This window comes from Vanessa cardui, chromosome 13, assembly GCF_905220365.1.
Source record: "Vanessa cardui chromosome 13, ilVanCard2.1, whole genome shotgun sequence".
Classification (NCBI taxonomy): Eukaryota; Metazoa; Arthropoda; class Insecta; order Lepidoptera; family Nymphalidae; genus Vanessa; species Vanessa cardui.
Window position 1 is genome coordinate 7,176,572 of NC_061135.1, and position 288,358 is coordinate 7,464,929.

The 288,358-nt window shown below is 31.6% G+C and overlaps 2 protein-coding genes across 10 annotated transcripts; one reads left to right on the forward strand and one right to left on the reverse strand.

Annotated features, from left to right (window-relative positions):
* Positions 1–3,179: 3,179 nt before the first annotated feature.
* Positions 3,180–25,978, reverse strand: LOC124534573. 2 transcript variants are annotated; one of them, XM_047110488.1, is made up of 8 exons: positions 25,657–25,978; positions 23,507–23,688; positions 17,386–17,615; positions 15,364–15,810; positions 13,202–13,469; positions 10,854–10,953; positions 7,791–7,977; positions 3,180–4,269 (listed from the first exon to the last, which is right to left on the reverse strand). In XM_047110488.1, the coding sequence occupies exons 1-8, from the start codon at positions 25,777–25,779 to the stop codon at positions 3,776–3,778; spliced, it is 2,031 nt and encodes a 676-aa protein (XP_046966444.1). In that variant the 5' UTR covers positions 25,780–25,978; the 3' UTR covers positions 3,180–3,775. The 2 variants fall into 2 exon arrangements, with proteins under 2 accessions (XP_046966444.1, XP_046966445.1); XM_047110489.1 differs by lacking the exon at positions 25,657–25,978 and adding an exon at positions 24,979–25,522.
* A 13,111-nt stretch (positions 25,979–39,089) lies between these two features.
* Positions 39,090–207,143, forward strand: LOC124534746 (furin-like protease 1). Of its 8 annotated transcripts, none has more exons than XM_047110748.1 (16): positions 39,090–39,247; positions 41,838–42,081; positions 168,032–168,209; positions 169,333–169,478; positions 173,897–174,025; positions 182,071–182,236; positions 190,055–190,227; positions 192,335–192,544; positions 193,308–193,446; positions 195,258–195,481; positions 196,492–196,631; positions 197,638–197,756; positions 198,470–198,925; positions 199,706–199,905; positions 200,952–201,042; positions 205,313–207,143. In XM_047110748.1, exons 2-16 carry the CDS (start codon positions 41,917–41,919, stop codon positions 205,966–205,968), a joined length of 3,192 nt encoding a protein of 1,063 aa, XP_046966704.1. In that variant the 5' UTR covers positions 39,090–39,247; positions 41,838–41,916; the 3' UTR covers positions 205,969–207,143. The 8 variants fall into 8 exon arrangements, with proteins under 8 accessions (XP_046966704.1, XP_046966703.1, XP_046966709.1 ...); XM_047110747.1 differs by having other exon boundaries at positions 39,091–39,247; positions 41,799–42,081; XM_047110749.1 differs by having other exon boundaries at positions 39,096–39,247; positions 41,787–42,081.
* Positions 207,144–288,358: the final 81,215 nt, after the last annotated feature.

Consider the following 288,358-nt stretch of genomic DNA (forward strand, 5'->3'; position numbering starts at 1 on the left):
TTTAATATTAATATAGCGAGGAGTACATTTAAAGTTTCACGGGCTGCGGTCGCCGGAACGGGGGCATTCCAAGATGTCAGAGTTATCGAAATTCAGTCATTCCTCGATACGGCCGCAGCCGCACTCACGCTGTCCTGAACGAGAGATACATTAGGGTTTAGTATCGAACTGTGAATAGACTGAGTAAATAATATCACCGGTCGCGCCTCCTGCACGAGTGGCAGACTCACCGCGCTCGCTACGTTGTACGTTGATATTGTATAAATTGTACAGCTTAGGGGAAACACGTTTGTATATTTTTGCTTTGATACGACGTGGCATACATTCGTATCGTGAATTGCGTAGGGTAAGGTTTGCGGTACCGAGCGGGACGCCCACGCAGCGCCGCACTCGCGCAGGCTCGCCGCCCCCCCCCCCCCACTCGCGAGGGGAAGGAACCAAACTGCAATTTGGCGTTGATAACTTTATAACATGTTGATAAATATATTTTTAAACGTTAGTGATGTTATTAGAATCCATACTGTAACTGTTTGTCGCGACGGGGCCGAGTCGGCAGCGAGTGGGGCCGCCTGGCCTACTAGATGTGATGCGGGGCGTCCGTGCGTATCGTTTGTACGGCGAGATAAGTATTGCCGATCGCATTGGCGTTTTTGTAAAGTATTTTTTATTAGTCACGGATATGTAGTCATCACAAAATTGTATCCCCCCTAATAGTCTTATTCGTTTGGCTAAGTAAAAGTTGACATGTTTTTTTGAATAAGTAATGAAAATAAAAATATCTTGTTGTGTCGTTTTCATATTTTTAGAGAAAGTATAGAATGCAATTATCGTCGATGTATAAACTGAAAAAAATTTTAAAAATCTGAGTTTTTATATAATATTGTAAACAAAATTATTCCCCTCGTTGAATAGATCGTAAATACTTATTGTACACGTTGCAGTATAACCGAATGTAATAAACGTAAGTCTTAAAATTATTAATAGTTGTACCTAATTGTTACTTTCTATTTGCTAGATAGAATAATCAAATTAGAGTGGATATCGAAAGTCAAAGTCAAATTGTGTGATCTCTGAACGCAAGATCGCTCTGCGGCGCGGACGCGGCGGCCACTGCCTCTACGACTCGCTTCATCCTATCACAAACATTTTGAGCACCATTTCATTAATTTCATACTTCAAATAAGATTTTGATGTGAATGGAATATACATGGGTATTTATTGTAAAGATGGCACCTGATGTAGAGGTGCGTGGTTTGCCGGCAGAGGGCGTTCGCCACGTATTGTACTGTGTAGTTAATTTAAATTATAATTTTTAAAAATTTCGCTTACTAAGTAAGTCATGTTCTGTCGGCCGGCTTGAGGACGCACGAGGAATGTTTTGAGCTAGTTATTAACTTTATGTATTATAATACATGATGCTTTTGAAACTGAATTGAATTCTTATTGTTAAGTATATAAATAAATATTCATTATCATAGAAAACAGTTCTCAGTGTTTAATTTTTTTTTTCTGTAACATGTACATTTGCATACGCAATTTGACTTATATTCAGTTAAGGTCACAACCTGTTTTCAAAAATACGAAAATATTTGTTAACTCATAATTAAATAAAGCTTATTATAAGATATTCGTTTTATTCATTGTGGAAAAGCTACTGATATACAAACAAAACCATAAAGCACAATTACTCTTGTTACTGGCCATTTTGACTTCATTTACTAAAATCTTGATATTTGCGTATTTTGGGGCCCCCAAAAGAAAAGCAAACAACCCATTCTAGAAACTACTACGAAATACTGCTGAAAACAGCCGTTTCTTACTAGCAATCTTGACAATATGACTACATGTGTCAGAAATTTGTGCCACAGAGCTCAATGTTTGGATTTTTCTCATTATATTGTGCTGAAAACACGGACTTTAAAAAATATTAGTTGCCAATATGATATATTTATTAACAAGATGACAGCCAAGTGAAACAAATTAAGGTTAAAACGCAAAAAGTCTTGTTTTATCTTCGTTTTATAGAACATTTTAAATTTCATTTGAAAAGCTCTCAGAGACTACAAAATTGTGATTTTCATCATAAGATTTTTTTCAGTAGAGTTACTAAGAAGAAATACGGAACTTCAGAAGAAATGAACGCAGGCGTGAAATATCAAAATGTTATATGCGACAATCGACTGTAATAGTTATATGTAATACGTATCCTATGAGGATGATGTGACACTAGTGCATAAATGAGCTACTGGCTTTTTAAAATATTAATAAAAAATCTCAACACTCTTTCAATATAACTGAAGACCCTTAATAGTTTCTAATTTTATGCATTCATATAATAATTAACTTGAAATTAGTTGATTACAGTCAGCGTCAAATAAATAGAGACGCTCAGGGTATTCAAATAAATAGACGCAACCAAAAAGTCAATAATATCGGTACAAATAAAGTTTCCTTATTGTTGTCAACAATATATTCGCTCAAAAGGCCTAGACGTTTAAAATGTCATATAGATCGTCTCAGTCAAACCGCCATAAATATGGTTACAGTCATCTCGCCAGTGGTATCCAAGCATTCTAAGTGTTCAAAAATACGGAACACATTAGAAAAATAACCTAGCATATTATAGACGGCTTCCCAAAGATGAAAACCTCTTTAGGCAATCTAGTATTGTTTACAAGTCATTCTATTATCTGTCATTGCATGTCAATTATCTATCAGTTATATCAATATCAAGTGCAATATTAAAGTTAGTAGCAGTATTAATAGCGTTTCATGCTTTAATATGTCTACATATCGTATTAGTGACCACAAAACAACGAATTATATCTTTAAAGAAGGAAGGTGTCTCCGTAAGAGATATTTCAATTTTTAAATATATAGGGAATAGAGAAAAAGGAAACTTTATTTGTGCCGATATTATTGACTTTTTGGTTGCGTCTATTTATTTGAAGCTGACTGTACTGTGAATAGTTTTTTACTGTATAGTTTATAACGTTTCTTTTTTTCCCATATCTTTTTTTTTTTTTTTTTTAATATATGGCTTTTATTTGTGCCAAGAGATTTTTTTTTTCCCATATCAATACAAACTCTTAGGATGTTACTGCTTGGAATACAAGAACCAAAGTTTACAGCTATTCTTTTGCGCTGGAAGATTTCTTAGGATGTAATACAAAGACCAATTTTCCGTCACATTTTATTTAATATAACAATTGTATTCCAAATTCAACGATCTCATGATCCGACGCTTCAGAAAATAATTTTAAGGGAATAAGAACTTATTCTGTATTTATTATAATTGTATTAAACTAAATAAAGACTAACACTGTAGATCAGTACTTACACATAATTGCACCAAGTCGTAACGAAAATGCTTAAAAACACCTTAATCTAGGCAAAAACGAATGACATTCCAAAGTTTATATAAAATCTTTAAAATATAATTCATCAATATATTAATTTTGATTTAAAAAATAAATACATACTCAACGAATTATTATGTTTCGATATACTTAGTCACGAAGTAATACTTAACCTAGAGACGATCACGATCACACACGACATAATCGTTAAATATTTACGCGAAAATCATTACAATCTCAACAATTGCGTTAAAATGGGTCATATTATATTTCAGCTTAAACTAAATCAAGGAATAATTTCATTGATATATAGAAATAAAAAAAATATTTATCTGTATAAAATAATAATAAAATATCCGAATATGAATAACGCGCCATGTGAGAATAGCGAAATAATAGGAAATAGTGAATTAGAATTAATTTAACGAGCCATTGACTACGAAGCTCTTCACGCCTGTTATGTTGTTTCTCGTATCGAAATCCGAAACCTCCTCAATGACGAGGTCTTCGTTCTTGACGGGCACCGGCGGGAAAGCCTCCAACAACTCGCCGAGCTTGCGACCCGTCGACAGGAGAGTGTTAGTTAGAAAATCGTTATGTAACTTGATGTCGTTGTCTTCGATTTTAGACGTTGTTTTATACGAATTCTCATAATTCTCCTCCTTGACTATGGGCGGCAAGTAATCCGAGCCATCGTCGTAGTCGAACTCTATCTTTTTCATCCGTTTCTTGAGGTTGGGAGGCCAGTCCTCGTCTATGGGCAGGTCTACGTAGCCGCCGGACAACGCCTTGCCGGAGTCCAGGCTCTTTACCACCTGGTAGTCGTGGTCGGAGTGTGCGCGGTTGAATGTTATCAGTTCATCCATATTGAATTCGCCGTCGTCTATTACGGTTTCATCCAGAACCATTTCTGTAATGAGAAAAACATAATATTAACTAACATTCAGCTCATTCAACTTGTTATAACAGTTATTTTTTTCAAATATTTTTCTTAATTATTCTCCATATCCTAAGTCAAAAGATTTTTTTTATAAATCATTTTGGTTTATAAAAAAGAGTGTTGTTTTCAGGTTTGTACATTTACATGAATACATAATGTCATGGCCGTAGGCAGGCGGGGGTTTTGGGGGTTCAAACCCCCCCCCGAAATTTTTTCGCTAACCGGTATCGTATTATCAAAAAAATATTTTACGATTAATTAAACAAACAAAACGTAAGTATTTATTGACTTCTTCAGAAAATTAAGCCGTTTTGTCTAGATACGACAACAAATCTAAACAAAATGAAACTAGCTTTCCAAACATTCATAAAAAGAAGGAAATTATTTTAAATCAATCGAAATAAAATGATCAGAAATGACGCTGGTGGAAACTCGTAGTCGAACATAAACGAATTCGTACTTTCCTCAAAATTAACTAAAAATAACAACCAATGAAAAAAAAACTTACTTACTTAATACAAATTTAAAATAAAATTTAGGAACAGAAAATATATGATTGCTATTTTGCTATTAAAATATTTGATGACGGGGAAGTACTTTCCCTTAGTAGTACCTTAGGCTCACTTAGTAGTTTAAGAGGCAAGTTTGCGCGTTAGCTGCTAAAAAATTACCATTTCTCATATCTCCACGATTTCAGAACATTTCAGTAGCCGCCACAGCTAGTATTGGAATACTTGACGTGGATATTTTGAGCCTCGTTCAGTACCGCGGTCAATTGGAACGCAAAGCCAAATTGGCAGCAAAAAAGCTCGGTGTGCTCAGCAAGCCATGACAGTATTTTAACGCCGGCCCATCACCTAAAACTATACAAGGCGCAAATTGAACCCCACATGGAATATTGCTCACAACTCTGGGCGGTGCTCCCCAATACCAGCTTCTTCCATTTGTCCGTATCCAACGCAGAGCGGCTCGAATTATCAACGATCAAGCCCTTTTCGCAGTGGACGTCTCACGGCTGAAATGATGATGATGAAGCCCTTTTCGACCTGCTTGATCCTTTAGCTTTGTATAGAGATGTTAGATCACTCTGCATCTTCTACTTTCGAATATTTCACGGAAAATATTCGGACGCATTGTTTGGATTAATCCCGGCTGCGGAATTTTACCTTCGGACAACTCGTCAAAATTCTAAGTTTCACCCGCACCACCTTAATGTTCAAAAAACCACAACATCACAATTTTTAAGACATTTTCTACGTTGCACAACCACTCTGTTGCACCAGCATTCGCCGACGTTTTTTCCGAACCGATGATGTTCGAACCATAAAAAAAAGAGCGTATTCCTCCCTTAAAGGCCGGTAACGCACCTGCAAGCCCCACAGATGTCCATGGGCGGTGGTAATCACTTTCCATCAGATGAGCCTCATGCTCGTTTGTCCCCTATAACATAAAATAAGCCATCGGTTGTCTTTTAAATAAATATGTATAAATTATGTCTAATTTTAATATACCTACTTAAGCTTATTTAAAAAAAAAACCTTTTGCTTTTTTTCCTGGAACACGAACCCCCCCCGAAATGAAATCCTGGCTACGGCCCTGCATAATGTATATGTAATGTATATGTGATTATGTATATTATTAATTTTTTTACGTATTATTTATTTACGTATTACGTATATAAAAGTGAGTCTCTTCACTCCGGCATAATTTTTAAATAAATTTTGACAGATTAGGATGTATGGAGTATCGTCGTAATCATTACATTATCTGTAGTACTAAATTGGCCGTCGTATTTTTTAAATTCTATTGTGTAACATTTATTGTCTCATTTGTATTGCATTAGTTGATATTTACAATACGGATTCTCACTTTTAATTATTTGTTTTTATAAAACTTGTTATTTAAGAGTGGAAGGTAAATTGTTGATTCAGACGTTACGGTCGGCTTGTCTGTTAAACTTTCATTTACGTAATTGTAACTGCGCCATTTCCAGTATCGCATTACATAAAGTCATTGTTACTGATCGAAATATCCGCCTTTTGAAAAAAACCCTTATATTTTTGACTATACAGGATTTCCTCAAAATCGAAACAAATTTAATTAAAAAAACCAACTCAATATTACACACTTATGAAAAAATCATATTCTCTATATCATTAAAAGGCCATAATTATACTCTAATATATTCATTCATACATAATGTAACTGCCGGTTCAGAATGAAAATTCTAACGAGAAGAACAGACTAAAATATCATTATTTAAACAAATTTTAGAATATTACATCATTTATAATTGTTTCATTTATCAAGCGTAAATCAATGAACTTTACTTGCACGTTTTAAACATTAATATTTTTTATTGCATAGCAATGATTTCACGTGAGTAATTAAATATTTTATTCGAATTAAAATATTATCAATTAATGACTACTGACTTTTACATGAAATGCAAATTGTTTTAAAATTCAGTGAACAACGAAAGGCACTGTTACGTATCGCAAGCGTCGGTAGCAGAACAATAAAAAGTTAACAATGGCACTACACCCAGACGAAACGACCGGCCAATGGTCACAGTAAACAAATTTGGAAATTCGTATAAAGTTTTTTTATAGTCATAAGCATAATATAATAGTAAGCCGCGTAGGTCGAGTATCTAATAAAAGATAATCTTGAAGTTCTGGGATCGTATTCCGGGTTGGGCCAATAAAGGCTTATTGGATTATTCTTTAACGGAATCAGTTTCAGAGGAATATAAACCGCATGTCCATACAAAGTATTGAACTCAAAGCTGATTCTTAACGTATCTATCATTGAAAACTATTACAAACGCTTTTACGATCTCGAATTTCGTATCCACAAATAGATAGTCTCTCAATTGGTGGGGTTATTATAATAATGTGGTTAGCAATACAACAATGTCGTCCTAACCGATATCATCCACAGCGGCAGTAATCCGATAGACCGACAAAACTGACACAAACGTTAAACAATTCCTGTAGAGGACCAACGCCGTTACGTCCTTTTCGAATCACGGAAGCGTATACACTGTCAAACTCCAGGCTATTACTGAGAATTTTTCAATAGAAAATTCATTTAACTTTTATTGGCCGACTTGGGGGGTTTGATCCTAGGACCTCGGAATCTTTTTTTTTTTATGGTATAGGTTGGCGGACGAGCATATGGGTCGCCTGATGGTAAGTGGTCACCATCGCCCATAGACATTAACGCTGTAAGAATTATTAACTATTCCTTACATCGTCACAGTGCCACCAACCTTGGGAACTAAGATGTTACGGTCCTTGTGCCTGTAGTTACACTGGCTTACTCACCCTTCAGACCGGAACACAACAATACTGATTACTTTTGTTTGGCGGTAGAATAAATGATGAGTGGGTGGTACCTACCCAGACTTGCACAAAGGCCTACCAGCAAGTAAGGAGGAGCCTTATATCTAGCCCGTAGGTTAGTGAGGTGGTAATGTAAGTACTCACTGTTGGCGGCTGAGAGTAGGGCGCGCGTGACGGCGGGCGCGGCGGCGTCGGGCGCCGACGGCGCGCGGCGCACCTCCTCGCGCACGGACGGCAGCGCCACCAGCGCCACGGACAGCAGCAGCACCAGCAGGCACGTGGCCGGCTGCGCCTTACCACCCGGGCCTGACGTCACGCCCGTCAGAACGTTCTGGAACACACACCTGCGTTACTATGCTAACTCTAAGGGGACCGAGCCTCCAGTCATATCAAATCAAATCAAAATAAACTTTACTCAAGTAGGCTTTTACATTTTACATGCTTATACATCCTTATATTCATAATATGACTACCAGAAATATAACCAATAAAAACTTAACCTTACCAAGAACCAAAAATCTATACGGGAAAAAATCTCTTAACTATGTACTACCCATGTTTATAAATGAGTTACCAAAAAATATTAGAGAAAAAATTAAAGAAAAAAATATCAAAAATGTCCTAAAAAAATATTTTTATCAAAAATTATAATATACTATGTATGTATATATATGTATATGTGTGTATGTGTATATGGTATGTATATAAATAAAAAAATATATATATAATTAAATGAGACATTTGGGAACAGCCTGTATTGTTTAGTTTTAATAAATAGTATATGCGAATACTTTTCTTAGCCAATACAAACCAGAAAATGGTTTAATGGCTTGTAAAATATATTAATGTGTATGTTTTATTATAAAAATAAATAAATAAATAAATAAAATGTACTGTTGAATCGTCATTTTACAATCAAGTGAAGCTACCACCGGTTCGGAAAGTAGATTCTACTGAGTAGAACCGGCAAGAAACTCATTAATTACTCTTATTCAACATAAAAAAATACAGTAATGTTAGTGTATATATGTATGTGTGAATATAACTGCGCCGAGCGTGTCTGAAGTAGGACCCTATTACTGTTTATACCGCAAACCTCTTACTGTTTATGCTCACTCATATATCATGTAACGATACTACATATAATTCTATAGTTATTTAATTAACACCCGTGTCTACTTTCCTAGCTTACTTTACATTATCTACGATCATAGCCTATATTCAAATTATGTAAATCTTCGATTTGGAATTGATTAAACACTGAACGTACATAATTGTTTTACTTTAAGAAAAGACTTACAAAATATACATTATATGGCAAATAAATGTATACTAACGAAGTGTGAATTGTGGAATTTCTGCTTTATCGAAGGTTATCTACAAGTTCCATACATATTTCTATATAATCGTCATTTCTCTTACGGTTGCAATGAAAAAAACCTCATATTTTTATACATTTTTGGGATATATACCAATTTCTTCATGATTTTACGTACCTCACAAGAAGGCATCATAATAAATATGGAAATAATAAAGTAAATATTTATAAAGTACATTATAATGTTCCAAGTATTTCAATTTATTTATTATCTGTATCGAATAGATTTGTCGCGCTTCACACGTCTGTGAAGAACATCAGCGGGTAACTTAGAATCGATACTTTATGCTTCAACGATCGTAAACAATCATTGCGAAACATTTGAAACTTATACACTAAAAAATATACTCGAAAATAAAAACTTTCTGAAATGAAAGTTGAATACATTGACGATAAAATTATATTACACAAAATCGTTTGCACAAATTTATTTAGAAAATATGAATGTATAAAAAAATACAATTGAGTCTTCATAAAATAGCGACTGAGTAACTGTCTATCGGTTCGGTGCTTATTACACCAAGCTGCTCCAATGCGTGTTGGTTTATACATATGTGGCAGAATATGTTTATAATATCAGATAGATATAATACTTCAATTTAAAAAAAAAAAGGTATTTGAAATTTTTATTAAATTATATTTTAAAGAATATGTTTATCGATATAGAGGTCCACCAAAACTAAGCAATAAGTATTAAGTTTCTTTCCGGTTCTACTCGGTAGAATCTACTTTCCGAACCGGTGGTAGCTTCACTTAATTGTAAAATGACGATTCAAAAGTGCTTGTGCCCACTTGAATAAAGTTTATTTTGATTTGATTTAATATATTTATATACATATATTTATTTGAATTGTACAGTGTATTGCAGAGGAAGCGTTTATTTTTTTTGAAATAAATATAGATATTGTAAATGAGGAAACATATTAAGGACTACGGAACCGTTTGAAGCGATGTCGACCGCGACTCCGATGTAATCGTCATTGTTCTTTGTAGTTTTCGTATGTACAGTGAGAACAACTCAATCGATATCAATAAAACTGGTTATTGTAAAAGATCACAATATACTTTATTCACATAGGCTCTTACGTGCACTTTTGAAACGATTAAATACAAGTAGAACCGGTTCAGAATGTAGATCCTATCGAAAGGAAAGGCAAGAAATCGAGACATACTTTTTTAAGTATTATTATTAATACTAGATTCGATAGACTGTAATTCAAAGGTACTATACATTGTAGTAAAGCTTGCGCAAAATTTATGATTTACCTAAATGGGCATAGTTTTACACCGCTATATGTTACGTTAATCTACACAAATAATAAAATTGGAGTGTCTGTTTGTAATTTTAAAATAATACTTTTTTACTCAATGGCATATCCATTATGTACACAGTGCATACACCTAAATACCATTTTTTACAATTTTTGTCGGTCTGTCTGTCTGTCTGTTTGTTCCGGTTAATCTCTGGAACGGCTGGACCGATTTTGACAGGGATTTCACTGGCAAATAAATGATGTAATAAGGAGTAACTTCGGCTACAATATTTTTTTTGTTAAATTCAAACGCGTACAATGTCGCGGGCACAGCTAGTATTTATATATATTTTGAAATAAATAATACAAATACTTTAACTTAACGTGTACAACTTAAAACTATAGACTTCTTCTATATTTCGATGGAAACCTTTACATTTCATAAACAATACTGAAAATAATTTAACTTAAGTATTGAGTTATATAAAATGAATCCAATTTTGTTTATTTTAAAACAACAAAGGCTGTTTACCTATCTTATCATTGTAAAAGGGTAAAAAATAAATTTCAATTTACCTGTAATTTCTTCAACTGTTGCGTTAGGGACTGGTTCTGGGTCTGAAGTATTTTTATCCTCCTGATAAGTGTCTGGTTTTCTGCGGTGCACTGTTTGACCCTGCCGTAAACATTATTGGTTATTTATCATTTCACTACTTAAAAAAAATATAATTAGAATAACATTGATTTTGTATTATTATTATGGTTCTATTGTATTTTATAAATTAATTTAAGCCATGAAATATATTCTAGTGTTAACAATTGAAAGTCTATAATATGTACTGTTGTTAATACTATAGTATACGTACGAAGGTATAAATAGAACGATTTCATAATAAAATATATAGTATACGTACGAATGTATAGATAGCATTTTATAATTTTAGTAATATTTAAAAGCATATGTAATTAGCTACTGCTGAGCTGAAGTCTCAAAAGCAGAAGGTACTTTAAGAATACTATAAACATATTAATAACGAGTAGTATCTTCGCTCTGGTTTCAAAGTGTTGGTTGTCATGTGTAAGGAAAAAAGTAGCCTATGTCCTTTGAGTTCAAGTTTGATTCATACCAAATTTCATCAAATTCGTTTCAGCAGTTTGGTCGTGAAAGAGCGACTGACAGACAGAGTCTTACTACGTACTTTCACATTTAAAGTATTAATTTAGATTTAAAAAATGTAACAAATAAATTACACTTATATATTTATATAAGAGTTAGACAAATGCTTGTGTCAATTAATGTTAAACCGTTTGTAATTATTTTAAAATACATTAAAATGAATCATCCAATGCCAGCGTGTCTGCTGTCGACGTGTTCGCTGATTGCCGGTCTGTGACTCAGACGAAGCATACCTGATGCAAGATACTTTCTAATTTAACAATAAAATATCATGTCATAAACGTATTAGGTATTTTGTATCGATCTTTACGTATAACACGTAGATATATTTCGAAATATAAGGATAATTATTTCGCGAAATGAATCATTATTTTTTATATAGCCGATAAATAAACTATATCAATATTTATTTATTTAAAAAGCGAACTCCCTATAATAAATAAAGTTATAAATGACAATTTATACGACGTACTCTTAATTACTGGAGTAAACAACATATGATTTGGGATGTACATGAGAGTCGAGATGGCCCAGTGGTTAGAACGCGTGCATCTTAACCGATGATTGCGGGTTCAAACCCAGGCAAGCACCGCTGATTCATGTGCTTAATTTGTCTTTATAATTCATCTTGTGCTCAGCGGTGAAGGAAAACATCGTGAGGAAACCTGCATGTGACAAATTTCATAGAAATTCTGCCACATGTGTATTCCACCAACCCGCATTGGAACAGCGTGGTGGAATATGTTCCAAACCTTCTCCTCAAAGGGAGAGGAGGCCTTTAGCCCAGCAGTGGGAATTTACAGACTGCTGTTGTATGTGAGGCGCAGGGAGCGAATATACGTTATTAAGAGTGTTGAGCTTGAGTGAAGAGGGAGAAAGAGGAAGACATGAGAAAACTTTGAGGGATATGAGTGAGATGGAAATAATAATCAGATGATGAAAAATGGAGAAGAATGGAAGGAATGATTCAAATCGTTTTTTTAAGTGAAGTGGGGACGAGTACATAGTGTTTAATTAACACGAATGCGCTAATGTATGAATACTTAAAAGGGGTCATTATACCTTCGTTTCATACAGTCGTAGTAAGTAAATAAGCAATGACGACGACGATAGGATAACATATCTATCATATATACTCATCAACATCTGTGTATTTGCTATTACGTAAAAAAAATGCATCTAAGTTTTTAACCTTATCCCTGATATATTTTATTTCTACACTATTTATACAATAATATAAATTATATAATGTATATAATATCCATATTATATACATTATATAAATCGATAGCGCACTGTGTTACTTACTTAATGTACACACTTATCTCACAGAAACAGATAAGAAAATAGTGTCTTTGGTACAATTCAATCGGCGCTATCTTATTACTGGGCGATATTATCTTAAGCTAATATGGCCCAGTGGTTAGAACGCGTGCATCTTAACCGATGATTGCGGGTTCAAACCCAGGAAAGCACCACTTTATATATGTGCTTAATTTGTGTTTATATCATCTCGTGCTCGGCGGTGAAGGAAAACATCGTGAGGAAACCTGCATGTGTCTAATTTCATCGAATTTACCACATGTGCATTCCACCAGCTCGCATTAGAACAGAATGGTGGAATATATTCCAAACCCTCTGATTAATGGAAGAGGAGGCCTTATATCAGCGGTGGGAAATGTACAGGCTGTTACTTTACTTTTATTATCTTAATAAAAAAAAAAAAAAACAATTATAATATATTCACCTATCCTCCAATCCGTCGACGTATTCCTTCTTCCGTTTACGAGAGTCCTGGGCGGAGATTTTGTTTCGGATCTTGCGTCTGATCCTCTTCAGTTCTCTCTCCTCGTGTTTGGTGAGAGGGTAGCTTGTGGGTAGGGTGATTCCCTCCTTTGCTAGCAGCCGTCTCTCCTCAGCTGTGAGAACGAGACGGGGATATCCGTTTCTCCCGTCGTTCAATTGGGTTTCCTTGTGATCGTCTTCGTCATCGCTGTGGTCGGTGCCTGAGTCATCTGAAATTAATTCTAGATTATTATTATGCAACGAAAACATGTCGTCGCTTTATATAAACGGTTGTTTAGTTAAACACTAATTTCTCTATCTGTCGCCATGGATTCGACTTGAAAGACAAAGACGGAGCTATAGATATATTATAATTTTCGTTTTTTTTAATATGAGACAACATCACATACATTACTCTGATCGATCTGTAAGTAGCTATAGCACTTGTGTTATAGAAAATCAGAAGTGACGACGGTACCACAAACACCCAGACCCAAGACAACATAGAAAAGTAATGGTAATCTGCATTGACTCGGCTAGGAATCGAACTCGGAACCTCGTAGTGGCGTACTCATGAAAACCGGTGTACACACCACTCGACCACGGAGGTCGTCAAATTAAAGGTCATTTTTTTATAACTCAATTTTATGTTTTTTTTTTTAATTGTAAACTTTGCAGAAAAGTCAATCTATAAATACTTAATGATATTGTTTTTTTCACAATGTATTATCTGTTTATATTTAAGTGAATCAAAACAGATATAAAAAACAATCATATCGCACGTAATTTCAGAGCAGATGACAGTTATACTGCAGAAAGGTCAAGGATTAACGTAGCCGTGACCCGTAGGCAGTCGAAAACGAGCAAAATATCAAAGAACCAACTTGTGAAGGGCAAGTGCAAGTGACACTTCACTTTTCTATCGTATAATATTCTCAACATAACAATTAACACAGTGATGTCTACGATTTCGTTTTATTAATTTTTCCCATAGGCTATTCAATCTTTTCTATATTTATTGAATTCATTTGGTATCATATATTTCAATAGCCTCAAAAGTTACAAGTAATTTTAATTGAAAGATTATATTAAGTTGTATTTCATTTCCTGAATTATTTGAAAAATATGGAAGAAACAAAATCTTATCTTATCATAATATTAAAACGAGATTAAATGTCTACGAAATAAAACAAGTACTAATATTATTTATACTAACCACAAACAATTCCGAATAAGACTCATTTAGCGGATATAGATTAACGATAATGATAAAATTAAAGGCTACACGAACTTGATTCGAAAAGACAAATAATTTTCAACGTTATAATAAAGGTGGTGCTTAGAAAAATAACGCTATCCTCTTTTTTCTAGTGTTAAATGAATTATGTTAGAAAGAGAAAATCATTGTTGTCAAACAGCTAATAAACATTGTTTACAAGAATAACTAAATAGTTATACGTTATCTTTACATAACATGCGTAATTTTAATTTTGCGTCGTAAATTTTTATACGAATAAATATTGTTCGGTAAAATTAAAAATATAATTTAATCTTATTAACCTTCGTTAAATGTCATCTTTAATTTATTAAAGTAAAATTTATTTATAGTTATTATTTATCTACAAAAACAATTTAGAGATTACGTAAATGTTCACACAATGCAAGCATTGTATGTTAACTAACTATATATATAATAACTTTTTTATATTTGAATTAACCTGCCTTTGAGTATAGGTATAGATTTATTAGAAAGAAAAGACTTCGCAAATAATTCAAACTGCGACGCATAAATTCCTTCTCTAAATTTCGGCCTCTAAATCTTACCGAGTTCAAAGATACCATAAAAATGTTCACTCGAGTCAATGACCAACAATATTTCCATACAGATTATATACATTAGCCGTACGCCTAAATAGGGACAATTGACATCAATCAATATTACGTTGCGATTGTTGCAGTACAATTATTACGGCGCTGTTGATAAAATACTCATAAATAAACAAATATTTCTAGTCTAAACTAGTCAATGAACTCTTCATAATATCACTTAAATTTGTAAATTAATTTGAGTCCTAACGCAATGGAAATAAGATTCTTTTTTCAATGACTCAAAAACGTACATACCACAATGATTGCCGTTCTGATCGTAATCGCAGTCACTGCGAGACTCGACTTTGAAATCTTGCAGTTTGCTCTGCGAGAGAAGATTCGCCGCCGCTATTTTGATATTCGTCGCGTTCTTGAGATCCGATGCGTTGATGATCTTGATCGACTTAAGATCTTTCATATCCTTTATCGTGACCGGCAGCAGTATTGATCTCGGGTTGCCAGCCATTGGCGCGACGCGAATCATTCTCCGCTGCGGTGCGACACTCTCGACGGGCTTCGAATATACTTTAGTTTGGGGGTTGATGACTTGTATATTCGTTACTTTGACGGGTTTTTGTGGTTGCGCCTTAACGACTAGCTGGGGTTTTTGGACCGATGTGGGTAACCTAATAGTTGGTTTTTGGACCTTCGGTTGGACGACTTGTGGTGTGTGGGAGAGACGGCGTTTTCTACCAACCTTACCTGCGAAAAAATCTTCTTTTAAAGGATGTACACAACAACAGCCTGTAAATTCCCACTGCTGGGCTAAAGGCCTCCTCCTTTAAGGAGAAGGTTTTGAACATATTCCACCACGCTGTTCCAATGTGGGTTGATGGAATACACATGTGGCAGAATATCTATGAAATTTGTCACATGCAGGTTTCTTCAGGATGTTTTCCTTCACCGCTGAGCACAAGATGAACCATAAAGACAAATTAAGCACATGAATCAGCGGTGCTTGCCTGGGTTTGAACCCGCAATCATCGGTTAAGATGCACGCGTTCTAACCACTGGGCCATCTCGACTCTTGGACTCTTAGAAGGATGTACATATTTCACAATTATTGGCATTCTTTATACATTATGCAATTAAAGTTTGAAATGTATCATATTGTTCTAATTTAATTCATATACAAGGTTGTGTATTCAGCTGTTTACTATTGTTTTAATGATTCATTTTCAATAACGTATTTAAGTACAATATACTTTATTGAGAACTAATATTTCGTAATATATTGTGTGTCTGTTACTTAATTATAGTAAAAGTGACTTAATATAAAAATGTAATTTGGAATCTTATGGAACATGTTCCAATCTTCCTCCTCAAAGGGAGAAGAGGCATTAGCCCAGCAGTGGGAAAAATTACAGGCTGTTGTTGTTGTAGACTTGTAATCTATAAGAATATTAAGAATAATTCTAAGACAAGTGAATCCAACGCATTTAAAAATAAGCATCCGATAAGAATTGTTTTTTGGAAATTTAGATCAAAGAGAAATGGAAGGGCAAACTTTACCCCTCCGACGTCGGATCGGACAATTAATCGTCTATACTAATAAAGTTTAATTTTAGTTTTGTCATACAATATTAAATTATTACGCAATACTGAAACAACAAGTACTGTTAAACAATACATAGATTACCTTCAATTCCCAAGGGCATTCATGTGTTACTAACATCTGTATTTGTAAGGGCGTAAAGGCACTATTATTCACGTGTACCTATATAATACTTACAACATACAACATAATATACCTACATAATTTATTTAAAATTTTATGATAATCGTACCAACGTAATTAATACACATTCCGTCCAGTTGTCATTCTTATTGTTATTATATATAATAATACAACAACAGCCTGTAAATTCTCACTGCTGGGCTCAAAGCCTCCTCCTTTAAGGAGAAGGTTTGGAACATATTCCACCACGCTGTTCCAATGCGGGTTGGTGGAATACACATGTGGCAGAATTTCTATGAAATTTGTCACATGCAGGTTTCCTCACGATGTTTTCCTTCACCGCCGAGCACGAGATGAATTATAAAGACAAATTAAGCACATGAATCAGCGGTGCTTGCCTGGGTTTGAACCCGCAATCATCGGTTAAGATGCACGCGTTCTAACCAATGGACCATCTCGACTCTATAATAATAATATGATCCTAATATAAAATAAATATGCCTTGGTCTAAATGAGAGATTTTGAGGAGCTTAGCTTTACATATAAACTAATTTAATCAACTTAAACAAGCAATTATATAATATTAAAATGAACCTTACCAGGGCTTTGGAATGTATTGTTATTCAAGAAACCGGGGACAACATTCTGTTCGAAGTCTAGCATGTCAAACGTTTCCTGGACTTCCGTGGAACTGTTCGATGTATCGTTCGTGTCCTGTATGATAACATCCTGGGCGTTGCAAGGGCTCATCGGTTCCAGAACGGGCGCTGATAAATCCTCATCGCACGAGTTCTGGATGAGGAAAGGTGACAACTGTTGCTCGAAGTCACTACAACAATAATAAAAAATATTATAACTGTTTTAAACTTACTACGTACATATACGTACAAATGCATTTGCAATTACAAACAAATGCATATTTTTTTAAATTATCGATTTAAAGGCAATGATATTCTAATAAACAGATATGTTATACCCATACTAAACAACAGAAAAAGGTGTGCCGCGCCGGGGACCGTTTATTTAACATTTCGTTAAAAGTAAAAAGGATAGCTTGATAAAAACAATAAGTAAAAGGAATAACTAGATGTTTTAATTACGCAAAACGTATTACTACATAATTATGATGTATTATAACGTATTACTGGCGTAATTATGATGAAAACGACTAAAGCCAAACGTCCCCATTAGGACGTTTTTGCGCGTTAATGACATATCTGTTTACTAGAACATCATTGTTTAAAGGAAATAAATATACCTACACCCACTTTTATTAATGCATTAATTATTAATACAATAGTAAAAAACAATACCGAAACCTGAGACTAGAAAGTTTAACTTACTTTTTTAGACTTTTATTTTCGGCTAACATAAATGTATCGTTTGTTAAAAGTTACAATGATAACGAGAACTATCTACCACAAAGATAGAGTTTAATTATAGTAAGTATTCGCTTCTCTTTCGAAAGTAAGAGATTAGACAAAGAAACAATACTTTTCTAAAATCTATTGCATTACTCCTTTTGAACGTGAATGTTCAAAAAAGATAACCGGATGCATTTGCTCCCTGAACCCAGTAACACATTTTAACCCGAATGCGATAAAACGGCACAGCAACATACGTAGAACGAGACAGATATAACGAGATGGTTCTGTTAAACAACTTATCAGTGGATAGTTAGCGCGTCTCTCTCGTAATGAAAATAAAACATGCTATTTCATCAAGGCTAGTTAATCAAAGCCAAAGAATCTTAGGGATGAGAAATGTCAAACATGAAACATTATCGATTATTTATAGTCGATATTCGAGTTTTTTTATGTAAAATTAAAGGGTTAATAATAATTTATTAAACATCTTGACAGACAAACGTACGTAAGTAGTTCAATGACTAATATTACAAAACTATAACAGGATGATGTATTAGAAACTGCTATAGCAAAATTTGAACGAGATAAAAAAAATACTCAAAAATATTATTTAGCACTAAAAATGGTGTTTTAATGTCATCGATATACGTAAAGTCGACCCCAGCCTATCTCACCGACCATGGGAACAGGTACAGCCATATTTGTGAAATAATTTCCTTGCCGTTTATCCTTTGTTTAAATTACAGAAACGAGACAAAATGAATTCGAAAAAGGAATTGAGTAATTTAAAAAAAACAAAACAAGTATTGATATATGGCAACGCATAATCAATCGATTATAATTTAGAATAAGATAAGAAATAGGTACATTATATTGATAAATATTAAGGTTATGAGCTAAAACCACGCTTCGATATAAATTCCTTTTAAAAACGATAAAAGAAGTCACTCAACGTGTATAAAACACGTTTTTTAAATAAACTTATCAAATATTATAACCTTTACGCTATATTATATAACGACTATAAATATAAAGCGCTGTAGTGTCAAACCTGTTGCTATCCGATGTAGATATAAAAGTCGCTAGAAAGTCATATCTACTTTTACTTTTTGCTCTTGAACATAAAATTTTAAGTAATTAATACGTTTCAACAAAGAGATCTAATTAATTAACTGTTTTTATACCGTATTTTAAATTAATTTCACAATTATTATTTTTAAAACAATCTTTTATATTCGCATATAATGAAAAAAAAAATCTTGTAAAAATTGACATTTTCGTTTAGTTTTTAAAATAATGTGTCATTTTACTTAAGTCATTGTAAAGGTTTAAATCAGCTCGGGTCGGTTTGTGACCCGTAATGAAATATCTGTAATTCGGACGGTGGGCCCGCGGACGCAGCGTCATTATTAAGCAACTATAAACGAAACAAATAAAACGGTCACTGTAAAGGAAACTTATTCAATTGAAAGTGCACCGCATGTACGTTTCATAATTAAGATTATAGAATAAGATACATATTACATATCAGAGTAGTGTGACGTAAAGGAGCCAGTTTTGAAAATGTCACAGTCATTTATCCGAACGATACTTACCTACGATTAAGAGAACGCGATTTAAATTATAGTACAGCGAAACTAAATATGCATACCTATTACTTATAACACAGTTATATCGCCCCTTTAATTGTAGTATCTATAAATAGTTGACAAAATTGTAGAGATATCTATAAATACCATTATGTTAGCATAACGTCAATACGATTTTAATAATTAAAATGAACTACAAACCAAGAGTAGTATACATTAATGAATTAATTAATGCTTGATTTACTTAGAATAAACTTTACATACGAGTATATAGTCCGACCATGTTCTATAAGTGACATGACGTCATAATCGCGGCAACAAATAATTGTGATATGTGGTTTAAGGATATTGACTAACACAGAACAGGAATTATTTGAAACATTTTAAAGAGTAGGTATGTAATTTTTTTTATGCTATTAAAAAGTAACTGTAAGAAACTTACTCCGTATTGCACTTGTGAATGTCAAAAACCGACTTACGGCATTACGCTATTTTGAGTTAGTGTGGCATATGTCTTTTCACGACACGACACGACTTTTCACGATTTAAATCTGTTTTTTTTTTTTAAAGAATATGTCCTTTTGTTGGATTGGAATTAAAATATACATACATATGAATAGAATTCCAATGTGAATTAAGCCGGTGTTTTGAGTACGTGTGAAATACCAGATCTCTCGTTCTTTAAACAATAGAGTTAAAGTTAATACTTAAAACAGACAGGCCTGCATAAAACAACACTGAAAAATCCTCATGACAATTATTTAATTAACATACGGTCAAAATATCTCCAAATATGTCGAAGCTCGGACAAGTGAAAGGTTTACGGAAGCACTCGATTATTAATTGAACGGTATTAAAGATGATGAAAAAGCTTTATAGAAAAATAATCGTTATTTTCAATTGTATAAGGGCTAATATTAAATATGGCATTTACTTTATTGTTTACAGGTTTAAAATGAATCGTGTAAGCAGAGATAAGGCAAGGGCAACAAATTGTATCGACATGCAACATTGCAATCCTTACTAGGTACACTGGCGGTAAGGTCTCGTTTACACGTGGTGACCTCTATCTGATTAGATTAATTTAACTAAACAAATAATACTAAGTAATTTCATTTTCGCACGAACGTGTATTTATATCCCTTATCCAGAATATATGTACATTTCTAAATTATTGAATACACAGATATTTTCCCATTTGATGAATAATACAGTTGTCTGTCTTACAGATTTTTTTTTTCATTACATAAGCACCGAGTAACAATATGTGTAACAATATGTATAAATTTTGTTAATATTATTATTGTATTTAGTTTTGTTTAATTTTTTTATGATATTATATTTGTTTTAAAATATCAGGGATCCGATGGGAAATTACATGATAATAGGTTTGCCCGATTATTACAGCCAGCTTGTCTAACGGTATGTGATTTGAGATTTACGTGCTCAATTGATAGGTGTGTTTAGCAGAAATTAGTTTTTTTATAACACAAACTTCATTCAACGATATTTAATACAAGTCAAACACGCGGCATTGTCCGCGAGGATTTAATTTTATGAAGAAAATCCTTCAAGAATGTATACAACGCCAAATCGTCAACTACATACCAGGAATATAATTTAGGAAGCTAGAATACGTAAATCACAACCGAAAATTGTGGTTTCTAATTAGAGCAAGCTCCACTGGATTGTCAGTCAGTCAGATTGTTGTAATTTTTATTTTTAAGATCGGCAGTGAGAGCAAATTTTTTATGGAATTTATTTTGAGTTTCAATTAATGGTTAGCCTATTTTATCACAGAAGGTATTTCCAACGAGTCATTAAAGCAGGACTGTCCCAGTCAACATACAATTTTGGTCAACAAAAGAGTTTAAACTGTGTGTGTAATTTATTGCTAGATCAAAAATTATGTAAAGTCAGTTCGTATATGTATATGAAACATCAATTTTTCTATACAATTTAAAGGAAACAAAGTTTAAATTTTGTATGTCGTTTGTAACGAAACAAAACTGCAGTAATCCTTTAACGTACGAATGCTTCCTAATTTATATTCCTTGAACGTCGTGTTTAAACTTAACTGAAGGAAATCGTGTGCAAGCTGTAGTTTAAAATAAAAACCCAGCATAATTTGTGTATTGTTTTATTTTATAGATAGTAGGAATGCAGACGGATAAATGGTCGCTTGAAGGCAAGCGTTTACCTTATTTGATAATAACTGTAAATTCTATAGCTATATGATTTCAAGCATAGGTTGCTTTATTTCTATGGTTTTAATTTAACAGCAGCCATCGTAAATATGAATCATAGTAACACGTAGTATACCTAGTTGTAGGTTTTTTATGTTGGTGACGAAAAAAGTATGAATAATTGAGGCATATTATTATGCTGTACATTTATGATCACGTAGAGTTCTTGAATTATAACTATTCAATGAGATTCATACATAAATTAAATTCTATATGAATATTTACGTTTATGATTTATGCAAAAGATCATCCACCAACTTAGTTTCTCACTGGTCCCTTTCGGTAGAATCCACATAGTATCCTTTTAAAATCACGACACAAAAGTGCTTGTAAAAGCCCCTAAATATAATTGAAATATTTTTAAATTTTTTTTTGCTTGCATTCTCTAAAACTAATTTATTTAAAAGAATAATTTTAATTTAAATGAAGACACTACAGAACAATACCATTTTATGTAAATATTGGAATTGCGTACTATTTTTTTATCGAGTCAAGTGCGGTTTTGTGTGAATCGGAAGTAATATCAAACCCATAATCTATTTTTAAATGAAGACTTTATCAGTTTTTTTACGCCTTTGTTTAATATTTCCTGCATACATATTCAAGATACTTTCACCATAACCGTAAATTAAATTTGTAATAAAAAGATACCTCTATTTTATATACTATGTACGTATTTTTTTTTAATAATAACCCATATTAAACTAAGCTTTAAATTAACACTTTATGACTGTGGCACATGGGCGAAAAAAAAAATTAAAATTCTAACAGCGCTTTCATCGCGCGCATTCTTAATAGAAGGAACTGAGTCACGAAACCCGGCTTACGGTACTATACACAACTTGTTTTACGTCCTAATAACAAAGTCTGATGTAATTGTTATCTGTGCGATGAATTAAAACTGTAAAATATATGTCCGACAATTGATGCCAAAAAAAGTATACACGAATTATTACACTGTGATTACAATGTATGCTCAATTTAAAATAGATATTCTTAATTGAAAACAAGAATATTATATTTTTTAAGATTAATCTTATTTAAAAACCTAGTTACTAATACCCGTGCAATTAAATAAGTAATGCGCAATATTCGTTCTTTGTTTATGTAATTTACACTCCAGCTATGCACTCTAGTTATTAGAAGTAATTAAACTAATGATTTACACCGACACCTATTTTAAAATCTGTTGAACACAGCATTTAACTTGAAAGGATAATTGAGTAATTCCCCATAAATTGTCCTCTTTATTCCTTGTGTTTATGAAATATATGAAAAAAGCAAAAGTTATCTCATAAACGCTTATGCAATTCGAATTACAGGATGCTGCTTTATCATAATTTATCTGGTGTACTTAGTGTACATAAAGTACATAGTTGTTTATAAAATTTGTGACATTTAGTTGGGTCATTGTACATTACTTTGTTTTATAGTTTGTAAGTATATATAAGTAAGTGTTAATGATATTATTAACTAAACTATTTTTATAAATTAATATATATACTGAAAGTTACTTACAATTCTGCTGGGTCACTCGATAATCCACTGTCGGAACAAGAACTACTAAGACCTTCCGGTTGTGTTGCATTGTGTGGTGTTAGATTTAAATCAGGCAATGAATCGTCTAAGAAGTTCAATGACCCCTGCTCTAAAGAAAATATATTTTCCAGGAAGTCATCAGAAGCCTGCCACGAGTCCGACTGAAACAACACATTTTGTTAATACAAAGAAAATTTTTAATTATTTATTCTTATTTAAACATATTTTCATAAACAAGAAAAAATGGGAAATATAAAACCATCTTGCATCATACACACTCATATAAATTAAATATATTGCGTAATGAGAACAAACTTGTTCAGCATTTATATATTTAATCTTATACTTTTGCAAGCTTACATATTTATAATGCAGAATTACAACTAATTAATAATTGCAAGTTTTTACTAGTTTGCCAATGTATACAATGAACCTATTTATAATAATAATAAGATATAATAACAATTTTTTTTATAAGTAATGGTTAGTTTAATAAGATAATTTCACTGAAATGAAAATATACTCTATGCATCTTTTAAACGAGTACTAACTAGTTCTCTATAGTTTTATACAGAGTATGTTTATTAACTTAAGCCTTACCAGTTCTATCTTGAACTCTGTTCAATGTTAAACAACAATGATGAAATTTTACTTGTAACAGTAAAAATATTATGCATAAAATCCATGCTTAGATTATAAAAGGCAAGAAATAACAACTTTCTACACTATAAATATATAGATAATAATAGAGATGATAACAAAAAGCATCATTACTTAATGTAATTTCAGTTTAAGTAGTTAAAAGTACTATTTAATCCAAGGAAGTAATAATCGTCCATAATTTGTTTTGGTTTAAGAATAATTAACATAATTATGTAATTATGTACTTAGCATATTAATTAATTATTCTGTGATAAAAAGTAACTTTTTATTTACAAAAGACTGAGTAAAATTTCTCTTTGGCCTTAAAAATATAATAAAACGTAATTATAGTTTAAATTTAGAATGTTCTAAATATTTTACTGAATTTTGTGAGTTTACAATAAGGAAAAATTTCAGCAGATTTGCCTTTTACTTTTGTGATATATAAATTACTTTCATTTTTAACTTTTACTCAAGAGATGAAGAGAAAGGAGATGCATTTTAAGTGTGCAGTTTATAATTCAAGTAGATATAATATATGTAGGTATGTAGACCTTGATACATAATAAAATATTAAAATATGTAAATTGATAAACTACTTTCTTATTCATCTAAATATGTTTTACCAAAATATGTCATATATTATTTGTTCCCTACATGTAGTTCATAAAAGCCACTGATTTACTAATTTGATTTTTTTATTTCTTTTCTTACTGGAATCACATACAAATTACTGTTTTCATATTATCAACTTTACTGAGATTTTGAGTATTTTTTTCATAAAAAAATCAATGTAAAAATAACATTACCTCAAACAAGGATAACAGGTCTAGCTTTTTATCCATTTTTATTATTAAAATTACACATTAGAACATATATTTCACTGTTGTCAATTTTGCATCCACTATTATGTTACACATATAAATACAGTTCACATTCACTAGTCTCTATAATTACGCGATTGTTAAGTTTAAGTTATTAACTATGTGTGCACAGGTAAGCGTTCATCTGGCATATGGAAAAGACTTCGACCGCATGGTGCCTAGCTGGCAAGCTTGTTTACGTCGTTGAATACGCCGGCCTCACGATTTGCGCGCTGTTATTGAATGGGGGAACACATCAAATGTAGTGTAAATATGTATGTTAGGGTAAACCCGCGATGCGATGCCGCACTAATTAGATAAGGAAATGCCGGGATTTAAATGTTAAAGACACTAGAGACCAAGCCACGTCCGATCCAAAAACGAAATGAACGGCTAGTCAGATAACGGTAAAAGTGGGAGCGTAAACCCACGAAAGCTACGGAACGAGGTGCAGTGGTCACGATTTCATTGCTTCACCGCACGTCTACAGAGACGCTTATTCATACCCTTCACAATAGCGATCAATTTCTCCGCCTAATGGCCTTTGAGCTATCTTTAAAGTCGGTTTGATACGTTATCATCAATCAACGATTGTGAAATCCTTGTAAATTTAATGATACAAACCAGTAATCGGTCCGGTTGAAAGCTATCCATTTTTTCACTTTTAGAATTCACTCCGTCATACTCCTGATCATTTCTTGACAGATATTCTAAGATCTTATTCATATCTTCGTTAACAAGAGTCATGTTGATTTGTACAATTCCACATTAAAATCATTGTGTGATATATATATTTTCATTTATTAATTTGTTTAAATGTTTATTATTTTGTATCACAATATAAAATCACAATTAAACTTTGTTTTCATAGAAAACATTAGTGTACAAAATAAATAATTTTCAACTAAAACATGACATTTCTATACAGCTTCCAACGTGGAAATAATGACGTCATGAAAGTAGGACACTTTTCACTTGTTCATTGGTGGAAATAGCATGACATATATGATAAAACAGTACAAACGAATACTGCCATCTTTTGACTTATTGAGATACATTTGTAAATGTACCCAGCATATGACCTCTGCGCTGAGCCTACTAGCGACATCTAGTTTATAACTGAGTTCACGTAATTGCAATTTTATTATAGAAGGTGCCTATGTACCTACTTGATAATAGTAAATGTATGTATTATGTTTATAGTACGTTATGCATGCGAAGTATTATGTTTGTCAAATATTTTCTATGTACTATACAATGCTATCTAAACCATGAGTGGTAATAAATATAAACATGTAACATTATTTTTAGCTCTCATTTAAAAATGGTTATATACATTTTACATAAGAAATAATTACATTGAAATACTAGGAGTAATACTTCCAAAAACCTTTCCAAAAAACGTCTCAGTCCGACATATTGCTGCCACTGGTAACAGAATGGCTGGTTCATTTTTCTATCTTAAAATCGGAATTCCAATTTAACGGGAAAATGCTGTTATCATTCTTGCCGCCATTTAACGCGGTCATGTGTGTTAAAGTATGTATGGTAAGTATGTATATATTTTTAATTGTAAATCGTTACATGTTTTTGGTCTTATATTTTGGATTAAATCTATCATAATCATAATCATATCATAATTTTGATATTAAATTATGTAATACTGAAACCAGAATAAACAAAAGTCAAAATATAAAATATACCTACATCAAATTCGTATTTTAACAAATAAGGTTATTAATTGTTTTATTTTATTGGATATTTGTTGTCCATAGAGGAAAAAAATTATACAAACTGGAAATATATTTATAATTCTATCGAATTCGCTTTGATTGTTTTTTGCTATATATTTTGTACAGGAGTATGAATGATAGCTATATAATTATGTCTATCAAACGCATTTCTTCCCGAGTTACCAAATCAGTGCACGTGCGCAAGAAGAAATCGACCGTAAAATATTGTAAATTTACAACTAGGTCAATACATTCAGAGTTAATAATTTGAATTTTAACTATTTGAATTCCATTGATATAAAAATCGTTGGGAACTAACTGAAAATATGCGTGCCATTCTGAATTTAAATGTCTACTTATAACTGTACTTAGTATGTTGGATTGGAGTAATTAAATTTATTTTATACAATTGAAAATTGTTTTTTAATACAGCTATATATTTTTGGGTACAGTTTTAGATGCCCATACTTGCAGAGTCGGATTTAAAGGTCTGGAGGCCCCTAGGCCACAAAGCAGTAAGGGCCCTAGACAAACAGAAGCGTGAACACCCTAATAATTATATTATTATGAAATAATTAGTTTTTTTTTTTTAATTTCAATCAGTGAGCTATGATTTATTTATTTTTATCGGTAACTTTTAAATAATAAGTAGTAACATTATTATAATTTGACTAAGTATATCACGGTATTTGTTAACTCGCTGAAAACTGACGTGGCCCTTTCATGTGGAGGCCCCAGGGCAGTTGCCCCGGTTGCCCTCCCCTAAATACGGCCCTGCATACTTACACCGAAGTTTATTTTCAGTCGTTTCGATCCCGACGAACCAACCTTTTGCTTAACATAGATGAAAAGAATAAGAAACCCAACGAGAGAAAGGTTACAGGCATCAACGTGGAAAGATCCAATATCTTAACAATATATGAGACAGGGGGGTAACAATATATGACACAGGATTAACACAGGATGGATGAAATGGCGGCAGGTTACGGGAACAATTTGTGACCCCCGTATTCCCCTTAAACTTAAGGGGAAGATCTATAAGACCATGATCAGACCTGCTGTCCTGTATGGATCGGAGTATTGGGCTACAAAAGGGATGACTGAAAGACAATTGCATGTTGCGGAGATGAGAATGCTGAGAGGAATGTGCGGTGTTACGCGAATGGATAGAGTAAGGAATGAGTATATAAGAGGAAGTTTGAAAGTGATACCGATAGCCGAGAAGTTATGTGGAAGGCGGCTATCATGGTATGGGCATGTAATGCGGAGGAATGAGGAACACATTGTGAGGAAGGCCTTGAGCATGGATGTGGATGGATATAGAGGTAGAGGACGACCAAGGAAACGATGGATGGATTGTGTGAAAGACGATATGGCTAGAAAGAATGTTACTTGTGAGATGACGTCTGACAGAGAAGTATGGAAGGAGAAGACATGCTGTGCCGACCCCAAATAAAATTGGGATAAGGGCAGGAGAATGATGAATGATATGAGACAGGGGGGAAACTACGAGGTGCTCATCCTCATTAAATGTTTGACTAAAAAATTCTATAGCACGAAAGAACATCCCATATAATGGTCACAATATCGCATCACAAAACTCCTATTGCAAGTTAGAGTACCCCATACAGTGATCACAAGATGAACTTGTTATATTACATTAAGGAGAATACAATGGAGAAACTGGTGTAGTCCTAATTAAAAATGGTCACTATCAAGGAGGTTTTAGATCTAGACAATACCTTTGCAACGGTGATCGACAATAGATATAATATAAATAGCTAAGAAAATTGATTCATATTAATAAGAAAAACAAACTAAACCTGCAAAATGTTATTGTGATACTCCATCGATTTTTCAATGAACTCTAAACAGACTCCAACAAACGATAGGAAGGTGCACGAAATACAAGTCTCATCTAGTCTATACAGACTAGATGAGACTAAATGTTAGTTACATACATAAGCTATTATTACCTGACATAAAATTTTAGAACAATGTATGAAATCTAATCAATGAAAATCTAACCTTTGTGTATATAATATATCTAAACGTTTATATGAGTAGATGTAACTTATATACGAGGTTTGTTTAAAAGGAAAGGTGAATTTTGTTTTTTTTTTTAAAGTATTCATTTATTCGTCAATATATTAATTTTGTCCCCTTCAAAGTAATCCCCCTCAGATATACAGCACTTATACCAGCGCTTCTTCCAATCTTCGAAGCACTTCTGAAATGCGATTTACGGTTTTCATTGTTTTCTTTAGATTAGGGAATAGAAAGAAGTCGTAGGGAGCCAAATCTGGTGAATTAGGTAGCTAAGGCATGATTAAGGTGTTGTTTTTAGCCAAAAATTCACGAACAAGCATTGATGTATGAGCTGGTGCATTATCGTGATGCAGAATCCATTATTTGTTTTTCCACAATTCCGATCGTTTGAGCCGTATTGCTTCACGTAAACGTTGCATTACTTCCTTTTCCTTGTTTATTGACCGTACAACCTGTTGGCAAGAACTCATGATGTACGACGCCATTGTAATCGAAGAAAACAGTGAGCAAAACCTTCACATTTGATCGAGCTTGATGTGCTTTTTTCGGTCTCGGTTCATCTGGTCGCGTCCATTCGGATGATTGAGCCTTGGTTACGACGTCATAGCCATACACCCAGGTTTCGTCACCAGTTATGACCCTTTTGAGCAAATCTGGATCGTTGTTAACATCATTCAACAACTCCTGAGCGTACTATTGCGTCGTTGCTTTTGCTCAAAATTTAGCAATTTCGGAACAAACCTCTCTGCTACACGTTTCATGCCCAAAACATCGGAAAACATTGTATGGCATGAGCCAATTGGTATGCCAACATCCTCTGCAACTTCCCTTATAGTCGACGATTTTCTCAAACTATTTTCTTTGCTGCTTTGATGTTTTCTTCGCTTGTTGACGTGATTGCAACTCCAGGACGCTCATCGTCTTCAAAATCTTCTCGGCCGTTTGTAAAGCGGTTATACCACTTATAAAAACTTTTTTGAGATAAAGTAGACTCGCCGAATGCCACAGTCAACATTTTAAAATCGTTGGAACACTTTATTCCATTTTTAACGCAAAATTTAATACAGATTCTTTGATCCATTACGCCTTTTCTTTTTCAGTTGTCAAAAAAAAAACTACAAATTCAAAATGGCTGATAATATCGACATTTGAGAACCATATATGTACCAACATATCAAAAAGGAAAAATCGACGATCGAATACATACAGCCCGCGAAATTTCAAAATTCACCTTTTCTTTTGAACAAACCTCGTACGTTTGGCAGATTCTATTGATGATGATTGACATATATATATTTATATAGAAATACGAATATACTATCGCAGATTTAGGAATCAAACGTTTGTAAGTTAATCCTACTCATTCTATATCACCTATATAATACTAAGTAAAACTCAAACATACCCAAAGCCTCTTTTAGGTTATTCATATTTGATGTTTATTCTCACAGGAAGAAGACAAACAATTTTCAAAATGCAAATAATAAACGCTGAGTTGTTGTAAAGCATTTACAGCGATTCACGTTGTAGGTCTGAAATTTTAATTAGTTCTGTATTTAGGAGGTTGGCGGAGGTTAGACAATATCTACTACGACATCATTACATAGTATAAAAGAAAGTCGCTTACTGCTGTTTGTCGCTGCGTTTTTTTTATGGAATCGGTTGGCGGACGAGCATATAGGCCATCTGATAGTGGTCACCATCACCCTATAATATTAACTATTCCTTACATCGTCAATGCGCCACCAACCTTGGGAACTAAGATGCTATATCCCATGTCCCTGTAGTTACACTGGCTCACCCTTCAAACCGGAATACTGCGTACTGTTGTTTAGCGGTAGAATATCTGATGAGTGGGTGGTACCCACCCAGGCGGGCTTGTACAAAGTCCTACCACCAAGTAGGCCTACCACCAAGTAACATCAAGTGACACGTATACAATCTTTAAAATTACGCAACGGAATTTGAATTGGTTTTTTTTAATGGATAGAGTGATTCAAGAGGAAGGTTTTGTATTATATTATATAATACATGGGCAGTATAATAAAAACACTCATTATTTTAGAAATTTATAATTCGATGTCGCAAATAAACAAATTCTGTAGTATATTTATTATCGGCATAGCAACCGTGCGAAGCCGAGGCAGGTCGCTAGTTATTACTAATAACTTTAATTTAGGACAAAAGTCTTAGACTGTTTAGTCTATAAATAAATGTGCATTGTTCCATTTAAAAGTCTTCATCTGGTTTGACAATACAACGGCTGACATCCACGGCAAGGTATATCTCTGATGACGTCAGTCTGTTACACTTTGCTTCTCTAAATTATTAAAGGATTGTTAGTAACATAAAGTAACACATTTCATTATTTAAATTAAATATTTTTAGATAAATACATTTTAGGTGAGGATAAGTTAGCATTATAGGTTATAAGATTTTTAATTTTCATTCATATTTCTCACTTCTCAGGCTCTTTATCCAGAAATTATGTCAATTTAGTTTTGATAATTTATAAATTAAAATATCTTCTAAACCTTAAGTAAATAATATAACAATTATGTATACATTAAATTAGCAATTTTTGTTCAATCAAAATATAAATTTTATAAAATACTGGCACTTAACACGCCTGCTTACATATTATGCAATATCTTTATAAAGATACTCGTTTATTTCAAAAAAGGAATGCAAAATGAGGAAAACAAAAACATTTACACACACAGAAAAAAATATCGGGGTCTAATACTCAACTGCGTCAAAATAAAAGATGTCAAATTAAGTTATGTAATATAATAACAGTGAATATTATTCATCAATAATGAGATGAGTATATAGGCTTCTAAATTTATATATTACGTTTAGGTTATACGAGTGAATAGGGCTCTGTGCAAGTCCGTCTGGCTAAGAACCAATCACGAATTACATTCTACCACTGAACATCCATACTTAATGTTGTAATGTTTCGGTTCGAAGGGTGAGTAAGCATGTGTAACTACACTATAATACTACCTGTAGTAGCCACAGACACAAGGGATATCTTAGCTCCTTCGAATTAATATGAAGCAAGGGATGGTTAATATTTCTTACAGTGCCAATGTCTACGGGCGGTGGTGAGCACTTTATATCAAGAGGCCAATTTATCCGTTCGCCTGCCTATTGCGAAGGGGAACAGCCTGATATGCATGTAAATATAAAAATAACAGTTTCTCTATTAGTCAGAAATGTGAAAACCATTTCATTTCTGAAGCACATGTACTTACGAGTATCTTATAAAGTAATATAAAGTAGTAATGTCCAGTTCAATCGAAATCATTCAACAAATACTCTACAACATATTTATACTAGAAGAAGATGCGGTTTCAACAAAAACAAACTTTCAAACCCCATTTTTCCTTTTTAGGGTAGAGTTTCGTAAAATTCTTAGTTCTTAGATGTCTATATCTGTAGTTGTAATCGTCTATAAGATTTCGTGATTAATCAGTGAGTGTTTCGGTTTTATATATTATGTAGATGTAGATTTTCATCGAAAAGTCATAAGTTGTCAGTAAAATTCATACTAGAGATAAAGAGAGAGAAAGAGAGAGTATTTATTTATTTGGCGGTTTTTCCGAACTGATATGATTTGGAAACCTTCAAAAAAAGAGCTTTCCTTAAAAGCCGGCAACGCACCTGCAAGCCCCCCGGCGTTGCAGATGTCCATGGGCGATCGTGATCGCTTTCCATCAGGTGAGCCTCCTGCTCGTTTGCCCCCTATAACATAAAAAAAGAGAGAGAATGAGATAGAAATAATTTTCAACTTCATCTTTTCTAGAAATTTCTACGTAAATAGTTTGTAGTTTTGTTAGACTTACATATAGGCAGAGTGATTTTATTCCATATTTATTTAGTGTAAGTGATGTTATACGAATAAGTCTTATTTCTAAATCCCTTCACAAATCAAAGTCACGCTAAGCCTCGTCGATAGCGTATTCAGTTCTCGTTTCATCGCGTTATACATAATACGAAATCTTACTTGTAGAAAATACAACCCGTGTTTTATATTATGATTATACATCCGTAGGAAATCTGGGTTTACCCCAGAGGTTATAAAATATTTTCGCTTTAATATTCCATAAAGCTATCTGCAGGTGTTATGTAAAATTTTATAAGTACTCATATCAATATACTTTATGTAAAAATAAAAGAGAGATTTTACTTTTATTATAATGTTTTAGTTCACGGTCAATTTTTAGAAATGTTTCAGATAGACTGAACAATAACTTCTTATTAGGCTATTGGCGCTTAGGGGGGGGCCTTTTCATTCAATAAATTAGCAATGAAAGTTAGGAAGAATAATTAACATTTTTCTATCAAGTTTTTATCAAGATCTTAACTAAGTTATAGTTTTAATTGTCAATAATGGTTTTTGACCACAGATAACAAAGAATTCTGGTTTAATAATACTTTATGTTTAATAATCATTTCCCTATTTTATGAATATCGATAACATATGCATTCAACACGAACTATAATTTAGTTTGTCGTTTTTTACGTGTTACAAGTATCTATTTGTTTTATTTGGTAGTTTTATCCACAGAGTACAATTAATTAAACAAATAGTCTTTATAATTAAGCACTGTTTGACATGCGCAAAAGTTTTGGAGTGCCTTTCGGTTCGGCCAACTTGGATTTCTCATATTGCAATTGAGTTTAATTGACTGGTATTGCAATAGGCTATTTGACAATTCGAATAATAAATTGTGAATTATTGTAATCAGTGTATATTATGACTTCAAAAATGGTTATTAACTAACGAAACTTGAAAAATAATACTTAATTTATTCAAAAATCAATAAACAAAATATTGTCCAAGTAGCGTTTTCGCGCGTTATTTAAATATGGAATTTTTAATATGATATTTTTCGGCAAATATGTATTAGAAATAAAAAAAACAACTTTTACTGGGTTACTTAACGTCTACTAAATAATATAAAATGGATTTTAAAAACCAGTCAAATAGCCTATTATGATTAAGTAGTAGAAGTAGCGTAATAGTGATGTACGATATTGATAAAATATTAATCCAGCCCATGCGAGCTTGATCGTTCCTCTTAAATTAAGCACTGCCAATTTATTCTAGAGCTGAGATGGCCCAGTGGTTAGAACGCGTGCATCTTAGCCGATGATTGCGGGTTCAAACCCAGGCAAGCACCACTATATATATGTGCTTAATTTGTGTTTATAATTCATCTCGTGCTCGGCGGCGAAGGAAAACCTCGTGAGGAAACCTGCATGTGTTTAATTACATCGAAATTTTAGCCACATGTGCATTCCACCAACCCGCATTGGAACAGCGTGGTGGAATATGTTCCAAACCCTCTCCTTAATGGAAGAGGAGGCCTTATCTCAGCAGTGGGAAATGTACAGGCTGTTACTTTTTTACTTTACTAAATTTATTCAGCATTGCTTTTAAAAAAATGATTTATTATATTTTCTCAGTTTCTTAGGAATATAATATTGTTCTAGAATAGAGTAGACATAGTTTTTCTAAATAATCCATGCATTATTTTTCAATTAAATAGTTTCATGCATTTTATTCCTTTTTTTTTAAACGTACTTATTTTTTATAAAGTTTAAATTGAATTCCGTAATAGAAATTAAATACAAAAGTCAGAGTTACACAAAAGTCAGATTTGACTTTCGAACTTCCGCTGAGATACGCATCTCATATCAGCAATGCCATCTTAATTTGTTGAGTAGTATCAATATGCACAATAAATTATGAAAAAACTACCAAAAATATTTAAATTGTGTTGTCATAAAGCTTTGACGTGCAATTTTTTGACATTTATTTGTATATATGTAAATGACTTATAGTTTTGTATGGAAATTTCATTGCACCAGTTTTTCATATTCGAATGATTTAGTATTTTAGTTGTTTTACGTTCGTGGTTTGTTTATCGTTGATATATTGATAGGCATAAAATAAATACTACGTTTTTTTTTTCAAATACCTACATACAAAAAGTGTACCTATTTTTATATGGTGGTTAAAAAGAAAGTAAGTGGGTAGGATACCGACTGACTTTTTTTATATTATTATATCATTTTCATACTGTATTACCATTGGAAAACAAATAACAATAGATAGGTTAGGTTACGGTTACATGCGGTGTATAAGTGTGAGGATTCATATAGGCACCGCCTAGTTGAGGATTCATGAATCCTACTAGGCGGTGCCGGTGGAGTGATTCAAACCTCTGATCCGGTAAGCTCTGTTTCGAAGGGAGGTTGAGACTTAATGTTGAGAATTAATGTTTAGAGGATGAATTTGGTCGTAGTCCACTTTGCTCCAAAGATCACTTACTGCGATTATAATGAATTCTTGTATAAATAACCGTAAGAATATGATGACATACGATGAGGCAAAAGATAGAGATAAATTGGTTATGCAAATTTCTTATACAAAATCGGTATTTGGAAGAAATAATTTTGTAGCGTTCGTTTGTGTAGGGCCCGTATTGACTCTTATACTGAAAAATAAAAAGCTTTATAATAAAAAGCAACGTAATAGTCGTAAGTTTCAAGCCTACATGCTTTCTTAATATTATCTACATATCAATTATTAAAATTATAGTTATATTTATATTATCTAACATATTAATGACATGTTTATCGTGAATCCGGAAAATAAAAACAATGTAATTGATATGTAATAAGAAATATATATATTTTTTAAAACAAATGAATAACACATCACATCTGTCTTCTATACATTTTACGTCGACTTAGCCAATAAATCTGTAGCCAGTATTGTTTATTATTTTTAATCATTAAAGTGCTTAAAACATTCGGTTGACATACTTTCCTATTTCCGCACTACGCTTTTGCCAACATATGCGAGCGAATGAGCCTCCTGCGTTAATATTAACGTTAAAGCGCACTCGCGCCACTAAACAACGCTATTTGATTATTTCAAAACTTCACGCTCTAAAAGTATTTATTAAATAAATACGAATATTTTTTTAACATCTCATTTTAGAAAAAAATCTTTGCACATTTCAATACTTAATCCAAAAATTGTCCACGTAAAGAATACTCGGTATTTGATGACACGTAGATAATCCTGTAAAGCTATACTGTAATAAAGATTCGGAACTTACTGCGGAAAACGAATGTGAGTCGGCTTTCGATCTGATGGTAAGTGGTCACTACTACCCTCAAACAATTATACTGTAAGAAGTATTAACCATTCCTTAAATCACCAATGCGCCACCAACCTCAGAAATTAAAATGTAATTTCCCTTGTGCCTGTGGTTACACTGGCTCACTCACCTTTTATATCGGAGCCAGTACCCACACGGACGCGCTTGCAAAAAGCCTTACCATCTATTAAATTTTTAGGGATATTTTATATTAATCGTTGTGATTAATTGCAAGTGGTTATTACTTGCGTATTTTGTGGTTCAGAAAACTCTACAATTGTGTTTTAAAATTATTTGTTAGCTGTTTAATACATCTAGCAAAAAGATGAATCAATATTATCAATATAAACTAAAATAATATGTCAAAATTGCTTAACTGTTGCAAGACGAAAAGCTGGCTGAGTGTCTTTCGCCGGTTCTTCTCAGATCAGGGTTTTTATTTTGTTTCCCGAAACAGTGGTAGTGTTTAATTTGACTATGAATAAAGGAACTACAGCTTCAAAAGAATAATAAGAAAGCGACTACAATTACCAATTAGTTTTAACTTACGCTACATAGTTCAGTCAAAGCAATTTTTTTGATATTCCTGTAAAGAAAATTGAATGTAATTTTAAGGTATTATTTAAATGCTTTATAGTACAACCTTATAAAATAAAAAGATAAGTTTAGAAATCTGGAATAAAATTCCGTTTGTGCATCAAAGCGTTGTAAATATCAAGATTATAATAAAGTACCGTAGCAGTGAATACAGGTAGAAATTCTAACTAAAGGCTTTAAAATCGCTTTGAACAAATATATATGTAATAATATAATGTACATGTCCAGTCTGACTGTTTAATTTCAACACAAATTACACAATTGAACCTAAAAATCTCAAATGACATCGCATTTAGGTAATCAGCTTTTTATGGTTCATGTATAAATGGCCTAAAAAGTGGACACCTTTTAGTCAGCATAGAAAAACTGTTATTGTTGTAGCTACATGTTATTAGTAAGAGTCATGACAATTATTTAATATCAATCAGTCCTTAGATTACAAGAAAAAAATATAACCCCTAAAAAGGCTTATTAAAAAGTTAACCGCATAATTAATTTAAAAGTACATTTAAAGTTTTATTGATCTAATTACGGATAGCTACGTAAGAGTAATGGAAATTGATCTTTTGTCTCTGTTATACATAAAGAAGCGGTTTACCTTTTTTAATATTCATACCTAAAGAGTTTAAAATGTTTCTTTATTCGATACTTATGTATATTTACTTAAAAATAGGTACGTACACCTATTTCTTTGTGCAAATAATAAAATGTTGAATATACAACAATCATAACCTAGAGAGGTGCAATATGGTGGTGAAGTTTGTGGAGATAACGTACTCCTCGGTGGATTAATATGGAGCTAGGTACAAACATTGCACAAAAATATAACTATAGTTTATTCCAACAAATAGTAGACTAAAGCAAAATTATAAATTTGACATTAAATTGACGAGATCCTTAGTGGACTTATATTCATAATGGATTACCGAAAAAAGAAGTCCTTTCGAAAATCGCCTGTTTAGTGGAACTCTGGAAGTAATATTACAGTGTATATAAGTAATTAAATGGAATCATGTTGTGTTATGAAAGCAAGTCATTTTAATAAAGAACTGTTAATAGTATACAATAAACTTGAGCAAATCGCATGGGATGGGTCAATTTAAAGTTTATTTATTTTTATTCCTTCTTTGATTGAATCAGACAATAGATACCTGTCTCACAAAATTCTCAGTTCCCCCCCCCCCCTGTTTAGGCGTGCCGCGGGAAATAAAAGTGACAAAATTTATAGCTTCCATCAACGATCAATAGATGGTGCTGTAGGTGATTTTCTTAGTCGCGTTGTTTTGGGTTTCTCTACGCGGTTCTAGTATGGATTAAGTAGAAATATTATTCTTCGTCGTTTTCCGGTGGTATTTAGTCATTTTATAAAAACCTTCATTGTTTAATCTGTATGATAGTAAGATATTGAGCGTCGTAATAGTATGAGTTAGTAATTATATAAACATTATTCCTTATTGTAAAAGAATTATGAATTATAATTTATAGTGGGTAACAGTTGTTTCTAATAAAACATTTTCTTAAATATTATATTATAATACATATAAAGGTTCGGATAAAAAACCCATTGAAAATGTTTTGTACAGCGAGTGCGTCATTATTGATACTGACGATGATATGAATCGCAAATACGCCGGGACATTACCTGTTATAAGAGTACCGTAACATCATAGTTATATTAAAAAAAATTTTTGTATCTGAATATATTATGCGATGTTCGAAATAAATTAAAGAAAAATAAAAGAGTTAAACGTAAACAAACCTAATGTAAGCTATTTCAAAGTTCGATTTATACAATACTTATGAAATCGTTAGTTTTGACTGTTTTTGTCAAAGCACAGAGTCTAAATATGAAAATTGGAGCATAGTTTTATTTTATAATGTAAGAATCTGAAAAGAAAGATTTTTTTATGCTCTGACTTTGTATGTTTACCAGTATAATTTTGTCTAGTAAATATCGTTATAATTACAATGAATGTATAATAAATTTACACTTATTCGTGCTTAATAGGAGAGATAGCAAATGTAGCTTGAAACAATATACTTGATTAAATATGTAGGTATATGCCAACGCAGCCAGCGTCCCCCCATTGTGAAAATGAACGAAATCAGGCAGCACAGTAATAATATAATGTCTGAATGGTATTTAATTATATAAAAAAATATGTTAAGATGAACTAGTCACGCTTGATTTGTTATTATGTTATGAAATAATGTATATATAAACTTTATGCGATATTATATAAACATAATTCAAATTACAATAACAATGAAAACATTTTCCTTTTCAATCACTTGCTATAAATGTATTACTTACTGACAAGTGAAACGTAATTGTTTTAGAATATATTCTTTTAAAGTCAAGGTAACTTAAAAGACCTATATAATAACAAAAATCCCTAAACGCAGGCAAACTTTCTAAAGGCTGGCAAACTCAGCGTCGGTCGCCTCGCGCTCCAATCGTGGCATCGGCCAGGCGAGGCGACTAGGCGAGAGCAAGTGAAACGAAACAGTCAGCATCACGTGTACTAGCGTGGTGGACGTGTACCGCTCCGCTCCGCTGCGATATTCACGCGCTACTTGACAGTTGTGCCGTGTTCTATTATGACTGTAGTGTATTATTGTGAAACATAGTGGATGTTGCTTTGAGTTTGTGTACGTGCTTATGTCAATATCAATCTGAAATTCATTAAACGTATTGCTATAAAGTGAGGCGGGATGAGAGAGGTGAACGCTCGTCACAGCGGCGCCGACTCTCACCGGCTACTATTGTCTAAGTGCCACGGAATCTTGGTCCTTCCCATCGAATTCCATTGATGAAACATCCGCCTATCGATGTGGACTGCACGCGAAATACTTACATTGACGATTAGTCACAAAAACAAATTGTTTACCCAAGCCGCCAATGAAACACAGATAAGATATAATATGTCTTGTCTCTATCAATAAATATTATGTCTATTGTTGTATTGTACAGAACATAATACGGCCAAGTGCCTATGCAAATATCCTTATATTTATGCGAGCTATTGCAGATAAAACTAACTGTTCATATACTTCGTTGTGTTGTGTACGTATAATAAAAAGTAATATTTTGATGTAATATCGTTTTGTATGATAAATCATTTATATTATTCATACTGAAGAATACAGTAGTAAATTATCAAGAGATATACATATTACTATATAAATAGCAGTAAATAATACAATATATCAATTCCTATGTTAAAAGCCTCTATGAAATATAAATTTCTGATTATAATCATTATGTAAAAACATTAAATAATTTATTTACGATGACAGCAAAATTTAAATAATATTTTCATTAACACTCCATTGCTCCCAGCAAGGGTAAATTATAATCTATTATAATTAACAAAGCTGATTCTGCAGGGAAGATATTAATTGAAATAATAAACGCCTGCTAAGTACACACATTTGAATATTAATAATGGGTATAATTATTAATTTTTCAATAAACAATATGCAGTCACAAATTATAATTTATTTACCTGACCCAATTCGAGGAACGTAAAACATTTTACGCATTTTTGTTTAACAATCACATGAGATATACAACAAACAAAAGCCAAGGAATTCTCATTACTTTTTTCGATTGGTGTTATTTTCCTTAAGGATTTTACATTTAATATTGTAGACATTCCGTAGGAACATTTTTGTTCGCAAATATTACAATTAAATTTTATTCCATTCGCTTAAATAATTTTATGCCACATCCAGTAGGGCATAGGTATTTGTAAACTAAAAATATTATTTTTTAATTTTCATATAGCATCGTGTATAAAACTTTTAACCAAAATATTTTAATTTAATATTAAAGTTAAATATAGCCGAATAAAGTTATATATCGTTGTCGAAATCGTAATATTATGAAGAAAAAAATATCAAATTGTATTCTTTATTGAGTCCCTGACTTTTCCAATTCGTTAACGTTTAATATCTTTTATTGCTTTTCAATAGATACTAGAGCAACGATACTCCTTCTTATATTATAGCGATTTCAACAAATAACAAATCTTTGGTGTATTCATTGATTGATAGATTGAGCCAGATACGATCACGAACAATTGAGTGCGCGTTAACATCAGGACAATGAACTCGTCCCTGTCGAAGGCTAGATTCATTACAATGAACACAACTAAACCTAATTCTGTTAGCGCTTAATCCTTTTGTTTCGGAATCGGATGTAGGTCAATGTATTGTAATTGGACCGAAATTGGTCAAATATATCATTTTTTATCATAAAAGTCACCACAACGCCCATTTATGTGTTATGACTTGTTTGATAAAATTTTGTTTATTTGTATAAATGGTAACAATGTGATGGTATCATCGACATTGGAACTTATTTGAAAATAACTTAATAAAACATGGCGCAATAATGCAAATTGCAGATTTTCATACAACATTCAAGACAAAATTTTGCCGCTCTAAAAAGTATTTCACAAATAAAGGAAGTATATTTGATTAACGGAAGCACGTTGATAAGTTAATAAAGGCGAACCATAGAATGAGACTGATTTCCGTCCAAGGTTCCGTAGTCCTTGCTGTCTACTTGACCTGATTTTGATACAATTCTTCTGTGATTTCAACAGAAGTCATTTGTATAACAAAATATGCTGTAATACAAAGCTATGTAGAATATATCCAATTTTTTATTATTAATCTATATGTTAAAAAAGAACAATTTATATATGCTAAGATTACTATAGCCTTTAAGTCGAATAGTTGAAAATACATCATTTCGTAGATTACATGAGACGACTAAAATATATCGCATTAATATTATTTATTTAAAAATAATTGCCACTAAGATGTAATATTGTAGGTAATAAAACCACTATGATAAGAAGTCTAGTACTAATTATGATTATTACGAGCAGAGTTAAGTGTACGTTATATTATATTGTCCTTACTGTTTGTTTCTTTTATGATAATTCTTTAATCATATCGTGAGTTCGTAACTAACAATTCGTAAGACCAACTAAAATCGCTTAGAACAACTTTAATTATAATAAAACAACAAAAACTACGTCGGACAAATTATAAACAGAATTATAACAAACGACTCATATCTAAACCCAATTATACCCACCAAAATTACCTGCTCTCTCAGGGAGAAAAAACAAAATCGTTGAACAAAAACCACAACTTTTTCTGTACCACTCAATAGATATAATTTCAGAACGCAAACTAAGGCAACGTCCTCTACGTTTGATTTTAGAATTCAAACCTTAGAAAAGAAACACTTTTAGTTGTGTGTGTGCCATGCTGACAAGTACTAGCTCGTGAGTGTGAGTGAGATGGCGCGGGGAGTAATAATATCCTTTGCCATCTTGGTGCCTTTGATGTCGCTGATAAAAGTCGCGTATGCGCATTTCACGCCAACATGGGCAGTTCATATACCTGCAGGGAGGGAGACAGCGGAGGCAGTGGCATTGGACCATGGTTTCGTCTATCTTGGAGAGGTAAACATTTCATTTATTACAATCTAATAATTAAGCTTAGCTAAATCGATAATTCAATGGCAAAAGAACGAGTCATCTGCTGGATGATCAGCTGCCAAACTGGCAAATAATACGTTTAGTAGGAGGAGGAGTTAAATTTAGAATTTCTTTACAATCGTAATATATAAATAAGTGATCGACAGCTCTTGCCACTGTTAAATTAAGTCAACTTTATTAAAGCGTGCAAATAACCATTAAAGAAAACGGGAGATATGTTTGCCGTCTCGCTTAAAATCACTTATTTCATTAAATAGATTATATTTCCAACTGATCCGTGGACTCTTATTCTACCCGTCCAAAGATGATTCGGCTAAATAAGAAGTATATTACAAAAGTAATAGAAATAAAATTTTGCAATACTTTTTATTTGCACGAAGTTTGTTTCCTTAGATGAAATTCAATTTAAATATCATTGACCGATGCGAAAGTCTTTTAATTGGATTTGTCGACAGTCCCTTGTTAAATACTCGCTTTACACATGCACATGTTTATATTGACTTAATACCTACGTGTTCGACGTAATCCAAGTTTTTCTATTTCCCAAGTAATTTTCCGGAAGATAAAATATGAATCTACTACTCGGAACAATATTAATTACTATTAATTGCTTAATGGAGCATCGGGATCACTTGGGCACATGTTTGAACAAGTTTATTACATCTTTTTATATTTATTTTGTTTATAAATTGATTACTTCTTTTATGGATTTTCGCATACTATGCGTCCGTTCGTTTGTTAAATTTAATTAATTAGTATTATTCCTGTTCTTAATTTCTTATAACTATTTATTGTGACTAAAAAAATGTACAGTGCAAGTAATAACTTAAGTAGACCATGTGTAGGCAGATCAACATTATTGTTATCAAAGGATTCGAAAAACAATTTTTTTCACTCAATTTTTGAATTCGTACAAAAATAGGAACACTATATAAATATGAAAACGTTGAACTGAACGTATCGAGTGATTAAACTTGAAAGCGACTGCGCAGTGTATCAAATGACCGCGTCGTCAAGACTGCAGTAAGATAAAATTAGTGAGTTATTTTGAGTAGACCGCATATGCTGCAAAGTCATGTAACAACAACGGATTTGAGGAAATGTTCCATTTAACGTCGCCGCCCACTTCGCTACAATTCATGTGTTGCCGACATCTTCATAAACACTACCTAAATATGCAAATTACACGGAAAAGACATATTTTGACTTAAAATATACAGTTATGTTGTTACGAGTTTGTTTGGTGAGTTTCTTTATTATTATTAACTTCGCTTTTTGTTCAATTGAACATTATTACAGCAACAGTTGCTCGAATTTAGTATCTCGAAAACGCGATAGGAAATGTTATACAACATAAGTTCCTTAAATCTTCAAAACGAATTCGACTTCCATTTTAAGTGAGTCTCACCGCAAGAATCGGAGGGACAGAAATAAACAGGAAATTTAAGTGGGTAGACTTATTTATTTAATGTGACAACTTGAATTCATCTGTTTATAACGTACTATTTTCGTGGTACAGCTCAGTACAGCTCAATATTTGATGCATAATAATAATAATAATTTGTATGAATAACAAAAAGGGCATATGTTGAAAAATAAATATGCTGTCAAATTGAGTAAATACTACTACTATGCGTATAAAAGCAAAGGTAAACTCATAATAATACGTCACTCACACGCTATAAAACAAATCGTGATGTCACCTATCGCGGCCCCAAATACATATCTATATACATTTCTATATGTACTAATACTATAATTGCGAGAGTAACTTTGTGCATCTGTTTGTTGCTATTTCCCGCACAAAAAAAAAGAAAAAAAAATAATTTTTAAATTGGGTATGAAACAAACTTACATAGCTAGCTTGAAAAAGAGTAACTACTGAGTTTCTTGATAGTCTTTCTTTCCTTCTTCTTCTTCTTTCTTTCTTGTGGTAGCTTCATTTAATATAGTTTATAAAATGGTAATTCTAAAGTGCTCGTAAAAGCCCACTTGAATAAAGTTTTTTAGTTGCTTGAACACCAAGGACTTATGTTTATATATTTTATGCCTAACAACCTGACTACCAAACCCTAGAAAACAAGCGAAGCTGCATGCGATAACTAGTAATCGTATATATATGGTATAAATTGTATAGTAGTTAAAATATTAAACGTATTTTAAGAATTATATCCTACAGGATATAATTCTTAAAATACGTTTAAATTCTTTCTAGATTAAAAACATAGATCACGAGGTTCGCCTCATCTAAACATCGTATATCACTATTGTATACCCCATCTTTTATTCCAACAAAAGCGTTCAATGGAATACCTACATTAAAATTTTACTACTATTTAGGTTAACAAACATACACGGTAGTTTCATCTATAGGTATACATATATCGTTCGTGATAGAGGTTCATTGTTACACGGATTTTATTTATCGGGCACAATATATATTATTTTCATTATCAAAATAATTAAGATAAACGCGTTAAATGTACGGCATTAGAATTTTAAAAGTTATGCCTTTAATTTCAATTTGTTCCCAACTATAGATATACTGGTATATTAACAGTTCCATTCTGTAATTTCTCACTCGAAAATTTTGAATGTCGACTTACAGTGATACGCTATTTAGATACGTTTTCTTATTGTAAATATAATCGTCAATGTTGCATATCACACTAAGATTTCATGCTCGTTTTCTTCGGTGAATTTCGAATTTCTTCTCGTAAAATATCTCTAAACTGGTGTGCAATATTTTTAAGACCTTTGTATCACTTGCGAAATGTTTGAAATCGACTTAGAATACGCTGTTTTGAGGCTTTTATTTATATATTTTTATGTTTAATGTTCCAAACAAATAAACAAAGTTCAATCGTTCTAGGTCAATCTATAATGGCTCTTTTAAATGTATTTAATTGTGGTGATTGGTAACATAACGTCAAATCAACCGACCTTAGTATCATGCGTTATTATATTTGATCTCAATATCAAGCCTTTTAACATTTGTCTAAACCGACGATATTTATAAAAAACAGTGTATTTTTAAGAGCATGCAACTGTCAGCATCATTTAGTCTGAAAGCCGTAGTATGATAGTGAATAGTGAAGAGAATAGATGCTTTGATGCTGAGGCACAAAAGGATGTTGTCATTTTGCCATGGACATACTTTTTATAGCATAGTAGATAGAATGTCATTTCACATCACCTTACGATCATTTATTTTTCACGTTTTCTCTGTATATTCTCGTTAATGTATCATAGTATTTAATTTTATTGTACGTATCTATTTACGTGTAAATCTGAAGTGTGATTTTGTAACTAGGGAATTGTGTACAGGACAATGGTCTTGGTTAATGTGTGTATTTGTTCAGCATGGGTGGCCAAGCGGAGTGAGTTTAAACTATTATCTTATTCACCATGTCTCACATGAGTTGTTTATGTTTTTGGTCTTCTCGATCCAAATCCCTATCGGGAGTTGGGTACTCTTGATGTAGGTAAGGGAAAATTCGGTAGGTAGAGTAAAACAAGCGCTTTAATTTTGACATATTCGGCTTCACTAATAAACGTATAGCTGTTGAATAGTCATCAATTTGTCTCCGTCTGTCATTGATAATATATTACATTTACCATCGGTAAGAGACAACAAAAAAAGTCAAAAGTAAAGTTTTATATAATTTTCTGATGAATCTTACAAGTCAGGTTTCAGTGTATCCTAAAAACAAAAGCGGTTATACCAACAAATTTGTTTTATCGCTCACGCAGTTTCTTTATCAACCGTTATCTTCGAAGTGTGTCAACTGTTTCACACTGATTAAAAAACGTGACAATTACTTTGTTTTTTCTTTTTTTTTTAATTTTACTTACTACAGTTAGGTACTTGTAAAATTGTTTATTTTCATTTTTGGTTTCTGAAATTTGAGCGTATATGTATCTACATGTATTTACAAATTTGAAATTACTTAATACGATACCATAAAAAATTGTTTATTTTCTTCCGCAGTCATATCAGTTTACATTTTTGATTTGCCTGAATAATATATAACCTAGTCACTTCCACGTTTACAGTAGTTTGTTCCCTTATATTCCCTTTCTAAATAAAGTGATTGTTTGAGGTTATTGTATTTTAAATAAAAAATAATAAATGTAAATGATAATAAAATAAGACTGACTGACTAATAAAATAACTGAAATGTAATCAATGTTGTTTAGTCTTTTTCTGTTGACTGTACAATTGTAGGTCGATCGAAGTTGGATCGAAATAGACGTAGAAACGTAACGTAACAGTTCTAAAATTGGTAGAATTGTCCTCCCAGTACGGTCGATAAATCGCATGACTACTACTGCTACTACTGAATTTGTAAGTACATATAACAAAACTTGAGTGTCTGTTTGTAATATTAAAATAACCACTTTATACTAGATACATATGTATGTATACATGGTACATATACCAAAAGATTTTTTTTCCGATTTTTTGTCTGTCTTCTAATGTCTGGAAAAGTTGGCCTGATTTTGACGGGACTTTCAATGCTGCCATTGAAGCTGAAGCTGATGTTATAAGAAGTAACGTAAACTAAAATAACAACATTTTTTTGTTAAATTCAAACGCGCACGAAATCTCGGACACTATACATATATACTACACAAGCTATATGATAATATTTATTTATTGTTAGAATATAAAAGGTCGACACGTATTTTTCCAAAGCTATTTCTCATACTGTAATAGATAACTATTGTTTACAACAGTTATAATGAGAATAATAAAAATTGTAATGAGTAGGTATTATGATAAATGTTACCGATCGTTATTACAAGCGGTTCGTAATGAGACCGTGATAAACTTGGCACCTAATTTGTTTTAAGCGCTGATATGAAATAAAAACGATTTCACAATTATCTCCACAATAACATATAATAACGTTCAGTATAAATTGTTTGTATACTCACATCTAATCCATACTAATAGTATGAATGTGGAAGTAACTCTGTGTGTCTGTCTGTCGTTCTTTCACGACCAAACCAATGAAGCGATCTGATGAAATTTGGTGTGAAGCAAACTTGAAGCCCAAGGTAGAACATAGGCTACTTTTTTACCTGACATATGAAAACCTACCGCCCTAAAACGCAAGCGAAGCCCCGGGCGACTACTAGTAATCCATAATTTAGATATCTTATTTTTGTATGTTTATAATAATTAACAAACTTAGATGATGATTTTAAACATAAGACGTATTCCTATGTTGTATTTAGAAAAAAAACTGGTAGTTAGTAAGTAATTTCTGTTTCCAACTCTCGTGTTCGGTGGTGAAGGAAAAGTTTTGTAGAAATTTGCATGCACCGAATGAAATTCTGTACATGTGTATGCAACAACATGCACTATAGCAGCGTCGTTAAATGCGCTCTAAACCTTCTCCAATTAGCGCAAGCCTTAACCTTGTACTGAGATGACATGATGTTATTTTACTTTTACAACAATTACAATATTTAGTCTTTAATACATCTCGACAAAAATATTTGATATTATCATTTCTCATATGTCTCGTATATCTAACAAGTCAATTGAAGATCAAAATTCTATAAGATACCTAGAAATAAGCTTCAGACCTTTTAGTAAGTACAAGAAAATAGTCGTTACGGAGAAAAAAATTATCAAACATTTTATCAAAGAATTTCATTAATAGTTTTTTTTAAGAAATATTTATTTTTAATAACTTCTGATTTCAAATGGAATTGCTTGCAACTTATACTTATTGTTAAACAAATACCTGTTTCACATAGTATACCACTAGCATAAACCACAACACCAGTGCAGAAACTAAGATGTTATGCCCCTTGTGTGTTAAACTTTTATTGTTTTATATTAGACAACATCACATATATTACTCTGATACTTATGTAAGTAGCTGAAGCATACGCTATAATACAAGTATTATTGAAAATCAGAAGTAACGACGGTAGCACAAACAGCCAAACCCAAGACAACATAGAAAACTAATGAACTTTTTCAACATCGACTCGGCCGGGAATCGAACCCGGAGTGTGTTACTTATAAAAACCGGTGTACACACTACTCGACCACGGAGGCTGTCACACTGGCTCACAAATCCTTCAAAACGGAACGGCGTAAGAGTTATTAAATCTTAGGTACCTAACCAAACGGGCCTGCACAAAACCCCTAAAACCAAGTTAAGTAGTAGATGCTGGATGTAATCTGAAAATGGATGTTAGAAGAATGTTGACGTTACGTAATGCATATCATCCTCAAAGTAATAAAGAGCTTTACGACGAGTTTATTAAAATTGAAAAAAATTAACTCTGATGGATCCACAGTCTGCATTCCTGGAAAATAAACTAATGGCCTTTTTCATTTCTTAACTGTACATTACGGAAGACCGCTGCTCTTTTAATTTTTGCTGTATCTCTAGTTCGTCTTTTTTTGTTTTTAGTATAATTAATATACCAGCAATAATCTCACTTAAAAATTAATGGATGAATATAATCAGATTAGATTACTATTCCATTAATAACAATTATGATAATTATCTTACACCTGTGATATTCATTCAATAAATACTGATATCTATAAAGGCAGTCGTAAAATGTAAGACACTCAAAAATAATTAGCTTAAACATGAGACATGTGATCCTTTGCTTGATGATGAGATATTTTACAATAAAGCTAAACCACTAAACAGTTAATTAAAATACTATAAATTTAATTTGGATTTAAAGTAACATGGTTTTCCTCAAAATAAGATGCCAATGGTAATGATTTAATTTTTCAAGCAGAATGAACTAGACGTTATTCAGGTTCTTGCTTAGGTAATATTAGGATGTAAAAATGAAAATAATAAGTGAATTTATTAAAAAGATATTATTTTTAGAATAATTATTTTAAGAACGTTGATATGCGTGATTGTGTGAGGTCACCACTTCCCATGCACATTGGCGCGTTAAGAAAATTTAACCATTCCATACGTCGCCAATGTGCTACCAACCTTGGAACTAAGTAGTTATATCCCTTGTGTCTATAGTAACATTGGCTTACTCACACTTCAAACACAACAGTACTTAGTATTGCTGCTTGGTAAGATATATAATCGATGGATATCTACCTTACGGACTAGCACCAAGTTTTACCAAGTATAATGAAATAATAGTTAGCAATTTATTTATTTTGTAAAACGAAAAAATATGCTCCAATGAAAACGGACAAATAAATTTCAGAAGTGTAAAATTGTCTGAAAATAAGTCAGTTCTTACAGGTAATGGTATAAGCGGCTGAAACTTTTTGAAATGTTTACACGAATATCATGAGATGTGCGTTTTATGCGCAAAATGTTTGGTCAATATCATATTTTTACCTAATTTAATTCAACATTTTTTTTGTACTGTAATATCACAATTTCCTTTTTTATATATATATTCTCATAGATACATTGTAAATGTATCTATGAGAAAATATTCGACTGTGAATGTCAGAAAGTGATATCTAATATAATTACGAGTATAATCCTTCTATCTTTCAGCTATACGTGTCAAATTAACGTGTCACCGTAATTCGATTTCCAATTTTTTTACCGAGCATCGAGTGTCACATTTGTTTTAATATAATTGAATTGTCTTTGCTAGATTTGCATAGAGTGTGGTCTAGTGATTGTTACGTATTTGTTATACGAATACATTAATCAAAATACTCTCTCTAGGTTCAACCTATTGTTTGCCTATCGTATTCTCGTAATTGGTAGGAAGTTTGCCGTAAATTGTCATGTTTTTAGTGATGTCTTTCATTATAAATTTATAGTCGCATAAAATAACGTAGAAACGTAATGTAAATTGTTTTAGAAAACTTTTCGGAGCAATCTAAAATGTAAGGTGAGCACAAAGAGACATCGTTGGCATCGTCGCTCGGAATAAGAGACGTTCATCGTAGTTCAAATAACAAGCATAGAATGGGGCCGTGCCCCTTTCTTTGTAGATTATCCGCATATGCCAATAAATATTATTTCAACTGTACCAAATGACTCGCAAAATTTTACAAAAGGTAAATCAAAGAGTAATTATATCGATGTAATGTTGATGACATTCAGAAGAATGTAACATAGATATAAATATTATTTAAATTCATCGTCAAAGTGATTACTAATATGTATAAATGTTTATATTAGGCGACCAATAACACGGTTTAATCGACCAGATTTGACTGCCCAGCTCATCTCAACCGAATTTCCCACAGTAATCCATTTTAAGGAATACTTAAAATCGTAGGAGATATTACAATGTGTAGTCATAATCATAGTCACATGGGACGGCAAAAAATACGACCACCTCATAATTATCATTATTTGTTATCTGATTAACCTAAGTGTAGTAACAAAGTATATCTTACCTCCGGGCTGATTCTAAGTGTACTAATTCCTACAGATAATTTATTATTTTCTTCAATTTTAATGTGCCATGTAACTGACTTTCTTGTATTTAGTTTTGTTGTCCATTATGTTTTCACTGATATGACCGGACGCAAAGTCGTCAAAATTGTCGGCAGAATGCCAAAATGCGTTGGCGCCGCGATACGGAGAATGACCTGAGCTTGCAGTAAGTGTGTCGTTGTCTTGAAATTATATTTACGTAGGTACGCAATATATTATAACCAGGTACCCATTAGTTTTGTTTTATTGTGTCTTCGAAATAGCTTAAACTCATGATTCTTTCATATTGAATGCGGTTACCATTGAACTATCCGTGAGTAATTGTTAATTAAAGCAGTCGTTAGAACTGTCATTATGGGATCATTTGTTGTCCAACAAACAAAAGCGGCGACAAATCGAAAGCCTAACTAAGGAATAGTTTGAGAGGATTGTAAAATTGAAAAAGCAATTGTGAGAGATTCTCAAACAATGAGCGTCAGTTCGGAATGAGATTCCGTTTTCTTTCGAATCCATTCTGCAGTCGAAAGGGGAGGGCGGGGTTCGCGACTGTCTTTTGTGAGGGGCAATCGTCGTCAGCTTAAACGGTCTCCCTTGCCTCAGAACGAGGGTGTATAGGGGTTCAAGAAGGGGGTACCAGCTTTGTGTGTCGGCGGCTTTATCTTCCACCAGCCACAAACATTCTGCCGCCTGGCCTTTGCTAAACCGATTTCATTAATTCGGTTTATGTTCCATCCATAGTTTGTGATAGTAATGAAGTTATTATAATTCGCTTATATTGTTCATATTACACTTAAAGGTTTGTTATTTGATTTTGTATTTTAAATGCCGAAATGAGATTGTTTTTCAAATTTGTACAAACAAAACAAGCTTAGTAAATATCATCATATTATATCTGTGGATGTCGATGAAACAAGCACTTCTTTCATCTTGCAAAGAGGATTACAGTTCCACTCGACTCGAATTGATACGTTGTCAGAGGGTGACATGGAAAAGAAATAAGTTAAATGAGATGCGAGAAAATTAAAACCTGTTTCACATTCAGTTGAATTTAAAAATAAATTGTTTTATTGTTTATCGTATTTTTTACGATAAACAGTAAAATAAAAGTGAATAATGTTAATCTTATGAAATACTTAGAAACATTGTCATAAAGATATTCTATCTTGTACCATTGTTTTGGAACAATCATCGAAATTACTAAAAATTAAGAGAAGGCTCTTTAGATAACTGTAATTTTGTATATTTTCTTAGAAGTTTATGAAAGCGTCCTCTTGATATGGATATAATGTAATCAGATACATTAATAAATTATGTGGATGATGAAAGATGTTAAAAAATGTATTGTTTAAAATGTCAGTAGCATTCAACCTTCATATCGTATCTGTATCTATATTAATATTATAAATGTATATATTCCTCTTTGTCTAAATGTTTGTCTCTTACTCTTTTACCGCTAAACCAAATTTCAACTGCACCAAATTTTGGGTTGAACCTTAAGGAAGGTTTTAAAATTGAATCCTTGACAACCAACACATAAAGTGCGAGTGATACCGCTGTCGATCGTCGGCCTGTTAGTTTTTATACATGACCATCTAAACTGTATATCGACAAACCTTTAAACAAAATATTTTAAATCGTATATTAAGGATATAACGTAAGGGACATATACTATGGAATACCATTTGTATAATAGAAAATGGTCTTCTTTCCTCTTGCTCTCTATCTTAAATTCGTTGACCCAACAAATTGCCGTATTACAAGTAGTTATACTGATCCATTTATTTGCGTTTAGAAGACCTTCTTATGTTATGCAAACGATATTTGGGTTTGGGGACCGATACCGAATTGTCAATTCAGAAAGGGTCAAAATGTTTCCGCTATGTCATTCTGCAGAAGCTGGCTATCTGTATAAGAAACGTTCAAGATTGTTATATATATTTTATAAGTATATATTTTATTTATAAAACAATAGAGTTAGAAAATAATACTAGTCATACATTTTTATCAAGGTTATTAACTTGAGATGAATTAAAAAACTTGTACATTTAAGCGATAAAGTTTTTAAACATTTTTTTTTTATTCCAGTCGACTCCTGCGTTAGTTCGTAGTTCGTTTCGCGATTTTATCTCGAGAACAAAATTGGAATTAAAACTCTGATAAAGAAAACCATTAATTCTGCAAACTTTTTGAATTTCCATTGACTCTTACGTTCTGCTTACTTGCTATGCGGTTTCGCAAAGTTCACTCCAATGTCTTCGTGATACGTATCATAAAGTTTCTTGTCGAACTATTTTATTATTAAAAAAAAAGGACTTCGAATGTATATTATAACTGAAAAAGAAAGTTATATTTAAATTAACACTTAATATGGGTTATTATAATACTTTAATTTTGTCATATATTTTTTATCACAATGAAATTATACGGTGTAATGATTTCAATATGTTTGAGGCACTTATGTGATAGGTATTTTATACACAACAGAAGCAGTGTGCTAATATGCTTAGGTATATAGCGATTAAGTTTTAGTAGCACGTATAGAGTTTATTCAATACACGACATGGATGCAAATCATCAAAGAACTTGTCATCAGCCTGAGCACTTAGCAACCGTTTAAGCTATTATTAATACCGAACAAAGCAAAACATAATGACATGGAGCCGACTTAGTAATAAGAAGCTAGTCATGTTATTAGCATGTTAGGGACCGATTATGCGTAGATAATAAAGGTTGTCCGATATTCGAGATGAAAAAAAAAACTTGTACCTGAAGTTGTCCTAATGAAGGTCGCCGTTGGGAACGGACATTATTATTACTGCAGTAAGGCTTATCACGTTATATTACCTCGTCGAAGGTACAAAATTTTGTTTAAGACTGTCATTAGTGATAAAGATTAAATAGTTTCTACTCGAGTTTTTATTTGAGTCATTAATTTCTGCTCGAAGGCTTGTGCTTATTTATTTATTTTTGTTTCGCAAAAGCAATTTTTAAATATAGGACAAGTTCTTTTGTTGTTCTTTAAGGTACATGTGAATATTTAATAGGGTATGTTCGGCTAATTTGTTTGCGTAAAGTATTATAAATCTTCGTTCGAGTTTGTAATTTGTTGTATGCTTCCCGCGGCTAAAGTTTCTGAGTAAATTAATTTAATAATAAAGCTCCCACCCCGACTTGTTCATTGGTAAATAATAATTAGATTATTAGTGTATTATGTAATATAACTACAGGAAATAAACTATATGGAATCTCAACAATTGATATATAAAGCCACTTAATATTTTGTACGTATTTTTACATTGGTTACATGTGTACATTGGTAATACATTATTTATAATAATTAAAAGAACCAAGTGATCGGTACTATTGCACTATTAATAGGACAATATGATTGCTTTAATTAAAGCTATTGAGATAAGAAAATAGTGGAGAGATGTTTTATACGCCGCTTGGATGTTGTTTATTTTTAACTGAACAGCAATACAAAACAAACAAGACATTCCTGAGGAATTATGGTGCAATTAGAGTTGCTAATCGTTTGAAATGTGCCTTCGCAATCTGTATTTAAAGACTGGACGACAGACATTACTGAAAGCGAATAAGCTTCGCTATTAAGGGTTCTGTATGATTTATTACAAATGATTCATTATTTAGTTACGATTATAACTCATTAGCTTCAAATCGTCTTATGTAACTATTACTTATAGTTGATTAAGGTACATTATATAAATGTAATATGTATAGTAAGGAAATATGTATGTATTATATATGTATGTATATAGTATATACCCGTAATGAACATTAATAGTCCAGTATTTTTTTGGGGTGCTTTTGCATCTATGATGTGTCCGTGACTTTAGATAAATAAATGTAATGAAATGTACATTATACAAAAGGTAACGGTCAAAAGTGTTGATTTTATTTTTGATGAAATCAAAAGCCAAAATCTATGCTAATGTTATAAATGTGAATTTAACTCTGTCTGTCTGTCGCTCTTTAACTGCCAAACCAATGAACCGATTTTGATGAAATTTAGTATGACGCAAATTTAAACTCCAAGAAAGGACAGGCTACTTGTTTTGCCTGACACACTACAAATAACCTTCTATAACGCTGCTCGCGTTTTGTCAGTGTGACAACTAACAGAAAAAAAAAATCAAAATAGCATGAGAATAATCTGTGCCAACAAACGAAATTTGTTACTATTGCATCATTTTCTGTTGATAGCATTTAATACAAGGTGCCTAGAAAGCGACCCTATCGATGAGACAGGAAGGCGAAAAAAAATTATAGTGTATATTCTCAGCTCGTGCGACCGCGGTAGGTCGCACGCCGACTTCATAATAAGTCCATTTGAATCCGGCCGTCTTTTATTTGCTCCGCTCGGCCCGCTCAGTCGGTTTAATTCTTTCTTTTTTAGTAACTTGTACCGAGGATTTTGTTTTTATCTCTATCGGTATATTCTTCATTTATACCTCATTTATATTTAATCTAGAAACTACAATTGTTAAGAGTAATTTTAACAAGATTACGCTAAAGTTTTAATGAGAGCAGTTGTCAAGTTGTGTATATTAACATGATAAATTAATGTATTTTTTTATACGGCGATTATTCTGATATATTTATAGTCTTTAAATTTTCCTACAGCTCTCATCTCGAGGTTGTAGAACTAATTGTTACTTTATGGTTGGTTAGTACACTTACACTTAAAGATTTTCATCCTCTACAAAGTTTTTCACCACTGAGAACGAGATGAATTATACACAAATGAAGCATGTGGAAATTGAGGGATGCTGTATAAACCTTGGGCTAAGATTTAAATGTTACAACCAAGTCGTCTCGGCTCTTTATTTAATTTATCATATTCCATATTAAGTCCTGGAATTAATGAATTAAAATTAAACTAGCGACCCGCCCCGGCTTCGCACGGGTGCTATTCTGATACAAAATATACTACAAAATTTCTTTACTTGACATGAGATTTGAAACTTCTAAAATTATCAGTGTTTATTTACTATATTATTCATGTATTGTATACATAAATCTTCCTCTGTAATCACTCTATCTATTAAAATAAACCGCATCAAAATCCGTTGCGTAATTTTAAAGATCTAAGCTTACATAGAGACAGACATCGGTAAGCAACTTTGTTTTGTACTGTGTAATTTGGACCAGATGTTTTTTTTAACGGTTAAAAATATTTTCAACTCTCTTTAATGCATATCGACTTCTGTTGTTTATTTGTAAACAAACTCAACGTTCGATCATGCGGACCGAACGTCGAGTTTATATGAGAGTGTACTTATTTTCAAGATTTTTAACAATTTCAACCTGAGTTATAAAATATAAGAATCGAGATGGCCCAGTGGTTAGAACGCCTGCATCTTAACCGATGATTGCGGGTTCAAACCCAGGCAAGCACCGCTGTTTCATGTGCTTAATTTGTCTTTATAATTCATCTCGTGCTCAGCGGTGAAGGACAACTTCGTGAGGAAACCTGCATGTGAAAAATTTCATAGAAATTCTGCCACATGTGCATTCCACCAACCCGCATTGGAACAGCGTGGTGGAATATGTTCGCCCAGCAGTGGGAATTACATAATTACAGGCTGTTGTTGTTGTTGTTGTATAAAGTATAATTTTACTTATAGTATGATAACCTTAATTTATATAAATTTGTGAGTAACTCTGTCTGTCTGTCTCTCGCTCTTTCACGACCAAACCAATGAACCGAATTTGATGAAATTTTGTAGCAAATTTGAATTCAAGGAAGGACATAGGGTATTTTGCCTGACACATGACAAACAATCCCCTACAACGCGAGCGAAGCCACGGGCTTCAACTAGCTGATAATAATATGAACCGGACCCTACTTCGGATAGGAAAAATTAAGGTGTTACTCCATTATTATTTAACGTAACCAGTGAATGCATGATGCACATATATGGTGTCAACATCCGATAAAACAAAAACAATAATTTGAATAATAATGATTCAATCGTATCCTCATACAAACCGTAAGTAAAGAGTCCGGTAATCTAAGTGTGCTTACCACGTTTTTTTTCCATTTTATCATGAAAGAGCTTACAATTTCGGCTTCTTGGTTCTTTTGGGTACCTTTTATAATTATTTTTTGGTATCGCTTTGCTCCGATTATTGTAACATTTTAATTTGAAAAATTCTGAAAGAAATAAACGTTTGATCCTTAAAATAAGAGTAGAAATTAGGTTGATATGTCAACCGCTCTCTTTATATATCTGAATCTATAGCACACAAGTCCTTGCAAATGAGAGTTCTTTATATATGGTGTTATTAATTCATATCGAAAAATCAGATGTAAAAATGAGCAATACATAAATTTACTTTATAGTTGTTTTGTCATTATTATGATACAATTTATGTTGTGTATATTTTCAAAATGATTTCAAACACCCCATTAATACGCACTTTATTTTGGTAATATTTAAGTCATCCGATTTAGTTTCATTCATCTCGTGTTCCTCAGTAACTGCCTTCTATCATTTTATCTCTCTCTTTTCTCTTAGTCTTACCTTAAAGTCATTAATAGTCATACCAAAAACTTTTCATACGTGTCTTTTTACTATGTTTAATAAAAATAATAAAGTGTTATTTAAAAAAAAACTTACTGGCTTTAAATCGATTATCTTCATGGCTATCACGTGTATATATTAATTTAGTTAACCACATTATGCATACAAACTATTAAATATTTTAATTCTACGATATAAGAGCACGCTGTTCAGTATAAGATAGCCGAGCTACTAACAAATCATATTCCGTCATAAAGTACATGCGAAATATATAAAGAATCAGCCCTTAACAACAATTAAACGATTTCATTTAAGAAAAATAATTATTTTGTGGATTACACTGTAACGATTTTGTTAAATTAGATGAATTCTACCTAATTAATTTTATAGTTAATTAGGTAAAATTTATCTAATTTAAGGTAATAATGCTTTCTGTGTTGTGGTTGTTATAATTGCATCACTAATAACTTTGTATTGATTTGTGGCCTGAGAGCCTGGTGAGTGGTACAGCATTTTATTTATTCTGTTCCTAACTGACAATACTTCCCCTTTTGTTTTTCATGGCCATTAATTTATTCATAAATATTATGATATCGATATCATTATCTCTTCTTCTTCTATCTATCTTTTATCTATCTTTACTCAGTTATATCAACTCAGTCTAAGTATATACCGATTAAAATATGTTACGTAATCGTATTCTGCATTCGACGTATTCAAAAGCAGATATTCACCATTACCATTGTATCTTACCATAGCATTATGACATTACTAGCTGCTTAGTCTGACTACGCTCACCTACAAATATGACATATTCTGTCATACACGATATTCCTATTGGAAGTAACGTGATAGTAGCCTTTCTTGATAAATGAACTATTTAACTCTGTAAGTTCTTATCAAATCGGATTAGCAGTTGATGAGACAAGCGACAACTAAATAAACAAACAAAGTGTTCACCTTTATAATATTGTTACAAATTAAGATTATAAATATCATAATTTATTTGTAATTACAATGAGATGCCGCTACTTGAATTACAATTCATAACAATAACAATTTTTGTTTGTTTTTCGTTCGGTACATGCAGACGTCGTTGGACTTATTCACGACCTAGATGTTTTATAGCACGTGATAAAATGTTTTAGGTATTCTGTTCAACTTTAAATTCTTCTGGTTTGCATTAATTTATGCTGAAACATATTTAAATATTAATAGCAAAACCTTAAAAGATGTAAGAATCGCTTATGTGATTGCTTGTAATCATACAAAATAGTAATTCATTATTTTATAAGTATTTGCTTAATTTAAATGCAATTGCTTTAAAGTTGCTAAGATATGCAATGATTATGGAAATTATCGACCGCGTTTAAAAATAATAAAAGTATTCGACTCAGCAAGAAAAATCTATTTGAAAGCCTACATATGCGATAAAATTGAGCGCGTGACCGCTGAGATAAGACAGCATGAAGTACGGCATTTAAAACTTGGTTGCGATTTACGCTAACGTTTTTAATGTCTTTCCTGAGACGACAGTTGCAATTTGTCGTGCACTCGTTCGCTGGGAATTATCAAGCACGTTTGTCAAGTTTTTAGTTGTCTTAACGTTCTAAGATTAACAACACAGAATTAACGGCTCTAACCTTAACAACTTGCTTAAAAACAAGCTGAATCCGTCAACAAAAACTTATTGTAGTTAAAATTTTCTATTAAATTATTAAATGAATTATTGTGTTTGTCTGTTTGGTAAAGTGGTTAGTGATTCAATTGGATTCGCCTTTTGAAGTACAAATTCAATTCTTTATGCATGAGAGCACTCTTCGTTTCTAATCCCTTAGGGATTGAATTTGGTAAAATCCTTCTTTTGTGGTTGCTTAGGATTTAATGGGGCGGCGACCGCGCCCTCATAAATTTCAGCTTTGCTCAGAGTAAAACTTTATTTGAGACTCTTTGTATTTTAATAGCTAAAGAAAATATATCACGAAAGAGATTGAAACAAATTGTACACTTAACAAAGTTATAAACTTGACGTTTTTAAGTTTTGAAGATGAATCGGTCTATACTTATTTTATTCCAGATGTCTGTCTTTTATCGGCATATTAAAATCAATATTGAGATCCACAGGAATGTATGCGTGGAATTTTAAATAGCTATTTTTTTTGGTCGATATAAATTGAAAGCTGGTTTTGGATCGAACAAAAAATGGTTCCAAGGCTGCCATGAAACAAATATAATTAGACTACGATTTGATACAATGATTAAGTTATTATTTGGTTTATACTCGTATACTCTTGGATGTTATAATGATGAGAATGTGTGTGTGAATGTATGTAATGATTAAACTAAACACAGAGGCAGTTTGAAATAATAAAACGGATAAGTTTTAGTCTTGTACATTTTTATCCTAATCGAATAAATTCCGAAAGATAACAAGCAAAATTTTATATACGTATATGGTTCATATATGGTTGGTGATGCAACTTTCTGAATGTCGAACAAAAGTTCATATGAAAGCCAATATTACTTTAGTCAGCACAAAAAATGGCACGAAAACGCTGAACCACACGAAAACTGCATTCATTGCAAATTTATATCCACTTTATCTGGATATCTGCCACAGTATGACCTCGTGAACTTAAGTTCCCTGCGAATGGGCCCACAGCGACCATTATCGAGGAGCCGGGGAGCCAGTTCAAATCCTACTCCAAGCACGTTCCTTATAACTTTGGACCGGTCTAGATAAGGATAACTTTGCAAATTGCAACCATTCCGAACTTACGTTCCGAGTTCTTATATGTGAAATACAAAACTTAATTTATATTTCCACAATATCGTGCAAGTTTTGGAGATTTCATTTCTATTTTACTTTGTAAATACAATTCCAAAACGTATATCGTTACGGTTATTGTTCCGACATCATCCGCCTTCAAAATACACTAAGCTGTCATCTTTATAGCTGTACTATAATATTTACAAGATCTTTATTTATAAACGGATTCTTAATCGATTTGAACAAAAATATTACACTACCTAACGCTACCATGTATTTTCTTTATCTGAGAAAGTAAGAAATAAAATAATAAATTCTGAAATTCGTTTAAAAGAGTTTCATCCGTCTTTCGAATTCAAATAAACAGACTTTTCTATATATATACAAAAGGTTCGATAAAATCAATCTAGCATCAATACGTTGAAAAGCGATTCATTTGTGATCAGATTCTTTTGAAAGTTGAAACGAGAAGAGATATCGTCTGTGTAATCAGTACAGCTTTATAAAAAATGAGGTATAAATGTTAAAATGCAAACTTCTCATTCAAGATGATTGTGTGAGACTGCAGCGAGGAGTCACCGACAAACGGCACTGCTCTCCTCAGATACGGGTGCATTTTACAGTTTGCAACACTGAGAACGTTTGTTCAGACTTTAACTCAGTAAAGCCGAAATTATTCACGACGACACGAATAGTAAAACGACAGAATTTATCACTCCTTCAACGACCGGATAAAGCGAATTTTGCTTTCGTCTCTCACTTAACTGACAGTAATAAAATGATTATTTACGAGCTACGGCAAAGTCGATAGTTCTGTCAATTGAGTGTCATTTATATAATCACGTCACGTACTCGTACATAATACGTAACGTACGTCTGTCTACTTTGGGGAATTACAAAGCTATTTCTGATGTGCTAAAATAAATACGTATATTCATTTGAATTTTATAATTTTGGAATCTTAAACGGATATTGATCGTGTAAATTCTGAGTTTAATCGAGATTCTTGTGTGGGGCTAAAACTAATTTTGTATGGTAAATAAATATCGATTTAGCTACACGTAAATGATTTAACCGCAGTCAGCTTCACCCATCAAAAAGCGTTCATTCCTTTGAAACCTCGACAACCTCCTATAAGGTTGTCGGGTTCGTCTAGGCGCAGAAAGCGATGCTGCTATATCTTCCAGCCGGTTTCTTATCCCCCGACCCTGCCCTGACCTGTCTGGTAATACCTGCCAGAATATAATTTTCCGCCCGCTAAAGATATTTACGTAACAAAATAATTATATACATGTATATTTACTATGTGTTTGGCTAAGGTTAGTATAGGTTATATTTACTTTTATTTGCATATAACTTTTACAGGTGCTAGAGTTGTATACAATACTAGTGACCCGCCCCATCCTCTGACGGATGCAGTACTAACTTAATATACTAATACATAATTAGTTTATTTAGGACATTACATTAGAAACTTCTAAAATTATCAGTGTGTGTTAACTATATTGTTCATGTTTTTTATACAAAAACCTTTCTGTTTCACACTTAAAACACTGTATCTATAAAAAAAAACCGCATCAAAATCCGTTGCGTAATTTTAAAGATATAAGCGTACACAGGTTTCGTGATTGTTGTAAATATTTTACAATAATTAAAAAATTAAAATGAATTATCTCGTTGATATTAATCTAAGGAACAAATTTATTTCAACTTGTTTCTCATGACCCCCAAGTCGTCGAACACGTGCTCGCGATAACTTAGTTCCTCGAGGTTATTAGGATAGGAACTTGCTCCAATTAGAAGTTATAATTCAGAGCAGTTGTTAGGGTTGCCATTTAAAATATAATAATAGTATGAAACAATTTCAGTTCAAACTATAGTAATAATAATTTGAATTATTTTATCTTTCAAATGCGAAACCTTGCTTGTATTCGGAATTCTCAGGAACTGTGGAAGTTTCATAATTGCTATTATTTTCTCGAATTATTTTTATTACTTTACACTACGGACTATATTAGTTCTGTTAGTTAATAGTTGCAATCAATACCAATGATGTAAAAAAGATTTTTAAAGAGAATAGTTAGTTATTTAAAAGTAGCTTAATGTTGATATAGAATTAAATGGTGTTTTTTTATGTTGTCTTATATCGTGAAAGTGTTAATTTATTCTAAATTTATATTTATTTTTACTAGAACGAAGGCCCTTACTGACTGACTGATTGGCCTCGTCATATGGTGGTAGGAAAACAATCCTCCAACAAAAGCTTACACAGGGTAAACCGATGTCAGTGTGACGCTTACAGCGTGGAAAAATAATCGACTTTTCCCCCGTCTTGGAGTGGTCAGCGGAAGTATTTTCCTTGTGCTCCCTCTCTTCGGCCCCCTTTTTTGACATATCATTTTCGTAGATGAAAACCATCTCTTTCCAGCATCTACTGGAAAAGGCGCTAATCTAGGCGTGGCATGCCGTGTCCGCAGGTGTACACTCATAGCATTAGGGTGACACATCCCGCCAGAGTATTCCGTGCAGGTACTTACTGAAACAGCCGTTTCCAGTGACCATCTGCGTCAGCCGAAACAGTTTACTCACTACTTGAAGTTGAGTGAACTTTATATTATAACTACTAGTAGTCGCCCGCGGCTTCGCCCGAATTGTAGGCTCTTGGTTGTCATTTGTTAGGCAAAAATGAGCCTTAGAGTTCATGTAGTTTCATACAAAATTTCATCAAATTCGATTTAGCGGTTTTGTCGTGAAAGAGCAACAGACAGAGAGAGAGAGAGAGAGAGAGAGAGAGAGAGAGACTTTCACATTTGTAATATTAATATAGATATTATACTTACCTATTGATATTCATAGTAAAAATTACCATTGATTCGAAAAAGAAAATACCCTGGCCTGAAAACGAAGCGAACCGAAAAACATAAAAAGTCAGCGGTTATTTACTCTTTCTTATGTATTTAAATACAAATTGTTATTCTCTTATACGTAAGACAGAAAACGTTCACGAATTTTATATAATATCTTATTCATAAGAGATTAGAACCAGCTTAGTTCAGCGCGATTAATAAGTCACCACAATTTTGTAATCTTCGGACATCGGATACTTAGAACCCGATCTCCACTTAATCATGAATGTTTGTTGAGCTTCGATCGACGGACATTTGCTACTGGTGTTACTTATACATACTTACCGTCCTATATATTAACTACTTCGTGTATTAAATTGATTTTATTGTAAATATATTAAAGTAGCTGATTTAAAGATATTTTACAACGAAATTTAAAACGCTTAATTTGGGAAAATGCTACTTTACTACGTACGTATTTAAAATACCTATATCCAATTATAATATCATACCTCATATTTAGTTTAGATTGTAATAAAATATATTCACTAATATATATTTAACCGCACGGTTAGATATTAAACTATGCAGATACGATAATAATACTTTTCCCGTTCAATTTTGTGATTATTGGTTAATTTTAGTATAGAGGGTAAATTTTAGGGATTCAGAACAATACATATAATTTCGAAATCTGTTCAAATAATGTGAATTTATAAATGGCTTCGTCGTATAATTTTGAATAGGTACTTATCTCCCAAATTCATTCGACCTCAATCTCCACACGCTCGTCTAATGTGCGTATTTACCTGTCTTTTAAATATTCCCTTTCGTAAATTAAATGGTACGCGAGACCTTCTAATTTACATTTATATTAGAAATGATATCTTTCATCTGTAAATAGGAAAATATTTAAATCCAAAATTATGATCATGATCGTATGTTTTTCATGACCATTGAATATTGATTTTAAAATAAACGAATGTCATCTAGATACTCTTAGAAGTGTTTGCTTAAACAAATATTACGAAAGTACCGGATGATTTGATAGACATTCTAATAACTGGTTTGGTAAAATAATACATAAAGTCGTAACTAGGTAACATTAGCCCTACAGTTAAGTATTTCATTCAAACAAAGACTGTTCTACTTTTTAACCAGGTATTATAAAAATAGATAGCACCAACCATGTATGGACTAAATTAAATCGCTATATGGTATTAATAGAAGGTTGTTTTCAGTGAATTATAAATATAATATTTGTTTTGAAATCAAGTGAATGTTAAAAAAACGATTATGAAAGTAATTAAGCCACTAAAAGAGCACGTGATGACGTAGATTGCTGGCTCATTATTGCCCCCGACACTTTGCGCTAAACAAGTTAAAGCTAGCTGACGGTTGAGGATCGAGGCGCTCCGGGAATTTGCTGAATTAAAAGTGGAAATGTAGGGAAATTGGATTCCACGAGGCGAACTTGTTTTAGAGTTCTCATTCCATTGAAGAAGGATGAGGTTGCTTGGGCGGTTAATTAATCAGATTTTCGGTTAGGAAATCATATTTTGATCTCGGTGTAATATTATGACGCTCTATATCGACGAACAGATTTAAATATTGGTTTTATATAATGCCGATATTATAGTTTAAATATTATTATACAATTGATTTGTTTTTTTTTTAACTTATTTATTCAGTTTTAATTTTTAAGAATTATGGGGTTCATTTCTCCATTAATATGGTTGACTGGTGCAATTAAACTACAATATATTGTTTGACGACCTCCGTGGTCGAGTGGTGTGTACACCGGTTTTCATGGGTACGCCACTCTGAGGTCCCGGGTTCGATTCCCGGCCGAGTCGATGTAGATTACCATTAGTTTTCTATGTTGTCTTGGGTCTGGGTGTTTGTGGTACCGTCGTTACTTCTGATTTCCATAACACAAGTGCTTCAGCTACTTACATTGGGATCAGAGTAATGTATGTGATGTTGTCTCATATTTATTTATATTTATTTATTTATAATATATTTTGTCAACATTTTTCAAATAAAACAAATAAATATTATAACTTATAATAAAAAAATGATGGGAATATAATTATTGATTGACATTGAAACATAGTTCAAGCGTCACTCAAATCGTCCAGAGCACGGAGGTGGAAGATCGTAACGGTACATTGCGGTACTAACGAAGTGCTGTCAAGAACGTCAAAGGAGACTAAGCTAAGCTTGGAAAGGTAACCAAAGCCTTTGAAACATTACCGGTTGAGAGGACTCTGCGTACGTTTGCCAATGTTCTCACAGAATTTCAAGATTTTTTTCGTTCGTGCTACTTAAATTTGTTAAGAGAAAAGAAAGTAGGTAATATATAAATACAGATGTAACAGAAACATCTATTCGTTTAGCTTTGAATAAAAACAGTGCTATGCTTTAAAAAAAAAACAAAGTGTGAAACACCAAAACCGCAGGCCACAATTTATAAATTTTATTCAAGGTATACCAAGTTAACGATCCGGATAAGATTTAATGCCACAAAAGTTTGCATTCACAAACCACATCGTTAAAGTTTAGGTAAAATGCATGTAGCCTTCATATTTCAAAACTAGCCAGCGGTGCAATTATGTAAAAACATCAAAAACAAACTCAATCGAATTACCTACCAGCCAATCAAATATATTTGATCAAAAAATAATTTATTTATATTTGGAATATATTTCAAAATTACTTGAACTAATATTATACAGGCGTGGGAAAAGAAAATAGATGAGGAATTATTTTTGTAAAAAAATTATATTCGTCCTATTAACGAAACGAGAAAATGTGATTATTATAAGGTAGGTCATCACTGACCCGAGTGTCTCTTATCGCCGACAGAGATAAAAGTGCTTGATGGATCCATCAAATTAGGCTTACTCTCCTATTTATTATGATAGATTAACTTTGAATGTATGTCTGTACTAGGAATATAGGGGAATATTTAAACATTTACGTTTTATTATTTTATTGACATAAAATAAAGCGATCGTTCGTAAAATTTTCGAAATATTTTTTAATAAATACGTGATAGCTAATATGAAAAATGGCTTTAAGAAATTAAAATTAAACTCAGATGTGACATTGCAGTAAAAATACAATAAAAGAACACGTGGCAGTGATATTAAAAGACTGGGTCGATGATGCTGCGTTGCAGAGATCTCGGTATCAGTCAGCTTAACGGTGTATAGTCCACTTCCGTACACGGTCGACATTGTAAGTGCCTATATGGAATCTTGCCAACGAAGCAAGGCCACGGCTGTCCGGACTGCAACTTGAGTCAGGTATGATTAGAGGTCGCTCGTAAATTTTATTTGGTAGTCGTTTTTTGTTGGTTCAGCAGTTTTACGAGTTGAGATTCTTCTTTTTTTTTTTAAATTGCCGTCACGGAACCGAGCAGATGTGGAACATCGAAGTTTATGATCGAATGAGTTGTACAATAAATATGTAGTAAAAAACGAATACAAAATTTGTTTTCTTTTTTTACAGTAAATATACATTGCTCATTATTATAATTATATAGTAGTGATCTATATGCAGACACGAGTAGAGATCGTCGGATGAATGACGGCATAATAGAGCCGCTGCTTGCCGCAACGCCATACATGCCAGTCTTACCCCCGAGGCGGGCCAATAGACGTAGCACAAAATAATTACATCGTCAGCCGTAAAAAAATTATTATATTTAGTAAGAACTAGCTGTAACTGAAATGTTATGTATATTTCTTAAATAAAAGAATCGAATATTACTTCTTATTACTTCAGCTCTCTGCCAGTGAAAGTCCCGTCTAAATCAGTCTAGCCTTTCCAGAGATTAGCTTGAACAGACATACAGACATAGAGACAAACAAAATTCTAAATAATGTTATTAAGGTACATGTACCGTGTGTACATACCGTGTATATATACATTTAGTAAAAAGCGGTTATTTTAATATTACAAACGGACACGCTAATTTTATTTTATGTACAAATAGATTTAACATTTCTAAATGTAGTCGAAGCTGAAAAGATTTATTGATGCTTGGTGACACTTCTTTTATGGAATATTTGTTTAATTTTACATTCATATTATGTCGCTATGTATAAGGGTGTATATAGGCTAGGTATATTAGAGACTTAATGGTCTGAAACAAGTGATTCGATTAGCGCACTGTTGAACCAGCTATGAACGGTGTCTATTCAGTTATAGATTGGTAATACGGTTGATATTGATTGTGTGAAGTATTTCCTGAAAACAAGTATAGGACAAGTAAGTCGGTATTATAAAAATAAAAAAAAAACTTTGACAGCTATTCATACCAGTAAATTTTATATGCATTGATTTGCATTATGTGTTGGTATTATAATTTATACAATTTTCTCTATTGTAGATACTTGCTACATACTACTCGGATCAATTTCAAAAATATATGTATTTATTAAATTACACAATCAAATTATGCCTGCCAGAAATTATTTATAATAATTTAAGGTTGGAAATTTAGCAATACTGCAGTGCCATTCCTTAAGAAATCACTTTGGTTTTCAACATTTTACTTCGTCATCACTCGTAAAATGTTGACCACCGATTTACATTGATACGCCATTTTGACACGTGTATCTTACAAAATTCATAATTATTAAAGTCAATGTCGCATTCTGACATTCTGACTTGTTACAGAATAACCAAACTGCAGATAAGTCACTAATATGACTTTCGGCTTCTGCATTATATGGTAGTACGGATTTGCTGAAGTGTCAATAGAGTGCTTTCAATATGTAAACAATATTGAGGTTTATATAAGAGCCCTATTAATACATAGAATATAAATGTATTTTAATTCTTTACCCACGCAATCAACCTGGCGTTTCGCAAAGGAACATCTGCCTTTATATTTTTCCATTGGAACATATATATATCTATTATTTTTTGCATTATACGCTAATCTGTTTCTCGAAAAACTATTAAATGTTTATATCCGTAGGTTATCCGTTCGTCGGAACTATCATTAGTCACGAATTCTTAACTCGGCTTTGAATATTAATACTCGATCCTTCTTATATAATTTTTAATATTACTTTTCATAATTGATTATGATTCGTGACTCTAATACAAAGATGCCCCGTCAATGATTTTTGTAATTAATGAATTCATTGTTGTATGAATCACATATTATTCATATATGATCAATTTGTCATAGTCTTTTGAATATCAATAATAAATACGTGTCATATAATCATTGCATACAGAATCTATGTGGTTTCGATATACTAAAATATAGTCAAAATTTATAGATCAAGATTGTTAGTATCAACTTCAACAATTCTTTAAACGCGAGAGGCGAAGAATCAGTATACCAGCAAGAGCATTCCCAAGGGTAAGCGTCGGACAGACCGCAGTACATTGTAAAGAATAGTGATGACAATTATGAATTCCAAATATAATTCATTTTGTAATAGATTTCCTCGTAAAATAAAAGAAGGTCGTTACTTTCGAATTGTAAGGGTATTGCTGAACAAGCGCTACATTTGCGTCGATTTACTCCAAGGAACAGGTGTGCTTAAGACCCGTATTTCTACAACGTTTACTTTCTTTTTTGTACTAAAATTGGATAATATCAAACGTAGAGAATATCGTGTGAAATTAAATCAGTATTAATCGATTAAACACATTCATATAAGAATAAAAATAAAGTGGATATTTTGAACAGTATACCCATTATTACAGATATTAAATACGGAATATTTACCATGTTTTTAATTTTACCAAGTTTTTTATTTTTAGTTGGTGGAGCTCGGCTACGACTGTCTTGTTCACAAGACTGAACTATCTCGTATTTAATAACTATAATAATAAAAATAACCATGTTAATTTAAAATCAATACGTATCGTATACTATACCATCACTATCAGTGATAATTCATGTATAGGTAAAATAGATAAACAAAGGCAAACATTAAATTAGAATTAAAGCATTTTAAAGACACAAAAAACAATCAAGCCTAAGGCATCGTTGATGCTAGACGTATCGACACACTTAAACTTGGGAAAACGAGATAAGTTTTAAATTTTGTCTCAAACGAAATGACAGATCATTATCGCTTTAATCAATTTTTTATGGTCGTTTCTTGATAGTTCATTGTGTACTCTCACTTCGTATTCCAGCTATTACAGACACGAATTAGATAATCTTTTTAAGTGTATTAAACCGTTAAAATTGCAAAAGTTCTGTGACAATTTTTCTGATAGATGGTTTCAATTTTATTTTCAATTTCTTTTGATGAATGGGAAAATACTTTTTCATTCAAAGTAGCTTTTCCCTTTCAATGGAGACGGTATGATTTCACTTTAATATACGAATGAAATCATTCTTTTAATTTGACGGTACAGCAAATATGTAATTTTTTGCAACTATATAGATTTTTTTTTTATATAAAAACTATTATCATGATTTCTTGGTAATTATCATTACTCATATTTAAAATATATTCAAGGCGTGTCTTGATTTCTGAAACATATCCATCAGATTCTTTGTAGGGTAAAATATGGAAATTATTTTGGGATACTACTTTATTTCTGGGTCAACGTTTTTTCGATAGCGATAGGCTCTCGTTGATAGGACCCTGATCAGACGTTTGTTTCCGGTCGTAAGATCGATGGTCCAAATGTAGCATCGTTATCATTTCTTAGCGAAATGTCAAGCTTGTTCCAATGTCAATTTTACGACTAAATTATTTAATATTTTTGATGTCATGGAACGTATTCCGTTCGATTATTGAAAATGAAATTTTAAAGAGTCATATTTTCATCCATGACATTTATTTTTTGTTGTTAATGATACATATGTCGTTTTTTCCTTCCATTGTATTGTGAAGGGTTGAGTTTTAAGCCGCCTGATCTCTCATCGGTCATATTAAATTGCCTTTTTAATGGCTTATGAGGACATAATGGCAAGGAAATAGAGTGTACCTACATGTTATCGTACCTCTGTATACGATTGTTTGATAATGGCAGTCGTGGCAAAAGTTTGGTCATGACGGTTGTAACTTTCATTGAAATGTTATTACATTTAAAAAAGTTCAATTAAAACCTGAATCTGATTTTCCTTTTTGGGGAAGTTTTAATGAAACAACGCTGAAAATAAATTATTCGTGACAGGTAAAGCGTCGGAGCGATAACATCGATGCCACAGAGTTCTTAAATAAATACTAAAAGCTAATATTTTTTTTATTAGTGTTTTATATGAAATCAATACATTTTTCATTTCAAATATATTAAGTTACTCTAATTTAATTAAATATTACACACTATAGGTAGACATAGATTAAATTCAATAGTCATTATCGTGAAATGAGGTGAGACAGACCAACCGTGCAAAAAGTTTTTGTTAACAAAAAGATCGTTACCAAGTCGCTACGCCTAAGACGACAAAAACCTTATTTATAAGTACTAAGGCTGGCACATTTTTTGCTGAATTTGAGACCGCTTTAAAAAAGTATCACATTTTTAAATAATTGATGAATGATCTTTTGAGATACTGTTCTCGAATAGGAAAAATGTATTTGTTTCAATGTTCGTAAATTCAATTTTTTGTAAAAGAGATAGGATAAAAGGTTGTTTTATAAAAAATACTAGCTGTGCCGACTGTGTCGCGTTTGAATTTAACAAAAAAAATGTAGTAGTTACTCCTTATTATATCAGTTATCTGCCGATGAAAGTCCCGTCAAAATCGGTCCAGCCTTTCCAGAGCTGGAACAAACAGACAGACAGACAAAAATTGTAAAAAATGACATTTTGGTATGTGTACCGTGTATACATACATACCTATGCATTGAATAAAAAAGGGCTATTTTAATATTAAAAACAGACACTCCAATTTTATTGTATGTATAGATAATTCAAACGTGTTTTTGAAAATAACTCGCTTTTAACTGTTTGTGTTTGAAATGACTACTAAATTGTCAAAATTCCAATACGTATCCAATATTACTGACGCAGCATACCGATCCAATTGGTACGCTCTGTCAGAAGCATGTGGCGCACTTTATTACGTATTCACTTGTTTGTAGTATTTTTACAAAAATTTTAAAAATAATCGTTTGAAGTCATGCTTGCCTTGACCTTACACATGACCGTCCTCGACAACACCGTGAAAATTCAATAAAATTTGCATATCATTCTCTTTTTATTTATATTACTGAATTTTTCGTGATGTCTTAAATTTATAACTTCCTTTTACCATTATTACCCTTTATAGTTAAAATTCGAATAAAGTTGGATTGGGTACGAGTAATTGATAAATCACAAATTAAGCTCCAGTTTCATGTGTTTAATCTGATTTTATATTTGGAACTCGCATTTAAAAGAAAATATCTCTAGTCAAATTGCATGTGTCAGTTGACAGAATACAATCCTGTACTGGATGAAAAAGCTGTTACCCAGCATTTTTTTTCAGTTCAATTAAGATACTATTATTTACTTTCAATTTTAACATATAATTAAAAAATCCGCGTATAATTTACGACATTTTAAAATGACAACATTCAATCGACTTATAGAAATATAAATGAACAATCTTACACCTGCTTTAGTAACAAGACTTACTAAACATCACGCAGTAGTAAAATAGTAAAAAGTCGTCGTAAAGGATTGAAAAGGACGCTGGAAAATGAGTCATGAATTCTAAATTTTTCTAACGTTTGTTTTCAACGCATAAAAGGTAGCGCGAGGGGAATATTATCTTTCTTAAATAAAATGAGAAATGATACCCATTTGTTTTTCCATGATAATAAAGGAACTGCCCATTATACAAAGTATTATCGTGATTTTTTAAAAATTATACTTTCTCCAGATACACACATTCACATATGTTTATGTGTGTGTGTGGGAGAATAGATATTTCACTTCTATAAGCAGGCACACTAGTGTACTATGGCCTGTAATATATCCAGCACTGATGGCTAGTGCCTCTTGAGTATAACCGCCGTAGGCAAAATTGCTCAGACGGACATCATTATCATAATTTCATATTTTTAAAAATCTTTAAACGACATCCTTCTATTATCTTTTCATCGAGGTTTTTTTAGTTTATAAAAATATATGTTGTGTTTTTTGTATTTTACAAGAATGTTATATGTGATTATCATATTGGATGCTAGTAGCCCAAGAACGATCTCAGTGGCGTGCAATTGGAGAGGCCTATGTCCAGCAGTGGACGGAAATGGGCTGATGGATTGGATTGGGAATATGTCATTAAGAAATCAATTTCGAAATAGAATTGTCGGTACGGTATTTAAATTATTTTAAATTTGGAATTAGTTCTGAGGAGCAATCATAAACATCGATCAAAAGACCCGACGATGCGTATGTAAATTTGCTAATAATGTCAGCGACGACGTTCGATTCATATAAAAGCCGTCGCATCTCGTACAAGTTTTGAGTTATAGCCTTAAAAAGTGGAACAAAACCTTCCATTATTCAGAGGGAATGAGATATAACTCGGCAGCACCTGTTCACACTGTAAACATTGGATTGAAACTAGCTGGAGCGGAAGATATTGACGAATTGATAAAAAAGTTGAATTGCGGTATTAGTCATCTGTTAATTTATTAAACTTATTACTAATGTTACTAAAAAATCGTTTTGCAAGTAAAATATGATATTTAAACAAATATTCTTCAAAATTCAAACTTAATTCTTGTGTTGCGAACTTGCGACACCATTAATTCTTCAATACGATTGTTATACAGACACAATGCTTACAATAAGGGTGGTCATGACCTCATTGCAAGATTTGGTTCGGTTTCATTTAGGTTTCTGTGGATAATAGTGGTGACGTAACGTGCTAAAGCTGAGGCTATAGAAATTAGTATGTATTGTTAAAAATGTATTCAATACAAATGCCTAATCAAGAAAAGAGTTTGTTTGATAAAAATCCGCGATTTTAAACTCTTTGAATACTTTTATCAAAATTTTGTTGAGGTTTGTATATGGCGTAGCTTAAGCCATTAAGTATTGTCAGAAATAGATACGAATGGAGTATTTTATGACCGGCGTAAACTGTTAAAGAATAGTTAAATAATGATTTGCTGAACCACAAATAATCGTTAACAGTTTACGTATTTACAAAGAAAATAAAAACGAAGATTATTTTTCCTATTTTAATCGTAAACGATAAAATTTGTGTTGTCTATGATTTCAGTGACATAAAAAAAAAACACAAATATTTTACTACAGCAGTAATTTAAATCTTATATTATTATTTATTAATCAAATAGGTATATAGGTCTTTGACCTCGTAAAATTAACATTATTTCCTGAACTAAGGTATTGTATTTAAAAATAAATTCGATAGTTTTATTCAGATTTGTCAAATAATAGTTATGATTTTACAAAAAATAAATCATACTTTTTGTTATCTACTAATTTGAAAACAGAACATATTTCAGTGAAAATATGTATTCGATTATGATAAAATTTAAAAACAAATAATTTTACAGGCGGTGCTTTTAAACAGAATCTATATCGAGAGATGTTTGTGTGTCGATGTAGTCGCTATCTTCCAATAAAAAAGCAACTTTTATAAGATTCAGTTAAAAAATGTAACAAGAACCATAAAGACAATGTATTTGAAATTTATAAATATCGTTTGCTCAAAATAATGTAAACTTTTAAGGTATTTCTAGGTCAAGAAAGAAATTTGGACACGATTCCCTGCCAAAAGTGGATGCACTAAAAATGAGGTTTTATTTGTTTTCTTTATTGGTAATAGTAAGAATATTGGATATTATTTTTTGTTTAATCTGTACCCACTTCGTTTACAAATTTAATATTGTTTGCATTTATGCCAAAATTTCGTATGAAATTAACTATAATTGCATGGATAAAGGGATTGTGACATATTTGAATCACACAAATAAAGATTGTGTACGCATTATTCTTACGCCAAATAGGTAGAATGTTGCATCACAGCTTAATGTCAAAGTTGACAGATTAAAATACTCATAACATGTAAACATGACCTATATGCCGTTTGGCGCAGTTGAGTTGCTGCCAACGCGCAGGAGACCTAGTTTAATTTAATACTGGATTATGCGCATTTTGCCTTTTTTTTCTTATGGCAACACATATATATTTCATAGGTTTATTTGTATTAATCAAGTTATATTAAAATTGTAATAATATTTACTACTTTATATATAAACAAGTTAGATATGTTTGTTTTCAAGTACTAATTGCATAGATAATTTATTAACTTATCTGTCTATATAAATATTTACAATCTGTGAATTTGTCTGGCTTGTGACCTGTAAGACTGTGTACAGTAAGTGGGTACACTGAGAATCTTATACATTTTTAAATTGTTTATTATTAAATGTAAAAAAAATAATATTTATTGTAGGACAGCATTAAGGAAAACTGGTCAAACAAATAATGCGCCAGTAAAATACGCTTTGACAGGGTACCAGTACTATCAAAAGTGTCATATGTTGATGATTGGCCATTATCGAGGAAAGTCTCTGATAATTGCCCGTTAACTGGCTAGCCCACTACGCAAAACAGTGCTAAATTGTGTGTGTGTGTGGCACAGGACCAAAAGCAGTACGCGGTTTTTGAAATACAGGCGTTTACACAATTCCAACTTCTAGTCTCTCGGTTGTTACTTTGAACAGCATAAAAACTCATTTATTTTTTACTTTACCTTTCGTTGGAATCCGGGACCACGATTTGCTACTTCATTTAGCCACCAGAGCAACGAGGCAGACTGTCATATAAAAGTCGCCGATCAATCTCTTCTGTCACCCGTGTCTTATTCGTCCAATGTGACTTTGGCAAAAAATGTGTGATCTGTTGGTATAACTAAAAGCTTACTCCATAATTGAGTATATGTATATGTTAAATTATAAGTTATCTGTAGCCAACTATGTATAGTCTGTGGTAAATTTTGCGCCTTTTTCTTTCTTCTTAACTACGCTCTGCTCTGTGACACAGTAAAGACTGTTTGTTGTAATTAAAACTTTTATTACAAAAAAGACAAATTCACTAAGTACTGTAACAGTATAAAATCGAGTAACTCATATATTGTATCATATATAAATCGTATAAACATTTATGACAATAATTTAGAAAAAAAAACAATGTACAAGATTGCCAGTGTTATTTTTATTTGGAAAAAAGTAATTGGGCTTTGGCTTTTCTTGACGAACCATCTCCTCAGAGCTTGTATCTATCCTCTGATTCTGTATTTCAACCTTGGAATAGAAGTTACGTCCTTTATACTTGTAACTATAATACAATAGTAACAAGTACTGCAATGCTCGTACAATAGAAAGCCTTGAACAGGTTTAAATTAAACGATACCGATGTGCCAACAATGTCTTAATTTAGCTTCATCAGTATTGTCGTGTCCCCGGTTTGAGGGGTGACTGAGCTAATATAACTACAAGCACAAGAGGCATCTTCCTAAAATATTTGACGCATAATATCTTAGTTACCAAGGAATGTTTACTAGTTCCTACAGTGCCTACTAATGGTTATGAACACTATTGACCACTTACCATCAGATAGCCTATTTGTCCGTCTGTCTACCTAATTTATATGTATAAACAAACAGTGTTGCTAAACTATAAAAACCAAAATATGGAGAAGGTTCTCGGTATGTTTATTTTCATTTAGAAAATTGATTAAATAATCAAAGATTTGTATACCATATAATTTGTTGCTATAAAAAAGTGGCAACGTATATCAGTTTCAAAGTGATGTGAAGATTACTTATATATTACGTCTTTAAACTTAACGAGGCTCTAAGTTAAATCGCATATGTAATCTACACCTACCGTATGGCTTTGATCGTATCAGGATTGGAATCGTCTCCATTGTATGCGTCCGGATACAGACCGCACAGACCAGCCTCATCTCGCTTGTCTGCACCGGTTTAATGTCATTTAGATTTCCGGAGAACGCTTCTCATTAGTGCTAAACTGTTTAAATCATATCGATTTAATTGCGTGTAGTATAGTAACTCCTTGTTATTAACGTTGTTAAATTTATGTTATACTGTATGGGATATGAAAAATCTTAAACCTCAAAACTTTATAAGAATCTAAACAACGATTTTTGTCCTCACACTGTGGTGTTTTGAGTATCTAAAATAATCATTATATTAAATGCAGAAAGATATTATAAAAATAATGATTCATGTTTTAGTTTAAATATTAACTATATAATTTATATAATCTTACAAACACCATATATATTTTAAAATAAATGCATTATTTGAAAATTAAAAGTATATATTAATAACTGATGTAGTCACTTCAATTTGTTTATTTTGCATAGATACTAGCGATACATAAGTTTTAATGGGTTCGAATCATGATAATTTTGCCACCTATATATTTCATTATTATTACAGGACAACCTAAACGTTACGTGATTTAAAAACCTACTATTATTCAATCGACTCTTGTATAAACGCACTATTATTATTAATTTTTATAAGGAACATCACAAACTTAAAGTAGTAAATTATAAAATTATTGAGGAAAGCGGTGATGGATACTTACAAATTACAGTCAAATACAGTAGACGGCAATGATTCAGTAGCATTGCAATGTAGGTACCAGGCTTGCATAAATACCCAGGGAGCACCTTCTAATGGTTCAGTAAGACATTCTAAGGACAAACTGAACGGCACATGATTTAAAAAAACCTTAGTATTCAACGTACTCATGTATAAATGTACTATTACTATTGTTATTTTTTTGTGTAAGATACATCACAAACTCAAAGTAGTAAATTATAAAATTAACGAGGAAAACGGTGATACTTACAAATTACAATCAAATACAGGAGACGCCAATTATTCGGCAGCATTGCAATGTAGGTACCAGGCTCGCATAAATACCCAGCGAGCACCTACTAATGGGTCAACGTGACATTCTAATCGCACCGTGATCCTAATCGCAGCCATTGTGCGCGTCCGGACGGGCGGATGCTAACCACACGCTCCAATATCGCGCCCGTACAAAGGCTGCAATCCTTTAGGGATGTGCAACGCTCTAGTTAACTTTGGATAAATTAACCTCATTCGAATTTTAAGTCTGAAATCTATATATATACGTTCGCACAAAGTCGTGCATATATCAAAACGGGTATTAGGCTCGCCTGAATAGGGAGGCGATGAGATATTGTCAATGAGACATTCTGATAGCGTCATGATCATAATCGCAGCTATTGTGTGCGTTCACATGTCGGATGCCAACCACTCGCTCCGATATCACCTCTGAACAAAGGGAACAATCACTCAGGGCTGCGCAAAGCATTAATAAATATATTTTTTTATAATATCCAATAAAATTGGAGTTTCCGCGAAAGGTTTTATTCGTTTGATATTCAACTGCTAACTCGTATAACCTAAATTTTTATTGCATCGTAAAAAAACAGACTATTTTACTCGATGTCCGGCACCGAATATTTTGTTTTAATTTATATGTTAAAATGCAATGTCCCGACTGACTGAATATCAATATCAATACATAACTTTGAATCTATCTGATATAGATTTGAAATTTAGAGTTTCCTTCGTTTTACAAGTGTATTTTGGAGCTTACTTGTAATTCTGTCTGGGGAAGTACCACTAATGCACCACCTATTTCTTTTTTTTTGTTTCTTTGTGTATAATTGTGGCGAATTGAGGAATAGTAAAAATTTCTTAACGCGCCAATTTGGGCGCTGATATAAAGGATTTGAGGTAATTTTTTTTTATTTTAAGAAGCCTTTTTGATGTTTGACATTTAAAATAATTTGTTTCAAAGTTCCCGTATTTTGACACAAAGACAAAATAAATATACATTTTTGGGATTAGTTCAACGTTTCGAGCTTAAAACGCACCCGGCCATTCTTTGAACTTGCCGCGAGCGAAACCGCAACGGGTCAACAACCTTTGCTATAAAAACTTTGTGATTTATTCTTTTCTATTTTTAATAGAATCGTTTAGAATATCAGAAGAGGAAAAAGTTATTTAGAGAGGTTCACTTCTAAGCGGTTTGTTTAAATTATAAATATAATAAAATAACATTACAAATTTAAGTGGACTTTCGTAGGTGTTAACTTCTATCCCTTTTTTAAACTTCGAATACCGTTCGATATTTAAAATATTTAGCTTGACAAATAAAGCAGGATTCATACATTATCACAAAGATCACATATTTATATAGCAATCAATGAGAACATATTTCGAAAACAGAATAGTTTAGGTGTATTTTTCGGTGTATTCTTGTATGTTTAATTTTAATTTCAAAATTCGAATATATTTTATTCAATCGGGCATTTACAAGCTTATTTCACAATATTAATTTATTGTAACGCTAACACTATTCCGTGAGAAGAGACTCGAAACTCACCGTAGAAAACCAGCTTGAAATCGCGTATCATCAAGTCGCCTGTCAACATTTCACGAGTTAGAATAACTCTTTTTTATCATCCACATTTACATTAGTATGAAAATCAATGTGTAACATAATTATAATACAAAGCGGTAATATTTCTTTTAGTTTTTGTAAAACGTATAAAAAGTATAATAACGAATGGTTTGTTCTTGTATCGCCTATAATTGTTGAATGTGTTTTCAGAATATTCATTTTATGTTCCATGATTATTATCTACACATTGAACGCTTTGTTAACCATTTTGGCAAATCTAATTTTCGTCCAATGGTCGAACGCGCGTTTTGCACAAGTACAGTACTAATTTATGCGAAACTTTGAATGTATGATGATGTTTTAGAGTATCTAAATAGTAGTCGTATTGGGGAGAGTAAATATGAATTTGGTTGAACATTTACGAATTTCAATAATTATAAGTTTTGAAATTTAATGTCACTGCTACAGGTATTTTAACTCTTTGTATGTGTGAAATGTAAATATATGTGAACAGCTTAGATGCTATTTTAAGCAGATTCACATTGTATGATAAAGGTGAGTGTATCGGAGATGATGCAATGGTTTATATGTGAATAAACCTCGAGAAAGACTGCGCCATGTTTCATATACATTTAAATTTCAACATTTTCACTCAACACAACAACATCAACAACAACAGCCTGTAAATTCCCACTGCTGGGCTAAAGGCCTCCTCTCCCTTTGAGGAGAAGGTTTGGAACATATTCCACCACGCTGTTCCAATGCGGGTTGGTGGAATACACATGTGGCAGAATTTCTATGAAATTTGTCACATGCAGGTTTCCTCACGATGTTTTCCTTCACCGTTGAGCACGAGATGAAATATAAAGACTCGACTTTTTCACTCGTAAACTATATATTGATAGTTAATAGTTATGAGTATTAACTTATATTGTACAAAATCAATTGCAAAAACGCTGATGCTTCTAGATGCTTGTTATATATCGCTGAATCTCAGTACGTACTAAATTAATAAATAAATCATAATGTTCATTAAAAGAGTACTTTTTAGAGAGAAACAACATTGTAAATGTGTTTATTTGAAAAGAGCAACTATGCGAGTTTCTTGCCGTTTCTTCTCGCTAGAAGCTGCTTTCCGAAACGGTGGTAGTATTTGATTATTGACGATTCAAAAACGCTTCATTGTGAAGTTTACTTGAATAAAATTGATTTGATTTGATTAGAAGCTGCTTTCCGAAACGGTGGTAGTATTTGATTATTGACGATTCAAAAACGCTTCATTGTGAAGTTTACTTGAATAAAATTGATTTGATTTGATTTGATATAGCCAAGATAGTCCAGTGTCCTTGTAGGTATTTACAAAATACTACAAGTTTAATATTGACAAGTCTTTCATTTCGAATTTGACGAACCGTGTTTTAGTACATTTACTGCATTAATCTTTAAACCATTGCGGTGATAGGAAATATTTTGTTAAAAAATCTAAAAAAGTTATACCGACAATCCGTAGTGAACCGAATTTGATTCTGAATACATTAGAAGACTTCGCTTCTGGCGCTACAATGGGTTGGTTAGTACAAAATACATTAAAATGTCTAATATCTTCGTCAATTAAATTTCACTGCACATTGTATTGTAGAAAACTAGTAGTTGTCCGCGGCTTCGCGTTTGCTGGTGATGATTGTCATGTGTTAGGCAAAAAAGTAGCCTACGTCATTTCTTGGAGTTCAAGTTTGCCTCATACCAAACTTCACCTAAATCGGTTTAGCGGTTTGGTCGTGAAACAGCGACAAACAGACAGTTACGCTCACATTTAAAATAATAATATAGACTGGGTTGTAAGTAAACGTGCATATCACGCGTTGATTTTTAGGGTTTGTGTTAGTAAGAAATAGATATATGCCGAAAATATTCTATTGTACGATATTCTTTGTGAGCACTGAAGTTCATTAATTATGATCGCAAATGATATCGGACCTAATAGACGGATATTGAAATGCGTGATATGCGAAAAACGCTTAAAAGCGATAAATGCTTTTTTGCTCCGCTGACATTCATTTTCAATGCCTATAACGAATGTCATCAGCATTAAATAATCCGAACAGGAATGCCCCAATTCACTTAAGGTGATTCTGATTTATCATAATATATTAAGTGTCCCTTCCTTCGCACGGGTCGATTTTATTATTACATTAAAAAAAATATATTGATGGATCAGTTTTGGACGAGGAAACACGTTAAACAAGTCTTGGCCTGTTTCATCATAATTTGACAAATTGCAAAAGGAGAGAAAAACAAGGAATTATAACATACAATTAAAAAACATGTAAGTATAAGTCTAAGAAACTTTTATATATTTTAAAAGGTTATTTCTTTTAAATGCTTCCTTGAAGGTAAATGGCGAAAATAATAATAATCGTAATATACGTCATAATACGATGACGTTACGTTTTCAGAATTAGTATGTCCGTGTCATTCGTTAAGCAGAATTGCGCATGAAATATACTTTATAATTTTATTCAAATGCGCAGTTATGAGAGTTAAATAATTACGTGCATTGTAATAGTGAACTCAAACTACATTAGCTCGCTCATCTCTTAAATAGAAACATCAAAACGAAACATTATATGATATTAGAATAATGTATATAAGATATAAATTTCCTAGAATAGATGATAGGACTTTGGTCAAGCCCCTCTAGGTAAGTACTATTCTATTCACTCATCAAATATACTACCGGTAAGCAGAAATTCTTAGTAGGTATTGTTGGTCCGGTTTGAAGGATGAATAGAGCAAAGTAAAGTAACAGCCTGTAAATTACCCACTACTGGGCTAAGGCCTCATCTTCGATTAAGGAGAGGGTTTGGAATATATTCCACCACGCTGTTCCAATGCGGGCTGGTGGAATGCACATGTGGGAAAATATCAAAATCAAAAATCAAAATCGATGAAATTAGATGCATGCAGGTTTCCTCACGATGTTTGACTCCACCGCCGAGCGCGAAATGAATTATAAACACAAATTAAGCACATATATATATAGTGGTGCTTGCCTGAGTTTGAACCCGAAATCATCGAATAAGATGGTTGCTTTCTAACCACTGGGCCATCTCAGCTCTTGAAGGATGAGTGAGCCAGTGTAACTACAGGCATAAGGGATATAACAGCATAGTTGGTGAGTGTGTGTTGGTCCAAGGTTGGTGGCGCATAGATTATGTAAAATTTTAAACGGCGCCAATGTCTATACCGCTTACCACCAGGCTGCCGTTCGCCTCGCCTAACGATGCTATAAAATTAATAGGTAGATAATGAAAATATTTGTTATGCATTCAAAGTTACTCTTAATCTAGTAAAAGGACATTTTACTATATAATTTAATTCATATTATTTTGTTATATTAGTGTATAATTGTAATTATTACATATTTTTAAGATACATATCTTATTGATAATAAAAAAAAATGGAATGAAACTAAAAAAAATCTATGATAAAAATTCAATAGCTTTGAATTACGATAGGCTGATAATGATACATAATACACTTCCATAAGTAAACACACATATAGACACGATTTTCAATATTTCAAAACATAATGGGCATCCATAATGTTATTATTTAATGTGCGTTTTTACATACGGATCGGTTACCGAGTAATGCTAGATGTCTCGGAAAAACCACGGCTCTTATCGGAATCCGAAATCATGAATAGTATCATTATTTACACATATGATTATATTAATCCACAAAAGTAATTCGCAGGAAATGGGTTCATAACTGAGCACAAATAAGAGGAAAATCGACAGCTCAACGTAACGTATTATAATTTTATATTTGGTCGAATTTTAAGCCTATTTTCATTTCCGTCCAATTTCCGACATAAACCTGCTAACAAAATTATGATCGGATATTCATTGGATCCAGCTTAATTAGCTTTGCCGTGTAAACTAATCTACAACCGGACAAACGATACCCAGCATTGAGCGGTATTAAGCTTCATGAAATGAAAACTCGTCAGATTTTTCAATTAATATGTAAATCATCTTAATTTCCACACCTACGATGCGAGTTTTCAACTTTATTATGAAGCGTTGGTTTCTATGCTGTGTTGGAAATAATATTATGTTCCCATGTCAGGCATTGAGGCGGTCTACTTGATTGAAGACTTGGATATTAACAGAAGATTACGTATTGTAATCCGAGTAACCAATGAGATTTATTGTACGAGAATATTTTTGTTTTATGTCCCGTGTTTGGTAGTGAACAAAAACGAGATAAAACTTGTTTGTTTTGGATGTAATTATGTCTGCAAATCTGCAATGAAGTTTCGTGGGCGAATCGGCTCCAAAGCTGCTTAAGCAGTAAAGGATTTTCCTCAACAGATATATATACATATATTTAGTCTGTTTAAATGTTGGATATTATATAAAACTTAGGGTTATATTGAAGTGGTTAATAGTTAAAGTTGCATAATTGTATTTATAAAGTAGTATTGAAGATTGAAAATAGTGTTTAAAAAAAAACTATTCTTGAATATGTCAAATATTAATTTTTTTTAATAAAAATGGTTAATATAAACCTAGAAAGGCAAAAGTGAACGATAATGTAATAACTTTTCGCATTTGCGAAATATTTTAGGAGTTTCCGGATTTTTATTTTCGTACCAAAAATGTCTGCAAAATTTCCTTTGCCAAAAATGATAAATACATTTATCTGGTTAATTTGAAAATTCAACATTAAAATAAAAATAGTTGAAGATTAATTCCTTGGTATAAAATGCCAGTATTAAACAGTAAGTTACTTAACATAAACGTCAATATTAACTTTTTTAAGAGACCAGCAAACCAATAATGATTAATGTGTCGATAATATTGGAACTAAACAATATAATACAAGGAAAAGTATTCAAGTTATTTCTACGACATATTTCAATAGCCGTCACGACAAAAACAAATGAAAACAATTTTGTCTCAATAACGTATTGAGGTCATTGTTTTATTGCTTTGAGGGTTTGCCAGAATCAAACATTTATCTGCAACGGTACCGACAGGGGATATGTTTTAAAATATCAGTTTTGTCTTCGATACATCGAAACTTGAGATATTTTTACAACAATGTCTTTCCGACTTTTGATCAGCTAAAGCAGAAACTTTCTCTTATTAATTACTGTTTAATATGTTATATGATACGAGAGTTTGAAGTCTTGTCACGACAAAAATCTTCATTAAATTATAAATATATTTTAAAATTATAACCATTTTTTGTTCGTATTTTTTTCAATCAAACGTCAAACGTCTCAGCATTTTTTAAAATGATCATCATCATCATCCCCCTTATCCCAATTTTATTTGTAGTCGGCGCAGCATGTCATCTCCTTCCATACTTCTCTGTCTCATCTTCTTTCTAACCATATCGTCTTTCACACAATCCATCCATCGTTTCCTTGGTAGTCCTGCGTAATTACTAATTTCGGGTCCCTTGAACCGTAATTCGTTGTTCTGTCATCTATTGGTGAGACTTTCACTACAAAAAGTTAATCCTGATAATCTGTCTTTTTGAATAAATTGTGAGTATCAACATCGGTGTAAGTCTGGCTATTAAATAAAGAGACTATATTGTGAGTGCCTTGCCGCATATTCTTGAGTTTGACGATTCAAAAATGTTTTATTGTAAAGTTTACTTGAATTAAATGCTTTTGATTTCGATTTTATCAATCTCAAACAAACGCCAACGTTAATCTTTACATACAGATAAAATTTTGTTAAAATACATTAAAGTAAAACATTTTTGTTTCCGATGAGTTTTGTTTTATGCTGAATTTAATGTCTTGTATACAATCGGATTAGATAATGTTTGTAGGTTGCTAACGATGGCTCATCGCGTATTTTCTAAAATATCACAAAGGAAACGTGAACATACGAATGTATAAAACAGTTATAATATCACGGAGTTCTGTATTGTTCGCTTCATGTCAAAAGAGTTTGTCTATAAATCTTTGGGTGGGATTGAGGATACTTCTTAGCGAGAGCTTGCAGTTTTCTCGATCAAATCCAACTTGATCTTTCATAAAACACCCGAAAGGCTTACCGCGTTCAAATTGTGGTTTGTTTGCGATAATTTTATCAATATGTTAACTTTATAAGAAGAAATATTTCTTTAATCTAAATCCTCTTTGGTCAATACTATATGACATTTAATAAATTGGCTTAGTGGTTAAAACAGGTGAATCTTAACCAAAGATGACAGGTCCTCGGCAAGGACCAATTATCTTTCGTATGCCTTATTTGTGTCCATATATGTATATATGAATACCGTGTCGAGTTATCCAGATGTGTCAGATTAAAATCTTTTCACACATGTATCAAATGTTTCCACGAGTGTAATAAAATCTAAACCTTTTCCTCAAAATGTGAGGAAACCTCATTCTGGCAAAGGGATTTTTACAAGCTATTATATTTTAATGGACTATACTGCACTGATGACTAACATACATGCAACAACCCCTACAGACATGATCGCTGTTTAATAGATGGCGCATAAACACGACAGGTGTCGTTATATAAGATTTTGTATCTAATGGTAACATTTAAACCATATTGTGTTACATAAATTCATGTGAAAGACTGCAAGTTACAACGCAAACATTAATTTATAAACAGAATAATGTTTGCGCAGGCAAAAGATCAAGCAGTTTTAAGAAAATATTGTATCATCATTCAATATTACAAAGATATATTGGACAACAGCGATTCATTTGCATTAAGAACTTTTATTAATATTGATATCGTAAGAAGTGTGTATGTAAATGATATAAATTTCGAAAGGATTAATATCGCGACAAAATATTATCCTATATATTTATCTTAGATATGTTGAAAGTTATGGTAAGCTTAGGCGATAATAATCATTTAATTTATAGTTAAAATAATATCCGTTAAATAATTTAATAAAGACAATCATATTTCACTACATTCTGTATTTGTAAGATAACCGCTGTGCTTGCATAATAATTGCTGTAATTTATTACTTACTTCTACAGGATATAATATTTTCGAGATAGATAAAATGAGACGTTTATTGTATTTTACAGAGGACGTCGTATTAAATAATATCCTTTGTTTACTTTCTTTTGATTAATTAAAGAGAATAAAATAACGAGATATTTGGTTGTTTATTTTTAAATACGGATTAATTTTATTAGCAATAGCTATTTCTTGTACTTACATTATTTTAGATACCTTTTGCTTATTAGAAAACTGGAAAATGAACCATTATTTTATTGCCATAATATATGTTGTAACAAAAGCTGTCTGAAACTACATTGGCTTAATCGACCTTCAAACCGGGAAACAAAAGTATTAAGCTATCTTGTATGTAGTAGAATAAGCAAGCACTACCAGTAAGTGATATCGTGGCAACGCGTTTTGCATGATATTGGATTTCAGTTTTTTTTTTCATAAACTACCCAAACGAGATACTACGCCTTAATATCTATAACACAGAATAATAATAATAATGTAAGGATAAATTGACACATCAGTCATCTCACGCACACTACGACATCTTGTAAGCACGAGCGTCACTCATACTAATGCATGCCGATTATTTAGCGTGGAGGGGCGCATCTTCATGAGTAAATATATCTAAATCACTTTCTGACATTTCACGACCATGTTCTGCATTGCGTTTCGAGGTTGTTTCTGCTATGTTACTGGTTCGCGATACAAAAAAATCTGGTTTGGATTCAAGCGTAAAGGTTGTCGCTGTGTTTTAAACCTTTTTGTTTGTTCTGAGTATTTGCAATGATATTTTATTCCCATATAAAATTTTAGTTCGTTTTTCTAGCATCTTGAAGTTAAAAAGTTGCAAGCACTTGTCTTCGTAAATGCACATATAGCATTATTGCAATTGCGAAAACTTTAGATTTGTTTGTATTTTAAGATGAAAGTTGTTGCATTGTAGGTTCGAGTTCCTTCCGAGTTAAACGTTAATAACTGCAACATACTTTATGATGTCGCAGTATGGGCATTATTGTTTCCAACTTGTTTATCCAATTTGTATTTTGCTCGCGAAAAAATTAGTAAAAGTTCATGTGGCGGTTTCGCGCTATCCCATGTGGGTAGGCACCACCCACTCACCGTGGTGGTGAGTGAGTGGTACACTATCACTATCACCACTTAGTTCATCTGAGTTCATAAAGTTGTTGGTGCATTACCGATAAAAGTCTTGATTAATATATCTTACAATGATATACTCGTAACTACAGATTTTGGTGACCATTAACATCAGAAGGCCCATTTAAGGATGCTTACATAGTTGTATATACGTATTGCAGGCTCTATCGTATGTTGGTGTTATTTAATATCAATACAGTTCGCCGTATTGAAATACATGGTCCAATCCAGTATGGATTTAATACCTTTTGTATCTGATATTACTCAGATGGGATTCACTTGAACCTTAACCGAAGTTAACCGTCTCAAACTCAGACAAATACCACGGAATGTCTATTTGCTTAACTACTAATAAATACACCAGTATATATTTGTTGATTATTTGTTTTCAACCGACTTCAAAAAGGAGGAGGTTATCAATTCGTCTGTATTTTTTTTTTTTTTTTTTTTTTATGTTTGTTACCTCATAACTTTTTACTGGGTGGACCGATTTTGATAATTTTTTTTTTGTTTGAAAGGTAGTGCTTCCCGTGGGGTCCCATTTTTTTTTATTTTTTTCCGATGATGGTATCGGTATGAAAACGACATAAGTCTTAAATTTGCATTATGTATATGCGCGACAAATAGATGAATAACTCAAAATCACGTTAACCAATTTTGATGATTCTTTTTTTATTATAAAGGATATACTTCAAGGGTAGTTTGGTGAAAGTTTGGTAAGGTTCTGAGCACAGGATCCATGACAAATTAAGGGAACGGGAGGGAACGGAACAATTGTGAGGAGCACGTTAGCAATACTCGGTCGAATCTTTTATTTATGGGTTACTTGGATATTTGAATCACCTTCCGGAACGTGGTTATGTTCATGTTATTGTCATAATCGAATATTATAATCAACTAGCGACCCGCCCCGACTTCTCACGGGTGCAATACTGATACTAAATATACTAAAGAATTTTTTTATTTACGACATCACATTGCAACTTCTAAAATTGTCAATGTTTCTTTACTATATTGTTCATTTATTATATACACAAACCTTTCCCTTGAATCACACTATCTATTAAAAAAAACAGCATCAAAATCCGTTGCGTAGTTTTAAAGATATAGGGACAGAGAAAGCGACTTTGTTTTATACTATGTATTGACGGAACTCCTAAACGGCTTACAGTTAGGGTGCGATTTGGGGCAGAATTTCTTTCTGTCTTTAATCAAATTTTGTGTATATTATGTGATGTCATATGATGTACGACATAGCATACGAACAGCTCTTTTGCAAAGATTTTTTACTGAGGTCGATTACAGCTCATTCGAGGGTGGTACCTTGTAGTTTATGCCGCATGACGTATTAAAGCCGCATTTTCAAAAGTCTATTTTTGCTTTATTCGAAAGTTTCTTTTGAAATTGTCCCTGAAGTAGTTTCTGATTCATATAAACGGCACGCTTAATCTATCCATATTAAGAAAAAAATGTTAGTCTATATCAGTTTCACTTAAAATCAAAAAATAATTAAAATTTTAACAAAAAGAAAAACCGACTTCAAACAAAACAGTATTTTAAAACAAATTAAAATGCACTAAAAAGTAATAATAATAATTGCATATTTAGCATATTTTTGAGAGTCCTCCTAGGTAAAATGAAATAAAAAATATTAGACTACTTAAAAGTCGATTTACGATTATATAATGTAGTTATAATTATTGCTATATTTGGAGTCGGTGTCAGCTAACCCTATACTATACCTATCAAAAAACAATACGAGAATACTTTAAGAAATGTTTCTTACAAATTACCTTTTATACGATATTATACTGGGTCAATCAAGAGGCTCGTATCGCTTCTTTCTTTTGATTGTTGAATCGTGTGCCTGTGGCTGACACCGGCTCCAAATATAACAATAACTATAACTACGTTATATAATCGTAAATCGACTTTTAAGTAGTCTAATATTTTTCATTTCATTTTACCTAGGAGGACTCTCAAAAATATGCTAAATATGCAATTATTATTATTACTTTTTAGTGCATTTTAATTTGTTTTAAAATACTGTTTTGTTTGAAGTCAGTTTTTCTTTTTGTTAAAATTTTAATTATATTTTATAAATATAGTCTTGAAGTTAAATTTTGCGCGGGAAAACCTCTCGTATTATTTTAAAGCAATACGAATAAGGTTTTGAAATCCATTACACTTATTTTTATGAACTCGGATACAACAATTAGTTAATTTAGTAACTTAATTCAGTAATCGGAAGAAAAATCTACAAAAAAGTCATGACATTCAACGGCGATATAAAAATAATTTAATAAAATTCTTGACAAAAAAAAAACAACGTTCGTAACAACTGGAATGACTTAATTAAAAATTTAAAGTTGTCACGTTGAAAACCCTACTTCCTCCCAAAAAAAAGTTTTTATTTGGTACAATGAATTAAAATTGTTCGAAAACGAAAACAAGTAGTTTAAATTCTTTTTTTTCTTACTTATATTGTCCTAATAGTTTGTTTTTGATTTGTTTTAGAATCCGACTCGATTTTCAATTATTATTAAGGCGTTCTATTTCCAATAAAAGCCTATGACATTTTTTAAGCAAATTCGTCATTTCTTTCATAGAAATACCTTTACTTTAGCCAGCGAGCGTTGGTGATGTAATTTATTTGGATCATTCCTTGGTAATTCGTTTGCCCTTATCAAAGGATAGATTCGTGTGCCGAATTATAATGTTTTATTTTGAATGTCAATACGTCTATACCTCTCGCTTATGATTGGAAAGATGAAATTAGGTTACCGAATTCAATAGGTTAATATTACCCGACATTGACATTTAGATATAATCAGGACAGTAATTGTATAAATATGATAAGTAAATCAACTTGTAGCACTTATTTTTCGATTATGCTGGGGCATGATATTCGTTTATTTAATATAATATAATTTCTTAGCTTACGAACAACCTTGGTCTCAACTCAGAAATAAATTGTTGTTTTTTTTTAGACTTTCTTATATCATAAAATAATAATATTTTGCTACATAATGTTTTACTCGATAAGCAAAGAAATATAATAAAAATATTAAGGAGACATTTTTCCCGCCATGGCTAGTATCTGTCAAAATTGATGTTGCCAGACTAAAAAAATATATATTATAATGATTACTATACAAACTGACAGATACTCGTCTGTAGTACACAGAATAAGAATTCATATAATATGTAATATCAAGTTATACATTCTAATTTAATTACACTTAATACCAGACTTCGACCTCTCACATGCGGAAAAAGCCACAGCCAGAAACTAATGGATGATAAAAAAGAGTCAAGTTGCTATCCGTTTTCCATAAAGAATCTATGAATATTATGGAATAGGGTTGTCTGTGTTTTTCATATAAGAAAAAGAGTATCTACTAAATTTCCTAACAGTTGAAATCAGAATTTACATCCCCAACCGGCTGTAGTTCTACATTTAATTGAAATCTGTAACATGACAGTTAAAGCTGTTTGGTTGAATAACTGATTAGAGGTCGGTATCAACCAAGACGGGCTTACACACCCTACCACTAAACAAAGGTATTTATATATGTGTATTCCCTGGAATTAATGTACGCTATTTCATATTTGGGATACTTGAGAATTGAGGGAATATTATTGCTGCATTCGTATTTCGAGTTATCTTAAAATTCAAATCTTTAAATAAAGCAAAAAATAACATTAATGCTTATATTATAAATTGGTTACTATTAAATCTCCGTAGTTTCTGCTTCAAGTGTTTTTCTTGTTTACTGGTATGTGGTAATTAATATTATATCAATTGATTTTTATATCGTATTATTTACATTTAAATTTAATAAATTGTACCCGTGCGAAGACGCGGTTTACTACTATATAATTAGCATCTTAAAATGAAGAATATTCGTAAATTTTAAGCGGAGTTAAAATAAAGATTTCAAATAAGTAATTTGACATTTAAATTCTACCTGGATATTATAAATGTCAGCTCGATAAAAATTATCTTGATAGGTATATCCTGACTCGATAAACGACAATACCTAAAAGTGTACCTAAAATTTTTACAATTTTAATACAATGCGAATTAAATTAATTATCATAAATAGATAACTCGTTATCAGCTTCAAATATATTGATATTATTTAATTTAATTTTATATAATTATATAAAAATGTATATTGCTCTATCTGTTGTGTATTTCAACATAGCATATGCATTTTTCATGGAAATGGTTTTTATATAACACATACATACATAAACTCGTTTGTTATCACGCGAACAGCAGCGCTGCAAAGCGCTTCAGTCCACAAAAACTGATACACCACACAGATCACTATGGCTTATAGTATATATGCATACATAGTCAGGACGTCTGTTGGTATAGTATTTAATTAAATTAAATGAAATCGATTCCGTATCAGATCATTTAGATATACAGTTCTAGATATTCATATTTTTAGTTCACCTTGTTAATATAGTGTTGGTTTGTGATAAAAAGGTTTTACGCTATTAACGGGAGGTTCGAAGTGGAAAAAATATCTAACTGGATTCAATATTTAGGCTCTAATGACAATGTTATTATTTTTATTTTCCTTTTTAGATATAATTTAAGATTTGTGTGACAATAATATAAAGTTAAACTTGTGCAAATTTACGCAGCACACCGCTGACCGCAAATCTGTGTAAATCCCGGAAGGCTTCTTAAAACTTATTCAACATGCTTTGAAACCGTAACGTGTCCTGGGAAAAAGCTCCTCCTTTGGTCACCTCAAAATACGGGCGTAATAGACTTAATGTCTTATGTCTCTTGACTGGAAGAGCATTAGCAATGTCCGAAGCCAGTTGTATCCAATATAATGATAACATTTATACGAAGAATGTGACTTGTTCTGCAGTTATACTCCAAAATATGCTGATTTTCTATACATACTAAAAGAGCACTAAGTACAAGCTGGTTCCATAATATTTGTTTCTACAAATAGTGGGGTAATAAAGAACGTCCATATCTAGCAGTTTCTTTTAAACAGACTACTTAGAAACTACCTTACATACTTTGTTTTATTTTTATAATCCAAAAATGAATCCGTATAAGAAATACTGCGTGAAATAATCACGGAAAATTTACATTAACACTCGATTTTTTTATCAAAAGTTCTCCATAACCGTAAAAAAATCGCGTGTTTCGCGAATATTCCGATGACTTTATTGAAAAGACAATAGGACAATGACACGAGTGACGCTATGGTTTGCGCTCAAGGCTTGGCTTTAATAAATAACTACGCTCTAATTATCATAGCGAATTCAAGCCAACTGTTTTAATACAAATTACAGTTCCTCGTGTACAATTACACTATGTGACTGAAGTTGGGAGTTAGCGAGTTTTAAATGCAAAATTTACGGAATATGTTAAATGTAATTGCAATAATTGCAAAGATAAATAAGGAATTGTATTCATAAAAAAAAAACAAATATTAAGTACTTATCATTTTTAACTAACCATAAAATACGATTTAAAATTGAAGAGATCTAAATCTAAATGCCTTTATATACATATTTTGTATCTGGCTTATTTTATGTGTACCCTTTTATGTGTGTGCAATAATTAATTTATTATTATTTATTAATAAATACCGAAATGCGGTTTATCCAACGATAAACACTTTTGCACATTGCTTGCAAGTAACTGTATCATTTATTTATCTAACTGTTTCCGTTTAATTATTGCATTATTGAGAGATAAATAATAACACAATACAACTATAAGGATTATTCGATTTATTCTGCAACCTTATGAACAATCCGATTAGCATTCTAATATAAGATTAAATTTAGAGATTGATCGTCGTTGAAACAGAGTCCTAGAGTCAAGACTACATATCGTATAAGGTAGCTAGACCTTCAGAGATAGGAGAGTCACCTTATGAAACGCCGATAGTCAGAAGCTAAACCATTTTGATAAAAGAAATATAATTAAGATTAAATATATGTAATAAAATTTTAATATCTTGTTGTACTTGTATTTTATTAAAAAAAGTAACAGTGATTGTATATTGACGGAAATCGTTTTTGTTCCAGGTAAACACCCTTCACTTTTAAACGGCAACGGGGCAAGTGACATTTTTTGATGCACTATTTTTTTAATGGTGTACAAACAATATTATCTTTTAAAGTGAAGGTAATCGACAATTGAAATGTCACTTGTACTCGTTACAAGTTCCGTGTGTCCTTGTCTGAGAGCCGGTATGTACTCTACATTAAATAAGTTCTTATATTTATCATTTACATATTCGATTATACAAGTAATAAACGAAATTATTGTTTCACGATATTAATCATAATTTCGGCGTACCCATTCAAACGTTCAATATACAGAAAAAGAAATGTATTATCTGTATTCAGTCATTATCAATATTAGATTATTTTCTTTGTCATAAACCATCTATCAAATAAATATTATTTCGAATGTTCCAGAACATGTCATAACGATTACCCATTACTGTGATGGATGCCAAAATAAAGTCAAGGCATATTAAAATAAAAAAAAATAAGGCTAATGTCTATGGTGGCTACGTACAATGATTTGGTCTAACTGCTCATTAATCTTCCTGCAAACAAAAAACAAGTTACAGTCGGATGAATCTCGGTTCAACCTCTCCACTATTATACTCATAATTATTAAAAAATTGTAGCACAACTAAATATTTGACTTTAAAAGAGCAGCTGCTTCGTTTGCACAGATTTTACTTTGCTCAAGTTTTACCGTTGAATTAAATTGTTCCGTTCTGTATTATTCTACGAACCGACTTCTACCTGATACCGCCTTGTTTCTGCACTTAGACAGGTAGTTGGCGTAAGTTAAGGCGAATCACAACGGCTTTAATTGAAGTTCATAATCAAAGTATAATAGTTTCGTGCCTAAAATATTATGAGGAAACTCCGTTCAGTGTTAATATAAACTAATTAAAGTCAAAATATACCTTAATCAGTCTTGATTAACAATTTTCAGTGTTATTAGCAAGTATTGGTTGAGAATGTGTAAGAAAATTCTGTAGGGTATTTATTACTATTAAATGTATATATTTTTTAATGTCATCGACGAGCAAATTGGCCACCTAATGGTGGTAATAATCACTTCTTACATTGTCAATTCGCACCCCACTTGGGAACTATCATGTTATGTCTCTTGTACCTGTAGTTACACTGGCTTACTGACCCTTAAAACCGGAACACAAGAATATTGTGCACTACCGTTTGGCACTGCTGGGATAAGGCCTCCTGTTCCATTAAGGAGAGGGTTTGGAACATATTAGACCACGCTGTTCCTATGCGGGTTGGTGGAATGCACGTGTGGCAGAATTTCGATGAAATTAGACACATGCAGGTTTCCTCACGATGTTTTCTTTCACCGCCGAGCTCGAGATGAATTATAAACACAAATGAAGCACATATATGTAGTGGTGCTTGCCTGGGTTTGAACCCGCAATCATCGGTTAATATGCACGCGTTCTAACCACTGGGCCATCTCAGCTCATACCCACCTAGACGGTCCACAAAGGCATCAGTAAACTGTTACAATTATAAATTCGATATGCATGTTGATAATTTAAAAAAAAGATATTGTTTTACACTTACTTGTGTACTAATAAAACTTACGCATTTTATTCAACACTTTGACACACTGTTGTTAAACGGTTTATAATATTTTTTTCCGTCTAATAAATTAAAGGTGTTTGACAGTTCAATTCCAATATAAAAAAATCTAATCTCAAAATAGCGACATATAATATTGAATAGCAGTAAAGATATTTTACGAATCCTAAAAGTTCAAAGGGTATTATTATAATTATGTATATTATCAGAATTTGAAAACTAATTAAAATTACTTTATAAATCACGAACGCTTGGAATGGTCGCAAGAATGTTAGCGCATTTCTACGTCGAATCGGAATTCCGACTGTCTGTCACCAGAAGTAAATGGCAATAAAATGAAGTCGCAAATCTTATCTACTATTATATTGTAAAATGATATGTTTTATTAACAATGTTATATTATTAACTATTGAACTCTAATATTAATAGTTTGAATGTCAAATGCATAGTACTAAAGTAATGATGTCAATGACCCCAAATTATACATAAGTACAAAGTGTGATAATCTTTATGTCTACAATTCTTCTCGTGTATTAATATAACTGAAGATTGATTTTGATGATATCTGTGTGTGTGTGTGTGTGTGTGTGCAGTGGCGGATTTACAAATCTGCCGCTAGTAGGCTAGTAGGCTATTCAATTTTTGCCGCCCCTACTTTTTTTGCAACATTTATGATTTGTGTTCTATCGTCCTCATTACATCGTTTTTTTTCCGTTATTAGTGTGATTATAAACTAGGTGATATTTATGTCAGTTACTAGATTATTTTTTCACTCCGCTATGTAGTGACGTAATGTGTATACATATAAGTATAAGTTTTTTTTATTTCTGTAAGATAATAATAAATTTGGGCTAAATTTGCCGCCGCTCCAAATGTGGCGCCCTAGGCTCCAGCCTACTTAGCCTAAGTAAATGCACCACTGTGTGTGTGTCGTGATCCCCGGGTTGTTGGGTACTCGATATGTGGCGCTGCCATTGAAATGGATTATTTGCGAACATTAAATATTTATCATATTTCACCATTGCAGACGTGATGTGCATCTAGTTATAAATAAATTAATACTAAATATAAAATAAAAAGCGTCTTAAAAAATCTGTAGACGTTTATTTAAACTTTTCTCCTTGCTGTCATTTTTTGGTTACACTCGTATATAATCGGTACGATAAACTGGTCAAACGACGATTACAGATTATTTCTAATAAACTACGTGATTAAAATATGTTTTGATTGATTAATAATGAACATGTCCGGACACGTAAACTGACCTCTACTCGGTTCTTTCGATAATATCGTATTATCACGTATGGTTAACTTGTAAGACGTAGTATCCATAAGTCAAGAATACAGTGTAAAGGTACAATTTAATGTATGGTAGTAAAATATAAGCTATTAATTATCATATTACTAACTTATCGCCCCCCTGATTCAAATGAGACGATACTGAGTTCAAATTCGGGCAAGTATGCTTTGTATTTATATTTAATCTGCTTATATCAATAAAAATATCGTGAGTAATCTTTATCCACCAACCCGCATTGGAACAGCGTGGTGGAATATGTTCCAAAACCATCTCCTCAAAGGGAGAGGAGGCCTTTAGCCCAGCAGTGGGAATTTACAGGCTGTTGTTGTTGTTGTTGTTGAGTAATCTTTATGTAGCAAATGGTATAAATTCACTTGCATCACCTTTTAAAAGCACAGCGAGTCACCTACCAACGTCATCTTACCAAAAAAAATTATAAAAATAATAAATATACAGGTACGAACACGTTCCAATTTTAAACATAGATTGAAGTTTCAATATTTCGGCATTATTCAGAGAATTTGACTTTTTAATAGGCGTAATATTAATTAGCAGGACGTTATTAAAATGGAATTAAAATGTACTTTCTTACCCTTTTAAGATATCTAATTAAGAGTCCCTCCTATTCCAAAATCAAATATTAATATTAAGAAATAAAAAAATGTATAAAACGATGTAAATTCAATCTTGAAGTAAAGTTATTGTGTGATACGGAAATAGGAACTGCTGGTCTTCAAGAATCTAGACACGTGTAGCGCTTGTTATGTAAAATAAATTCGACTCAAGTGCTGGAGAATAACATTTTTATTATTTCTTTTTCGCTAGAGTTCCGTAGTCTCTCAATCATATAGAAGATTACGGATTTTTAAATATAGAAGATTACGGATTTTATTTTAATCTATACTGATATTATAAATGTAACTCTTTCAGTCTTTCACGACCAAATCACTGAACCGAAATTGAAAAAAAAACTTTATTTCAGGTCTTTCTTCGTGTAGTCTATAAAACAAATGAAGATTAATATAACAGAAGACTAGCCGCTGATTACAACGAATAGTTTTAAATAAATGGATGTATGTTGTTACTATGTGTTTGAACATGTGTGAAGATATTTTTTTACATGAATGAGGTTTTTATAGACCCGAATTTGTTTTAGCTGGCCACTAGTCTATGACACAGGCCAAATTTGTTTGTTTTTTAAAAATAATTTGTTTAACAAATTATAATGATTCTATTTGAAAAAAAAACCTTTTTATTAAATCCTGCTTTAAACCTAAAAAAAAACATACTATTTAGGTTTTATATGTAGAAGTATAATAAAAACGATATTTAGGTATTTATTCATCCTTATACAAGATCTTTTTAAAATGGATGAAAATATCGAAGTTTAATCTGATAACTACAGTAAATAAGCATTGGTGAATAGACAGAGCCGATTAGTTCAATGAGGCCTTGAAAGTTGGAACACTTGCCTTTTAGGACGATCGAGGGATAACAAAGTTGGATGTGTTATTGACGCACTAAGTAATAACATTAGGTATGTGTAAAACTAGTTCAAATAAAAAGCGCGTTTAGCTAAATCTAATAAAAATAAAATCGAAATAAATGCGCTAGAAAGCTATGTATATAACGGTCATAACAATTCTCGTAAAAACTTGGATTTAGGTGGAGTTTTAACAATTTTACAGCCGAAGTGCTTGAAACTCGTGAATCTAACTCACGTTCGAACCCGGCTAGCATCACTCTAATTTCATGTGTTTGTTATGCATTGGTAATAATAAAAAAACCTTTTAATTATAGTAAAAGTTTGTATATATTAATAGTTCCTATTTCAACAATATTAAATTAAAAAAAATTAAATTTTCAGAAAAGTACAGAAAATTAAGCACGACACACAAACACGCATACACAAACACACAACGTCATACACATTGTTAATATGTACACATTTATCATTGTGGAAAGTGTTAACACGGCCAAGATTTTGCGCAGGATAGGTTGGTGAATAAATCTTGTGAAGTATCTATCAAATCTCTCTCTCAGACCGGTGGAAAGATAATTCGATATGTCCGAAAATATGGGTACGGAAATGTAACTTAACAATTTTGTAACTCCGCTTTATAAAAAGATCAATAATGTTTTATTGGTCTGAGCAGGAATTTGAATCCAAAACTTTGGGATCTGTAACTTTATAAGAGAGTCAGTGAGTTATTAACGTTTTACTTTATGATAAATATTACAATACAAACAAATTTTTGACGACCTCCGTGGTCGAGTGGTGTGTAGGTACACCGGTTTTGCATGGGTACGCCACTCCGAGGTCCCGGGTTCAATTCCCGGCCGAGACAATGTAGATTAGCACTTGTTTTCTATGTAGTCTTGGGTCTGGGTGTTTGTGGTACCGTCGTTACTTCTGATTTTCCATAACACAAGTGCTTTAGCTACTTACATCAGAGTAATGCATGTGATGTTGTCTCATATTTATTATTTATTTATTTTAATTACTATGGTCGCAATGTATTCGTATGTAATAAATGTTTTTAAAACAATTTAATAACCGATCGCTATTATCTTAGTCACATCTGATAAAACTCATAATTCTACATCACACCTATCGAAAGCAAACACTAACATAAACCATTTCCTAATCTCTATTCAGCCAGCATAAGATACCTTCGAAAACAATTCGCATATTGCTACATTGTTTCCGTAAAAGCATTTTCATTTTACATTTATACTCGCGTTCGATTTAAATATTCACGATATGTGTATCGTGAATATTTAAATCGAACGCGAGTAATACTAATAGTTAAAAATTCCTTGAGTGGTATTTAGAGATGCTATCGATTGGTACAGTAGGCATATTATTCGACACTTTAAATTACAATTAGGAATTGTTGCTATGCAAATACGACAGAATATCTATGTTGATAGTAATAAAAATAATTCGAAGCGACACTTGATTAAATATTCGCGATTTTTGTCGATAACTGTATACCGCCGCGTTTCGACAAAAAATTCTGCCAGGTAAAGCAATTCGTTAGAACATTGTAATTTTATTTAGTTGACAGCCGAACGTGATAAATAGATAAGCTCTTGTAAACAACAGAAATTAATAATTTTCCTTATGAAGAGATGCGGTTTAAGCTTTAAGGATGGTAATTAATAATTTAGACACTTCAACAGGCTTATCAAATAGCCCATCATCTAACGTCGCTTTCAACGTTGATCAAAGTTTAATTTGAATTGAGTAGTTATATTAACATAAAATTATCTGATCTTTGAACATTGATAATTGAATGATAATATTTTTTTTATTTATTATAATGATTATTTCTCGTTAAGTCAATCGTCGTTATAACAACTATGTATAATTAAAAATTATCTTTGGGTATAAAAGTATATAACTTTATCTAGACAACATAGGGATACATTAATTTCTTCATATTAATTTCCTAATTTAATTATTTAGTTATTAACTTCCCTTCAAATTATTTATTTTAATGTACATTTTTACTTCACTTTTAATTTGCAACGAAACCCGTCGACGTCACAGCGGCATATTTTTTACTGGCGTGTTTATAAAAGAGGTGAAATTTTCGGGCGTCGCAATTTTTCTAACTTTTTCATCTGAAGTTAGGTAAATGTAATATGTCACTGTCGGCATGCCTTCAGAGTGTTATTTACGTCGTTTATCCCAATTAGTATAATGGCAAAGAATTCCGACACCCTTTATTTGTAATCTTATTGTGACAATTGTATTTTCCTCAGTAATGTTAGTTTGAGCGAGGGAACAAATATTTCTTGAATTAATGACAGTACATCGAAGATAATTTTAGGAAAAAGAAGGTCACAGTACAAAAAAAGGACTTTTTTGAATTTAGAATAATGTTATTTAATGAGAGATATAAATAAATACAATACAAATGCTGTATAATAAATCTATATCAATTTTGATTAGCTCAAGTTATCTTATTGTCTTATTGAAAACTTTCCTCTGTACGTGTTTGAAGATCAATATCTTGACAATGATTAATTTGATCTCTAAGTTGTCCTTCCGATCTCTAACACCTGAGACTTCAGAGCAACTGTGCTGGCTTAAATGTTCATTATATGTCATATATGTAACAATTATGATAATACGTATTAAGGTAACTACAGTTTTTTTACACATGTGTTTAAATTCAATATTTAAAGTCGTGTTATTTGCGTTGAATAATTTCGAAGAACATATTTTTATTATTAAAATTATTGCCTTAAAATGTTTTAGTCTGGGAAAAATTAAGATTCCGATTATACATACATTAGATTTAAATCATATGAATTAACAAATATGAAATTTTTATTGTTGTTACAATATTTAGTAAAAGTAACTATGTGATACTAGTAGTTATAGTTTCCTTATTTGAATATTTCTTCGGGAAAAACAAAAATTGTCTATTAAAATAGTGCTTTATTTTTCTTTATTCATCTCGTGCTCGATGATGTATTATACATTGTGAGGAAACCTGCATGTGTCTAATTTCAATGAACAACATGGGCAAAGACAAAAATAGTATAAGTATGTGTGATTTTAATATACAATTTAATTCAGCTTCATTAACCAATACGTCATACAATATTTTGTACGGTCATACAGTAATTGTCGCAAATGCTTTGCGGAGGTACAAACAAATGTGTTTAATTAACGGCAATTATAGATACGCTGGTCAGGTAGAGCGACCAGGACGTACCTAATAGCTGGATATTGGATAACGCGTGTGCCATTGACTCTCATTAATTATTCGACTACTGGACTAATTAGTGGTCACATGTTTTATATGATGTGGTCGCTAAAATATCCGCTACCTAAATTTATTTTAACGCTTACACTTTAAATATTGAATATTGGTAGATTATAAATAAATTATTTGTCATGTAATATTGAATGTGTTTCACGCATTTATAATAAAGTAACAGTCTGGTAATGTGCGACTTCAGAAGTAAGGCGGGTTTGAACACACAGTCATCGGCTAAGATACGCTTTCTCACAACTAAGCCATATCGGCTTTTAAATATAAATATTATTTGTTACATAAAATAAAATACTCATACGTATATTATTATTATGAAATGAGTATTATTATGCATCAATAAATAATTTCATTATTATTAAATATAGGCGAGTGTTTTTACGATGATTATTTTAACGGTTGTTATTCCCATTTAAGGCGTGTTGTAAATTTATGGTTTGGATAGTTTGTCGTACAATTCTGCTAGTAAATGTACAACTTAATGTTAAAAAGTACTGTAAAAAATGTATTGTTGAAAGACGTTGACACGGCTGGCTTTAACTAGATAGTCGTAACCATTCCAACGGCGTTCTAATCTTTGGTAATGCAATTGATATGAATAAAATTTTATAATTGCAGAATATACAATTTGATTATTTCATTATTGTACGCAAAAAAGATTATTATTTTTGATTATTCAAGAATTTGAAATTTAAAATTATGCAACGGATTTTGATGCGGTTTTATTTAATAATAGCGTTTCGAGGGGAAGTTTTTGTGTATATAATATATAGAAAATATAGTAAAGCAAGTAATCTTATAAATTCAACTATCCGATATTATAACCTGAAAAAATAGTTGTAAAACTAGCTGCATAAGGCTGGCTGATTCAATTAATGTTAAAGAAGGAGCGAGTCTGAACAGCGATCCAAAAAGTTAGAAACCTTTTGTTTAGAACGTCTAAATGTCAAACCTATAAACTTCGTAGGACTTAATAACAATTCTATGTCACTAGATTTTACTGAACTCGGAACTTAACACGCAGTGAATGAGGACTAAGTTTCTAAGTTACTCAACAAGTTTCTCCCATTCCCGAGGGATCGCTCGTTTGTAATTCGACTGTAGGTCCCTTGTATTACGGCGTGACCTCTGCTACTTCTTTTAGGTTCCTAAAACAAAGGGAAACCCTTATATTCTTCTAACATTCCCTGTCTTGTAAATGCCTTTATTATTTTTCTCTGTGTCTTTCCTTTATTAAATAAAACGGAAAATACTTTTGTGTTTATATATAAACATGATTATAACAAAGATATTTAATATTCGGTAATTACGGTTTATCTATTAGATGTTCTATAATTAATAAGTATGTTATGAAATAAACACGACGAATATTGTTTACGAATAGGTACAACAAACGATCCGAGGTGGCCCAGTGGTTAGAACGTGTGCATCTTAACCGATGATTGCGGGTTCAATCCCAGGCAGGCATCACTGAATATTTATGCGCTTCATTTGTCTTTATTCATATCGTGCTCGACGGTGAAGGAAAACATTGTGAGGAAACCTGCATTTGTCTACATTTAATGAAGTTCGGTCACATATGTATCCAACAGCCCACTTTGGATTGGAGGTGGAATATGCTCTAAAACCTTTTCCTAGACTCCTAAGCCCAGCAGTGGGAAATTTACAAGTTGCTTATGTTAAAATGTGTTACCAGTATAATACAAAAACAGAAGTGATAATTGAAGTGAACCGCCTTTGTAGCAATTTATTTTATTCGTATTGTCCAGTCGACTAAGCGAGCAAGTTAGTTCTTAAGGATGGTTTCCAATTTCACTCTTCGTTTGATATTACAAATGAGACGCTCATTAGTCGTTTGTGCCATTTTTCTTATCGCCAGGAAAATGTTTCTCGAAGAAATCTAATAAATTGTCACTTGTGTTATATATGACCCTATTAGCAATTGAATTAGTCGACGGAAAATATTCTTTATCTACTAAGTATATATAAATAAAATTCAATATATTTGGTTTTATAAAATTGACAGTTTGTTTGGGAATGGCGAAATTACACAATCGATTTTTATAAAATTTTGGGGTTCAAAAGATGATTGATGATTAGGTGAAATACTGGTACGTAGCATTCATAAGTGCCATTGTAATGATGCAATATACTACGTATAAAAGATTCCACAGGAAATATCTATAATAATAAATTCGTACAAATAAACCCGATCGAAATCTATCAACAATTATAGATAGCTAAAATATAATGATTTTTAGCCGGCAACGTGTATTAAATTCGTATAATCGAGATATTTCGGTATTAAATAAATGATTATTATTAATGTTATTAATTACGGGATATTTACCATGTTTTTTATTTTTGTTCGGTGGAGCTCGATATTTCGACATTATCTAACCGACCGAACAAAAATAAAAAACATGGTAAATATCCCGAAATTAATAACTTATTAATAAAAATAACTATGTTTATTTAAAATCTTATATAAATAAAAAATCTTATATAAATAAATGATATTCAATGACGTGACATTCAACGGGCGGCCATGTTTGACGTTTACGGGTGCGTTCAGAAAGCTGTCTAAAGGTTGACTATTGTTTGATTTCACCAACTTGAATGAAAAAAAAAAAAATGTTTTATAATTATGTTTAAGAAAATAGTTTTAATTATTTCACTCGGGCGACGCCGGGTTTTCATCCAGTATATAATATAAGTAAACATAAGCTAAGTTTAAACAATTATATCTGAGTTATTTTAATTGAGTGCTACTAATTTGTAGTTAGCATTTCTAAGATTAACAATTGCATTAATAAATAATGCGATAACTAATAGTACAAACACAAATATACATTAGAGTTACATAAATACATTGTGAGGTATATAGATGTTTAAACATTTTATATATGTGTGTGTGTGTGTAAGTGTAGTACTTATAAATGAAAAAGCATAGACAAAATTAATTTCGTTTGCTATTAAAAATGTAACATAATTTTTTTCCTAAAGTAATGAGCTTAAATTAAATTCGTTATACGATGGCAAAAGTTAGAAAATATTCTGAAACATTTTTATTCCCAAAAAAAGGATATACTTAAAGAATATGTCATATCTATATGCTTCATATTTGTGACATAAATTAAGGACTAATATTGTATAAGAATGATGTATCACAACCACCAATACCGTTTCAATAAACATGATTTATATCTCAGCTACGTTTACTAATATCTTAGTCGTATGGGAAAACACGATACTAGTAGGCATTTATATGGAATATAAATAGTTCCTTTGTCAGATGGTTTTGTTTAGTAAAGACGCCTCGCCTATTTTCCCAAGAGCTCTCAAACCGAAGAGTCGTTAGCGAGCGCGTCACTACACCAGCTTAAAAAAATTTAAACGTCATTTTTATACGTATATTTTAAACGTAGTTTTTTTGATATATTGTCATTAAGTCAAAATTAAAAGCGGCTACTTGTATACAAAATAATATTACTTATACTAAACTCCATTCCACTGGTGACTGGAGGGTTGGTTCGTTTTTTTGCCCAGAGGATCGAAATTGCGATTCAACGGGGAAATGCTGCGAGCCTTCTTGCCATTCCACGCGGTCAAGATTTATACTGTAACTATTTTGAGTTCATATTTGTATATATTTAAGTATTTAATGTTATTAATTCTTATTTTAACACACTGCACTGCATCTTTTGAAGTGTTTTATGTTTATTGGTTTAGTTCTTTTTTTATGCATGTGTCTAATTTCTGTGAAATTCTACAACATGTGTATTCCATCAACCAGCATTGTAAGAGTGTGGTGGAATATGTTTCAAACCACCTTCTCCTCAACAGGAGAGGAGGCCTTAGCTCAGCAGTGGGAAATACAGGCTATTGATGATTTTTTTTTTTTTTTTTTTTTTAAATAGGCATTACAAACAATCTTTTCTTTATTTATATATATAAATTCGTCTTTTAATACAATCCTTCTACTCCACGATGATTTTCTTATTAATTTTAATCTCACGGTGTAAGTACTAAAAATATTAAACATTTTGTAATTCATGTACATTCTCCGTTCTAGCCATTAAAAAATAATGACTACATAAAATGTAGCTCAATTTACATAGTATTAAGTCCGTAACGATTGGTGATTAAAGATTAATTTGTTAATTTTTTCCCGCTTTCGTTAATTTTCTGTGCTTTACGAGACTATAATTCAAATAAACTGTGGAACATTGAAGAAGAACGAAATTTCAACAAAGATTTAATACAAAATTATTACGATAATTATTTTAGATAAAAATATTTTGTATTGTTTTTTGTTATTATAGACTAATTTGAAAAAAAAAAAACGATTCTATTTTCCATATATATATTTAGACGGGAAAATCTTTACTTCTGGTTGTCTTTATGAAATATTAACCATTCCTTATTACCAGAAGATGTTATACCATATTATACCATAATCGTTGTGCCTCTAGTTACACTTACCCTTCAAACCGGAACATAACATTGTAAGTAAGTGTAGGTGTTTGATGGTTGAATATATGATCAGTAGATCACACAAACACAATCATCGAATTAAGCGAATATCTAATTGTTCTATATTCAAAATGAATGTGTTATCCACATAATAATATAGAGAATATGTTAAGATTTCCGTAACATCGTCTCGAAACAAGTATCATTACAGAGAGTATTTCGGGAGCGCGCTGCATATCCTATAGTTTACTCGACTTCGTACATACTTAGTTAATGACTTTCAAGGACGTTACTCAGACCCTTATAACCGCTGGATAATATTACTCGGTATGTAGATTGCTGTATTTGAAGATCGTTCGTGTAATATTAGGTACCTTTTAATAGTTCATTCATAGCAATGTAATAGAATTAAATGGAAGATTAGATTATTTATCGTCATTGTTTTAATATCAGCAATTCTTGTTAAGAAAATAATTTCAAGTATTTAATTCTTTTTTTTTTTCTCTCTGGAAATATCGTGTACGCGTTTCATGAAGCGTTGGGACTCACGGGTAACCGAGAGCCGGAACCGACTAAATCACCAAAGGTACCCTTTCCATCCTTTCGAATAGCGCCACGGGATCACTTGTGCATTTAACTGTGGCATACATCAATCCTGAATAAAACCTATTATTTGACACAAAAAAAAAGTTGGCGCTTAATTTCTTACCCTTTCCCTCCCACGTATCACGCGTGATTCATGCTTATTGTCACCAATTCTGTCAGCTTTTATTTATCGAACAAATGAATTGATTTTAAAACATATCAATAATAATAATTTATATATACATTATAATTATAATTTATATAACAGGCGGATGGATATCAGATTTTTTAAAAAATGCGCCTTTGATTTTTTAAGGTCGCTTTCTTTTGAAAATGAAGCTTAGAGTTAATTTAGGTTTCGTCAAGACAGTATTCGTGAGAATTTTAAGGATTCGTTTTACTATAAAAACGCTATATCGAATTTGACGAAAATTCGATCAAGGTTTTCGTTATGGTACGCATTGATAAAATTACGCAAGTACGCATTTGGATTCGATGGCATAATTAACTCTCAAAAAAGAAAGCCCAAAGAAATATTATATTCAATCAAACTACTGGGATCTCATTAAGTCAAATCTTCACTTTTTAAACTGTCATTTAATAAATTGTTTTTAATTTTAAAAATTCATTTAAGTGATAGTTTAACAAAAATCTAATTATGTATCTTTTCTTAAATAATAAACGAATTGTATAACTATTGTAATCGCAAACGCAGTTCAAAGTATCGTTATAATCATTTTCTTGCCTTATCTCGTCTATTTGGGGTCGGCGCGTGTTTTTCTTTTATTCATCAGTAACTTATTACATAATTCAACAATAATAACAACAAATAACTCACCACGTGTAGTAGTCATTGAATATGGAACGTATGGAATACGTGTAATAGTTCGGAAGGAACCGGTGTTAACCTTTAAAAGAATGTTTGAAAAAAAAGGAAATATCTACTATATTTACTAAAAGTGATTCTCTATTTTATTGTGTGTGTGTGTTTTTTTATATGTACTGTACATTACGTATATATGTTACATTGTTTTTCTATAAAATCCAATAAAATTCTGGTCAATCGAAGCCACTAAATATATAAATAACACAGACAATCGGCACTGCAGTTACAAAAAAATAAAGTGGTAAATGTTTTTATGTCATATAATCGTGATCTGCTCAATGGGCCAAAAAAAAGTACTACTACTACACTACCTCTATATCAACTCGGTCGGCAATCGAACCCGGGACCTCGGAGTAGCGAACCTATGAGAAACGGTGTATGTACTACACACTACACTACTCGACCACGGAGGTCGTCAAATATTAATTATTTCATGTATCCCGATTGCCATCACCTTGGGATCTAAGATTCTTTGTGCTCTGTACAATGGCTTAGACATCCATGAAACCGGAACACAACAACACTTAAAATAAGTATTGTTGCTTGTCTGTATAATTATATGACATTTGAGTGATATCAAACGTGGTACCTAACGGACTTAACGTCTTTTTCTAGCTTGCACACATGCAAAGAAAATGTTAACATATCTGTATGTACGAATACATAGTATCGTAGCGTGTCGAGAAAAAAAACATTATTATTAAATTAGTTTCATTAAGAAAAAGATTAGATATTTAAAAAAAAAGTAGCAAAGGAAATGTAATAATGCTCATGATTATCAGTCTCAAATATAGTTTCAATGTTTTTGTTACGTTTTATTAAAGTGTAACTTCTAATATTCATTATACGAATTTGGTTTTAAGAGTTTATGATTTAACCCTTTTAAATAACGAAACATAAATGTATATAAGGATACGTATCGTATACTTGTATATTGTGGGATAGCAATATTTAAGTTGCCGGTTCGGATTTAAGTTCCGTGTTCCTTGGCTCCCGTATGCAACGTAAAAGTTCAATTACAACTCCTCTAGTGCTAGTATATCGAAGATGTTTCATCGGAAATCTGTAGCCGAGTTATTTCCTTTAAGAAAATAGCGGAAATAAAGGTGGCAGGAGGAGGAATGATCGAGGATATTTCTATTCGGGAATTGATGTGGAAATCGAAGTAATTCCACGTCGCTATGAAACTAGTCAGCCATATGCGAATAAATATTTTATTCTAACTTTCAGTTTTACGAAGTCTTTCATCACGGCTTCAAAGTTTTTACTTTCGTATTTCTTTTTCAAAAACTGCAGATGTTCAAATAAGATATTTCAGATTGGTATCTGTTTAAATTTTAAGATAATCTGCGATACGATAGTTTGTAGTATAGAGATGATGTAATGCATATATGTGCCGTCGTAGTTTCATTATATTTATATTCTACTGATCTATTTACCCACAATAATAGGTATAAGTTGTTTTTTATTTTGTAAATAAATAAAGTATTATCGCCTAAATGTTTATATTGTATGATTATGGCAGCATCCCATCTAACGAGATTTTGTTTTTAAAAATCTCTCTCAGAATGAGTTATCTGGAAGAAACGGCTAATTAGCCATAATTTCCCGACGTATACTTATGAAATATATATTTTTAGTCTAAGCTTTCTGTGTAATATGTAGTATACAATAAAGTAAATTAACATTAAACCTATGCTGTTTCTGCGTAATAAACCTACGCTGTCGGTATTTCATGGAAAGAAGATCAAAGTAACATAAACAGCAATTATGAAAACAATGAATAATTATTGTAGCCCCAAAGGCTGATAACGATTATGTGTATTCTCGTATGACGTTAATGAAAAACTATGTTTGTATTTCTTTACACAACAAGCAATATTCTTGTACGCACAAGTCAAATCTAAATATAAGTACTCGTATACTTTATATAAGTTCCTAATATGCCTAATATAGTTAATTATATTAGAATTATAAATGCAAAAACGCTCTTGCTCGTGGCTAAACCACACAACCAAATTTGATGAAATGGGGTACGGAGTAAGTTTAAACTACAACGGAGAACATTTTCAGTCCTAATACCTCACAACCAGCACCTAAACGCGAACAAAGTCATGGACGTCATCCTAGTACCAAAGTGTAAAATATTTATATTGTTTGAACTTGGCTTTACACGCTGCTGCGTTTCTAGATTAATATTTGCTGTTAGCATTCTTGCCACCATTCCACGCGGACCGGATTGATACAGTAACTATTTTTAATTTATATTTGTAAATATTTAAATACTTAATGGTAATACTAAACTTGATTTAAGTTAAAAAATGACTTTCATAAACACAAATACATTGTCAACGCATACATTAAATTGACGAAATATTTTAATCGATAACATGTAATTGACTTCGTTTATTAAATTGTTAGAAATTCAGTACATTCTCATTATAAATATGTTTTAGTTACAGCTTTTTATATAACACTAATTTGATGTGTATGCTATAAGCCGCGGTGCCGCTCGCATGATTGTCATGAATATGCAAAACTCTCCTTTGACCTAATTTTCACTGTACTCTAGAGCACTTTAATTTGCTTTCAGTAATTTTATAAAAATCTTCAAAGTAGGCTGTATCACAAGTTAAAAGTGGCTTATATAACATAGAGATGTATCTTTCTTTGGTAGGGCTAGCCGGATCAAAAAAATGGGCCACTTAAGTATGTACAGCCGATAATGGTTCTGTAAGAAATATTAACCATTTACTGTTTCACCAATGCGCCTAGCTACTTAAACTAACCTTGCAAACTAAGAGGAGCACAGCAATACTGAGTACTGCCGTTTGACGGTAGCATATCTGATTAGTTGATGGTTCCCTACCACCAAGTAACATATATTTTGTTTTAATTATTAATGATAATGAAATAACAAATGCCTTGTTCTTTGTTTACATTTTCAATTTCAGATAGAAAAGTAATTGATAAAGGTTCTTAAGTTTCATACTATGATTATATTTGAATTGTGAAATATAACGTCACGTTTATGATTATATACGTGGTATGCCTTAGATAATCAGTTTATCACTCGAGAATTATTTGCCAATAAATTCGTGGAAAGTTCGTGTCATGTCGTGCATACATTATATTAAGGGTCCATTGTCATACTACGAAATAACATTAAATAAAGTTTATGCGGCCAGTAGATACCGTTTAATTGAGTAAATCCGTCCCCATGTGTTATTATTGTTCCATTAACAAAAAGGTTTAAAGCCTCTGTTATACTCATAAGTATTGTTTTCTCTCTCAAATAGTTGATAATAGCAAATTAATCCTTTCGTTTGGTACAATTAACATACACAAAACCTTGTAGGTAGGTTATATATTGATGTTGTAATAAATCTGAATCATTTGTGAACTGTTTCGATCGAGCGTTTGAAATTCTAGATGTATCTTCTTACTGTGGCTTCCTATTTTTTTTCTTACGAACTGAAAAATATGGTCATAACTAATTAGTACCTAGGCTGTTTAGTCGTTTGATTTCTGAATATTCTTAAATATACGGCTCCAAACATAACAATAACTACGTTATATAATCGTGAATCGACATTTAAGTAGTCTAATATTTTTCATTTCATTTTATCTAGGAGGACTCTAAAAAATATGTTAAATATGCAATTATTTTTATTACTTTTTAGCGCACTTTTTATTTGTTTTAAAATAGTCTTTTGTTTGAAGTCGGTTTTTATTTTTGTCAAATTTTATTTAGAATAAGTAAAGTGTTAGAAAATGTACTACTTTTCGTTTTAATTTTACCTATCGGAATATAGGGACAGAACTCAGAAGCGACACAATTTTTATTTTTTGGCGATTTTAAAAATGTGGTAGAAATGTAGCAGCGGGGCTCCACCGAAACCAATAAAATTTTGAAAGTGGTCCACGAGAAAAAATATTTTGGGAACTACAGGTCTAGAGTAAGAGTCTCGATATGGCATGGTGGTTGGAACATATTAATTTTATCACATAGTATATATGTAATATGTCAAATGCAACTACAATATCGGTTATATATTTATAAAATGAAAACATAAGCAATATAGTTAGTTGGTTTTATTAAATAAAAACATCGCGGTAATATTTATAGAGTGTTATTTTACACGCACTAATTTCAGATTTCCGTATGAATTATGTAAATTTTTAGGTGAATCATATCAGGCTTTTATGTTTGTACAATCACCATTCATGATCATCATGTTTACTATTGTTAAATATAGTGTTTATAGTGTAAGAGATCAACAACATTGCATGGAGCCAAATATGCATATGCGATCGCAATAGGGAACCAAACGTCCAGTGCTTCACGACTTCTAAAGTATCTGTATGTTTATTATTCTGGTTTGATGGATTAATTGTAAATTAAATTAATGGTAAATGGTGACAAACATTAACTAGTTAGTTACTTTTAAATATTGACGGTTCTACCATGTAGAATCTTCTTTCTGAACCGATGATGGCTTATATTTAATTTTTTTATTCAATACCTTAAGATCTAGATTCAAAAGTTTCCATACATATACATATATATCATACTTGAATACTTGGATAAAGAATTTTCCTCAATTTCATATTTAATACAGTTAATTTGCGAAATTGTAATTTATTTTAGGTTTAGATATTTACATAGGCATACATTTAGTACAATTGTAGCAAAGCCCACGGTACTGCAAACATCTTTAGGATTACAAAAGGAAATTACTACGTTTCGAATAAACTTATTAGACGATAGAGCAATATTTTATTAGTCTTAATATGAATGTAGCCCATATCGTATTTCGTTAAAATGGTTCATAATACCGTGGATATGTAAGAGTTCCCGTGGGATAGTAAAAAAAAGAGAACCATATTTTTACTATATAATAAACGATGGATTTAAATGAGCCTTCATGGTTAATTTCATCCCGGTTTTTTTGACACAGGGGAAATCTTCGAAATAAACCCGACCCGGGGGCCGGGGATCGAATTATTAAAACCCACTAAATCCTTTGGTTATCCTCGATATAGGAGGGGTTGAGGAATCGTTTTAAAATTATATTTATGAAAATAAGTACGATATGTCAACAACTAAAGATATATTGAGAGCGTATTCAAAAAGCATCATCTCCATATCAACCAACGCAAGCCAATTTGCGGGATCAGCAGTCCCTTGCGTTTATATATGTATGTGTGTATGTATACATGTATGTATGTATGATCGAATCGCATCGTGCGTCAATTGTCACAGGTCGATTTTCGCTCTTGATTTATACGTATAGAATATACAAGTATTTGTTGTGGTCTGCATATTTTTGCATTTGTTTTCTTTTACATTTTTACATGTCATGTTCATCGTCGGTTGTCATGTTTTGTTAATAAAAATAAATGTGTTTTTAGACTACAAAACGAAAGACAAAATTCAAAGGCTTTTTAAATAAGAAATGCCTATTGTAACATTTCGAAGTTCGAATGAAAGGAAATAATCTCTTCCATTTGAATAAGCATACAATAAAATTACCTGACATGTTAAAGAGAGTTCGATTACGTTCGAGATATGCTGGAATAATCCCACGATTTTCCCTTTCAGCGAAGCTATCGAGAGAAATATGTTTTAAATGTTGGAAGAAATGCAATTTTTATGTTAGAGGGGGATTTTTCATTACTCGTCGAAACACCCTCGTTCACTCCGCACCATTCCATTCTTTATGGCCGTAATATTGTTTCGTCTCACCGTAGCTAAATAAATGTTTGTATGGAACCCGCGTACCGGTCGACATTCGGGATCTTTGGAAACGATTTCAACAATATTGGATGTCGGGATATTTTAGCCGATGTAAAGGGCGCATTTTATTGCTCGATTTGTTATTAATGGGGAAAATTCTAGGAAAATTGGATAGATTAATACCCATCTAAATGTAAATTATTCGAATCATCCGTGTTCCTTGTACAAAGGACTGCTAAGTTAATTTATAAACTTAGAATGTAGCCACCGTTTCAAAATGCAATTATAACTTCTGATCCACCGTTTTTTCTTCTACGAGAAAACTTGTTCTTTGACCTTCGAAAGACATCACTTCGAATTAATCGTATTGACAAGAAATAAATCTTACGGCACAAGATTTATTCATAATATATTATAATTAGAAAGTAACTTGAGATCTTGAAGATATTTTACTATGTGATCAGTATGCAAGGATGAATAATATTTAATTTTAATGAAGACATTAATTTCATATGAATTATTTATAAGGAAATAAGGTATCATTGTAAATCATTTTTATGATTAAAATATTTCAAACCAAGTTTATAAAAATTATTGATATCTTAAATGTATATCTTCAATTGAATAAGTAAATAATTTAAGTTTTTATTGCTTAACATATCAGCTTCACAAACGGAAGCTATTTACTAAATATATGATAAACGGGTCAAATAATATTTGAAATTGGATATCCTGTTGACCGATTTCTCCCACGGCGGTTGTCTAATCGATATTAGCTAATTATGCTTCTGCATAATTAGCTAATATCGATTCGATCGATATTACAGTACTACTCATATTCTCATAATCCAATGGGACAGCAAATTTGACACGATCCTCTGATGGGTCTCTAGGATTTCAGTAGTGTGACCAATAGTTTCATGCTCTCTACGGTATTAGAGTAGCACTTCCAGACTCCCAGTGACTACTGATTTATTCGCGGAAAAAGGAAATCCTGACCCAAGGTTTCGTATCTGATGCCGTATAGGCTTGTGATTTAATGAGACAACACAGTTTAAATAGATATGTAATCGAATATTGGTCTGTATTTTCAAAGCGATAAAAAATATCTTAAGATTATATGAAAATGCTTTTAGTTCAAAACGGAGCCCGAGGGTAACGGAACGGATTAAACCTTCCCAATTACAGATTCTAGTGACGAGGCGAAAAGCCTAAAGCGCTGACGCAACTCATTTCTCACAAAGAACAACTGGTTTTTTTAAGGATGTTTGTTTATTTAGGGTTCCTTGCGATTTGAAATGAATAAAATGTCTATTGAATTAAATATATAAAAAGCATTATTTTTATTATTAAATGCCTTATATTTCATTGTACGAATAGATATCCCATTAGTTGTTCCTTTAATCAATGATAATGGTATTTCTTTTGATGTGGCATCATTGGGTTCACTATCAAAGGATAGCGACCAAGAGGGTTAACTTTTCCAATAAATGTCCGAAGAAATTTTCAATTATTTACTTTGTACGAAAATCAAAAGAACAAACTTTATGAGCTCCTCGATTAAAGGATTACAAAAAAACGGGATACTGTATATCCATTATCATTTGTGAGTGAGGTTTTTTAATCAAATATACCAATTAAATAAAGAATGAAATCATCCATCATCTTTAATCGACAAAGGTCTTTGTAAAATGTTAACTTTGTAGGTACTAGGACTAATGCCTTTTACTCTATGAACCACTTTCTAGCGATGTCTTTGAAATAGTTCATTCTATTTATATATTTACTCTCATTTTATCACATCTTAAAACTCTCGGAGAGTTATCGAGCTCGGTCTACTAATAAAAGGACGAGAGAATAGGTATTCAACATCATGTATTCTACTGGTTATACTACTTAATATAATGTTGCTTCGCGTTGCATATTCTTTAATATTAGACAACATCATATATTACCCTAATCCCAATGTAGCTAAAGTACTTGTGTTATGGACAATCAGAAGTAACGACGATACCACAAACACCCAGACTCAAGGCAACATAGAAAGCTAATGAATTTTCTACATCGACTCGGCAAGGAATCGAACCCGGAATTTTGGGGTGGCGACATCTTTAAATGTATGTCATTCGATTTGACTCACGCTAAAATATTTACGAGCTCAAATGTATAGCAAATGATATTTGTCATGGCGCTTGAATGGTAAAGCTGTGAGTTACATTACAACAAAGTAACCAAACTGTAAAAACGTTCTCCTTGAAAAAAATATATACACACTAACTTTTATGATAATCGTTCAAACAGTGTTGACCTCTTTTTAACCGACTTCAAAAAAAGGAGGAGGTTCTCAATTCGTCGGGGCCTTTTTTTTTTTTTTTTTTTATTTTTTATGTATGTTACCGAATTACTCGAAGATGGCTGGACCGATTTTGACAATTCTTTTTTTGTTTGAAAGGGCATGTTTTACAGGTGGTCCCATTGTCAGGAGATCAGGATCTGATGATGGAATCCTGGAGAAATCGAGGGAACTCTTCAAATTTTATAGGCACACCTATAGTGATTTCGGTTTTATTCAAAGTGCCTTGGTCATATGCTCACGAAAAGTGACATTTGATGGAGTAGAACTGATGATGAAGACCACAACTGGTAATCAGAACCTATTAGTAAGTAACTATTTTACGGGTTTAGTTCTATTTCTTTAAGATAGTCGTCAAGCAATTGATGTTAGTAAACATGCCTATGATGAAGTCTAGCTGATGGTGGACTACCAGGAGAACTCCTTAATGATTAACGGTATTGCATCGGGAAAAATGGTATTGTCTAATTGGCGATGAGCAGTTAGCATTAGGCTATTGTAACTTAGGTAACGCTTAATTTGAGTTACAGTCCTCATCGTATTGAAACGGCGTTGAGTTATGTTTAGAGTCGAAAGCCGAAATGTACTGAGTATAATAAAGTGAATGACAAATACTACCAATTGTAATTATAAATAACAAAACAACACTGAAAAGCAGTAAATAAATTTTTATAAATAAAAAAAAACCGCCTTCAAAAATGAACTAAAAAGAAAAAAATAATCAGTTACATCCATATCCAATTTACGATTTTTTAATCACCTTTTGAAGTCGGTGCCAACAAAGTAAATAAATTCCTATATTGAAATCATTTAATTTGTATCGATAGTAAGGTTTGTCTAATGGTGTCATCTATACAATAAATAGATTTAGGTTTGTATGTATGTATTATGTATTATGTACCTATATTAGCAATTTTGGCACCGACTTTGAGAGGTGATTAAAAAATCGTAAATTGGATATGGATGTAACTGATTATTTTTTTCTTTTTAGTTCATTTTTGAAGGCGGTTTTTTTTTATTTATAAAAATTTATAATCTTAAACGTATAATAGATGTTCATTGTTGTACGAGTATACGTTGACAGTACGAAAAATTCATTATCTTAAAAATCTCATAGTACAGTCGGGGTAAGAAAAGGTTCGTCACCTTAGGATCTTTTTTCATTATTTCATTAGAATGACATATAGCGTCGCATGATTTGATGTTTAGATTCAAAAGGTACTAAGATTTTACGAGTAGATAAAGGAATGGATTTGAAAAGTGACGAAGGTTTTTTTACTCAGACTGTACATACTTAAGTGACATTAAAGAAGATTCAATACTCTTCTATTGAAGTTTCGGCCTGGTTTCTATAGTTTTGTCGCCTTGAACTTTGGATAAGTAACAGGACTTTTATCTTAGCTTATCAATAATATATTTTACCTTTTTGGAATTAAACATAATGTATGCAATTTAAATATTTGAATCTTTGTCGTTAGACATAATACCGCTTCTAAGCTTTTTCAGTTATATGAAGAAATTGAAATGTGCCTTTTCTGTGTACAAAATAAGAAGTTACAAAGTTTGTTTCAGTTCATTCTTGAAGTAACAACAAAGTGCTCGTAAATTTCAATTAGATTAATTGAATGAAAATCTGTTTATCATGAACTTCTCTTACTATTGTTCGATCGCTTTTATTTCTTAGGTACTTTAGAAAATAAACTTTATCATAATGATTTATAAGTTAGTATCGTATTTATATCAAAGTATTCGCTTGGTCTTAAAGAATTTTTTTAAAAACAAATGAAGATTCGTACTTTGTTAAACAGTTATTTAATGGAATACAAAATAATTGCGATGTTTATATTGAATATACACCTATTCTTCAATGTAAAATATTACGTATATGAGACACCTTTTTTATATTCATACTCTGTAATAACAGTAATTAATTAATAGTAAACTATGTTATCGCTACATACGAGTACATTTTTCAATAGACATATTTTTAAGTCATTTTAAATGTGGTATTAAACCTGTTAATATTAATTATTATAAAAATTAACATGACAGAATAAGGTAGCTTGCTCATTTCATATTCCATATGGACTATTTTTTATGTAGTATATGTGGCGGACTGGCGAATTTTCTACTTTTTAGGAAGTGGTCACCATACACATATATTATGAAGTATTAGTCAACCAATTCAACTAGTAGTTACAGTGGCTTACACATCCTTCAAAACAGACAAATTATTTTTATTTGGTTGTAGAATATATGAATAGTTGATGCATACCAAGACGAGTTTTCAAAGCCCCACCAACGTGTAGAATTAGTAGTATAAATATTCTCATTACAGAAGTTGTTTGTATAATTTTAACCTTCTGAAGAGCAGTACCTCAATATTTGGAAGTTTGAACCAGTTACAGTAGTTTTTATATGTAAAAATAGTAACTTTATTTCTATCATACAATAGTAAAATAAAAACAGTCAAGTATTTTCTATAACAGGTATTGTAGCGTCGTCATATCAAGTGTAACGGTGAACAATCACTATTGATTTCAAACAATTGTTTCTATTTCATAGTATCGGTAACAATGTATTGTTCTCCTATATTTTTGTCAGTCAAATATTTCTGAATTTTATATTCGAATAAATTTTTTATTTATACGTAAAGAGATTATCTGATATCGAGGGGTCACTTATGCTACCGTGTATTGACAATACTCGATATACCGTGCGTTGCAATTGATCTGTCAAGCGCTATCTAAATTATCATGTCCCTTGAGTCAATACTCTGGCTTACTCACCCTTGTCACAGAGACACATCCTTCACTCGTCCGTTCTATAATATCTGAATAATCGAATCAACTTATCATGCACTGGACAAATGATTATACTTTATTATTATTTGTCGAAATGGCTGAGGGGTTAGAGCGCGTGCATCTTAACCGATAATTGCGGGTTCAAACTCAGGCAAGTGCTACCGAATATTTATGTGCTTAATTTGTGTTTATAATTCATCTCGTACTCGGTGCTCGAAAACATCTAGACGAAACCTGCATGTGTCTAATTTCATAGAAAATCTGCCACATGTGTATTCCACCAACCCGCATTGGAACAGCGTGGTGTAATATGTTCCAAGCCTTCTCCTCAAAGGGAAAGGCCTTAGCTCTGCCGTTGAAAATTTACAGGCTGTTGTTGTTGTTATAATAACGACGTATGTAAATATAATCTTTTATAATTAAAGAAAAGCTGGTCACATTTCAAAATTTCTCTCCGCTATTTTCAGTAGCCGTGCTTTTAATTTTTGTTCTATAAGAACAGATGTGAGTCGTTTTAAAATAAACACGTGACTCTTCACACGATTATCTCAACGTGATAGATAAATAAACATGCATTCCGACTTCGAGATGTTATTTAAATTTTTGTTTTGTTTGGTAATGAGAAGCGAGCAGCCATTTGTTCACGCATTGACATCGTAAATAAGGTTTAATTAATTAACATTGTTATGTCAAAGTGATTTTAGTGAAATATTTAAAAAGATTACGAATTTATAATTGTATAGATTTAAGTAGCTCTGCCCGCGACTTCGTGCGCATTTGAATTTATAAACATCAGTTATTATTGTAATCTAAATTACTTCTTATTATAAGCCATTGAAAGTCTCATCAAAATCGGAACAGCCATTCCAGATATTTGCCGAAACAAACAGACAGACTGATGAACAATGATTTACAAATAAAAATTCGTATATGACCGTGTATGTATGTACATATGTATTCAGTAAAATTTATTCAGTAGTCAGTTATTTTAATATTAAAAAAAGACACTACAATTTTATTATTTGTATAGATTATACAATTTGTATTTACGGAGACAGTAAATTATAGTGAACAAGATATAAGTATTTTGATTAGAAATGAGTTCTTGTTTGTTTTATATAAATGAATGAATGTCTGTAATAAACGTACATCATTAAAAGGAAATTGTCGTCGTCACGGGACACCGGCCTCGTAATGGATGGTTAGTGAAAACCATCAATTGACAATCAAAGAAAACCAATAAACGTACCAAAGAACTACGTTGATAAATTGAATATATTATCTTATCTTTATATTATAATCTATACTACTACTGTAAATGGGATTATAAATGACTGTCTGTTGGTTGCTTTTTCATGGCGAAACTGGTGATCACAATTTGATTACATAAAGTATACGTCTTGGATGGAGAGGATTTCTATGACTTTGCCGTCACGGCATACGAGTCTGCCAAAGGATGCAAAAGTAAAGTAAAGTATCAGCCTGTACATTTCCCACTGCTGAGATAAGGCCTCCTCTTCCATTAAGGAGAGGGTTTGAAACATATTCCACCACGCTGTTCCAATGCGAGTTAGTGGAATGCACATGTGGCAGAATTTCGATGAAATTAGACACATGCAGGTTTCCTAACGATGTTTTCCTTCACCGCCGATGAATTATAAACACAAATTAAGCACATATATATAGTGGTGCTTGACTGGGTTTGAACCCGCAATCATCGGTTAAGATGCACGCGTTCTAACCACTGGGCCATCTCAGCTCCTTTTTTTGTTTTAAATTTGTATCAAATATTATTAGGTATATTTTTAATAATAATCAAGTACTCAGATAAAAGTGATGTTACAATAACGATGTATGCAAATCTTTGAGTATCCTGGACATAAATCCATTTTATTGCCAACAAAGGCTCAAATCTCTTGATGCGGATTTATGATGCTTTGAAATCCTCTTTATTGCATGTGGGTTATGAGTGAAATTTTTAAAGCCGAATTTGTATTATAATATACGTTTTAAATAAATAAATTAGGCTCAATTAAATAACATTGAAAGCTACATATTTAATAACTAAATTAATATTTAACATCTAATTATGATTTTAATTATAATTCAATTTGTATAGTTATAATTAAAAGTTATTATAATTAATTCTCATCATTTATATCATAGCTCATTTTTATATTAAAAGGTAAATCAAAAATAATTATGGGTAATATATTTTTGTACGGTAGTCTCTTTGTATCGTGTTACATTAATGAAATTAAATATAAAACGACCTACATTAGAATATAGATTATGTTTAATAATCGGCATGAAAATTATTAGTTATTTTATTCTATCTATGAAATTAAATAAGCATTTTATTAAATTATTTTTAATACAATACTCCTTTGTAGAGTAATAATTCTTATTATATAATGTTTCTTTTTAAATTAAATTTAATTGAATTGGTCACTTTAAAACATATATGTGGAATCTTATTATTGATACTAATATCAACTCTTTATGAAGTCTGAATCTCATTGGGAGTAAATGTACTTTTTTATTTTGATAGTTTTGAATTTCGAACGTTTCAAAAGTATTTCTAGGAGATAGTTGAGAATATGATATCAAATTCAGATAAATGTAAATCACAATATATTGATGAATCAAACTGAACATCGGACGGTACTTTAGCGTTAAATGCAGTTAAATTTTAGGATATCAAGAATGCATTTTAAGCGATTCGAGAGGTCGGTGAATGACAATTAATTATTCAGCGCTCAGTTCGGCTCGAGTGTGACCCAATTTGGGTGTCCTGCGAACATATGTGATCCTCTTGTGTGACGCGACCCTCTTAGCTTAGCACATTAATGTCGTACCTGTGCCGAATGTTATGACTGGTCATAAACGCGTCTGGGGAATTAATGGCTTCGTAATCATGAAACAAGCGTAGTTAAAGGAAACAGCTGCATGACCTGATACTGGCGTGTTTCAAAGTCCACAGACGTTTTCGTTTGTATAACTCGATACCTAACTTGTAACGGGACTCCCTGCATATTTAAATACAGAGTATCTTTATGAAGTAATTGATATAATTGAAACATTTTATTTATTCTACTATACTTTCCTACTACCAACTTTTCTAAAGGCTCTTGTTAAATATTTCATTTAAAATATTTAAAAGTAATGTATTTTATAAATAAAATATTCTTTAAAATAATATACTTCATACCATATTAACAATGGCGGACGATTTTGCCTTGCTATGTTATTTCAACATTATAAATGTTCGAAAGCGAAGTAACTAAGTAGATAATAAGCAGTGCCTTTGTGTTCAGTGAAAATAAACATTTATGAGGAACTACGGAATAGAAACTCTCTAGTGTATTTGATCGTTTGGCTGTAATGAGGAACTATTGTGGTCTTAATTTAACTTTCTTTATTCCTATAATTAAAATATATCAAGTAACTTTTGAGATTATTTTGACCAATAAGTATGACCATGGCTCACCGGTAATAGGATTTTAAAATATAAGATATTTTAGCTTACCACTCGCCCACTCAACATACATACACAATTTACATTAACAGCTTGTAAATTTCCCACTGCTGGGCTAAAGCCTCCTCTCTCTTTCAAGGAGGTTTGAAGCAGATTCCATCACGCTGCTCCAATGCGGGTTGGTGGATACACGCTTTATCTATTAATATATAAACGCTTGTGCTATTTAAAATTAATTTCAAATTAAACATAAATTATAATTCTGACCCTTTGAAATATTTAGTAAAAACTTCCAAATTGTATAATTTATTTTCGTTTTGAAAATGTTAATGTGGTCAAATATAGAATTCTTATTTATGTGAATGTCCGCCTGCTAGAAACGCCTCTTCTTCCATCCAAGAAAAGGGCAAACAGCAGAGCGTGGTCGACCACACTGCTCGGTTTCAAGTTGGACAGATATATAATTCTCTGAATTTTATATTACAAATGCAGATTACCTTGTAAAGTTCTACCTTACCAACCAAATCTATAAGATAAATATAGGAATCTAAAAACTGTACTGAGTTTAATAATTATTGATTCATATCTCAAAACTGTCTTAAATAGAAAAGACTAACAAATCTTTAAAAAGTATTTTAAAGATTTGTTATTTTCCCACAGCTACTATTCAAATGTTAAACTTCCGTCAAAGGTAATTGCTATAAACATACTACTTGTTTGTATCTAGGACAGAATATTATCCAAAAACATAAGTATGTTCCACCTTTTGAAGGTCTGGTAACAATCGGTAGCTTCAGCTTACTTTGTAGTCATAGTATTAATCAAAATAAAAATAACATTCCTGTCCTCGTTACTATGGCTGTATGCTCTGTTGTGTGATTACACACATGTATATTTCTTTTTTCATTTGCTTTTTCAATATAACTCCTATTTTCATCAGAATTTTTACGCTCGCAATCATGAAAACCTAGCAATTTTCACTTTTTATTCGTTTCAACATCTTTCCACCAATTTTCGCTATGTAGGCTTAAACATTACCTGCTTGAGCGTTTCTGTTAAAATTGAAATCGTAAATTGAACATTTTTCTTGTAATACGTTATTATTTTTATATATAAAATGTATATGCGTATTTATTCGTTTAACATGAATTTATTCATCGTTTTAGAAAGTTTGAGGTGTAAATTACAAAATAAACGTTCACAAATCACCAGTGTTTTGCAGTAGTTTCGAATTAAACTACAAATTGCATCCTCTGAAAACAAATTACAGTACTTGCAAAACCGAGCTCGGATATACATCTATCTAAGTTTGCCTATCCAACTCTCGCGTCCATTCTAAGTTATTCAGTTCCTAAGTTGATCCCTCATTTGGCTAAGTTCACATCGTCGCCGGTTTTGGTTAAAATTGAGTGCCTAACTTTCTTGAACTCGTGATACAGCTTGATTAAGTTGCCAACTCACATATTTTTTAACGATTGTTCCTTAAAGTCTCGCGTGGTTTTAGTACGACGTGTGAATTCATATTCATAGTGATTCGCACACGAAATATCACTGTCAAAAAGCAGAACTCATAAAGCCCTAAATTTTAACAAGTTAGTGCTTTTGAGGTTCAGTCACAGTTTCCATTAACTCAGCGTCGCATTCCTTGCATGTAAATTATTATTTTACAGCAAGCGAGAAGTCTCGAGCAAGTACATCAACGTCAACTTTTTTTATTTTCAACTGCTTCTATAATCTAATATAGCTTTTAATTATCACTTAATATGTACATTTTTAATTAACTATTTTAAATTAAATTGTTGAGACTTTAAAATGGTATTTCCATTATTATAAAGAACTAATTTTCGTGTTATCACTGATCAATATTTGGTATCTTTTTTTTAAATATAACTGTTAGGTGGATGAGTGTTTACCATTCCTATTCTAAAATCACAGGGGATAAATTCTACTAACACATAACAGCAATGATACGTTCGCGTTTCTATTCCGAACCAACTTGTACTAACAAAAAATAACATCCGCTTAATCGTAACAGAGGATAAATTTTAATAATTTATATCGATTACGATACGAACTGAATCGTAACTGAATACTTGCGTTTGTGGCATAGGAAAACGGTTAAACGGTAACGATTATAAAATACTAGCTGAACTTGCGAGTTTACCTGTGAAATTTATAAAACACAAACTTCCGATCTCCGTTTATTCCTTTGAGGATAGACTTTCGTAAAATCCATTTTTAGAGGATATCACCCACTAAGGAACCTACCAAATTTCTAGTTTATAGGTGTCATAGTTTTTAAGATTTCATGATTAATCAAGTAGGGGTATTTATGTGATTAGGATAAACTGACAATTTGTTAGTAGAATAAAACCCTAGTTATGATTTCAATAGATGTAAGAATGTTTAAAACACGTACTAATAATATTTTTGTACCACATAGGAGTTAGACAGAATCGGTTTGATTTAATTTTAATGAAGCGTGTCGTCATATATTCCATATTTTTACACAATCATGTTGTATCCTTATGTATTACAATATATTTTCGGTTTTTTTTTATATGCGTCACAATTAAAAATGGTAATATTGTTTTTTTTTTTATGTTGCAGGTAAAATGGCTTTTGAAATATTGGAAATCATCACTAGCGAGGTAATTGCCTGCAATCAAGGTACAGAATGCATAACAGTACTAAAGATAAAATACATTTTATAAATATAAATTTATTTTTTATTACATCGGTCGATTGGCGAATAGAATACTCGACTCATTATGTGGTCACTACTGCTTAGATAGTATTGTAAAATATTTCAATAAAATAAATAAATATGAGACAACATCACATACATTACTCTGATCCGAATTTAAGTAGCTAAAGCGCTTGTGTTATGGAAAATCAGAAGTAACGACGGTACTACAAACACCCAGATCCAAGACAACAAAGAAAACTAATGATAATCTACATTAACTCGGCTGGGAACGAATCGGGGACCTCGGAGTGGCGTATCCATTAAAACCGGTGTACACACCACTCGACCACGGAGGTCGTCACAAGCTTATAAATTAAGACCTTTCTCGCTCACCTTTATTGCCGGTACTTCTCGTTAAAATCTGCATTCCAAACGGTGGTAGCTTCACTAATATAGTTAGTTAAATGTCGATTCAAAAGCGCCTGTAAAAGCCTACTTGAATAAAGTATATATTCATTTTAATCTTGGTACACGAAAAAAATTCCTTTTGGCAGCATAAAATGTGACGAGAGAGTAGCATATGGCGATGGGCTTGCACAAAGCCCAACCAGCAAGGTCTACTTTTTAATGTTATATATTTATCAAAAATTGTAAAACAGTATTCATGAATGTATCGAGGTTATTCTCATGAAATATTCAGCGAGCGTAATTTAAAAGCTTCCGGGTCACTTACACATGGCTTACCCTGTCATCTAGCACCATGAATGCCATACGCAGTTACATAATACCACGGATTTATGGCTTTTAATTACGTAATTATGCATGGGGATGAGCGTAAAATAAATGCAATCATTTTTATCGAAACCGTGTTGGATGTTACGGATATTAATTATTTATAACATCGGGATTTCATACATGTGGTTGAAGCAAGGTTGCTCTGAAACATTAATTATAGATATATAAGGCTACCGAGATATTAATTTTGTTATTCTACATAATATTAACAACAAACGAATAAGTGCTAATTACTGGAATAACAGTGCATTATATTAATTTAAATAAACATAAACACCTGCTTAAATTTAAATGAGCATTAATAGTTTCGTTGAAAATATAATAAATGTGTGTTGTATTCAGCGCTCGAAGTGCGCGGAGTTATTACAATTACGGTGATGACCCGTCGTTTAACTAGAGATAATGTTATCAGTTATTAATTACTTGGAAACGCTGCCAGCACTCAGTGATATCGCTAGGGTTGTTTAAAATTTTATCGCGTATTCGTATTATGCTCTATCAGCCCGCTGAGGATAAATATGGAATAAGATTAGCAGATGGGGCCTTAGCCAAGCAGGACATGTGCAGGCTGTAATATGCGTTTACTTATATCGTGGATTCTGATCTCCCTTTAAATTTCTAGATATTTTTTGTATTGACAGTCACATCTTCAATAAGCTCATAAAGATACATGTTTTGTGTTAAATATTAATTTTGGTTCAATAATATTTATAAAATTTGGTTAACGTTTGACATTTCAACGTTCTTTGACTTTTGTTTTTTTTTTAATTAATATTTTATAGTAATAAGTTTTTATTATTTTTTTTATAAAAATGCACATCCCTAGATTTAAACAGCGGTTCGCTATTATTGTTCTCGTATCGAGATGAACTGGAATACTACGCTATTGGAATCAATATTTTTGGTTCAATGCTTTTAGTGATATATTAATATGTAATGTTATTATAACTGACAAATAATTCATGAATATTGGTAAAGCGCATTAAAGCGGAAATCTTGTTACGAAATACTTAAAGTATTTTTTTAAACATTTGACAAAACTTGTTGTAATTTTTTTTTAAATAACAAATCTGTTTTCGGTATTTAGCTATATATAGGTAGTATATGTATAATATTGTAATTAGCTAACATTGTGGTAGGGCATTCTGTAAGGCTGCTAGCGAAGGTAACACGCCATCATTAATTACTCTATCTACAAACAGCAAATGTATTGCTCGGGTTCGGTTTTAAAGGTGAGTAAGGAAATCTATTTTAGATTCCATTGTCAGAGGTGTATTAACAGTTTAGTTTGGTTCACTTCAAATGTCTATAGGCGGTTTACCAATTGTCCATTCGCCTGTTAAGTCTTAGTCTATTATTAAGTTTCTATTTTCAATATATATAATTATATATTGTAAGCCTATAAAGTATTTTAAATATAATATTTATAAATAATCATTAAATGTTATGTAACTTCTAGCTGTTGAGCTATATTCAGTCACAGAATTATATGAATGTAATGAATACTTTTTGGTTTGACATTTTTATAAATAAAAGTAGAAATAAAATGCTATTAAATTTGGCATGGGAATTGTTAAGCTGCCTTTAAACACGGAAGATAATGGATGATTGTAAAGAAAACTGTAAAAATATATGTATTGTAAACCATATTCAATATTGTTAATTATTTGATGTTCCTGTTAATCTGAAGCTGGGTCTACAATATATAGTCTGCTCACTCTGGCTGGTTAAACCACGAAATGTTATTAGGTGACCTATTATTCGAATGATTTTTTTTAACTCCACAGATTATTTAGATTATACAATGCAGTATATAATTATACAAGTTCCTCGTTTATTCCTGTGTCTAATTACGTCGAGATAATATCTGTTGTATACGGCACAGGCGGTCGATATAGAGTTGGAAATCAGCCAGCCCGAAGACCAGTGGAGCCAACTGAAAGCCAGCTCGACATTCGTGTCAAGGTCCCGGCGGTTGCTTAAATCGTCAATCAATTAACTATTTCTCTTCGTAAAGCGTAACACCTCATTATCACGAGACACATAATCTAATTCCTAAGAGTCTGTTTTTTGAAATAATCTTTACATAATATACAACAAAATCGCGTACCACTGTCTGTCCCTATGAATACTTAGCTCTTTAAAATTACCGAACAGATTTTGATGCGGTTTTTTTATTTGATAGAGTAATTCGAGAGGAAGGTTTTTATATATATAATTTTGTGAATTTCTGAAGTTTCTCATTAGTAACAGCATTGCGCCCGCGCGAAGTCGGGGCGGATCGCTAGTTATATTATAAAATAAATAATTTGTTATTTTATATAATAACTCGTTATACTTGTGTAGTATGAATAATTAAACGGCCATTAACCTCACAAACTAGTTATAAAAGTTAGCTTAAGGTTAGAGGAACCTTATTATAATTAATTATTTTATGTAATTTTGTTCCGGCGAGATTTTATACGATTTATAAGTTTAACATCGCTTTCAGGGATATTAATAAATATAGGTAGTAGGATAGGATAGGAATCATCCCTAGCTTTATTTTATCTTTTGCTTTATGTTTGGGAATATCAATAATTTTGGCAAGAATAAAATGATCAGATAATGGTGTCATCAAGAGTCTCTAGTGAATGAAATCGTTTGAGTGTGACTCAATTGGTATCTTTTATCGTATATCTTTTGAAAACACAGATATTATTATATCCATTTGAAAAACAAACTTCTCCAGATTGATACAATTTGTTTAATAATTACAGAGCAAATCCGGAATAACAAGAGCATTAGGTAACCTTGTTTTAATTACTAGCTCCACACACAAAGGCTCTTTCAATTTTTTTTTTGTAAACAATTCTCCACATCCACTTGAGCGCCATCTATTGTACGTTGATGGTACTATGCGAGCAACCTTCACTCGAGTGCCAACAACTAGCGATTAAAATTTTAACTCAATCGGTTAAAAGAAAAATCAGACATAATTCTCTCGTCGTTTCTAATAAAAAATCAAAATATTTTTCATTCAAATAGGGTCATATAAGGATTTTTAATTGTTTTATAGACATAAATTAAATGTAAAGCTATTCCTGCTTGCATTTTGATTCTACTGGGGAATACAAACACGAAATTCATTAGTTACTCTTTTCTAATAATTTGCATTTAGTTTTTTCGAACCACGTGAGCACAAAAGCCTAATAAACAACATTTAATATTGTTTTTGTTGAGTTGACGCGATATAATTGGGTGAGAGCTTGAGTAATCTATGATTATCCCTATATTTTCGAAAAAATTGCGTTTTAATCGTCGAAAGAACAGCTATCCAAAATAGTTGATATACGTAGTTAAGTGAAACAGTGTTGAATTAAAAAAAAGAACATATTCATTAAGAACTGTTCTGTATGTACAATATATAGCAAATCGCATGGAATAGGTTTTAATTTATTTTATTCTTTCTTATATTAAAAAGGCTGTCGGTATTAATTTCAACAAATACTATCTGCAACCTCTCTTTCCCTTTTTACTTTGTTAAAAGAAAAAAAAGAAAAAAGGAGAAAGACCACACTGGCGTGCACTTGGAGAGGCCTATGTACAGAGGCACAGTGGACGGGTACGGGCTGATGATGATGATTTTTAAAATGTTTAGGTATTATTAATAATACGCCAAGTTAAAATATAATTAGAAGTATAAGTTACGAGTATTTTACACTCACATTCATACGCTGTGTCATTGTATGGAAGTTCAATTTCATTTGTTTGTTGGTTTTCTGTACACCTACCGCGTATTCGTTCCAAACTTTTTGTAGTTAAATAAATTCGTGACAGCGTCTATTGGCAACTTGTCGTATGCAGCGGAACGATCGCTGCAGTAACGACCGTTTGGAGACAAATTCGAATAAATGTCTCATGTACTTACTGTAGCGGGACATTTACTATTGTCACTGAGAATGAAACTTGTCTGTATATTCTGAAGTAACCGGGAAAAGGTTATTTCGAGTACCTAATTTTTTGTCACGTATATTTTATTCTTAAAAAATATATAACATCGTTGTAGAAAATCGTATCATTAAATTAGATATAGAATATTAACTGCCTATCCAAACTTCGTACAGCCGCGTCAAAGATTAATTTGAGTAATACCTTATTTTTTTACATATATTTTAATCTTAACGATCATAACTCTATAAGAAATAAGTTTTAAATGATTGTATAATTAAATTAGATCTAGAATACTAACTGTCCAACCAAACTTCGTATTTTTTTTAAACATCGGTCCCCTTTGTACCGCCATTCACTTTCCTCAAAAAATATCATCAAAATCGGCCAGCCGTTTTGAATTTCAGTGTTCTATGTAAATATTATTTTGAACATCAGTAAAGTAGCAGCAGGATATTTTATAGTATATTTTAAAGCACATAAAATATAAACTAGCTACACAGTCTCAAAGGTTTCTCGGCCGACGAGCTGGAAGCCGGCCAGTACCAAAGGCGCTGAATCTATTATAAGGTAAACCGAATAAATTGCATCTAATGGCGTAATTTTAACTTTAATGACAAAATTTGCATTTAAAACAAACATATAAAGGAAGAGATTTAGTAAATCTTTAATATATAAATCAAATAACTGGACGAAAGCCTCGTTTTCCTCTTGACGGTTCTACGATTTTCACGTACATATATAGTATATAATACATAACAATATGCCACAATATATTCTTCTAACGCTGACAATACAACGCGGAACCTTAATGATTCTTGTCTGGAATTGAACCAGCGATCTTCAAATACTAAGCCAATTAATGTACAGGATAAGACTATCAATGGACCATCACAGCTCATATCAATTTTAATGTTAACATTTCGTGATGATATATAAAAGAATAAAGGAAATTTAATGAAAGGCGTTGTTCATTATTACCATTTGTATTTCAATTCCGTTCGCACTAATGACGGTATTCCAATTACTGTATCCTGTCAGACATCACGAACACAGCTATTACTATCATTAAGTTCAAATTTGTATAGATACTATAGTTATATAAAAATAGATCGTCCATTCATTACACTGCATCTGAATAAAACGATACGCTGCAACGTGGAAGTTCGCATTTGGTTTTATCGCAGACGCTCGTGTGCACAGAATGATCAAATGTAGGGTTGCCACATTCGAAAAAATATATCGGAATAAAATAATCAATGTTTTTTTCTTGGACATTTATCTTTATTCCATATAAAGTACTAGCTGTATTATTACATCAAATGCGACAATTTTTCTTTTTTAATATATAAATACAGTTAAAAAAGAGACTCACAAATTAAATAAAACAAATATGTATTTCTCGATAAGTGTTTTCTATAATATTATGTGTTGTTTTACTTTTGGGTCTTATACACGTATATAAAAAATATAGGAATACTCTTGAATAGTCCTGATTGTTTGGTAACCCTATAATAAAAGCTTGCCGAGTCATTAGCTAAACGCGGCGGTCACTTGTTATATGACCACTATTATCTGTGACGTAACAACGAATTAATGCTTGTCCACTATAGGGAAGATTTTACCTTTAACCAGACAATTACTCAAATACATATGGTCATTACTTTAATTCCAAAATGTATTTCATAATAATACAATAAATAAAATTCATTTATCATTAATATGTGCAATCATTTATGGAATAAAAACGCCGGATTTAGGGTCAGGTTCCATCATAGTACTGATTAAATAGTAATTGTTAATAAAATTACTTTAAATCCGTTTAATTGAAAAAAGTAACTGTGCGAATTTCTAGTCGTTTTCTTGCTTTTCAAAACCATATTTGTATTTAAATTAAATATTGACGATTTCAAAACGCTTTATTGTAAAGTTTACATCAATAAAATACGTTTGATTTTTTTTTTATTTGATTTAGAAAGGTTAAGTCATGAATAATATGTTATTCATTGCTTTATAAAGCATCAATAGATATGAAGACGCAATAAATAAATATCCATTTTTGTATAGAGAAAACATTTAAAGAAAAACGTGTTTCAGAAGATCTCACTCATCCCTTAACAGCAAGCAACTTAAATACCCCTGAGCATTTTTGTATTTTTATAATTTTAATAAAACATATCTATTTCGTAGATTGTACGATACATATAAAATTTTAACTGTAAGATATATGTATATAAGATTTAGTAGTTATAATATATATAAAAATACAATTGATTAATTTTAATTTTAATTACCTAATAGTGGGCCGCTCGCGAATCTTCGCTTTCATTCAAGAGGTATTTTACAAAAGATTGTGTTTTGATTTAATTTCATTGTAAATTGATGAAAACTTTTTAAATTAAATTCAATGTCAAATCCATTAGTTTTCTATAACCGGCCAGTAACATGTATCCTTCTATAATGAATTCTTTATTAAAATGTAACAATTTAATAAATTACAACGAAGAATCCTCTTTATTTCAATATGTGACCCTGACCGAATTTTTGTGCCGCTATCGTCCCATAATCACTGGGACCAAAATCGGCTTTTGCTATTAATATGTACTTAAGTTTTTTTTTTAAATTATATTTATCTGAATGCTAATTCAGAGCGCATGTGGTGTTTTCTGAGCTCTGGTGTGTCTGTTTGCTTGCGTGGCGCATTTACACCTACTTTGTTATCAGAAGAAGTGCTTCAGCCTGTTGTGATTGGTATGGCTACCTTAAGTTTTAGTTCATTTAAATCAATTTACTAAAATATAATTTAAAAAAAAGCTTTTTATCAACCAGCATAAAGAAAATGTAGATTTAATTTGTTTCTTTTATTGAGGGAGAGAATATTAAAAATGATATAAAAATATCTTAATCTCTTTTAAAAATATATAATTGAAAATTAAATCAACTACAAAGAAACACAATACCGCATATTTTATATTCAGTTAAAAGTCTGAAAGTCTTGTAGTCTTTTAAGAATTTAATTATTGACAATGAACTGGTAAATACAATTTTTTAAAAGATATCGTAATTTAAAATACTAAATATAGTTACATAATTTTAAATTTACAAGAATGAATAAAGATTTTTTAAATAAAAATTCGCCTTAAAAGCATTTTAAAGCCGTTTGACTTCGGTCTCGTGGCTAAGTTATAAAGCCGCAGACTCTAGATTCTAGGTTAGGTTAGAGGTCTGGTCAATGAAAAAAGTTATTAGACTTTTCTGAAGTCTGCAACTTGACCATATCTGGAGACAACGATTGTCCCTTAAGTGAACTCTTTCATACACACTTGTGTGCTATGTCCCAGATGGCTAGTATCCCTTGACAATAGCTGATATCATCAATTTAGTATATTTTTTCACGCTTGACGCTATATAGACTTTATACAGATTAAAAATTTCTGTAGACTGAAGCTGTCATTTGAAATGATATGTTAAGAAATTTTTGAGTTGTTTTAGTAACATGTAAATAGTCCTTTGAAGTTGTCTGTAATTTCACACAGAATGACTACATAAAATAGATATTCTTAGTTACGATTTTTTGATATATTTTTATTGTTTTATGATTTAAAATAAAAGTTCTAACTTATAGTGGTTCATTATTGCTTTTATATTTTATGTTTTAATCGTCATATTGCTTTTTTTTAAATTAAACGCCCATTTTTAATTGAGAATATATTTAAATTATAAAAGTAAATATAAAAATGTTCTAAGGCACTAAAATATAATACGGTATATTCAAAATCATCACGCTGTGAGAAATAAACGAGCTTATTATATAGCATAATAGATTTCAATTTTCTATAAAAGTAGGTCACTTGCAATCGATCTAGACTCGGAGTTAATAGAGGGATCAGAGGGCATTAGTAAATAAACACGGATCTACAATGAATGAATATTTATGGCAAGTGTCGATGTAATCGATAACCATTAGCAGGCAAGACGTTGTCGAAAGGCTTTGCAAGTTTAGTTGCTGTTAAAACACCGCTGATGAGATAATTAATCTCGGAAAACTTTTTACATTGTGTTACGTGATCTGGCAAGTTGAAATTTTGATTTGAACTTTGTATCTTATTTACGTGAACTCGAAATCAAGACCATCTAATAAAACCAATAGTCAAAATATTTGTTTTGTTTATACACTATTTATATTTTTTATGGTATATGTTGGCGGACAAGCATATGGGCCACCTGATGGTAAATGGTCACCATCACCCATAGAGAATGACACTGTAAGAAATATTAAGTATTCCTTACATCGTCAATGTGCCACCAACCTTGGGAACTAAGTTGTTATGTCCTATGTGCCTGTAGTTACTGGCTCACTCACCCTTCAAACCACAAGGAACACAACAATATTGAGTACTGTTATTTGCCGTTAGAATAACTGATAAGTGGGTGGTACCTTCCCAGACGGGCTTGCACAAAGAACTACCACCAAATGATCATAATATCCCAGCTGTCGCCCACGACTTTCTTTCTTGGAGTTCAAGTTTGCTTTACACCAAGTTTCATCAGATCCGGTTCATTGGTTTGGTCGTGAAAGATCGACAGACAGACAGAATTATTGATTTATGTACTACCTAGAAAAACATACGTATAGCCATTTTTTAACATTTGAGGTTAGGTTAGTATGTTAATAATTTATCTGATAATATTGTAAATGTAATGCTCTACTTATAAAGTAACGGTGATCACAATTATCCAGTTACATTACACAAAAGGTCATTGAGATAAAAACAATAGATAAATAAACAAAAACATAGATAAATAATTCAGATATCGGTCGTATTTTGTTTTGACATTTAAATTTCATTCGGTCAAGACAAAAATCGTCGGCTTTTAGAAGCAGTTTTAAATCGTCACACTACAAATATATCACGACAGTTTTACCGAGAAGAGCTGGCAAGAAATTCAGTCGCTTCTCCTTTGAACCTACTTCAGTATCATTACCTATATTTTAATAGGTGCACAAAAACTTTCAAACGTACTATTTTTGCATATTTCTCATTTAGGAATATTGAGAAAGAAAAATAATGTTGCTCGAAATGGTGTACAAAATTGCGCCCAAGTTCAGTTCCTCAGAAATGATTTGCAATTGAATGTATATTGACGTTTACATACTTATTCCTAAAACATAACATCAAATTAAAATACGTTTTATTTTGAAATTATAAAACCACTTAAGGGGACCTCAGTTTTTAAATTAATTAAATATTTAAACAATACATTTATTAGTCTTGTCACAATATTAATGTACAAAATGTTCCAAATTTTCGTCTCACATAGATTTTTTTTTTATAATATCCTGAGAGATCAAGATTATCCACTTGTTTCAAAATTCATTCCTGTAATCTTCAAAGAATCGGCCGTTACTCGCCCGTAGCAAAATATAATTTTGGGACGATTTGCTTGTCAAAAAGTTTTACCATTTGTGGTCGCTTGGGCAAAGCCAAGTTAAAAAATAAATCTTTACGTAAAATTGGGATATTTCAAATTCAAATTTTTAAGTAAAAAGTTTGGCAAAAGAAAACGTTTTCCGTCTCCTAAAATAGAATTTACATTTAAGTGGATGGAGTAAACAGGTTTCGAGAAAGTAATTTTATGTGTTTAATCGTGTCGGAATGTGATGATGAGTTTCTGTTAAATTACATTTTGCGAATAAACTCAACCAGAAATAGATCAATTATGATGCATAAATGAAAAATAAACAATGATTTATTCACAAGAAATAATCATACTAAATATATTTTTTTTAAATAATTTCATAATTTTTACGTGCATAGATGTCGCTACTATTTTTTCACCCTTGAATGTAGAAAGTACAATTGTAAAAAAAAAATATTGCTACTGTTTATAATTATGTACTTTAAATAAAGGTTATAATTAAATATTACCAATAAAAAACTGTTTCGAAGAGCAGAAACTTTTGGGAATAAAAATTTATGACTTTGACAACATAAAAAATAAGAACCAAAAATAAAAGGTTTCAGGTTTCATATTAAAATGATTATTATAATTCATTCTTTTGAGTCTGATCGAGCTCTGTAACCCACTTCTGGACGTTGATTGATTAGAGTACCCAAAACATCCTTTGCGGACTGGCACGGCTCTAGCTGCTATTTCAGTGGTCATGAAGGGTGATGAGTCGGCGTAATTTATATTCAAAATAAACAGTATGGGAAATTAAACAACACTCGCATAATGTTTATTTTGAGCCGAGATTGTCCAGTGGCTAGAACTCTTAACCAATGACTGGGGATTCAAATTCAGTTTAACGCCTTAATGAAGTTATGCGCTGCATTTGTGTTTATAATTTATTTCTTACTCGGCTTCCTGTCTGGGTAGGTTCTACATTCTACCGTCAAATAGCTGAACTCGGTTGTTATGTTATGTAACTACAGTCATAAGGGACATAACACCTCATTTTCGAAGGTTATATTAAAAAATGAATAATATCTCTTACACCGCCATTGTCTAAGGGCAATGGTGACCATTTTTCAATATAATATAAAAAGAGAGAACCTGCATGTGCTGCCTGCAATACTGTAATATGTACTAGTACGTAGTAGTGTGATGAAATTAGTTCCAAATTTTGGTTTTTAAGAGGTGATTTTCCCAACGTTTATAGGATATTGATATTTTCCTTGACAATTTCTTCGTAACTATAATATAAAAGTAAGCTTCGATTCAATGTGGTATATAGTAGTGTTTATTTAGTTGTACGCTATCAATAAACTCGCGAAATATTCGAAATGTTTTGATGGAGTTTTTATTCAATCCTTTGATATGTGAAGCATTAAAACAAATATTTAACGTTGAAAGTTGATTTTACGTGGAGCCGTTACGGGAAAATATTACATTTCACGAATAAAAAACTATTGATGGTTCTCGTTCATAGTTTTAATTTTATTCGATTAATATTTCAGGTAAATTAGAAAAAAAGAATGAATGCGATTGGATTTCATTATGAATGTAATTTAGGTTTTCATTATCCCTTACGTTTATTTCCAAGAGAGGAAAATCAGGCGCCAGTAACAATTTGTTTTAACTGTCGAAACTGTCCCATAAGCCGGCTCTATTCGGTTATCCGGTGGTTTATTTCTAGAAACGCTCGACAGTTTTGTGTATCATTGGAAGTGAATAAACGGGGAACTTTTGTATTTTATTTCAGGCATAATTATTTAATTTATCTATGTAAATCTGTGTTTTATTTCTATTCAACAAAGGTTGTATGTTACTAGATATATATTTTTTAATTTTATTCTTTATTTTAATACTTCTTAAAAAAAACTTTCAAACAAATAGTTATGTCCCGTAGAGGTTGTTTTGTACTTTAAAATTAGGGATCATTCTCAAAGTATAATTTATTAAATTAAATCTCTTTTAACCTTATTATCATGTAAGCCTGGAATTTTATTATTTGAAAAAAAGGTGTATAAATATAAGTCAAGTGGATAATTGCTGCAATACAACGATTAGTATTTTTTAACAAAAAGTTTTGATACTACTTTGTTGCTAACGGACATGCATTCACATACTTGTAATACAAAATTATAGGTGTTAGGCATAGAGAATAAGTCTCTCCTTGGATTTCAACCACTTTTCATATTGAATTAAATGAAATTGGGTATAGTGCCGGCCGAAGAGCTGAATAGATAAACACAATTCAAATTTAAGTAATATTCACTATCATTATAAATTAAAATTAGTTATCAGGTTGCCATTATTATTTTGAATTAATCCGGTTTAACTCAGACTAATTTCCTCGCGTTCGCTTCATGAAAATAAGCTAACGCTATTAGTTATTTATTTGTAAAGCCAATTTCTGATGTACATATTTTATACTTACAAAACTATATATGTATATAGACTCCCGCGTATATCAAAAACAATCACACAACATTGACACAGTTCATGATACTATACAACAACAGTCTGTCATTTCCCGCTGCTGGGCTAAGGCCTCCTCTCCCTTTGAAGAGAAGGTTGGAAAATATTCCACCACGCTGCTCCAATGCAGGTAGGTGGAATGCGCATGTGGCAGAACTTCTATGAAATTAGACACATACAGGTTTCCTCACGATGTTTTCCTTCACCGCCGAGCACGAGATGAATTATTATAAACACAAATTAAGCACATGAAAATTCATCGGTGCTCGCCTGGGTTTGAACCCGCAATCATCGGTAAAGATGCACGGATTATTTCTAACCACTGGGCCATCTCGACTCTATGATACTATGTCAACTTGAATTTAGTGTTCAATAAAAATAATTCAACCTTGAAAAAAAAAACACAGTATATATTGAACTTTAAAAAGTAACTTATTCGGAATAGGAATCAGCTTAATACCTATCAAAGCCGTTTAAAGTTAATTTAAGTAAGTTCTCGTGAAACTAAAAAAGTATCTCTCGATATATAACGTATCTGAAGCTGGAATAATAAATAAAAATACGATGAAAACGGAATAAGTTATTTATTCCACAATTTATCAAGCATTACATAATTTATATCTTACTAGATAAAATAATCATACAGAGAATGTTATCTGACAAGAAAGTAGTTTTGTAATTTGTATGGACAACAAAAACATTGATATTTTCGATTATAATTGTTAAAGAATATTTTTTGATAGAATTGAAAATTTAAAATCTTTTATTTCACCAACATACGATTACATAATAAAAATGACATCACGTGATACTATTACCTTATTAACGGTGCTGACCGTTACTTTATAAAGTGGTGAAAACATGCTTAAACTATCACGAGTAATGGGTCCATAGGGAAAATTGGGGTTTGTAGATTGGGATGTTTACTCACTGTTTTCCACGTCATACTTTTCCTCAGTACGCATTAAAGATACCGCTAGTTTCAAAATTACATTTGTTCCCCTTTTCTGTGTTCCGCTGACGATTTTTCGAAACTTACGTATATCGTCATCAAATTATGTCACAGATTGAAGGAGGGGGGCTCCTTCAATCTGTGACATAATTTGATGACAATTGCCTTGACTTTTCTAATGCTTTTTGACGACAAAGCCATCGCTATCCTGTCCTTAGGGCCATCTAAAACGGAATACATTAAGATCCCACGTCACGCACTCACGCCACCAGTCGAATACAGGATCTGCCGTTAAAATATGTTAAAAATATCCAAATGATGTATGCTTGATTTTAAATCAATTTTTTGTCAAAAATCGCTTAAAATTTTAATTGATTTTATATACACTAGTGAACCTATCTGGTGATAACTATACAATATTATATATGTCTTCTGCTCGTAAATGGGGATCTTCAATAAATTTCAAATGTACTAGGTATCTGCATAATCTTAATAAAGCTGTACCGTGAAAGCGAAACTTGATCTAATGCCGAAATCGTGCTCCACAGTCACTTCTGAGAATTTGCGATTTTCATAGATTAAGCTAAATCTTGTGATTTACAATTCTTTAAATAAAAAATGCTTCACAATTAAACGTAATACAAAGTGCAAATTTTAATTTAAGTTAATACATTTTAAGATAAAAAAATATATATGTCGTACCTACGTACCTATAAACTAATTATAATAATTTTTTTAAGCAGTAAATAATTTGAGTCTATACAAAATTATTTTGATATGTAAAAGTGCTATCACTTTGACACACACACTAGTGTGATATTTATATTCCTCGAATATCTGTGAACCAACCTACTTAATCCTACCACTTGATCCTTATATTATTATGAAGAACACAAAGATATACTGTATTCGTAAGGAACATGTCAAATCTCTAATATAAATAAGGAGTCCCTGGCGCATTGCCCGCGAAACGTTTGGAAGAAGGATACATTTGCTGTGTTCATAGACGAACATAAACTTTAAGCTCGGATACAGTGAGGCAATAAATTAAACGGCGTCGAAGATCGTAAACGAGTGACTTAGGAATACTGCCAAATTGCCGCACAAACTTAGTTACCGAACTGAAATGTATCCCCGATAATAAAGCTTAATTATGACGGGTGCAGCGCGGCGTCAGTGTTCGCACATATTTGTGGAATAGTGCTATGTTAATTTTAAATGCTTTATGTGTGTATGATTCGTCATTAACACATAGATTGTTTAGCTTTTGTTTTATTAAAAATATACATATATTACGAAGAGAGTTATTTGTATATTAGATTTTTCATTCGACTAAATGGATTGGTTTTTATTAAAATTTGCGAGTGTACTATCTGGAATTATCAACAAAATCTAGATTGAATTGCGTTACAGCGTTAACCTCAAATATGATAAAAAGGGCACTGGAGTTTGTTACTCAGAAAACGCTTACTGGTATTTCGAAGCCTTCGATATAATCTAAAAACTTGTGTACAAATTTGAAAGATTTTCAGGAATAGCTTGTACCAAATAATTTATGTATTAGATGTAATTTGGTATAAATACAAAAAGAACAAAAATAATAAAAAAATACTACAAATAATGTTCTTTGTTTTTAAGAAGATATTAAGTTATTAAAGTAAGATCCCTTTAGTATTTAAGAAGCTATTTGCCTCACGACACCACGTGTTTAAACGCAGCTTCTTAGCGTATGTTTTATGTAATCCCCGTGTAAGATATGAAAAGCCGCTTAGGATGAAATATTTCGTTTATTTTTCACTCTAAACTTGGCAACTGAAATAAAACATTTACGTACAAACTTAATATCATTTTGATAAACGTTTAGTTTTAAATGTGATGAAAATTTTGTAATTTTAATGACATAATTCTCTCTGATATTCAAACATAATGGAAAATGCAATTCGTTATTTGTTTAATGGTTATTTTATATTTATTACTAACTAGCGACCCGCCGCGGCTTCGTATGGGTGTAATGCTGATACTAAATTTAGTACAGAATGTCTTACAACGTTCACAGTATTTCATTCATTCAACAGTACACACCGTCAACCGTCTTACGACATCACTTTAGAAACTCAAATTATCTGTCTTTCTCTATTATATTGTGAATGTATTATATACATACGAGTATATATAAAAATCAAACCACATCAAAATTCTTTGCGTATCTCTAAAGATTTAAGCATACATAGGTATAGACAGTGGTAAGCGACTTTGTTTCATACTATGACATATATATGTACTATGATAATGATGATAATATAACTCCCAAATAATCTTGATTCATCATTCATAAGCTCTACTATTTTTGATCTAATGAAACTTTTAATTTTAATCATCTACGTAAAAACTGTGCATAAAATAAGTTAATAAAAAACCTGCGATTATTATTATGTTTAAAGATATTTAGAATAACTACAATACAAAAAATAGCACAGAGATACGATTTGTATTAAAAGTATCGAGGGGATAGACTGTGTAATAGTCCATGATAACGAGAATATATAAAATAAATATAAGGCAGAAAGCAAAAAATAAAGAGATGCTACTAGGGACTAAACTATCCCTATTTATTATCTGAGCATGAAGAAATCTTCCATATACTAATATTCCTATTTATCCCTACTTTTAAGTTTATCACTTGTGTTAGGACTGGGCATGGCAATAGCCCAAGGATCGATCCTGCTACTTTTACATCTCTAGGCGGCCTGTAAACTATTGCGCCATCGACGCGTAAGATCAATTCTCTAAACTCGATCTGGTTTTTGCTTATGATATTACTTATTATTTTCGGCATTGTAAACTTCAACTTAACTTAAAATTAAATAAGATAAAACGAAACTTTTATATTAATCATAACTAGAAGAATGTAAATCATCATTCCACATAATAATATAAAAGCATAATGTTGAATAACAATTTTTTTAGATCTCTATTTACAAAAGGATTTATATAAAGATGGGCTTTATTCTGCGTGATTTGAGAAGGCTTTAATATATCTCAATACTCTTGTGCAATCAACTTTCGAGTACTCTTCGCAATTTAATGTAAATCTTATAAAATGGTTAGAATCTACAACAAATCTTTCTGTCTTGACACGTCGGAATTTGATTAATGATCTAATGTTTTTATACATAAATTGTTACTTGATTATTTTAAAGTTATTAAGGCGTAACATCGATTTTGTATAATTTAAAACCATTTCCTCTTATTTATGATTTGGAATTTTATATGTTGCTTCAGTTTCTCATGATCTGATTCTAAAAAGGGAAAACGCCTTAACAGTTAACAGTATGAATGCAACATTTGTTAACAATTTTTATTAAAAATCTTTTCATACTACAAATTCATTTGACTCTGCAATGGATATTATTTCATTAAATATTTCATGTGACATATTGCTGGTAATAAACCTATTTTCGCGTTATTAAATGTGAAATAATTAATTAATTGATCATAATTGTTTAATATTTATAAGACATAGTCGATTTATTGTTTGTCCTCATGATAATTGAAACTTATCTCTTGTTTATCTACAATGACGACCAATCAGATGACAGTATTACGCATATAGTATGTTTATACATCACATTATTCTTATGTTAACGTTGCGTCGCATTGTATGAATATTGATGTGCTTATTGATTATAATTAATATCATCATTAGATAGTATAAAACAAAGTCGCTTAGCGCTGTCTATCCCTATGTATGCTTAGATCTTTAAAATTACGTTACGGTAATTTGGATGCTTTTGTTGATGTTTTTTTAATGAACAGAGTGATTCGCGAGAAAGGTTTTGTATATATATTATAAATGGACAATACAAAAAAGAAACATTGATTATTTTAGAAATTTCTAATGTGATGTCGTAAATAAACAAATTCTGTAGTATATTTTGTATCAGTATTGAACCCGTGCAAAGCCGGGGCGCTTGCTAGTCAGTTTATATCATCATCATCATCATCCTCCAGCCCTTATCCCAATTTCATTTGGGGTCGGCTCAGCATGTTTTCTCCTTCCATACTTCTCTGTCAGACGTCATCTCACAAGTAACATTCTTTCTAACCATATCGTCTTTCACGCAATCCATCCATCGTTTCATTGTTATTAATTTGGTTATACAAGATGTTTGCGGTCAATTTACAGAGGACTTTGTTTTATGGAATTATTTTGTAGTGTTTCATTATAATTACTTATTCCATTAAAGCCTCGGTGTCTATTACGGAAAGTTTACTCTAACTGAGACTGAAATTTCCCTCATCACACAAGCTTTTCCATCATGAAAGCGTTAAAAATTCTATTAAGCGTCGTATCTCATACATAGTCACTTAAGTTGCTCGGATGCCGCTTGAATTAGAATATCTCGAGACTTGACTGCAAATACTAAGATAAAATATAGCATTAAAGATTATTTGACGTTAAACAAATGTTCTAAATCGATGTAACTCAAAATCGTTTCTATATCACAGATATATCTATTATACTATGATACTTATCATATCGACTTATACATTTATATAATAATAATAACAGCCTGTAAATTTCCCACTGCTAGGCAAAGGTGACTTAGACGTAGGAGCATATTTCACCACGCTGCACCAATGCGGGTTGGTGGATTCACACGTGGCAGAATTTTGTTGGAATTAGACTCATGGAGGTTTCCTCACGATGTTTTCCTTCAGCGAACAGCTCAAGATGAATCATTAGCACACGAAAAGTCAGTGGTTCTTGCCTGGTTTTGAACCCACATTAATTGGTTAAGATTTATGCGTTCTAACCACTGAGTCATACTATCAAAATCGTAGTATATGCTTTCAAAACTTTGTTATTGTGTAATAATGTATTTACAATTTTCATTTTATGTTATTGCGTTAAGTGTTATGTTTTAGATATAAAATGTAATGTTAAAAATGAATATGAAAATATTTAAGTCAATTTGTAGTATGTTTCCAAACCGTGGTTTATTATTAGAGAGCTACTTCATTAATAATCTATTTTTGTTTTGCTTGCTATTTTTATTCGCTATATGTTTAATTGAAAAAAAAAACTTAATGTTATTTAAAATTATAGGAATTCAATTAATTCCTTTTAGATTATATATTGATGTTGGCTTATAATTCTTTAACCGACTTCTTAAAGTAGGTTATCAGTTTGACACATATGTATATAACATTGTCAGAATTTAATTATATTTGTGTATGATGATATATTTAGGCTTCCAAGCACGTGTGCTTCATTTCGTAAGTGTATGTTTGAATGTTTGTCTACGAATTTCTCGAAAACTAAAAGTCTTATTGGTATACACTTCAACTGAGCTAATAAGTTTTATTAAAAATGGTCTAGAAGCTGCTTATAATTTTTAAGTATGTTTAATTTTTTTTATAAACTATTTATGTATTACGTAGGCGGATCGGCAAAACGGCCACCTGATGGTAAGTGGTCACCACCTCCCGTAGACATTGACGCTGTTAAAAATATTAAACAAGTTCGCCAAACCGCTACCAACCTTGAGAACGAATATGCGATGTATCTTGTGCCTGTAGTTACACTCGTTCACTCACCCTTCAAACCGAAACACAATACTAATCATTACTGCTTGCTGCAGATTTATTTTTTCCTCAAACAATTTTAAAACTAAACATTGATTACATTGAAGGCACATACATATATGATTATGGTCATTGGTATTATTAAATATATATTTACAAAGGCATATACGGAATTGATGAGGGTACTTGTAAAAGTATCAGTCTATCTCGTACTTTAACTTCAAGTCCTGAATTTAACGGTCTCTCAAAATGTCTTAACGGGGGACCATAAAATTACTATCACTTTTTTTACACGAGGTGATATCTTTTGATAATATACCTTTATGGTTCGCATCAACCTTAATGCTCACTGTTTTTTCGCTTACCTCGTGATCCTAATAGCGTCATATTTCATCATTTCATATATAACACCGCGAGTATATAAAAACTCTTTGCTTACATTTTTATGTGAATATTTTAGTTTGCCTTTTTCAATGATTAATTTTAAAACAAAGCTGAAAAATGAAATTGGTATTGATATCCTCTAAAGTGGAATTTGTTTATTTTTGTTATGAAAAAAAAAAACTATATAGAATTTATCTCGATTATACTTTAGTAGACATGTTAAACCTTTTTTTTATCTAAATATCGTTACAATGAAGGAAAATAAAGATAGGTTTTCCACAGACAAAAAATGACAACGTTATCTAGCTTTGCACGTAGACGTACATAGGTTTTGTCGCTGTGTGAGTATACTCCTACGACATTTGAATATGAAAGGGCAATTGTAGGATTTCTCTCGTCTCGCCCTTCCATTCAAAACCTGAGTCTGAACAAGGTATTTTTACGTGATTTCAATGCGTGCACGTTAAGCACAGGAGTACTTACCGTGCTTCCTGCAACTGAGCAACATTTCCATAAAAGACCAATATAAAACGCTAGCATCTAAAACCCCTCGCACTGGCAATTTTAAAACGGTGTTAAAATAAAATCTTTAAAGATTTCATTTTACGTTCGTGAGAATTGTGCAAATTCAATGATTATATTAGAAGTATTTTATAAAATTTAATGCAGATATATTTTAGTTTTGAGAAATTCTTTCGTCTTTCAATGATTTGTATCTCTATAAATATATCTTATTAAAATATATTTGAAATTTATTGAATGAATAATATGAATATAATTGTTTTATTTTTTAAAGATTATTATAAATAAATGGCTATCTATTAAAGTAGAATAAGAAAATACATAAGAATAGAGCCATAGATATAAAAATACATCTGGTATATATTTCATTTAATGAAGACTTTAATACTTTTGGAAATTGGTCAGTAAAGTTCGAAAAGGTTAATGGCCAGTGTCCATCATGTCTGACCTTGACCAAAGTTTATTTCCCTAAATATTTGCGGTAGCATAAGCCCTAAGCAAATTACTGGATCAGACCGCACGGGCATGACCGCTTATTAGTGCCTGTTAAGAAAGGCCAGTTTAAGCCGACCCATTAAATAATCCATGAACTTTGTGATAGCTCTCTGTAATTTAATTTATGTGGTTTACTAATGAATAAAATAAATGCAACTTAATGGATTTTTGAATCATATCATGGCTTAGTACAGGGTTCTTCCTTACTGGTTTGAGGTAGTCCAGGTACCTGCTTCGGAGTTCTTTTCAGCCGGGCAGTTTCTCAAAGGTAGCTGCGGCTACCGAGTTAGTTGTTTTAATCTATTGCTTAAAGCCTGGTATGCCACTTGGTAGTGATTTTTTTTAAATAGGTGATAACATTCTGTGGAAGAAATGTTTTTTTTTTTAGTAGAAAATATTATTATACTTAAATTATTAACGCAATAACTTTATCATTCCCTACTATCTAAATTTTTATTTTCACTTATAATGGATGCCATTGGTTATTATGTAAAAATAATATACAGTTCCCACCAAAAATATTGTTCTTTATAAGCCCTCAGAAAATCACGGACGTACTTGATGAATTATTTTGTTTTGTAAAAAAAGTAGAGCTTGATAAATCTTTTTAAAATAATAATAAAAAGATGGCATTCAATGTTATGAAAAATTTGAAGTAAGATACATATAAAAACTTTTATGTGGGAGGCTTAAAAATAACTAGGAATAGCGTTTTCATTTATTAATTAAAGGTATATTTTTATAAAACAATGTACACAAACTGCTTATTCATAAAATAATTTTAATTAAATAAAAGGTAATAATTTCTTCAACATGAATAAAAAGGTTTTTCATTCAAGAATATACGTTTTAATGAGGTATATGAAGTCAGTTTTTCAAATATTCGTGTCTCGTTTGGATAACAGATCGGAGAAAGGATTGAGGCTTTATTTTTATATTAGTTAGAATGGTATTTAGAATAGTAATAGTAGTGATTAGTTATAATTAATTAATAACACTATAAATTATTTTTAAATTTGAAAATTAAATACAGTTTTGAAATCGATCTCAATAAGAAGCTATGATACTTAAATGAAGGTATGACTTTCGACATAAATTTTTCAAAATGCGCCTTTAAAATGAACTTTCGAAGTGACTTTTTGATCTCGTGGATTGAAAAGCATCTGAGTTTCAAATCTTAGTAAACATTGATAAGGCCTTTCAAATAACCGATATTTAAATGTAAATTCATATTTTTCACTCGAAATAAAAGAATAGTTAAACACAAAAAGAATTATATGAATAGATGATAAACTTTATTCTCTTGTATTGAAAGTGAAGTTATTGGAAGTAGAGAGAGAAATGGCTGACTTCACTTCGCTAAAAGGAACTACTTATATTTATTAATATTTTACTAAGAAACTTTGAACAATGTTTGAAGAAGTGAACGTTGAGTGAAACTGTTTTTCGCTCGTATGCTCTTTTTGCACAGAAAATCGACCACAGTACTTTGTTTGAACATCAAATATTTTTGGGAAAAAGATCCCATTTTTTGACGTATTATCGAGCAGAAGCCAAATAGTTGACGTATAACCTTGACTTTACATAAAGAACGCCTGGGTTATCATTAGCATGGTTACATTTTTGAACGTAAAAAAACCGCCCTGTCGCAAAATGGACCGCATTTGTTTTGATTTGTGGGCGAAGTAGGTGTTATTGTTGATGTGGTAGTATTCTATGTATAGTTTTTATCATTATCCTATTTTTTTTAGATTTTGTTATTCAATCATTGCAACGATTTATGAACATTTTTTTTTAAAAAGTTAAATTATTATCATGATTAGTTTCTCGAATTAGTTAGTAAAGTTGTTTTTTATTTACAGGACAATAAAGCCCTTTAATTAAGACAATTTTCAACGAAAATATAATGCGATAAGATAATAATAATAATCGATAAGAATAGTGCATTTAACACAAATTATTCATTCATTCGTAAATATACATCTAAACATAAACGCACGAGCAAGTAGCACATAAACGGTATTTTAAGCAGGGAAAATTAATATTCTCCTAAGGGGTAATATAAAGATCTGAATATATTCATATCTTCATAATGAAGTATCATGGGAATGAAATTCGGAACAAGTCGTTTAATAATATTTACTGAAGTCAGTTTGGAATCAGCATTGCAAGAAAATGAGACATTGCTTAATTTGTAACAGCAGTACGTGTTCGAAATGAGCTACAAACGTTTCATATTTAAATAATGCGACCCTTTTAACTTTAATAATATGTAGCTACCGTCTCGTTTTACATTAATTTTTGTCTCAAAAATGTTTATTATATTTAATTAGACAGCTTTGTCTTGACATTAAAAATGTCTTGTAAAAAAAACTTTGTACAAAGGCTTTACAGATTTCGTTGTGAATTTTCTCATGATGATAATAATTAATGCTCGGTTAAAGTTTCTTGTTCATCTATTGATAGATAGTATGTCTGCCTGAAATTCAAACTCTAGGTAGGGTCGACGAAATAACTCCGTCAAAAGGATTGGGTTGCTATCACGAAATTCTTAATCGGGGTTATCTACCCCGATAAGCTCGTAAACAATTATTTCTCCAAAAGTAAAACATGTAAAATAAATATTCCTCAAAAGTAAATTACGTAAAATGTGCATTTATCTGGCCTTAACGGTTACAAATTTTATTACCAGAAAAAATGTAACTTTTTCAATAAAGCCACACTATTAGTCGTTAAGCCTTTACTATTTATTTTACACATACACAATGTTCTCTCATTGAAATAAAACTAAATTTCACCGGACTCCTATTTAAACTGTATGTGTTTTCTCTTTACAAACTCTAGTTCAAACAAATGTCAAAGCCTTTAAAATAGACACATTTTTTCAAATACGTATGCATATAAGCCACCTGATGATTTATTGGAACCGCACATTAACATTAACACTGTAAGAAATACATTATTGTCACCACCATCTATACCACCATCCACGCCACCTTGGACTTAGAACCATTGTGTTTGTAACACTACCTCACTCTTCAACCGGGAAAGCAACAATATATTTGTCTATATTATTAATATTATAAATGTGAAAGTGACTCTTTCTGTCAGTCGCTCTTTTACTAGCAAACCGCTGAACCGAATTTGATGAAATTTGTACTCCAAGAAAGGACATAACGCATGACAACCAGCACCCTAAAACATGTATTAAATATTAAACGGTAAACTAAGTGTCAATAGGGTATCTTCTACCAAGTATTACATACTTCTAAATATTATTATGCCGCACAAATCAAATAAAATCATCACCAAAACATTCACAAACAGCGTGGTAAATATTGCAACATAATTACCATCGCTTGGTAATAATTCTTAGTAATATTATGCAACTCGAATGTATTCAGATGCACCGCAGCATATTCTATATTAGAGCAACAAATATGTGCTTCACTGGACTTGTGTTTTTATCCAATTATAAATGCAAAAAGATACAACGCGAAACTCCAGTCAGTTTTATTCAACTTTTATGGAAATTAACGTACCATCGTGCTTATAATATAAATAGAAGATAAAATATTTACTTGCAGTGTAAAATGCCTTATTTTAAATGTTTATTGTGAATTTTATTTATTATCTAATAAAATATTATTAATAATTTCTTAGGGTTACGTTACGTACGTAAATTATGAGTGTCTGTAATGTTGCTTAAAATTAACATACTGTGAACGTCGTCTATAAATAATGGCAAGTAATAAGAAAGTGCAAAGATATATAATAAGGATTAAAGAAAACGAATGTGTTTATTTATTTTAAACACATTAGTTCATCGTCACTCACACTGCGATATGCGTCAGGTAAAGGCCTGCAAAGGCAATCTTTCCGACCGAAAAATAATAATGAGAACTGAAGAAATTTGGTGGTGAAATGTGGAAAAAGTTTATGGTATGTTATTGCTTATGATGACATATAACATACATATACAAAATAAAATATACATCACCATAATTTTCAATATAACCTGCTAGTGCGAGTTACACGAAGGGTTCCGTAATTAATCCTTAGTCCTTAAATACATATTTTATAATTATTTTTTTTTCTTATTTGTTGTTGTAGCGACAGCACCTTACTGGCATGGTTCATGGGACACAGCTTCGTGAAAAACAGACGGACAGTTTACCATTTGGGTACGGAACCCTAAAACCAAGCTTTATGTATCCATTTTTTGTTTTGTTTTAAAATTCTGTTGATCGTCGAAGAGTTCCTTCATTAGGAGACAATCCTGAACGTAGATTCAGGTCAAGCTTCGATTAAATTGCATTGTCATCGAGACTGAGTCATCAGGTGAAATTTCAACTCAGTAAATAAAATATCTAATTCAGATTCTTTCTAGACGATAACATTGAAATACAATTTTTCTCACCAAACACTTTTTTTTTCGTTGTGGATAAATTTTATTGACTGTATTACTCTTCATATCAGATAAAAAATTTAATCTATTTCATATAACAATACAGCGTACGAGTATATTCATGACGGATTATATTTTCATAACATTAATAAAAATAAATAAAAACGAAAATGAATTATTTTTTATTATGATCATATGAGCTCCAGTATATATTTCAAAAATAATGTTCATATTTCCAATGAAATCCTAGACGGGAAATATACAGTACTCGCTCCTCGTTTTAATTTCGAGGCCTTTAACATTGAGGTTTTATCAATATGTATTTTTATTTAATAAAATAATTCTTTTCATCTTGTAGAAAATTTTTGTCACGATTTCTCCACTGGTCGTGCATAAAGATAAATTCAAGGTGACCTGTAAGCTCTTTCTCTATAAAGAATCGCTTTGAAGTTATAATTTTTTTAATGTCTAATTTTAGTAAGATTATGACGTGTCTCGATGTTTAACACCTCGCCCTTGCTACTTATACAATATGCATTGTCACACAAATTCCCTTTTAAAAAAAAGGCGGGAGTTTTGCGGCTGACACATTGAATCGCCATTATGGTTATTACTGGGTAGTGATTATTGATGGTTATTTGTGTTGTAGATTAAATGTTTTTTTCTTATGTGGTTGATTTTTATTGTAAATTAAAAGTAATTGTTTTAGAGTTTAGCCTACTTCCTACTTCTGGTTCTAAAAGTACCAGTATTCAAGTATACAAAATTGACACGAAAGGAGGTTTATATTCTCTGGTCTAAATAAAAACTCTTTTCTGTTTTAGCTTGTTTATATGTAAAGTGCATAATCATGTTTATTGTTTTTATAAAAAAATGGCATTCATTATGTTATTTACATTCCATGTTAATTTATAAATAAGTTAGGAGGCAAAACATTTCATCCAGTCGTTCCGTTTGTTAGGGACTTTACTAAAACTAAATTGTACTGTGTTTGACGCTTTAAATCTACCTTTCTCGTAAACTTTCGTAATTAACAGCGTCCTACTGCTACACGGAATATTTCAAACTTCATTTCTGTTGCGTAAAATATTTGATATTTAAAAGTTTTAATAAACTATCGTCGGTTTATTTTAAATGCAAATAATAGTTATTAAACAAAGCTATATCATGAATATGATATTGTTTTAACAAAAACATATATAAAGATAACATTTATAATTATTGACGGCTTTATTATATAGAAATAACAATTTAAAATAGTTACTCTATTAATTACGATCGCGTGGAATAGCAAGATTGTTAGCAGCATTTAATCGTCGAATCGCAATTCCGATCCTCTAGGTCAAAAAAGGACTATGTTTCCTGCCACATATATATGCCACCTGCCAGTGGAAGAAATAAGGCAAGGTGTTATAATTTTAATGAAGGTTTTTGCGCGATTACTCCAAGTTCCATGTGATTAAACTGCAAATTACAAAGACATAACTTGGACTGGAGAGAATATTTGATGGTTTGTTCGCTTCAGTTTTTTCCGCGGTAATATGTAAAATATATGATATTCATATTTTTTATTTTCTACAAAAATCTTATTCTTATTTAATAAAACATTAAAAAATTTATAATTACAAACAATACGTCAAAAAAAAATCACAGCGGTAAGTTATCACTATTAACCTGTCTTATTTATTAGTACATATAATGTCGCGACATCAAAAATTAGCACGATCAAAACACTATAATAGAATCGTTGTTTTGACGCCAACCTTTCAGAAAGTACGATCGCTACACTGTTTTCAAGGTCAAATGTAGCAGTACTGAATTTTCTTATCGTCGCATTGAACTTTAATAATTATACGTAACATTCATAGCACGCCTCAAATTAGCGTATTAAGTCTTCTTTCAACATTTCACGAGTGAGATACGAAGCGGGTGCTTACAAATATATGTATAGTTACAGATACTAAGCAAATAACGACAGACGTTGTCTGTGCATATATACCAACCGTCATGGGGATCGTTTGGATCGAATATAGGTTGATGTACTGTAGTGCTATGTAGCACTGAATTACATTGATATAATACTTCTCTATACAAAAATATCCACATATAAGTGCACACTAAACATCAAGAGAAGAATAGTTTATAGGGTATTGTCCCCACTCCTAGCACAAGCATTATTCTTAATACCCATCCAGGGTAAATAAGACTACTAGTGATCCAATTTTTAAAAGGGAAAACAACTTTCATTGTGTCAAACGGTCAAACGAGGTCGTAGTCTATTACTTTGAAATATGGACATCGACATTCTTTTCAATACATAAATACGTTTTTACACATTGAATTAATTTTACATTTTGGATCGTTAACTATTACTTGAAATTAATAACTTCCAAGATATACACTAATAACTAATAATGACTGTTTAAGAAAATAGTTTAAAAAAATTGTTTGGCTTCCAAAGTATTTAATTATTAGCGTAAATGTGTTAAACATGAGTTATTCAATAGCATCGTCATAATTTTCGGTTAAAAAGCGAATAAAGACTTTTCCAAAATGGTTTATTACTGATTTTTGTGTTCGCAGATTTCTGAAACAAAAGTGTGTTTAAAGGCATGAATAGTAAAACTAAGAATAAAGCTGAATGCACGCTGCAAGTAGATTTATCTCATGCGAGCCTGAAAGCCTTTATTAGCATATGCTAACATCCATCAGCCATGCGCTAACACCTCGACACTTTACCATCTTCACACTGAACCAAATCCATAGTTATTAAGAATCATTGTGTTCGTATATTATTGTTAGGTACCATAAGTCAGTGTTGACTACGTAAAATATTTAACGCAGAATACTACTATTAGTCCGCGGGTTCGCTCTTAAGGTGTTGGTTGTCATGTGTTAGGCAAAAAAAGTAACCTATGTTCTTTCTCGGAGTTCAAGTTTGCTTCATACCAAATTCTTGCTACAGACAGACAGAAAGACAGACAGAAAGTGTTCGTTTCAAAATTCAAATTTACCATATTAATATAGATTTATTAACAGTCCTCCAACTGGCAATTCTTTTATCTAGTCAAATAAGATTCGTTATAAAATTTTACCGTATGTTTGTACGAAAGTAGTTCGCTTTAAGTTTTTTGTTTATCAACTGCTATGTTACTTGCCACATGCCACACACTTTTATCACGCGAATCAAAAGGATTCTCAGTGAAAAGTGGACTCGTGTATACCCAACACCCACGAGTGCAAAGAATGAATGCAGCTCTTACATTTTTCTCTAGTCTAGTCTCCAATGGGTGTGATTTTAGTTAGATTACAATAATTAATCATTCGCCAGCGTTATAAACGATGAAAATACATCACGAGCCGTACAGTTCCGGCCAACGTGGTGCTAATATCGATCGATGTGGCGTTTCGATTGTCGAATGATTGAGCGATTCTTATACTATGTTAACTTTAATTAAATACTTTGAATATTATCTATTGCAACAACAACTACAGCCTGTAAATTCCCACGGCTGGGCTAAAGGCCTCCTCTCCCTTTGAGGAGAAGGTTTGGAACATATTCCACCACGCTTTTCCAATGCGGGTTGGTGGAATACACACGTGGTAGAATTTCTATGAAATTTGTCACATGCAGGTTTCCTCAGGATGTCTTTCTTCACCGCTGAGCACGAGATTAATAATAAAGACAAATTAAGCACATGAATCAGCGGTGCTTGCCTGGGTTTGAACCCGCAATCATCGGTTAAGATGCACGCGTTTTAACCACTGGGCCATCTCGACTCATATTGTTTTACTTTTAATTAATTAATAGTCTGAAATTTATTTAATATTTATTATATCGTTTTACATAAACAAACCAACATATATAATACGCATTATCATTATATTAGTTTCATCTAATAGTTTTTACCTTACAAATACCAAGTGATTCGTACATACAAGTGTAACAATGCTATCGACGGTCGCTGGATAAACCTTTGCTAGAACTATTAAATACGTCTTTTGTTGCATTTTAATTTCAATGAGTAGACCAGGCCTGGCTGGGTACACCTTTGCTAGAGCTATTAAATACGATCCGGCCTCCTCTAGGCGTGTTATAAAAGGGTATTACGTATTCCGTACATTGGATTTCAGAACGCAATTCTTATAGCGTATTAGCATGTTTAAAGTGTTGATTTGGTGTCCACGTCGAGTGAAGATGCTAATTGTAACATACACACGCATATGTTAAATAGAAACGTTATACCTACATATAATTAGAATATATATAAAATTTAATGAACTCTGATCCCGTTGACAAGTAACAGTAGATATATTACTTCTACGTTTTAAATTTGAATACTGAAGAATATATATTTCTATGTAAAAAGTACGAAAATTTATATTAAAATCAAAAAAATCAAAATAAACTTTATTTATTCAAGTGGGCTTTTAAAAGCACTTTTGAATCGTCAATTAACAATTATGTGAAGTTACCACCGGTTCGGAAAGTAGATTCTACCGAGAAGAACCGGCAAGAAACTCAGTTACTCGTTTTCAACATTTAAAAAAACAAAGTCATGTTAGTTAATACAATTATTTCAATTAATATAATCAAATATCAATATTATAAACGCGATATTAGTCGCGATATAAGTCGCGATATAACGCGAATATTAGTGTGTCTGTTTACCAAATTTGTTGAAATTTGATCTGAAGCAAGCTTAATATCCAAGGAAGTACACACCCCCACTACAACCGATCCCTAAAACACGAGGAAATTTGTAAAGACAAATTTTCATTTATACTCGACAAGGAGATACGATACGATTTTGTTCATACGTTATTACATACGATCATCATAATGTAATAAATTCAACCGTGTATATAATTTTTAGCTTTATTAAATAAATTGTATGTACACGCCTTTACCCTTGTGGATTTAGTTTTGATATAAATAAGCTTGTGTCATTCTGCAGGCTATAAACTATGTTCCATGACTGCATCAAATAAATATAAACCAACTAACACACAGTATTTATAGTATGTAAGGAATAGTTAAGAATAATAGAACAAAAAACATCTTCGACAATAAAACAATACAACGACCTATTGTTGAGGCTGAATTTTTTCAACGTTTCACGTATTTTCTTTTATGAAAAATAAACTTTTTATTTCAACATCATGTAGATCACAGACGCCGTACGAGTATAAATGGGTAAATATTACGTTTTTGCATAAAATATACTTATGCTGTCTTAGTTGGTTGTACAGAATCTAATGAATTCGTACACAATGTTCACTAAATATGGAGTGAAATGTGGTGCGTCTTTATGACCGTTATGTGCTAACTTTGTTATCGCGTTGCCAAGTAGGTACCAACCACAGTGCTAACAAAAGTCTTCATTGCTTCGGTTCATCGATCTTTACATAACCTCGAATTCAGTGTGAGATAGTATTGTTAAACTTACTTTGAATAAGTATTCATTCTCAGAATAAGAACCATTATATCTATAAGAATTTGAAATTAGAACGTTCCTGACATTCTTATCGTTTTCATCTATCAAATTCTTATTTCAAATATCAATTTTATGCGAAAAAATCAGTAAGTAATTAATTGACAACTTATTTATTGTAATGCTATTGAAAAAGTTATTTATATTCAACCTTTATGCATAAAAGTTATTGTAATTTTATTTTTTAATATTCATTTATTATATTAATATTATTGTATAAGTAGCCGGCTTTGCAGTTTCGTCAACTTTAATTTCATTTTCGTATTAATAATGAATAATATACAACAATAATTTTGTTAATTACATACTCTATCTGAGAGCTTTATTTAAAAACATATAAGTAGTATATAATTATAATTAATCATTAAATTGTTATTATATAAAAATTGTAACATTTAATATGGATTCCATTCCGTTTGAAGTTCTAGATGTATACACATTGTTCATAATTTCTACGAATTTTCAGCATTGTATATTTCAATCGATTTATCAGAAATATTATGTGTAATAGAATTTAGTTTCACATGAATAGTTTAATAACTAACATAATCCGACGTGATGCTTTAAATAACATTTAAAATCCTCTATTATCTTCTATACTTCCTTTTACGATAACAGAGTTAGTAGTTAAGTGGCTAACAGAATATGGATAGATACTAATAGCGTGGTATTAGTGAATTTATCTTTAAAAACTTGAGCGAAGCCGTTGCCTAGTAAAACATTAATCGTTCGCAGGTATACAGATTGATGTGTCAGTCAGTAGCACACGGTCGAGCTAAACGACGGTGTTAACGACGTTGCTTCAGCGCGCCAGCCGATATTTGACTAACCTGTCCACAGCTGAGCCTATCAATATGCACGGATATTGCAATCACAGATTCTCCGATGTGTTGCTATTCCCTCATATTGAAACATTCATTAACTAACATACCAGTTTATAAAGACATCATTAAATGTTCCAGAACATTACGTAAAGACTTATTTCATGAAATTGTTATTCGTTTGATCATGTAGTGTTTATATATTGGTATTATATATATAGTGTTTATATATAGGAATATCGAACATGGTAGTGTCTCCTATAAAATATCCTTCAATACGTTTTTTTTTTCTTCTTCAATGTAAGTTATATAATGTAGAAATTTGTGTTATATATGCTGTTGACTGTTGAGGTGTTAACCGTCCAGTCTTGTTTGTGATATTAGGTCATGCTTACCATATAAATGCAATGTCATTGGAACGAAATCAATATGTCAAATTTCAACTCCTTGTGATAAAAAAGTAGTAATAGTTTAAATTAAACAAAATTAATCTTAACAAAAAAATATTGCAAATTGAATACAAGTATATAAAAAGGCGCTCGCAACGATATTCTTACAGTAAAACTTGAAAAGAGAGTTACTTGTAACAAAACAGATGCTTTAATTATTTTCCGAACAATCAAATGCAAAACATTACGTCCAATTTTAAGAGTTTCGAAATCATTTAATTTATAATATTTTGAATGATAACACAACAAGATAGAAGGAAAAAACAAATAAATGAATGGCATTCGTTAAACGATTTAAATTGCATTTCAGGTGAGTTTTCAATTCAGCGCAAAACTAATGGAAAGATAATAGTCGGAGTCCTTTCGAACTCGTAGCAATTATTTAGCGATGCAAAACATCGCTATTGAATATTGAAAATACATTCGCATTACAACACTAAAAATTAAGTTAGTGGAGTACTTGGAAATGAAAATTATTACCGGAAATTACTGATTCACTCTAATTTTTATTTAATGTAGTTCAATTCTTCATATTTTAATTAAATCTGGATATAAAATTGTATAATTTCTATATCTATATATATTGTTTGTATATATTGTTTTATTGAAGTATATTAACTTATCGTGCCAAGCTATTAAAACAAACTTAATTTATTTGAACTTGATTCAGCATTGAAACCGAATTATTATTCATTGTATTTATAAATATTTTAAAGCGTTTATAAGCGTTGTAGCAGATGCAACAGGCGATCATATCGCCAAAGCATCGATCTCTTTAATTAACAAAATTATTATTTAGTGAATTTTTGTATTATTATCAAAATTCAAGCATACTATTGAAATTCCTTACAAAACCACTATTACCTAGAAGTAACTTATATTGTATATATTACATAGAAATGTTTTTCATCAGAAATATGAATCAACGAGTACTAAATCTGTCTGTATGTAATATATCCACATACTATTATCTAAACTTGCGTTTTTGCTATCTCCAGTATTCATTCTCGTAGTTTTGAGTTTTAATCTTTTCAAAACTATCTCATTAATGTTCAGAAATAAAATTGAATTAAGTTACGAAACCCATAAATGAATTACAAAAAGAGAGCTGTCTAAAAGCATTGAAACTCATTGTGAGCCTAAAAGATGCAGCCGAAATAAAGTGTATCAAAGCGCCGCCACGCTGTCTGCAAAGCGAGGGACCAGATGGGGGCTAGGGGGGGGAGAGGTAGAAGAGGCATTGCCGTAAAAGCTTCGCCTTTTACAATAGCGCACGTTTTCACTACATTGCGTTTGCTCGGATCTTATTTCCAATGAATTTCAGTTACCGTAGAAATGATTTCAGCATCGGCCCTCGAAGTCTGGAACGATAAGTTATCTTTCTGTAAACGTCGTCGAAATTAATGGCTTTTTGTGATTTCCATTTCTATTAAATGTTGATTTCAATTGCAACGGATGCGGGACTGCATATTGTACTCGCGTCAAGAATGTCGATATGAAATGAATCAATGGAAATGCTATTATAATAATTATTGTACCAGAAAACGTTTGACCTCATTTTTGTATTGTACCGTTTTCTTATAATGATCTGTCACTGAAACATTAATACTGTATTATATTAAATAAAGAGATTATTATCAATCGAAAACGTATTAGGAAAAAAATTAAAAAATATTTCATTAAATGAATAATAGAACATACTTTTTTAATGAATGTACATTTCAATTTGTGTACGTTGATATATGAATTTTTTGTAATATATGAGAGGTATTCTTGATAAAAATCCAACGAAAGAGTTTTTATTTGTGAATAATATTTCTTTGTTAGAACTCTTTGACGTAAAAATGACGAAGTAACGAATTAAAAAAAGACGAAATGTTGCATAAAGTCTGCCCCGAATTTACCCAGGGGTCGCACGACATGGACGGGGCATAACTGTCTACATATTTTAGGTTCTTGTATTGTTTACAAGGCTCTACCGTAACTATGGCCTATTTTATTTCATATGACACATAATGTTTAACATTTTAACTAGACCAGTTTTTATGTTATAACAAAAGTTTTTGTTATCGTACGCTAAAGAAATTATTTTAAAAATAAGCCTCATTAACTTATTCTCTACTTCAGTGCCAGATGTTAATAGAACAATAATAAAATTGTTCTGATCGAATTTTGGTACAATTTCAATCCTTGCAGGATATGTTATTATTTTAGTTTTCAAACTTGCTTACTATGTTAGGATGCAATCTTTATTTTTTTACCCTTATTCTTCTAACAGTAAAGTCAGCATACGAGATATAAGCACTGGGTTTGTATCTATCATGGACAAGATTTCGAAAACAGAACCTTCAAAGCAAGAGGCCGTTATTGATTTCGGCAGAGATGGAGTAACAACCAAGAAGACATACCGTCTTTCGAATTTAGTATCAATATTAGTAGGTCAAACTCATTTTATAGTCCGCATTGAGCTGATAACATATACATACCAAATATGTACGAGTATATTTTATATATGGATCGTTATAAAGTACTTTCTATTGGATTTCGCTGTCAGCGTATAAAGCTTTTGTGAACTTTTACTCATCACAAAACATCTCTTCCAATTTAGCTTTCACCTTTTTTGTGTTTTTTTTGTATAAAAAAAACAAAACACATGTTTTTCAACAATTCAGGTGTTCGTTTTAAAAATGGCGATCAATTCCATGGGAGAGGTCATCCCGTAGTTACCATAGCAACGCTTCCCGTTTCCCCTCTTACTATGAAGCATGAAATGTTGAGATATTTTACATTTCAAGCGATTTTGACCCTTATTATTATGAGAATTTATTGGGGTATGCGACTTTTATGTCTGAAATGGTTTTGTGGTGAAGCTCCTATATAAGGGTCGGAATTTTAACCCATGATCGGAGATAATTGTAATGTATATAGCGCTGAAATGGAATTTGATTAATGTAGGATTCGGTTTGTGTAATAATTTAGAACCAAAACATTTCAACATACTTCCATTTTAGTATAATTTCATGCCCTACAGTTGAAATTGATTAACAATATATTTAATTGATATTTCGGTAAAATTATCAAAAACCCGCAACAGTGTTGGACTTTTTGTAAATAATATTACGTACATAAGGATATTCAATGGTTTTTAAGGTTGATAAGGAAAACTTCGTATTTAATTTCGCTTAATATAATTTTATAAAAAATCCAACAACGAAAAAATAAAATAAAATGAATCATTAAAGGTTTTAATTATATTTTTAATCATTACACGAAAAAGCAACCATCGGATAAAAAATAAAATTTAAATATCGTTTTGACTTGGATTTCAGTCGCCTTTATTTCGAGTTGACTATTTATAAATTTTTCTTCATTTTAAAGCATTCTCTGACAGGTTTTCGACGAAGAATGATTGCCACTTAATATCCTTGACCGTTTCAGCGTACTTACCTGTGAAAGCGTGTACCCAATAGTACGAAAGTACGAGTATACATTACACAGAACTACAGTACAGATCATACAGTACGAACCGTCAGTGTTGTATTACGCTGATCCAATACTTTGTCAGAGTGTATTTGTACATGGAAAACAGTACTATCCCGATATTCCATTTTCGAATAGTATATAGATTTATTCACTCACAAAAATTTACATGAACTTCATTGTTTTTTTAATAAAATAAAGTTTACAAATATAATCTAATTCGTATTATTTTAGTATTGTTACGCGGTTTGTTTTTGTTTGGGTCCTTTTCCTAAGAGTTCTTTAAGTCCTGAAACCCAGATCAGTATTACAAGCACAAATTATATTATATGTTCTTGCATATTTAAGATGATTATACTACTTTAACGATATTTTTTATATGACAAAACGCAAAATGCTACAATTTCATTCCTAAATGTATTTGTTTTAAAAATGAGGAAAAGGTGCAAGACATTTGACGATGCCAGTATTCTTTTATTTTTAAAATCGATAAATAATATTTACAACAGCTGTAATGTAGAACAAGTTATTGGCAGCAACAAATGTAGATAACTATTTCAATTACAAAAGGGCGTACGTGTGGTGAAACGTATCGACAGTTCGCCATTTTGAAACGTCTGAAAAAATAGAACACAGGATTTGAAAAAAGAACCAGTTCGTGCAAGAGGTAATCCTAAAAGCGAAACTCAGTACGTTTTAACGGTGGAAAGAGTGCTTAAGTCCTTATAATCTTTTATTCTGTCGCATTATCGACCCACCGGCTTTTAGACTTAGACATTGAAAAAGCTTCAAAAACCTTCAATTCAGTTTACATTTAGTTTCCGAGAATATATTTTACATTTTAATATTTTACTTTAATTTCATAATATATGAGAAGTAGCAACCGCATAAGGCTCTTGTACACGTTTCGAAATATAAAAAGCTAAACGCAAAAAGTAAAGGCAACTTCTGTAGTTGCATAGTTACAAGTTTGTTACATACATAATATGGCTATGCAATATCCATTGACGTGAAAATATAAAACATTTACGATATATAGGAATAACGAGTAGTCAAAATTAATTTTGATTTTGAATTTTTTGTGTATTTATACCTTCCCGAATTTATTTGTTATTATTGACTTGACTTTTTGAGATAATAAGGTGCCGTCCTGAATTTACTATGACTGAAATTTATCACCCGGCATCGTTGTGGGGTAATATTTGAAACATGAGTGTTATTATCTGAGCTTGTATGAATGTTCCACATGCAAGCGAGTGCTAACGTTGAAAGGCAACCTCTAAGAGGTACGATTAGGGCCAGGTCGCGCCTTGCCCGCCGGCTCTACCACGCGAGCTGGTGCGAACTATCCCCTTAACATCTTTTCACGTGTCTTTCAGAAAACATTACGAGCCTAATGGTTGCCTCTTACCTTACTCCTAGATACGTGTTTGAGAAGCGTAAAAGGTTACGTTTTTGTGAATTTTAAAAAGGCGTTTTCACTATTCTCTTTTATCGGTGTATTCGGTATATATATATATATATATATATATATATATATATATATATATATATATATTTTATCGGTGTTCTATTTTTGTAATGGTATTCGGTTTATATATGAACTTTGTTTTTTTTTTGTATTGCGTGGACTCTGAGATATTTTCTTAAACAAGTATTCTTAAAATCTTGTTATAATTCATGTATCTGTATGTATCATGCAGTTTTGATCTTAGGTTCGAGTACCTTTAGTTGCCAAGCTCGTCTTTTAAGCATTTATTTGTTACCACAAGGGACTACTAATTCATAAAAATGAAAAAAATAATGAATTAAATAAAAAAAAGTCAAATCAAATATTTATCATAAATAAGAAATCCACGGTCTATTTTTATAAGCGAAACGATAGCTTTTCAACATACTTCATAAAAAAGTAAATAATTCATTTTGATTCTTAACAAAACTTTGTTAGCTCTTAAATCTTTCAAATGGCAGAGAAAAACAAGTAAGTTCGTGTTTTATCATAAAATAAACTTTATAGGTATAGAGGACCCTTGTAAACACGGGATGTAAGATTTTCTCGAGTTAATAACAGGTCGTGGGATCCCTCGGGCTATAAAAAACAGAAAGCTACATTTTGATCTCGTTTTTTTAAAACGTTTTCGCTTACGAAATCATCATCACCTTAAAAAAGTTATTAAATATATAACGGAGCAGGCATGTCCGAGCGCGTTTTTAAAAAACATGACGTCAGCATAGCTGACGTCACGAGTTACAGAGTTTCGATCTTTAACCATCTTCGGTGGTATGAAATAAAACTTAGGAAATAATCCTCTCTGATTTATTTCAATATGAGACGGTCCGATCGCTCCGACGGCTCGACCAAGTCTGTCGAAACCGGCGGTCGCTTGATCTTTTATAACAAAAATAGGTGGGTAGACTTATTCACTCAAGATAACAGTTGTTTACAAACATTAAAATATTTCAGAGTAATTTAACATTTCAAAATTCACTAAAAATTATTCATTTAACAATGAATCAGTTTTAAATTATTAAAATAATCATTTCTGGACACGTGTTTTTCTTAAATTCGTGGCTCCGCGCCGACATATATAATATTATTTACTGTGGGCCTCATTATAAATAATAGCCTTAATACATAAAATATAATATGAGTCGAGATGGCCCAGTGGTTAGAACGCGTGCATCTTAACCGATGATTGCGGGTTCAAACGCAGGCAAGCACCAACCAAGGAACAGCGTGGTGGAACATGTTCCAAACCTTCTCTTCAAAGGGAGAGGAGGCCTTTAGCCCAGCAGTGGGAATTTATAGGCTGTTGTTGTATATATAATATACTTTTCGTTATTTAGGTACTACCCTGTCAATTACTCCGCCGTCAAACAGCAATACCTATCCGGCTTAAATGGTAACTGAGCCAGTGTAATTACAGGCACAAGGGACATAAATTCAAGCGGCACATAAAAGTCATTCATATATATAATACTTCTAGGGTCGTTTAACGAAATACCTTTCTTTAAACGACCACTCACAATTTTGTGGTACCCATTTGTTTGAGTAGTAGCCTATGCCCTCTTTTAGAGTTCATCTTTGTTTCATACCAAATTTCATCAAATTCTGTTCAGCGACTTGGACCTGAAAGAGAGACAGAGTTACTTTCACATTTATAATACTAATATAGGTTATACAAAAAAGTCTCATAATGATACACTATCTATTTCAGACCGAGTAATGGAGACATAAATGTAATATATCATTAAGAGTTACCTGTAGTGTTTACAACATATTTATAAATGTGTATATATCAAAAAACACACACACGCTTGAATGCAAGCAACATATAATTTTTTGTATTTTCAATAATAAACTAACTAAGGAAACTGGATTTTGTCCTGAATGTAAATTGACACTAAGTATATTTGTTAAGGTTTTCCTGTAAACTTGTAAGGGACTAAAAAACATTCTTCAATACTCATTTTATTTACAGTTTTAGAGATAAATTATAAACATAGTTATTTTCAACTTAGCCTATTAAAAAAATTGAAAATCATCCAAAGGTACAACAGTAGCAGTAACATCTGTATAGTACCTAAGTAAAACGCCTCGTCTTATTGTTTCCAATGGTAACAGAGGGGCTGGTTCATTTTTGGCCCAGTGATTTGGAACTACGATTCAACGGTGAAATGCTGGTAGCATTCTTTTCAAATCAATGAAGATAAATAATAAATTTATTTCGGTAAATTATTAATAATAATACTAGATTTATCTTGAAAAATGTACATCACATATTATATACAAAATAATATAATGTAACTTTGTACTGACGGAGTTTTAATGTAAAAGTCAAATGAAATAAAAATCAAATAAAAAAAAACTAACTTCAGCACGAGACTACTCTCTGTGAATATTCGTTTCAAATTAAACAAAAGTAATTGAAAATGCAACTGAATAATTTAACTTTAGTTGTTCTTAAAGAAAGAATAAAACGCTATAATTAAAAGTTAACAAGGGAATAGGAAATGATTTAAACACTAGCTATCCTGATATAACACGACTAAAGCAACTGCTTTATTCCGCGATATATTTTAAAGGAAATACGAGTAAATGTAAATTCGTATTATAATAGAATAAATAATAAGTCATATGATATTGTGTTGATTGATATTGTTGTAGATGTTACATTGTACAAGCACGTGTGGAAATACGAGTCAAATCTCTATTATTTCTCTCAAATAATCCGTTGGGGCGGTAAATCCGGCTGGAGAGAGTTCAAGCGAAAGATCAACGGCTTTCTATGTTTTCCTAGGCAAGGGAATTTCAATGGCGAATTCCGAAATCCTGGCTGCTGTTAAAATACCCAATATTTCTGTATTGGCCGAGGATTGAAACCACGGCCATTGGATCTGCAACCCTATCAACTAGCCACTAGATAAATAACTATCTAGTCTATTAACGATACATTAATAAACGTGTCATATTAATCGGCATCACTCTTTGCTCGAATCCAAGAACATGAGTCAAAGCGATAATAAATTGGGTATCATAGTTCTTTATTCAAAAATCTTTATTAAAAAAAAAAAGATAATATATCCATGCCAACGCTTATTAAAAATAAGATCAGATAGTATGTTCTGCGTTCATTCCTTACTACTTTTTATAGAATCGAAAAAGGTAAAAGGGACTGCGAGATAGGGAAATATCTTCAAGGGTTCGTCTTTTCTTTGAATTTATGTATCTCACGGGAGGAGGGAGCCCCTGGGTCATATACAAACGCAAGGCCTGCAGTCGGGGTTTCCTATGAATAATTAAAAAGAGTACCATTTACTACGAAATACGATAGGAAAAGATAAACCTTTTGTCAATATGTTTGAACACATAGACGGAGGCTTAGAAGAGAATTCCAAGATAGAATTTAAGTGCAGTGTGTTACAATACATAGCGAAAATAATTTGTGTATAATATTAGCTTATGCAGCTATAGTCCAACGCGATGTCGTAATAAATTTGAAGATCTTAAAATAGGCTAGTCATTTAAATTTGGATTGAAATTTCTAATAAAATTATATCTTAGTTGGATGCATATATTTGTATACATTACAAGAAATATATGTGTATTTTTAAAGGAATTTTAGCCTAACTTTTTGTTGTTTTCCGCCAAATAGTTTAGATGCTTTTCGAATGTTTAAGTCTGTAAAAATATTAAGGTAATTTAAAGCAGAAAGGGAAACGAGCAATTATATCAGTTAAAGGTTACTTATCACCCCTGTCTATTAATAGCGTTATAACACATTTGAACCTTTCTTTAGGTACACAGACCTTGCTTTGTTAGCCATGAAAACTAAAACGGGTCTCGCGTACTTGTTACTATATACCATTTATTCTGACAGACAGCTATACAAATAATTGCTTGACGGTAAAATAATCGTGAGCGTTACTACTTTTGTGGGTTAACAGTCCAACGAAACTTCGAAAACAATAACACGTGCCATCATGGTAATTACTTAATTAAATACCTGGACGTCAGCTGTTCGTGAAAATTCAATTAATACAACATTGTTGCGATGAATTCTAAAATTACATTTAATAAGCAAGCCGCCGTTGATAATGACCTCCGCTTGGATTGCTGTTTCTGCCCGCCTCGGTTATTAAGCCTCAAGCACGAGATTACGCGAAAATAAACGTAAACGCGTTAAATTAAACAAGATAGTACTGCGGATACATAAAATATTTTTTTATGCTTTTAATATTTGTTGATAGTAATTTACACACCAGATGAGCATTGTTTAATATGAGGTATTGATTGGTTAATAGTTAGTTGGCCATCATAATCTATATTAATATTATAAATGTGAAAGTAACTCTGTTTGTCAGTCTGTCTGCCGCTCATTAACAACCTCTTTTGATCTCCTGGAACAGACAAAGGCTACGTTTTTGCTTGACAAATGACAAGCAACGCGAGAAAAGCCGCAGGCGATTACTTGTTTTATCTATATATGAAGCCCAATTTTTCAGTTGCGAGTGGCTGTGATAATGGTGGGTGTGATTTATTTAAGCAAATCAAATCGATATAGTTCCCTTTATGGTACATGTAAAAGAGTATAAACACTTGTACTGCATAATTTGTTATTTTTGGAGTCGAGATGACCTAAAAATAACATTGAATAAAAGAAATGAATTTTAACCAAAGCTCGCGGGCTCAAAGTTCATACCTAAGTTTTTCAAGCACTTTGTGTTTGCAATTCATCTGCTATTCTGAGCTGAATAAAAACATTCTGACAAGACCGACATGTCTCGAAAAATCTGAAATAAATATATTTAGTAAGCTACGATAGAGCATAGACCTTAAAGTATTTTGATGAATCTTTTCTTTAGTCTAAAATATATTTTTCTACGTTAATTATAGTCTAATCTTATTGTAAGCAATGTACGCCCTTATTTAATTTTATATTCTAGTCGAGAATGTAACGAAATAAAAATTCAATAAAAAAGAAGCGAATTTTATTATAGTGATTTCTATTTCCACGGCCGACTGCACTCATTATTCTGATAGTTGTGGCATACCTCGCATTTCATTTGTATTCAGGCACCGGAATTCAAATGTACATTTTAATTCAACGGTATTTCTTTATTAAATATACATGAATTTTATTAATACAAAATTATAATTTACATGAAAGGCACTTTTATTTTGATAATGAATAAAACATTGAATAAAAGTTCTGACAAGTCGAATTTGAAATATATTTTTTTCTAGCAGTTGAAAAAGTTTCTATAACATAATATTAAAGTATTTTCATTATACGTAATCTATTAAATTATTATATATAAGTCAAGGCTAATATAACTGATGGTTCACTATAGGAAACTGCTTTGTTTCACTGAATGTATGAGTCGATTCATAGATTTAATATAAATATAACGGAATGTGTATACGAATGTATCCAAGCACGAAATCAAATTTGTTTCGAAAAAGGATAACCACGGCCAAATTAAAGCGGTCACAATGCGGTTGTTTTGGAAGCGGCCACCGGTGAAGTTTAATATCGCGCTAGACTTAAAATTCAGTACTAAATTAACTTCATTTGCACTACATTCAGCGATTCCGTTCGGTTAAACTTGATTCATTAAATCCTAAACTTAAAATTCGTAATTTTCTCGTTTGTTTCGAAATGAAATGTCCTTTCAGCTTTTAGGTTTTGCCGCTATTTATTGTAGTGTGTTATTTAATGTCATGTGGCAAAATTTAGAACACTATTATAATTTACAGTAACATTCCTTTTAGTTGTATAGGCATATTATAAAAATATGTTCTTTAGGTTCAGATCAAGTGGAATAGAACCTTTTTAGATCTTAAATAAGCATAATTACGTTCAAATATCTCACTACCGGAAAGGAATTATCAAGTCATAGTTTTTTACGCGTTCGAAATTACCATATACTTACTATAAAAAAAAAAAAAAACTGAAAGCACATTTCTATATATTTTAAATAAAAGTAACCGTACAAGTCGAATGTTGAAGTGTTTTTAATTAAAAGTGTCATTCGAAAATTTATTGCTCACTTGGGTGGCACTTTATTCACTTACACAATTTATTAACATTTCTTTTCGATGTGACGCTACTGGAATAAAATTTTCATTGAATTTTCAGTTCACATTGACATGTGTCTCATTAACTTATTTCATTTATGCTTTTACTTTGTGCTTCATATTTTTAAAACTATCGTGACTGTATTATGAAATCAGATCTACTAATGCTTGCATTGATCATTATCTTGATTACTACCGTAAGAACAGACGTGTGACTTTGACAGACGTGAATACCTTTACGAAGAAAGCCTTTGTCTGTATTCTATAGGAATCATTAGGGTATTAAGGCATAATAAAAAACTTTGATAATGAATTGAACCGATAACATTGGTCGAGGTATTGAATAATATGATATTAATTATTTCTTCGCGAATAAAATAACGGTGAGGCTATTATTTAATTTCGGAACAAAATATAAGTATAAACTTATAGGTAGAAAAGTGGAATAATTATATTGTATATAAAGATATGTTCTGGCTCAAGTCCAAAATGTGGCATAGCTATAACCTAATCTCATAGCTTATGTCAATCTAAGGTTTGATTATCTTTATTCCTTCGTTTGGAATACGATTTGTAATCTCGATGAAGACGAATTGACTTTATCTTCTTTTTAATGGTTTGCTGGTATTCCTTTACTATTATTTTTGTTTTCAAATTACAGATATAACAAATATAAAGGGATTTATTTGTCAATTGAAAAGATAAATCGTTTAATTTAGATAAATTCGATTGACTTATAAATGTCACTTTTACAAATTAGTAAAATATAATGATGGGTCTTAGTTCTGTAGGAAATTATTTAATAATAAACAGAGCTAACGATGATTTAATGGACATCGAGCAACTAACTCACAGTCAATCAATGTATTGTTAATTATGGAATCTAAGACGTCAATACCCTGTGGTTTTGACAATATACAAGGCACTCAATCAAATCAATATGCGTATCGTGAAGGCCGTTATTACAAATTATTTATATTTAAGCACGGCTGTTATCCACAGGTACAAATTTAAGGCTACATAAAATATGACAATGATGCCAGTGACATGTTCGATTTTCAAAAATGTATTCAATTATTTGTACGTCACTCGCGTCTGAACTATAAGCTCTAGATAAGTTTAAATTAATGCAGATTAAAAATGCTCTTAATTAACGCGTTTCGAGTGAATCAAAATTATTGAGTTCAACGCGTTTTTGTGTGATGAACGTTTTTTGTCGTGGATATTTTTTTCGTAATCTCATTTTAATTTCCGACTTTGCTTATTTAAACTGTGTTTATACATTTGTGTTCTTTTTTTGTTGCCTTCAGACAAATTGTTATTTTTTATTGTTTATTGATTCAGTTGTCTATGTAATTGGTCTCTAGAAGCTAGTTATAAGGCCGCAAAACCGGAGGTGTTGGTTTTAAATCCCGGGTTGGGCCATTGGGGAAGTGTAGTTTAGTATGTCGGTCAGTAGGACATAATTCATCATCTATAACTTCTTTTGTAGGATCCATATAATAAAAACAAAAATTCAGAAAGAGCTTTTAAAATTTTCTATCACTGAGCTAAGATACTGACCTTTGAAACGAAACCATTAATATCTTAATTTTCCCCAAAATATACCAGTAAAGAATTAACTTAATTTTACCTAGTGAAATGTCATATCAAATTTCACGGAAAACATGTTAATCGTTCCGAAATACGTTTCATGAACAAATTACTTTTTCTGAGAATTCGTACAAATTACGCTATTTATATACATCAACTAATACTTTCCAAAATTCCTTGAACCTTTTTCTAAAGAGAAGAGGGCGCCTTAGTTCGGCAGTGTCATAATATACCACAGACACATAGAGCTTGATTTAGCATTCCATTTTCATATTAAGAAATTATAATAAATATCTTTTTTTTATTATTATTTTTTATTGCACAAATAAAATATGTACAAAGGGCGGACTTAACGCTATAACAGCACTTTCTGCCAGCCAACCCAGAATAGTGCAGGAGAGTAGTCAGTAGGGAGTGCACAGAAGTTAAAGAAAAATATAAAATATATACATAGCAATAGATGCTTATAATATATATAATAATAATACAGTACATCTTCGTGTTTCTTTAGTTGGAGAGTTCAATATTTTCTGTTTTTTCTTTCCAGATATTCGAAAATCACTACCACTTTCATCACAATTCGATAGCGAAGCGATCTCTGACGCCTGCGCACGAACATCACGACCGATTGCAGGGGGACGAACGCGTGCAGTGGGCGAAGCAACAAAAGATCCTATCGAGGAAGAAAAGGGATTTTCAACCTCTACCAGATATCTCCAGTACAGGCAAGTGTTATATTTCTCATTTATATGTGACTAGCTGCCCGTACCGGCTTCGCACGGATGTCTAATTTCATCAAAAATTCTGCCACATGTGCATTCCAACCTGCTTTGGAACAGCGTGGTGGAATATATTCCAAACCCTCTCCTTAATGGAAGAGGAGGCATTATCCCAGCAGTGGGAAATTTACAGGCTGTTATATATTATTTTTCCAGTTAAGTTATCCTGTACAGACAAAAGTAATCAAAAGTTATCACAGACTTCAATTGTTCTAAGTCTGTTTTTGGAACACCAAATGTCAAGTGTTTTTATTAACTGAAATTAAATTAGATTTCTATAAGATGCTGCTGTCAGTTATATATAAAAAATACATTCCTTCAGATATCGGTTGACAGATTTTTAACAAACTTGTGAATAAAAAGCTCTGAAATTTATGAAATAATTGAATAAGGTTGCACAAGACTCGTCTATAAATGAATTCCCCTTGACCTTTTCACCTGCTCTATAGAAGCTTTTCAACTTATTTCAATGTCATTTCATAAAATACTCCTTTATAGTTTTTATTTGATTTTCAAACGCTTTATTTCATTCAATTTTATAATTTTAATTATTATAATACATTTCGTTAAATGATATTTAAGTATATCACTAAATGTTGGGTCTGGTATGGGATTTGTGTAAGTCTGTCTGGTATACACCATTCGCTTATGAAATGTTCTACCGACAAACGGCAAACTTGATATTGTTGTGTTCCAGATTAAGAGTTAATTAGCCAGCGAAACTACAAGTACTTGGGGTATATAACATCTTAATTCCCAAGGTTGTCGTATTAGCGACATAAGTGATGGTTTATATTTCTTCCAGTGGCAATGAATATATGCTGTGGGGAGCGTATATCGTTCCGTGGCCCGTCTTCCAATATGCTAACAATTTTAAATAATAAAAAAAAATGTACGCATAAAATGACATTTCAAATGAGGTATTCATAGTTTATATTGAATGAACTTCAATAATTAATTCAACAGCATTTTTTGCACGCAGCACGGAGGCCTATTTACGTACAATGTAGCCCAGGCACGCAAATTAACAATATAGAGTTTAACTTCATTAGAGTATAATTTGTTATAGCTGAAACAAAAGCATCGGGCGCGCCCTCCATGAAAAGAGAAGCGGGGTCGAAACGTGAACTGCACTCAAGAGTGAAAGGAAGGCCGCGCTCCGCCGATTCCAAGTTCCAATTAAACGATCCCAAGTGGCCTCATATGTGGTACCTGGTATGTAGCTATTTATTTCACTATTCATGAATTCCCAACTGTTTCTATTTATTTAGCCAATGTAGCTTATTGAATAGAATATCTACCAATTATAGTAATAAATATTGGGTAAGTAAGGTAAGCTTTTCTAGGTAAGCTTTTGTAGTGAAAGAAAGCATGGTGTGGAAATCAGCATGTCTGAGGACTCGATATGTAATGTTATGTTATGTTATGTATATGTATGTTATTGATCACCAACCGGCAGTGAAGCGACGGGGTGAAGATAATTAAATATAATATATATATGTAATAGTAATTTAGCAGTCATATTATTTAATTTACAGGTCAATGACAGTTTTATATCTTGTCCATCAGTCACATTCGTATCGTTTCAACAACATTCATGAAATGAAAATTAACCCACAGTTAATTTTCATTTCATGAAGAAGTTGATCTTAGAGGTTTTTATTAAGATCAAAACTTTACAAGAATCAAATATACCATAAATAAAATATAACCATAAAATTATAAAATTTCGTCAGGAAATTTCTAAGAAATATTTTTTTTTTAATATTTCATCTGATTTTGCTACATTTAATCTTGATTGAAAAGCGATAAGGGATTACGGAATGATGCCAACTTCTAATTAACGATCCCGAGCGGCCAGGTGTGGTATGGATATTTATTAAAATCGAACCGTGCAATATTTTATCTTACTCTAACTGCCATGAACTTCATATGCAAGAAAGGGATAAAAATATACATTTTTTTTTAAATATTTCCTTTCCATTAATAAATTTTATGGTATTTTTATTTATTTACTGAGACTTCGTAAGTAGGAACTAGTTTCTTGATTATCTCTTAAAAGTATTTCCTTATATTTAAATTAAGCATTTAAAAATGGAACACCAATATAAAATTTTAAAAATGGAACAGTTTATTTAGCGCTGATAGAATTATAATGTATATGTAGATAATCGACTTTCACATCACCCATATCATAGAATCATTACATCTTAATTTTCCCTTTACCAGGCGCCTTGTCTCGACTAATAGCTAATTTTCTGCCTTATTATCTCTTGATGAGAGTATTCTACGCTCTTTGGCGCATGTTTGAGTCTCGTTACAAGGTCTTATATGTGCCAAGTATGCTTAAAACGTCAGGTTGGTAAATTGATAATTAGATCTAGTTAAACATTACGTTCTTTTCAAAATTTATTAATATTATTATGTCCGTATTACTTTAGCTCGGTGTTCTACGTCTATATCTTATCCTATGTCTTTCGCGTAGAAGGTATATCTGGCCACTCTGTACTAACTTGACATAATTAATTTGTATTTTTATAAAAGATGGCGTATCGGCAGTAAAAGTGTTTGTGAGGATACCTGCACGTGTCGGATGAAATGATACAATATTTAACAGCATGCAGTGGAATAGCGTGTGAAATAAGACTGAAATATGTTCGTAAGGCGTACTTGAACTGGCATTCAACATTCACATATTTTAAAATCTGTTAGTAGGATCATTTTGATGCATAAACATCGTCTCATAATTATTTTTTACATATTAATTTTCTGAACGAAAAAAAATGTTATGCATAATTTCATCATTGATCTTTGATTCGACACGAATCAATTCAAATTTTGTCAGATAAGTTTAGCAATATTCTTTGAAGTTTTGGTCTATATCCTATTTTTTTTATACGCATCCTAAATGTGAATACAAAATAATTTCAGATTTGAAAAAAAAAAGCGTAGTAATATCTGTTATTTGAATATGGCATAACTGCAGTTAATTTATTTTAAATGTATTCAACCGAGCTTAATTTAATTAATATTTTTAAAACTAATATGACATTAAAGTGTTTCTAAATGTCTAATCATCATCATATAATAAATGATCTTATTAAATTTTTTATTAAGTGCTATACAGTGAGCCTTGACTTTTTTGGCTTAGATTTGAATATATCAAAAACTCCTAACATCTGGTAGGCTAAGGCATCCTCTCCTTCTAAAGAAGTTGAAACGTATGATGGATACATAAATGACAGATTTTATTTGATACATGTTAGTTATGAACATGAAAATTCATCCAGAAATCTTCGGTCAAGATTCACACTTTCCAACCTATAGTCTATTCCAATGGGAAGAGGAGAAAAGGTAAATAAAAAACTTTGACCTTGAATTGATACGTCATTTGGGTTCGACTAGTGAGGTGAAAATAATTGAATGAATGTGTAATGAATGCTAAAGAATGATATATATTTTTTTATTTTAAAAGTAATTTTCCGTTTAAACAATGCCAGGTCGTAATAAAAAACTTCAGAGAATTCCGAATAAGCATCCGTGCACATGATACGAAAGATGAGAGACGAATGTCTTTCTTACCGTTGTATTATTTTCAAAACTATAAAATTGCTATGCACAAAACTGATCTACATTTCGATATAAGAGATTATTTTTAAGTAAAATAATTCTTTTAACATTTTTGGTAAAAATATTATTTTTATGTAAAAACCTTACTGTATAAAAATTACTTTTTTATCTATCGTTAGGTAAATTTTTACGTTTCTAATAATTAATTCATATTATATATTACAACCAATTAAATAAATATATATTAAAAAATATCTATAATGAATCTTAAAACTAAAATAATATATTTTTTATCTGTAAAAATTCATTCAGTCTACATTCGTTTAGCGACATCCTTAGTTGAGGCCTCTATTTTAAATGTTCGTCGAAAAATGGCGTCTTGAATCTCGACAGAACTGTTTTCGTTACTTTGGAAGTGAAATTAAAGTGGATTTATGTAGTTTAGTGAAATATTGTTGTATTACAAATGAAGATATATTAATCAAGAATTGTTTGTAGTTAATCATATAGCGAAATTATCAACAAAACACTTGTGATATTGGAAAAATACGGTATGTTTTGAATGTTTCCTTTTGTCATTGGAATGGGCTATAGGTTACTTAGGTCGTAAGATGTCTCATAACCAGCCATATAATAAGAAAAATTAAGTGTCGGATAAAGTTTATGTCCTTTGAATTATCAAGGCTTTATCTTTAATCTAAACTTTTCCTCTACGCTCGTAAATTTTTAACTCCAATTTTAAACTTGGAACATTTTTTCATAAGTTTTATATGCTTGTTATGAAATCATAGATATGAATGGATACATATAAATGTTCAAAAATAATTTTGCCGACAAGGATAAATTAAAATAACAGACAAGTTCGCCTAAATTTCATTACAAAATAAATAAAGGTAATTTTAGCCCAAAAATATTAATATAAACATGTTGTAATATAAATTTAATATAAGTAACTTAAGCAAACGTTTGATGAGATTTAATTTGAATGAAGTATCAAATTATTATGTTCCGCTCTCATTTACTAAATTAAAATGAAATCCCTTCTGTAGGAATATAACTGATATTTTTTTTTATAAGTTTTGGCCTTGATGCGATGTCCATTCACCTCTTTTTATTTCAAACATTATTATATTTGAATAATATCTGTCATAAAACTTTAAATTGCATTATTCAAATTATATAATTACGTAATAAATCACAATTTACAATTTAAAATTTCAATTAGTTTCATATTCAAATCAAGACTGAATAAATTGAAGATCTATTTTTATGGATTTACCGTTTCGTTCTTAAAATACCAAATATGATTTTTAAATTTAGAAACCTATTTCACTTGAAAATAAATTTCATTTTAAATATGGAATATGGTGACGCCGTTTTTTCACCTATACTTTATTTATATTTGGCATACAAAAGCTTTGGTTTTATAATTACTGTTTCATATTACACTGCAGCTATGATAGAGTTGTATATCATCATTTTCTTATGCTCTAGTAATTTAGGGTAAAGTTAAAAATATCACTTGTACTGGTATCATAAAACTATTAGTAAAAGAATGCTTGGAAACGTTCTTATCGACCTTAACATCTTAATATGAGACCTTCAAATTCTATAGTTTTATAATTAAATAGAAGCTGTTCAACAAACACGGTAGGAAAATATGTAGAGCGTACGTTAATTTGTTTTGGTTGGTTATGAATATGAATTAAATTTCAAAGATGTTGGTATTTTTATAAAAATATAAAACTAAGATTATAAAAAAAATGGGCTTGCATTTCCAGCGTACAAACTTAATAAATCTATAATATATACCTAATCGAAAAATTACATTCATAGTGATCCTTTAGTTTTTATGGTATTGAAATTACTGAATAATCAATATTTATTTTAATGTAATTTACAAGTAATTCTTGTAAATATCTACTTACATGTCTTTTTTATGTCTTTGCTTAAAAAAAATGTATATATAGTAAGATTTAAATAACATTCTGTTCTGATAAATTATCGATAATTAGACAGGTATGTACGTTAGATTTATGAAGTAACATTATTTTTCCTTGCAGAATCGGGGCGGCGGCTTGGATATGAATGTAATACCCGCGTGGCGGGAAGGCATTACTGGCAGAGGCGTGGTGGTCACCATCCTTGATGACGGATTAGAAACTGACCACCCGGATTTAGTAGCCAACTATGTAAGTTTATGGTATTATATAATAATGACAACGGGTTAAACTATAGTACTATTAATTAATTTAAAAATGTGATTAACTATCACTTTCAGACTCAACAGATTCCACTGACGGTTAGAAACATGAGTGATCGCTGTATTATTATTTTATAGTTATTATTAGTATTGAACAATAATAATACTCCTTTCAGTGTTTCCAACACTGAAAGTTTAATTGGATTAAATTTAAGACTAATTTAATGTAATATTTGATATCCAGATTTTGATTGAAGTTCAAGCAACTATGAACCACAGATCATATCCTATAACAAATAAAATCGCGTTGTTTCCGATAGAAAGGTTTACACGTAGGTGTTGTTTGAGCTTGGGTATTGTTTTTCAGTAGATATTTAATATCATCACATCTTACTTCAGACTAACACAACAAAAGAATCATACCTACGCGTCATAAAGGTGGTCAACCTTAAAAGTCTGCCAAATTTATATAAATAACATTACACCGCCTACAAGTAAATGGAATAAGGGCAAGCGAATGACGATTATAAATGAAATAATAATATACTCTCAGTGCAATTTAAAACAATTTGTCATTGTGCCAAATTTGTTAAAAAGTCATCTGATGGTAAGTGATCACTACCTATATACAATTAACCTATATACAATTGTACTACTGTTTAGTGGAAGAGTATCTCATGTTTGAATGGTATCTACCCAGAAGGGTTAGCTAGCCTAGTGATTATAAATACGGTTTGAAAATTTGTTTAATAAATAAAGTCTATCCTTTTTAACTCGATTGTAAATAACTCCGGTAAATAGCGGTGTCGAATTATTCTCATATTCCACGGTTATGAATGGATTCCACGCGTGGCGGGCGCAGTCGCGTTGGCATGCTTTCAAGCTAATATACCGATAACTAATTGGTGCCGCACTTACGTTATTAGCAATAGCGTTAACGATTTCTGATTGACCGCCAAGGGGATTGGCCCTCTGACGATGGTTTCGTCGATTTATAATTTTATCGCCTTATCTAGCCATAATAGTATTTTAATGGATTTAAGAAATGTAAGTAAAATGAACGAATTAATGACATGACAAGAATGTAATATACTTTATTTTACTAAGGATTAAACACAAAATTAAACAAATTAGTAAAATAACAACAAAAAAATAAATATTGGGAGTGTTATACAATTGGACTTATGGCTATTGGCTATGGCTGGATGGCTAATTAGCCATCTCTTCCAGACAACCCAAACCTGTAACAATTATGTATTTCTTATATCTATAATCATGAACTTAAAAAGTTTATGAACGATATTGTATGTATTTATAATAGGAAAAATAAAACAACAATATAAAATTTCCATTTTGGGTTTTCGAACGAACGCTTTTATGTAAGTTAAAATATGACTGTATTAAAGATTTCTTTACGTCATACTTAAGTCAAGAAGTTCAACAAGTTATAATTAATGGAACAAAGGCCCCTGGATCTGTGCTAAAAATGGGTGTTCCACAAGAATCCATTTTAGGTCTGTTTCTATTTTTAGTATTATAATTTCTATGTTATATTGCTGAAGCTACCTTATTAATATTTAAAATTGTCGGAAAAATATGCGCATCTTTTAAAACATTTGTGCTATAATGTTAAAAAAAAAACAAAACGTGAACTTTATATAAACTGTTACAAAACAAAAATAAAATGTATAGCGATAAACAGTAATGATGACAGATTCGAAACTTCAGTGAAATCCTCATTTATAGTCTCAAACAGGAAAACTCACAGCACACGCGGCTAGAAAAGTGAGATAACTAAATGATATTGATAGTGCTCGACTAGTATATTTTGGTTACTTTCATTTCTGAACTATTTATAATTTTATATTTAAAACTATTTTCTTGGTGGTAGGGCTTTGTGCAAGCCCGTCTGGTTAGGTACCAACCTACTCACCAGTTATTCTACAGCCAAATAACGGTACCCAGTATTGTTGTGTTCCGGTTTGAAGGGTGAGTGAGCTAGTGTAACTACAGGCACAAGGGACATAAAATCTTAATTCCCATGGTTGGTGGCACATTGACGATGTAAGGAATAGTTAATATTTCTTACAGCTTACAGCGTCATTGTCTATGGGGGATGGTGACCACTTACCATCAAGTGGCCAATATGCTCGTCCGCCAACCTATGCCATAAAAAAATTACAAAATTTCAACAAAATAAAATATCTTATAATAGTCATTATTGTAACGCGATAAGTAATAATAAGCTAAAAACGCCAAGACTCAATTCAGCAAACTCAATGAATCCTTACTGGGGCAAGTTATTAATCGTTTATAACTATTATTAAATAAGGCTAATTCTTCACGAGATTAAAGAGATGATAAAATATTAGTTAGTACTCGTCGACTTCCACGCAAGATATAATATTATATGAATCTAATTGTATTAGATTGATATAACATTGTATTTCAAATGTTGGATAACAGTAACTATTGATGTACTTGCCAATTCTTCTCGGTAGAATCTATACTTCGAACCGATACTAGATTTACATTTAGTTAACGTGACATAATGTGAGTTTCAAAGGTGCTTGTATGTTACTTAAATAAAGATTTTTTTGTTTGATTTATTTTTAATATTGAAACATAATTTCGTACTTAATAAAAACTGCTTATTTTGACGTTGCAACAGTATAAGAAATGCTGTGAGCTAAGTGTATAGCATCTATCAGCTAAAGTAGACATTCAAAATAATTAATCGTAGTTTCGACTTCGTAAGGCAACATTTCAGAGTATACTCGTGGTTTGAAGTCAAAGGCGTTTGTTTGTATAAATCGTTCTTCGGGCAAGTACTACAGTATTAAATAAATAGGTTGGCGTTCGTACAAGTGACATTTAAGAACAAAGTAGCTCTAGTTCGAAATTGTAGGTTTCGTATTGTTAGTACTGCTTTCGTTTATGACTTGGGAAAATTGAACATGTTTCTTTGTAACCGTTTACTTTTTTTTTCATATACTGAATGTAATGAGTCTGTAATAAACGTAAAATCACCTTTATTCTATATATTTGAATACAAAAATTTTATTAAATTTATATTACTACTGTAAATGTGAAAATAGCTCTGTCTGTCTGTTTTTCTGTCGATCTTTCACGAACAAACCGCTGAACCGAATTTGATGAAATTTGATATAAGCAAGCAAAGACATAGACTACTTTTTTGCCTAACACATGACAACCGACACCCTAAAACGCAAGTGAAACCGCGGGCGACTACTAGTTGTCCATAATTACAAGACGACTGACGACGAGAGCTTCTCAAACACCGCAATGTATGTAATCTTTGGGTAATGTCGGATAATCAAATAGTACAGTTGTCCATTAGCGTTAAATCTTAAAAATGATTCTTTTTCCAACTTGTTTCAATAAACAGGTATTCAATACTTATTGTTGTTTGTATTCCACGTGATTATAGCAAAAGCTGAGGGTGTGTTTCACCGCTTTCAGCAAGATTCACGTACAAAGGCAGTTGAGTTTGAAATTACACGATTCATCTCGCGTGGGGCTTTAATCTCAATGTTGGTTTGGAAAAACGGGTAATTAGGTCAGTGCTATTACGGCTGTATGTGCGATGTTTCGAATCGGCGTATAAGCGTTTCATCTGTGTTATAAGTAGAGAATTATACATTAATAAACAATATGAACATTTATAACGAAAGGTCGTTTGATGTATTATGGCACACATGAAACCTGAGAATATTGCCTACTTTACAAATTACCGTGAGCGACGAAGTTTCATCTTGATATCTGAAAGACGTTTGACGTAGCTAATTTGATTTATCTATAGAAATTGTCGTTTATATTTAGGTAGTATATAATAAGGAAATTATTTATTTCGTTCATCTTGGAAACGTTTTATCAAATTTCGTATAAACGGCTCTAATATAAAAATTAGCTACCGTTCTTCAGGAAAAACACCTAGTCTTTCTTAAAAACGAAATTCCTCTAAAATGTTATAAGAATCCGAGCAAAACTTGGTCGCCCAAATTCTATATAAAAAATACTTAATCATTCAGCAAAATTAGGAAATGGAAATATTAAATTCGATTTAAGTGATTGTTTAATTAAATTTCAAATTAATTTTGAAAAATTCTGTGTCGAGTTTTTATATTGAATTTTCTGAATGATTTACTGATTGAATTTTAAATACAAAATGCTTGTTTTTTTTACGTACATTTCAAGATAAATTTCAAATGAGATATCAATTTCGACAACATAAAATAATCTCAGTAGAAACAGCATAGAAACGAAAACAATAATATTGACAGTCTTTATTTATATTTACTTAGTTTATCTTCGCCCTGATTCGGCAATGTTCTATATCAGATTTTACGATTACTGATGTAAATTTAATACAATTTCGTGTACAGAATCTGTTAGCTAAAATTTCACATTAATTCAGTTCGAACTTACATAATGTAAGGCTTCTTAGAAATAAGGAGGGAAGAATTGCCGTCAATGATACATATTCCTTTACCAAATCTTTGATGACGAAAAGTAGCATCGCTATCTACAAAACGGTTTGTTACAGGTGTATCACTAAATCTTTAACCTAAATAGCGTAGTTTCAATACTGGCAAAATTTATGAGAGATCAATATGATTTTCTGGTAGAACTATATATAACTGGAAATATGCAGCCGAGTTTAAGACTAGGGATCTCCGTGACAAACTTTGATATCTGACTTGTCAATCTAAAACTAAAACTCCAACCACGGAAAACAGTTATGTCCCCTCGGTGTAACAGTTATGGTAATTAAGGGCGTTATGACAATTTGAATCAGAAACTTGATCACTAAGACTGCATAAACGCTGAGATATCAATGCTGATGAGATGTTTTTCGGAAGGCCTCTTCTAAAGTACGTTTTATTCTTGGACGGCATTTCACATTACATATTAAAATGACTGACGAACTAAGAAAAACTTTTGATCGAAAATCTAAATGGCCTACCAAAAGGAAAAACATTTTAAAAGCTTGGTAAAAACAATCTTAAATTACACCTAATATTGTGTTTACTTCTATATCGGCTACTTCTCGTAGAGTATGTCTACTTCATCATAAGTATATAAACAAAAAAAGGAATTTTCATATCATAGCTTTTTATACATTATTTAAGTTATATAAGACCTATCGTTACTACTATAACAATAGTTGATAATTAATGGCTTCGTGCAACATTCTACGTTTTGGAATGGTTAAACTTCCGAAAACATACCTAAGTTTGTTAACCACGTGTGTACGTGGTTTACATGGAGACTGTTTCATTTGTGGGCTTTAGTAACTAGCTTATGAGGCCGATGGCCTGTACGCAAATCCCGGATCGTGAAATTAGGAAGCATACATGATGCATACCCGTTGCTCTAAGTGAAGAATGCATCTGTGCACTGCTATATCCCATACAGTAAGGTTGTACTTGAGACTGGCCATAGTTTAAATTTGATCAGAATTACATCCTCATTGTTCGGAATTTCTGCTTATATACTCTTCAACGAATTAAATGTCAGTACCTTTACAATCATAATACACAGACATTGACAGGTTCCCAAAGGATATTAAAAGTGTCCGAATAGCGAACACAATAGTTGAACAATAGGCATGAATCATTTGTGGGCCTAATGGGTAAACCACATTTAAAATAAAACGTGTCAAGTACATTACCTAATAGGTAGTATGGCGTCAAAATCTGTGCATATTATGGCGAACACGCCTTTAGTAAATTAGAATAGAATTGCTTTGTCTCGGAGAGCTCGTCTTAGGGGAAAATATACGATGTATAGACGTAAAGACGATCTTTGTAGTAAATTTCAGAAATTATAATTCTCTGTTTCATTTTGTTGTCCTGTTTTTATCATAAAAAAAACCGTTTCCTTAAAAGATTAAAATTTTGCTTACTTTAATCTTTTGTCAAAAATTTTGATGTACATAAGATTGGTGGACACTTTTCATTATTACTACTACTACTTTTCATTATTACCATTTTACAAAAGTATTCCATATAACGTAACTTAATAAATTAATACTCCATGAGGAGTTCCTAGAAAAAAGAGTTTTACGTCATTCCATTCAATCTGACGAATTGTTAAGACATTCAGTGTTGTGTATAATACGACAACCCTAAGTTAACCTGTTTGGTAGTTATCGATCATGTAAACTGCCCTCTATGTAATACAGATGAAGTTGTCTCTCGAGTTCACTGTTTGCAATATCCACTGTTTGTTTGGCTAAACAAAGAACGCCTAACCTATTACGTTTGCCACAGTAAGCTGAATTACAAGAATTATTAGCTCTGTTATTTATAAGCTGTAACAGCATAAATTATTCAATACAAGATGAAAACTCGGTTTCGCTTCGGTAAAATAAATAAAACTATATGAATTTGAATATACTGAATCTGAACGCACCCGTAAAAGTCAAACATGGCCGCCCGTTGAACTGTCATCTGTCATATCATTGATTTTTGACGATTTAATATCGAATTATCTCGATTAACGGATTTATTCGGATGTATGTTGTCGGATGAAAGTTATTGTTTTTAACGATCTGTAATTGTGGATAGGTTTCGATCGGTCTAACGTAGCAAGCACGAAATTATTAATATTTCTTAAATTATAAATAAAAATAGCTTTAATATATACCTAATATTGTTTGTGTTTATTTGTGTTCTCGCTTTCATTCGAATTAGATTAAACTTCGTATGGTTATTGTTGGCACTTGTCTGCAATTTTATGGTATTAAATAAACAATGAGCCATCTGCGTGCGTGTCGTATCGTATCCCATAGTTGTCTACTCATAAAATTTTATATAACAGCTTTAGATAATTTCATGTTTTAAAAGTAGCATTTCGAATGATCAAATGCTTTAAAAGCAATTTTGGGTAAAACTTAATTCGTATACGCGGAACGATTAACGCTACGAAATGAATGTTCTTGGTGTAAGTATTCATTAAGTTACTTAGGTTTTGAAAGACATACATATGAAAGATTTCGCGTTTTCTTTGAACTTCATTTTAAATTAATTTATACGAAGTAATTTTATAGCTAATCATTTGTTTCAATAAATGTTTTGTTCACTTTAATTTATCATTTGAATATATACATAGATAAGTAAATATGCATGCTGTAGATTTGAAAATGTATACGTATGTTTAGATTTCTCAATTTTACAAGGATCTAGTTAATATGCGAAAAATGCAAAGGCACGAACAAATCACTAATGCTATTTACAAATGTTCTTAATAACGACCGGCATTTATTTAATCATCATTCACTTAAGGAAGGCAACTGGTTCATCATATTTGGGCCAAAAATAGATTATATATATGTGTGTATATAATAAACTACTAATAATAAATATTCTGAAGCGTCAATAGTGGTATTATTTACGAGCCGCCTTTGACCCATTAGGGTACTGTCGCCCTCTTTCTAAACACAGATGACAAGCTTAAAAGGAAGGAAGGGGGTAAATTAGAATATCAGTAATTCCTTAATGTTTGTTTGAGTATTGCTATTATTATTATTACATAAAAAATAAATTTTATGTAAAATAACGTTTAAATAAAACGTTTCAGATGCGGGAAAATGAAGTCTAATATATTTACTTAGTTTTCCAACCATCTAAGCCGGCGTTATTTCAACTTGTATAAAATGTGACACTTAAAAACTTAGCTCGTGAACACTTGGCTTACTTTTTAAACGTTTTATTTTAAAATATTAACTATACAAATTAAATTAAGTAAGCGCGTAAGTAGGCATTTATATTAGTTCATCTTTCTTACACAGGAAATAAAATTTTTCGAATTTGGAAGATCTTTATATAATTAAATAATTTCGGAGCTTTAATCTAGAATTATATATACATAATAATGCAAATATAAATAATGATTTGTTTACTATGAAGAATACTTAAGTGAACGTGGTGTGCACATTTTAGTCTATTGTAAAAAGCTTTTAGATTTGGATTTATTACTTTACTGTATTGTAAAATTTGTCCAAAACAGGATCACATGGCATCATACGACGTGAACTCCCATGACCCAGACCCTCAGCCCAGATACGACATGATAGATTCGAACCGACACGGCACTCGCTGCGCGGGAGAGGTTGCGGCAACCGCTAATAATTCTTTATGCGCTGTCGGAGTCGCTTATGAAGCAAGTGTTGGAGGTAAGATTTTTGGTAACTTCTTAATTAATTTATTACAGTACATTATTATATCAGGTAAGGTTTATCTAAATGTTCTAACAGTATAACAGGACAATTGAAGGCATTGAAAATGAAATACTACTTAGCTAGGTTTAAAGCTATAGAGAAACTATATATACAAAAGACTTAATGCTCTACACATTTAGCAATATACATATATTGATTAATACAATTAATCATTATTATTTTTTATACATCTTTGAATCAATATTTTTTTTATTATGTAATTATATAAGTGTCGATAATGTTTTAAGTCATATACAAATTATTAAAGAAAAGTTCATGAGAGAATATTAGTCCATAGTCTATATAAATGCAACTTAACTTGCCTTGACATTTTGTATCAAAGTGTTCACCTATAATGTTTTTGACTGGGGAATGGTTGTCACCGTTAATAACGCAGCTCTATCAAAGAGGGAATATTCCTGTTTAGCTCGAAGCTAAATTTTCAACTCTCCTACGAAGCTTTGTTAGAAGCAAGCAATGTAAATTTCATAAAGAAAACCATTGCAAAAATTCTTCCCGTAGTCGAAGTAATATTTCTGTTACGTTTATAATTTAAATATTTGATTCGTGGAATGTTTGTCGAATACTTACGAACAATTTAATTTTATCGTCAGAGTATTTCATGTACATTTAATAATTACTAACACCTGTTTTTATATATTTCCTTTGCTTGGATTGTTTAACTACCATTATATCTACAATATAATAAGATTACTTTTTTTACAACAACCAATTGAAGGTATACATTTTTACACAGTTACCCGAAATCATTTTTCTATACTTTTGTCACTGGCTAGTGTTCAAAATTACATCTCATTTGGTTGATGAATTCAGTTGCATGATTTGAACCACACACGAACGATTGAAATTAATTAAAGGCTTGTAAAATTGTTGAATTTCAACCACACGCGATATTCTATTGATAATTGTTTTATTGCGTACATATGTTAGAGCATATTTTGTTCTAAAAATATTTTATAAATGAAAGTATCTCTTTCTATCATCTTGTTTGTTACGCTTTCACAATCACTGAACCTAAGAATAATCTACTGTGTAAGCTCGAATCTCCAGAAGGGACATAAGCTTCTTTTAAATTCATCCCTCGAGGCCTACGATAAAACTTTTACCTAAAACTCGAACCCTTATCAAGGTTCGTGTGCAAGTGCTTAATTTTTTTTTATTTGTTATAAAATAATCGTCAAAGATGCTTACTTATTTACTTTCATCTAGGATAAATGGTAATGTAAACATATTTAATTACTGAATATCATACCGAAAGTTGTAAAATGTAATCTTGTAAAATTACGATTCCAATTTTCTTACGAGCCTATTTGAGATTAAAACTTATAGTTAAGTATTAACAAAGCAGATTTTACGATTTGGTTTAAATTGAATCAGTTTTTAATCGTTATCCGATATATCTGAAATAGAAACGACCCACGCCCAGCAAAACATCTAACAACAAATATCTATTCAAGGGGGAATTGAACCTGAGTTCATCGACGAGCATAGATTGGGTGCCACTGCACTATTTAGTTTTCAGAAATAACGACCATGTCAACTGATATCAGTACTAATTAATCTAAATTGGTTTCCTTCATTTGAATTTCTACGAAACTAACTTCAACAATTGTATTGTAGCCATTTCACTTAAAGACTTTAAGTGGCAATTACTGTCTTATCATTCGATAGTTTCAGTTCTCAAGGAGATAATTTGAGACGAAAGTATCATGTTGAAAATAAAGCACTGAAATTGTATTAGAAAAGGTACAGTATATAATATTTATCCTAAACACGAACGTTCAACATGGAATACAAAGCAAAATAAGGTGTGAATTTAAGCAGATACTTTTTATCTTATGTTTTTATTATGTACAGAATACGTGTTTCTGAAATGATTGTAGCATACTAAGTACATTTCAGAGATAATTTTTGTTCAACTATTGTGTTGCAATTGTCACATTTGGGGCAATTACTAACATTTTATGTATTAATGTTTATATTTGGAACGTATGATGATATCTATATTAATATTATTATTAATTGTATTAAAAAGCTACATTATTCCTGAGTGCTATAGAGGATGAATAATATTAAGGTATATCATATAATTTTCTTGATTAATAATTTGCACCTGTGCAAAGCCTAGATAGGTTTTTGTTTTTATTCATATGAGTACGTCACGACGATATTACTATATTTAAGTTCATTTACTGTATATTTAGTATTTATAGCTATGCAATGAGTTCGATTATTTTGATATTAGTGTTAACTTCTTAAGCAATACTGTCTAAAATATCAATTTGGTCAAAATTCTTCAACTAATTGTTTATGTTGTGACTTGTAACTTGTATTTTTTTTATTGTTTATGGCTGTATCTACAGGCTATCTATAATGAATTAATTGTGTAAAGAAAAATATAATAATTTACCTAAAACAACTGTAACACGAATAATTTAATATCTAACTGTTATGAAGACTTTCCTAAATTTAGCGTTGAAACATTTTTAGATAATTAAATATTTTTTCACTGAACTTCCCACTTCATGCTCCTTTCTTTTGACGAAACCTAAAGAAAATTTGAAAACATTTTCTTCCTTTATTAACCTATTTTCTGTGACAAAAGTTTCGTAAAAATATTTTCTTAAATAGACGAACGTAGATTCGCGTAATAAGACGTTTTTAGGTCAGAATGGAGACAACGCTCTTTGCCAACTTGCTTGCACATGTGAATAAGTAATTAGTACTGAAATTGCTTCTCTCGCGTCAAATTATGAAATGAGAAAATAAATGGTTTAATCGCCATATGTTTCAGTTAATATTTTTATTTCTTTATGCAACATTTGGGCTAATTCTTGAAGTTAATTTACTCATTTTGGAACCTTATCAAAATCATTAACATAAAACGACAATTGTTAATGATTTTCGTTGGGTTATGAGCGTAGATTTTAAAAATATAAGTACTGAGATACTTGTCGGTACTTTTTGGTAGAGTCTACGTTCCGAATCGGCGGTAGCTTAATTTAAAAAAGTTGTTAAATGACGATTCAAAAGTGCTTGTAAAAATCTGCTTGAATAAAGTATTTTTTGATTTTTACTCTCTATATGACTATGACCTTTGGATATGTAGTTTTTTTTATTTTATGGTATAGGTTGGCGGACGAGCATATGGGCCATCTGATGGAAAGCCACCTTCGCCCATAGACAATGACGCTGTAAGAAATATTAACTATTCCTTACATCGTCAATGTGCCATCAACCTTGGCAACTAAGATGTTATGTCCCATGTGCCTGTAGTTATACTGGCTCACTCACCCTTCAAACCGGAACACAACTATACTGAGTACTGTTATTTGGCGGTAGAATAACTGATGAGTGGGTGGTACCTACCTAGACGGGCTTGCGCAAAGCCCTACCATCAAGAAATAGAATAGTAATAGTTATTGTTATTATGTTTATAATACATATTTTCCTTCTTCATTTGGTAAACAATAAAGTACATGAGATTAATAAAGCGGTAAAGACGTATACAATTCGAATAATTTTAAAAATATGTATACAAATTTATATAAAACGTGTGGTTTTCGTACTACCTTGAGATGTATTATAAACACAATTTAGCATCGGAAGTCCGTGTACGAACTCGCAAACTTTGGTAAAGATTAATGTGTTTCAGTCACAGGACCACCTTGACTCAGAAGAAACGATATCCTGTTAATTGTTTACTTCACGATATCCTTGGAACGTATTTTGTTGTTTATCACTGAGAGGTTTTTATTGAAATTATTTTTTATAAAAAAGTAAATCTATAGATATAACAAAATTTGAGCGTCTCTTTGTAATATTAAAATAACCGCTTTTTAGTAAATAAGTTTGTATGTAATACATATACCAAAATAACACTAGAGTCTGTTCCTGGAACGGCTGGACCGATTTTAACGAGACTTTCACTGGCAGATAGCTGATATAATAAGGAGTAATACATTGTTTTTTCTGTTAAATATAAACACGAACGAAGTCGCGAGCACAGCAAGTTCAAAAAGTTAAACTGTTCCTGTCAATGTCTCGAGGAACGATGTGAAATATAATTAAATATTTGATTTAATTATTATTCATTTACGATTGTGAAAGTTATTTATACACCAATTTCGTTTATGTACTATATTTGTCGCAAGTACTAATAACAGTACAAATGATGACTGCGTGGAATGGTGGCAAGAATGTTAGCTAGTGGAAAGATTGTTTGAGATTGATTGTGAAATTCACTGTTAAAGCTAACATTTGTAACATCCATTATTTCTTTTCACTGTAACTGTTTCTTTGTTCATAATAAAGTTTATTATTATTATGTTTTATATAAATATAAATAAAAATTTTAACAAAAAGAAAAACCGACTTCAAACAAAACAGCATTTTAAAACTATTGAATATGCTCTAAAAAGTAATAAAAATAATTGCGTATTGAACATATTTTTTAGAGTCCTCCTAAGTAAAATGAAATGAAAAATATTAGACTACTTAAAAGTCGATTTACGATTATATAACGTAGCTATAGTTATTGTTATATTTGGAGCCGGTGTCAGCCACGGTGCCCTTACGATACGAGCCCCTTGATTGATCCAGTATATTATTGTGTAAAAGGTGATTTGTAAAAAAACATATTTGTTAAAGTAAGATATACTGTAGGGTTTGATTGATGTCTGGGAAGGTTTGACATATTGTTTGTTTTATTCTGATTTTAATGGTAAGTGAGCCAGTGTAACTACAGGTCAGAGATATACATCTAAGTTTCAAAGATTGGTGGTTGGTTTTGTAAGAAATGGATAAAATTTTATACAGTACCAATATCTATGCCTAGTTATCATATGTCTAGTTATCACGGTATTATAGATGTTGAACAATCTAATAAAAAGGATGAAAAGATATATTTCTAAATAAAAAAGTTGGTTCGTTTTCAATCAAAGAGTAAAATAACAATGAGTAGTGGGATAAAATTTGTTGTTTATAACGAAATATAAATATATAAATATAACCACCTACTTTAAATATATATAGTATTAATATTCACGAACATATTGTATCTTCGAGTATCAATTATTGAACTTCGAAGCCTTCATTCGTCTGACAATATATTGCTTCGCATAAATAAGGCATTGCTTGTAAATATAAATGCTTAGCTCGGAATAGTTTCAGAAACTCGTAGCTCATATTTCAATAACATTATATATTCCCTATTCTATTATATGTTGTTTGAGCCTCGACGACTCGCCGATACAATTATATATGTCTATTTGTGACGTGAACCTCAGATTGAATGAACTCGTAAAAACATATATTATACAATGATGCCCTGAGTGATCGAGTAGCGTATTCGTTTTCCACTCCTAGTTCCTGGGCTCGATACCCGGCCGAGTAGAAATAATTTGTAAGTTTTCTATGTTGTCTTAAGTCTGTTTGTTGTACCGTCGTTACTTCTGATTTTCCATACACAAGTACTTTAGCTACTTACATTGGGATCAGTAATGTATGTGATGTTGTCGAATACAAAGTAATGAATTAAAACGAAACCACTATAATTCTAAAAGGACTTATTACTTGCATTAAAAAAAAAACAGACATATATGACAGTCTCATATACAACAACAACAACAACAGCGTGTAAATTCCCACTGCTGGGCTAAAGGCCTCCTCTCCCTTTGAGGAGAAAGTTTGGAACATATTCCACCACGCTGTTCCAATGCGGGTTGGTGAAATACACATGTGGCAGAATTTTTATGAAATTTGTCACATTCAGGTTTCCTCACGATGTTTTCCTTCACCGCTGAGCATGAGATGAATTATAAAGACAAATTAAGCACATGAAACAGCGGTGCTTGCCTGGGTTTAAACCCGCAATCATCGGTTAAGATGCGCGCGTTCTAACCACTGGGCCATCTCGACTCTCTCATATACAAAGACCGACCGATATTCCCAAATACATGTCTAACAAAAATGTATATAAGTTCGTACCACAATGGAATTGAAATAATTAACAGTCTGTTTTAAGTATGGATTACTAAGATTAAGGTTTGAAATATGTACGAGTATACATCACCGAGAAATTGTAAATACCGTTAGATTATAATCTATGTCGCAAGATTGTAAACTGTCAAGAGATTATGAACGGTGATTCAATTTACAATAAAACGTATAAAATTTCTTTACAATTCTTCGCTTAGGTTAGGTTAGTTTTTATAAATAACCATATTTTTTTATATATTTTATAATAAATTCTTAAATATATCGGTATGTATCTATGACATGAATAAGTCTGTAAATGTATCTATGTCATGAATAAGCCTGACATTCTGTTAAATAGATTTATTCGTATCTTAATCCACCGTTCCTTCTCCGTTGCGGATGGGCGGATATTAGAATTTCTTCCGAGACATTCAGATTTCTTGACAACGTTTTCCTCTGTCGTTGTACGAGAAATATATTAATATCAGTGAGACACGCTTAGGTTTGTATCAATTGCCAAATTTCATGTTCTTTAATGATATTCTAATATATTGCATTGCAATTACTTATTTTCCATTCAGCCAAAATGGCTCTGTCGCTAGAACGCGTACATCTTTACCGATGATTGCAGGTTCAAACGCAATTGTTTCAATTGTTTTGTGTGTTCAATTGCTTGTGTTTATGATTCCTCTCATGCTCGGCTATGAATCTAATTTCAAAGAAATTCTGCAACTTGCCTGGGTGTGAATGCACCAAATCGTGTTGGACCAGCCTGGTGGAATATGCTCAACAAACCATGTCCTCAAAGGGAGTCCTTAGCCCATCAGTGGGAAATTTACAGAGTGCATAATATGCTGTATGTTGATGGTGTATGTTTTACTTCGCATAAAATAAATGTTCCTAGTTGTTACTGAAATCAAAATGATTTTTTTAGTACTATGAACTGCAATATTCTTTAACTTTTTAAATTGTGTTTTAGTGTTCGGTTTCATTTATTTACTTATAAAAATATCAATGTAATAGATAATTATTAAAAATAAAAATAATATTATGTTTGGAGATAAATATATACTTTTTATGTCATTCTGACAATGAATTTTAATACTAGCTTACAGCGTCTTCCACGTCATACTCTCAAGATAAATATTGTGCTATATTGTCTCATTGACCTTTAAAACACACACTGAAATAAGTTTTTTTAGTTTTCGAGAGGCAAAGAAAAATATTTATCTATTTAATAAGCGAATTTATACATACATTTAAGTATGTATTGAACATACCACTAGGATTATATTGACTTTACGAAATCGGTAACTTGGTATTATAAGTTTATATCATGTTTGTGACTGTTATATTAAACAATTAATGTTTTGTATTAATTTTATTCACACATATTATTTTAAATCTTTTTAGCACTATAATACCAAAATAAAAACGAACTTTATTCGTGTAGAATCCTACAAGTACTTTGGAAACCTCATTTTACAAGATTATATTTAATGTACCTAAAGCTACAAACGTTTCGGAACGTAGATTCAGCAGACAAGACTTAGCAATAAACTGAATTGGTACTAAAAATACAATTAAATTCACATATGCTTTGTTTACCTTTTTAACTAAAAACTTTTTCGTTAAAAAGAGTAGCATTAAAAAATCGATATTTTGGTGGTACTGGCAGACTCAAAAAAATAAACAGTATTTGTATGGAAATACGTAAATAGATTTATTAAAATAATTACTTATCCTTCATTAAATAACCTTATTTTGTCGTAGGTGTGCGTATGCTGGACGGTGATGTCACAGATGCAGTGGAAGCACGCTCGTTAAGCCTCAACCCTCAACACGTCGACATCTATAGCGCCTCGTGGGGTCCGGATGATGATGGGAAGACGGTGGATGGCCCTGGAGAACTGGCGACTAGAGCGTTTATTGAAGGCGTCACTAAGGTAACTATTGACCATTAACAGCATTTGTATCATAATTTGCAATGAAAAAGTTATCAGGTTTTTATGTCTATAAATTCCCAGTAGTAGCCTGGTGTCAATAATTTAGCCTTCCTTTCCGTCAACGAGGTGTTGTCTCGTGCTGCGGTAACATTGAAAGCAGTTGGTCGTGCGTCTGAAACTTGTCTTTCTGATCCTATTAGATGTGGTGTCCCGTTAGATTATAAGAGTGAAGAATTATAAGTGTATTATGTTTACGCATAGCCTTGGACTTTATAATAATATGTCGTGTGTAGTTGCTAAGTATCGTTTCATATTGGCCATGGGACCCAATCACGAGGAATTTATCACCACACTTAATTATGGTCCCCTCAACTAATACGACACATCGCTAAGATATAAAATACACATACATATGCAAATCCTATTCTACGTTACTAATTTTATAATTCAAAAAGGACACTATAATTTCTTAACAAGAACGAAAAATGCATGCAAAAATGGTAATACTTTATTTAAATAAATTAGTATTATAAATGTTCATGATGCAAATGTGCTTCATTTATAAAGCTAAGCGCTTGAGTAAAATATACTTTGTTTCATGAAATTTTGTAAGGATGCATTTCGTTTAAAAACAAAATAGAGCTGTCAAATCTGACACATTCCGTCATCCGAAAAATAGACACTTGTCTCGAAATTATTTATAGGTGCACTATAAAAGAGAATTCGTAACTAAGTGAACTAAAGTGAGCAGCTTGGTGGAGTAATTTTTGTAATGATGCAATTATTTTCTCTCTCCACCATCCATGTCAAGTGTTCCTGGTATAAAATTTACATAATATCTTCCAACCTTCGTACTGAACACCATTTCATCTGTACGCTCTAAAGAAAAGTTTTAAGTGCCTTTAAGCGACATCACTTTTGATTAGTTTCAATTCCCTTGTTACGTGAATGTACTCCGCGGTGTATTTGCTAATTTTTCTGACTTGTTTTGCACGACGAACAATGTATCGATTAAAATATTTTTTAACCTAGCAACATTATTGTAATGTCACTTAAAACTGTATTTTAATTCGGTTTAATCGATTTGGAATTTTATCGAAATGAGATCCTCACAAGAAAAATAGAATATGAACAATATACTTTTGTCTGAGAAAGAGTTATTTGAATTTGTATTGAGAGGTTTGAATGACATTTACATTATAATCGTTTATGTTCCAGACACATTTATTTATATCGTAGAAACTAATTTCGTCAACGAAACACTCGAATTCTTAACTATTCCTCAACATTTCGATGTTAATGTACAAAGAGGTTCTATGTTACTAATAATTATTCATTCATATTAACAGTTGATTATAGAACCACTATTAAATTAGGAGGTCGGGATTGCTTAATTTCAATTAACATTCACCTCCAATTCGTCAAACATTCATCAAGTATTAATTAAATAATGAATATGATGCCCATGGCTGATTTCGGTTGGATTAACTAACTGCGCAGGACGAGTTTGTGCGAATTGGTATCTGAATTCCATACAAACGGAAAGAGCTCAAGTTCAGAACTAGCGGCAATGTATTTTCTAAGGCATGCGTAAATACTCTTTCCCTTCGCAGAGAAAGCAGAGTATTTAACATGAGAGATTTTTGTACCCAAAATTTTAGGTTATTCAGTTTCAAGCTTGTCACTTTAACGGCATGCAATCATCAGATGAAGTAAAATAGGAGAACTATATTGATTCCATTTTAAGTGCGTGTGTTTATATCTACCATTTGTATTTTTTTCTTGGAAATATCTTTACAATTGTCCTTTCTACCTCTATCTATCCATTTAAATTATATTGTAAATTCCAAAATTAGTGGTTCTAAACCACTATTTGAACGTAAATATTTGTTAATTTCACAAGAATGGAAGCTAATACATTCCTCGGAAAGAGCGATGAAATTATATACAAGATTGTATTTGAATATCGAATTTGTGCTAATACAAAACAATGCGATCCATTTAGTCGATAGTTCTACTGAACAATGTAATATATATGGCTCCAGGAAAACGAATTAATTCCAATAATTGTGTATTTAATCAGCTTAAATTCAATTTTGCTACATAGGGCCGTAATGGAAAAGGATCAATCTTCGTGTGGGCTTCTGGTAACGGTGGTCGAGAACACGACAATTGCAATTGTGACGGCTACACCAACTCAATCTGGACTCTCTCCATATCCTCCGCGACGGAAAGAGGCGAGGTGCCGTGGTACTCGGAGATGTGCAGTTCGACACTTGCTGCCACTTATAGTTCAGGAGCTATTAACGAGAAACAGGTCAGTGATCATTGTGTTTTTATTTAATTATACGAATTTTAATACACATTTCTTTGCATATTTGTAGATCTAACGATCTAAAGTTATTCTACCGCCAAATAACAGTACTCAGTATTGTTGTGTTCCGGTTTGATGGGTGAGTGAGCCAGTGTAACTACAGGCACAAGGGACATAACATTTAAGTTCCCAAGGTTGGTGGCACATTGACGATGTAAAGGATAGTTAATATTTCTTACAGCGTCATTGTCTATGGGTGATGGTGACCACTTACCATCAGGTGGCCCATATGCTCGTCAGCCAACCTATACCATAAAAAAAATCTAACCACAGTTAATTCCTTTAGCTCCAATGTCTGTGAGCGGTGGGGACCACTTACCATTAGATGGCCCATTCCCCTGTCCGCCTTCTTATATAATGAAATAACGTTTAGAATGGTGACTACAAGGCAAAAAATCCAATTAAGCGGTCGACTGTTACCAGATCGCCTTACTTATATTTATTAGAATACTAATGTCTTTGGTATGGTGACTACTTACCATAGTTTGGATAATTTCTGCATTTTCTACTTAATTAAAATTATGTTCTATTACGTACTATGTAGTGTTAAAAAGTTTTGTTATTTTCAACATTAATATAATTAAATCATAGTTAATACTTTTGCTTGAATATAAACTTTAATAAAATAACAAAGATCATTTGGAGACCAATTTAATTAAAATTAATTTAACAATAATAATTTCTAAATAAATCGATTTCACACTAGGTGGTGACCACTGACCTCCACCACTCGTGCACAGCTGGACACACGGGCACGTCTGCGTCCGCGCCTCTTGCAGCGGGTATTTGTGCGCTTGCGCTGCAGGCGAACAGAGACCTTACATGGAGAGATATGCAACATATCGGTAAAATTACAAACACATATCGACACCAACAATTTAAACTACGCTAACTCGAGAGTGTGGGCACACTCCGCTAATAATTGTAATTTAAATCGATTGATTTCAAAAATTGCCTTTCGTAAGCGTTTTATAAAATATGAAACATCATTAATTTTGTACATTTCTACACGATTTTTTAATGCATATAAAATAGCATATTTTAAGAAACTTGGCATAAGAAAACGATTTTCACTAAAATTCGAGTTAGCTTACTATAAATTGTTGGCGTCGAAATAATATTTCACAAAAAAAACATAACTATATATGTAGATTATGTGTATGATAGATTGACACTTGTGTCAAGATGTGGATAGATGTCATAGTGTGCTTGAGGCGTCCAAGAGAAAAACACTTGGGCTAACATAATACAAATTAGATTATATTTTTAAATTGAGTTTATTAAAAAAAAATTGATATATTACGGTGCCTTCGTAATTGAACAGATCTGTATTTTGTTTTCACTTACTACAAATAATTTAAAAATATTACAACTTAAATCGTTCAAAAATGAAAAAGGCAGCTTAAATAAATGTATACCTTCATAACAAAATCGGGAAGATAGCCAGTGTTTATGGCGATCCGTTGTAAGGTATTGAAATGGGTACTGCAGGGATAAATCTTTATCTAATAGGTAGTTTCTCCCTTTTTTATATAAAACAGTTCAATATCTATTATTAAACCTAAATTATATCTGTTTGAGATTAATAGACTTTGATTCCATTCCATCCATAACTGTCTACATAACCGAAGATCATCTACAGTACAGTACATCTTCTGTAAAAGCTTCTTTGTAATGAACTTGTATTTTATCCGTTCTAAATTAAAATAAATCTAAGTCGGCGTATTTTTTTAATATTCAAACTAATGCATAAAATATAAAGTCCATTATTCATAAATCTAAAACAACAAAACGTCCCGAGTTTTGCTTTAGTGAATAAATACTTAGGATGGCCCCAACTGAAGCGTGGTGCATTTATTCTCGCTAAATTCCATTTTATCTAAAAGCCATTTAGATACGGGATTACCGAGGATTACAGATAATACCAAACTCGTGATATATGGTGCCAATATTGTTAATGTATCGAGCCGCAGCGGACAAGAACAACTGCCCACAAATGCTTGAAAAAATCGCAACTTTTGCGTTTAATGTATTATTATATAATCTCTATGTTATGTCGGACTACAAAACAGTATTCCATCGTTACTATACTACGTTTACTCGCGTATTATAGGTTGAAAACGATTTCAGGTGTTAGTCAGAGCAACAAGTTATTTTCGCATTTATAATATTATTATAAATAATATGGTCGTTTATACGTTTTTTATTTGATTGCCTACAATCAAACGTCGTGCTATTATTCCCTTTTTAACAACTACTATTATTTTTTTCGTAAAAGCCTAGATTGTAAATTAAATACACATAAATCTTAATCGGGAATTTGTTGTCAAAAAAGGCATTTATTATACCACTGAAACTTTTACTTTATTTTTAATATTCCAAATAAATTCAAATTTTGAATATCATAATTTTGTGTTTCGGTGCTTGATAAAAAGTAATTTCTATTTTTTTTATTTGAAATAATAAAGGCAATCGTTGCATTTACAAGTAAAAAACGATTTAAATACTCTCGTTCTTACAGAAAATCTAACAAGAGCATACTTTTTCAAATTTTATTCAATTTCAATTTGATATCATATTTTCACTTGTATTATAAATGTAAAATTTTCAATCGATTGCATAAAAAAATCCGTTATATAACACATTCAACCTGCAGTTGTTCGGACCGCAAGACCAGAACGCTTGAGCATCGGCGGGGAATGGAGGGTCAACGGTGTCGGAAGGAACGTATCGCATTCCTTTGGTTACGGACTACTGGATGCCGCTGGGATGGTTCGGCTTGCAAGGTCTTGGAAACCGGTCCCCGCACAAAGACGATGTGAACTTGCTGCCCCAAGGCCTCAACGAGCCGTGCCTCCTAGATCTTCCATTACTCTACAGGTTAGTTTGGTTTCCTAAAAATGGACTTGCTAATTTTATTTATGTATCCTGACTGAATTATTTTTATTTCGTAACTACACATTCAAATTCATAGAAGTTAGAACACTTAAAAGGGTATTATAGGTTAGTTCCAGGTATTGTCTAGCTGTCTGTACAAATTGCAACATTCGTAAATGCACTGCACATTTGCATCGAAATTATTCAGCTATGAATTTACTGAATTCAGTACCTTATTACGATCCTATGCTAAGTTATATTACCATTATTGTATCTACTTGAAATTGTAATAATGTAATATCGTATAAAATTTAGCGCCAAAAGCGCTTACGAGATTTGCTTTACAAAGACTATACAAGTACAAAAACCAATAACGCTGAATATGAGACTAGCGAATTTATAATAATTGGCGCTGCTGCGTCTGAATATTGGAGCTTGAAAATGTGGGGCCTTATTACGTAAGGAATGGCGCTAAATGAGTGCGCGCGGTTACAAATTTTCACAATACCATTTATTTATTTGAACGTAATCGTTGTATCTGTTTACGTTTCAATCGTATTTCATCCTGATTATAACTTTGCTACTTGATATCAGGATCGTTTTGCTATGGCGATTTATGTCTGCGGTGCGTAATTTGGATTACGAACGAAATTAAAACCGCAATTAGTGGTGATTCTATTTTAGTATCCTCTGTATTGCAATAAAAATATCTATCAATGAATTACTTTATTTCAGTGTTCGCAATAAAATTTAGATAAATTAAGTTGTATTGTTTTATATTCCCGTAGTAATAATTATCTTCAAAATCTTACAATACTTAAATCGTCTTAATAATAGCATAGCAATTGTAACACAAAAATTTCCGAATTATATTAAAAGTTGTGACCACACAAATGTAGTAAAATTGGATTCGAAATTTAAAACTATCTATTGCGTGCTCATCGGACATGAAATGTTTTTTATCAAAATTAATTTGACATAAAGAAATGCTTTATATTTTCACGTTGTTACAGTTGGACGTGGGCGCGTGTCCCGGGGTAAACTACTTGGAGCACGTGCAGGCGCGTGTGTCACTGTCAGCAGCTCGGCGAGGTGACCTGCGTATTGCCCTCACTTCACCAGCTGGTACCAGGGTTACTTTACTCGCGCCCAGGTAAAAACTTCATGTATTTTTGCAACCACGTATAGTTAAATCTTAGTTTAGTAATTTCCCTCTTCAGAACATTCTACCCACCTATAATATTATTATTTAATGTTTTAGACATTTATTTTTTGTCTATCTTCTGTATCAAGATCTAAAAATATCTAAATTACACATAATATAACATTTACTACAATACTTACCTACATATGGTAGCACATACACTACATAATCATTGACGACTCTTATTTTTAAACTACCCGCACATAAAATAAATTTATAATTATACACCGCTAAGACATTATGTCGGTACGTAATGCTGAGGCGTGATATCATATACGATACATCTTACTCCATACCATTCGACTAACAGCGCAATTACTGAACTTCGAGGCAGTCAGTGGCGCACTTTATCACTCTGAAACAGCATACGTAGCAATAAAACCTCATTTCACTCGGTCTCTGCACAATGTTCTTTGCTACGTTGATTTATACAATTTAAGTTCTTAATACCTTGAGTATAAAAGTTATAATGACATAGCAATAGAACTAAAAATATATCAATGTAGGTCTGCATACAGATGTAAATTAGAGATTTAATTTACTTTGAGGACCGTATCTGTTATATTATAGCGGCGCGAATCCATTTATTGATATATTCATAAAATATTATTATGGTATTGTTTTGAAATAAATAGTAAATGAATTAAAATGATTCCTGTTATTTTGATTTTAATTATAGCAACTTCTATTAAAATAATGTTTTTTTATTTTTACAATATTGGTAATTTTTTTTGGTATTTGTTTATACAAAGTTATATTGTCATAACAGAATATCGAAATGTAAGCCATTGTACTAGTTTCTGACTTAAGTACCAAAGTAAAATAGTTAAAAGTGCACTACATAACAAATGGCACCATTTTAAAGTTATACGGCTAATTAGAGAAGTACTTTAGCGTAGCATTAAATGACGTTCCTCTGGGGGCTAATGTAATTAGCCGGTTAATTTTCCGACAGACCACACGACTCCTCGCGCGCGGGTTTCAATTCTTGGCCGTTCATGTCTGTACATATGTGGGGAGAGTCGCCCCTCGGGGTCTGGCAGCTCGAGGTCTCGAACGAAGGACGATATTTGGGTAAGTGAATTGAATACAATCTTAATTATAGTAATGAAATGTACAAATAACAGTCGTTCAGAATATATTGATTATATTATTATTAAAAGTCATGTAAAAGATTTTTCTAAGCAAAACTATACATGTTTTCGTATATTATTCACAGCGTTATTCAATGCTCGTGATACGATGCCTTTGTCTTTCGTTATACTTTCATGATGTTCATGAAAGTTTACATGCTCGAGAAGTGTTGACCGTCATTGAGTGCACTTCACGAACGGTCTCTGTTGTAAGAATAAAATGTGCAACTTATCTCGATCCAGATCACAAAATCGTTCAGTAAACTTTCGACTTTCTATTGTATAAATTATTGGCTCGTGTTCTTGACGTCGATTCAAAGGCTTTTAGATTGACTTGTTTCTTTGAATCTATCAGTAGTTTATAAAATTATTTATTGTATTTCTCAAATATTTATTATACATCTACCATAAAGAGATTATTTAGAATAATATATTTTTAAACGTCAGTAAAAAAGAACCATAAATCTCAATAACAAGGAAACTTTAGTCGCGAGAGATTCTCAACTTTACTAATATCAAAGTCTAGAAAGAAGCCCATAAATCGGAACTGACTGAAAACTAAATGTTTGCTTACTTCAATAAAGTTTGAAAAGTTTCCGCTTAATTCTTGCCGAAACTCATGGGACTTACAAAAATACACTTTCGATACTTTAGGTCGAGCGACATTACAAGACTGGTCGTTGACTTTGTACGGAACAAGCACACCGGCCGCAAAAAACGACCCCATACCGTTTAGAAATCCGATAGTGAGGAATAGGAGCAATGCAACTCGTCCTGTAGTATTACAGGCCGGACGAAAAAATAATAGAGGGAAAGCCGTCCATATCGTACCTACACAGTATACAGTAGGTCTCGTCAAGAGGAAAAAGAATAAGAATTCAAAGAATCCAAATAGGAATTCGCAGAAAAAACAAGGTCGACCCGCCACACGCTCGCCAATAGAAAGCACGACGCCAAGGTCGACGACGTCGACCACGGCGGATTTGAGCCTCAATTTACGAGGGGACATAACTGATCCCTTGTCTGATGTCAGAGGGCGTAAGATGTCGAATCTGTTCGAGCAGTATCCGAAAATTCAGCGAATATATCCAGCGCCGCTGCAAGCCAACGGTACCTGTGCATGTTGTCCGTTGATTCGTTTTGCGCGTATTTTATTTGGTCGCCGCCTAGTTTAAGCTTGCACGTCAATTACCTTTGTTTCGGACTTGCTCTTTGCATGTCGTGTGTTTGCGTTGTTTCAATTTTATTTAGTAGCAGACGGTAATTTAATAGAAATGTTGCGCTGGAATTAAGTTTTTCACTTACGATTTATGCCAATTTGGCAGTGACTTTCTGTTTTTGTTTTGTTTTTTTTTTTTTATAATTTCGTGTTCTTGTATTTTATTTTTACGATATTATTTATTCTGGCCTTACTATTAAAATAACAAAATATAATTTTCACATTATAAACATTAACAATTCTGCTTGTATTCAAAAGCTTTCAATGTTTCTTTTTCTGGTATTTTAATAGTAATACCAACGGTATGAGCTACAAACCTATTATAACTAGTAACTGTAGGTAGTGCATTTAGCTGATTTAATATTAATTTAAGTTTAAATAAGATTTTTTTAATTATTATGCAAATTTATTTTAAAATTATAGAACATTTTTTATATTTTTATTTTACAGATAATACAAACGCTTTAATAATACGTACCTACCACTACTCAGCCTTATAATTACGAAAGTAATACCACTTGTCATTCAGAATATTTTATACATTATACGACCTTTTTTGTAATTTAACATAACATTTTCACCGCACACAGCTTTTTTCAACGAAATGTAAGCACAATATAAACAACAGATCTCATTAAAACAGCTACAAAACGAAACGTTTGTTTGTATAGCCGGGCCGCTGACGCAGTGGGAGTTAATATTCTACGGCACGGAGACGCCGGCTCAGGAGTATGATGCATCGCCAGAGAGCAACTCCGTTGGGACGAGTGGTGTGACGTCATGGAGCGGTGCGAACGTCCCCGAGACGCCGGAAGTAAGACAGAACACCATTGACGACGATCTGGCTCTCGTCTGGCATGATTCGCACGCGGTGAGTACTATTTTGCATATGATGTGATCATTTTTAAAAAAAATGTAATAATAATAGCCTTTTCTTAGTAAACCCAGGGTCACAACTAAGTTCGGTGTGTATTTTGGCTTAGGCTACCTCTAATTTCTTCCAAAAAAAAAAAATGTATCATATAACTAAAACAAAAGACGCGCTGTATCGGGCAGTAATGTCGAAATAACTGTTAAAGATAATGGTAGCATGCTGTCGATGATTTATGTTCAACCGCTGTCAGACACAATACGCTGAACCCACCATTCAGAAGTTAAGTGCTGTGTGATCTTTTGATCATATAGATAGGATATCCGACACTAACGTTATTGATTGTTAGTTATAATGTAAATCAATACACTACTCGCCTATTACAGACTATAAACTACTGAATTCATCGTTTTAATATGATCTTTAATTGATATATTTAATTCGTTTTTGAGTAATTATATTTAAAGACTGCTTTACACAAACTTTTAACGAAAGTAATTATTTTAACAATCCTGAAGTACAATTTTATCCATAATTTTTCTTTAATAAAAATAGTATATTAATAGATCCTTCTTTTTGACTCTTTACTTATTTTATTTTGATTGATTACTTATTTGAATTTATTATTCGAAAAAAGAAACGATGATTAATCGAGCAATTCTTTAATGTTTACGCTGAACAAGGACTGATTTTACGCTTTATGATATTTACAAATTTTGGTCGGATTTATTCTGATGTTAATATATATTCGTTTTGACATAGATATTTCGTTTGTGCTGAATCAAAGCTGCAGATATACATACGAATGCGGTATGAAGTTCACAAATCTGATAATTAATGTGATAACAGATAATAATTTTATGTTAAATTAGTAATGTTGTGTATAATTTTAACATTGTTTTTAGTTGAAAGAGATGTCCTATTATAATTATATATTTAACTAATTTATATCCCGAAACTGTTTTAGCAAAACTAACAGTATTTTTCCTGATTATTCCTTTATAGCGTTATGTGAAAATGTTTTGTAAATGCGTGTATTTATTTAGATTCGTGAGGAAGGCCCAGTCGTAGAGCCGGGCGGGTACGCGGCGAGCGGGTGCGCCACGCACGCACCGCAGCCTCCACACCGCTGTCTAGGTTTGTGTCTCTTGCTCCTCCTCTTAATCTCGGGTCAAGGTATTTCGTTTAAGCCCCCGAGCAATCAACCCCGTAGTAGTAAGCCAAACTGTACACTATATGCTAGCGTAAATCTGAAACTGCCCGACCGGACGAGTGACAGGCCGCCGCGAGCGCCTTGCTTGCAGCTACCTCGAAACTCCGCCCCGGCACTGGCGCCCTAGTACTCGAGGCTCGTGACTTTAGTTGAATTCATACGAATATAAGTACAAGGTGTTACTATATATAATAATTATTTAATTTTTTTTCTATATTTTATAATGTCCGATCACAGTTTATAATAAATAAATAAATAATTTTATTGATTGTTTGATACTGCCATAATGCTGTAATAGTTCCAACGTACTTAATTGAATACCTGTATACATTAGTTGAGATCTATAGTTATAGTCTATTCGCAACTGTTGGCCGCATAATAATAGTCCAATTCTTTTATTATGATTTATGTAATGTAATGGTACGTTAGTAGAATAAAAACTGAATACTTGGATACGTAAAATAACGCTAGCTTACTTATTTTTATATCGCAGTGATTTATATATAAACTAGAAGTAAATTAAATCGAACGTGTTCAATACTATTAATGTCTACTAATGTCCCCTTTTAGCTAACTTTCTAAATGACTGCGATGTAAAATATGTACGATATTGTAATTATAATGATGTCCAATAATCTCGTAGGTATTTTGTAAAATCAACCTATTATTCGGCAAAACTAAAGAGCTAGACAACAAGTGCAATTACATAAATTAAATATTATGTATTCCAAATCGAAGACGTCCATTTTGCTCGGGTAATTGCATTGTGTATTCGAAAGATTATTTCGAATGAAAGTGGACATTTAGTGTGTAAAATTATATATAGGGGTGAAAAAAATAATAGTTAGAAAATGCCCGCGGTACTTAAAGGTAAATTTGCAGGCAATTGTTATGCTTCAGTCTTTCTGAACACGACGTCAGATGCGATCCTTTTCCTAACAGACTAATCGTTTCATTACGACTTGTGTACGTATAGTAGGAGTTCATACAAAATAATTGTATTCAATGTTTATATATTCATGGTAGGTTTTTCTATCACTGACATTAAAATTAAAACAATTAACATAAATAATTATGGTGGATTTAAATCATAAGCTTTATTATTAACAGCTTTGTAACGGCTGAGTGCCTGAACTAAAAATAACTTTATTTGAAATACTCTGTGAATTGTTTCATATTCTGTGAAAAAGGATCGTAAATTAAAAGCATTAGTTAGTTTTATATATTGATTGAGGAACCCTTTACTTAAAACACTGTCAAACCTCCAATGATGCAATAGAAATATATTTTACAATTGTTACGTTGTTAATAGCAATAAATATTTATTTGTCGCCATAAACCAAATATAGGCAACTTATTTAAAACACGATACCAAATGTTATGCATTTATTTTCTCGTGTTGCATGTAATAATTATTTTAATTTATTCGAAAGATATAAGATATATTGTTTAACTTAAAGTAAAATGCGTTTTTAATGAGAATAGGAACGTCAATGAACTCAAATTAACGCGTTCTGTCAAGTGACAAAGAAAGTGCGTTTTGAAAAGAAAATATATTTTCCCCTTTTAAAATATTTTTTTTTTTTAGTATTTATAATCAAAAATGTTTAATTCTTAATTAGTTTAAAAAAAAATTAAATAGTTAATCGAGGTCCTATTCTTATTTGAATCGCAATGTTAAAAATAATAAAGAAGAGTTTTGGCGATTTTTTCGAATGAAATGCATAATTAAAATAATGTATACCATGTAGTCTATAGATGTGGAAAATTCGCCATTACCTACACTATACGAAAACAAACATATCCTGTACAATAAGTTTGGAAAACAATAAATTATGCCTTCTAACCTCTTAAGTGTTTATAGCGGCGTTATCTCTGTGATAGGTCACAAGCTTAGGGAACTTTAACGACGGAAGGTTATAAAGTAGGGCCGACTTTGTACGATTTCATTGCAGACCTTGGATTACACGCTAACCTACATGCTTAGTTTTCTAATTAGTTATCTGAAGCGCAAGGCATTACCATTAGATTTATATGGCAAACGTTACTTCAGACATTGAAAAAAAAACGAGATATATAAATTTATTTTTTTATTTCATTAATGTCAATGAATAATACAGTAATTAAATATACAATGTCATTAAAATATCTACAAATGTTACAATGCATTACAGTAAATTTATGCATAATAACATTTGTAGCATGCTCTTTACTTGTTTTCTGTATACAAATATATTCTACATTATAGAAATGAAATGTTGTAACGATTTAAACAGGTAGAATTATGTATACACGTATGCAAGGCGTTAATAACAAACAAGATTGCCAGTGAGGAAAAAGATGAATTCACTCAGTAGACAGAACGCCAAAAGAGCACAGCTTAAAACTAGCACGAACTGAGTTATTTTATGCTTAATCTATGGTGCTCGGCGATGAAGAAAGACATCGCGGGCATCCAGCACGTATCTAGTAATATTCTGCCACATGTATAAACACTCCATCTAGACGTTATCGCGCGGAAATTTCAACTCGTAGATATGAAACATTTGAATTTTCACTTTCTGGATTATATCTTTAGTATGCAAAATGCATTTTTATCTTTAACGGCATCGTAAGAAAGCCGGAAATCAAATAGCTTTGCGTAACAAAGTGATTTAGATGAAATTTCAAGCTCATATTCACAATAGCAAGGTGATATAATTTTTTTTTTAAATTGTTTATTGAAAATACTTTTTAATTTATCCGAATAGTTTTCTAGTCCTCTATTAAAATCATCAAATTAAACAATTACAATAATTGTCAAAATCATATATACATCGTATAGTTCTGAATTAATAATTACAATCAAATATAAAAAAAAATACAAATATCTTTAGAATGAAGTAAAATTAGTTGTTAAAACTTGTTTTTTAAGTCGGTCCTAGTCTTATTAGATACTAAATGCTATTAATAAAAAAATATTTGCGTTGCTTCTTGCATCATAGAAATATATTCTAGTTCGGGGTATGTGAAACAAATATAACTGTCACATAGATAACGCCTTAAATATAAAACAGTACGTAGTTCCCTGTGAATAAACATAATAACTAGAGTAAAATTTAATAGCGTATCGTGGTTGTGATCATATAAGTGATTGCCAATCCATATAACATAGATCATGTTAAAGTTTGTAAATAATTAGATATATTCGTATAATGAATTTGGAAAATTGTACAAATTGCTCACATACATGTAAATTTTTAAAATGACTGAACACTCAAGATTTCTCATCGACTGGTAGCTAGACTTAATTATGTAAAGTTACTTCCTAAATTAAACTCTAGAATATTTATAATAAGGTTGATTTTTGATCGATAACGAAATAGAACAGCTGTCGTTATACCATGTGACTATCGTTTGATGTTTGAAATTGGCAAAAAGCTCATTTTTGTAACAGTTTTGGTGTATACATGTATAATTCATTGATCGGCATTAATTAGATATCCGATAATTGTATTTATAAATAAATGTAAATGCTGAATAATTTGTATATATGGAATACGATGTGAATTAAATGTAATAATAAACAATCTTTTATTACAAAATGTTTATAGATTTTCATTTAAAATGTAATGTCGAGTCTTGTCACAGATTATAAAAATTGTATTTAATTTTATAAATCAAACTGACGTTAAATAATCAACTGTGAATTTATATTCTAGGCTTTTTGTTTTGTTACGTTTAATTGATTGCATGTATCGCTTTGCTTTATATGTGCCCATAACAATTTAATTATAGTCGCTCCAAGCTTAACTTATCTTCTAAAACTACTGTATTACGTTAAAGTCTTCCTAATGTTTTTTTTCTTTTTCGTTTAACATTCGTTTTATTTTTCTCCTGATTTCATTTAATTTTGTACGTGTTTTTGTGCATGTCAAGCATCAACGTTAACGTCCGTTTGTTTTATGTAATCATCTCCAAATGTTTGGACAAAATTATTTGAGATCAGTTACGAGATTCTACTTACCATCCCCTATCGTACCCTGTTTTCATAATCTTTACCTGAGAACTTCGAGCCTCGCGCAAGTGGAACTTCTGCATCATATGGTCCGCTGGCAAGAAATGCTGCATGGATGCTGGTACGGTGCTGGGTGGTGTCGGATGGTCCTCTTTTAACTCATGTATTTATTTTTGTCTTTATCTCTTTCTCACTAGAATGCGCGAAGGGTTTGCACTTGTACGACGGACGATGCTATCAGCGTTGTCCGGCCGAGACTTATGCCAGCGAAATTTTAATGGAACGAAGCTCACGAAGACGTAACCTCACATACTTGGAGTCGGGTGACTCTTCAGTCGTGATGAAGCGACAGGGTGATGCTCTCAAACCTACCACGATCGAAGCGCTTGATATGGAACCTTCAAATAACTTCTCTAAAGCGCCTTTAATTTGTCTTCCCTGCCATTACACTTGCGCCACTTGTACAGGACCCCACAACAGTCAGTGTTCTTCCTGCTTAGACGACGCTCAACTTTACAATATGTCTGATGTCGAATCGAAACTTTACTGCTATCCTAAAACCGTTCTGCCGCAAATTAACGACGCTAATTGGCACTACAAAGTCAATTTGATGCTCACTATAGCATTAATTCTTGTTACTTGCATTTCGCTTTACGTATTGATTGTTTGTTCGCTTAAACGAATGGGCGTATCCTGCTGTGGTAATAATTACGATTCCAATATCAAGATAGCGTATAACAAGTTGGCTGTAGATGATAAACAGCAAAGCGCTATAGAAATCGAGGAAGAGATTCATAAGGCTCTAAATAAGTATTCAAGCGAAAGCGAGTCGGAGGATGATATGAATTTATAGCATCTCCTTAGCTTTCGCACCGAGTATTACACATTAATTTAGTATTAAGTTAACATATGCAGGGCTCATTGTGATACAGCACTATTGAACGTCACAATTTTTTATATTATCCGTATAAGACACTTATAGATAAATAAAGCAGTCGACTAAAGTTATAACGAAATTGGTACAAAGAAGAACTTCTGTAGTTTGTATTATGTAGTCCAAAGACTTCATTGAATTTCATGTTTCGGCTTTCATTTCTTGAAACAATTCTATCCCTTAGCAGTTTGTTTTCAAACTTGACTTGATTAATGATTTCATAATTCTTTTCAATCTAAATACATCACATTCCGTGAATTATAATTATAAGTTTTATATAAATATAATTTTAGATTTATCCGATTAATTAACGTAAATAAAATATGAGCAAAGAACAAATTGATACGCTCAAAAGATTATATTGAATTTTGCAACGCGCAAATGTTTGGTGTAATTGAATCGATATATCTTGGGGTTCGTACAAGTGCAGGATCTTATACTCAGACAATAATAGTCTTAAAAGCTATTATATTTATAGATCAATATCGCTTAATGGAAAAGTAAGTATCCCTTACATCGTTGTGAACAGTCAAATATAAACGTTAATAGTTCAACAATACGGTATATTTTGTCTTGTTAAGTTGAAATTCTGTGCTCATTTATATTATGGGCTTTTTTTACTTGAAATATATTTTCAATTTTACCGATGGTAACGTAGGGAATCTACAAAGTTTGAATAAAAAATATTGTGGCTTAAATATTCGTACATGCCTGAGTATTTAAAAATTGATTTGAGACTCAGTCGTATTTGAAATTAAAATTAATGAAACGACGCGACAGATTAAAGTCAATGCTAGGATAATAATTACATATAGATATTTTAAAAGCAATTTTATTTCTTTTACTTTATAAACGCGTTCGATATTTTTCTTTTAGTATAAATAAATAATGTTTCGGCTTTAAAGAGCCATATTTTAACAATTCTTTTTTTAAAATTTTATTTTTTTATTTTCTGATTATACTATTAACGCGATGCATAATATTTTACTTAAGTATACCTATTTTTGCTCAAGTTGCCATTTGAATAGGTAAGTAATGAGCTACAATGTAAATATAATTTGGATGTATGTAAATAAATGAGTTCCTATTTTTCATTGGGTCTTTTATTTAATGAAGTTGTGTGAGGATGTGGCGGATGAATAAAATAACTGCTTAGTATTGAGTATTGATGCTAATAACCGACTGATGTCTTTAGTCTATTGCAATTTCAGAAGGAGTGGAAATACACAAATCTTAGATTACATTTTTCAGGCGATTTGAACATGTTTTATTTAGTATTTGTATGGATTTTTATTTCCGAAGTTCGAATAACAACTTCGTAAGTAATGATTACCATGGATTATTTTAATTCTCGACCAATTTTATGTTAATTCAAGTTCAAAATGTAAATATCTGGATTCCTTCTGCCACTGAAATAGACTGCTTGTAGAATTGATCGTTTTTCATTTTCTATAATATTGTGCCCTTAATAAATAAAGCTGTAATTCAGACGGCACATGCGTTTTATTTTTTTTTTCAATAAAGCTCAACTCTATCTTTATTTAGTTGTAAGTAAATATTATTTTAGCTTATGTTAATGTAATAGGTGAGTATATTCTTCACACAATATAGCCGTACAGATGTTTTGTTAGTATTAGTATTTACAATAGATAGATAAAGACAATTTATCCTCAGAACTTATGGATAAAAATGGAAAGCTTTTCCAGGTTTTATGCCGACAAAAGATTATTATACATATTTATTTGTTTTATATGATATATCTACCTGTAATTGTTGATGTTCTTGTGTTTAGATTAAAAGGCTGCTGTAATCTGGGAGAATCTGGGTTTAAATCCCATTAATAAATCAATCCCATTAATCCTATAATTAAGAATTTCGCATATTTAGTAACAGCTGAGTATGGAGGCGGTTTGACATTATCCCTTATCCCTAAAATTACGATATCCTATAGTTCGCTATCTAAATTCTGCTTGATCATATTAGATGGCTGTTCTATGAGAGCGCCGAAGAGAAAGGCGTCTGTATTTGCACATTTACCCATTTATGTAATTCCATGAATTTGGTGGGATGCCTGACCATGTTCAGTCATGACTACCTAGTTATATGCTGTAAATACATCGTATTCTAGCAAGACGCATACAATGCAGCAAGACAAAGATATTGAAACAAGTGTAATTTCTAATGTATAAAATATAATGCATGTAACGGTTGGAAGAATAATGATTTGACTCTATGGTTTAAAAGAAAACAGTGAAGTGTTAATGATGAATACACAAAATAAAAATATCTAAATATACTTTATTTAAGTAGGCTTTTACAAGCACTTTTGAAACGTAATTTAACAACTATATATAAGTGAAGCCGTTTGGCTTTTTAATTTCTCTACAAAACACTTACATCTGTAATATTTTTATATTCACCATTTCGAGTCCGCAGAAAATAAGAAAGAGTCAATGGGGTAACCGAGTTAGAGATAGATAATCTATTTTAATAGAGTATGAGTTCAAAACTTCAGCAACCTAAACATGACTAAATAACACAATATATAGATAAAAAAATCTGCCTTAAAAATAGGACACAAGCGATTTACATTAGAACTCTGAGAGCAATTTATTATATGATTATTATTGCCAATTAACGTCCCTTTGACAAAATGACAAGTCCATCAATTAGATTCGTTTCGTTACAACAAAGGCGAAAAAATTAATTAATGTGAGACGACAAATAATACTCATAATTATTTGCATGAAATCATTATTTTTAATAAGTGACATTGATATGATTATTAATATTGAAAAATAAACAATAATTAAAATCCCTTATAAAATAACTTTTGGGTCAGTTCAGATGAGTAGAATGCTCGTCAGTATTTCTCCGAAAAACAAGAGATGGGTATATATTTCAGTAACGATTTATACGGAATCGTTACAGAACAACCTATTATCAATTGATATTCTTTTGTTTTTTTTTTTATAAACGGATTTGTTGTATTTTGATAAAAGGGTTAAGGTATTCGGCATTGTTATTTTATTGAATTATATCAAATTGTAGCCCCAAAAGAATGTGTATTTTGAATAAATACACAATTGAAAATTACAAAAATAATAAACTTCTTCATAATTAATCTTTTTAAGAACCGTACAAAATATTTTATATTACCTACTTGAACAATAATCATAGTCAGCGATATAATAACGGATTAATGCAAATTCGTTTTATGGTGGTTAATTTGTCCTTTATTGAGTTGATTACAATCGACGATACAATATCTGGTAAGCTTTGAGCTGTGATAATCGCATTACGCTGATTAAATTCGGTAATTATTATATTTTGTGTATGCGACATAATATTAAAGCGATTGCTGAATCATTTTATAACTAGAACAAAGCGTTACGTTGCTAAATATTTTCTGTTTGATATTAATTATTCGAAATCGTCCTTTGGTTGAAAATAACCCGCTTGGAAGTGATAGCTATCACTTCAAAAGCCTCTAGAATTCATAATAATAAATAACTATCTATGATACGATTGGTAAACATTGTATTTTAATTATCTCGGTAAAACCAGCCAGAGATAGGTATATTTTATACATTCAACTGCCACCCAGCTTACAGGATAAACGAGTCAGGAAATTCTCCTGTTATCAATGACCTATGACTTTTAATTACTTGTAACTTACAATGGCTTCTTTATCTGAATACTTAGTCGTCAGTCGTAAAAGTAAATTAATGTTGATGCTTAAAATTATGTATAAAATCCTCTTTATTATACTTTTAATTGTTTTTGCAATACCAAACTATTTTTTGTGCTAATAGTATATCAATGATTCTTAGCTCTTAATACCGAGATGCTAATCGTATTGCTAGATAGCTTATAAATTTTTTGTTATATTATAGTTTTCATAGGAAAAATCACTAAAAAAAATGTATATTACATGTCAATAGTTTTAACTCAGTTAATATCCCATGCCAGTAAATTAAATTTTCCAAATGGTGCTCCATAAATTGTTAATTATCATTCATATAGCCCACGCATATTAAAGTGCAGGATAATACGATTTTTGTAAATTGATATAAAACAGCGACGAAATTAATTAAAATAATTGATTTACAAAAACATTAGGTATTGACCACACAAAGTAAAGGCAATAACAGACGTTTTATATTGACTTAAGGCAGACCATAATACTTCAAAAATAATATGTTGCAGAAGGGGCGTTCGTACTTCCACACCCCTGATGTATCACCTAAGCATGTGCACAATGTTCGATCAATATAGTTAATATATCGAATAATAAAAGGAAACCATCGATATAATAAAACTGGAAGTACAACTATATATTTTTAATACTTGGAATAGATTTCTTTTTATGTAATAGGTTGGCGGACGAGCATATGGGCCACCTGATGATAAGTGGTCACCGTCACCCATAGACAATGACGCTGTAAGAAATATTACTATTCCTTACATCGTCAATGCGCCACCAACCTTGGAAACCAAGACCCTTGTGCCTGTAGTAACACTGGCTCACACACCCTTCAAACCGGAACACAACAACACTGCGTACTGTTATTTGGCGGTAGAATATCTAATGAGTGGGTGGTACCTACCCAGGCGGGCTTGCACAAAGCCCTACTACAAAGGTGAAATAAACAAGTATATATATAAATAGTTTATTATCTGTCTTTATTGTTTAATTTTTATGGAGCAAGAATAACAAAGTATTCTAATAATCAGAAACCTGGTAAACGTCAAAGCATTGACGTTCTTAATTTGTGTTTCAATTTATCTCATGCTTCAGTAGAATAACGTCATGCCAAAACTGGGTATGTAAATTTGAAATCGAAAATCTGACGTATATATGCCGGTGCACACAACGAATTGTACAAAACGATTACAAATTGCAATTGTATTCCATTGAAAAAACAACAACACAACTATCATTAAAATACTCAAACTTGTCGTTCTTAATAAATACTTGCATTATGTTCATTATGCTTTAGAATTTTAGGAATTGACAACCAACTGAACCAATCAGTCACTAAAAGTTAATAGATTAATTAGCAGACAGTAGAAATTTCCTCACGGTATTTTCTTTAGAGCTAACAATTTGTTACCAAATTACAATTTACTTGAACTAGCTCTGATTATGAATCTTATGTAAGTTACATGTGGTCTATCCACTAAACAACGCAATATAATAAATGATAGGAATGTTATACACATAAAAATAGCATTTCCATTGAGACATATATTTTGTCATTTATCACGACACCCTATCTCAATTTTACCTCAGAAACTCGAGATTCTTCCTAAAATGCCAATAATTACATAGGGGAGAAAAATGTTGCGTTCACCCCCTAATTTGATCGTATCCCTTTGCGTCCTCGTACCACACATGTGTTCCGATATTACCCTTAAATTTTATATAGAACACCTATGAGAAAGTTACAATATCCTTCGTGTCCATTGTTAATTTATTAGTTTGCTGTTTTCAATAATCTCTTTATTGACCTGAAATCCAAATAGATTACATTGAACATTATTTTGTGCAGAAAGAGCATCTTTACATGCGAGTTATATTAAAATAACTTGTCATATTTATCACAATAATATACAATAAAAGCAATTAAAATGAGACAAAGTGTAATTAACTCAAAATTTTTTATCACAAGTATTTGAAACAATGTCAACTTTATACAAACAGTTTATAATTTTACTGCTTCATATATTAAGTCTTCATTACAATTTACAATGTAAATATGTCTCGCAAGATTGCAACAGGTATGCCCTTATTTATTTCATTAGCATATGTATGATAAAATTTAAGAACCCTTAAGCGATTATCATAATGATAACAGTTTTAAAATGAAATATAAATTTGTTTAATGACCTATATTGGTATTTGCAATAGTTCATATCCATATGTTATAGAATAGTGCAACTAAATATTTCTCTACGGGGTATGTGGAGCTCACCTTGTGGATTGCGATGAATGGCCTACATATGTTGTTTTATAATCCTAAGGGAGTTAGCGGGATACAGAGACCTACCCTATTTCCGGTGGCATATAGTTCCGACGCCTCCTTTCTGGTTCTTTTCGGTGGAACAGGTCAGCGATGGCTCTTTTCTTCGACTCACCTTGTCTTCATTTCAGAGAAGGAGACGAATTTCGCTGCATTAATCTCAGTCAGCACTGAAGATTTTCGCCGACTATCTTCTCCAAGGAATGCCTCTGAGGAAACTCTGCGAGGATGCTCAGTGAAGACTATAGCGGCAAGAGCACGATAACTCCCATTTTGCTATTCCATGCATGTACTTACCGGTTCAGTAAATGTGCTTAAACATTTGAGTATTGAAATTAGGCTTAAATTTCATTATTATTTTAAAAACGGCGTACCCGTAAAACTTCGAAATTTTTTCCGTTTCTAAAATAAAGTATTTGTTACATTGTAATAATTTAGTAACTCGCAATCAAGAATCCTCTTTTATTTTCTGTACATCTATGACTTAAGCTCTACAAAATGAAACTATAACCGTGTTTTTATGTACAGCTGTCGTCCCATAATCACTCGGACAAAAATCGGCTTATGCTATTAATATACAAGATATATAATATACTATTAATATATTATACAAAAATAACTTAACAATAGTAAATTTTATCTAGACTTTAGATCTTACTTTGAAAATCTTCTTTAAATAAACCAGTTGGGATGTTCAACAAAACTAATAGACCTGTATAATTTTCATAGTAAAAATAAAACAATATTACGTCCCAGGAGTAATTTATATGAACACTTTCAGTTCAGCGTGACAACCCATTAAAGTCTGTTTCATGTTTCATTTGTAATTTAATATTTAGGCTCTGTATGCCTTACGCCTTTGAATAGGTGCTCAAAAGCTTTGTGTTGTAGCAAGTTTACGTAAATGTTACATAATATATATTCTCTCTTTGAAAATAAATGTTTATTTTGCATGTGTGTGAGATCGCTTAAAAGAAAACTTAAGTTATTGATTTGGCTTCATATACATACACATTTACAGCCCATAACATATTTTATAGTTACTAATATCGTACGTTCTAGATAGATTGGACTACATTTAAAAAACGATCTTGTCATCAAAATGTTTTTTTCCGGTTCTTCTCGGTAAAATCTACATTCCGAACCGGTGGTAGCTTCACTTAAAATAGTTGTTAAATGAGGATTTAAAAGTGCTCGTAAAAGCCTACTTGAATAAAGTGTATATTGATTTTAATTTCTAATTTTGATACCTCAATATGATTATGTTATCAGAAATATCTGATTAGTACTGGTATCTAATTGGAATTATAAATTATTATAATCTGTTATGTCACCACTTCAAATATAAAATATTGTAAGGAACAAGCTATCGATCTACGTAAAATATAGTCATGCCTGAATAAGTAAGTAGACCCTTGCAATATTATTCCGCAATATGGTCAGAAGAAGAATATATTAAATCCATTTAATATAATGACATTATTTATGTTTAAAATGCGTCTACAAAAGTGGCGACTATTTTTCTTTTATTTAGTATAATTCGATTATACAATCATAGAATCGCATGTTTCAATCATAATTTCACTTACAAGTGTAATAATGAAAGGAAAAAACGTCTTTATTGCTACAGTGCGTTTGGTGATTAAACTTTATGCGAGCCCCGCTAGGTATATACCTTCTACTAATCGTATTATATTCTACCGCATGTATTAATTCTTTGTATCCCGATTTGAAGGATGAGAGACCCAGTGGAACAGGCGCAATGGTTAAATTTCATTCGATGGCAATATTTACGAGCAGTGGTGATTTACTCTGAGGTCCATTTGGTTGTTTGCCTACCATGCTTTATAGAAACAGACGAGCATACTAATCCAATAATGTTCATTTATATTTAAAGTATGATGTTGTATTGTATATAGAATCGTAGCGTATTTGAAATATTGACGCACACAAATGTATTAAATCATTTATTTACGAAATATTTAATTTTAAAAAAGTCACACTAGTAATTATACCTGATATAAATAATAGTCAATATAGAAATCGTGACTGCGTAGAATAGTGACAAGAATGCTAGCTGCATTTCAGATTGCAATTCAGATTCTCTGGACGAAAAAAGAACCCGCGCTCTTGTCACCTGTGGAAACAATAAGTTAGAGTGTTATGTCTTAGACTCTTGATCTTCAAGGTCCCGCCACTGTATTGTATGTTTATCTTACTCTGCTAGAAACCTTGCCACAATAACTGTAGGTACTAAGTTTAAACTGAATTACGAGAACTGGCTACGCATAACATATGAAGGACAACCAGCATTAAATGTAACATTAATATAATCTCTTTTCTTTATCATCATATAATCACAGTAAAAGGGATATCGAAAGAAAGTATACTTTATTCAAGTAGGTTCTTGCAAGTAATTTTGCAGTTAGATGTAACTTCCCTTGAATAGTATAATATATTATTATCAGTTATAGCTTTCAACCTGGAGAAGACTTGTTTAATGTAGGTAACACTAAACAAGTCACCTTGTATTATGCGTCGAAATAAATATGTATGTATTCTTAATAATGTTAGTGCTCTATGGAGTCTTTGCACGTTAATCTTTTCCTTTGCAGAAAATTCACATCAATATTCCTCGCAGTAGTCATGTAAAAGACCTTGGTCTTCATATTGATTTCACATTAAGTTGATCTGTGTATCTCTGATATCAGTCGTTCAGTCACAGCCACGTTAAGGTCTCAATCGACTTCGAAATTTCCTTCCCATTATGACTAATATTTTACTTGCGTAGGTCTTTTCCATAATTGACTATGCAGACGTATGTTATTTCGATCTCAAAGAAAATCATCTGGATAACTTTTTCCGTTTCTTAAATAAGTCTTCGCGCTTCATTTTGCTGTCTTCGTAAGTTTGACCATAATCACCATTATGCTAATAAATTAAGACCAGTATTCTAATAAATTAAAATGGCTTACAATACGCCAACGTAGAGATTTCCGATTACTTTCATCTGTTTTCTTTATTCTGTTTGATCCTCTCTCTCCTGATTATTTAGAAGGAAAATTTAAATTTCTTTTTGGTAATCACAATTGTCAACGATGTTCCAAAGAGGATTCTTACCTATTTTCTATTCCTACTCATACTTCCAGTTTCGTCTTTTATTCCTACTCCATTCAAGGTAACCGATTATGGGACAAAGTACGTATTAGAAAAGCTACCTCTAAATTTACTTTTAAGACTCGTGTTCTTGAGCACATGTTGTCAGAACTCCCAGTTCTCAAGTCATTGTGCACTAATATTATCTATATGTTTTTAGTATAGATAGTATATAGGTACGTATATTGTTATGTATTATCAATTATCTCTTTCATGGTTTTCCGTTTGATTTATCGTTCGACTAGCATAAATTACCTTCAAGCAATATGTCCGCCTTATGTTCCATTTACTTTTTGGTCACTAAAGTAAATTGTACGCTTTATAAAATTGTTAAGAAGTTTATAATTTCTTTAAATTTCCAACGAATGGATACGTTTTTTTTAAAGAAATTCCTTAACTAATACATGTGAAACGTATAATAAAAGAACTTTTATTTGACTGAATTAAACATGACACGATCAGTTATATTTATTTACTGTACAATTTTCTCTAAGCCATTTCACTCAAATTTATTTAAATGTTAAATTGTAACAGCCGTTACTCTAAAACCGCATTAGGCCTGAAGCATAGACCGTATATTCTCAAAGCACTACAGTAAAAATGTCAACCCAGTTTAGCGTTAAGGCATTCAAAGCAATAGATGTAGTCTGTGGTAATAATAGAATATACAATAGACATTGTTTATGATAATATTATAGTGTAACGGAATACGCATTTATTTACTGCCTTTTGCTCGAGGATATGCACTCGTAGCTTATTGCCTATTGTGGTTAATGAGGAGTTATTATGATAATTTTGTTACATATTTACAGATTACATGTGTTCTTCAATCAAATATATTTTGAGAACTGTTCATGATTTTTTTTTTTCCAATTTTTAAAACAGTAGTTATACGAGTTTGTACCGAGAAGAGTATTACATAGTATTACTATTCTTAATATGGTTGTAATAAGGTTAAAAAGGTGAGTACATCCTACAGGTAAAAGCCATAAAATCCTATCCTCGAGACTGGCGGCGCATTGTAAGGGATTAATATTTAATGTGATAAAATCTATGAGCAGTGGGGCCACTTACCATAAGATCAGTGGCTATTATGCCAACCTATTTGAAATAAAAATAAAAACGCATGTAAGTTTTAATGAATTTTATTTTCAAGAAATTCCATGCGAGGTACAAACGAATAAACGTATGTATGTTATTTCTAGACACTAACTTAGAAAGTATCTACGGAATTAGGTTATCTCTGAACAGATTGTATGTTTCGCTATTGTGAATATAAAATCAAACTATAAGATTTATATTTGCATATAGTACATAGAGTGTTGTGATCTGGTGCTAAAAAATCCAATATCAATAACCCTTACATTTAATGAACAAAATAGAAACATTGAACAAAATACAAACAACTGCTATGTTAGTTGAATTGTTACACTGTTTGGTATAAATAAATGAATGAAATTTTTTTATACATAAATGTTTAAAAAAGAAAACATAAATTTAAACATTTTACTCAAATATTTAATTAGCTCATTTTGGCACCAGGCCACAGAATAAATGTATCTGGTGTGTAGAAAATCTAGTACACTTTGAACTACATTAAACAAGGTTAAATCGGTCCTGAAAGCCTCCAAGGCATATTTACGGTGAAAGGACAAAATTTCACTTAAATTGAAGCGTTGTACTTTCAAATATTATTAATTTAGGATTACTTTGTATTAAAGTCAATTATAAATTCAAATAACTTACTTTATTTGTAAAAGGAAAAATGAAAGATTCATTATTTGAGATTACTTTTCTTTTATTAGAAAAAGGAAACGACTATTTTTTTCCTCTTGGTAATTTTATTTATTAATAATAATCTAAAATTCATTTTAGTGTTAAAATTGTATAGAAATTATGTGATATTTTCAAGTGTTCGAGAGCTTGGAATCATTTATCATCATCATCAATACCAATTCTTAAGAGTATTTTTCGAAATATTTTTATATCATCAGTCTTATGTTATTATTATCGAAAATCGAAAAAAATGGTATGTATATTTTAAGGTACACAAAATAGACATGCAAACGAGGAGTTTTGGTGAAATTTGGAATAGATATAAGTCATATACGTTGAAACGTAATAAGTGTCAATCTACGACAAAAAGCTAATTTTACTAAAATCTATATAAGCTGAATTGAAACCTTTTGATACAAGATTATTACGATATTATTATTGATAATAATATATTACAAGTCATCTCTACCAGAGCGCTATTTTTCCGGCTTCATCTTGCCATATTAGCAACGCCCTTTCATACACCTACACCAGTAACATGATATTTACATTTTATCCCTCCGCGTTACAAGTTCCTACCATAATAATGATAACAATAATAATAAATATTGGACAACATCACATACATTACTCTGATCCCAACGTGAGTAGCTAGCATTTGTGTTATGGAAAATCAGAAGTAATAATGGTACTACAAACACCCAGACCCAAAACAATATAGAAAACTAATGAACTTATTCTACATCGACTCGGCCGGGAATCGAACCCGGAACATCCGAGTGGCATACCCATGAAAACCCATGTAGACACTACTCGACCATGGATATAGTAAAAATCATAATTATGATTAACTATAAGAAGCTTCTCTGTTATTGGACATTGTATCTCTTTATTTCCTTTCACACCAATTTCTTATTCCATTCTCTTTACTGCACACATCTATCTTTACACTCTCATCTCATTTGAATACATTTGCCTTTCATCCGGCACTTTAATGGCGCGACACTCTGACCCATACGTGGTAACAAGTCTGATGACAGTATTATAAATTTTCCAATTTAGTTTGAGAGGAACTCGAGGGTCGCACGTAGCTGATACCTGTCGCTATTTATTGATATAGGCTAATTCTATTGTTCACTTTGCGGTCCAAGTATATAAAATCATCGTTTTCTATACAGAGTATTTAGAAAATATTATATTTTTATTTATTACAATTTCATCGCAGTTAATAATATATAAATTCAAAGCAATTTTTACAAAGTTTTACATAATGGCTTATATAACAATAGCTTGTTAGACTCAAAGAAATTCCACTAAATTGAAAAGTTTCTTTTCAGCTTTTGACGTAACAAAAGTTGAAGTGCCATAGATAATAAACAAAGGAATAAACCTGGTCAGTATGACGGCTTACAACGAGCATACAAATTATATCCTTATTTCATTCAGCTATATGGTACGGCGCTAACAGTTCTTAATAAATATATCTTTATTCATAATGCAAAACATTCCACATAACTACTTATAAGTACCACTTTCATTATACTTCCAAAGTTACACGTCTTTCACCAATTCATCTTGAATATCACAGATTTCATTCAAGCTCACGACCAATAATATCGCTTTTGTCTTCTCGTGTTTGGAAAAGTCTATCTACACAGAACAGTATAAAACAGTATTCGCCGGTCTGGTTTTATATTATCCAACGTTTTATTTATCCTCTTATTGATTCGTCATATCACATTGCCAGTTTCACAGCTGAGTGGAAATATTATAGCGATTTAAAATAAAGAGGAAGCTTCTGGCTTGGCACTGCTACTCCTATCTGATTTCTTTGGTATTTGTATTTTAGAAAACCGTCTAAATAAATTCGTCAATATTATTAATTTTTCTTTTATTTATGGTATGTCAATCTTTGAAAAAGGTAATTTATCGATTATTAATAATCATAAGTCTATGGAAATCTAAATCTTCCTTAATGTGCACGTGAGCTGTGGTCTACGATTAGTTAAGCGCTTCAGAATCGTTATTAAGTGCACTCGACAAGATCGGTCAATTACAAAGTTGATGGAAACTACAAAAAGTTGCTCAATAATTCAGAGCGTGCTGATTTGTATTCGATTTGAAACTACCAATAACATGCGAAGTTTGAAATACAGATGTGGCAAAGTTCCATCTTCGAAGTATTGAGAATCTATATAAATGAATAGATCACTATATTATAATGAAAGTAACTGACGCACCGGCTTTAGTTTACATGTTACCTGTTTGGTTAGCCATACAAATAGAGGTCGTCTTTCCTTAAATTTTGAGTTTACTTCATACCATATTTCTACAATTTCGGTTCATTTATTGTTCCGTAAAGAGTAACAGGCGGACTTCCTACACATTTGTAACATTAGTTTAGATTATTTTTACATAGAATAAAACAAAGTCGCTTACCGCCTGTCATTCAAGAGGAAGGCTTATGTATAATAAATGCACAGAGAGGTTAAAGGTTTAGAGGTTTCTTAAGTGATGTCGTAAATAAACACATTTTTTGTGTTGAACCCTACGAGAAAGATCAAAATAATGTACTACAGTATTATACCTCTTAAAAGTTTTTCAAAAAAGTCCATGGTATCTACCTCTTAGGGGTAACCCTCAATAATCATTTACTTTTACTTTTTACGATTAATAATAGTTTATTTTCGAAGCGATGTTAAGCAATAGAACTTTAAACCTAATCTTATTTGGGCCCTTATTGTTATATTGGCATATAATTTAAATGAATATTTTCGAAGATATGATAGATTTAAAATGTAGTGACACAGCGGTTTATATTGTCTAATGACAAAAATGCTGTGAACGCTGTGCGAAGCTGCGCTGGTTTCTACTCGTTTATATTTCATTGTTTTGATATTATTAGAACGATTACATTCTTCATTGTGATAAAATAGCAATTATATAATTTCGCGTAGTTGTAAAGTGAGAGGCACACTTCCAAAAGTATTCGTTGTAGTTATGACATTTCTTCCTGTACCAATGCTCTGTCAACCATAGAATCTGCGTCGTCACTTGCTGTTGAAATTACAAAGGACCATTCATACGAGAGCAAACCAATTCAGAGTAGATTGAACCCGCCTCGATTGTGCCCTGAAATCGACCTTACAACACGGGACATAGGACTAAAAATTTTCAAACTAGCTTTGTTTTAAGCCGCATAAAATTTTTCAGGCGTATTTTTAGTTAATAACTAGAGCAAGCGGTCCGTTAATATAGAAAAAAATATTACCAGGTAAAAAATTCACTATACCGATATTAAAAATCTCGTTTCGAATTTATTTAAAACTTCAGTAAAGAAAATGTTTATAAAAAAATTTAATTTGATTGGTGGTTAAAAAAAAGGTATCTATTAAACAAACCTTGTTATCAAGACTATATTAATTACAATTGGTTTAGTATAAATTCGGTTGTTTTTAGTTGAATATTTATAATATTTATCTTTTCAAATTTTACGCAATATGTGTATAAAAAAAGAGCAGAGATGGCCCAGTGGTTAGCACACGTGCATGTAAACCGTTGATTTCGGGTTCAAACGCAGCCAAGCACCACTATATATATATGTGCTTAATTTTGCTTATAAATCATCTCGTGCACGGCGGTGAAGGAAAACATAGTGAGGAAACCTGCATATAATTAATTTCATTGAAATTCTGCCACATGTGCATTCCACCAACCCGCATTGGAATAGCGTGGTGGAATATGTTCCAAGCCCTCTCCTTAATAGGAGAGGAGGCCATTAGACCAGCAGTGGAAAATTTATAGGCTGTTACTTTACTTTTTTATATTTAAAAATATATATGTTCATACTTGGTAATATTTTTTTTTACATATCCTCGCTAAGGGATTCGATAATCATTATGATAAAATTATTTCAAATTACAGTGTCTTGGAATAACATTTTAGATCCATTTCCAGAATATAAATCATAATATACATATATAATAGTCATTTAGCGACTACATATAAAAACACTACTCGACCATGGAGGTTGTCAAAATAATATGTATATATATGTATATATAAGAGAAGCTTTTGTAGACCACCCGCGTGGCATTGATAAAATGTATTCAGATTTATAATAAATTTTTTTTAATGTAATTCAACCCTTGTTTTAGTCTTTTAGGACTTGGCTACCAAATTGGTTAAATTAGTTAGTTAGGTTAATAGCATACGCGCGAAATGTGATGCACTCCTAAGGAATCTTCCAATTAGGAATATGATACTGCTCTTTATGATTTGAATTTGTCTCAAGATAACCGGAAAATTCACTGTGCTTGAATGAAAAACACAATCTTTCCTATATAGTATATTCAAAATCATAAATAAAGATAAATAGAATTTTTCTTAAAAAATTGTAAGAAGACCATTCCGAGAGAATACTCCTTTATTGGAAAATCAAAATATTTTACTTTGTTCTACAAACCTAACTTTGTACCTTACCTAATCATCGTTGAGCTTAAGAAAACTGTTAATTACAATTTTTTTCTGTCAACAGCTTGTCTCAAGTCGGGCTAATTAATTCCAAGCAAAATTCTGCCCATTACAAATAAAATGGTCGGGAGTAATCAAAAATTTCAATTTCAGGTTTTAATATTGCTTATTACGAAACAGATATTGATTTTGGACCGTTCAATTTTTTATGCCGCTTTTATTAACTTGTGACAATGATCGTGATGAAATCGGAATCATTTGAAAGTTTGCAATTCTCACACTAATTTGCGAATCAATCAATAACAATATTTCAATAAGAAAAGAAAATTTTAGAACTACCCACTAAAAGAAGCTTTGAAACTGCGAAATATGCGTTCATTACTTCATTAAAAACAGTTATTAGTTATTTATAAGTAATCTGTTATTATGTTCATATATTATTTTCTTACTTACTATCTTGTTGTACATTATGTAAAGAAATTACTTGTTAATAAATGTAATAGTCCTATTGGGCTTCTAAAGGATTACATTTTCAACCGACTTCAAAAAGGAGGAGGTTATCAATTCGTCTGTATTTTTTTTTTTTTTTTTTTATGTTTGTTACCTCATAACTTTTTACTGGGTGGACCGATTTTGATAATTTTTTTTTGTTTGAAAGGTAGTGCTTCCCGTGGGGTCCCATTTTTTTTAAATTTTTTTCCGATGATGGTATCCGTATGAAAACGACATAAGTCTTAAATTTGCATTATGTATATGCGCGACAAATAGGTGAATAACTGAAAATAACGTTAACCAATTTTGATAATTCTTTTTTTATTATAAAATATATACTTCAAGGGTAATTTGGTGAAAGTTTGGTAAGGTTCTGAGCACAGGATCCATGACAAAGTAGCGGAACGGAAGGGAGCGGAACAATTCTGAGGAGCACGTTAGCGATATTCTGTCGAATCTTTTATTTATAGGTTATTTGGATATTTGAGTCACCTTCCGTAATGTGGTTATGTTTATGTAATTATCATTTTCGAATATTATAATCAACTAGCTACCCACCCCGGCTTCGCACGGGTGCAATACTGATACTAAATATACTACAGAATTTGTTTATTTACGACATCACATCGCAAACTTCTAAAATTATCAGTGTTTCTTTACTATATTGTTCATGTATTATATACACAGACCTTCCCCTTGAATCACACTATCTATTAAAGAAAACCGCATCAAAACCCGTTGCGTAGATTTAAAGATATAGGGACAGAGAAAGCGACTTTGTTTTATAATATGTAGTGATGGAACTCATATACGGCTCACAGTTAGGGTGCGATATGGGGCAGAATTTCTTACTATCTTTAATCAATTTTTGTGTATGTGATGTGATGTCATATGATGTACGAAATATAGTTGGTCTTTTTCAAAGATTTTTTGCTGAGGTCGATTACAGCTCTTTCGAGGGATCCTTGTGGTTTACGCCGCATGACGTATTAAATCCGCATTTTCGAAAGTCTATTTTTGCTTTATTCGCAAGTTTCCTTTGAAATTGTCCTCGAAGTAGTTTCTGACTCATATAAACGAAACGCTTAATCTATCCATATTAAAAAAAAAATTAGTTAGTCAACATCAGTTTCACTTAAAATCAAAAAATAAATAAAATTTTAACAAAAAGAAAAACCGACTTCAAACAAAACACTATTTTAAAACAACAAAAATGCACTAAAAAATAATAAAAATAATTGCATATTTTACATATTTTTTAGAGTCCTCCTAGGTAAAATGAAATGAAAAATATTAGACTACTTAAAAGTCGATTTACGATTATATAATGTAGTTATAATTATTGTTATATTTGGAGTCGGTGTCAGCCAATAAAACCCTACAGTATATCTATCAAAAACAATACGAGAATACTTTAACAAATATGTTTTTTACAAATTACCTTTTACACAATAATATACTGGATCAATCACGGGGCTCGTATCGCTTCTTTCTTTTGATTGTTGGGGCAAGGGCACCGTAGCTGGCGTACTTTATTAAACTACTTTATTTATAATATCAATACTATGTCCGATTTTATATTTTACAGGACTCTTTGTTTTTAGCATGTAACTTTAAAGTTTATGCTAATAACAAAATCATTAATAAACAAGGCAGGGCATTCTATAGTTTCAATATTATAGTTACGAGCATCGCGTGCCGCAAAGCAACCTGTTATTTGTCTCTGGTCGTTGAGGACGTTTATAATTAAGACATGTCAGTGGTATTGAATGTCTTTAAAATGCAAAATACTGAGATTTTGAAATATTATGAAACCTCTATATTTGTATTATTCTATTCTACAATTATCGAGGTGTGCAAATTAAGTCCTAATAAATATTTTATCGTGACGTGTTTGATATAGATTAATATAAAAAATGCTAAAACAACGAGGTCTTCGAAGTAAATCTAAGGTAATCTTTTATAAAGATTGCAATAATACGTTTTTAAAGAATCCTTTATTTGCATGACACGTAATTTTTTTTTATATACGTTATGTAATAGTGTCAGTATTTAAATATTACAACAATATACAATAATCATTTAAATATTAAATAAATAACTACATTATTATAATTTTATATAACAGTTTTATTTTATATGTATTAAGGTATCTCCTTTTAGGTAAGTTATTAATTTCATATGAGATATTAATTTTTATATTAAGTGATCTTTATTATATTTTATAGAGGTTCTATGAAGTATTATTTTTTATTTCCGGGCAGGCAAATTTTATATTTAATGGATAGCTGAAACTATATCTCATAAAGCCTGAATTATTATATTTAATTAGTCTGAGCTTTAGCCCCACACTTAACTGGACAATTGTCCAGTCAAGTGATCAGAAATATCAGGCTGAGTGTACATGAATTTCATTAATTTATCAAGAATCATTTGAAGAAGTCAACAAAAAAACTTTAAAAGAAAAAAAATCCGTTAAGTGTATATAGTACGACACAACTTAGATGTCGCACCGGCAAAATTCGTAAAACCGATCACATCCGAATTGAGTACGCTATCCCAAATTATCAATATTTATTTCTCATGCGAATATGATCTTTGCACAAACGTAATAACTTGTAATATCACATAACCTAATATATTCGTCAATTTGACACGTCGATTTACACGCACTTGCTTTCTCTGACGCGTGAATCTATAGCGACGAATAGCGTCGAATGGCGCGATAGGGCGCTATTTCTATTGGTTGTGTAAATCGGCAGTAATCGATTTTTTTTTCATTCCATTTCGTTTTCCGATGCTACATCTAATTTGTGTCGTACTATACTTGCTTCATGACATGTGTCAACTTCATGATCACGCATTAAGTCATTTAAATTAGCAAGGGTTAAACAGTTAAGTTAATTTAATACGACTATTTAGATTTAAATTATGTATTACACGACATACACAAATCAAAGTGTAAAACAGTAAATAAAATGAATATTTAAATATATACATATAAAGTTTTAAATATTGAGATTACAGTAAATTAATGATACTCAATATACAATTTATTGCAGTAGGCTTTCACAAGTATTTTCGTATCGTCATGATTTAATAAAAAATTAAACGACACTCGGCCTATTAGATCTGTATATAAATATACGGCCAAAGCTAGTATAAAGTTGCTATTCAAAAATTAAATACAGATTATAAATCATTCGCAATCATAGAGTAGCAACCATGATAATTATAAGCAGAGTATAGTTAGTCGCACTTGGGGGCTGGCTAGTGTAGGGAACTATTGTCCTTCTTCTAGCATAGAAATTATATAAACTGTTCCGTGGTGTTTCAAGTGTGTGAAGATCATGGGAGCGTTCCCAAGAAGAAAGTGTCTCCGAAAGTAAGAGCAAGAATTTCGAAGTAGCAACTCGCCTTTTTACTCATCTTAATACAATCCACTTATCTTCGCGTACAAATTCGATCGCGTTATGAGGGGGTTGGTGGTCAAAAAAAAAAAATAGTCCAAATATTGTACTGTTGCGGACATCTAGATGGTTTGTATATACGTCTAAAACAACACAAAATCTTCAAAATTCACGTGGTCAGTATCGAACCTGGGACTGCAACTTTAATAGGCAGCCTGTAAGCAATTACGCTACCCACGTCCTTTTACTTCATGAGTACATTTAGGTCATATGTTTATTCATAATCACATAATATATATAATGTCACAAACGTACTTTTGACTTAACCTATAATGACTCCTAAGGAAAACGGAGCGCAATTAATCAAGGAATACGACGAAGATAAATTATAAAATAGACAAAGATGAATGAAACCGGATGACACCTTTTCATTAAACGGAATGATCAAATGAAACAATGGTCAGTTACAATTGCTGCCAACAAAATACCAAAGGTTTTCGTAACATGACGTTAACGAACTATAAATTTATATTTTATTTCGCATTAAAATTCTCGTTTTAATTTTATATTCAGCACTTTTTCTTGAATGGACTTTGTTGCTTTTTATAACCTGTCATGAAATCTGGCTTCTAACGGATGCTTATCTAAAGTTTTTACTTCCGTAAACAAATGTTTAGGAGAACAAGGTGGCAGAGCGAAATGAAGGTGTCATTTTTTTGACATTTGTCTTTTAGCAACGTTGTAATCTAATAAAGCTTAAATGAGGCCAGTTTTCTTAATATTATGCTGTTAAATCTTTATGTTTATTTAGAGAGTTTTCATGTATATTTATAATTTTTTTTTGAGAAAATTGTATTAATGTTATAATATAATCTATAATATAATCCCTTAAAAATACCTTAATAATGTTGCGTCTACAAATTACCTTAATTTATTCGAATAATTGTAAGAAGTAAAGACACAATAAGCATAATTGTTTCAAGTCATTTTAATTAATTCATATAATTAAATTTATGACTTTAAAGCTTAAAAAAACTCATTATAAGTTCTTAAGGGCAGGTTATTCATTATGACACTGTGGAACTTTTGATGATTATATTTCAAATTGACATATTAAGAGCAATCATCTCATCATTAATTAATCTAACACGACTGGCAAATGTTAGGGCGCAAGACCAAGAACTCTCGTATCGTGTAGACAAGATGCTACTAACTTACAATGTGCATGTTTTCTTTTTGACACAAAATTAATATTCCACTTACCAAACGCACGGTTCTAAATTGAGATCGTACGATTTATATCCTCATAGAGATATAACTATACAATAAAGCAGTGTTGCAGCAGATGGATAAGCGACGTTTCGTATTTAGATATCTAGTATGGATCAATAAAACTCAAGATCATCCGAATGATTATTATCAATATGAGTAAAAAAAACTACCGCTGTATTTTCCAAACAGTGAAGAAAATGGTTATGCTGCAGCGATTGAAGGCATAAAATAGCATAGCTCCCTCCATAGTCTTTGCGTGATTTCTTATGAGGCGCTTAGTAAGCGATCAGTCTCCGTACCATAAGTCATCACTGGCAGCACACACTAGTCGAAGATTTACAACTTGAGACGCTGTCGTAATTGAGACTAATTGGGAATAGCTTTTGAAGGTGTCAAAGGACCGATTCATCACCCGCCTAGTTGTTTTTGAATTGCTTGAAAGCTATTCTAATCTTTTACAGATTGTCTTCCAAGATATCTTCAGCATAAAGACTAACTGTCTTTCTCTAGGATCTAAAGCTGACAGGCAGGACTGCATAGATGTATACAGCTGTCCGTAGAACTTCACAATCGTTCTCAATAACTCAGGTATTTATGTAGTAATTTCGCCATCGTCAGTCCTTAGCTTCGTATGTTGGCTCTGCACAATAGTCATATCTCTTACAAACTTATCTTTTTAATGCAAATTGTTTTAAATTGGCATGTGTTACGAGATAGAATATTAGATAACAAGATCTCTGTAGGGATTTCTTAGTACATCTACCCTATCGTTGCCACACCTGTTACCAAGGCTGGGTATAGGGCTGCTTGACTAGGGGTGGTTTTGCGTTGTGTTTTCATTTGGATATGTCATAATAGCTACGATGGCGAACGCGGTAATTATATTCTATATCTCGACGTATTGTTATCTATTATCGAATATTTTGATAACTTTATAAATTAAAAAAATATATATGAGTAGTCTTTTATTTATTAAAGATCTTTAAACATTTTTAGCTCCAGTTTCCTTGTCTTTCGTTAAGCGCCATCCATCTTTAATTAGTCTCATTCTCTTCACTGTTGCTTATTTTGATAGCAAAGGCGCTACAAAGATATTAATTTGCTCTTATTCTGTTATTTATATAAGGTAATATAAGACGTCGACTTTTAAATCACGTCTTTTAAATTATTCACTATTTAAATATATTTTTATTATTCTTGCGACAAAATATTCTTGGTATTTTTTTATTATAATACTTAGCCAAAATTTCAATGTTTTAAATTATAATGAACCTCACTCAGTTTAAAATATTTGTTTACTATAAAATGAACAAATTAATTGCTGTTGTCATTCATTAATTGGTAGAGTTCTCACATTTATTTGGGTAGGTACCTGTGTTGCATTGTTGTGTTACAGTTAGAAGCTTGTGTGAGCCAATTAACACAATGGACGTAGTTTATTAATTCTCAATTCCCAATTCAAATTAAAATATATTTAATATATATTCCATAATGTAGACTATATCGACTCGAGCCAGCGGGGACATAAATAGCAGCATATAATGTGTTTAGCTGTGTTTAAGTAAATAGATTCCTACTAAGTTAGTTAACAAAGCTGCATTAGCAAGCTTGAATCGAATTTGCTCTGCATTTATGTAGCTGGAATCGATTTAGCAAACATGCTTGAAATCTGTTGTTGCCGATAGCGGAATGAGAAATGTTCTAATTAATGACATATAAATATACATACATTAGTATAATTCTAAAGTTATAATTTGTATTAAACTAGCAAGCCACCAGCGCGGATGCAATTTACAAATGTAAATAATATAAGTACATATAATAAGATTTCTTTGTCTGGAGAGTAAGTTTTTTAAGGAGGAAGAAAAAAAGAATGAACGGTGGATTTTTTTTCTATTCAAAATACATGACCGACAGCGTTGTTTGTATTTAGTGTTTGATGTTTTTTTATAAGAAAATCAATTAATACAAATATAAGGGCTAATATTGCGCCCGTAAGTGTGAAACATTCTGATCATTCGATTCGTCCAATAAAAACAAGATAACTAAAATCTCATACCAAAATTCACTTTTCATTTTTAATTTTATAGAGATAGATTCGTATGTACATATAATTCTTGAATATGTATGAGAACATTAATTATTAAAAATTTCAGTAGATTTTTTTTGTTTTAAAAACAGGAATTAAAACTATATAAATGACTAGAAGCTGTGAGCTAACAAAATTTTACATCAATTAGCAACCTACAGAAATATTACATCTCTAAGCATTTAAGTTCTTAGAAATAAAACAATATGGATGTTTGTTGTTAGTTATGATTAAGCCAGACAATATTATGATCTCGAAGTAATATTGCGTTTAAATCATCTATTTTTATTTATTTAATAATTGAAATATTATTGAATAAAATACTAATATTTTATTAAATAATTATTAATACTTTGTAGGAGCAACCTACGCTTTTAACGTTTTAACGAGTCGCTTATATATATTTGTTTAAATAGTTTAATTAAAACAACAATTTAAAGGTACAAGATCAACATGAAAGCCTTTACAAATAAATTTATACTTATTTGAGCCGACCAAACTCAATTAAACTTCTGATATAAGTGAGTTCTCAAAATATCGACGCAAAGCCTTGGAGCGAATTTCTTTGGTTATTACCATAGCTTTTGTAATAAATGAGGGGAGTTTTGCTTGGAGTCAATTAGCGTGGCCTATCCTAAGAGGCAGGCGAAAAATTTATAACGAGATATTTACTTGAAGTATCTGGCTATGATTAGGTGCTTAAAATATTTTTAAGTATAAAGAACTAATAAAATTTCGCCGCAGCGCTTTAAATGAATGAGGCGAATGAAAGATAATGATCATACTTTGCTGTAATACAGCTTCTACGTTATCATCGTATAAAATATTCACAAAACTCAGTGTAACTCACAAACTCAAAAGGACTTTGTTATTTTCCCTTTTCAAACAACAAATAACAATTTGCTAGGCCGATCACATGTCACCCTTATCCTACGCTCGGATATTTCCAATTTCGGTGTAAAAATAGATCTACTGACGAAGTGTGGATCACGTACACATGTTTTATGTTGCTCTGGTACCTTGCCTCGGGTACTTATTGTGATTGTAATTGTGTGCGTGTGTTTGTATGCGTGTGTGTGTCTTCAATGTAATGCAAATAATTCATGTCGACAAATTCATACATCGAATATATGAATCTGTCTTCATCTTCATCAGATTCTTTTCAATTCTTTGACTTATTTTCGTAGTAGACATTGTTGTTGATTTCTTCATCGCGTTAGTATATTATATATTGTTTACTTATATATCAAATCTGCCAAGTTATTTGTTTATGCAAGGAAAGTGAGGCCTAAGTATTTCTAATCAGTTATTTTATAAATATTTGTCGTTTGTGTGACCATATTTAAGTATATGGTCAGACAAACGACTCAGTCTAAAAATATTATTTGGATAGGGTAAGTTAAGTTTTAAAAAATAAATACTTTTAGTCCAAGCGTTGAATACCACAGTATTCAACGCTTGGCTTAGGATTATAATGTTCAGTAACAACGAAAAAGAACGTAACCGTAACATTTAAAAGGTTTCGTAATAGTCTCTTATAAATGTAAATTCGTACGAACGTTCGAAAAGCAGAACATATTTTTTTGTTATTTTGAAAGTAATGAACCGCTTTGAATAAAACCGCAATTCGCTGGGAGGACACTAAGCTGAACGACAACAAAAATCCAGTTTAAATCCGTACAGAAAATTTTGATTGAAACGCTTAGATGGGTTGATAAAATGTTGAACTTTAAAAAAGGTCATACTAGAGTATTTTATAACACTATGACGAGATTTGTTTTATATTGATTAAATACTAGTAACTTGGGCTATTTGTTATGATGGATCTTAAGAGCCTATTCGAGATGATTTTGACAAATTATTAATATATATCGCAGTATTTCAATAAATGTACAATAATTTAACGAAATTCCATGAACCACTTTTGATAGACAACAGACCAAAAAATATTAAGAAGTGCTTCAGGTCCTTGGACTTACTAATTATTTATACATAATAATGGGACATGTTAATTCTGTGGCTTTTTTCTATGTGAATTAAATTAAATTTATCGATTAGTCATAATGATCTAAACTGATAAAATTTATCTCATTTTCGAAAAGGATTTTTTTTACAAAAATGCAAATTGCCTATGAACATCCCATTATTGGGCCTTGACTTCTTTCTTTCTTAAGAGAAAATTTGGATTTTATTCCACCACCCTTCTCCCAAACGATTTGATGGATACGCATGTTAGCTAGAATTTCTATCCGATACAATCAGCTGATGTTTCAGTTTCCTTACGTTGTCGATGAATGATAAATAAAAAAAAACATTGGAAAGTTCAGTGTACATATCTTGGCCCACATTAATGGTTTTGAAGGCACGTGATCTAACTCTCTTCATCTATTAAATTGTATAGCCTACTTTTGCTTCTATTCATATCTAACTTCACTCTGTAGATAATAATATTACGTGCTCTTAATTAAATTAATTTATAGGATTCTCAAATCAAAATATTGTGATCTGCGTAAGTCTGTCATAAAGCAGTTACTTAGAATTAATTTACCAATTCTGTAATCCTGATCTGAATGAATCACGTTATGAGACATGACTCTTTGAAAATGCGAGATTTTGCATGTTTTTGGAATCAGTCGTATGTTCTTGTTTGGCGTCTTTGATTAAATCAGTTTCATCAACATTTTTCGATAAATAAGACGTTATTAAAATATTTTCATTGTCCGTCGTTTAAATAATACTATTTTGTATGAAAGATTTTAGGACAAATTTTAAACCAATTTAGTATTAGATCCTGATCACATTCTTTTCAATTTCTTTCTTTTTTCCGTTCTCGTGATCCGAAAGAACGCCAATGTGACACGATCGGAGAGAGACTGAACGGTTTTCCATGTTTACTGAGGTTCTGGAAAAAACATGCCCAAGATACTCTACTGAGATTTTTTTTTCTGAGTAAGCTGAGTCAATCAAGTAGCCTTTTATTTGAAATTTCTATTTATATGAATTTCTGTCTTAATATTAAGATCGACTCGGATTCCGTGACAGCAAACAAGGTGACACGTCTAGGCAATAAAACCTTTATTTACAAAATAATTATTTACATTGAGGTCTTAAATATTAAATACATTGCTGTACAAATAATGGCCACTGTTTGTTATAGGGTTCATGTTTTTAACGTGTACTTCTTTACCACCTTTTTTCCCTTAAAAACACAACATCAATTTTTATCACTATTTAACCGACTTCAAAAAAGGAGGAGGTTATCAATTCGTCGGAATCGTTTTTTTTTATATATGTTCTCCGATTTCTCGAAGAGGCGTGGACCGAAAAAAAAATATATATTTAAAAATTATTTTTTTGTCTGAAAGTCCCTCATATTTTATAGGCACATGTACCGTGTTTTACATAATTTCTGTTAGTCAGTCAGTTATATTGGCATTTGCTTCTGGCAATCATAATATTATACTGCTAACTGATGATAGAAGGTGTAAGTCCTCAATTACTAGGAGCTAGGAAATAGTTCTTTGAACATTAATATATGGATTTATACTCCTCTTCGTAGCTTTTATGAAGAGAAGTACAGGATCATTAACATTTCTTTTGTTATGTTATTGTTTGGTATATCATGCACCAGATATAAGTTTTAATGAAATAGGTTCAGCGCTATTTGAAAAAATCAACAAATAACCATTTGTTAGATAAGGACTTTTAATTTCTATTTTGAGAAAATAACACTAAAAGAATGAAAAAAATATTTAAAATAGCACCGACTTCAAATTGATCACCAAAAAGTAACGTCATAGGTACCTATTACTTTTATTTTAAAATACAGTACAGATTTAAATTATTTATTATATCCTGTTTCGGCTAAAATAATATTTAATCTAAAAGTTTATACACATCGGATTTACTAATAAATAAATAAACACCCTTTACTAGTTTTATAAACCCATTCTATAAAGTTATTTAAAGTTGAAAATACTACTAAACGAACATTCCTACATTTTTAGGTGTATCAACAAAAAAATTTTTATTTCGTGTTAAAATTTATTGTTTTAAAAAAATATTATTAATTAATATAATTTAATACGATATCAGCTATATTTTACCAAAAGATATCACATAACAATTTTAATTTTGTAACTTTGTAGCTGACTACACCATGTGGCTGAGAACGACAGTGACTAAGTATCACATTGAAGAGCCAAAAAAAATAAGAAATATAGAATGGGAAACCGGCATCAAAAATGGAGAGGGAAAATCGTGAAATTATAGTAATTCCCAAGACCAAGGTGATCAATACAAAGAGAATAAAAATACGCTGTCGGTGACGGTAAGAACATGTTTGTGAATATCTGAAAAACCCCGATGATATTTAGTTTATTTTGCTCGGAATATATAAAACGTTTCAGTTATAAACTAACAAATACAAAGCATATTATCTCAGTATTAATATTTGAACCTGCAACAAAGTCTGTAATGGAAGATTAGTTGCTAATGAAATAAATACTTCATATAAAATCTTTGTACTACATATTTACTAATAGTGTTTAGGTTTAAGATTATTATAATAAATAATGTAGATATAAAAATGGCGGTTGAATTTTCAGCCCTATGCGCGGGGTGGCGTGTTTGTGTGTTTCACGTTTTTGCCGGTGTAGGAAAGTAAACCATTCGGTACAAAGTTGATTTCATGACTATACTAAAAGATTTATCAGACGTATCATGGCATTGATATGCTAATTTGGTCTTAATACAAATACTGATTAATTTTCCGTAAAAATAGTACTATTGTGTATAATTAACTTCGTGTCTCACCCATGAAAAGTTGTAAACCAAATAATGGTGATACTTTATTATGATTATAATTATTATAGTCAATGTATAGTACACATAGTATTGATTGATTCTGCAGACTAAAATTGCCACATTCTATTGATATATTTTAATAATAATCAAATTGGTTATTCATTATAAATATATTACCTTTCATAATAACAAATTATGTATTAAATCTTGTCTCAATTTTAGCTTCTAAATATAAACCAAACCAGCTTTTTTTGATAACCGACCGTTTGCATTTAAATATGTGTATTTTATAATAACAAGTAAAATGTTATTTAAATAGAATATGCAGGTGACTCTAATGGATCGCACCGTAACAGAAGTGTTCTTATAAATTACCCTCGGGACAACGCCTTGTAGGCGTGCCTTTAACCCAACTGAAGAGTTTACTTGATATAATGTGTTTTCTTTACCAAAAACAAATCATCGTTATATCGGTAAAATACATTACCATATATTTTGTAAATAAAGTAAATATTATTGTATTACATTTGTCAGTTGCTATTTCAAAGCTCTTCGCCTTCAAAAAGTGATGAGGGCTATAGAAAAATCTTAGATATTTGTGCTGTAAGAAATATTAACCATTACTTACATGACCAATAAGGAATAATGTATGTTGTGTTTTTTTTTTATCTCGTTGTAAAACTCCATTACGCATTTTCAGCTCTTGAAGCAGTGGCCATGTAAAACGGTACGCCGGAATACCCACTCAAAAAAACATATATATTCAATCAAATTAAGTAAGCCCTAAATTAAGTAAGAAATTTATATGTATTTATCGATTAGTTTATATATTATTTATATATTTATTGATTATATAAGTATGTTTGCCTGTGTATATGTATCTATTCATTTTTGTATGTATATTTGTATGCACAAATATACTCGTATGTATGTATATTGAATATTCCATTTAAAAAAATTGTACACTTACGCCGTTAATAGACCATTTCCTCTGCCCCAAGGTTGCCTGGAAGAGATCGCTCTTCAGCGATAAGGCCGCGTTTTGTGCCATGCTTTATTTTTTTATATTTATTTCCTGTGTGTTATACTTATCTTGGTGTAAAATAAAGAATATATTATTATTATTATTATTAAATTACTAATATTCCTATTTACCCCTTCTTTTAAGCTTGTCACTTGTGTTAGGAGTACGATAATAGCCCAAGGGGTCAGCATCGATGCTGCGACTTTTACATCGCAAAGCGGCCCGTAAAACATTGCACTATACACTTAAATTATTAGAAATTATAAATACGGATTTTGTCAGGCGTCCTGCATATTTTATTACTGGAACCCAATTAGTACTACTAGATGATATGCGGAGTCTTGGTAGCGTTTGTTTAGAGACAAACTGCCTAGGACAGCTAAGTGTGTCAACGCAATTGAATAATTTACGATCATATGTATTTTAAACTATTACTATAATAACATACGAATAAAAAAAAATCAAAAATATATTTACCAATTCAAAATTTCAAATAGTACATTATGTTTGTCATATGTATATTACATAATATATAACGGATTCGTATCGCTTAGCACATATTTAGGTAAGAATTTTTTTTCACGTAACGCGTAAAGATTCCTATACGAGGCTTTTAAAATAGCATCAGGCAAATCGCTCTGCAGATAAACGGCTCCCACAATTGCTGCAAACTCACAACGGTGATTACTACCGTAAATCACTTCTCATTCGCTTTCAAATATCCCGAGCGAATTTCGAGTGTTCGGGTGGGACAAGCTAGTGACTTGGCTTTTGAACTTTCTAATTAGAAAGTTTTCTGATTAATAAGATTTCATCCATCATAAATCACCGCAAGGTTCCACATGTTCCCCGTATTTTTTTGTTCCTATATGAAGGGGCGGGTATGTGATTTTGCATAATAGCAGCTAAACTGACTGATGACCAGTAGTTAGAACGCGTGCATCTTAATCGTTGATTGCGGGTTCAAACAACACTGACTTTTCATGTGCTTTATTTGTGTTTATCACAAACATCATGAGAAAACCAGCATGTGTCTAATTTCAAAGAAATTCTGCTACATGTGTATCCACCAACCCGCATTGGAGCAGCGTGGTGGAATGTGTTCCAAACCTTCTCTTCAAAGGGAGAGGAGGCCTTAGCCCATCAGTGGGAAATTTACAGGCTGTTATAATTACTGTACCTACTATTTTAAAAAGATGAGAAAGCAAGTTAAGCTTCAACAATGAAGTGAGTATGCAAACAAAGGTGCCTTTTAATTATTCTCCGCCTGACAGATCAGACGTAGCGCCGACGACTTAACGTGCTTACTGCGTACTTAAGGGAACGCAAGGGAGCGGAATGCCGCAAACTTTCAAACTTCACGCTACTACTAAGAATTTAACAATCGAATAACTCTATAACTTCTATTGGTGCTATCGATTGGACGAAATAAATTTAAATTAATTCATTTTCACTGAAAAAAATAAATTGATATTTGAGATTCGAATAATAGATTGGTCTAAAAAAAGGAAACTCAGAATCATCGTCAATTTTCTAAACTATAACATGAAATATCCTGAAAGGGACTACAAACGGACACGTAAATATTTCACAAAATATCGTTTAAACCTCTCACCAGGTCCTGATCCATACCTATTGTTAACACTACACCGATTTCAGTGTGATATACGACGACATATAATATATTTATCTGCTGAGTCTGTGAATGAAATGAAAGCTATGTAAAATATTGAACGTCTGCTGTTGCGTAATTTTTAATACCAATGTAACAGATGGTAATAACTCTTTCGTCTGTAAATAAAAATATTGGCAGCTATAGGGACTGCCGATATAAGTAAACATTCCTAATGTTTAAATTAAAATCATCAATTTCCATTTGGTTTTCACATCTATTGACACTCCGAGCATCATTATGCATGCTTATATGTTTTTTTTTAATTATTTATTTTGTTAAGTCGCCATTAATTTCAACAATATATATTATGACTTTTTGTACTTTTAGTGTCATTTTTTTAAGAAAATATTTTTGATTGATCTATCTATAGATCGCGTAAAACTTCATCGATCGATCGTTTTATATTTTTTATAAAACCAGGTATATATATACTCCCAACTCCGAGTAAATATTACACATTATGTATATAAGAAAACACACCACCATCTTACACCAACCAAACACAATTTATACCAACAACGCCTGTGACTTACCATAGCTTATATAAAGTTGCCCACCTATTACATTTGTTTCAAAAAATGTATTCACATCCAATCATGTTAAGAAAAATAGAAAAAACTAAGCTGAATTTAGTTGACACTCCGTGATTGAATTTTTACAGCTTTTGTTTTATGTTTTCGAGAAAATAAATGAAATCTTCAAACGTCGCTCTTATTTTTACGCGGCTGGTGCCTTGAAAGTAAGTATATGACAATATTTTATTTGACTCTACCTCTCGCAAAATAGCGAACAATATATTAATCAGAATAGTTTTTTAATTTAATCTGAATCGCATAAATGAAAAATTTTAGGACTGTTACGTATTTTCCGAGATAAATGAGTGTTACCACACCCATTTACCAGACTTCAGGATTTTACTAAGATTTTCATCCCAAAAAACCGAGTTTGGAGTTTGAGGTAACTTGTCCTAAAAAAAAAAAAATATTTCACTTTTCAAATTATATGTCTATTAGTAAGATAAAAGTTAATAGCTAGCACATCTTATACACTTTAGTGCCACTGCAACTGTAACGACATTTTGAAAATATTATTGTATTGTTGGTGCCGAGCGTTGAAGGCAGTTCCCTATCATAAGCTTCAAAACAAAAAAAACTGGTAAAACGCTTTGAAGGAAATTACATTTACTTATTTAGTAATAAATGGATACTTGTAAGCGATTGATTTGCATAGAGCTGCACATGCTCTTCGAACCTTATCGCATTTGAGACAATCTGTGACTATAGCTCGAGGCTTGTATTCCAACGTACAATTTAAATGGACTATATAGAGTATAAATTTCAACGTACGATGCATACAAGGAACAATCATAAACTAATCACGTTGTTCTCGACCACACTGGGTTAATGATTTATTTTTAGGATACTGTTATAACAAAGCATTTACGGTATAGCAAAACATCATCAATCACACTTCTAAGCTCCGGTGCCTTAAATGCCGAAAATAACCGATAAGTACTGATCCGAAACGCTACTTCGTTAGGCGATATAACCTTTAATACTTCACTTCATATAATATTACGTAAAACAAATCAAGCCCTACAAAAATCATGTAAGTATTTTAATAACGATACGATTTAAGTTTAATAAAATAAATATATAATATTCGATACTACATATAATTATGAAATAATGCCAAGGATGAACTAATTTATAATTAAATTACCAAAATATAAGTATTTTTTTTATGGTATAGGTTGACGAACGAGCATATGGGCCACCTGATGGTAAGTGGACACCATCACCCATAGACAGTGACGCTGTAATAAAATATTAACTATTCCTTACATGGTCAATGTGCCACCAACCTTGGGAACTAAGATGTTACGTCCCTTGTGCCTGTAGTTACACTAGCTCACTCACCCTTCAAACCGGAACACAACAATACTAAGTACTGTTATTTGGCGGTAGAATAACTGATGAGTGGGTGGTACTTACCCAGACGGGCTTGCACAAAGCCCTACCACCAAGTAAATGGTAAAGTTTAAAATCTTATAATGTGATATGTTTTTGTTGTATATTCTATGTTTTCTAGATCTTTAATGGTAAGTAGGCGTAAATATATAAAAGACAATCATTGACACTACAAATGCAGTTTTGTTGTAAATGAAACACATTTGCTCTTAGCTAGCAGCAATTCCCAAAGACTAGTGCTAATTACCTTAATCTACTTTATATACCCAGTGATACCATTAAGTCGTGTAATGCTTAAGCGAGCACGCAGAGCTGTTTACTTCGACGAATGAAAATTGTATGTTAATCCAATAACACGAGTAACATAAAAATCTACTCCAGATGATTAATTTATAATAATTTAGAGAAATATTTGTGATTCGATCTGACTGTTCGTCAATTTGACTAAAGTCAATAATTTTTATTTAAATATCCAAGTCAAATGAACTTCTTACAATTTATAAGTGTTTCAAAGCGTTTATATTCACGTAAATGTAAAAGTGTGTACATGTGTGTGTGTGAGTGTGTGTGTGTGTGTGAGTGTGTGTGTGTGTGTGTGTGTGTGTGTGTGTATGTGTGTGTGTAAACACGTAAGCGTACATACGAATCGGAATCTGTGTATCACGCTATTCATATTCAAACATTTACATTGAAAAACAAGTTTTTCAATATAACAGCGTTTTAAAAATGGAATAGTTAACAATAAGAATTAAATTAATTTATAGTTAATAGTATAACATAAAAAGTACTCTGTCGAGTTTATGCAACGATTTGAAAATATATTATACATATGCACTTTAGATTATATGATTAACTATAAGCAAAATATATATTTAATGTATACAAGTGAATTTAATAAAAATATTTGAAGTTTTACTAACCCTGTCGGTGGCGTGCCGTCATCTTCCTGAACTCCTGAGCACGCTTCGCAAGAATGGCCGCCACTAGGTTTGTTATTTATATCGAAATCCATGGACAAACTATCGCCATTGCTTAAATTTCATTGGCTACAAGCAATCACTTGACCAATACTTTTTTAGCGGGTGAATACAAACAATCGGGAATTAATGCTACATAAAGGACGGTCGTCCGATGTCGAAATAAGAAGTTCGAAAATATTCGGCGTTTACAGTACGATTTATTTAGCACTTTGTAAAGTACGCGAGGTGTCAGGAGGATAAAATTATTCAGTATAGCGAAAATCTATCGATCCTGTCGATTTTTTTTTTATCACTAATTTCTAACAATTGTTTTGAATTGAATACTTATGAGCAGCTGGATCACTTTGTAGGTGAATAGGCATATTAATGTCAACTAAATGTAAATTTTTGTACATATCTCCACAGATCTGATAATTTCAAAAATACATTTCTTCCACCAGCAGGTGTTGATCGAGGAATGACAGTCAATATTTGACGAAAATCCCCAGACGTACATCTTGCTTTTTTCGATTAATACTTCTAGGGATTTTTTATTCGCCATTGCACACTCATCCTAGAAAATAATTGACGTTAATCGCAGAACTTTTGCCAAAGCAGAATTGCTCGAAATATTGTCAATTGGATTTTCAATCATCTGTTTATTCAATGACAATTTTAATGAAGAGTGTGCGGTTCGACCACCTTCTAAAAATTTAGCAGCAATTCCAGAAGATGTAAATGCCAATGTAATTTTCTGTTCGAATTGCTGCTAAAATCAATGATTTAAAGAACGTTTTGCCTGCACCACCAGGTGTATCCAAGAAATATAATCCATCTGAATTATTGAGAACGGCTTGCATGAATGTGTCATATACATGTTTATGCTGAAAATTCAGTTTGGTTACATTCGATTGTAGAAATAAACGCAAATCATTAGAATTGAATTCCTAATCATGTTGCAATTCTCGATCAAACAAATAATGCATCTCACGATTTGGTGCGGTCATACCCAATTTATTTGCAATTGTTGGACACATGTCTTTAATTATTATCAAAGCTTCATTGTACATTTCCAAGGTAATCAACAAATCAGGATTTCTTGCATGATGATACATACGAACTAAAATATCTTCTGCCATATAATATTTATATTTTTTCCAAAATTCAATTGGCATTGATGCCATACTTGTTGAAAATGTATGTAGTTTTGAATAATTTGAAAAAAACTATTAACGAAGTTGCTGGTGGTCCAATATATATTTGCTTCATTAAAATAAACAGGTCGGCCATTCTCAAGATGCACAGCCAAGTGAACAACCATAGGACAGCTTCATTACTACTAATATAGCATTTGTACTGAATAATTTCATCATTTCTATTATCCCCAGCAACATCGATAAGAGCCATAACGCTCCCTTTATTTACATACTTTCAAATATATTTAATGGGTTTGACTGAATTAGAGTACTCCACATTTAAAGCATATGAGCATTTAATACTATCGATAATAATGGACAATACGGAATTATCCAACGATTATCAACTTCAACGTCCTGGTTACGCATCCTAACGATCTGGATCAACAGTTTGATCGGGAATTTCAGTTGATATAACGTTATCGATTTGATCTGGAGGTATTTACCAGCCAAATTAATACATGTGCATGCGGCAATCCCCTTTTTTCCATTCAATGGAGTACATATGGTACCGCACCTCTCCAAATACACATAATTTTACAATTTAATCCATAAGTGCTTTCAATTTTTGCAGAAAAACTTGTGATGTAATTGCATGACGATAAGTTGTCGACTGTTCTTCAAATAAATTGTTTTTAATATCATAATGAACAGATCCGGTCGACCATTTTCATACATAAGACATTGCGTCTTGTGCATATTCGTTCATAAGCCGTGGACTACCAATAAACATACATTGATGGTAATATAGTCAATCGCCCGTTGTCATTTATATTAGCACCATTCGCTATTGCATCATGCAAATTAATATATTCTTTGGATCTTAATTTTGTTTGGTTTGTGAAACGAATAAAATTAAGACGTTTTGTTTCTATTTTGGCATACATGTCAACGATGTACTGATGATATATGTAGTTTACCACATCTCAATATATAATTTTGTGCTTGTGGACGAACCATCAATCGATACGAATAAAGATTCATGGCACTAACTTTTTTCAGTATATGAAAATAAATTCAAATGCTGTACTTTTAAATGTTTTTTTTGGAAATAATAAATTGAAATAAGACGTATTTACCTATTGAAACTGGTATAAGCATTTTTAATTAATACTTACTTTTAATTAGACAGTATAATTCCTCGTCTAAAAAATCACCTTTACCAAATGACCCTCCATTTATTGAAAAATGTGATAAATGAAGAACCACTGAACCGATTTTTTGCAAACTTCACATAAACCATCTACTAAATAGTCCGAACAAACCATGAAGATTTGGTTTGGATATGTGAGTTCTTGAGTTCTAAAGTGACAACGAAACTGCCTATAATATACGTAGATTCGAGAAATAGATGTAACGATGTTTTAAATTAGGCAAAATCAATTTTAAAACATCAATATTTTATTGTCTAACATCGATAAGCATAAAAAAAATCAATGATAATTCTCTAATAAATCAATTTCTAAGGAAGAACAAAGTTGTGGTTTTAATTATATTCCAATCATTTATATCATACTTACTCACCTTTTAAACCTTCCCTGGACTTCCACAAATAATTCGAGACCAAAATTATCCAAATCGGTCCGGCCGTTCTCGAGTTTTAGCGAGACTAACGAACAGCAATTCATTTTTATATATATAGATATAGATAAGAAAAATAATAATGTATCTATGTACTTACTGGACTTTTGAAACTTTGTATCAATATTATTTTTTTGTACTTATTTTTACTTCAATTTGTTCCACAATCAACAAATACGGTGCAACAGGATATAATAATAATAATAACATGGCTAAGACGCTGAATTGAATTAGATGAAGTTTCATATGGACACTTTTTTACACCAAACACCTAACGATTAACCGCTAAAACGCGTGCGAAGTCGCAGGCGACCACTATCTTAAATAAACTTCTTAAGAATTTGTTTAATAGTGTTATTACGTATAATACAGGTTAATGTAAAATATACAGTCATGCAATATTGTTGAAAATATCAACATTTCGTATCTCAACAAGTAACTGCCCAACAATTAACCTGAATACTGGAATACCGTTCGTTCCAGCTGCGCTATAATTAAATATTATTAGAAAACCGGTAATTCACCTGAAAATTAATATCTTAAATATGCAAATTCTAAAATTGAGTTTGTTTATTATGAGACACAATTACCTTTCCTTCGTTTATATTTGAATTATTACACAAATAATAAATTAATATAAGTGTAAGACGTTAGACGAGTAATTATAGCACTTAATAGTAAGTGTTTAACATTACCGATATGCATTTGTAAAGGTTGAAGTAAAAAATAAACATTTTTTACACTGTGCCTACACGCGCTATTAATGGAAACTAAAATGTTATGCCTTGCCTGTGTTACACTGGTCGAGTGGAACAAAACAATATTATTTACTTACTTTTGGTAATATAATAAAAGTATTCTGTGGATGGTATTAGTGTTGATAATCGACAAGAGTGTGTACGATGCTCTTCCACCATATTATTTTTCTTAATTGTATTCAAATAACACTATCTATACTAATATTGTAAATGCGGAACTAACTGTTGGACTGTTGCTCTTTTTAGGCCAAAAAAGCTGAACCAAATTTGAAGAAATTTTGTATGAAGCAAGCTTAAATTCCACCGAAAGACTTAACTTTTATACGCCTAACATGTCTACATGTTGGTCACTTTTATTTTACAGGAGTTGGTCACTTTATACGCTTAACATGTAGACATGTATATAAGTGACCAACTCCTAAAACTTGGCGCGGCAGGCGACATCTAGTAAGATATGTCGACTAATTAGGGATGATCCTGAAAAGGTCTACTGTAGTGTATAATACGTATTATGTAAGAAGAAACTCAATACGAATTTTAATTGTCAGTATGATAATAAGTGACATTGATATAAATTATAGGATACATCAAAATGACGCAACACCGTATGTCGGCTGTCGAATTCTTACAAAATCTCTCTTCAGCAGTGCCATTTAAAGAATGAGGTAGAAACGTGTATTCAAAATTATTTGAAATTAAGTAATTATTAATGAATTGTAAAATTTATAATCTTATTTATTAATAAGTAATAATAAATCGGTTAAATTGATTTAATAATAACATACAAGCATTTAGTTTCTAAGCTCCTTGAGTGTTTTGTGACACACTAATAACGCTGTTGATATGTCTGAAGTGTTTCCAATTGTTTCGAGAATGTGTGTCACTTTTATCGTTTAATACATTAAACAACAATATAGAACATAATGGTCCAAATTCAAAGTTCATCTTTCTTAGAATCTATTTTTTTTACCGTTACTTGTACGTATTATATATCTATATATCACGCTGTATGCATAAAAAAGATAATTTAAAGCAACAGTGATAGGCCTAGGCAGACATTGAAATCCTAGGGAGAATTTTTACTACTTTAAATGTTATTATTTTTATTTATGGAGCCTCCGGTAGCATCACATAATATAGTTATAAAATGCCTATTCAAAAGTACTTGTAAAAGCATACTTTAATAAGGTATATTTTGATTTGATTTGATTGATTATATCTACTGATATCAGAGAAATATTAAAAAAAATATATATGTGTATATAAGGTTATTCAAATTTTATTAGGAGACCTTACACTTCCTTAGATACCTTTGATCCTGTTAAATTGGTCTCCCATTCTAGATACTAAATAAATAAGAGCGTAGTAACTATACTGAATGTTATTACTTGAAAGCTTTTTCACTGTTCTGACTCTGGAAACTGTTCCGGGAATTAACGATCGTCTAAAGCTCAAATAGTGAACGAACTATTGTTTTAAAATAAAAGCATACCTCATATCGCAACGGATTCGTTTTACACATACAAACAAAAAGAACTAACGTGTCTGAATAGCGTTGGTTCTAAATTCAAATTGTAATGTAAAATTATTTTACCGAGAGTTATCAAAATTGGTAATATTTGCATAAGGCCATTTCGTATCATGTCATATGTTCTAAAATAAGATGTCTATAACATCCCTATCTGTAAACTATACTACCGGTTGTATGTGTGTAAACGCGTTCGTACTTATTACTACATGTTATAAAACAAAATCCCCCGGCCGCGTCTGGCTGTCTGATGTTCGCGATTAACTCCAAAACTACGGATTTTATATACGGTTTGCACTAAGAGACAAGTATATATTTTTTTAAGACTTTTGTGTAAAGTTGAAATAGACAACAACTGTTAAACATGTCGAAAAAAAGCAACAAAAAATAGTAATACAAGGTAAAAATATTTAAAAAATAAACTTATGATCCGTGCGAAGCCACACAGATATAAAATAAAAGTGAAAATAAAAATAACGTTTTGAAATGTAATTGAGTTAAATCGCGACCATAAATAATTTATTATTATTGATAGAGTGGAGTGTGACGGAACAAATGTTTAGTAATTTATCAGCGTTTCTAACGCCCGATATCACAAGCAAATAAATCGATTTCGTAAACATTACTTTTTCTAATATGTTTTCATTGGTTTCTGTTAATTTTCTCGTACCACTAGACAGTAAAATACTTTTAAGTCTTTATCTATTTATGAGAAACCTAGTAAACGATGCAATCGTAATAAGAAACGAACATAAATCAAAGCTTTGCAATTAATTGATTAAAATGGCTAAAATTTCAAAATATGCTATGCGTTGTTGTGGTCATGTTATACATTGAAATATATTGTATGATATTGTACAGTTAAACACCTTTTCTGAAACATTTAATATAATAAATAGAACTGATTTAACGTCGAAATATTCAGCGGTTTTTTCGTACAACTAGTCACGATATTTTAAAAGACAAAGTACATAAAAGATGTTATCGTAAAAACCGTAATCAACTTGAAGGATAAGCTTGTGAAAATTCGTGCTTAAATATTACGAGGTAAATACTACCTTGTTTAATAAACAAACATATTTGAATCAGCTTATTTTAATCAACAAAGAGATTAATACGTATATATATATTTTAATCAACTAAATATTTACTGTGCGAAATTTTCAATTAGTAATTTGAATGAAACCTACAATTTACCTTACAATTTTTAAGCATGAATTAATTCGAACGTAATTATAAATAGCAAAGCTAAACTCTAAAGTTAAAATTGGTTACATTCCCCAGTGGAAGACGTTGTTTGTATCGAGTTTTAATCATTTGGTTATTACGTAACTGATTCATTGTTAAATATAATATTTTTTTTATGTTATAGGTTGGCGGACGAGCAGTTGGGCCAACTGATGGTAAGTGGTCACCATCACCCATAGACAATGACGCTGTAAGAAATATTAACTATTCTTTATATCGTCAATGTGCCACCAACCTTGGGAACTACGATGTTATGTCCCTTGTGCCTGTAGTTACACTGGCTCACTCACCCTTCAAGCCGGAACACAACAATTCTAAGCACTGTTGTTTGGCGGTAGAATAACTGATGAGTGGGTGGTACCTACTCAGACGGGCTTGCACAAAGCTCTACCAACAAGTAAATTTATTAAATATATTGAACATTATTTGATTTATTCAAGTACATATATCATTCATTTTTTATAAATTAATGTATTTTTTTAACCAAAAGTACACATGTGAATAAAAATAAAATATTAATAATGACCATGTGAAATGGTGACTAGCACACTATCAAGATATCGCGGATAATGAACGAATCCTTCTGTCAGTTTTTGCCAATATGTATCAATATTTCAAATACAATATATAGTAATAATTTGTACGAGTCAATCCAATAATGAAAAAAGGATCAGATTTATACATACGATTTAAGTCTCTTTGAACAGTTTCATTCAATGTTTATCAGGTACAAGAAAATTTTACAATTACATGATACCACTGGTCGCTCGCGGCTTCGTTTGCGTTGAAGTGTTAGGCCCAAAACGTATACAGACAGATACAGGTATAGCTGTTTTCAGTGCTACAGAATTAGATACACTAACGTAATAAGCTCCGGAAAAGTAATTTCAATAAATTATCCGTACTTTTAATCTACGTTTTCTTGAAATATTGTAACTGTCTTAGTATAGTACAACACAAATTAGACGTAGCATCGGAAAATGCAATGGAATGAAAATAAAACCGATTACTTCCGATTTACACGACCAATAGAAATAGCTCACTATCGCGCCATTCGACGCTATTCGTCGTTATAGATTCACGAGTCAGAGAAAGCAAGTGCATGTAAATCGACGCGTCAAATTGACGAATATATTAGGTCATATTATATTACAAGTTATTACTTTTGTGTAAAGAGCATATTCGCATGAAAAATAAATACTCAATTCGGATGTGATCGGTTTTATGAATTTTGCCGATGCTACATCTAAGTTGTGTCGTACTATATTTATTTATTTATTTAAGTTACTTTACCCTTTTTGTTACTTTGAATTGACTAAAATTTGCGACTACCACGTAGGTTATTGTTATCAATCATAATTAATTCATACCTTTTTTCCTATCTTTTCTTCTTTATTTTCTGTTAGGGCTTTTTGCAAGCCGGATTTTTCTGGGCAGGTCCATCCACTCATTACATGCTCTACCGCCTAACAATACTTCGTATTGTTTTGGTTTCCGGTTTGAAGGGTACGTAGTTAGAGGCACAAGAGAGAATCTTAGGTTCCAAGATTGGTGGTGCATTGTCTATGTAAAGAATGTTTAGTACTTCATACATTGCATCTGCACTGTCTATAGGCAGTGATGACCACTTGTCGATAGACGGCCCAGTTGCCAATCCACCTATCTATTTTGTAATTATGTAAAATACTTTTATTTTCATTAATAAAATTTCATAAGCCTGAGTTGTGTCGCTCTCGCATACAAATGTTACACGGCTTTTAGTTCAATCCGAAAAGCCTTTTAAAGTGCTCCCTCTAAAAATAAGCGGCTTTATAGCGGGCCTTTTATTTGATGTTTGGGTATGAATTATTAAAAAAATTGTATTGAATTAAATTGTGTAATATTTACAATCTATATAAATTAAAAAAAAAACCTTCGATTTATTCAGTTCTGACAGATTAATTAAAATATTTTATGACAAATACTGATGGAATTAAGATATATAACATCTGTGCAAAAAAAGTCATAAAATGAGGAGAATTTCGATTGAATAAGAGTGTTCATATTCTGCTAATACCTAGTTCCTAAGTAAAAAATCTCTTACTCTGATTAAGACGGTTTAGTCCTTAATCCACTACGCCGCAGGAATACGGGTTAGTGGATACACATGTTACAAAATGGTACAACGAAAAACTTATACGTGTAGGAACACGTACAAGATTTCTCCATGTTTTGGTTCATTACCGAACATGAGGTGAATTATAGATAGAAGATACTAAATATGCAAACGATTATCCGTTGTTAAGATTTACATATTATATTCAACAAATATCAAGATTCATTTAGATTACTGAGACAATATTTTCGAACCTTTAACTTAGTAGGATTCTTGGATTTTCGTTCATGCAATTTTCCATGATAAACCGGTGCTGGTTGTACGCTTCATTTATTTAAATAGTGAAATGTATTACTTAAACACTTATATGGACCAATATAAATAAAAAATAAATACAATAAAGAATTCATTCAAATAAAATATTTAAAAAATACGGCTTAATTTTTAACCAGCTTACATTTTTAAAACTTTAAACTGCAAACTTCAGCTGGGCTTAAATGCACTTGGTGCTACGGTTTTGTGCAATTCAATCCGGGCAGGTATCACTCATCAGCTATTGTACTGGCAAACAGCAAATCTCAGTAAGGATGTAATTTGCTTTAAAGGGCGACAGAGCGGTACAAGGAATATTACGCGTTAGACATACTTAGTCCTAAAGATTTTAATAATGTTTAAGGCAACAATGTGTTTCATAAGTTAGTCTATTTGTCAGTCCGCCTGTTTATCCTATGAAACACAAATTTAGCAGGGCTAGAGTGAGTGGATTTGACCCACATTCTTCAGTTGAAATTTACCTTTTCTAACCACTGCGCTAATTTGGCTCCTATTATAAGAAATATAGTTAATTAATAAATACATAATAATATACTTAAGGCAATTCGTGCGTGACCATTAATGCATCTGTTTAGCAATTACCGGCACATATAATCTTGCATTCTAACTGTTGTTAATATATTTGCATTTATGTTATGGATACAATTGAATATTCAAGATATGGTTCAAGATGTAATAATATATATGGACATTGTTTGATCATTAGCATAACGGGAATACCACTTAACAATGAAGGAAATATGTCTTTGAGAATTACCAAATCATTATCGCATTTTGTGCTTCTGCCAACATCTTATATTATTGATATGAATTCTAAAATCTAAATTACTATTTATTTCTCTCTCTCTCCCTCTCTCTCTCTCTCTTTCTCTCTCTATCTTTTCTATAGCAACAGTCAACACATCCGCTATAAGATCAATATTTAAATAAATTTTGGCAACCGTCAAAACCTCGACTCTCCTCCCCTCACCTCAACTCGCCGCAACACTTCACTGCACTCCGCATACAACCTCTTTTCTGCTCACCTCATAATTTCAACGTTACAATGTGCTTCAACACATCACTATCTATTTTATGAATATGTCTGCCCTATATATTCAATAAAGGTTATCATTAATCATAAAAGTAGTTTCAGTCACTTACCTTTAAAAGGGAGATAAATTCTTCTGTGAATTTTTCTTTCAACACTTAGGGATCAACACACTGTATAATGTATATCTTATATGGATCATAACTCTTTTAATCACTACTAATATTATAAGAGCAAAAATTTATATGGATGATTGAATTAATGAATGGATTTTAGAAAAACACATAGGTTATGGTTATTTATAAAGTTATTATGTGATAACACCAGACAACTAAACTCTAAAGCGCGAGTTAATCCGTAAGCAAAATCTAGTCTGAAAGCATTCGCTTACAAAGCGCCAGATTCCTCTATTTATTTCCGTGTTGATAAAATTTGGTTATTTGATATTTAAAAGAAACTGTTTATAATAAGTGCATGATCTGAAACTGTCATATATCATATAGAAGTGCCATAACAATAGAAATATATAGTATGAAAATATGTTTTTCGTAGACGGCTTCGTAGCCGTCGTCCTATCGAATTAATGTGTCTAGTTTTTAGTCTTACAATGTATGACAACACATTAAGATCTTCTCAGGTCTTTATAACTAAAAAGTTTAAAAAGTTATTTCATTGCAAAATATCAATTAACCAATAAATGAGCGATTTTTCATGTTACAGTTAATATAAACAAACAACCTGTATCAATATTCAAATACGAAGCAGTTATACATTTAACAGCAGTGTAAAAAATCAAGGCAATTTAAAACCCGTAAATTAAACTTTATAATACCCAAGATTTTCCACGTACGTCGCGTAGCGTACTATATTTTCGTTTTAGTGTGCGTCTAGCAGTGTGAAAGTCGGAAAGTAAATTAGATTCTGCGGAGCGCCGGCCACATCCCGCGACGAGATTAAAAGTAGTTCCATTCGAAATGTCTAGTGCTTACGTAACGTTAATGTAAAGTAAACACCGAGCGAAACAATTCTATCAAATCACTTCTATATATACTAAATAAAAGGATTAGTTCGTTGCATTAAAATAGCTGTTCATATTAAATTTAAAAAATGTATATATTTAATTTTAAAATGTTTGGCACTACGAATAGAGCCAAAAATGCTTGCAGCGTTTACTGTTTAAATCAATTAATCAATCATTTTATATATTCTGGGTCTAAAATAAACGAGAACCCTTGTCTTCACTTAAGATATAAGACGGGGTTTTAACATTTTTTGTTCCATGTTACTCAGAGGTCAAATTGTTGCAAAATTAAAATATTATAAAATTAAACGTTAATTATTCGATATTATTATTCAGCGAATAAAGAAAAAAATGTATAATAAAAAAGGAATCTTTCTCTTTCAAGGGTGGACACGAGACTTCAAGTTATATAGTAGTATTACTTTGATAAATTACGAAACGGTACTTGGCGCATGATGAATGAGAGACCGACCGACAGCTGTAGCAAGATTTATGAAGGAATTTTCATAAAAAAAACATATGTAAAGCATGTGGACTTTGTCACCCGTCATTAAGTTTTACCAAAAGCAAAGTGTTAAGTTGTTTTTAATGACACAACACAGAAGATAAGGTTTTAACTTTATTTTTTTGGAGATCGATATTTTAAACTTCGGTGTAAATCTAATATTTATTTTTATATTTTTAATGGAATATATTGGCCAAATAAAGATCAAATTGTATGTGATAGTAATCACCACCACCCAGAGACATTAGCGCTGTAAGAAAAAGTAACCAATCCTTAGATCGCCAATGCACCACCAATCTTGGAAACTATGTTACGTCCCTTGTGCCTGGCACACCAGCTTCACACTTAAACATAACAGTACTAATTATTGCTGTTTGACGGTACCAGTTAAGTAAATAGTTCGTCTCCAGATCTACCACCACTCGTTCTCACTGCCAGGTAAGGTGTCTCATTTTCGAGATTGGCAGGCTATTTCATCATGCTACTTGAGCGCGCTTCAGGTATATATATACATACTATTGCTCGATGTATTGCTTCACGGCGTGTGACATTTAAATTAATTCAAATTCTAAATTGAATAGCTTTACTTCCTGCTACACATTTCCGTCACATTAGCGAAATTAGTCTAACTATTAACCATATGCAAAATTGGAGAGATATAACACGTCATAAAACATATAATGATTAATTCAATTATAAATAGTTGTGTTTAATGATTGAATTCAAGCATTTGTATTTAGATAAATCATAGCTTCTACTTAACAAATCTGTCGGGACCTGACTTGGTACGGAAGGCATCAATATTTAAACGAGAATTTATCGAGAGTCTGGCAGTGATACAGTGACTGTGATTTGCCGATTAAATTTACAGATAAAAAAATCTCGAATAGATGCTTATTAACAGTACAAAACTGTATATTACTTCAAGTGTATTAATAACGAGGGGTAAGGCAACAACTCGTTATCAGACATAATGATATCTACACATATAATATAATTAGAGTGTCTGTTTGTTATATTAAAATAGCCCTTTTTTACCCAATGCATGTGTATACCAAAATAACAATTTTTACAAATTAAGTCAGTCAGGCTGTCTATATGTTTGTTGCGGCTTATTTCTGGAACCGCAGAACCGATTATAATAAGGAGTATATTAGGTTACAGTAATATTTTTATTGTTAAATTCAAAAGTATACAAGGTCGCAGGCACAGCTAGTTCGAAATATAAATGTAGTCGTTTACGGTTGTTTCGATATTTTAACAAATATGACTTTTTCGGCTGTCATGTGTTCTACGTCATACTGACGTTGCCAGCATGCACGATAAAAAAATAAATAAATCCTAATTATGCATGTTGATGCCTCGACATATATGTATATATACATAAACAACCATTTATTTAAATTATTAATTTATTAATTAATTAACCATTAATTTATGTCTACTTAATGGTATATATGGTCACTACCGTCAGGGGTCAATAGACAGAAATATGAACTATGACCGTATATCAACAATGCGCAGTAAATCTTGGGTACTAAAATTTACTAAAACGATGAATAATACCGTAAAGAAATAATTTAAAATGAAAGTAATTGTTTAATTCTCAGTGGTATTTAAATAATTATATAAATTATAAGAATTCAAAATACGTAATTATATAAATATCTACAAAAACTTTCTTATAACTCCAAAAGCAAAGAAAGTAAAAGTAAAGTAGGAATATCGAATAATTATTTTGTAATACAGCCGTTCGTCAGGTGGAATAACAGAATATTTTATAAAATTAGAAATTTGTTTCCAAGTCAAATCTTAACTGACGAATTGAGAACAAAGTTTTTCAAAGTGAAAAGGAAAACGGATGCTGTCATTACAAGTAATCAGATTTACGATTAATTTACTGTCATTGAATACATCTGTAAATCATTAACGATTAAATTACATATCGATTACTTTATGTAGATTTTATTAATGGTTATGTTTTATTTCACATGTTTTCTTTATAAATGAAATTATGAAAGCGTGCAATTTCATATACGTGTATCATTTATAAAGATGGTTGTTAAAATAAAGATATGAAGTATTCAATTAAATATTATATTGTAATCGTTTAATTGGGATATTTCAGTGTTATTTTTATATAATAAAGTTAATCATACAATTGCAATTCTTGACATGATTGTCGTACCATCACTCATCAATATCATTACAAAACGGTTTAGTGGATTTTATTGAAATTGCGTAAAGATAAAGTAAGAAAAAGGCAAACGATTTTTCAGATTTACTAGCAAATTAATATTATTCGTTTATGTACATTTTTAAGAAAATATGTAGATATATATACATTATTTTGACTAAAATTTCGTTTAGCTACTCCTGAATAGAATAGAATCCTTTGGCGCAGCACACAACAACTGAATGTTACGTCACTAGTAACACATTTTGATCGAGTATGAACTTTGAACTATGAACAAAACATGCAACACTTCCATACCATGGCATGAGTTTTAAAAACGAAATTATTTTACCGAAACAAAATAGCAGCGGCGAGGAATGAAAAAAAGCTTTGGAGGAGCGCAAAAAACCCAAGTATTTCGCGGTCTGCTAAAATCACGCGTTTCAGCAAAGGGCCAATCTCTTTGATGTCACTCAAAAAAACCGCAACAAATACCGGTTGGACGCGAAAAATCCGACTCACGGTTAGGTATTTCGGCTTGAAATTTTAAAACCAGTAAAATGCATTAATATTTTAAACACATTAGCAAGCCGGGATCAGGTCAATCTATTTCTTGTTGGTACATGTCACACATATGCATAATATAATAAAAATAATGTAGACATTTTCACAAATTATTATGAGTTTTAGCAGTTGCTTTTTTATCGATAGGCAGATGGGTGTATAAGTGCGATGGGAAGTGGTGACCACTGATATATTTAGTCGCGGCTAACCACGTGCTGTGTGGTGGTAAAGTATTTGATGAGGGGGAGGTACAAAAAATTTAATATTAAATAAAGAACTATGAGTTTGAAAATATACCCGAATTAATGCACAGAATTAACTTTCACTGTTACTTTAAATTCTATTGTAATTTCGTAATGTTATCTTCATTAGTATTTATGATAATTGTATTGTATAACGTTTGATTGGAAAGCCATTGGATATTGTAGCTTTAATCTAATGAAATTGAGGTTAACCGTTGTGGTATCCAGTCGCAATAGTCACATACAATACAAACTCACTAACGTTATCAAGAATAGAATCTATAGATATTTAGCTACTACTATTTATGACTAACCTTTGCCTGCGACGTCGAACGCGTTTGAATTTAACATAAAAAATATTGTTGTAATCTAAGTTTATCCTTATTACATCAACTGTCTATAGAGTCAGTCCCGTCAAAATCGGTTTAGTCGTTCCAAAGATAAACCGGAACAAACACACAGACAGAGTTGTAAAAAATGTTATTTTAGTATGTGTATCGCGTTTCATCGTTTTCATTGATTTGCATTTAATATAAGGCGATTATTTTAATATTACAAACAGACAATCCAGTATTATTATATATACAGATTATAGTTACTGAACGACTTAATAAATATCTTGTAACTTAAAATAATTATTCGAGTTCTTAAATTGAACACTGAGATCAACAAAATAAAACTTTTGCTTGTTCATTAATTTGCAGTTTAAGTAATAAGGAAATATTGTTTTCTTTTTAATACGGAAAATTTAATAAATTATTTTTTTTGTATCAGAATATTATTAGAAATGTAGAATAAAATATAAAAAGCCGCATAAGAAAATCTTTTAGAGTATAAATTATACATTTTCCTTAAGGACTCTTATTCTGTCATAAATCACTTTATTGTGTACTTAAAATATGGTTCAGATAGCCGAGAAATGCTGAGTCAAGAAAAAAATAATATCTTATTTCCATATCTGCGTTCTGAGACGAAAACGATCACGAAATATAAAGTATTAAATTAACGGTATTTAATATTTATTTAAGTTTATTTATACGCACTGACTTGAAAAACATTTAATCAATAACAACAACAACAGCCTGTAAATTCCCACTGCTGGGCTAAAGGCCTCCTCTCCCTTTGAGGAGAAGGTATGGAAAATATTGTGGCAGAATAATGTGGCAGAATTTCTATGAAATTTGTCACATGCAGGTTTCCTCACGATGTTTTCCTTCACCGCTGAGCACGAGATGAATTATAAAGACAAATTAAGCACATGAATCAGCGGTGCTTACCTGGGTTTGAACCCGCAATTATCGGTTAAGATGCACGCGTTCTAACCACTGGGCCATCTCGACTCTTTAATCAATAAACTCTATGTTTAAATTTTTATAAATAAATAGATACTTTAAAAACATTTGTATAAAAAAAAAAAATTCTTCAGTAAGAACATCGCTTTATCGTTGTAGATAATTAATACACCTTTTTTCTGTGACATGATATCGCAGCATCTGCCTGCAGAAGTATTTATCTTTGCTGCACAAAAGATAATAATTACGTCATTCGTTTCTTGTATTATAGCAGTTAATGTTTGTAAAGGAAGTGTAACGCAAGTACGGTTGATCTTTATAACTTCCTGGACATTTTTTAAATCTCTAACTTAGCAAGAAGTAGGTAAAATATCTTACTGATTGAATGAACAAGGGTATAGTGGTAAAAACTATTAGGTTTTTTTGGTTTCATTTAATTTTATGTTCAACTGTTCTTAAAAAACGATGTAACAAAAACCCCATTGGATTTATTTTTTCATCGATTGTTTCATTGTCAACACATATGAAATTACAGACTAGATATAATTGTTGTACTAACTTGTTGAACTTAATGAATTATTGTTTAGTGTATCATATCATATTGATCGAATAGAAATCTAAAGTTTTGAAACAAATTGAAATAATGTAGTTGAAAATTGGCTAAAATAAGAATTGTTAGACGGATTAATTTCAGTGACGAGTTTCTCAGTTAAATTTTCTGTAAACCGATAACTAGTGTAAATCTCAGGGGCGCGGTTAACAATTTCTATCTTATTTATATGGAACGAAGCCGTAGCTGCGTCCAATTTGCATTCACGTCTCACAGCGATCATTCGAATTTGTGGTACATTGCCATCCGGTATATTTCTTGTGAAATTTCCGTTGACGAACGAAATTATTTGAAATTTGATGTCATTTTAATAATGAAAGTCAATTTATAATGCCATTTTAAACTATATTTTCCTTACTTTTATTTTTTGTTTTTCAGTCTGTTCGAATAATGTGATTGGATATGTTTTACAGATAAATCAATAACAAAATGTTTTACATTATTAAATATAGACGTTTTACAAATACTTTAAAAACGCAAGTTGAAAATATTGTATTATTTTTTATGTTAAAAGCGGCTCAAAATGTAGATAGTCCAGTCATTGTATATACATTTCAAAACGCAAGTCAACCGAGAAGATTGATTTTTAAATGGTACTTGGGATTTAAGGCTAAGAAAAGCTTAATTAGAAATCTTCAAACAAGTTTTCCTATGGGATTTCTCCACCATCTTGAGAAAGAAGGTAAATGTTGTATTTATAAAATGTCTATTTTTATACGCTCTACAATTTCTGTTGTATGTTTTTTTAAACTGAATAATAAAATATGATTGCAAAGCAACCCTTATCTATTTCTATCTCTTACTTACTAAAGTTGCATACGATTGACAGAGACAAATCAACGTAAAATTTAAATGTATGTATGTGACATTTTACAAACTTTTTAAAGGTTATTTAGTTCTATTCCATACTCATGACATAATTTATTTAATAAACTTCGATATAAACATTAAGTGCATTATGAAGCGGCAAGCATTACTTAAATAATCTATATTATTTTTGCACACAAACGCACAAATTCTATAGATAACAATTGAAACCACTTAGCAATGACAATTTGACAGTGACCCTTTTTGTTTCAATTTGTAAACAATCATTTAAATGTTTTGAACTGTACTGCAGATTAAAAAATATATAGTTATGGAATACCCTTTCAAAAAAAAAAAACAATATAAATTTATTTAACAAATACGTTCATTTTGAGGATATTTATAATTTCCTTCGGTTATTATCATTATACATTTTAATATAATTATGTATTAAGCATAAATATCATTGTGTAAATATTTAGTACGTTAGTTCGTAGCTGCATCGCCTATCCGGATTATATTATTAATTATTATTTCTCAGATTGGGTTGTTTGGAAGATATAACTAATCAAAAACCCACCCGTTGAATATCAAATATTTTTATATTTCTAGAATGATTTCTTGTTTTCAGTCCTAATACATAAAAAATAATTTTAGATATCCTATTCAGAAATAATCTTAATCACTATGATATATTAATATATAATCTTCTGTATGTATTTTTTATAATATTTTGTTTATTTAATAATTTAATATAGAAATCGACGTTAATAAAAATTGAAAATGTAAGCAATTCAGCGTCATATGTAGCTTTATGTATGGGAGATTTGTTATTTTTCCAAATGTTCGCACTAAACTATGAAAGCTTTTAATATCGATTTTGTTAAGTCGTGTCACAGTAAGATAAATACAAAACGTTCTAAAGTATTGATTTTCTTTTTGTTAAATTGATATATCATTATGCCCGTTCTATAATAACATTTTTTGATGAGCATCTTCTCATATAAAATGTGTATGAAAGGTAATCCTGCACGACCTTCGCTGTCATTTCTGAATGTATTAGTTTGCCTAAATATAACACAATATCGAAACAAAATATCTTGGTAAATAAAGTCAAAACAAAGTCATGGCACTAGTCACATGTCGATATAAATAATAATCACCACACAAATTGCGAAAACATAACAGAAATAATGTTCTTTTATTACTTATACGAAAGAATATGTACGTTCTTTGTTATTGTAAGTTATATCTAGTCATTACTGTATAGATATATTGTTGAAATGAACAAATACTGTATTCTGAAGATTTTTCATACAGGTATCTTGATGCTGACTGGTCCTCAGCATATACTAGGTCAAATAAAAAAATAATAACCATTCCTTATTGTTATTAACCATTGTTAGAGCATTGGAATTTCAATGCAGGAATATCAATGTCATTGTTTCTGTAATAACACTGGCTGACTAGTCCTTCAAATCAGGAGAAACAATGCTAAATGTACTGTAATGTTGTTTTGTGATAAAATGATGAGTAGTGAGGCGGTCGAATTTAAAACCCAATATTTAATTATTTTTATGATTAGTATATGTAAGAGGTAAATATTTAAGTAGAGAAAGGGCAGAAGGTTTGGTTACTCAGCAAATCAAAATACTTGAAAACTGATTTAATAAAACGTCCTACATATTCTGTTACAATAATAATTCCGCGCAAGGAACGAGTAAGATTGGAGTCTGGAGAAATATTTCCATACTAGGCCTCTTAATATAAAGGAAGGCTTTAATATAAAAGTTCAGACTCATATCTATGCGTAGTATCTTTTGATAGCGAGTTACTCATCTTGGCCTGAATATTGTAAAACCTTTCTTATACGTGGGCATAATGTATGGAAGAAAATAAGACGAAGGCAATTTTGCCTGTAACGCATGCAATAAAATATACTTAGTTGATACAATGGTATACGACGACCTCGCGATTATTTGGGAGGTTATAGCGTCACGTACATATATTATATGTTATAATTTCTACAGAAACTTTGATATCCGTGCCATTATTAGAGTTAATCGTATTAATAACAATTGTTATATCAAATTATTTTAATCTGCCTGCATATTATTTATTACCAGGCATCATCACAATTTGATACTATGGATGCAAATTGTATACATAAACAATAAATATATTGTAAAGTTTCACCATCGATTCTTCACTAAATACTAACATTAATATTTGATCTAGACAACATTCGAACTGATACATCTTCCTAGCTGTAAACAACATTGTATTCATTAGAAATATACTTAAAAATGTAATATTGTTTAATTAATAAAAGTACTGAAACCTTTCTTAATAAGGTAAATAAACAAAACACCGTAAAGAGTTTATGAATATGATAAGAGGGTAGCTCCTCTAATCAGATTAGCATTGCTGTTCGGGTCAGCTCCAGTATTATACATACATATATATATGTGTGTGTGAATGAGTGATTAAACTCGTGAAAATAAAAAAAACATTATTAAATATGAAAAAAATATAAGCACAAATTTATGTTAAAGTGCACGTTATTTTGTTATAAAAAACAAATTCCAAATGCTGTAATAATTAATGCAATGCCGTTAGTTTATAAAATGTGCATTCCTGTATTATAAAAAATAACATCATGCTAATATATTTTTCAACGTAAAATTTTTGAAAGTGGTTTCAATTATTAATTCCATCATATTTTCCAAAAAGTTATGAAGGCCGCTTATATTAGACATGGAAATACAACAAGCAATTTAACAAATATAACATAGCTTGTTTATTAAAAAATGTGAAATGTAACTGAAAACAGTTTAATTAAGGCAGTGAATAAAAAACCTACTGTATTTAAAGCGTGTTCTTCTTTCATCCGATTATAAAACAAAGGGTGGAGAACAATGATAATTATCGAGAAATGCTATCGCGAATGCAAATTCCCTGTAGTGTGTGTAGTAATTAACAATTAACTAATTTAATGACACCACTAATGACCTATTAACATTAAAATACGCCTACGTTGTCTTGTGTTGCGTTTGAGCCGAGTTGGCCCAATGGTCAGAACGTGTGCATCTTTACCGATGATCGCAGGTTGAAACCCAGACAGGCACCACTGAATATTCATGTACTTAATTTGTGTTTAAAATTCACTTCGTGCTTGGCGGTTAAGGAAAATATCGTGAGGAAACCTGCATCAAAGAAATTCTGCCACATTTGTATTATAACTAACCCGCATTAGAACAGCGTGGTGGAATATGTTCCGAACCTTCTCCTTAAAGGGAGAGGCTTAACCCAGCAGTGGGAAATTTACAGGTTGATGTTGTTGTGTTGTTATTATGTAAGTTATATTGTATGTATATTGTATATGTATGTATAATCTATTATGTTATGTTATGTATTGTTATGTTTGTTTGCAGTAGGTTTTGTGTATACGAGTATGTATTCACTTTTAATGTTTCACAATAATGTTCCACGCGCTCTATGTTTTATAATTTGAGTTTCGTTCGCATCTTCAAAACATAGGGAGTTTTCAGTGACTAGATGGTTTTGTTTTGTTTCAGTAACTGCTGGGGTTTGAATACCAGATTAATGTCATTTGTGGTTTTTCTGTTAACTAATTTGTAAAGTAGTAAAGTAAAGTAACAGCCTGTAAATTTCCCACTGGTGGGCTAATGGCTTCCTCTCCCATTAAGGAGAGGGCTTGGAACATATTCCACCACGCTGTTCCAATGCGGGTTGGTGGAATGCACATGTGGTAGAATTTCAATGAAATTAGACACATGCAGGTTTCCTCACGATGTTTTCCTTCACCGCCGAGCACGAGATGAATTATAAACACAAATTAAGCACATATATATAGTGGTGCTTGCCTTTCAACCCGCGATCATCGGTAAAGATAACTAATTTGTAATAAACGCTAATTTATTTTTGGCAAAACATTTCTGATTTTATTTTAAACAGTACATTGATCGATTTTCAGACTTTAATTAGGTAATTTGATTAGTTTTGTTTTTACGCATCAATTTGGATTCGAATCGATTTCAGTTAATTAGAATTTTACTCCATTGAGTTTTTGTATATTTTCATTAGTATTTTGTAAGCGTCGATTTCATAAAATTTCACGTTTAGCACGTGGGATTAAATTTGAAAATATTAAATTGGTGTGCATTTTGAATATCAGATGATTGTATTCATCATTAACATTTTTTAATTTATGAGTGAGTGCGCGACTTTGAATTTTATTAAAAAAAAAATTATAATATAAATACACAATACAAGACACAATGCAAGACATGGGTACAATCTAGTGCTCAGGATAGCATCTTGCTACTGAACTCTGTCCGGTTTTCACAGATTGTCATCACATCGGAATACGAGAAGAATTAAAAAGATATTGTACCTCTGTTTGCCTACACACATGAGAACTATATAGTATTATGTTCTGAGCAGTTGAGTATTGTAAATAGCACTTAAACATTCTAGAATCAGAAATACTGCTGTATATAAAGAGCAAACTACACCCGATTTAACGTAATTCGATTTTCTTCAGCGTAAACAGTCTTCGGCGGCACGGTAATCACGTCTATATATCCTTTGTTGTAGTATATATATGTAGGTTAACTCACTCAGATCCTTTAGCCAAACATATAATTAATTGTAATTAATATAATTATAGTTATGTAATGATCCAATTATGTATAATTAATTAATTGGTAATACAAACGTCGAAATTCAAATGTGTAATTCTGTAAGAATTCACTTCGTAATTCACAATAATAACGCATTATATACAATTTTTAATTTTTATTCTAGTCACTTTAAAAAAACAAATTTAAGTTCTACGGTGGTTTTCGAGTTTTTTCTTACATAATACTTCTACTGTAGAGTTTGTGCTGCATATTATCTTTTATTACAGCCTTACAGATTGTCCCTATCCCCATCAGCTAGTCATTCATGGTGTTATGACGATTATATAAAAATATATCATGACGTCTTTTGTTCTGATTTTAATTATGTACAACGGTCAAAATTTGATGATTTTGATTTAAAAAAATATCAAGAGGTGCTGTGATTTACCTATGACTTGGGAATCATGTTTGATTCAACGATATTATTTAAAGCTTATCATAACCACATTATAAGACAATCAATCCAACGAGTTGGTGTAACTGGTAAGCCCTTCAACACATATTTCAGCCCTTGCCCGAAGTGTACTATAATATTATTCAACCGTCGCCAATGTATAAAATCACTTTGTAAGGATATAATGTTTCAGACAGGACCAAATTCACCTTATAAAGTCTAGAAGAAACTGTTAGAATTTATAGATATGTCATTTCTCTATAAAATTGTTATTGCTATTTGATAGCAAACTAATAATACTTAAATATTAATGCCATGACACGATCTTTGCTCAATCAACTCTTTAGTATACCACAAAACAATACATTTTCCCATTTGGAGTATAGTCGCGTTAAATTATAATAATTGTGATAACTTTTAAATGTTTTAGTCTAATTTATTGTATATAGTATTATTTATTTATTTAATACAGTAACTAGTTTTACTTCATATTTGTATATATATATATATATATATATATATATATATATATATATATACACATACAAATATATTTATTATATATTTAAGCATTTCATGTTGTTGATTCTTATTAAATTAATTTATTGTATAATGTTGTTTAAAATTGTTTAATTCGATTCTTATTCTAAAATAAAGTAAAGTAAAGTAACAGCCTGTACATTTCCCACTGCTAAGATAAGGCCTCCTCTTTCCATTGAGGAGAAGGTTTGGAACATATCCCACGCTGTTCCAACGCGGGTTGGTGGAATGCACATGTGGCAGAATTTCGATGAAATTACCCGCATTTGCATTGAACCCGCAATCATCGGTTAAGATTTTTTTTATGGGCCACCTGATGGTACTTTAGTGGTCACCATCGCCCATAGACAATGACGCTGTAAGAAATATTAACTATTCCTTACATCGTCAATGTGCCACCAACTTTGGGAACTAAGATGTTATGTCCCTTGCGCCTGTAGTTGCACTGGCTCACTCACCCTTCAAACCGGAACACAACAATACTGAGTACTGTTGTTTGGCGGTAGAATAACTGATGAGTGGGTGGTACCTACCCAGACGGGCTTGCACAAAGCCCTACCACCAACATGATGCAAGCGTTCTAACCACTGGGCCATCTCAGTTCCAATTCTAAAATAATAAATAACATTATGCCTTTATTTTTAATAGATGTGTATAATACTATCATCCTAAAACTAGTTTTATAACAAAATAAGTACTATATATTTTCTACATGGACAAATTATAGAGTAATTGCGGGCGCCACGTCCCTAATTATTGCTTTTTGATGTTGATTTTGTCAGTGGAGTTGGACGTGCTCGGCGAGACTCGAGAAAATTGTGAAACTATTCATATTGTTTGATACTTTTATTGAGTTAGTTTAAGTGTTATTAAAGTCAACTCTGCGGAAGTTAATTAGTTTTGCTTCATTTTAGTAGAAGGTCTAGTAGTGCATCTGCTTAAATATATTATTGCTTATAATCGTAGTTCTTACACTTACGCTTACTGAGTACATTGCATTATTTGTAATTCATTGTATAAATAAATGAATTACAAATAAAATTACCTGGGCACGGGGTTTGTGCAAGCCTGTCCAGGTAAGTACTCCTTACTTATTAGATATTCTATTGCCAAACAGCAATAATAATTGTTTTTGAAATCACAGGTCCAATGACCTATTACATCTTAGCTCCCAAGATTGTTTGCTCATTAGTGGTAATGATTGATATTTGCTCGACTGCCTACCTTTACAATATTAATACATTATTAAAATATATAAATATATATGATGAAATATACCTATATCTATGCAAAAGAAGGAAATCAAATATTACTATAGCGAGCTCTAATATCTATTTCTTCATATTAAATACAATAAAATAAAACCGTTACCACAAAATCTTCAACCTAAATAAATTATCATTAAAATTTTTCTGTTAAATAACTGGTTTTCTGGTTTTCTTTAAAAATATAAAGGACTAAATTTAGTTTATGTATAGGTTCTAAATAACTCGAATCAGGCCGATCTGACAGAGGTGAGAAATGACAATTCGGGAGTGCATCGCCCCAATCAAATGAAAAATATCAGAGTTTTCGGAATTTCTACGTCGGTTACAGCCCGAGAGTAACATGCTGAATTTCGAGTTTCCAGCTAGTCCAGCTTTGCTTTTTTTACTATACATTTTGTTTGTCTTTTTGTAAAGACTATAACAATGAACAGAATAAAAATACCTAAAATTATATCATGATATTGTTATTTTGAAGAAATCTGGGTTACGAGTGTGGAGTCCAGATACCATTAGATACTCGTTATATATGTACATATGTACAAGGTGTCTCAAAAGAAATTTTATATTTAGTGGATCGATTAAAAAAAAAGTAAGCCGTATATAGCAAAAATGTTTATTAATTATTGAAATACACTTTTTGGGGATTTATTTCTTAAAAATGATATCGTCTAAATGTAGACCCTCGCGTTCTCGGCACTCATTTAATCGAACAGTAAAATTACTTATGACGGCTCGGCAGGTGGATTTAGGGATGGCTGCCATTTCGTGACGGATATTTTCTTTCAAATGGGCCAGTGAAGTCAGTTTATTAGCGTACACTTTAGATTTAAGATAACCCCATAAGAAAAAGTCCATAGGGGTTAAATCTGGACTGCGTGGAGGCCAATTTATGTCACCTCTCCGGGAGATCAATTTGCCTGAGAAAATTTCACGAACACGATGCAGAGACATATTGGACGTGTGTGAAGTTACTCCATCCTGTTGGAACCATGTTCTTTGGTTATAGCCAGGAAAGTTTTGCAGTTCAGGTACCACGAAGTTGTCTAACATCTCCACATAACGCTCTGAATTCACTGTAACTGCACGCCTCCTTTCGTCTTCAAAAAAGTAAGGGCCGATAATTCCTCGCGCCGACATCGCAGCCCATACGGTCACTTTAGGCGAATGTAGGGGAATTCTGATGTTTGTGTTTTGGATTCGTTGCACTCCAGTAGCGGCAGTTGTGAAATGAAAATGAGCTTCATCCGAAAACAAAATGTTAGTAAACGTTGAAAATCGCTCAATCATCTGATTTACGAAATGAAGCCTCTGACTGGCATCTTCGGGCTTTAATTCTTGCACCAATTGAATTTTGTAGGGGTGCAGCTTTAGATCTTTGCGCATGATGCGATGTATTGATGATCTATGCACATTTAAAGCACTTGCGCGCTTCCGAATTGAAAGGTTCGGGTCGTCACGAACAGACTGATTAACATTCTCCACGTTTTCTACCGTTCTTGATGACCTAGGTCGCCCGGATTTTGATTTATCTAGCGTTGTACCGGTCTCTTCAAACTTTTTAACCCAATGTCGAATGAGAGGAATGCTTGGCACATCATTTAAGTGGCGAAAACCTCGAATACTGCAGAATTTTCTACGCGCTACAGTCGCCGAATCACCGTTTTTGTAAAACTCTCGTACGCACAACGCGCGGTCTGCTCCCGAGAAACGCTCCATAGCGATTGAATTCCCAAGAGCCAGGCTACCGATTGACATAACCTCCGCGCCCCTCGGATACGTTGCGCTCACGCAGTAAGCTAAATAAATATAAAATTTCTTTTGAGACACCTTGTAGTTACAATTTTGCAGATGTAATTATGAAAGCATATTTTTAAACGTGTTTATTACTATAAGAATATATATTAATTGATATAAGTACTAGTTAAGAGTTTTCATTCTAGTAATTAAAGATTTTTTTTCTTCCAATGTTCACGAGCACAGAATTAAAAAAGTATATTACTTTTCATCTAACTTAGCCTTGAATCTTATTTTAATATTTTTTTCTACATACCTTTAGGTTTTGATTTATCTATCCAGATAAAATACCTGTTACGAGTACAGCTATTATTTAAATAAAAAATGCTTCGAATACCCCGTAATTATATTTGTAATCACGGAAAGATTTAAAGAACGTACGTGTTACCCGTTACGTTTACACTTTACATTACAAAATGTCATACGTACAGAAAATGTTTATAGAATTTATTGTTGTTCGAGGCTCTTATGGCCTTTTAGCCGTTTATTCCAGTCAACCCAAAAAAGGAAGATTTATCATCGAATTTCAGAAAATATTTACAAAATATGATTCGATATTACAGGTACACTAGCGACACGCCCTGGCTTCACACGGATGTATTACTGATACTAGACATGTTTAATTTGATCATCAATAAGAAAGTATAATGCGTCTACGTTGAATAAAGTAATTTGAGTTTGAGTTTGACTACAGAATGTCATTATATGCAAATTTCATAGCTATTTGTCATTGTAAAATACAAGCCGCTATGTCCCTGCACTTTAAATCTGCAATATCTTCGAAAATATTCACTTAAATTGCATGCTATTAAGGGCCATATTGATCTATATTAAATGCACAATGTATATAAGGTACTGAATTGGATAAGAATTAATACTGTATTGCTAAAATGGCTTTGTTAATAAGTCATTATTTATTCATTAGCTCTTATTTCAAAGAGATGATGAAAATGATTATTGTGGGATATTCTTAAGAGGTAGACGTATACTATTGATATAATTTATTACATTATAGGAACATACATACAATCTAGTGACGACATTTTGCTTGTTAAAGTATTATTTTACATAAGCCGTAAACGAGTAAAGACACACTATATTAAATCACAGTTAGAGAACTAGAAACGTCAGAAACAACGTCATAGGAGATAATTAGAAGTGAAATGCGTTCAGCCCGAAGCGAATGTTCAAACGAATGGGCTAATCTGTTTAGTTAAAGTTATAACACGAACAAGATCTTTCACTGAAAATGAACGCTTATTCAGAACTCACAAAACAAGCGAATGTAGGTTAAGGTCAATACTCTTAATATTTAGATTTTCCTACTTCTTTTATGAAGACGAATGAGGTCAACGGCTTATCGTTGCCTCTGGAAGGATGAGAATCAAAAAGAACGAAATACAAATGGATAAGAATTAATAAGAATAATAAGAATTAAGGTAACTTATGGTCTCGACTATTTGTAATCTTTAAGCTTAGCCCTTTACTTTACATATGATATGATATGATAAGATGTATTTATAGATGAGATTGGAATGAAATAGAACGACGATGTTTGTGGATAGGGATATGAGAGAGATGGATGTAAATGATGAGATGACGAATAATAGTCGGGAATGGAAGAAAAATATCTGCTACACCGAACACAAATAGTTTAGAGACAAAAGAAAAAGGGGGGGAGGGATACATTTATATCAACATTACAAATAATGATTATACCTAAAATAATGATTTTTGTGTCAGTGATAAACTATGCATAAAGGCCGTATTAACTTCTAATAGCTCTACGTTATTAAGACAATGCATACTACTTGGACAACGGTGTAAGTTCCAAAGTAAATTGAAACAACATTAAAAAGTAAGAGAAGGTACTGGATAAATACCGCCTAATAACACAAAGTCTTGAAATGAAATTTTATAATAATAATCAATTAAATATATATTTCATACAGATATTATAAATGTAAATCTCGCGTATATTATTAGTAGCAAATGTTGTTATGCCATGTTTCAATATAATTATGGCAACTAATTAATTAATACCTACCTCACGCGAGTTCATGCTATGTAATCAATGTAGATATATATATTTACTTACCATTTATATAATTGAATCACAATATTTTTATTCAAGTACGGGTACTTTTGTATTTAATTTAAATGTATTTTTATTAATTATCAATAGTTCGTATACGTATTCAAATTACTATGTAAATATTTTTTTAATATCAAAGTTTATTTTGGTTTTCGTTAAATTAATCTAATTATCCGAACGCTTATAAATCATTCGATAGCTAAATTATTAATTTGATTTCGATCGGAATTTTAGTTACTGATCCGAGTTATTCGTATGCTTTGTGCTCTATCATTTGTGATGTATCTTTGCTCAAAATTTATTTTTGTAGGTTTCAAAAGCTATCATATTACAGTATTGAATTAAATGTAAAACAAACACTGGTTTGGAAAGAAGCTCTCTAGTACTTGTCTAGCATTTTAATACAGCTAGACAGACATACATCAGACGTACAAAATACATCGATTGCTTAATGCAAAACTTCATCAAATTTGGTTAAGTGATTTGGCTGGGAAAAAACAAACAGACAAACGGATAGACAGATAAAGTAACTTTTATAATTATGTTTAATATTAGTAAAGATGGCATGAGTTTAGATGATTTTATATTCCTTAAAATAATCTTACCGTTTTGAGAATATTTTTTGTACAATATGAAACTATTTAACAAAGATAATATTCGTAGTTATGAAACGGTATATTATTATTTTAATTATATTATTTTGATGCACAGTATCGTGAGCGTATTTATTCCATAACATCATTCATATCAAAAGCCAGATAGCGTTTCACACGCTCAATAAATTGTTAATGTAATAAAATATTAAAAATACATGCAATTTATTGGCACTGTATGGCAGTTTATTATTACAATCACTTTTACATTCTCTGTATCTTAATATTTTAAACGCTATTTGTAAAATTATGTTGTATGCCGATGTTAAAAAATACGGGTTTTTTTAAGTTTTCAGAAAAAATGTATTATGACAATCAATTAAATAAAGCCATTACATGTATGTGTATGTATGTAACCATTACATGTATTTTCTACACTACATGCAATGGTAGTTATAATAAACTGTGTTAATTTTGATATTGATGAATAAAACTATACATTTTTTGTTAGTTTCTAATCTGCCTTATCTATAGGAACTAGAAGTACCAACCTATTGACCGTCATACGATGAACTTATTGTTAGTTACCTACTCAATAAAATAATTAATGATTCAGATTTTTTCATAAAGTTAGGGGGCAGTTTTTTTATGCACCATGCACCGAATTTTAAAATACGCTAAGGCAAGAGTAAGCATATTATACATTTAAAAAGGGTAAAAAAACTTTTTTCGTGCGCTTGTATAACTAAGATTTAACTTACAAGTTAGTCTCAACAAAAACCAAACCATAACGTGTACCTCATCATAAAATATATTGTTTTACCTATAACAAGATTTGTGAAAAACTGTAGGTTTTATACGAAGCAAATAGAGAAAAGAGAGATTCATATATATGTTAGATATCTTGGATATATAATATAAGTCCAATTTTTCGTATATTTTATATCATTAGAATGAATACTAAAAATGTCTTCGATTCCAAATTCAAAGATTCGTTTCCTGCGAAGCGGGCGTTCGGAAACTGGCTGTAACAATAAATTTATGACCGTCGCCGTTAAAATTACCCAAATATGATAATTTATAGATTTATATTAAAAGCTTTGGACAAATTTGGCCTTTGTTTCACAATTTTATTATTATTATTTGTAAAGTTATGCCATACTTATGTAGACTTATATAAATAAATAAATGTGACGAAATAAATATTTACCTACTTAATATTTTCTCGCTATGTCATTTCCCATTTTCCAATTTAATAATGAGTACACTAGCAAAGACGAGATTTGACGCTAGTTTGAGAAAACAAGCTTTTTACTCAAGTCTCCTCGTTAGAAGCAACATTCAGAAGTAATTGTAGCTTTACATTCAAATGCAATTCATAGCACGACACTTGTGTTTTTATGATTTAGGCAAGCGGACGAGCAAATGGACCTGATGGTAAGTGGTCACCGCTTCCCATAAACAGGGCGCTGTAAGAAATACTAACCGTTCCTTACATCTACAATGCGCCACCAACTTTGAGAACTAAGATGATATGTCCTTGCTTGTAGTTACACTGGCCTACTAATCCCACATACCGAAGCATACACAATAATTGCTGAAAATAGCCTAATATAATAAATAATGTTTTGATTTGTATTTTTGATTACGTCACAGATACAAACTAACTAATAGTATGCCATTTAATGTAATCCAAAGACGCTTCATCTAACATTACACCTCAGTGTAGCACACTGATACCACAGTAAATTTAGGAATCACTTTAGATTCAAAGCTCCAGTGACTTCTAATTTGTCATCCCTCACAGGTAGACTCGGCTCTGTAACATATGCGGTTAGGAAAGTTAGACAACTCAGTGACATTGATACCGCTTGATTGGTAATTTTCAGCCAGGATGGCGCGATTGTTAGAACAACTGAATGTTAACTGAAGGTTGCAGGTTCAAAACATGACTGAAATTTCATGGAAAACATCACGTGGGAGGGAGTCTGCGCGAGTCACATAAAAATCTGTACATAACATACATATAGGCCTTACTCGAGCAGTACTTTTACTTTAAATAAATATACAGATTAATTAATTACAGAGAACTAAGATGACGCGTGCAACTTAACCGGTGACTGCGAGTTCAAGCCTTGACAGATAAAAGTAAAAAAAAAGTAACAGCCAGTAAATTCCCACTGCTGGGCTAAAGGCCTCCTCTCCCTTTGAGGAGAAGTTTTGGAACATATTCCACCACGCTGTTCCAATGCGGGTTGGTGGAATGCACATGTGGCAGAATTTTGATGAAATTAGACACATGCAGGTTTCCTCACGATGTTTTCCTTCACCGCCGAGCACGAGATGAATTATAAAGACAAATTAAGCACATGAATCAGCGGTGCTTGCCTGGGTTTGAACCCGCAATCATCGGTTAAGATGCACGCGTTCTAACCACTGGGCCATCTCGACTCTCCCTTGACAGATGGTGTCTGTCAAATGCAAATCATGAAATCCTTAAATTGTTTTTAAATTTCATCTCGACCTGCATATGTCTAATATCAACTTAAAATTATGGTACATGTGTATACACCAACCTGCTCTGGAGCAGCATAAGCTTAACTTCAAATGGAGAGGATCCCTTAGCCCAGCAGTGGAAAATATACAAACTGTTTCTTTAGTTTATTTTATTGATTAAAATAACAAGTGGTCCACAAATTGTACAAAAATTTGATGTGATTATTTTGATAGATGTCATGAAGAGTACAATAAATTAATTCCTCTTCATTTATTTGAAAAGGATTATTGGGTCGAAATCATATCTTATATAAGATATGTATTATATAAGAAGAGATTATAATCGAGTACTGATTTTATTATCTTCCAACCCAATTCACTTGAGACTGACAAATCGAAGTGTACAGAATTGTTCATCCGTCACTTGACCCTTTTAGCTTCCCTGTGGACTGACCGCAACCCTTCCTTTGCGACCCTTATGATGAACATACGCTTACTTACACCTTAGAATGTAGTCTTGTGCCTTTACTATTTTGACTCATATACTTTTCTACACTAGGTTATATAAGCTGAGCCGTTTAATAAATAAAAGCTGCTTAGTAAAAATTGCTATTGAATTGTAATACACTAGCAACCTGACCCGGCTTCCCACGGGTAATATACTGGTAATCAATATACTACATCACATCAAAAATTACTAAAATTATCAGTATTTACTATATTGTTCATTTATTATATAAAAAAATCGCATCGAAATTCGTTGCGTTATTTTAAATTTCTACGCATACAAAGGTAAAGGCTGCGGTAAGCGACTTTGTTTTATACTATGTAATGATATACTTTAATTTTAATGATATATTTTAAACTAAACTACACAAAATATAATACAAATGATGCTGAAAATACGTTGTATGAAATTTCGGATTATATTAATAATGGGTTATTTAGATTAGTATGAATTACATTAGCTACTATTTAATTTGGAAACTTAAAGGATTAAGTTTGATGATATTGAATAATGAATTTGACGTCAATATTAAAAGCAGCAATTTCAAATTGGCAGTGAATATAAAATGATATCAATAAGTATAAATGCATGTATTCAAAATACATTATAACGTTAAATAATAATAATTACAACTCAAGTCTTTATTAAAAAGGTCAACCGATAATAACATTTCCTACATTTCTAACGAGATTCTAAAATGCCAATACAACATATAAATTTAACAAAATATGATTAAAATCATTATCAGACCTTTTAATTGGGGGTAGGGCTTTGTGCAAGCCCGTCTGGGTAGGTACCATCCACTAAGAAGTTATTCTACCGCCAAATAACAGTACTCAGTATTGTTGTGTTCCGATTTGAAGGGTGAGTGAGCCAGTGTAACTACAGGCACAAAGGACATAACATCTTTGTTCCCAGAGTTGGTGGCACATTGACGATGTAAGGAATAGTTAATATTTCTTATACAGCGTCATTGTCTATGGGAGATGGTGAACACTTACCATCAGTTGGCAAATATGCTCGTCCGCCAACTTATAAAAAAACCTTCAGCGTTGCAGCGGGTAAAAAAAATTATAATATTAATAATAGGTTTATAATAATGTTTGACATGTTTGCGTTAAATAAGATGTTTAATTTTATAAAGGCTTAAAGTATTAAACTAATATTAAACTAGTTTATTGCTCACCTGGCTTAAATTTTGTTAAAGGCCGAATTAGCTGATTGTTCAGGCTGATAGAGCACGCCATTCGCCAAGCGGCTAGTTAGCCTGCAAGTTGGCTTTTGCAGTGCTGGATTTGCTTAATCTGTTACGTTAAATGTTCTACGAATAAACTTTAAGTATGAAACTTCTAACTCTTTTAATTATAATAGGAAGGCGCAAGGCATGATAACTATGGGTGTTCTGTCGTAGAACTAGTCCCGACTTCGCAAGGGTGTCAAGCAAATGTGTAATTTAAACGTAAAAAAAATTAAGACATTACTTCCAAACTTCTAAAATGATCAGTTATATTGGGCATGTATTATCTATAACCTTCTTCATGTTCAATGTATCTAAAAAACGCACTAAAATTCGTTGTGTCATTTTAAAGATCTAAGCATACATAGGGCCAGACAGCGGTAAGCGACTTTGTTTTATAAAATGTTATACTATGTAATGATATCTCATTGTTGGTACCCAGGTGGACTCGCATAAAACCCTACAATTAAGTACAGTTTAAATGAACTAATTTGATATAAAAGTAAATTTTGATTAGAGGTTAAATATTTCATAACTAAAATAATTTAATTTATGTAACTATAGTAACAGGCACGTGAGAGATAACAACTTAGTTTAAAATTTTGGTGGCGTATAGACGTTGTAGACGATAATTAATAGGTACTTCTTACAGTTTCAACGTATGAGCGATGGTGACCACGTACTATCAAGTGGCCCATCTGTGAGTCCATTATATTTTACTTTAAGTAGGTTAAATAGATGACTTATATCTATAGTGATATTTTAAATGCGAAAAAGTGTCTTTGTCAATCTGTCTGCTTTTGAGGCTAAATCATTTTCTTGAATTTGATGAAATTAGGTTTTTAGTGAGATTGAATTCCATTAGTTATATTTAAAATGTCAAATTAAAAAAAATCCTATGATAAAAGCCTTCTTGATAAAAAAATATTTTATTCCATTTAACAGACTTGGTCTACTATTTCAATTAAAAGAAAACACTCTTATTTTTGTTTCTTAAAGGCCGGCAACGCACCTGTAAGCCCTGGTGTTGCAGATGTCCATGGGCGGTGGTAGTCACTTTCCATCTGGTGAGTCTCCTGCTCGTTTGCCACCTATGTCATTAAATTCATTTGCCAACTAAAGCATCAAACACTTTTTATGTAACTACAATATGTTTACGAGCATTATTGTTTTATTTTTTTTACTTTAATTAAGCTATGACAATATTTATATATATTATATGGAACTGCCGGACTATGCCTATAAATAAAACAAATTAATGAATCGGGCTAAATCAGAACATTTACATTAACAATGTAATGGTGAGTTTTTATAATATTTTATATTATTTATATATTTTATCAATTATAATAAAGTCTAAACATTTCAAATATTCAACTTTAGGGTGCCTAAGCCGTGAAAAATTGAAATAAAATTTAACTTCCTTTCAACCTTTTTTGTTAAGGGGACTACATGAGCTAAATGCAAGTTTTAAAATGCCAAAAAGTATATAATCCAATGCAATAAACCAAATGAAAAAAATATATGTTAATCTTCAGGATAGATGCTAGTTATTAATTGTGTTGAAAACATGATCTAATTAATTTGGTACGATAGAAAAAAATCGCAAAGTTACCTCTAAAAAAGTCTTTTTTTGTTTTTTAACTACACTTATATACCTTCAATAATTTTGGTCTTTTGTCAGATTATTCTACAAACAATATACTAAATATTTATTATCTTAATTATTTAGTAAAATCAATAGATTTTTTTTAAATCAGATTTTCTTATTTTCGACCAAAATGCGTAAGCATGTGTGCGTGAGCGCCTCGTACAGACACTGCCGGCCGAGGCCTGTTGCTATACAGACGTGTCGCTCTTTTCACCGCATCGTTGCGAATAAAATCTCGTAGATTTTATTTTTGTGAAATTTTAATTCTAAATTAATTGTCGAATATTATTCTTTTATGTAAATAAATATATTAAGTTAAAATAGTCTAGTTGTAGTTAGCCATTTATTTTTTTGTTAAGTTATTTTTTATAAAGTTTAATTTTGTAAACATGGGAAATAAAGTACAATCTGTGAAGAAAACTAAAAAACGATCATATAAATTAAAAAGCCGAACATATGAAAGATAATATGAAAAGGTAAGAGTATTTAATTAGTAAACATATATATATATATATATATATATATATATATATATATATATATATATATATATATATATATATATATATACATCCTACAACCTTTTTGGCGTCATGTACGTGGTGCATCATTACGACGTCCCCAAGTTCCCCTTACTTTAATTAACATGTCTTAATGAATACTGCTTAGTTTTTTGATTTCCAGGTCCTTGGGATACGTTGTTTTCCGATAAAAAGAAAATCCGCGATATTCGTCTTTCAGTCATGCCCAAACATTTTTGAACCCCTAACCATGATGATACATTTAAAGCATCGTAGATATATTGCTCATAATTTACCTATGGCATCGATTATTTAGCGTCCTCACAGGATGGACTGTATTTGGAAGTGCGACGTTGCCAGCTTTAGGTTTGTTGTCTCTTTCTTTTCCTATCGCTGTTCTGTTCAAACAGTTCAACGTTTATTTTGCTCCAATATTCGTAAGGCTTATACATATACGGATGTCCGATATGTTATTATGTGTAAATACGAATCTTTTTCAAATTTTTTATATTAGATTCATATTTGGTTTGCGCAAATATGATCGTGTCTCTCATTTTCACTCTTAGCACAAGTGGCTCTGCCCATAAAACTTCATCGGAATAATTATGACTTCTCTATCATATTACTTTGTTGTTGCATTTGTTATCGCCTGTGTTTTATTTTTCCTGTATGTCATAAAAATCTACCTACCAAATTGTATATTTACTATAATAAAATGATAGTATTTATAATAAAATGAAATTACTGGGAGCAGTGCTTTCATTTTATAGTTGGTAGCATACAGCCACATAGTACCACCTAAAATAGTACTGTATGCTTCAAGATCACGATCTATAGGCTATTGTACAAGGTTCAATTTTGGGTCCCTTTCTATTTCTGGTATATATAAATGATCCTTTTTATGTTAAAGGTATTTGTGATATAGTGTTGTTTGCTGACGATACTTCACTGATTTTTAGGGATGACAAAAAAAACTGACTATGACGATGTGAACGGTGCATTATCACAGATACACAATTGGTTTACAGTAAATAATTTAGTTTTGATTGCTCAAAAAACAAAATGTGTAGTTTTTACCCTACCCAATGTTAGAAAGCATAATTATAAGATATCTATAAACGGTGACCGTCTTGATGTAGCCGATACTACGGTGTTCTCAGGAATAGAATTGGATTCCAAACTTCAGTGGAGTCCTCATTTATCATCCCTAACAGGAAGACTCAGCTCTGCAACATACGCTTTTAGAAAAGTTAGACAACTAACTGTGGTTGATACCGCTCGTCTAGTATATTTTGTTTTTTTTCACAGTATTTGTCATATATATTACTTTCGGGTAACATTGCAGGTATTGAATCTGTCTTTATTTTACAAAAGAGAGCAATCCGGTTTATTTATAATCTTGGAGCTAGATACTCTCTTCGGGATGTTTTTAAAAAAGTAGGAATACTCACTGTTGCGTCTCAGTATATTTACAACGATATAATGTATATTCACAGTAACATTGATCACTTTGATAAAATCAGTGATCATCATTGTTTGTGCACTAAAAGTAAGGATAAGCTTATAACACCAAGTTTCCGACTCCGCAAAGTCAATAAATCCTTCTTGGGGCAAGGTATCCGATTCTATATTATAATAAAATTCGGCAGAAATTTTTAACTTTGCCATTTCGTAAATTCAAATCGTTTGTAAAAAATACATTGGTAAAAAAGGCATATTATTCGAAACAAGATTTAATAGATGATAAAAAAGCGTCGAGGTATCTGTTGACTTCCCAGCTGAATATATTAATATAAATAATTGTATTTAATTAACATGACTTTGTATTTTTTAAGTGTTAAAATAGAGTAACTACTGAGTTTTTTGCCGGTTCTTCTCCGTAGAATCTACTTTCCGAACCGGTGGTAGCTTCACTTAATTGTAAAATGACGATTCAAAAGTGCTTGTTAAAGCCTATTTGAATAAATTTTATTTTGATTTCTGTTTTTTTTTTTTGATTGGGCGTCCGTATACAGCTATTGGGCGTCCGTATACAGCTATTGGGCGTCCGTATACAGCTATTGGGCGTCCGTATACAGCTATTGGGCGTCCGTATACACCTATTGGGCGTCCGTATACAGCTATTGGGCGTCCGTATACAGCTATTGGGCGTCCGTATATCCCTATTTGGCCTCTGTACAAAGTTTACTAAGCTTTACGCCGGTTTGTTTACACCGAATAATAAAAACTACCAATCACAGATAACAGAAGATTTAACAGTACAGATACCAATCACGATTGATATAGATGTTGTACAAACTTTCACCCCCTTTTATCCCCTTAGAGGATGATTTCGTGGATGAAAACTATCCTATCTTCATACCAAATTTAATTTAAATCCGTTTATCGGATATAGATTCCCTGTACAAACTTTTACTTTCCTTTTTTATAACGTTAGGGTATAATTTTGGAGACAAAAATTATCCTATGTTCTTTTCTACAAAGTCCCCATACTAAATTTCATCTAAATCGGTTCAGCAGCTTAAGCGTGTAAAGATAACAGACAGACAGATATACTTTATATTATTATTATGAATAATTAATATAAATATTAATTATTGTAATATATTTAAAAAAAACTTCCACGAAGTCCTCGGGGATTCACATATTCATTATTAATATATTTTATAAACATTAAATGACTGATGTAAAACAAACAATAATCAAGCACCGAATAGGTATTATGTAACGCGTAAGTAATGAGCGAGATGGCAACGTCGCAATTTTGGACGCCAAATACGCGAATCCGTAGTCAGGAATTCCCCTCGATATACAGTGTGCGATATACGCGCTGCGGCAGCGCCTCACCTGCGCGGTGATTTCTTCGGGAACTTTTCAATATTTTATTGCAACTATTTAGAGCGATTTTTAGCTTCCGTCGATTTTTGTACTACGGCTAGCTAGGATGAATAGGACCTCAATGCCACCGGCTAAAAAAGTGGCGTCCGGTATACGGACGCCAAAAGCAGGTGGACGCCAGTTTAAATGCATTTTCGCCTTCAGTGGACGGCCAATTGTTTGCGGGATAAATATATATATATATATATATATATATATATATATATATATATATATATTATAAATAATGATTATTGGAAACATTTATTAAAAACAATGCAATTAGTTCGCATAGAATCAGATTTTTTGACAGATTTTTTACAATCACCATGGAGTATTTGGTCTATGCAAGCAAGTCCAAGAAGATGTGCGGGTTCGATCCCCGCACTCTGAACTAAAATTTTATTATTTTTAAAGGACTATATTTTAAAATATATATATATATATATATATATATATATATATATATATATATATTTTATAATTATTAAAATTTAATTCCTAACAACTATGCATTTATTTTTTCAGAATTAAGAAAATCGAAAAAAAATAACACGGAAGCTATTTCTATTACGTTAGAGTTTAATTTTATCAATTTTGTTTATAATAGGAAATATAGTTATGTATGGATGAAATTTAATAATAAAAAAAATAAATAAATACAAATTAGCACATCACATGAATATTTAGTGGTGCTTGCCTGGGTTTGAACCCGCAATAAGATGCGCGCGTTCTACCCACTGGGCCATCTTGAAATATGTAATTGTTGTGAACCAAAGAACTAAAATATTTAGAAGTGTCATATACGTAATTCAATATTTTTTAAAGATTGGAAATAGTATCAATTGAAAAATTTTAGCTCGTAGCTTCAGTAAAAGTGGGTGAAATATTGATTGCAAGTATCCAAGATATTTTAATAACGAACGACGACGAACGAATAATTAAAAAAAAATATTTTAATAAAAAAATTGAAACGAAATTTATTTGTTTTTTTGTTAAACCAAAAATAAATAAAATTATTTAAATTTAATTGAAGCAGTTTTATTTCAAATATCAGTCAAAAACAATACAAATAATTCTAATATCCAAAATATTTTTATGAGATTTATGACTAAACCCACTGTGATTGACCGAGTTAACCAATAATTCTACTAAACCGACTTGACGATATTATTTTTATAGTAACTTTTTGATGCTGACTTTTTTAACTTAATTTTTTTTCTTTGTGTACCGATATTAGTAAAACGAACAAACTCTACGCTTTTTGTCAGAGTATAAATTACGAACAGTTCCAATTTTATTTAATAAATCGCTTAACAAACTTACAAAATTTAAAAATAGGTACGATTTAATATTTAGTATTACAACTAATTGAATTGATACAGTAAAAATTAAAGAAAAAAATGTTTAAATTAACTATTTTTTGTACATAAAATAATAATAATTTAAGTTTAATTAATTCAGTTTAATTTCATCATAATTTTTTAAATGACACAAAGAAATTAAAATAATTCTGTTGTCCTGTCTATTTTTATGAAATCTATGATTGATAGAATTGATAGAATTGACTTCGCTTCGCTTTCGCTCGGCGCGGCGCGCGGCGGTTCGGCGCCATCTGTTGGAATATTCAGGCGTAACCTCGCCGCCTCGCTAAGCGTAGTGCGCGCGGGGACATGCCGTTTTTGTCGTTAGTGTCAGTGTGTGCGCGTGATTCTCAAGGGCAATTAGCTCCTGTAGTCCCCTTAACTTATTCTACAGATTAAAAAAGCAACTGACTACATTTTTAACATTGTAACTAAAGCCAGACAAATACAAAATTACTTAAATTGCTACTCCTAACTCTCTTTAACAAATGTTATTTAACTCTGTAAATTATTATTATTGTTGTTTTTAGACTTGTCTTTATTATTTAAAACAATTGTATATTCATTCAGCAATAGAATAATATATAATTTGTTGAAATATCTTTAATATGTTAAATGTGCATTTAAATAAATATGTTTATTCGATGGAAGTTCAATCTCTTTATTAAATGTACAATCGGAGTAAAAAAAGGTTCATCACCTTAGGATCTATTTTCGTGTGCTCATTATGAGCGATAATGACATATTGCGTCGCAATAATTTGATGTTTAGATTCAAAAGCTACTAAGAGTTTAAAACTCGATAAAGGAATAAATTTGAAAACTGACAAGGGTTTTCTTACTCTGACTGTACATAGTTATTGTTTTTTTTCCACGTATTACTATTTTTCCACATACGTACTGTTCGCCCCGTCATATTACGTAATATACAGTTACTATGTTTTTTTAATATATCTATATTGACAGCCAGCATCTGCAACACAATCTGAATTTTTCATTTTCAAATTGAGAACAAATTGTTTTTTTTTTATTATTGATGTTGTAAGATCGGTTAAATTAAGTATTTTTATGTAATAATGTTATATTTTGATGATATGTACACTTCATATATCAATTTGATTGATATTTGCATTATATTGAGACGGATTCTTTAGAACTGTCAATCGAAAACAAGATTTATGCTTTCATAGACTATATTAGTATTCCACCGATGCCGGTTGTAGTCTCATAAAAAAAAATACGAAGAAACTGACGACTCTTTCATTTACCAGTGTTATATTATTGTTATATGGCAATTGTCAACTTTAAGGAGAAATACACAAAAGCATACCCGGTATTAACGAAGATTTGGATCATATGAAAGAAACAGAATTAAGTAATTTAGAAGGATAATTAAGAAATATAATTCTTGTAAAAGGAAAGAGTGGTAATTAGGGCCGTACCACAACCATACAGACTTACATTTACGAGAGCAGGCGAAAGGCATTTTAGAGAACATGGTTGCAATATGAGTATGAGTAGAACAGTTACACACATGTGTCATTTATTTGTTCCTAATAACGAAAATGAGATCAGTACACATTGAATGATAGGTACCTATATCAATTTGGTGATAATATTTTTACATTTATATTACGAATTCTTACCAAAATGAGTCATGTTGTTACAATATAGGCTCATCATATTTTGTTTTAAGAGTCAGAAAGAAGTACTTACAAATACGTAATACAAAATAATTTGTTTATATATTATTATTTTAGCCGAGACGGCCCAGTGGCTAGAACGCGTGCATCTTAGCCGATGATAGCGTGCTATATATTCATATAATAACCTGCTGTATATTCATATGCTTAATTTATGTTTATAATTCATCTCGTGCTCGGCGGTGAAGGAAAACATCGTGAAGAAACTTGCATGTGTCTAATTGCACAGAAATTCTGCCACATGTGTATTCCACTAACCCGCATTGGAACAGCGTGGTGGAATATGTTCCAAACCGTCTACACAAAGGGAGAGGTCGCCCAAATGTTGACTGATGTTATTGTTTTTATTGGTAACTAATTATATTTGGTTAATTTGTAAGTGTATTCGTTTAATTGACATAATAGTTAAAGATTAAAACTCAGGAGTTAAACTGAACGAGTTTTAATAAGAAAATTGTCTTCAAAGAACAAATTAAAGTAGATTAAAAATATAAGCTGTTTAGCGGCACATAGGAAGGCAATGGAGAAAGATAATATTCTCTTATTCTATAGCATTTTATGCTATACACTACGCATTGTATGATATACGAGTGCTCTCACAAAGGTAAAGACTCTTTAGTAATTCGAGTAATTCCGATGAAATCTTATTTATAGAGAGCAAAGATAATATTCTATATGACGGCGTTTCCGTCCTATATCAGGTTGACAAGCTGTCAACCTAGCGAAGCGTCATTGTCGTTGGAGGCGAGCAGCCATCTTAAAAAAACGATACGGCGCCCGTTCACCACACTTATGACGAATCGCTGTGATTGCCGCCATATTGCCGTTTTGTTTAAACTATCTTAGTTGATTTTTATGTGAAAGTGCTGTGTATTCGAACTATTCCTGTGACTACAGTGATTATTAAATTGTAATTAACATTTTGGACTGAATCGTTTATTTTACCACGCCCATCTACCCGCTCTAAATAAAATGAGTTCTGGTGAAGACCCTTCTTCTGGTGAAAGCCCTCCTGGCATTTCATATATATTTAATACAATAGAAAGTTACTTACAAATACATTTTTGTCAATTATTAAAGTCGTCAAGGAAACGAAGCTGAAAATAAATCACTGTCTTAATTCTAAGCTAGCAAAGGAATATATGTCTTAACCATATTATGAAAAGGGTCATTATTCTTACAACGAATATGATAATTTTGGATCAACATAAGCGTTTCGAAGATCGAAGCAGCGATAATTATGTCAATTCGTCGTATCGATGCCTGCAGCTTGCGGCTCGCTCGCCCGTAAACTGATAAGACTCGATCATTCTGTAATAAAGAGTTATGGGAAAAGTTTGTTATGTTTTCGTTAAGCGAAACTTCGATTTGATTGCAAATTTTGTTTCTATTCAATTTCGATATCATTTTATTTAAAATGTTAACAGTTTGAAATAACTACTTTTATTATATTGTCTGTACAAAACAACATTATTACTTTTGAAACTAGCAACCTATTTTGAGTATTATTATCGACGTGAAACATTAAGGGCGTATCTTGGGGTTCAGACTAACTATAATGCCGTAAAGGTAAACAACACGATGATCACTTAAGGATTCTTCAACTCCGCTTTCTCCCTCGTATCTGCGTAACGCATTAACTATTTATTTCGTTGAATATTATGCGTTAACTACCTTATTATTAAAAAATATTTTATTTTTAATTTTACCACAGAAACGCTCTGTTTTTGTTCATCTTACTCTATTTCCAATTGCCGTTTAATATTGAATTATCGTATTTCTTCGTAATTTTTCACATCCGTCAGGATCATCATGACGAACATATTTTTTAATCTGCCGTCAATTAAAATTGCCGTAAAATTGACCATTTAATCAAACGTAATGTAACATAGTAAGATTATTTTGTATAATAAATTTTGATGTATAATTCAACTATGCTACCTAATTTAATTATTAACATCACTTATGTGTAAAGATTATTAGTCCCATATTAAAATCTAACGAGACGCTTAAGTGGAGAAGCAACCACAGAGCCTCTTACATAAAATTATAATATCGTTAAACAATATGAAGGGTTTCATCGAATAAGATACTGCTTTTGACTAAGGCTTTTAATATAAGGCCTCTATAGAAAATTGACTCTCTATAAAATTTCCATTTAATCTTCTATATTTCTTCAAAATATACACAAAACGTATTACGACGTATAATTAAGATATTTTATAGTAATAATATAAAATGTTTTTAATTACTAAAACTGATATTTTTAAATTGTATTTTTAATTATGTCCAAGAATTTTTTTAAGGATACTAATACACTATACAATAATATTTTTAAACGTTAATTCTATATATCTTTGATGGTACCATAAATAGGTGCTAGTAATATCATTATAATATATTATTAAAGTTATTAATTTCGGGATATTTACCATGTTTTTTATTTTTGTTCGGTGGAGCTCGATATTTCGACATTGTCTACAAATGTCTTGTTCGCGAGACTGAAGTGTGCGGGTAGATGCTGATAATTTTAGAGGTGTCCGTATATATATGTGTATATATTTCACATGGAGTCGAGATGGCCGAGTGGTAAGAACGCGTGCATCTTAACCGATGATTACGGGTTCAAACCCTGGCAAGCACCGCTGATTCATGTGGTTAATTTGTCTTTATAATTCATCTCGTGCTCAGCGGTGAAGGAAAACATCGTGAGGAAACCTGCATGTGACAAATTTCATGGAAATTCTGCCACATGTGTATTCCACCAAGCCCGAATTGGAACAGCGTGATGGAATATGTTCCAAACCTTCTCCCTAAGGGAGAGGAGGCTTTTAGCCCAGTAGTGAGAATTTACAGGCTGTTGTTGTTGTTGTTTGTTGTATATAATAGGTTGGGGAAAAAGTTTCTTCGTATTTTATATGAAAATTCAAAAAGTTTTTTTTATAGTTTATTTACATTTGACTAAAGTAGGTGTAGGTGCCATTTTGTTCCATAACTTTTTGCCATCTTGTTGGTAGTGACATGATCCCATTGCTGTAAAAATTTTGGGGCTTCTGATCGAAAAACTGCGACAAGTGGTTTTAGCAGTCCTCTCGTGATGTTAACCTGACACTGCCTAAGGAATTCTGCAGAGACCGAAACAGATGAAAATCTGAAGGTGCAAGGTCAGGACTATACGGCGGATGCATTAATACCTCCCAGCCAAACTCTCGTAATTTTTGTTGAGTGGCTAAAGATGTGTGAGGTCTAGCGTTGTCATGGTGAAAAACCGCACCCCTTCTGTTGATCGATTCTGGCCGCTTTCTCTCAATTTCTTGCTTCAATCTCATCAATTGTTCGCAATACAGTTCGGAATCGATGGTCCTGCCGGGCGGTAACAGCTCATAATGAATGATGCCCTTCCAATCCCACCATACACACAGCATTACCTTGTTGCGAGTTAATCCGGGTTTTGCCACAGTCTGTGAAGCTTAACCGGCCTTTGACCACGATCTTTTTCGCACGTTCTTGTCGTATGTGATCCACTTTTCATCACCAGTTATCAGCTTCTTCAAAAATCGTTCGGTTTCATTACGTCGTAATAAAGAATCACAAATGAGTACACGGTTCAGTAGGTTTCTTTCAGTGAGTTCATGAGGCACCCATATATCGAGCGTTTTTGTGTACCCAGCTTTATTCAAATGAGTCAAAACCGTTTTGTGGTCAATTGCCAGTTCTTCAGCTACATCGTAACTACTAATATGCCGATCTTACTCCACTTTTTCAAAAATGGCATCAATTTTGTCCGTAACAGGGCGACCAGAGCGAGATGCATCTTCGATATCAAAATTTTCGGCTTGAAAACGCTTAAACCAAACTTGCGCTACTCTCACAGATACTGCATCAGGTCCATAAACATCACAAATTTTTTTCGCGGCTTGTGTTGCATTTTTACCTTTTTTATAGTAAAATTTTAAAATGTATCGAATTTCTTCTTTAGATTCACTCATTTTAACAACAACAAAAACAAATGAAAATAACACAAATTCCTAATTTGAATTTGGAAGTACCTTCTTTAAATTAAAACTTTTTAATGATACCAAAACCAGCCAGATACAAATGGTATAGCCAAAAAGATTTTATTACAAGTTCATACATACTATATACGAAAAGACTTTTTCCCCAACCTAATATTTCACAAAAAATGCGCTCAAACAAACATACATTAAAGAAAGAACACGTCATAAAAAAATATTTTATTTTAAATTGCTAAATGTTGCTCAAATTTATATTTTTACTTTAATATATTTCATTTGATGTATTATCATACCTACCATCACCTCCAGCTGTATTAGCGACCTTTGACCTTAAGCTTAACCACAACATGCGGTTTCTAAAATACAATAACATATATTATCACTTACGTACATCCAAAATATCCAAAAATGAAGTATTTCTAACAACATCTGAGGAGGAAAAAATTGACAGATATCCAATCATCAAAAGAGCTTCCAAATAAGAAATGTAGATATTAGTAAATAAAGTAAGAAATTTTTGACTCGTATTAGCTGAATACAGCGAGCGTTGAAAAGTTCAAAGTTCATAAAACAAAGGACTATTCTTAGAACAGACAGTCAAATAAATTCTTACTAACAAAAATACAAATGTCAAAGTTGAAACATACGAATGGCAACGACGACATAAACAAAAACAGTATCAGTATATTCTCGACATCCATATTGGCTACTGATAATATTTGAGTGTGATTGTAATATTTAAAAACATATATCGTTTGAAATTAAGAAAGCGTTTGCTAATCCCTAAATATATAAATTAATTTACTTGATGGTAGTGCTTTGTGCAAGCCCGCCTGGGTAGGGACCAACCACACATTAGTTATTTTATCGCCAAATAACAGTACTCAGTATTGTTGTGTTCCGGTTTGAAGGGTGAGTGAGCCAGTGTAGCTACAGGCACAAAGGACATAACATCTTAGTTCCCAAGGTTGGAGGCACATTGACGATGTAAGGAATAGTTCATATTTCTTATAGCGTTATTGTCTATGGGCGATGGTGACGACTTACCATCAGGTGGCCTATATGCTCGTCCGCCAACCTATACCAAAAAACCCTCCATAATAAATCGACTAAAGTGCCAGTCTAGATCATCCATCAATAACGTCAACATGTCAGCCTATTTCTTACAGTGCCTGTGCACAGGCACTGTGGGCGTATGCCATGCTGTGTGCATCACGGATCTCGTTTATTTTTTAAATGAATATTGCAAAGAGGTTTTATTAAAAACAATATTTTATTTTAATCTTTAAAAAAATGGTAGAAAATCACTTTTCCATAGCATGTTTTTATTGACGATACGATCTTAGATCCTGTCTAAGATAGTTAAAATAAGGATCAGTCAAGAACAGATGGAATGGAGATGATTTGTTCTCTTTACGTTATAAACGATAATTAATAAATATGGTTAATCAAAGATATTATTACTCTTCATTACGTAATTACTATCTGATAATGTATAAATAGAATACGCGTCACGGAAATTACGAATACAAACCAGGGTACCCACGTGTAAAGCAATAAATGAAATAATCATCGTCAACAAAAAGTTTAGTATTGTAGCGAAATCTGTGATGCAAAAACAATTTGAAATCTAAATAGAACCTTAACTGCTAGGTCACTTTTTCCTTTGTCATTCTCGTTCTTAGCTCATTGTTTCTTTTTGTAGTTATATCGTCATACTAAGTTCTTTCTGATTTCTATCCAAACACAACAACAAAGTATCACTGTTTGGCAGTAGAATGTATAATGAGTGAATTAATAAATGTATATAAATATGTCATATCTAATTTGAAAAGGTAATATCACAATAGAATATTACTTCATATTTTGCCTTTTTTAATTGCATTTTTACAGGTTGTTATCTCTTTATATTGGATAATGATTTGAATAGTTTTTTTTTCATGTGATGGGTGGCAAACGAGCAGAAGGCTCACCTAATGGAAACTGACTACCACCGCCCATGGAAGTCTGCAGCACCAGGGGGCTAGCAGGTGCGTCGCCGGCCTTTAAAATATACATACAAACTCTTTGTTTCGATATAGTTAATTGCTATTAGATTAGCATCGTATTAAATAAACTTAACTATACCTACAAGCAACGAGTCTACATTAAGGAGTGATAGATAATTACAATATTCGCTTTCCAACTTTGTTTTAGTTGTCAAAGTAAACTTTATCGTCATAATGTTTTGAACTGTTTTCTCAAATATGGTAATTAATTAAGGAAGTAATTAACAATTTCGACGCTAACCTCATTAAATTCGCTTCAAATCCGTTAATTAACAATAACAACGAAACATTTCACAGAGATTCATTTGTGTTAAGTAGTTATTAATGTGATTTTGTTCGGATGCGAGCGAATCGAGCATTGCGTCGAAAAGAGGAAGTGTATTCATAAGCCTGAATCGCTATGCGTTACGATCGACAGTTGGTTTTCTAGGCTACGCAAATATAATACTTATTACAATACCGTTTAACATGAAAATTTATTAACTACAATATTTTTATAAGTCAATACTATTGCTGCGAGGCGTACAAAATTTTTACAAAATCTTCATTACTTATTATATTTTATTAGAAGAAATTTTTTGTGTGTATCTTTACGTTCAAAATTTATTCCTTTTTCGACTCTTATATCACACTGATGAACGATGGGATCGATTTGAATCCAATCCGACGTGTTATAGCTTCTCGGAAGCCTGATATAGTTAAATTAACTTTGGAAAAGTCTGTCTAAAATGCAGAATATTGGAAATCGGAATTGGGATTACATGTATATCAAAGGATGACATTGATACTTACAAAACTTATCACTCTAATATGTGTATTATGATTACTATATATGATATTTTTAGAGTTAAAAAATGTATAAGACAAATATATGATTTATTGAATAACATATTATCATCACGCGAGTCAAACTTAAGGATTTACTACTGAATAAGTTTACAAAATTAATTATGAAATAATATTACATAAAAAGACAATACGATCTTGAGTAAAAACAAAGAACTGTGGATTTTTTATTCCCTAATTAACATTGCAATGAATATTGTTTGAATATGCAATCAATATGTTCAAATATTTATTAGGTACTAGCGATTCGCCACGGCTTCGCACGGGTACAATACTGATACTAAATATACTACAGAATTTGTTTATTTACGACATCACGTCATTACAATTTTCTAAAATTGACAGTGTTTCTTTACTAAATTGTCCATGTATTACAAAAACCTTCCTCTAGAATAAGTCTATCTATTAAAAAAAGGCATCAAAATGCGTTGCGTACCTTTAAAGATTTAAGCGTATAAAAGGACATAGGGACAGTGAAAGCGACTTTGGTCGAATATAAAATACTATGTAGTGATGACTAAACTGGTTATTTTATAAATATAACTACTTACTGGGAATTAATCTTTAAGTCCCATGACTAAGACTCTAGAATGTTTCGTTAAGCGAGGTTTTAAAAATTATATGTCTTCCAAAACTCTAGTACTACGAAATACGACTATATAGTAATAGGAAATTGGATATTTCGACTACTGTTTATTGCTCATACGATGTTCACTGCAACTGACAGCTACACTGGCAGCGAGATCAAACCACACATTTGACTGTTCAACGCTACTATTATAAGGGTGTTTTTGTGATACTTTTGAACCTACACGAAAGAGGAAATATTGAGGTTGAAAGAAAAAATACAAAATCATGTAAAAACAAAGTTGATCGTTAGAACAATCCTGTATGAATGTAGAAAAAGATTTTGCTTTTCAGTATTCTTATTAGTTATTTTTGTATAGAAAATAAAATAAATTCTACATTTATGACATTACGTATTTTTTTAGTAATAGGTAGGTGGGCGAGAAAATAACCTGATAGCAAGTGGTCACCGCTGCTAATAGATATTGGCGCTGTAAGAACTTTTACCTAACATCCCAAAAATGAGCGGTAGAATAACTGGTGAGGGCAAAGCCTTATCACTCATTAAAATAAATTTCAGTACTATAATCAATTGCTTTTACTGTTGATACTGAATAGAAAGTGTTATTTATTTCGTTACACAAGAAGGAAGGCTAAGATATAAAAACTTATTATTACGTATTATAAACAGATTATTTGATGGCAGGCAAAATACTTAACAAGTTTGACAAGAGAAAAAAGCCAAAGTTCCAACAAAAGAAACGGAAGAATTATGATGTATTCACATCACTCGTCCTCGTCCCTATTGTAATAATGTAAGCAAGAAACTGGACGGACGCCAAGACATAAACAATTCATAGATCACCCTTAAATTTTCGAAATACAATTCGCTACGAGCTTTTATATAATTAAGTATAGTTAGAAATACTTATTTATGCAGTTACATTTATATTATAATTACGTATCTATACT

Excerpts from the sequence above, each read along its gene's own strand:
- LOC124534573 (XM_047110488.1), bottom strand. The coding sequence starts at position 25,779 with ATGACTCTTGTTAACGAAGATATGAATAAGATCTTAGAATATCTGTCA. Across the intron at positions 15,811-17,385 it reads CAATACATTCCAAAGCCCTG|GTAAGGTTGGTAGAAAACGC; the intron begins GTAAGGTTCATT and ends ATTTTTTCGCAG. Across the intron at positions 13,470-15,363 it reads TCAGAACGGCAATCATTGTG|ATGACTCAGGCACCGACCAC; the intron begins GTATGTACGTTT and ends AATTAATTTCAG.
- LOC124534746 (XM_047110748.1), top strand. The coding sequence starts at position 41,917 with ATGGCGCGGGGAGTAATAATATCCTTTGCCATCTTGGTGCCTTTGATG. Across the intron at positions 174,026-182,070 it reads CGGATTTAGTAGCCAACTAT|GATCACATGGCATCATACGA; the intron begins GTAAGTTTATGG and ends TGTCCAAAACAG. Across the intron at positions 193,447-195,257 it reads GAGAGATATGCAACATATCG|TTGTTCGGACCGCAAGACCA; the intron begins GTAAAATTACAA and ends TTCAACCTGCAG.